This window comes from Schistocerca americana, chromosome 2 (genome assembly GCF_021461395.2).
Source record: "Schistocerca americana isolate TAMUIC-IGC-003095 chromosome 2, iqSchAmer2.1, whole genome shotgun sequence".
In the NCBI taxonomy this organism is placed as follows: Eukaryota; Metazoa; Arthropoda; class Insecta; order Orthoptera; family Acrididae; genus Schistocerca; species Schistocerca americana.
Genome location: NC_060120.1, coordinates 110,868,551 through 111,135,667, shown reverse-complemented (window position 1 = coordinate 111,135,667; position 267,117 = coordinate 110,868,551). Strand labels below are relative to the sequence as shown.

Below are 267,117 nucleotides of genomic sequence, written 5' to 3'. Positions count from 1 at the left end.
GTTAGCTAGGTTTAAGTAGTTCTAAGTTCTAGGGGACTGATGACCTTAGTAGTTAAGTCCCATAGTGCTCAGAGCCATTTTGAACCTCGGAGCTGTTAGCTACCCACTGCCAGAACCTCTCGCTGCCTTCTGCCTCCCTCTCTCTCTCTCTACTCACCTCATCTGACACTGTCCCCACCACAATAAGCCCACCTGCTGAAAAATAACAGAGGCACTGTCATATCTTCTGGTAAACCTTCCGGGATGTAAGGTCGTGGTCCATGAAACTCTTCAGCTCCTAATGTTTCGTCCAGAGCTGCGCTGGACATCTTCAGAGGGGTGTTTCTCCCCATACTATGATCAGAGGCACTGTTAACTGTACTGTGCCATCTTGCATAGTCTATTGTGTGAAATTTATTAGTTCGACTTCCAGTTGTATGTTTTAATGCTGGACCATACTTTGCTGTTAATAACAATATTATCAAACAGTAATTACACTCCAAGAAGCCACTGCAATAAGATGCAGCAAGTGCACCAGAAAAAATTAATATTTTAATAAATAATGAGCTCAAGGGCACCTGCTATACTTCACAGATTCCTGCACATAGCACAATAATTTGTAGTTTCTGATGTGGAATTAGCTGAGGATTCTTAATCTATTGTTTCTCAATATTCTTTTTGTTAGAATTGCACTTACAGAATTTGTTACAGTTATTAATACTCAATAGACCTGTCACTACACAATCAAACACACCACTGCTACATGAATGGTTTTAAATTCTCAGGAATGATGTCTACTCGACGAATGAGTAATCCAGATAAAAATCACTGTAACATCTACCAGTTATTAGTAATTCATCGAAAAATCTACAACAGTTTTTATCACTTCAAAATTCGTGTGAAAACTACTAAGATAAATCTACTTCATATCAGAGTAGCTGAATGAGTTTGGTTTACCACTTCGTAAGTTCAAAAAATGGCTCTGAGCACTATGGGACTCAACTGCTGAGGTCATTAGTCCCCTAGAACTTAGAACTAGCTAAACCTAACTAACCTAAGGACATCACAAACATCCATGCCCAAGGCAGGATTCGAACCTGCGACCGTAGCGGTCTTGCAGTTCCAGACTGCAGCGCCTTTAACCGCACGGCCACTTCGGCCGGCTGTAAGTCATTAATCTCTGTTATTAATATACAAAGAACTTGAAGTTTCTCTTCTATTTACTGTATACCTTGTTAAAACCAATGTCACCTTGTAGTAAATTTATTATTTTTCGTAATGTAATATTAAGTAGCATGAATACTTCATATAGATGCCCAGGTTCTTGGAATGAAAATTATCCCTTTGCCTTTTGTGTATTCCAGCAATGTTAATAGTGTATTTCGCTACTTCAATTTATTTATATAAACAATATCTCTGAACTCTGAGTATGTATTATAAAAAAGGAGATAATTCAATTTATTTCCTTATTCCGAATTATTAAGATATGTACATTGATATCGATAGTTTTATTTACTCCTGTGTTGTAGTTACTCGGTGGTTATTATATATCCTGAGGTGTGTAGTTGTTATTATGCACATACTGATTAAGTAATAAAACTTTGTTTCAAAAAGCTTTCACGTTTATATTAAAAATGCCCAACAAAAGGTTATGGGCCGAAGCACAGGTGTAAAAGTAAGGTTTTATAAATGTTAAAATCGAAGTCATGCTCGGAAATCCAGAGCCAGTTTGGCCTGTGCCGATCATTCATATTTTGCCGACTGGTCATTCTTGCATGCATATTGCCAATATTTTCCTTCTCACTCAATGTTAAAAATGAGTGGTACAGCCTCAACTGGACTTCTAGCACTTGAAAAGTTGATTAGGCATGTAAATTACTTGATGTGGAAATTGGCCATTATAATGGACCTTTTATGTTGGGATAAATTTATATTATTTTTTGTTAGATATTTTCGTTAAATAGCTGAATAAATTGTAATTAGGAATAATTTAATCAAGCAACATAGAAAAGATAAAGTCAAAGATATTGTCATTGGGCGGACATTTTCGTAATGTAACCTCACTGCGTTGTTCGGTTGTTAAAACAAGTAGTTTGTGTTCTGTTCTGCTGTTCGGTTGTGCGCATATCTGAAAGGAATTAATTCAGGGACTAGAATAAACTTTCACATAACAGTTACGATTCGATATTCCGACAAAGGAGTTAACGTCAGTATTAATTTGAATTGTGGGCGAGTGGATTAGTTTTGACAGATACGTGAAAACGGACGCAACGAAATTTGTTCGCAAAACATCCTTGAACGTGACTTTTTATTTAATTAACGATTGCGGGCTCATTAAAAGCTATTATCTCATGTTTAGGAACAATCCCTCTTTCCTCCTAGATAGTGATCATTCATTAACATTTACATCATAAGGAAAAGGATTATTAATAAAAGTGATGTTAAATGACAATTACGTGTTATTCCGTTAGTGTGGAACCGACGTAATATCTCTGAAATGACATTGATATATAATTTGTGTTAAATACTGAACTGAGATACGAAGTAAATTGAAATTAGTGAACATTTCATATTGAGACTATAGAAGCAGAAGCGCTTAGGGTTCTCTTCTCTAAATAGCAAAATAGGTACAAACTTTAACTCAACAGTCGGCATTATGTATTGCAAAGACATAAGCATTTCATACTTATTTTGACGACGCGCTGTTAAACAAAGGAACATTGAGTCTCTGTACGAGTAATAAAATTAAATCTAAAAACATAATTAACAACGGCGAAGTCCGTTTTAACAAACTGCATTGCATGTCGTCATCGGGCAATAACTGCTCAACCCTGGAGACTTGTGTGGCGAAATTAGAAGTCGGGCATATAGAACAAACTTAAAAATCCATTCAAGCTACAGTGGTGTCGGCACAACACGACGTGGGCAGTTATACCATGTAGGGGTATTTGGTCCATGATCAACTGTGGGATTTTATTGAAAACCCTCCTTCGGATCCGACGAAACAGGACGATTCTTGGAAGATGAGAAACAAAACAGCACATTCCCAGATTATACTTTTCGTGGACAAGATTAATTACTCCCTTATAAGGGACACAAATACGGCAGCAGAAGTATGGATGGCCTTGGAAAAAGCATTTGTAGACTTAGGACTCACACGTAGAGTGGGTTTGCTCAGATCATTAATCACAACCAAATTAGATAAATGCAAGACGGTAGATGACTGCAGCGATCGAATAATAAGGACTATGTTAAAGTTAAATGAAACGAAGTTTTTGGTGAGTGAAGAGTGGGTAAGAACTTTGCTCCTGGCTGGATTACCTGATCATTATCAGTGTGCGATCATGGCACTTGAAAACAGTGGCACACATATAATGGGAAATTCTATTAATGTGAAACTGTTGCAAGACGTCAAACCTGAAGATGCAAATGGAAATGAACAATCTGTCTATATACAAACAAGAATATTCCTTCAAAACGTATTATTAAGTGCTACAGGTGCAATAAACCGAATCATATTGCTAAATATTGTTGTAGCAAGAACGAAAAAGAAGGAAGCTCGTCAAAAAATAACCATGATGGATATGTATTTAGGAAACAGACACAACAAAAGAAAGCTTTTCTTGCTGCTGATGTTAAACAATATCACAGAAAGGATATGTGGTATTTAGATTCCTGTGCCTTGTCTCATATTACTAATAATGGAAAGAAGCTTCATAATGTCAAGCCATGTAATAGTTTAGTGACCAGCAGGAAGGGTGATAGCTTAGTAGCAGAGACTACTGGAAGTGTAGATCTGACCTGTTATACTGGCGATAAAACAAGAGACGTAGAAGCATCTGACGTCATTCATACCCCAAACTGAGCAGTAAATTTGCTCTCAGTTAATAAAATTGCAAGCAAAGTTTATGAAGTGACTTCTCTCAAAAAGATGCCTTGGAAGGGACAAATAATGAAGAATGGTAAAAACAATGAAGAAAGAATTCTCATCTCTAGTTCGTAATAATACATTTGAAGAAGTAGAGCTAGCCAGGGACATAAACTACTCAAGACTAAATAGGTATTTAAATAAAGCTGTGGACTAGTAGTACACCAGAATCATTTAAGGCACGCTTTGTGGTAAAAGGATATGCTCAAGGTCAATGTGTTGAATGTCAGGAAACCTTCTCACAAGTAGTCCAGCATGCATTCATTAGATATCTATTGTCTATGGCAGCTTGAGAGAACCTGGAGATCGACTATGTTGACATCACTAATGCTTATTTGTATGAAGACTTAAACGAAGAAATTTATGTAATTCCACCAGAAAATTTTGCAACTCCTGGAAAAGTATGTAGTCTGAAGAAAGCTGTTTATGGATTCAAATGGACTGGTAGGGACTGGGATCAAAAAGCTGATGAGGTGTTTAGAAAACTGAAACTGAATAGCTCAAACACTGATCCATGTAACTATTTTCACAGAGGCAGCACCAAACTATCATCATAGCTTTATATGTCGATGATGTGCTATTATTATCAAATGATAAAAGTGTTTTGATCAATTCAAAAGTTCTTTGAAGACATATTTTGATAAAAGACTTAGGGCAGATATGAGGCATTGAAATTGCATGGCTTTGTTATAAAGGAAAAATTGAATCTCCCAGAAATCCTAAGCAAAAACAGGTCTGGAGAAATTTGGAATGAGTGAAGCTAACAGTGTCAATACCACTTGAACTTGGTTTGGACTTTGAAGTTGTAGAATCCGCTGATATCAAGGTACCATATCAAGAAGCAATAAGATGTCTTCTATCTAGATCAAATCTCCAGACCCGATATGTGTTTCGCTGTAAATGTCCATAGCAGATACAACCATCAATTTAAAAAGATTCATTAGTTGTCAGTAAAAATATTGTTTAGATATTTGATGAGAACCATGTACTACAAGCCAGAATTCTCTAAAGATGGAAACAGAGAAATAATGACCTTCAGTGATTGGGGAAGTAAAATCAATGTCAGACACTCTGTAACTGGCTCATGTATAAAATTACAAAACCCCTTAATTTCATGGTCTACTAGAAAATAAAAAACTATTATACTTTCTCCTTGTGAAGCCGATTATATGGCTTTGGTATCAACTGTTAAAGAGTTACTGTGGTTAAGACAACTTTTTGTTTGAGGTAGATCCAAGCAGAGTCATAACCTCATTTACAGTATATTGTGGTAGTAAAGGTGCCATTCAGAGACCCAAAAATCTAGTGACAAGTTCAAGATCAAAGCATATAAAGTACCATTTTCTAAGTAGGCATGTTGAGTCAGGTGTTATTAATGTTGAACATCTGCCTTCTGAAGAAATGTTAGGCAATGCTTTCACAAAACCACTTAGCAACGCCAGACGTGAAACGTATGAAAGAAACTATGGCCTTGTGAAATAAGTGAAGGAGTGATTGTACATTTAGACTTCATACTGTGTGTCGATGCTAATTTAAGGGAACATGTTAAGATATGTAAATTGATATCGACAGTTTTTTGTTTACTCTGTCATGTTGCAATTACTTGGTGGTTATTACATGTTCTGAAGTGTGTAGTTGTTGCTATGCACATACTGATTAATTAATAAAATGTTGTTACATTAAAAATACTCAATGCGAATTATTTATTGTAGAAAATATTTTTCTGATATTTCTCAAGATGCTCTATTTACTACATGCAAGTCCGTTTTAGTCATAATTAAAGAAATCATGCAAATTTAACTGTAGGAGTCATTGTATGATGAACATACCCGAAAGATATTTCTGCAACTTTCTTATAACTTACAGACAGAAATAAAAAATTCTGACTTGGGGTTTTTGAATTCTATAAGATGTTATTTTTTGTTTGTTCTTCATATGTGCCAATTAAGTTCAGTATTTTACACCTTTTATAAAGAGTAGTGACCGAGTGCCAACAAATCAATTTAATTCCTTCTAACAGAATAGATAAAGCAACAGAAATAAAATAAAAGCTCTAAGTGTGACCACCAGTTTACACTGTTTACACTAACCTTAAGACAATAGACAAAGCTAAGGCAGCTCAACTGTTGACTAATTAACTCAAAGCGAAAAACAATCACTTGTCGCTCCATCAATCAACAAATTACAGCATAGATATATGCAGTCTCCTTATATGGTTCCAAATTTCAAGGAACTTACCACTATTCATCGCTTTCTGCACTCTTCCATCAAAAGTTTCCTGATTTACTCACTGCTAGGGACTGTTAGATCAAATATAATGACCACTTACATACCTTGAGACATCACCTCACTCGAGTAATCCCAGACAACCAACAACCATTAAATGAATAGAAAACTTGCACTCAATGTGCTTTGAGTGGCCAACTGATCCACTAGCTTTACTTTAAAGGAAACAAATCAGATCCTCTGTCCGATAAAATCCAATATCAATCAAAATTCGAGAAAGAAACGGAAATTAATGACAACCATAGGAGCTAAACTTTTTGTATTAATCTGCTAATTCGCATCAGTACCTAAAAAGATCTTTCTAGCTTTAGTATGAACTATCACACAACAACATTCCCTATTATAAATACAAGGAACCTGTTCTCTTGGAATCAGAGAAAATTTGCAATAGGCAGATTCGTGAATAGCGTGCTAACCACAGCCTTCATACATGTAGTTAAGCTTACCACTCCTGAACTTAAAGTTCTTGACCAAACTCACCTCCTCAGGATGATCTGCAGTGTGTAATGGTCAAGAAAACACTAACTATCTCTTAATGTTGATTACATCAGGAACCATACTTTTAGAGAACCTTGTGTCGATACTGCAATTTTACAATAATCACTTCATTGTATTGGACAGCTGTTGGTCAGTCTTCTAGCAGTCAGATAGCAGTGCCAGTAGATGATCTCAAGAGGCTGCAGTTGCTGTCTCACAGGCTCTCTGCTTTGGTGCGCTGGTTTTTTAGAAGCATCCATCCATGTACTGGATTTCTATGGCAGATTTTATTACAAATATATAAACAACTATCCGCATACAGTTTTGAATTAGTTTCCTTGGTGTGTCTCTTCAAGCTTTACTGGTGGATGTGTTGTAAATAGTCTTCACGGGTTTGCCGCCGGATCACATTGTGCAGATTCCCCAATATTTCCTCGAAGCAATTGCCCGAAGTCTTCAGGTGGTTCAGCCTAGTTTCCTTGGTATTTTACGATCATTTATGTAACTTTGCAAACACATAGAGGCAACAAGTAGACCAAAAAGGCGTCACACAATTTGGCGCAGTACAGGGCTGCCTCCTCGCCTTCACATATTTTCAAAGCTTTGGAGTACCTCAGATTTAATTATTTAAAGAACACTTAGTCCTCCTCAGCTTCAATTTCACCGTAAATCAAATCTTACTATTTGAATAATTAGGAATTATAGTGGACTCCGGGTGTTTACAACATCTGATTGGTTTTTAATACTTCCATAAAAAACTCTGTAGTCTGAATGTAACTTAGTGCCTCCTCCATCTCCTAAGCAGGATATTTCCATTTCCATAGTAACTACTAGCTTTGATATCCAAGATAACAAATATTCATTCCAAAAGAACTCCTACCAGTAAATATGTAATTTTATTACCAGATCTACTAAATTCAAGATGTAATCATCTTTCATGTCAGTTCTTATCCTACTCATTTTACCTGTCATGCAGTGGCCATGTTTAGCACTAAATGCTAATTCTGCACCCAGTTCATATTTATATATACTCTAAAAGTAAAACTTCATTCAGACATTCTGGACAGACAGAAATATGAAAGAAAATTTCCTGCAACTAATAACTTGACAATTCTTTAAATAAATGCAATGTCTAGCTTCGACACTTTCATAATCATGGCTAGGTCACTGTCTAATAAATGGACAATTTGTGTAGAACACAAATGCCTATACGATAAAACAAACAAAGAAATGAATATTCGACTCAAACAGTAAACAAATCAAAACTTATATACTAAATTTGTGCAAAACTTTATTCCTATGTGTCATGTGCCATCAGTAAGTACACACAGTGCTCAACGACCCACAGCTATGATTTTATCTGTTTGGTGGGCTTTTGGCCATCTTCCTTCCACTTCAGATCTGTTCTTTTAGGTCTTTTGTCCTTGTTATGGGTAAATATACCTTATCTGCCTAGACAACTAGTTATCTCCTCACTTCATACCTTTCAGACATCACATCACCTTACCAATGTTCTCGTCTTCTTTGGTAATTATTTAAATCGACTGTTTACCTTCTGGTATCCTGCTCCATTCAACCTTTCTAAAGACTGTTACGTAATATACTACGCTCTTCTTACGTGTTACCATCACAGCTTCTGTGTAACATCTTTTACTTTCTATATCATTATTAACTTCTATGAATGTTTTCTTTTCCTCATTAGTAATAAGAAATTTGTACATTGCCACAGAAGACAGCAAAGATAGGCTTTTAAAATTATCTTTGTAACAAAAGAGAAATGTCAGGAGAATATTCAATTTTTTAAACAAATTTTGTTTCAGTCCCGTTTGAGAGTACTTATATTTTAGATCTCACACAAAAAGGACGTATCATTTTCACTCGTGTATCAACAATGTATGTAGTAAACGCTGTGTGTGATAAAAAATGCAAGCCACAGTAATATTTTTATTTACTACGCCAATATTCGTTCACAGCATGATTTATGCCTGCAATCAGAAGAAGAGGCAGTAATTTCTTCTATCCTGTAAGACATCTAAAATATATATCTGCTAATCATCAAGATTCATTGGATGGACTGTACGATCAGCAACCACAGAAAATTAGAGATAAATTAATTATGTTACATAACTTAATAGTGACTTCTATTGAATGTATATATGTATAATTATGGAACAACTGACTTTTTGTTAAGCACCAAGTTTGCTGCAAAATACGGTTTGTGTGACTTCAGTATTGGTACATTGCATTTTATTTTTCCTACATTGCTAGGAAGACTGTTCATGGCACTAGATTCAGTTTCAACAAGAATCCATGCTTTAATTCCAGTACTGCAAGTAGTAATTATCTCCCATCACGTAAATTTCATGCCTATACATACTCTCTGTGTTACCTGCTGGGCTTCCTCCCAACATGGTTATTCCAAAATCGACCACAGATCTATCACAATTGGCTACCGAATTTCCTAGGCAAGTCATAGCTAAACACAAACAGACTTTTTCTAGCGAATGTTAAATGAACATATGCAAGATTTTGTCATTATTTTGTGAAAAATAAAAACTAATTTTTGTCTATTTTCTTATTGCATGAATACGAGTGGAACAAAAACCATATTATATGAAAATGAGGAGCATAACATAAAAAACGAGAAGCAGAAAATTCAAAAGAGCAATTTATACATCAATGGGAGACCTAAGTGAGCTGCTTGACTACACAAAGAAGGTAGGAAATTTGCGCAATACCTTGCATGAGTATGCTTAGTTGCGCCACTCTTATCGTATTTAGATTTCTTTCCTTTTTCCTCACCGTTTCCATAGTAGAAAATTTATTAATCGAAAGGACTTAAAAAGTATATCAAACTTTGACTCATCAGTTTGGTTCAAATTATTACGAAAATTTTTTTCGACAGGAATTTCTCGAAACGTGATTTCACAGGAAATTGCAGGTTTCAGGAGCAGGTTGACTTGCATAAAATATTTTCTACTCATTTTTATTAATTATTTGGTAACTGTTACCACGATCAAAATAGCTTACAAAAATTACCCGTCGTTGATCGTAATACAGAAGGTGCAATCGGCCAAGATGGCGATGGTTTGCATGAACAGATAAATGAAAATGAAGCGCCAGCCGCGCAGCTAGCAGAAAACCGACATAAATCAGAGTTAGGTATCACAGACGTAAGAAGTGACACCACAGATACACGGACGAACTATGACGAGACCGTATCTCCCGAAGTGATGACAACAAAGGACGGACACCGATTATCGGTAATCCCCATATTAACATGCAAAGTACAGCTGATAGCAAGGATAATAGTACCACCAATGCGCTGTTACAGCAATTACTGACAACTACGAACACGAAATTCTGCACCCAGTTACACAACAACTTAGTAACTTGAACACAAAATGCAAGGAGTTATCACAAGATTTTTCAGATTTCAAAAGAGAATAAAAACAGGTGTTGGAAAAATTCCTAAACAATGTCCTACAAAAATTAAATGACCTGACAGAAAATCCACACATAGATATATCTGAAAATTAAAAAAAAAGTAAAACATTTGAAAGAGGAGGTTATTACTGACTTTAAAGAAAATATTGATGTTTTGAACGAAAAGGTAGGTTAAATCAGTGACAATCAAGAACATGCAGAAAATGAATTAAAGAAAATCACAGACATGAATAACAGTATAAGAGCAAATCAAAACCAAATTTGTAATACTATAAAGAAGTTGACCATGACTGTCAACAACCTACACAAGGACTGTGAAGGTTTACCATTGGCTTTACCATTGGCAGTAGGGGAGCTAACATTAAGAGTAGAGCTTGGAATTAGAATCTGAATGTGCCAAAAGTGAAAGATCTCAGATAAGCAAAAATTTAGACAATATGACCAAAAGAGGAGAAGCAGGTACCTTAGATCAAAGTAGTATATTAGCACAAAAGGTAGTATAAGAAAGCAAAGTATATGTAGACGTGGCAGAAGAGGCCATGAAGGAAAGGGAAAACGAATCATCAAATGAAATAGGTCAGGTTGATAATATTCAACTACCTGTATCCAAGACAGATTTGTGTAATCGTTATCTACATCTTGTCACAAGTCCCATAGCAAGTGCAAGTGAAAATTTAAAATTAGTAATTTACCTACAGCACACACAATTGCCATACAGTACTCTGCACACTTGTAGCAACTCACAGATGTCTGATAATGCTGCATGTTTAACACACATCTTCGCTGATGAATGGCTGTTTAGACATAGGCAGTTTCCCACGTGTTCGACAGATAGAAAGCGGATGGACCCGGTAGTTTTTATCAGTGTGTTCTGCAACATACTTCTGTGACGTTCTTTTGTGGGCCACTGAAATGGCAGAATGTCGTCACAGTTAAGAGCAATTTGAATGTTGGTTCTTAGACAAGTACTGGTCAGAAGCCATTCAAGAGAGATTAAGATGTGACGTCTTTATCCCGGCTCCATTTAATAGCAAGCATGGAAGCTTGTGGGGTTATTTCGAAAAGTATTTAAATGAAACCAGATATTGGATCAATCCCATATCACAAGTGGATGTATTGAAGATATTAAAGAGCCGAATTCCGCCACACATAAGGAAAAAATTAGTAGCCACACCAGAACACGACACTGAGTGCTTTTTGTCAGTTTTGGATTCCATTGACCTGATTTATGAAGAGGCACTATGGCAACATAAAGCAGCAGATAAACAAACACCTCAACACATCTTTGGTGACCAACATGTAATTAGTAGTAATAGTAGCAATAGTAGCTTTATTCGTCCGTAGATGTCTTTTTACAAGGATATAGGACAATATAATATAATAAAAATATATATAACAATAAAAAATTAAGCGTGAGGCTTTTTATAGACATTGAATTAATGAGATTATTTTTTCACCACTTGGACAAGAACAATAAGCTGGGCTGTGTCTGTAAATGGGTAAGGAATTCTTTTATATTAGTTTCACATAAATGAAATAGTCTTTCTCTTGTGGTATATTTATGCCTACCAATTAATAATATTATGTCCGATCGCAGTATCCACCTATAAAATCTTCACTGTGTCCATGTTGCGTTAATCGGATCTTCATAAATTTTCCGAAGTACTCAGGTGGGCTTCAGTTCTTCTTATTGCTGTACTACTTGAAATAATAACTCATACAATCTTTCCGTTGATAAAAAAACACTATATTCTTCTATTCGATGCACACTGAAAATACATACTTCTCATTTATTCACATCACCCAAAATGGCGGTCTGCAACTACGCGCTAAGATAACGTGTGTCTACTCTCATTCATTAACAGGGAGCAAGTCCATACTCCTACTGAGGAACAGGAAATACATCTTACGTTTTTTGAAATGTTCAAATGTGTGTGAATTCCTAAGGTCATCATCAGTCCCTAGACTTACACACTACTTTAACTAACTTATGCTAAGAACAACACACACACCCACGCCCGAGGGAGGACTCGAACCTCTGGCGCGAGGGGCCGCGCTGTCTGTGACAGGACGCCTCAAACGACACGGCCGTTTTTTGTAACATTTTAAAATCAAAAATACATGACACTAGGCACAGACTCTATGCTGGGCTACCGCTTCACCTTTTCTCTTTGCCTTTAAAGATAACGAAAACATAAAAGCAAGAAATGCAAAAGGTTCATCATAAATGCCTCCCTACTGTATACTGTCGGAAATAAGTCTCTTTATTTGGGAAGCCAGTATACATTAGGCTTATTTACGTTAGAGCTCATAGTTTGGTCACTTGGTGCAAGTCAATGGAGTTTTAATACCCTTCGCTACTACAAGTATATCTACAAAGCTTCATTTCTTTGTCCATTACAAATTCATACACCTAAATACATTCATATATATATTTATATTACGTAATTGCATGTCCACGTTGTGCTAACGTCTCGTTTATTTCTCCTTACAATTGTTAAGTCATATGGTATGAACAGGAGAAAAATTTTACATTTGTTAAATTGTCCTTCCACCCCATTTTAAAAATTGTTTTTTGCACTTGCTTTTGGTTCATTGGCAGTTCTGAGAAGGAGCCCTTTTGCCACACACTATCTCATTGTTCGCTGCACTTATGGCCAGCAGCAGCTCATTGTTTAACACACCCATCGTATTGACGCAAGCGCCACATGGGCAGCAGCACTGCCTCTCGCATCCATCGTAATGTCGCTCCTGGCTTATGAAGTCGGTGTTGTATATGCCTTCCAGTCCAGAGAATGCATACGACGGATTCAGCTCCAACGCTCAACCCGAAGAACGCCAATACATAATCTCACACCTGGACGAGGTTTTCAGCCAGTGGAATTGTAGGTAAGGGGCGCACTGCAGGATTCAGCATTATCCTCTGTTATGCATTGTAGTTCGGCGGTCCTCACACATCACTTAGTGGTTATAAGGATTTCCTCTGATTTCGCCATCGCACATGCATCACATTCGCTGTATTCACTTTGCTGGATACTGTAGCGTTTAGTCTTATAATGGCTCAGCCACTATTTTCACTATTGTCAGGCCTTAATATTTTTGTACCACTTCACGTGCGAATGTTTAACTCGTCCATCGCTTTGCATTTCACATACATACACACATGGTTCTTCTTCAAGAATAAAATTTCACATAAAATTGACAGTAGTACATACATTTTACATAGGCATAGACATTGACAATAATAAAGTTGGCATATAAATTTACAATTCACATTCACATTTCATATATGCACTCCATTAAATGCACCATCTTACACACTAATACGTAAATCAGAAGGAATCTTTCATTTATTCTGAATATTTGGATTCTCTGTTCTTGTCTTGCAGGACCGACCTCCCGTGCATTTTTTACCTTCACAGCTACGGATAGAAAATAGTACATACATTTTTCATAGATAGACATTGACAATAATAAAGCTGACAAATAAATTTACAATGCACATCCACAATTCACATATGGCCTCCATATTAGGTACCATCTTATACACTAATAAGTAAATTAGAAGAAAGCTTTCATTTACTCTGAATATTTGGATTTTCTGTTCTTGTCTTGTAGGACCGACTTTCTGCGCATTTTTACCTTCATGACTACATATAGATAATAGTCCATACATTTTTTGTAGACACAGACATTGACAATAATATAGTTGACAATTAAAAGGACAATTCACATTCATATTTCATATATGGTTTCCATGTTAGGCACCTTCTTTACACACTAATAAGTAAATTAGAAGGAATCTTGCATTCATTCTGAACCTTTGCATTCTCTTCTCTTGTCTTACAGGACCAATCTCCTGTGTGTTTTTACCTTCACAAATACACATAGAAAATATGTTCCAGCACTACTCACTACATCGAGCGTGTTGGCGCAGTGGTTGGCACACTGGACTCGCGTTTGGAGGACGATGGTTCAATCTCGTGTCCGGTCATGCTGATTTAGGTTTTCCGTGATTTCCCTAAATCGCTTCAGGCAAATTCCAGGATGGTTCCTTTGAAAGTGCACGGCCGACTTCCTTCCTCGTTCTTCCCTAATCCGATGTGACCGATGACCTCGCTGTTTGGTCTCTTCCCCCAAACAACCCAACTACTCACTACATGGAGAATAGAGGATTTGCTAGGGTCTACTTCAGAGATCAAGCTACTGCTAGGATTGCTACTTGTAGTGCGTCGTTTGTGTGTTTATTCTATCCTTGGCATTTGATAAACTTCATACTATGTACAAATTTACAAGTGCTCGTCTGTGAGAGAGTGTGGGGAATGTTTTCTCTCTTGACAATTCTGACTTCAACACTGCTTGTTAATCGTCATACTATTGTAACTAACCTGTTATTACGGGTTATTCCTTATTATTGGGAATGGAAATACTTATTGCTTATGAAATTAACGTGAGAAGAGTAGGGTCGCCATCGACTCTAACCATACAACTAATCAAAGATTTGGTCGAGTCGGAAAATGAATTAATTTGATCACAGACCAAAAACTCACAAAAAGGCATACGTTGTGATGTCGCTCATAGGGGATACGATGTAATTAATAGTGTTCCCCGAGCACTGTTCACAACAATGAAACATTTAAAATAAAATAGCACATGCAAGAACACTGTGCAGAAGATCAGCTCCCAGCAACACACCTGAAAATAAGACTTAATCTAAAGCATTTGTTATAAAATACAAGAGGAGACTAATAACTGGACCTGTGCATAAGGAAACGCATTGGATGTGCTAACGGGAAAGCTACGAGGTGAGTGGCTTAGGTACAAAAACGTAATCTCGGAACACAAGAGAAAATTATAGATAAAATCATTTATTCCTAAGATAAGGATGTGAGGCATGTACACGATTCCTGATAACACGTGGTTTGTGGAGGCACAATTTCTAGGTATAGTGCCAAATTCCAACAATATCACATCACACAATCATGTTAACATTATCTAAAACAAACATGTGATCGGACAGTTAGTGATGCCGGTAGCCCAACAACTATAATGTTCTACCACGTGGTTGGCTCCCTATGGACGAAAGACACATAAAGCAAGGAAAATTTACGAGAAGGCAAAGCTCTAAATATTTAGAAAGATGAAAGCTTATGCAGGCACAGCTGAAGGCAAACAGACATTCACACAGAAGCGAGTGCTCACTTCTTATCGACACCTTTGTGTGGCGCTCTTCCAGCGGATCCAAGTCTGCTACAGAACTCTGCTAAAAGAAAAATCTGCCAAAGTTTTGCATTCCTTGCTGCGACAAGGCAAAGCAATCTTCCAGATTTGAAAAGTGAGACCAAAAGCTAACAGTTCTCCCCTCGCCAAGTAACAGTGCGCCATGCGGTTAGTCTAACTTACCCTTTTTCGACTGGAGCACAGCTGCGGACGCTTCCCATACTGGCGGCAGACTGCCACTCTTTTTCCTATCCAGCCTCCTCCAAGCTCCATGTGGACCGGAAAACCCAAAGATGTCATTTCCGCCACCAACCTAACGCAGGTGGATTTCTCACAAGGAGCGCAAATCTCTTTGCCTACTTGACCACTACGAAAGTTGGCTATTCTGTACAACTGCTGCTGAATCTGTATGACTATCGCAGACTTTCTGCAGCAGACTACGCCACCGTCTAGCAACGTGACACACAACGTCATTCATTCACTCACACCACTATGAGTTATGAGAAAAGATAAACAAGGAAAGAAAGAGAAATACTAGTGAAAATGGGCTACCGGACTAATGAAAGGTGGCTACAGGACCCTTTCATCACCCCAAACGTCCCGGAGAAGACTGTGCCGCGAATTTTCTCGCCATGCTAGGAGATTCGCCAACAGTCTTCGAAACAAACATATCCTAACGAGAATCAATTGCAACAGGCAAACAGCAGTACAAAAGAATTGATTAATCTCTTACATCCAAATGAGTTTTATCTGACATTAGTCAATAATTGTGACCTCATGCGGTCCGCAAGGCAAACAGAAAAAATTAAATTACGTGTGATACTGTACGCTAACATCATGTCATCTGACCTACTACGACCACAAACATGAGATATTATTTTAAAAGTGCTTTAACCAATTATCAAAAATTAACACAGAGACATAGATGAACAGGTACACGAAGTATATACATGTATAAACAAATACAATGATGCAAAATGATTACCAAGAACCAAAGGAGTGTCAGCTGGTGCAGACATATATAAAAACATCTAAGTGAAAGTGCAAAACTCAACGTGCATAACAAATACAGTGACACAAAATCATTAATGAACCCAATGGAATGACAGCTGGTAAATAACCACCTATGGAAAATAAGAAATGAGTACAACAACACATCCAGAAACCAGCTCGTTGACACACTGTCATATTTCAGTTTCATCACATGGTAGTTTCACTGGGTATTCTGTTTAGGTGCTGGGGTGGGCGTCTCTTCTAAAGGCGACTTGGAGGATAAGCTACTAGGGGACCACAACACTGAACTGGGGAGTTCGCCGCGACGTTGATTGTAATGTCCGTTGTAACAAAGTTTGTTCATCCTAGACAGCACCCCGCGACATTGCCTCATGCCCGTTTCCACCCTCTGCGTCCATACTGTGGGATGGTTCGACGTTGCAGATTTGCAGGACATCGTCGCCTGTGGATCCTGCCTCATCATCGAGAAGGCGGCTTGGCGGTCGTCGTCCGTGTGTTGCGGAGGAAAGAGTTTTACGACACACGCCCCTGTCTCCTGTCGTGTCAATGGAGAGACACGTGCTACTCTCCGTCACATCGAGGTCGATGTAAACTCATGCGGGTGTCGGGCTTGAGACCCGCTTATCACCTCTTTGCACTGTCTCAGCTGATGCGTCAGTGGTGGGACCCGTGTCCCTCCAGGCAGTGGGCTTCACCTCACCATAGCGGCCGTCTGGACTAGCGGCGCTCAGGGATCGGCGGCCTCGCCTGGTGCGCGTCATACTTTCCCTTTCGCTTGTCAGATGACTAGCGCATGGAGTGGAACGCCGGCCATCAGCTGGCGCTGCCGTGGTGACACGCCTGCGGGCCCCGGTGTGAGCCTGGCCTTGGGGGAAGACCAGCATCCCCTCCCCTCTGATGGGGAAACAGCTGTGACCGCTCGCCGCACCACTGCCTCGCCGTTGATAGCAGGATTCTGCAACGCCTGCCGGTGGACAAAGCCCTGTGCTTTCTGATGCGGAGGCTCACTAGGCGGCCTTGCACCCACTTGAGAACTGCGCTCACAGAGATCGTTACAAAATATCATGTGTACAGATTACCACAAAATCATCGGAGTTTCTTACTCCTGATCAATACATGGAATAGTGCCCAACATCAACTTGACAAAAAGGGCCTTCTTAACATTACTAATAAAAACCAATAAGGAAAATTACATAGCCAATATTCAAACAAACAAAAAATCCTTTTTATAAAATATAGTTCCAGCATTACATCTGCTGTCTATCACTTAGGATAGATCTTGTACAAGATTTGGTCAGGGTTTGGATAGGATTTGGCGCCGCTGCTAACTACAGACACAAAACTATACCTACTAACTACGCCCTCACACACAATCTATAGAGCTCGTACTAGTCACCATCACCATATAGCCCGACTACAATTCCCACATATAAACAAAATATTCCTTTCAACACCAATACCCATATTGTTGTTCATTGACTGCTGCTCCAAGGTTTGCAGCACACGTTTGCTTATCTGTGAATCATTTCCGAGACTTCTTTTCTATGGACATTGCATAATATAAGTTATGATTAATGAGACATAGAAGGTTCATTCAAGTCACACCTGGAATGGTAAATGTATCAACATCTATTCATCAGACTAATCCAAAAGATCAGTGGGCATAACAATGGAGATAAAAATCATTCTATCCTATTAGCAAACACATAAACACTTCGTCCTATAAGTACATACAAAAGACTGTCAAAAGAAATCCATTGTCCAGAGCCACGAGTACCCAACTTACTGCTGTCATAAGATACTCATAATGATTACACCATTACTCACTGCATGTTCCCAGGGGGTCCTCACCTACCGTCATGTTATTTCAGCTTGGAGGCAGTCGCATTGATTCTCTAATAAATACAAGCTGCTTGAGTTTATAGGCTGTTTCCATATACGTCTTCTGGGGTTTCACATCCTGGTGCCCTCAACCGTACCTAGTAGTATGTGGGGGAAACTTTTTCCAAATATCTCATATGATGGCAACTCTGAAAACCAAACACTATTAATCTCCCTTCATACACAAATCCTTCACCTACAAGTCACCAAGTCGCTTCATCAACATCGCAGTAAATTTGAAAAATCTCACTGAATCATGCTCACCTAAGGGGAATAAGAACACTACAACTGTAATTTATCATCAAGAATTACCTTACGACCATTGACTCGCCACGCCAACACACCCGATATCTTTTTAGTCATCAAAAAACGAAAGCCATCTTACCGTAATAGGAAATACTTCATATGAGCCTCATAATCATTCACATTCAGACGTTTTGAAGCTGCACAACTCTACTCCTTTCTGCTGAGAAGAAGAAATAACTACACACATATTGGGGGACCCTTTACAACTCATAGAAAATATACACTTTAATTTTAATCACACCAGAGTGAATCAAAACATTGGAAAATATACATTGTAATTTTACTCACGAAATAATGAATGCAAGAAAAACATATGGGCAATATGTCATTCCGACCTCCGAGGGGCAAGATTTTCTGCTTCTTATTCAATGGAAGGTTTTACGTTGGAGATGTGGTGCAGGCCCTTCGAATTTCGAGAGCGGAGTGTTTCTACTTCAAGCGCATTCGGATGTGGAATCCGCTTGATTCTGTATGGCCCGTTGAATAAGAAGAAGAACTTCTTTGACAACCCAGCCCGTTTACTAGAGAGCTTGTGCGAGCGTACAAGTACTTTCTGGTCTACGTGAAAAGTTATGTTCTGCACCTTCTTTTTGTAGGCTCTTATCCGAGCCTCGGCGGTACTCTTTATATTTTTCAGGGCAAGCTCCACAATTGCAGATCTTCGTAACCTGGGTTCTGCTGGCCAGAGAACCACCTCTTTTATTTTACTCGGAGGCTTCCTGTTTTTCAGGACCAGAATCGGTGGCAACATCGTCGAGGCATTTGGCAACTCATTTAATATGTTCTGGAAACCGGCTAGTTTCGTGTCCCACGTCCGGTGGTCACGGTGGCAGTATAACCTACACAATTTTCCGATCTCCTTCATCCACCTTTCGCAAGGATTTGCTGAAGGGCAGAAAAGGGAGACAAAGATCGGTTTCACTTGCTTTCTCCGAAGCATATGCTCCCAGTGACGTGACCTGAATTGTGACCTGTTGCCCGAAATCACACGCTTCACAGTGCCAACCTCCCGTAAGAAGTGATTTGCGAACGCGGCAGCTACTGCCTTCCCGGTGGCCCTACGCAGCGGGGTGAGGCAGACGAATTTTGACGTCAGCTCTACTGCCACAAATATGTACGCAAATCCATTCCTAGAACGCACTAGCGGACCGAATAGATCTACTGCTGCGAGATCCCTGAGTTTATTGGGAACGATCGGGTGTATTGGTGCGGCAAACGACACAGTGGGCGGCTTGGCTTGCTGACAGGGCTTGCATACCCTAATTACTTTACGTATACGCCGAAGCATATTATTAAAGTAACAGGTTTCCCGCAGCTTCTCTAAGCATTTCCTTGCATCAAAGTGACCATAGCTCAAACGCACGTACCACACGAGCTTGTTCACCAGTTCCTCCGGAATCGCTAACAGCCACCTGGAGTCATCCAGAGATCGCCTCTTAAATAGGATGCCATTCCGGATAATATAATACTGCCTGATGGCCGCGTGGGATTTATCATGCCATTTCTCTTTGATGTCACGCAAGACTTCGTCCTTGTCTTGTTCCGCCCCGATATTGCCTAGTGACATAGTGACATAATTCTCGAATGCCACATTTTGAAGGTATAACACACTGAAATTGTTTTCCTCAATAGCGTTATCCTCAGCATGGGTGAGCCCGATAGGCATCCGAGATAGAGCATCAGCAATGATGTTCTTGTGCCCCGGAATGTACTCTATCGTGAAGTGGTATTCCTGGAGGAACACCGTCCACCGTCCGAGTCTACCGTGATTGATTTTGGCGCTCATTAAGAATTATAGTGCTCGGTGGTCGCTGTACACCTTGGTCGTGCGCCCGAACAAATGGTAACGGAATTTCTTGAACGCCCAGACAATCGCCAGGGCTTCAAGCTCCGTGACAGAGTAGTTCGTTCACTCCGCGAGAGCACACGGCTGGCGAACGAGATAGTTTTCCAGGTGGACGGATCCTTTCCACCATCCGTCTGGAACAACACCGCTCCCAGTCCCGTCAGTGAACTATCTGTCATCAGGCAAAACTCCTGATTCAAATCCGGATGGGCGAGCAATGGAGCGTTAACCAATGCATTTTTTAATTCGTCAAATTCGCTCTGTGCTTGTTCGACCCACATCCAAACGGTGTTCTCACCAGTTAGTGCACATAAACGAGGGGTGGACAAAACATTGAGATTTATAAATCTCTTGTAGAAATTGCAAAGCTCCAAATAACCCCTGAGCTGACGCTTTGACGTGGGAGTCGCGCACTCCGCAATCGCTGAAATTTTTTCGGGATCCGGATGAATTCCATCCGCCGACACAATATGACCCTGAAACTTTATGCTTTCGCGCCCGAACTGGGATTTGTCCAGATTCACTGTCACCAACCGAGCGAGGTGGCGCAGTGGCTAGCACACTGGACTCGCATTCGGGAGGACGACGGTTCAATCCCGCGTCCGGCCATCCTGATTTAGGTTTTCCGTGATTTCCCTAAATCACTCCAGGCAAATGCCGGGATGGTTCCTTTGAAAGGGCACGGCCGACTTCCTTCTCCATCCTTACCTAATCCGATGAGACCGATGACCTCGCTGTTTGGTCTCTTCCCCCAAACCAACCAACCAACCACTGTCACCCCCGCTTTCTCGAATACTTCGAGCAATCGATTTAGAACCCGGTTGTGTTCCTCCCATGACTTCTCTGCAATGAGAATGTCGTCCACATACACAGTTACGCACGCTTTTAGGTCGTCAGGTAGTATGCTATTCAGGCCTCTTCTGAAGGCGGCTGAAGAAACATTCAACCCGAAAGGGAGGCGTTTAAACTGGTAGCAGCTCCCATAGCAGAGGAAGGCAGTGTATTGCCTGCAAGACGAATCGAGCATAATTTGCCAATAGCTGTTTCGGAGGTCAACGGATGACAAAACTTTCACGCCATGAAGCCTTTGCAGCAGTTCCTCCAATCCTTCTAGTCTAAATGTCTCGGACATGATGACCGTATTTATTTGCCGCGAGTCCAACACCAAACGCACGGACTTGTCCCGCTTTGGCACAACGAGTAATGGCGAGTTATATGAACTCCTAGCTCGCTCTATTATACCCTGCTCCAGCATCCTACTTATTTCGGCTTCCACACTGCTCTTGTGCACCAGTGGGATGGGGTAGGGCTTAACAAAGAAAGGAAGATGCTCGCGCACCATAAAGCGGTACAGAAATCCATCAATTGCCCGCGGTGAATCCGAAAATACTCGGGAATGGCTTCTCAGAACGTGACACAGTTCCATACGATTCGCTTCCGTGGCTCCCGCACCAGCAGTACACCTTTCCACAGTGCTCGTGAAAACATCGTTCCTACCATACTCATTAGGTTGTGAATCTACGTCACTAATCAGATTGACCAAAACCTCCTGCCCAGGTCGCGACTCAGTCCTAACGTGAAATTTCAGACAGCTCACCTCAGACTCCTTGCGCAAAACACATTCCTCGAAAATTAGACTGACAGAGTTGCTCCTGGCAACGATAGTCATAACACCGCCAGCCACGTCGATTGCGGCACGGTGGGCATTCATGAAGTCAGTCCCCAATATCATCGCCACGCTCATTAGCGGCATCACAAAAAAATTGAATTCAAACTCATGTCCTTGACAGACGAAGTTTACTCGAGTCTGAACTTTAATTTTAACACTTTTTCCATATATCGCGCCCCTGACTGTGGTTCCTCTCACCTGGAAAGTTGGCCAACTCCCCGTTTCCTCAGACTTCCGAAACGCCGCCTCACTAATCAGCGAAAAGGGGCTGCCTGTGTTGAGTACACAGCTAAGACTGACTCCCCGAATGTAAACAGACACGACTGGGTTTACCGCGGGCACACCAATACTGTGGTCCTCCCTCAACAAATCTTCCCTAATATCGTCTTCTTCTATCAAATGCACATCAATAGCACTGGTCCTCATTAAGTTGACGCCAACCGAGTCAGCTGCTAGTCATTGATCCCTTTGATTAGGGTCATGTGGCGGATTGTGACGCGGGTTTGCGGGACGAATTTCAACACCCACTGGCGGACCACCCGTACTGTTTACGGCACCCCTGTTGTTGCTTGTTCGATAATTATTCTGTGGTCGATCACGACTACAGTTCCTAGGTCCGCTATAATTGCGCCCAAATCTCTGCTCATTATCATATCTTCTAAACTCCCCGGGGTGTCTCTGATTTACTCTCGGCGAATGATGACGATTGGCATCGTTTGTTCTGCCCGCGTTCCGTGAGGAGTCGCGACGCTGCCAACGCTCGCGCGCCCTGTAACTCTCAGGCGACCCGTTACGTCTGGAGTGCCACCTGTCTCTACGGCTGCGGCTTTGCTCGTGCGGCCGCTGCTCGTAGGCGCTCTGACCATAATTCTGTGTGGTGCCATTCGCATCGCACTCAAGCTCTAAACGTAGATTGCGAAACCCCTCTACGTCATCCTTACATCGTCCTGCAAGGATAACGTGCCGCAACTGCATTGGAAACTTCCCCAGGCATATGCGGATAATTTCCGCAGGTCCATAAGGATCGTCAAGATGTTCATTCGCCTGCAGCATGTGCTCGAACATCTGCACAGGGCTGGAGAATTTTGTCCTGTTTAACTCTGGTAGCATAATGAGTCCGTGTTTTACACGACTTTGCGCTGCCACTGACCAATAGATCGACAGGAAGTGTTGCCGAAACTCCCCGACAGTGTAGCAATTGCGTGCAATTGACCTCACCCGCGCCGCTTGCTCACCTTCGAGGTAGCCGCACATATACTCTATTTTGTGCTCACTGGGCCACGTAGGAGGAAGGGAGAACTCGAATTGCTGTAACCAGGCCCGCGGGTGAATCCCCGTAGCCGAGTTACGGAAGACTTCAAACTTCCTCACCGTTAGAAAATGTTTAAAGTCAAATTCGTGAGTTTCCCTTGGCGAACGTTCCTGGGGGTATCCGCGCCGGTCCCACCTGGTACGAGATCTGTTATCGTGACGATGATCAAATTCGCCATCATTCCCGGAATCATCGTCGGAATAATGGCCCTTTCGTTCATTTCTTTCAACTTCATGGGCCGTTAACCCTTTCAGGTGAAGTTCTAAACGGGCCATGCGCTCACATAGTCCCTCGGTAACCCCTCTTTGTTATATATTTATTGCACACTGTCCGCGCGGACATTTCGTTATCGACCGTATTTCGTCCGCATCCGCTGATGACGAGGTAATCGTTTCCCTATTATTGTCAGACTTATGAGCTACTGCGTCTGAGATCCTGGATATTTCTTCTCGCATCTCTAGGTGGGCCGTGTCTTGTTGCGTTTGCATAAGCCCTTGCTCTCGCTGGAGTGCTGTTATCGCCTGGCTGAGGGTTTCTACCTGTGCGCTAAGGTGGACCGGGCACTTAGCAGCAGTGTCCTATATTTGGGACACAAGAGCCGCGAGGTCACTCTGGCATCGTTCTGCTAACGCGCGGAGATCCCTGGCGGAATTTTGTCCTACTCGGGACTCAAGAGCCGCTTGTTCACTCTGGCATTGTTCTGCTAGCATACGTGTATTCCCAGCGGACCTTTCTTCTTGCTCCATCACCTGCTTGCTAATGACTTGCTGCCCCTCTTCTAAGGCGGAGATGCATTGGTCAATGATCGCCAGTTTCTCCCCAACACCCTGTACTATTTCACTACTCAATCTTTTATTTGCTTCCTCGATATCCCTTTTATTACTGTCTAGTAATTGCCGTAGCATAGTCTGTAATGAATTTGCATCTATCGACTGACTCGAAAACACTACAGCGGGCTCAGGATGGACAACACTTGTGCTTGCGTTTTCTGCGTTTCGTTCCTGGTCGGACTCGACGTTCTGATCTCGTCCTTGTTCAGAGTTGTTGTCTGACTGGTTTTTCCGATCGCGGCTCCCTGAACAGCTACGTGTCTCCATCATAAGGATAGTTACTCCGTGCTCCAAAATGCAAGAATAGTACCAAAGTCTCCTAATGGACTCACGAGTCCCCACAAGGCACCCAAGATTTACTATATTACACCGATACACAACACAGGACAAGAATCAACCGACACAGGACAAGAATCAACCCACACTTGTAGCACAATGGAATACTAAATCACAATGTCTATACAGTAATACATAAACAAAATAAAACATGGAAGAAAATGCACACCTATATCCTAAATTCAAATAAATTTTGTGTTGCAGAAAGACAATATACCAATTAGCACATCCAACGAAAATAACTAATCCTCACTGGGCATCAGAAGATCTCTGGTTTACCGAAATCCGTGAGCATGGTAAGCCATGTGTAACTAACCTGTTACTACGGGTTATTACGTTATTATTGGGAATGTAAATACTTATTGCTTGTGAAGTTAACTTGAGAAGATTAGGGTCGCCACCGACTCTAACCGTACAACTAATCAAAGATTTGGTACAGTTGGAAAATAAATTAATTTGATCACAGACCAAAAACTCACAAAAATGCATACGCTGTGATGTCGCTCATAGGGGATACGATGTAATTAATAGTGTTCCCCGAGCACTGTTCACGACAATCAAACATTTAAAATAAAATAGCACATGCAAGAACACTGTGCAGAAGGTCAGCTCCCAGCAACACACCTGAAAATAAGACTTAATCTAAAGCATTTGTTATAAAATACAAGGGGAGACTAATCACTGGACCTGTGCATAAGGAAACGCATTGGATGTGCTAACGGGAAAGCTACGAGGTGAGTGGCTTAGGTGCAAAAACGTAATCTCGCAACACAAGAGAAAATTGTAGATAAAATCATTTATTCCTAAGATAAGGATGTGAGGCATGTACACGATTCCTGATAACACGTGGTTTGTGGAGGCACAATTTCTAGGTATAGTGCCAAATTCCAACAATATCACATCACACAATCATGTTAACATTACCTAAAACAAACATGTGATCGGACAGTTAGTGATGCCGGTAGCCCAACAACTATAATGTTCTACCACGTGGTTGGCTCCCTATGGACGAAAGACACATAAAGCAAGGAAAATTTACGAGAAGGCAAAGCTCTAAATATTTAGAAAGGTGAAAGCTTATGCAGGCACAGCTGAAGGCAGACAGACATTCATACAGAAGCGAGTGCTCACTTCTTATCGACACCTTTGTGTGGCGCTCTTCCAGCGGATCCAAGTCTGCTACAGAACTCTGTTAAAAGAAAAATGTGCCAAAGTTTTGCATTCCTTGCTGCGACAAGGCAAAGCAATCTTCCAGATTTGAAAAGCGAGACCAAAAGCTAACAGCTCTCCCCTCGCCGAGTAACAGCGCGCCACGCGGTCAGTCTAACTCACCCTTCTTCGACTGGAGCACAGCTGTGGACGCTTCCTGTACCGGCGGTAGACTGCCACCCTTTTTCCTATCCAGCCTCCTCCACGCTCCGCGTGGACCGGAAAACCCAAAGATGTCATTTCCGCCACCAACCTAACGCAGGTGGATTTCTCACAAGGAGCGCAAATCTCTTTGCCTACTTGACCACTACGAAAGTTGGCTACTCTGTATAACTGCTGCTGAATCTGTATGACTGTCACAGACTTTCTGCAGCAGACTACGCCACCGTCTAGCAACGTGACACACAACGACATTCATTCACTCACACCACTATGAGTTATGAGAAAAGATAAACAAGGAAAGAAAGAGAAATACTAGTGAAAATGGGCTACCGGACTAATGAAAGTTGGCTACAGGACCCTTTCAATATTTCACATTCATGAATACATATTCCAAGCCATATTTCTGCCTTATTGGTGCGACGACATATACATGTTTACCTTCGTAATGTGTGAACGGTAATTTTACTGTATTTTTGTCATGTGTCATTCCACTCATAATTCATTCCCACTATAGAAGAACGTGCTTATGTTAAAGTACTGTTTTCGCTTCTGCGTATGTGAAGAACTAAGTGTAGAAAATATTGTTTCACTGCATTTTGTGTTCATTCCTCATATGAAATGTATATCATATTTTCATTTATATTCACCTTGTAGTTGCTCAAGCTGTAACAGTTGGTCGCTAAGAAAATATTTTTCATACTAAGTTGTCTTACATTGTGATGTATATGTAGCAAATAACTGTATTGTGGTGTATGTTAAATGTACTGTGTACCTTTGTTACTATTGACTTCACTGTTTCTTCTTTACTCATCGCTGCTTCTTCGAGATGTTCGTTTTCATAATTACTTACCATACATGCATCATCATACTTCACTTTCCACACTCATACAACCATTCATTTAAGACTTAAAACTATATAGTCTGTTATTTCTTATGTCACCTTCGTGTCCCTTTACTAGGTACCCCTGTAATATTAATCTTCATATTCATCGCCATATACCCATATAATTATTCATTAAAAATCTTCCACATAAATCTCCATTTATACCCATGTATTACGTGTGAGGTTCTCACACTGGAATCACCGCTCTATTTATTTCTTCCCGCAAATATAAATAAACTCATATTACTCTAATACACTTTCGTTCTTTTCCTAGTTTCACTCCATGTATGATATGTCACCACAAACGTAGATTAACTAATTAATACCCCCAATTGAACCCAAAATCTTTCACACTGTCTCTATTTCCAAGTATTATCCAGCAGTGAAAATCATTTATTTCTCCATATCGCTTTTTTAAACATACAGTACTTACTTCAGTTATTTTGTTTAAGTTCAAGTTATTACAATGTGTGCTTATTGGTTAGATTTCGTATTTGCTTAGCTTATCTCCTGCATGTCGTACGATTCATGGTCACAGTTTCATTTTGCTACTTATGCTTTTCCTATAAGGTAATTAATGTAACTAATTAATAGCAACTAATATAATTGAGTTCTGTAATAGGAAATTTGAGGGTATGTATTCTCCCTGTACATCAAGCTGGTTACTTCTAATGTCGTCTGTAAAGAAGTATAGTTCTATAAGTGCACAATGGCTCCTCTCACTACATCTTGTACGATATGCTATTTTATAGTTTACGTCTCAGTCACACGCATTTTTCTGTGTGTATATTTCATTCTACCTTTCACATCATCGCTTACTCACGTGCTGTATGTAAGTCGCTTAGTTCTTAAGTTCTGTGCTAATCACTTTCTTTTAATGACTAACTGCACCAACGCCGATTAAAAAGCAAGGTAACCGAGGGTCCCATGATCACGGTTAAAACTTAATCACGATTAAATTGTCTCTGTGCTGGACCAACGTTAAGAGCCAATTACCAAAACGTGGTTAGCTAATTGGGAGTTTGACTGTGGTTGACTCTGTGTGTTACAAAGGCAAGCGCCCATATACACGCAAAGATAATGATATTCGCTGTCTGCCTGTGGCAAGGGTGTTGTAGCTGCCTTGGTCTGTGGTGCTTATGCGCGCTTTTGATATTGTTGGCATAACATGAGCATTGCTACTGCACCATGGAGCACAAGAAAGGACGCCGAATTTTTCCAAATTCGAATTATACATACTTTTGGAGTTGGTTGTCTCCAATTCAAGTATATTAGAGTGGAAAAACGGATGGTTGCACAGTTAGGGAAAAACTGGATGCATGGAAAATATAGCAACACAATTTAATTCAACTCCAAGTAAGATTAAATTTTATTTGAATCATAAATCAATAAATATCTCTTACTAGTGTAAATTAAAACAGTATTTTTCATGGTGCTTAGATTAATATTGAATAACAGTTCAGGGTACACACAACAAAAAAGATATCAGGTACTTCAAAATATACCCATTTCAGGTGTAACAAAAAGAAGGACTGAAAGACTTGAAACATGCAATGAGAATTTGATGAGGAGGTTGCAGAAGGATTTGGCTGAAGAGAAGGTTCAAGTCTATAAAACAGGAGGAGGGAAGGCAGTACCAGTACCTAAAAAGAGTTCATACAAGGCAAAAGTACCTGAAATAGTTGGCTCATCATTGAAGCCACTGGAAAATATTTTTGATTCGGATGCAAAGTACAGTGTAATAATGGATCTAAATGTAGATGTGGTTGATGATGCAGCAGTTGGCAATGCCAGCAGTACCATAAACAGTAATGGAACTGTAATTGCTGCTGAAGCTGGCGAATGCCTGATCCCAGCACAGGTTGTTATGGAGAATGTTCAACAACCCTTCTCCAAACCTTCAAGTGCAGGAACACAAGAAACATGTAATCAGAGAAGGATGCCACTGAGACTTAAACCTTCTTCCTCCTCTGCACTGGACAGTGTGATGCAGAAGAGGGTGGAAGTACTCCAGCAGCAGCTGGGAATGATGAAGAGAGAACATATGAAAGAAGTGAGAATAAAAAATCTCAAACTATTGGCACTAAAAGAAAAATTAAAATATTCGAAGCAGAAGAATTCTACCGAATGTAATGAAAATGTTAAAAAAAACATTTTGTTATTTGTGCACTATAATGATTTCAAATAAAAATAATTGCGTATTTTACATGTATAAAGTAACAGTTTACCTCAGTGAAAACGTTCATCAATTACAGTGCGACGGACTGCTCGTCCTGGTAATGTGTCATCATGATACATTTGTTGACTGGGAGGTATTGGCTCATTATCGTCGATATCGGGGCCCCTCTCGCTAAGTAATAGCCTCAGCAGCCACATAATTTCCATAGCTTCTGGTGGCTCTTCCTTGCTTGTGCTCCTTGCAGTATAATGCAAGACAGCCGTACTCACTATAATTGCCATTTCCTTTTGTGGATTACACCTCATTCCCATAGATAAAATGGGGAATCTCCTTTTCCACAAACCATATTGTCTCTCAACAGTGTTTCTTGTTGAAAAGTGAGACCTATTATGTCGGTGCTCTGCCACACTCTGTGGATTTGAAAGTGGTGTCAGTAAGTAAGACCTGCATGCGTAGTCACTATCTCCTAGTAAGTGACCGACTGGTATTTCGCCATTTTCAGACGGTGCCCTTCGAGCGCAATTACGAAATATTGTGCTATCGTGCACAGAGCCAGGCCACCGAGCCACAATGTCCCGTATTATTAAATTGTGGTCGCTGATTGTTTGACAATGAAAGGAGAAATACGATTTCCTATTGCAGAAAAGGTCTGCATTCTGTCCACCGGGTGACTGAATCCTTATGTGAGTGCAATCCATTGTACCAATGACTCCAGGAAATCCAGCCAGTGTGATGAAACCATCCATCACAGAGCGTACTTCCGCTCGAGAAGGAAACTTTATGTATCGACGAGACATTGTTGCTATGATTCCCGACACTTCACTTATAATTCTTTGTGCCATTGTAGAATGTACATTAGCACTGTCACCAATCACTCTATTATATGCTCCAGTTGTGTATGTCATCAGAAGTCTGTTCATGGGCGAGACCGGATTATTTTGGTAAGTTGGAAATTCTAACCTATCATGGATTTGATCCAATAACCACTACATTGTTTCTTTTGAAAGACGAAACCTCTCTTCAAATTTCCAGTCACCGTAATCTTCGAAAGGATTTCCCATTTCCACAAGTACACCAACACGGTTGCAACGACATATATGTTGAAGATATAGCATTTCTTCGTCTTCTGTGCCATCTAAAACCTCAAAACGCGCTGCCATGTTACGTGTTTACAATAAGTTAACCGCGATCAATTCAAGATAATCGACCCTTCGAGCTCAGTTAACTTTAATCGCGATCAAATCTCTCGATTAACTTTGATTGAGGTTGGTGCAGCCGGATATCGAGTTAATCAGGCTTAAATGCTGACTTGACCGCGCTTAACTTTTAATTGGCGTTGGTGCAGTCGGCCCTAAGTGTATATGTTGTTACTTCTCTTTCAGACTTCTCTTAATCCTGTTGTGTGTAGTCGGATAGGTATATACCTGTGTATATTCTCTTCTACTTTGAATACTTATACTTATTTCTAACTATATACATTCAATATCCTGTGTTAAGTTAAAAAATTTAGCATACTCTATGCTCCTTGCAGTTTACTTGCGTCAATGCGCTCCTTTTCTTAAAACTACATATGCTTAACCTAATGATATACTCTTAAAATTGGTGCTCTTTACAGTATAGTCTCCAGCTTGGAAGTAAATTCATTTTGTTGGTATAACTGTTTACGTCATAGTGATCAGCTGATAGGTACAACCTTTTCATACTGCTTGTTTTGTCCAGTTGGCTGCGCGCCATGGGTGCTTAAATTTTAAAATGGTTTCTGTCGCGTTGCGCAGTGTATCTTTTCGCATCTTTAAGGGGACACTGAACTCAACCTTGCTTTTTGCATATCTGACCCTACGATCAGCTGTTAGCAGCTTCGCATATAATTGTTAATGTACGCTCCGCTTTAAGCACGACTGCGCGTCTCAGTACATTTCACCGCTCAGGACTCACTTAAGCTAGAGCACTGTGAATTCCTTTCTTTTCCATCACTCTTATTTAATTTTTTTCGCCTGATGTAGTATAACTACTTCATCTAATGGTTTTCACTCGTTCAGTATTATGTATAATTAGTGTAGTTCTTGTTGTATATTCAGTGTTTCCTTAAGGAATATCACACAAGGTTTCCTTTGCTTCTATAGACATTTAAGTCTTAAGAAAGTACAATACCAAAATTACGAGGAAAATTCCTATTCAGTAGGATGCATGTTAGATAGTAGAACAGAATTGAACATTCCTCATTGGCTTAACAGGATAGTAGAAGAGGGAGAGGGTACCAGAAATATAAATATTGTATCCGCTAGCTGGAGAGGAACCGAGCGTCAGTCGGTTTATACGTCAAAGAGCGACAAACCTCCTACCTTCTCATACGCTCTATTTCTTGTCTCCTCTTTCTTTGCCCAAGGAATGCCACATGACGTTCTACAATAGGTTTCATGTGGACACATTTCCATTTTATATTCATATCCATTAATAACACTGGGCTGTTTACGAAAAATGCTAGGGTACTTAAAGAGTAATTTTGTCAGTTCACTTCGCTGTTCATTGTTAAGACAAGTGGATTTACTTATTTTACCGCCTACCGTTTGCTAATCGAGGATCTCCCCACCCGCATCATCAAGTTCCTTTTTATTTGCCATTACGATTTGAGGGTAGATAAATTTAGCATTAATATCGGGTATATGCCTAGTCTGATTTGTCATTATAGTTCTTATTAAGTCCACTGTCAGTGTGCGCTCTCCTACGTGAAACTAACATTCCCCGCCGCCGATGTCTATTTTTACCCCATGTCTTCTGAACACCTCCATACCAAGTATACAGTTCACTACACGTTTGTCTACCAACAAGAGGGTACACTGCAAAATTACAGTACTTATGCTAATGGGTATGCTGGCCTGTAATTTTATAACTTTATTTTACTTCCCATCGCCATTACGATCTTACACTTCTCTAGGGGTAGTGTGGGTACATTTACTTCCCACGCTATTCCTTTAATGAAGCTGGTTGATACCAGGCTCGTTGATGCGCCAGGATCCAAAACAACTGATAGATCTATGTTCCCCACCTTTACTTTTACTGTTGTTTGAATAATTTCCCTTATCTTGCGTGTTGTTTCTTTCTCTTCAGTAAACAAATCTTTCATTTCTGCTTCCTTATCATACCTTAAAAATAGATTCCGGATATGCCGTATGTGTAGGTTTGTTTCAGTGACTACTTCCTCTTTTCTATTTTTGTTCGTGCTAGTGTTTATGTCGCTCATATTGGTACTGTGGCACACTGACAGTTCATTACCTTCTTCCTCTAGTTATGCTCGATTTCTATTTCACAGGGGCGGTAAAGGTATAGTTTCATTTTCTACCGTCACGTCTACTATGTTTACTGTATGTTCGCGTGTTCGCCAGTTCGTGTCCCGGTTGTTTCGGTTTGACTGTACGGGCTGCCGGTTCTCTCTCAGCTCCCTGTGTTGCATATTTCGATCCTGGTAATTAGCATTTCCTTATCGCCTAGTGTCCAAGTTTTCTCTCGACTTTCTCCTGTCTCGTCCATTGCCGTACCTATGGGGCTGATATTTATTTTCGTACCTTCAGTCACACTGTGGTTGATGGGTAAACCGATTGTGCGGATTACCATTGTGACGCGGCGGTGCATAAGGATGCCATTCGTTCATATGCACCTGACCATTAGAATTTCCAATGCCATTGACGTTACCATAGTTGTTCCACTCATTTGGGTTGTGTTCATTACCGTTACGATAACTAGGCATGGCCTGCCCATCCTCATGAATTAGATCTATTGAGTCGAACACTGAAAGGAAATACCCGGGTCATATTCAGGAATGGTTACTAATTTTTCCCTAACATTTGCAGGTAACTTGTTCTGTAAGATTTTCAATACATCGACATGAGATGTCGGATTATTCCAGTAGTGGGTCTTGTTTAAATTTGTTTCAAAATAGTTGCTCCCCCCCCCCGGAATTTTGGATGGTATGAGACTGGGTTAATTACCTCTTGTCTTTATCTCTCCAGGTTAGCTGTTGACCAGTATTTATCTAAAAATGCATTCTCTAGTTGATCATATGTCTCGAAAAGTCCCGACATCCCTGTAGCCCACAAAAGGACGTCACCCTCGATGTGTCCTACCACATATTTGATTTTTGAGCTTCTGTCCAAGTCCTAGGCAGTACATTCCTAAAGGCTCATACAAACACTACAGGGTGCGTTCGCTCTGTTTCATTTGAAAATACAGCAAACTGTCGATGTTTTATTAAACTCTTGTCCATTAACAACACTGTCCAGCAGGATGGAACAGCATTTACATGTTGTGATGGCATATCTGTTTCACAAAAGTTTTGCCCGCTGCTCGCTTGGCGCGTCGGCATGCGGTCAAGCAGCGTGGGTTGAGCATTGTTGTCTGCGCCACTGATTTCTCTCATCGCCGGACGGCACTTACCGGCCCTGGCGATGATATTGTCGTACCTTGTTTGCTAACTATTTCGTCCTTTAACCTTTGTTCTACTTGACTGATGTCATGTTCTACGCGTTTTAAAATTTCTTCTTCCTTGTCCCCCATTACTTCCTTTACTGCTGTTCGCGTACGCATTTTTCTCCGAAAGTTGTGTTTTCATTTTTCCTATTGTCCTTCATTGTTTCGTAAAGTTGCACAATGTCTGACTTGATTCTTTTATGTTCTAACTTAAGTAATTCTGTCTCCACTGTGATTTTCTGGCAAGTTGTCACAGAAAGAGTGCAACTTCACTACTTCTGATTGTACATTGTCTATGTTAACTTACGTATTCTTTTGCATTACCTGTGTATTATCCTGAGTTTCTCTGATTCCAAATAGCTCCTACCCATATATGCATGTTAGTGTTTCAAATTTCTCTTCCACTAAGCCTTTTAAATTCTCACTCATATCGTGAACTGAAGTTTGTACTTGTTTTTTAATTTTCTTATCCAGTTCCGTGGAGATTTGTGAAATCTGCTGTGTGAACTTCGTATCCCAATTATTGAGTTCTGTGCGTAAATTCTGTACCTCACCTGAAATGTGTGTCATGTTCATATTTCGCTTTCCAATCTCAGGCTTTACTGCGATCATATCTGCTTCTATTGTTTCTAAACTCGACATTTTTGAATTTACAGTGTTCACATTGGTCTCTAAACTCGACGTTTTGGAATTTACTGTGTTCAAATTAGTTTCTAAATCCAACATTTTGAATTTATGTCTCTTTTCATTGCGTTCCTGCCTGTTTGTATTCTTTCTGTTGAGGCTCGAAATAAGGCATGCATATCTTCCCTGTTCACTTCTGGTCTATGCCTGTCAGCATCTGTGTCTGTACTACGCATACTACTTTCATTTAAAATATTCTCTTGCCTTGACGTGTCATTAATTTCGTCTACTGCAATCAACGTATTGCTTGTAATGAAATTTTCATATTCACAGGCATTGAATGCAACAATGGCATGTCATGTCCAGCATCCAAATAATCACCGCTTAACGGTTCCAAACCGCTCATTGTTGCATTTTGCAAATGCAAGTCTACTACATTGGCATTTTGATTTTGGAATGACATTTGCTTATTATATTGACCAACAATTATAGAAATCTATTCGCCTCTGCAGTTACCAAAATTAATAATTTCTCTATATAGATTTTACTTCCATGCTACTTCTCGCATGACAAAATGCATATACAGCTATTTGTGATTGTAATCTCAATTGTTGTTCACTCAATATACTTTTCAACTGATAAAGAAATGTCATTCTCTCTACTTAATTGCAATTGCGTTAACCTCTGAAGCTTTAGGTTCTGGATTTTATGAAACAGGTGCTTGGATTTTCTAATATGTCTACTGGGAACACAATATCTACATGCATTATGGCCAACTAGCCCCACATACCTGATTGTTGACTTGAAACTGGTAATTCCTCTATTTTGTTTTCTGTCCACTCTTGACATTGTTTTCTTCATCCTTCTAATTTATTTATTATTTCTTTTCCTTTCAGTTATTATTTTTTCCAGTATTACATCATCATCTCCATCATGTCGGTCTGCATACATGGAACATAAAGAAATTATTAACATACATGTATATCCATTGTCTTAAAAATACCAATACTCATAGTTTTGCCCACTACATGTCGTGCCTGTCCCTTGTCGCCACTTTATAATACAATAAAAAATGATATAATAATAAAAACTGAAGTGTGTGGCTTTTTAGATATATTGAATTAATGAGATTATTTTTTTTGGCACTCGGACAAGCACAATAAACTGGGCTATGCCTGTAAATGGGTAAAGAATCCCTTTATATTAATTTCACATAAATGAAATAGTTTTTCTCTTGTGGTATATTTATGCTTACCAATTAATAATATTATGTTGGATTGCCGTATCCACCTACAAAATTTTGACTGTGTCCATGTTGCATTAATCGGATCTTTGTATATTTTCCAAAGTACGTAGGTGGGCTTCAGTTCTTCTTATTACGTTACTACTTGAAATAAAAACTCATACAATCTTTCAGTTAATAAAATAATACTATATTCTTCTTTTCGGTGCACATAGAAAATACATACGCTTCACATATTCACAGTGCACAAAATGGCAGCAACTGTTCACTAGCGGAGAGCAAGTCCTTCCTCATACTGAGGGACAGGAAAAGCATCTTATGTTTTTTAATGTTTGAAGATAAAAAAAGATGGTAGGCACAACCTCTACGCTGGACAACTGCTTCACCTTTTCTCTTTGCCTTTAAAGAGAACGAAAACATAAAAGTAAGAAATGCCAAAGGTTCATCATAACATGTCAAAGTATTTACAAGTTTAGACCAACTTAAAACAAGCTAATTCATAACACATACGTTTACAGACTTCTAGTTAGAGACAATCATTAGATTTACTCCTGGTATACAATACTTTTCTTACTTATTAAATAATGTAGTGCCACACTGTTCACTCATATCTCACTATCAGTCACTGCACACACTATATACACATTGTTTCACAACACTTCACTCACTGCACACACAAACACACGCACACTGGTAATCTCTGGACTATTTTCTGTGCTGTAACCTCCCATTTGCTATTCTGAAAAACTAAGTCAGCATTCTTCTACAATGAGTGAGATATTGAGCTCAGAAACAGGAAGAGATGTTAGTATTGTGCTACACACAGCTTGAGGGTAAGTTTTTGCAGAAAAGGAAAAACGAAGGAAAAAACATAGTGTGAAGATGTTATGTGGAATGTTTTATAACCACTATTAAACTTTTTTTTACCAAACAGCTACTCTGTTTTATCTAAGTAATCCTTCAATGTATAAAACGTATTGCATACCAGATACTTTTGTAATTTCTTTAATCTCTTTCGGTAATTTATTGTAGAAAGCGCTTTTTTGACTTTTATGTTTATTTTTTCTTGGTAAATGTAAGTTGAGTCTAGCTCTTGTTCCATGGGCATGGACAGACCTGTTTGTGCAGTAATTTCCAATGTTATTTTTGATATATACAACTTACTGGTAAATGTATTCACACAGAGTAGCTAAAATCCCCAGTGTTTTGAACAGATCTTTACTATGAGCTTGACTGCTATTTTTGTTTATTATTCTTATGGCTCTTTTCTGGAGTTTGAAAATTGTGTTGATATTTTGTGCATCTCTTCCCCAAAAAAGAATGCCATAGCTAAGAATTGAGTGTACATATGAATAGTATGTAACTAAAAGACACTGCATCTTACACACTGATGATAGGATTCTAAGGGCATAACATGCTGATGACATTCTGTTTGCAAGTACGTTTGTGTGTTCACACCACTTCAACTAAGAATCAATATTCATTCCTAGAAATTTTGCATTTGTTACAGAATCTATAGAGGTGCCATCTACATTTAATTTCCCTCTTCAAACTGAAAGTCATGGCATTAGTTTTCTTTAAGTTCAATGTCACTTAATTGCTTATTAACCAATTGCAAACTTCCTTGAGAGTTTCATTTGTTTTCCCTGTAATGAGTTCACTTGTTTTCTCAGTGCCTATAATATTGCTGTCATCAGCGAAGAGAATTTTTTCAGCATGAGTAACGCTACTGGGAAAGTCATTGATGTATATCAGCAATAGTATTGGTCGTAATATAGTACCTTGCAGAACCCCTATATTAATGTATTTTGATTCTGATAAGTGTTTTACTAAATGTTTAGATCTATTTGAAGTGTGTGTTATCTCTACTCTTTGTACCATAACTGCTAGGTATGATCGAAACCAGTCATTAGCTACCCCTCTTATTCCTAATGCTTCTAATTTATTTTACAGAATCTTGTGGTCGACTGAATCAAAGGTCTTAGGAAGATCCAAAAATATGCTTCGGACACACTCATCTTTGTCAAGAGCATCAAAGTACAACTTTTGTGAATTCTACTATGGCTGACTCTATATTTTTGCCGCTTCGGAAACCAAACTGTGATTTGCTTAAAAGATTGTATTTATTCAGATAATTCATTAATCTGTCTTTCATAATTGCTTCCTATTATTTTTGAGAATGGCGAAAGCAGGGAAATGGGCCGGTAATTTGAAATGTCTTTTGCATTACCTTTCTTAAGCAAAGGTACAACTCTTGCCTGTTTTAACTGCTCTGGAAATGTCCCTGATGTGAAGGATTCATTTATTATGTTTGTCAAGGGGCCTTGTATAATCCCTATGCATTGTTTCAGTACACACATTGGTACTTCATCTAAGTCTACTGACTTTTTACTTTTAGTTTTTGAACAGTTTTATTGACTTCATTCTCCTTTTACCAGCTGTCAGTTCCCAACCATCCTCCTCCCACCTATCTCTCTTCCTTGATTCCTCCAACTGCGCTTGAAGGACACAGATTTTCCTTTCCTGTTCCCCAATCAAAATGTTCCTACTGCATATTATGCAGTTCCAGGAGAGAGCCTCTTTTGTTCTCCCAACATTCTCCCCACTGCATCCCCCTCCAGTGAAAATATTTCCTACAAGATTGCCAACAAATCCCTCTATTCACTACCCTATAACAACTCCCACGTTTCTCACTCATGGTCGTTTTCGAAAGAATAATTAAGTTTAAAGAATGTCTTAAATTTGTCAGGGACGCGCCACTGGCTGTATGTAAAAAAAAAAAAAAAACGACACAAAGGTCTTACGTGCAGTTGTTGCTGTTTTTGTTCTGATTTAGAGATACAATGACAGAAGGACGAATTAGTAATTACTTTGCTTTTAGAGAATTTACGTTATGAAGAGTGTTTGCCCAGGTTTTTAAACGTTTACAACTCGGAAAATTTAGCCCTAGATCGCCTCTATCTAACTAGTAAACAATACGAATTGTGTTAGTCAAATACGATTTAGAAACGTTTAATTACACTTTTATTGCGACAGTAGACACTGATGAAACTAGCAGCTATCTCTTTTTAAAGAATTCTACACTATCAAGAAAACTTGAATAAAATTTTTTGTGTTTGTGTCAGGAAAAATTTCGGGTTATGTCGCGATTATTGGGACTTCAGATAACACGAAGCTTTTTCAAGAACAAGCACTGCTGGGACGTTAATATTCAGTTGTGTGACAAGAGCTCACGCTACTCCAAGTATACGAAACAAAGAAAATTTAAATTTGATACCATAAGTCCTTTTGGTGGATGAAGTAAATACCTGTGATCTCACTCGGCGGCCATCTTGAATATCAGTTGCTGTTATGGAACAGGCATGGCAACCATATCCGCCACGGTACTTACAAAAGGGAATGGATATGGTAATGGAAATGGGAAAAACAAAAGAGGTTATCAGAACAACAGGGACAATTACAAGCGAACTAGGGTCTGCCAGTACAATGCTATCCATCGCCAATAAGTGGTGACAGCTAGCCGATGCAGTGGCAAGCAGTCGGCAACAATCAAATGCCGGACTATAATTTCGCAACTACCAACGAATTTGCGCGAAAATGGGTCACGCGCAGCCAATGACACAAATTGGCGTAACACAACATACACTGTACAGTTCGCTGAAATTACTTTGGTCACCGAGGACAATGCTCCTGCACTGGCGGAAAACTAACTAATGAGGAAGTACTGAATAGGATTGGGGAGAAGAGAAGTTTGTGGCACAACTTGACTAGAAGAAGGGATTGGTTGGTAGGACATGCTCTGAGGCATCAAGGGATCACCAATTTGGTATTGGAGGGCAGCGTGGAGGGTAGAAATCGTAGAAGGAAACCAAGAGATGAATACACTAAACAGATACAGAAGGATGTAGGTTGCAGTAGGTACTGGGAGATGAAGAAGCTTGCACAGGATAGAGTAGCATGGAGAGCTGCATCAAACCAGTCTCAGGAATGAAGACCACAACAACAACAACAACATGTCAATTTGTGTGTTATAAGTTGAAGTGGTAAATGTTACTTCAGTCTAAACGAACAGGTATTTTCTGTCGATTTAATTAAAACGTCAGACAAGAAGATCAAGAAGAAGGAGGAGTCTGATGAGACAGTTCAATTTTTATTTCATACTGTATTATTTGTAAACACTCACTATAATGAACACGTGCCAGAATCAGATGTAAACTATGAAATGATAGAGCAAAAGGTGAGTGAGTCCAGCGCCTTAAATGTACAGGAGCAACAGGAACTTACGGATCTGTTACTTAAGTATGCACATGTACACTCCTGGAAATGGAAAAAAGAACACATTGACACCGGTGTGTCAGACCCACCATACTTGCTCCGGACACTGCGAGAGGGCTGTACAAGCAATGATCACACGCACGGCACAGCGGACACACCAGGAACCGCGGTGTTGGCCGTCGAATGGCGCTAGCTGCGCAGCATTTGTGCGCCGCCGCCGTCAGTGCCAGCCAGTTTGCCGTGGCATACGGAGCTCCATCGCAGTCTTTAACACTGGTAGCATGCCGCGACAGCGTGGACGTGAACCGTATGTGCAGTTGACGGACTTTGAGCGAGGGCGTATAGTGGGCATGCGGGAGGCCGGGTGGACGTACCGCCGAATTGCTCAACACGTGGGGCGTGAGGTCTCCACAGTACATCGATGTTGTCGCCAGTGGTCGGCGGAAGGTGCACGTGCCCGTCGACCTGGGACCGGACCGCAGCGACGCACGGATGCACGCCAAGACCGTAGGATCCTACGCAGTGCCGTAGGGGACTGCACCGCCACTTCCCAGCAAATTAGGGACACTGTTGCTCCTGGGGTATCGGCGAGGACCATTCGCAACCGTCTCCATGAAGCTGGGCTACGGTCCCGCACACCGTTAGGCCGTCTTCCGCTCACGCCCCAACATCGTGCAGCCCGCCTCCAGTGGTGTCGCGACAGGCGTGAATGGATGGACGAATGGAGACGTGTCGTCTTCAGCGATGAGAGTCGCTTCTGCCTTGGTGCCAATGATGGTCTTATGCGTGTTTGGCGCCGTGCAGGTGAGCGCCACAATCAGGACTGCATACGACCGAGGCATGCAGGGCCAACACCCGGCATCATGGTGTGGGGAGCGATCTCCTACACTGGCCGTACACCAATGGGTGATGGTCGAGGGGACACTGAATAGTGCACGGTACATCCAAACCGTCATCGAACCCATCGTTCTACCATTCCTAGACCGGCAAGGGAACTTGCTGTTCCAACAGGACAATGCACGTCCGCATGTATCCCGTGCCACCCAACGTGCTCTAGAAGGTGTAAGTCAACTACCCTGGCCAGCAAGATCTCCGGATCTGTCCCCCATTGAGCATGTTTGGGACTGGATGAAGCGTCGTCTCACGCGGTCTGCACGTCCAGCACGAACGCTGGTCCAACTGAGGCGCCAGGTGGAAATGGCATGGCAAGCCGTTCCACAGGACTACATCCAGCATCTCTACGATCGTCTCCATGGGAGAATAGCAGCCTGCATTGCTGCGAAAGGTGGATATACACTGTACTAGTGCCGACATTGTGCATGCTCTGTTGCCTGTGTCTATGTGCCTGTAGTTCTATCAGTGTGATCATGTGATGTGTCTGACCCCAGGAATGTGTCAATAAAGTTTCCCCTTCCTGGGACAATGAATTCACGGTGTTCTTATTTCAATTTCCAGGAGTGTATTTGGAAAACAACCTGGAGTTATCAAGGATAATCAGTACAAAATGGATGTTTACACACATGAAACTTTTTGTGTATTATCATATCCCATTCCTTGGACGAAAAGAGAGACGTGCTTAGTCACATCGATGTGGAGGACTTCTGTCTGTACACAGACGCCTTCCTCACAGGGTCTGGGGGCATGCTTGTTCCAGAGGAGGGAGAAAATGACTGTACATAGTGTACATAATAGTAATTTAATTACTGTTTTTATTTTTTTGACGCAAAGAGCGGTGAATTAGAGCAGAACTCGCGGCGCACGCTGTGGTGTGCTTGCAGTTGTGAGCTACGTCAGCAGAAGACGTGAAAGCAACAACTCGCGCGGATGCGCATATAAGCACGGCCGCAGGAGGTTTAATTATTAGACAGCTAACGTGATAAACGACAGCCAGCTACCGCAATTAAACGCAACTCGCCCATACACAACATTTATAAGAATTATATACATATAGGAAGAAAGAAGGAATAACTAAACTATAACTATAAACTTAAGGTGGACTACATCTAATATGAGGAAATGTACAAGGGAGAATGAGTAATATCTACATAAAATGATAATGTTAGCCTACTATATGCAGATATGTACAGGCGTTTACAGAAAGCGAACTACAGGATGTGTAACATACATTTAAGGATATGAACGATGAAAGCAGGGTACAGAGATAAGGAGCACAGGAATCTCAAGCTTTATAGAATATTGTAAATACTTTTCATTACAGGGCAAAGGTAAGTGAAGCCTTGATGCACTGGGCAGAACAGGCGAATAAAACGGCTGCATGACTAAATCACTGGCCACTGAGCTACTACACATTTACTTTTAATTTAGTTTTAGGTTTTCTCTTTTCAGCCATCAGTACATCGACACGGCGTAATAAAAATGGTTCAATGGGCTCTGAGCACTATGGGACTTAACTTCTGTGGTCATCAGTCCCCTAGAACTTAGAACTACTTAAACCTAACTAACCTAAGGACATCACACACATCCATGCCCGAGGCAGGATTCGAACCTGCGACCGTAGCAGTTGCGCGGTTCCGGACTGAGCGCCTTAACCGCGAGACTACCGCGGCCGGCACGGCGTAATATAAGAGATGACAAGTTTCGAGAGTGGCATAGTACCATACAAGCTTAACGGGCCGCACCTGAAGCGAATGAAATTAAGTTGTAGGAAATATTATGTATATAAGTAATATGAATGAACAATTCAAAGTATACGCAGTAGCAGTCTGGTAAGTGACATTGTAATGAATGATATAGGTTTGATGCTACCGAACAAGAAAGGGGCCAACCTATACAGAGGCCGCTGCTTCGAAAACACTCAAAACCACCCATTTTTCTCTCTACAGTATGTACATATGAACAATGGGTTCAGTAAATGCTATGTGTGCTAAATAAATGCAACCCACAAGAAGATTTTTATTTATTATGCCAATATTCATTGGTTCAAATGGCTCTGAGCACTATGCGACTTAAATTCTGAGGTCATCAGTCGCCTAGAACTTAGAACTAATTAAACCTAACTAACCTAAGGACATCACACACATCCATACCCGAGGCAGGATTCGAACCTGCGACCGTAGCGGTCGCTCGGTTCCAGACTGTAGCGCCTAGAACTGCACAGCCAATATTCATTCACAAGCATGACTTATGCCTGCAATCAGAAGAAGAGGCAGTAATTTCTTCCATCCTGCAGGATTTCTAAAAATATATATCTGCGAATCATCAAGATTCAGTGGATGGACTGTATGATCAGAAAATTAGAGGTAAATTAGTGATGTCAGAGTAACTTAATAGTGGCTTCTATTAAATGTATATATGTGTAATAAACGAACAATTGACTTTTTGTTAAGCACTAAGTTTGCTGCAAATACGGTTTGTGTGACTTCAGTATTGGTACATTGCATTGTATTTTTCTTACGTTGCAAGGAAGACTATTCATGGCACCAAATTTAGTTTCAACAAGAATCCATGCTTTAATTCCTGCACTGCAAGTAGTAATTATCTCTCATCACGTAAATTTCATGCCTATTCATACTCTTTGTGTCAGCTGTTGGGCTGCCTCCCAGTGTGGTTATTCCAAAATCGACTAACAGACCTAACACACCTCTTCCTTAGATGAATTATGCTTTTTACTTTCAGATATTATGTTTAAACTTAAATCGTCTATCTCACTGTTATAGTTTAAGTTATCTACTTGTCCTTGGTTGGTATACACTGCATAAGGCACTACATGTTGTCTAATGTCTTATGTCACATTTACCTGTTTCTCTGTGTGTACCTATCTTCTTCAACAATACCACTGTGGGATGAGTTACCAACACAGTAGAATTATTATAAGGGCTAACAGATCTTTCAATAATATTCCATCTTAACATTCTATTAATTTATTTCTTTACATCACCATGGGTACTTTCAACAGAAACTCCCCATACCACCCTCGTCAGATTTAGTAGTAAGATGGCCCAGTGGATAGCAGGTCAAAAACTGAACACAAATCAAGCATGAAAACAGCAAGAAGGTGTACTGGACTGTGAAAAAAAGCATAATAAAAACAGTGAACGCTCTAAGCTTGACAAGCACAATATCGAGAGAAACCAAACAGCAGTGGCGTCTATTAAGTGGCACATTTCCCTTTTGTTCCTTCCAGTCTCATTTGTTTCTCCTGTCACAGTCACTGTTCTGTGGTTCCAACTTTGAAAAATCATTGTCATAATTGCCATTATGATTACTATCATACTTATTCTTTCCACTAGTTCTACTACTATTATTATTAGTATGATAACAACTATGAAATCTTCCATTCCTTTGATTATATTCATTTGGATTACTCTTTACATCTACCCAGTTCCATACTCTTTTTTCAGACTTCTGTTTCGATTTTTCCTAGTAATCCAGTTGGTCTAATAACGGTCATAAAGGTTGAACCTGATTCCACTCTCCAGTGACCGAATGTTCCCTTACTTTTTCAGATATCCTTGATATTAAAATTGTAAGTAGGCTGTATAGGTTTATTTATTGGCAACGCCATGTAGAGCTCTGTATGAAAATCACTGGCTGTGCTGTGTGCAGTCTGTAGCTGGTATGCTTTGTTGTTGGCTATTGTAGTGTTGGGCAGTTGGCTGTTAACAGCACGTAGCGTTGCGCAGTTGGAGGTGAGCCGCCAGCAGTGGTGGATGTGGGGAGAGAAATGGCGGAGTTTTGAGAGCGGATGATCTGGACGTGTGTCCATCAGGGACAGTAAATTTGTAAGACTGGATGCCATGAACTGCTATATATATTATGACTTTTGAACTCTATTAAGGTAAATATATTGTTTGTTCTCTATCAAAATCTTTCATTTGCTAACTATGCCAATCAGTAGTTAGCCCCTTCAGTAGTTAGAATCTTTAATTTAGCTGGCAGTAGTGGCGCTCGCTGTATTGCAGTAGTTCGAGTAATAAAGATTTTTGTTGAGGTAAGTGATTCATGAAAGGTATAGGTTATTGTTTGTCAGAGCCATTCTTTTGTAGCGATTATTTAAAGTCAGAGACGAGATATTGTGTGTCAGTTTAGTGTTGATCAGAATAGGTAAAGAGCGAAATGTCTGAGTACGTTCAGTTCTGCTCAGCTGTTTGAAAATCAAATAATGTAAGAGGTTTATCAGCACAGTAATTCATTAATTTTTCTAAGGGGACATTTCATAAAATCTCTATCAAAGGTTGTTCATTTACTGGTTCATCCAAGAAGAACATGTGATTCCAATTATACTCCACAAGACTGCGACATCCGCCCCAACCATTATCACACCACTGTGGTTCAAACGGTTCTAGCTGTAATTTATGCTATGCATTGTCCACCCAATATTTAGCTTTAAAGGCACCCATAAAACGCTCTACACTGTTGAATCGATGCAGATTAAACATAGCCACTGGGATGCATTTTCTTCTAAATGGCTTACAACAAAGCTAAAGCCTCTATGACTACGCCATGAGGAAGGCAGAGCTCCTTGAAAGAATTTTAGAAAGATCACTAAGCGTATTTAACCTCTTGGTTTGAACTTGCGAAAATGACTTCTTCCATTCTGAAGTCCTAATCTTGTTTCCCAAATCAAATCATATCAGCAGGGTGACAAAGAATGTTTCAGGACAATTTGTTAGTGCTGGTTGCCTACATTCAGGGGCAAACGTATTGTTCTCTTTTGATAGACAAGTCTTTAACCTATTGTTATGCTAAGACGATTATGATCCCCAGGGGTAATTCGTCGTTTTGATTGTCAAATCCTTAACCTATTGTTTGGTTAAGTGGTTTTCCATGTCATCCTCTACCCCTCCCACCCTCTCGGAAACACAGCAACACATAAATTAATTTATTATCTAATTAAATTCATTGAAAAAATTGGCAGGAAATAGCTCAGTTGTGCCACTTTCGGTATTCACGAGCTGCTTCAGGTTATTCGAATAGCCCTCTTCCACTCTATCAGTTTGATTGACTAATTAATTAAATTGATCAGTTGATTAACCCCTCACCCTCTGGTAAATCCCCCAACCCTCCTCTCCCACACACACCGCCTACCTGAAGATTGGTGGCTCTGTGCTGGAGAGGAAGGATCTCATGACAAGAAATCCAATTACATAGCAGAGGGTATATTATTTATTTATACAAAATTCAATTTGCAGGGGTTGGATCTCTCTTGCTCATCATTCTCTGTTGTTCGGGAATACATCGAAAAGAAGTAATTAAATCGATCGCTTTTTTTTCATCCCGATAATGCAGTGAATACCACCATGAAATAGCCATCACTCATAATGAAACTGTTAAAAATTTTTCGATCACGAAGCGAGCACCGTCCAGTGTCCAGCACCCAGTGTCAGCTCGCACAGTTGTAGGTGCAGGTCGCTCGGGGTCTCGCAAAGCGACGCATCCGTCAGCGGCCGCACCACTCGCCGGTGTCCAAAGAGTGCCCGTTCGGTTCCCCTGACTGACAGACTGGATGTTACGTTAATTGCTGAACAAATGCACCTGAGAAATTACTGTCGAAATACGTGCTCTGTCTCTCGTTCGGTAACGTCCCTCTGCCAGGCGCGCACACGCCATCAGTCATGGTTGAACCACAAACAAAGCAGCATTTACCCAGTAAAACCCTGCCAAATACCGATGCACGCAAGTTGCCTTCCTTCCAAGGTAAATGCCTGACTGTGAATCGATCCCGAAATACTGCTGAAGTTAATAAATAATTAATTTCTGGTCACAAGATCATGATCTACATCATGGTATAAGGCGGACGTGGTAGCTATCTCACACACACAAATTGATGACGTCACAAAATTAGTAGTCAAAAAAAGATCGGTGCATACAAAGAGAGAGAGAGAACTGCAGTTTGCTTTTCAGATGACATAACAACTAGCATGAGTCATTTCATTCCGCCATGGACTCTAAAGTTCCCTAGCCTTCCTGTGCACTTTTCTTGAAGTACACTTCACGAACTGCTTCAGGATATATTAAATCTGTTGCGGAGTATCACATCCTTAAGATGTCACAAATGCTCCTTCAGGAGGTCTGCCACGGAAATATTTATTAAATCATTAATATGTCATTTAAACAATTTGCTTCACATAGTTAAACTACTCGAAATAAAAACAGATCGACACTGCACAGTACTTTGCGTGCATAAACAATAGTGCTACGTTTATGACGAGACATTTCATTAAACAATCCAAACCTATTATTATTAGACTTCGCGGTTGGAACCGTTGATGTATGAAATGATAGATGTAATTTCAAATTTCGACGTGAATTTAGACCATCACAGTTATAGAATCCCTGACCATTGGCTGTTAGTTCACTATTCACCCATCCAGGAGGAGCCGTGAGCCAAATCGTACTAATCTGGTAGCTTACTCGGAATCTCTGAACTGGTGTACAAAGCCCCAGGCCAGAACAAAGGTGTCTGCTGAAGTACTGTTTCCGGCCCTCTTCGGCTTGCTTTCTGCTATGCTTTCTGCGGCTATCTCCAGATTCACGAGAATATTGGAAACGAACACATACTTCTCAGAGTAACTACAATTAAATGTTGCGATTGCTGCTGCAGTCTTATACCGATCGATGTACTGGTAATGTCTCCTCTTGATGGCTGTGGTTCTGGAACGAATCTCGATATCTATAGCGCACATAATTTTCCACGTAAAATCTTCGTCATACCCTTACGGCTATCGATGTGCTGAATCTATACCTCCCTGATGATAGAACACACAGTCATTTTCTCTGGACATGCCGGAACATAACCCACAGTAACTTTGCCTTGCAACATATACACATTTCAGACAAGCAATGCAGTTATCCTTTATATGTGTACAGTACCCGAAAGAATTATGGTATGCCCACACTCACACCATCTAGGTGTCTCGATACTCTTCAGTTCTAGCAAATTATTTGACCTTTATCAGTCAGTGCTTCCGGAAGGTGCTGCATCCTGCCAAGACTCTCAAACAAGTGTTATAAAGCATAGGCATGCAGCACTATGTGATAATGAACAACGCTCCCGCGGACAAAAGGGTTGAAAAAACATCACCGACATGGGATCATGCACTGTAATCAACATTACTGTCGATAGTGCAACAAGGAAGACCAGAGGATACCCTTAGAGGTGTCGATGAGGGGTATTCTGTGTATCCATTTTTTACGAAGGTTGGAGCTGTAATAGTGGCAACTATTTATTTACAGCTCGTACAAAATAGATACATGTTTCAAAGTTTTACTGACCTTCAAAGTAGTCACCAGCATAGTGTATAACCCGTTGCCAGCGATGTGGAAGTCGTATGATACTCTTAGCAGTGACAGTTGTATTGACAGTTCGAGCGACGCGGTCTATTGCTCAACGAATATGTAGCGGTTCTGAAGCGAATGCCGTGAAGTGTTTCCTTTAGTTTAGAAATCGAGTTGAACTTACGAGGGCTTAAGTCAGGGGGGCGCAGTAGGTGGTATAGCACTTAGCAGCCCGATCAGTCAAACAAATCAGTAACAGCCTGCACTGTACATGATTGAGCATTGTCCTGCAAAATGATGGTCAGGTCCTGCTGAAAGTGTCATCACTTCCGCCTCTAAGCTGGTCGAAGGTTGTGCTCCAAAAATGAATAGCATAGGTTTTTTGCAAATAACAATAAAGAGTTATGGTAACGAATTTTTTCGTTTATTCAGTTCACATGAATACAAGTCAGTTCTTGAGGTTACAATTCAGTTTTTGAGATTACAATATCGTTCTTGAGGTACAATTTGAATCTGCCATTCAAATGCAGAGATACTTATAACTTATGTACTACAACAGTAACATTGGTTGAGAATAATTTAATTTTTTTTAATTTCCAGTAGCGCTGGATGAGAATGTCTACAATTTTTTATAAATTTGCGCTAAAAAATAACTTGGAGATACTGTTACTAAAACTAAATTCCACAGTTCCAGTAGCATAGCTTCACAATAATTTTAATAGACTGTGCACACCTAGAATCTAATTTGATCGGCCCCAATAGCAAAGGTTTTTACAAAATATATATATATATATATATATATATGTATATGTATATATATATATATATATATATATATATATATATATATATATATATATACACTCCTGGAAATTGAAATAAGAACACCGTGAATTCATTGTCCCAGGAAGGGGAAACTTTATTGACACATTCCTGGGGTCAGATACATCACATGATCACACTGACAGAACCACAGGCACATAGACACAGGCAACAGAGCATGCACAATGTCGGCACTAGTACAGTGTATATCCACCTTTCGCAGCAATGCAGGCTGCTATTCTCCCATGGAGACGATCGTAGAGATGCTGGATGTAGTCCTGTGGAACGGCTTGCCATGCCATTTCCACCTGGCGCCTCAGCTGGACCAGCGTTCGTGCTGGACGTGCAGAACGCGTGAGACGACGCTTCATCCAGTCCCAAACATGCTCAATGGGGGACAGATCCGGAGATCTTGCTGGCCAGGGTAGTTGACTTACACCTTCTAGAGCACGTTGGGTGGCACGGGATACACGCGGACGTGCATTGTCCTGTTGGAACAGCAAGTTCCCTTGCCGGTCTAGGAATGGTAGAACGATGGGTTCGATGACGGTTTGGATGTACCGTGCACTATTCAGTGTCCCCTCGACGATCACCAGTGGTGTACGGCCAGTGTAGGAGATCGCTCCCCACACCATGATGCCGGGTGTTGGCCCTGTGTGCCTCGGTCGTATGCAGTCCTGATTGTGGCGCTCACATGCACGGCGCCAAACACGCATACGACCATCATTGGCACCAAGGCAGAAGCGACTCTCATCGCTGAAGACGACACGTCTCCATTCGTCCCTCCATTCACGCTGTCGCGACACCACTGGAGGCGGGCTGCACGATGTTGGGGCGTGAGCGGAAGATGGCCTAACGGTGTGCGGGACCGTAGCCCAGCTTCATGGAGACGGTTGCGAATGGTCCTCGCCGATACCCCAGGAGCAACAGTGTGCCTAATTTGCTGGGAAGTGGCGGTGCGGTCCCCTACGGCACTGCGTAGGATCCTACGGTCTTGGCGTGCATCCGTGCGTCGCTGCGGTCCGGTCCCAGGTCGACGGGCACGTGCACCTTCCGCCGACCACTGGCGACAACATCGATGTACTGTGGAGACCTCACGCCCCACGTGTTGAGCAATTCGGCGGTACGTCCACCCGGCCTCCCGCATGCCCACTATACGCCCTCGCTCAAAGTCCGTCAACTGCACATACGGTTCACGTCCACGCTGTCGCGGCATGCTACCAGTGTTAAAGACTGCGATGGAGCTCCGTATGCCACGGCAAACTGGCTGGCACTGACGGCGGCGGTGCACAAATGCTGCGCAGCTAGCGCCATTCGACGGCCAACACCGCGGTTCCTGGTGTGTCCGCTGTGCCGTGCGTGTGATCATTGCTTGTACAGCCCTCTCGCAGTGTCCGGAGCAAGTATGGTGGGTCTGACACACCGGTGTCAATGTATTCTGTTTTCCATTTCCAGGAGTGTATATATATATGTACACTTAAAAACTAATCTGAATTGATGCCTCGGGGAAGTGAAATACTTAAAAGACTTTTCCATTTACAAGAGGCACATTGTGCATAGATATATATTTATAGGGCACACATACATGATGTGTGAATAAATAGATATACAAATATTTTTTCTTTTATGCTTTTTTTAAATAAATATGAATATTTTTTATGCTTTTTTAACTTTTTTAAACTCTTTTCTTTCACACACATGGTTTGCATACATATAGGCCTATACTTTTTTCTTCTTCTTCCACATTTGATCTGTATGTATATATACATGTGTACATAGTACACATAAATATTTACATCACATGTGCACACACAGACAGACAGACACACACACACACACACACACACACACACACAAACAAAACTACTTACACTATGATAACAGGGTCATACTACTACTCTGCAGACTCTCCCTCTCCCTCTCTCACACACACACACACACATACACACATTCTCTCACTCTCACTCAGAGTCCCCCAAACCTTATCTCTCTATAAGCGAGTAGTGTGACTACAGGAAAGGATCAATCCTGTCATCACAAATGACCATTTTATCGTCATGAGGCGACAGGCCGCTTTCAGACAGGAGCACAGTGTACACCTTGTGTCCTCTCGATCGAATACTAGTTTGCCGTATGATATGCGGCAGCTGTGGGGCAGCACCGCGAACACCACTGTACAGGCACTGCAAATAATCTTTGATTGAGAGGGCTATCGATGCCATACGATGCACACACTTTTCATAGCACCTTCCAATGTGTCATAAACATACATTTTTGATCGCTGATCTACAAAACACACAATCAGCAATCCATTCGCCTCGTTTTTCATAAGACTGATAAGCTTCCTGTTCTGTGGCACAATTCCGTAAGGATTATCGACTGTGTACAAGGACATGTCATATTCATTACCGTGGTACCCCATTACTTCATATGGATCACTTTTCTTCAGTGCAGTAGATGAAACTATCTGTATCAATATAAAGTAATTTAGGATCTGCAAAATGAGTTTTCGCAAACTAATAATGAAAGTGGTTCATGTGGACTTTGTATAGATCTAGTACGCACATCTCCACATAAATAGGTTTCGTAAACTCTACTGCAGTCTTCCCCATCTCCACAGCATCAAAATTTCTTATTGAATATGGTGACCCACTTAAAATTTGTTCTTGCAGTGCGTTTTCTTACGCCATAAAGCCCATCCCATTCGGTTCTAATCAAAATTTCACGTCGTTTCCTCAAATTCTCCGTTGTTTTGCCAAAAATTGACTTGCTCATTAATTGGTAAAAATCTTTCTCAAAGTCACACTTTGTGGAAGCTCTCTGTCTCGTTCTCATATCAATATACTCCTTCAACCAGGGGGACTGCTTGAGGGAGATGGTTCTGGTGATTCTAACCGGATACGTCTCCAAGCTGAGATAATGCTGGAGATTACGATAATGAATAACATATCACCGCTCATTCCCCAGCGTTGTCGTCAGTTTTGAGGTGGAGCCTCCTCGCGGAACTAGTTGCTCTGGACACAGCGGCAAATCAGCATGGGCCTCAAGCAAACTAATAGGATATGTGATTTCTGCCACCACTGCATACCCTACATCAGAATCAGTTGCCAGACCCCCCCATGATCTTTCCACGTAATCCCTTGCATTCGTCTCTCGGCACCCATCGACTCTCACCAATCGCCAGTGATTGTTGCAGGGCGTGCCCGTATACGTTATTTACATCCAGGTACCTTATGTAATTCTGTCCGCCCCGATAGCTGAGTGGTCAGCGTGACGGATTGCCGTCCTACGGGCCCGGGTTCGATTCCCGGCTGGGTCGGGGATTTTCACCACTAAGGGACTGGGTGTTCTCCTGTCTTCATCATCATTTCATCCCCATCCGGCGCGCAGGTCGCCCAATGTGGCGTCGAATGCAAAAGACCTGCACTAAGGCGGCCGGACCTGCCACGTAAGGGGTCTCCCGGCCAATGACGCCAACCGCTCATTTCCATTTCCATATGTAACTCTAATCAAGAGATACGATGAACCTGTCACCTATTTGTGGTTATTTGCCTTTGGATTCCTATTGACACACTGGCAAATGCCCCCCCCCCCCCACCCTTGGATCCCTCGCTCAAAGAAAAGTAGCATGTCAGTATCAGCCAACAATACGATGCTATTTTTTTTTTTACTCATCAGTCTTCTGACTGGTTTTATGCGGCCCGCCACGAATTTATCGCCTGTGCCAACCTCTTCATCTCAGAGTAGCACTTGCAACCAACGTCCTCAATTATCTGCTGCATGTATTCAAATCTCTGTCTTCCTCTACAGTTTTTAATCTCTACAGCTCCCTCTAGTAGCATGGAAGTCAGTCCCTGATGTCCTAACAGATGTACTATCATCCCGTCCCTTCTCCTTGTCAGTGTTTTTCACATATTCCTTTCCTCTCCAATTTTGTGCAGAACCTCCTCATTCCTTCCCTTTATCGGTCCACCTAATTTTCAACATTCTTCTGTAGCATCACATCTCAAACACTTCGATTCTCTTCTGTTCCAGTTTTCCACAGTCCGTGTTTCCCTATCATACAATGCTGCGTTCAAATGTATATTCTCAGAAACTTCTTCCTCAAATTAAGGCCAATGTTTGATACAAGTAGATGTCTCTTGTCCAGGAATGCCCTTTTTGTCAGTGCTAGTCTGCTTTTGATGTCCTTCTTGCTTCATCCATCATTGGTTAATTCGCTGGCAAGGTAGCAGAATCCCTTAACTTCATCTACTTCGTGACCATCCATCCTGATGTTAAGTTTCTCGCTGTTCTCATTTCGGCTACTTCTCATTACTATCTTTCGTCTATTTACTCTGAATCCACATTCTGTACTCATTAGACTGTTCATTCCATTTCACAGATCATGTGATTCTTCTTCACTTTCACTCAAGATAGCAATGTTATCAGAGAATCGTATCATTGATATCCTTTCACCTTGAATTTTAATTCCACTCTTGAACCTTTCTTTTATTTCCGTCATTGCTTCTTCAATACATAGATTGAACAGTTGGTGTGTAAGACTACATACCTCCTGTCTTACATTATTTCTCAATCCGAGCACTTCGTTCTTGGTCGTCCACTCTTATTGTGCCCTCTTGGTTCTTTTACATATTGTATATTACCCGTCTCTCCCTATAGCGTACCCCTATTTTTCTCAAGATTACGAACATGTTGCACCATATTACATTGTTGAACACTTTTTCCAGGTCGACAAAGCGTACGAATGCGTCTTAATATTTCTTTAGCCTTGCTTTCATTATAAACTGCAACGTCAGAATTGCTTCTGTGGTGCCTTTACTTTACCTGAAGCCAAACTGATCATCATCTAACACATTCTTTATTTTTTCCATTTTTCTATATATTATTCTTGTCATCAACTTGGATGCATGAGCTGTTAGGCTGATTGTGCGATAATTCTCACTCCTGTCAGCTCTTCCAGTCTTTGGAATTGTGTGGATGATATTCTTCTGAAAGTCAGATGATATGTCGCCAAACTCATACATTCTATACAACAATGTGAATAGTCGTTTTCTTGCCACTTTCCCCAATGATTTTAGAAATTCTGATTTAATATTATCGATATCTTCTGCCTTATTAGATATTAAGTCCTCCATAGATCTCTTTAATTCTGATTCTAATACTGGATCCCCTATCTCTTCTAAATCCACTCCTGATTCTTCTTCTGTTACATCAGACACATCTTCCCCCTTGTAGCGGCCTTCAATGTACTCTTTCCACCTATCCGCTCTCTCCTCCGCATTTAATAATGGAACTCCCGTTGCACTCTTAATATTACCACCCTTGCTTCTAATTTCACTGAAGGTTGTTTTGACTTTCCTATATGCCGAGTCAGACAACGCTATCACTGAACTGTTCACAGTAACTTACTCTCTGCCCTACCTTCCTATTCATAACGAATCCTACTTCCATTACCATCATACCTTTTTCTGCTGCTGTTGATAGTATCCTATACTCATCCGACCAGGATTCCTTGTCTTCTTTCCATTTCACTTCACTGATCACTGCTATATCTAGACCGAGCCTTTGCATTACCATTTCCAGATTTTCTAGCTTCCCTACCACATTCAGGCTTATTACATCCAACATCCCGTCTCATAGAACGTTATCTGTTTGCTGATTATTCAATCTTTTTTTCATGGTCATCTCCGCATTCGCAGGCCCCTCCCAGAGATCCAAATTGGGAACCATCCTGGAATCTTTCGCCAATGGAGAGATGATCATGACACTTTGTTAATTACATACCACATGTCCTATGGATGCACGTTATGTGTCTTTAATGCAGTGGTTTTCATTGCCTTCTGCATCCTCATGCCGTTGATCATTGCCGATTCTTTCGCCTTTAGGGGCAGTTTCCCACCCCAAGGCCAAGAGAGTGCCCTGAACCTCTGCTAGCTCCTCCACTCTTTTTGAAAAGGCCGTTGTCAGAATGAGTGTGACTTGTTATGCCGCAAGTTTCCGGCCAGTGCTGATTATTAATCAAAATTTAAGCACTGGCGGGTTTCGAAGGAGGGACCGAGGACGTTCTGATTATGAATCTAAGACGCTACTTGCAGACCATGGACATTCTCCAAACGACGCTTTCATATCTTGAACAATATGTCCAAGACAACCCAAGTGCCGTGTAATAAAAGGCGGGATCCAGAGAATATGTGCATAAACCTGGAATTTCTCGAAAACGTCCGCAAGCAAGCGCACATCTGTGTCCATGTAAAGTGGTGTCTACTCTCCTAAAGTGGAGATGTTCAATCCCCGACAGACATTCATGACATTCACAGCATGCTCATACTCTGGATCCATTATGGCATCGCCTGCAACGTTGCTGGAGAATGCAGTTATGTCGAGGAGCCTGGTTCCGTTGAGTTTCGCCATACTATCCACAAACTCGTATGGGAAAACCTCCTTCCTAGCCACAAGTTGAAACTTTTCCTCGTCGGGAAATGCAGTTCGAGTGATATGCATATCCCTCCGAGGTAGAGTTTCAACGACTTTCTCGAGCGATGCCTGCATAAAACGTAGTCAATCAAGAAAGCGGGTGTAATTCTTGGCGTCATTGTTTTGGGGAATGGAATGTATTTCTCGACGTTCTCAGGTAGGACACTTATCTGTTATTTCTCTATGCCTAAATCAGCCAAGTGCTCAACTAGAAAGTCAGCATCATATCCACTTAAATTATGGATGAAAACAGGTACGTGGCTTGGTAGCTGGTACTTCAAATTGCACGTATTGCGTGCTGCGCTACGAAACTTCTCCTTAAGAGGATAGTGGTCCCTACGAGGAGTTTCCGCTTTAATGTCCACTCCAGCCCACAAATACAGTATGACAGTCAACCACGTTATTGTACAAATCTGCGTTCTCCTTCGATTTGGTCTTGGAACCTCGTCGCTGTAAACCTTATCAACCTCCCACGAAAGTTTTTCGAATTCTGTGATCAGCCAAACTGCAGGATAATTCCCGAAATAAGATTTGTAGCGGTTAAGACTCAGATCATAGGATGATACAATTTGGTACACTGCCGCAAATGGTACGTGTTTTTCTGTAAAGGTGTAATGTGAGGCTGTAGCGTCACCTTCACAGGTGGGCACAGGAGAGAGGAGGCATTCGGCGTACACTACAGACGGGCATTGCTCCTGCTGGTGAGCGTTTTGAAACTTTGTGAACCTGTTTTCATCTTGTAGGGATAAAAACATGTACCGGGTCATTGGAAGCGCAATCTACTAGATGCGCCGCCAATAACTTATCTGAGGAAAAATAATTCAGGCACTTTAAACAAATATACTTTATATGTACTAAGATGGTACCTGTTCTTTCGGACATGTCCGAAAGAACAGATACCATCGGTGACCATGCAGCTCGTTAGAATGAAATTACAATGAAATGAACACCCTTAGTTGCTTACAGGCGTTGACATACGTCAACGGGGACAGATGAAAATGTGTGTCCCGACCGGGACTCGAACCCGGAATCTTACATGGCAGACGCTCTATCTATCTAAGCCACCGAGGACACAGAGGATAGCGCGACTGCAGGGATTTTTATCTCTGGCACGCCGCCCGCGAAACCCACATTCTCAACATATTGTCCCGCACTAGATTCGCAGTAGTATAATGGGCGGGGGCACTACGAATGTAGTGCGGGACAATATGTTGAGAATGTGGGTTTCGCGGGAGGCGTGCCAGAGATAAATCCCTGCAGTCGCGCTATCCTCTGTGTCCTCGGTGGATCAGATGGATAGAGCGTCTTCCATGTAAGCAGGCGATCCTGGGTTCGAGTCCCGGTCGGGGCACACGTTTTCATCTGTCCCCGTTGACGTATGTCAACGCCTGTAAGCAGCTAAGGGTGTTCATTTCTTTGTAATTTTAAATATACTTTACATGACAATTGGTTGATAGTTGGGAGGAACGGGGTTGGGACATGTCTTTGATCCAAATATAATGATGATTATCACCTTCAGAGAAGAGTAGCTTGTTTACATGTATCTTACGCTCATTGGTAAAGTATGAGAAATGGAGGGGGCTGACGACAATATGATTGTCCTGCTCATCCGATTTACTTTTCTTCTTCAGGCCATAAACGTGAACTGATATTCCAGTATTCTGCACCTCAGATTTAGGCATATTCTGGATCTTGACACGTAACTCGATATCATCAGAGTTATAACACTTATGAATGTCAAGGTATCTACTGTACTGAGATGTGTGCTCTGGAAATACCTCGTAATTTCTCTCGCACGCCAGAATTGATCATGCAAAATCAGCCTGATCGTTTTTATTTTCGATATTAATGTATGCCCCCTTTTTAGTTGTATCCTTAGGGAGCTGATATAGCTAGACCCTCCACTGACTGTATAGATGTCCAGGTGTAGTATTCAGCTGAGTGCTTTAGCTGACCCTCTCACTTCCATATCGGAAAATGGGGCCGGTATAGCACTCACTAGGGGTAAGATAGATACTGCCTACAGCAAAATTAGAGAGACCTTTGGAGAAAAGAGAACCACTTGTACGAATATCAAGAGCTCGGATGGAAATCCAGTTCTAAGCAAAGAAGGGGAAGCAGAAAGGTGGAAGGAGTATATAGAGGGTCTATACAAGGGCGATGTCCTTGAGGACAATATTATAGAAATTGAAGAGAATGTAGATGAAGACGAAGTAGGAGATTTGATACTGCGTGAAGAATTTGACAGGGCACTGAAAGACCTAAGTCGAAACAAGGCCCGAGCAGTAGACAACATTCCATTAAAACTACTGACAGCCTTGGGAGAGCCAGTCCTGACAAAACTCTACCATCAGGAGAGCAAGATGTATGAGACGGGCGAAATACCCTCAGACTTAAAGAAGAATATAATAATCTCAATCCCAAAAAAAGCAGGTGTCGACAGATGTGAAAATTACCGAACTATCAGTTTAATAAGTCACGGCTGCAAAATACCAACACGAATTCTTTACAGATGAATGGAAAAACAGGTAGAAGGTGACCTCGGGGATGATCAGTTTGGATTCCGTAGAAATGTTGGAACACGTGAGGCAGTACTGACCCTACGACTTATCTTAGAAAATAGATTAAGGAAAGGCAAACCTATGTATCTAGCATTTGTAGACTTAGAGAAAGCTTTTGACAATGTTGACTGGAATACTCTCTTTCAAATTCTGAAGGTGGCAGGGGCAAAATAAAGGGAGCGAAAGGCTATTTACAATTTGTACAGAAACCAGATGGCAGTTATAAGAGTCGAGGGGCATGAAAGGGAAACAGTGATTGGGAAAAGAGTGAGACAGGGTTGTAGTCTGTCCCCGATGTTATTCAATCTGTATATTGAGCAAGCAGTAAAGGAAACAAAAGAAAAATTCGGAGTAGAAATTACGATCCATGGAGAAGAAGTAAAAACTTTGAGGTTCTCCGATGACATTGTAATTCTGTCAGCGACAGCAAAGGACGTGGAAGAGCAGCTGAACGGAATGGACAGGGTCTTGAAAGGAGGATATAAGATGAATGTCAATAAAAGCAAAACGAGGATAATATAATGTAGTCGAATTAAATCGGGTGATGCTGCGGGAATTAGATTAGCAAATGAGACACTTAAAGTAGCAAATGAGTTTTGCTATTTGGGGAGCAAAATAACTGATAATGGTCGAAGTAGAGAGGATATAAAATGTAGACTGGCAATGGCAAGGAAAGCGTTTCTGAAGAAGAGAAATTTGTTAACATCGAGTACAGACTTAAGTGTCAGGAAGTCGTTTCTGAAAGTATTTGTATGGAGTGTAGCCATGTATGGAAGTGAAACGTGGACAATAAATAGTTTGGACAAGAAGAGAATAGAGGCTTTCGAAATGTGGTGCTACAGAAGAATGCTGAAGATTAGATGGGTAGATCACATAACTAATGATGGAGTATTGAATAGAATTGGAGAGAAGAGGAGTATGTGGCACAACTTGACAAAAAGAAAGGACCGGTTAGTAGGACATGTTCTGAGGCATCAAGGGATCACAAATTTAGCATTGGAGGGCAGCGTGGAGGGTAAAAATCGTAGTGGGAGACCAAGAGATGAATACACTAAGCAGATTCAGAAGGATGTGGGTTGCAGTAAGTACTGGGAGATGAAGAAGCTTCCACGGGATAGGGTAGCATGGAGAGCTGCATCAAACCAGTCTCAGGACTGAAGACCACAACAACAACAACATTATCACATGCCTCCTAAAGAAAATAATTCTGTTCCATTCTCTGCCTCCTCTAATGTGTATATGCCTCAATAGCAACTCCTCTTATAACCAAATATCTAATTAGCTATTGGATGGTTCACATTGCTTTCTGCATTCATTAGATTGTAATTATCTGTACAACTTCAATGTAGGCTCATCATAACTGTATATCATATTAATTATCTTCTTCTCATTAGCTAACATTTTACTGTATGTATTTTTTCAAATGTCTGTGTGGATGTAGACCTCTGGGTTTATGTGTTAATGGATATTCTAATGAATAACAGCCAGGGTGTGGAATATTTGCAATTCGGTATGGTCCAGAGTATAAGATCTGCCATTTCCTGCTTAAATGTTTCAGTTTTGTGGGTTTAGGATGTGTTCTTAGTAAAACTAACTCATCAACTTGAAATGTTTGTGCTTTCCTGACACCTCTGTCATATTTCTGCTTTCTTTCCTTAGCTTTGTCACATAATGTTGTGTAAACTTGTCTTACCTTTTCTTCTAAACTAACAGGATTTGTTGTTGCTGTAAATTTAGGTAGAGGGTCTGTCCATTCATTTCTCTCTGTTTTATCCATAATTAATTCAGTTGGTGTGTATGCAGTAGAAATGTGAGTTAAATTGTTCACTATTTGTTCAAATGGTGCTAAGTATTCTACCCATTTTGTGTGCTTCTCTGGTGTGTGTGTTTTCATAAACTGTTAAAATTCTCGAAATGGTCTTTCTACTGGGTTTCCTGCCGCATGAAATCTTGAAATTAAAATATGTTTAACATTCTGTTCTTCAATAAAAGTCTTCCATTTTAAACTGGTAAAATATGCTGCATTATCCGTGATCATAACTTCAGGTTTTCCTATTTTTACAAAATAATCTGTTAATAGACGTCTGGTAATAGCAGTGGTAGAAACTGAACGTAAAGCATGTTGTTGTTGTAGTCTTCAGTCCTGAGGCTGGTTTGATGCAGCTCTCCATGCTGCTCTATCCTGTGCAAGCTTCTTCATCTCCCAGTACCTACTGCAACCTTCATCCTTCTGAATCTGTTTAGTGTATTCATCTCGTGGTCTCCCTCTACGATTTTTACCCTCCATGCTGCCCTCCAATACTAAATTGGTGATCCCTTGATGCCTCAGAACATGTCCTACCAACCGATCCCTTTTTCTAGTCAAGTTGTGCCACAAACTTCTCTTCTCCCCAATCCTCTGCAACACCTCCTCATTAGTTATGTGATCTACCCATCTAATCTTCAGCATTCTTCTGTAGCACCACATTTCGAAAGCTTCTATTCTCTTCTTGTCTAAACTAAGCATAAACTAAACGTAAAGCATATAATTTTAAATATTTCATGAAAACATCTAACACAGCAAGGATGTATTTCATTCCTCCACGTGCTTGTGGATAGGGTCCTGCAATGTCTAAAGAAATTAGCTGTAATGGCCTCTTAGGAATGATTGGATGCAATTCATTCATGCTTGTGCGATTAGAATATTTGGCTTTCTGACATATGATGCAATTCCTAATATTAATCAATACTCTTCGCCTTAAATTTGGAAAATTGCAATATTGTATAATCTTATCTGTACATTTGGTTACACCATAGTGTCCCCAAGTTCTGTGTGTAAATAAAATAAAATCATCAACATGAGCTTCAGGTAAGCAAACACACCAATGCTGTGATTCAGGGTTTCGCCGGTGAAATAGTACTTCTATGTGTAATGTGTAATATTTTTAAGATGTGGGTCTGTTTCTGCACATAATTTATTCTTTATCTGGATCCACCTGGGATCATTGTCCTGCAATGTGGCTAACTTCCTGCACAGGTTTTTGTAGTAAAGTGCAAATGTACCATCATAAATGAGTAAAATTTTTAAATCTGATGTTTGTTCTGTCATTCTGAAAATTCTTGTAGGCCTTGTGGCAAACGAGATAGAGCGTCGGCTATAATGTTGGATTCTCCTTTTATGTATATAATATCAAAATCAAATTCTTGTAGTGATGCACACCAGTGTGCAAGACGTGAATGTAATAACTTGGATGATAGCAGGAAAGAAGGAGCTTGATGATCAGTATCATGCTTAGTACGTTTTCCCTATAGAAAGTAGCGAAACTTGCGAAATGCCCATACTATGGCAAGTGTTTCGCGCTCGGTCACTGAATATGACTTTTCGCATTCAGTGAGCGTGCAGCTAGCAAAACTGGTAGGTTTGATGACTGTTTGTTCATTTTCCACATGAATTGGGAATAAAAATGCTCCGAGCCCATAGGAACTTGCATCTGTTACTAGGCAAAAGTCTGACGTCATGTCAGGATGATGTAACAATGGTGCATTTACTAAAGCATTCTTAATCGCTTCAAAATCTGTCTGACAGGACTCTGTCCATTTCCAAATATTATTTCTTTTGAGTAAAGATAGAAGATGTGGACTGTTAAGAAGGTGGTAGGGTACAAATTTCCTGAAGAATGAAGATAGACCAAGAAAGGCTTTGAGTTGTTTATGATTCTGTGGGGATGGAAAATTCTTAATTGCAACAATTTTTCTTGAGTCTGGATAAATGCCTTCAGTTGATATGATGTGACCAAGGAATTTGATTTCTCTCCTTCCTAATTACGTCTTTGATAAATTGATAGTGACACCTGCATCAGAAAATTTAGTGAGAAGTTGCTTCAAAAGATTAACATGTTCTTCCCAAGTAGTGGTGGCAATGACAATGTCGTCAACATAAACTGTGATTTTCGATAACAATTGTGGTCCAAGAACAGCATCTAAGGATTCAATAAATACTCCAGCACTCACTCGTAGACCAAAGGGTAGGTCACAAAATTGATAACTACGTCCCTCACATAGAAATGCAGTGTATTTACAGCTGTTTTTATGGAGGTTCACTTGCCAAAACGATGAGCGGAGGTCGATGTTGGTTAAATACTGTACATTATGAAATTTTAAAAGTTGTTCTTCCACATTTATAGGTCATGTGCTGATTGGGATTATGACTTTGTTAATTTCTCGTGTGCCCAGCACTAACCTTACACTACCATCCTCTTTATTAACTGCTAGGATCGGACTGCAATATGGTGAATGTGACCTCTCAATGACACCCCAAGCTCGCATTCTTTCAATCTCTTTCAAAACTGCGGGTTTCTTTGACCAAGGAATATTATAATATGTTCTACAGTATGTTTTGTGTGGTTTAACATCCATCTCATAAGTATAGCCTCTAATAATTCCGTGTTTCTCCACAAATACCTCAGCAAATTGCTGCAAAACTACAAGTAATTCAAGTTGTTCCTTCGTCAGATATTCAGATTCTGTGCATTTCTCATATAAATCATTAGGTTTAATTCCCTGAGATACAGCTTCATTAAAAGTTAAATCACATAAGTTTGTTGCTGGTGGATACACAAAATGTAACTGTTCAAACTTACCTTGTTTACTGTTTAAGCTTTTACCCTGTGTTAACTCTATTGTCAGTTGTTGGTTTACGGTTAAATGACATTTCCCTTTTCCTAAATCTATGATTGCATGATATTCATTCAAAAAGTCAGTTCCTAATATGCAATGCATAACTAATTTATCTACTTCCAGAAAACTGTAATTGAGTGGTATATTTGGAAATGTGAAGTTAATTAGAGCTTGAAATTTCACGTTCTTTGATTTGTTACCTGTGGCACTTATAATGTGACAATTCCGTACTGGCAATGTTTGTATGTTCATTATTTGTTTGAGTTCATTATATAAAGACATTGAAATAACACTTGCTGCTGCTCCTGTATCTAACATTACTTCCACTTCATAACTACCAATCATAACTCGTGTTATAGCTTGAATAATCTTCTTTGTTTTACTGGGGCTATTAAAATCTACATCCTGATATAATTCTTTTTCTATTTTCTTACTGTCATCATATCGGAGAAAACAAATCATCGGTTCCGTTGCGCTCTGCTCCCGATCGACCGTAACTCGAGCGGCTAGCTCGATCGTCGTTCGTTTTCCGGCAAATTCGGCTGTGCCGCGGGTTGGGTTCATTGCCCAACTCAATAATATTTACATTTCTGTCGCGTGTCACCCAAGTATCAGCTGTTTGGTTGTTGACATTACCTCGCGTCACATAGGGAGTTCCGTTAGGTAGGAGTTGAGGGCTGCTGTATTGCATGTGTCGTGGCGGTGGTCCATTGAGATTTCCCCATACATTATTTCGCCCATGACTGTAACTGGTATTGTCATTACTGTTATTCCTGCAATACATGTTTGGATGTTGTTGTATGTTGTTTCTCTGAAAATATCCTGGATGGTACCTGTTATCCTCTCTTCTTTGATCTCTATGATTTCGGCTCCTTCTTCTGTTGTTGTTATTTTGAATATAACTGTTATTGTTCTGATTGGAATTACTGTTCAGATAACCATTATAGTAATAATTACCGTTTCCTTGCCAATGCTGCGAGTTGTTTCTCCTAATATTGAATGAATTTCTCCCAGTGTAGTGCGAATTGTTTCTTTGAGTGTTTTGCTGTGGTGTCGGAGGCGGATTCCAATAGCCTCTGTCATTTCTGTTGTGCATATGCGAATTGCTTGGATGGATCGGATACAATTGATTGACATTCCTGATCTCATCTCTGTAAACAACATCTATCTCATCAACATAACTGAAAAAATTATTTATGTTGTACTCAGACACTCCTATTAATTTATCACGGTAATGAAATGGTAAGTGGCTTTTAAGTGTTCTAATTATGTCTGGTAAATCTGCTGGTTTTGTCCAATATAATGTTTTGTCTAGGTAGCGTTCAAAGTATTGACGTAAAGTCTCTTTCTTCTGGTTGTAAATTTCTGGATTGTATACTTCTCGTTTTAAACTTTGCTGTTCTGTGATCGACCAGAATTCCTCAAGAAATGCTTGTTCAAACTGTTCAAATGTTAAACATTGTCTTTTCATTGCTGCTCCTCACTTAGCTGTTCTTCCACGCAACAAATTTGTAACATATAGAATTTTATCAGCTTCTAACCAATGTCTCGGGAAAATACCGTCAAAAGAGCGGATGAAAACAATCGGATGCACTTTGTCTTTCTCATCACTTGAAAATGTCTGAAAGTATCCATGTCATACTAATGTTTCATCAGTTACTCCCGATGGTATTATGGGTCCTGCATTTTGTGTCAAACTGTGCGTAGTATATGGTGATGTCTGATAGTAATTTTGATCTTGTGGTAGCATTGAAAATGGTTCATTGGGATTTGTATCACTCATTGGTAATCCTATTTTCGGCTGTGTGCTGGGTCTAGCATTATTCGGATTCTCATTTGTGTTTTGGTTGTCTGTTATGGGTTTTGGTATCACTGACGAACTTGGTATTACATTTTCTTTAAGTTTACGTACATCTTTCTGAATATTATCTGTTTCTCCCTTTACTTGTTCCTTTGTCTTATCTAAAATGATCTGTGTCATTGTGTAAAACTTCTCATCTAAATAATCATCACATAATTTGCATTCACGTACAAGTTTCTCTGCTAGAGTTGTGTCATTCTTTAAAGATGCTATCTCTGCTCTGTCTTCAAGTTTTTCTAACTTTTCCTGTAAGAATTTCTGCCCCAGTGTTACATCATTTAATCTGTCTGAAAGGTCTGTAATCGTCAGGTCTAAGTGTTCTTGGTTTGTTTTTACGGAATCGTGTGACTGTCGTAATTCGTCAACTTGGGTACTGGTTTTCTGTTGTTCAAAAACTACTGTTAACAATTTCTCATTACATCGTCGTAAGTCAGTTTTTGTCTCGTCACTGAATTCCATAAATACCTTTTCTTGTCTAGTAACCTTGTCTGATAAGTCAGTAAATATCCTTCCAAGACTACTGGTGGTTTCTGTCAATTCGGCAATTTGTCTCGATTGTTTTTCAAAATTTTGTTTTATTTCCCGTGTCAGTTGATCGAATTTAATGTCAAATTTCCCAATGTCACGTTTTAAATTGTCGTCTAAAGCGTCAAATCTTTTGTCTAAAGTGTCAAATTTTCTGTTTTGGTCACCAAGTAACTTCAGAATCTGGTTGAGCATGTCAGAGTCCTGTGTCTTAGTTTCGTCATTTTTTCGTGTCTGATTGATGTCTGGTTCTGAAGTTGACGTTGTCAATGTCGCGTAGTACTCACTGTCCATTCGCCTGTATATCTGTTTAAATATTGGGGTTGTTGTCTTAATCGATCCGGTAAAATTATGTCTTGAACATCCTCACAATTAAGTTCAATATTCATTTGACTGTCGGACATGTTTTGCAATGTGTCACTTTCACTAAGTTCGTCTGCGGAAACAATTTCTACGCGTCTAGCGTCCATCTTGCGATTTTCGTAATTAATTGCAAATAAAATTTTCCAATTGCAAAAAAAAATTAAAATATGATATGTTGAAATCTGAAATTTCTCTTATGGAAATGGATATTTCTATATGATTTTTAATTAGAAATTGAATTATTAAACTGGTACTGAAATTTCCCTCTCACAAATAAATGACTGTGAATATGCTCTTCACTTATGGTTTGCAATAACAGTTAATTAATTTTAACTACAATTTGGAAAAATAATTTCGAAATAAATGAATCGGAATAAAGGAAGTACAGGTGGCTGCTTGAAACTGGAAAAAATGTAAATTTCTGTACTCACCAATTTTTTTTTTTTTTTTTTTTTTGTACTTCAGTCTTATGTTGCAAATGTAGAGTCGGATATACAGTTTTCAATCCAAAATTTTTCTTTTGCGTCTGTGCAAATTATTTTATGGAACATTATTCTTTTCCTTTTTAACAAATTGCTTTCCTCAGCATGAAAATGAAAAATAACACGAATTAGTGACAGGGAAACAATATTGTTGTGAATTTCATGCACGTAACATTACAATTGAAATGAATGAGACTTAGTCCAAATTCATTTTCTAATGCTATTAAGTGGTTAAAATTAGATAAAATGTCCAAAATTTATAATAAATGCACTTGTATCAAATCCAGAGACTGTAAGTCCTGTCACCAGGACGCCCATTTTAGTGTTTCCTTTCCTCGGGGTTCTGCCGTGAAAATATAAAATAGAAAATCTGATTGGGTTTTGAATTTTGATGGAATAAGTTACAGATAAGGCGGACTTCGTATTATTGATTGAGATAGGGCTGTAATTTGACCGTGCATGGCAGATCGGGTCGGCAACACTACAAAAAGCGACTGTACGGAAATAGCATCAGAAATTAGCTGAAGTTTACCTTATAACTTTCTTAGAAACGTTGTATTAATTATAATATAGTCTTCGTGGCTGTCTTCTTAATTTTCTTGTAGTATGACCTGTTTTCATTGTTCTCCGTCTGTTGAAAATTTCTTTAAGTTGTCACTGTCAGGATTAATTTATAAATTTGGCGATAACCATTTCAAATCACTATTGAAACAACTTCGTTTTGTAATATAATTTTAATTTCCACCCAAAACCATATTTAACACAGCGCCGAAAAATACACGTCTTTCGTATGAAGACAAGAGAGAGAGAGTAATCAATTAGTTGTTAAAAACAAACACCTACACAAAAGTAAAAGAAAAAAAGGTCAAAATTATTTATAAAAATCGGTCGCTGGCGCAGCGCTCTTCCGCATGCGCGATCGTAAATCATATCTTTGTATTGGCGGAGGCGCGGTAGTCAAAGTACCATTACACAGTTCTAAACTGAGTGAAGCAAATATTTTAAACGCCATATTAATAATTTAATTAATGGCTTCCGTGGCTTGTCTTCTGAAGGAGAATTTGTGACATCTTCAAGATGTGACATTCTACACCAGATTTAATAACTTCTGAACCAGTTCGTGAAGTGTACCTCAAGAAGGCAGTTAAGAGTCTATGGCGGAATGAAATATCTCATGTTAGTTGTTATGTCGTCTGCAAAGCAAACTGCAGCTCTCTCTCTTTGTAAGCAACAATCTTTTTTTAAAAGTATATGTCGAGTCAGCTGGCTACTAGTTTTGTGATATCATCAATTTGTGTGTGTGAGAAACCTACCACGTTCGCCTTATACCCCCTACATCACGATCACCTGACCGGAAATAAATTATTTGTTAACTTCTGGATCGATCCTCAGTCAGGCACAGTACAGGACACGAGAGAGAGAGAGAGAGCACGTGTTTCGACAGGAATTTCTCATGTTCTTTTGTTCAGGGATTAATGTGACATCTTGTCTGTCAGTCGGAGGTCCTGAGCGGGTACTCTCGGACACTGGCGAGTGTGGCGGCCACTGACGTCCGCGTCGTTTTGCGAGAACCCCGAGCGACCTGCACCTACAACTGTGCTAGCTGCCACTGGGTGCTGGACAGTTGACGGTGAATGATTCGTGATCGAAAAATTTTTGACAGTTTAATTATGAGTGATGGGTATTTCATGGTGGTATTCACTGCATTATCGGGATGAAAAAAGAAAACGATCGATTTAATTACTTCTTCCGATATATTTTACAAGACCTGCACCTTTCCAAACAGCAGAGAATGATAAGCAAGAGAGATCCATCGCCTGCAAGTTGATTTTTTAAAATAAATAAACAATACATCCTCTGCTATGTAATCGGACTTCCTGTGATGAGATCTTCCCTTCCAGCACAGAGCCACCAGTATCCAGGTTGGGGGTGTGGGTGGGAGGGGAGGATTGGGGGATTTACCAGAGGGCGAGAAGTTAATTAATTGATCAATTTAATTAATTAGTCAATCAAACTGATAGAGTGGAAGAGGGCTATTCGAATAACCTGAAGCAGCTCGTGAATACCGAAAGTGGCACAACTGAGCTATTTCCTGCCAATTTTTTCAATGAATTTAATTAAATAATAAATTAATTTGATATCAGAACTGTTGCTGTGTTTCCAAGAGGGTGGTAGGGGTAGAGGATGGCATGGAAAACCACTTAACCAAACAATAGGTTAAGGACTTGACAATCAAAAGGACGAATTATGCCCAGGGGATCATAATCCTCTCAGCAGAACAACAGGTTAACGACCTGTCTATCAAAAGAGAACAATAAGTTGCCCTTGAATGTAGGCAACCAGCACTAACAAATTGTTCTGAAACATTCTTTGTCCCCCTGCTGATATGATTTGATTTGGGAAATAAGTTTAGGACTTCAGAATGGAAGTAGTCATTTTCGCAAGTCCAAACAAAGAGGTTCAGTACATCTAGTGATCTTTCTAAAATTCTTTCAAGGAGCTCTGCCTTCCTCATGGCTTAGTCAGAGAGGCTTTAGCTTTATTGTAAGCCATTTAGAAGAAAATGCATCCCACTGGCTATGTTTAATCTGCATCGATTCAACACTGTAGAGCGTTTTATGGGTGCCTTTAAAGCTAAATAATGGATGGACAATGCACAGCATGAATTGCAGCTAGAACTGTTTGCGCCACAGTGGTGTAATGGTACTTGGGGCAGATATTGCAGTCTTGTGGAGTATAATTGGAATCAGATGCTTTTCTTGGATGAACCAGTAAATGAACAACCTTTGATAGAGATTTTAATATCAAAGATATCTGAAAAAGTAAGCTAACGTTCGGTCACTGGGGAGTGGAATCAGGTTCAACCTTTATGAGCGTTATTAGACCAACTGGATTACTAGGAAAAATCGAAACAGAAGTCTGAAAAAAGTGTAGTGAACTAGGTAGATGTAAAGGGTAATCCAAATGAATATAGTCAGAGGAATGGAAGATTTCGTAGTTGTTATCATAATAATAATAATAATAGAACTAGTGGAAAGAATAATTATGATAGTAATCATAATGGCAATTATGATAATGATTTTTCAAAGTTGGAACCACAGAACAGTGACTGTGATAGGAAAAATAGGTGGGACTGGAAGGAAGAAAAGGGAAATTTGCCACCTAATAGACGGCACTGCTGTTTGGTTTCTCTCGATATTGTGCTTGTCAAGCTTAGAGCGTTCACTGTTTTATTACAGGCTGGATTATCCCCTGGGGGTCCTAATCCTCTTAGCAGAACAACAAGTTAAGGACAAGTCGATCAAAAGAACAATAAGTTTGCCTCTGAATGTAAGCAACCTGCACTGACAAATTGTCCTGAAACATTCTTTGTCCCCCTACACACACCGGTTAACTTCTAACCTATGCACATTACCATCAGTGAGATGTCAGCTCACTGACTCTTGAACGTTTCTTTGTTATTACCACTACTGGATGCAATTCTAATTTCTTGACAATTAGGGGTTGAGATGGTTCTACAGGGCTGCCTCTCCTTAAATTCACATGTTGAATGAGTTATTCCCTCTGTAATAGTTACTTCTGACCAGGTGTACCTTAAAGATTTAAATTTTCCTATTATCCATGTCTGAGTCTCAAGTAATCTACTGATTTATTCAAAGTTTATAATTCTTTTCTTAACTTGCTCCATTATTTGCTTGTAACCTTCTGTCACTTGATTAGATAGCTCCTTATATGATAGTTCCATCGACTTATCATTATCCTCTTTCATCTTTTCCAGTTCTTCATATTTCCGTCATAACTGTGACACCTCATTATTTAACAATTTGTGAGTCTTACAGTATACATTCATCCATCGTTCAAAACTTTTATGCATTGCTTTCGTAGTTCTTCTCTATCTTTTTCGCATCCGCCTGCCCATGCTTAACCAAGTTTTTGTCCACACTTATCAGGTCTTGGGCCTTGTCTTTCTCTCATGTTATTAAATCTTTGGCTTCCCTCAGCTCTTGTGTTATTAAATCTTGGCTCTCTCCCACTCTCGTTTTATTAAATCTCGAGTTTCCTGCTCTTGTTTTATTAAATACTCGAAATATTCTTTTACTGGCTCATCCATATTGCAAATTCTGAAAGAATACTGTAAATCGCATAATCACTAATAATCAGTTATTTATAATATCACTTAAAAAACTTTGGCTCCAGACTAAACAGTCACTGCTTATACAGCATATCATCATAAACAGATAATACAAAAATGTATCTGATACATAAAATTGTGTATTCCGCAGCCTCCTCCAGCAGCAATGATACTGGTAAAGTGTTGTGTCAGTGCTTGAGAGGCTCCACTCATAATGATGCCTCAGCCGAAGTGTAGGCTTGGCCGAAGTTGAGGTCTCACTCACAGTGATGCCTCTGTAGTGCAATGTACTCAGCTGAGGCAGAGTTCTCGCCAGTAGTGATGCCTCGGTGTGGATGTGTGCTTGACTGTAGTTAGAATTGTAACTGTGAGAGGCACCCACATGCCTTGCTCATACTGTGGCATCAAGCAGTCAGGCCTGCAAGATGAGTGGTCTGCCAAGTGAGTGGATTCATTTTTTATTTATCAAGTAACATGAGGTCTAGTACTCACAATTAAGTTACAAATTATTCTCCTGTTCGAATATTAACCAACGGAAATGGATAACGCACATCTGACTACTAAAAATTTACACAACTCTGATTGTTCACTACACACTGGCAATACCACATTTTCGTTCTTATTCAACGACTTTGATCAACACGTGGCCATCTCACTGAATGTGAATGGCGCACACATTATAAATTCTGGTATCATGGCAACATACTATTCGAAGGAAAAGGCCACCAATCTTTTTCTTTTCACTATCTTATTTATTCTGATAAATTCTATAACCTAAACACACAAATTCTATAACCTACAACAATAACACATGAGAAATTCCTCCAGTGGGCATGGCTTTACATTGGTGATTCTCTATCTTATGGTCTCGTAATTATTTAACGCTACAGTGCACTTTCTGGATGGGATGGTGGATCTTTTGCTATACCTCACACTTCAACTCTCACACCCATCATCACGAAAATTTCCACCAGACCGAGCGGTACAAAAAGGAACATGCATAACTCACTGCCTCTGAAACTATCTTGTTACTCTCCCATGCCAACCACATATACTTAAATTTCATGAAATACATCACACTGGCAACATCCAATGCAAAGAATAGTCAAAACGTTATAATCACATCACTTTCAGCTTTCCCACTTCAATTAGTATTTTTATCCCAGTTTCACACAACACTGCCCCACTTCATAACTTTTCTTTCCTACTATGAACTCTGGAGGATATATGCACGTCTTCCTGTGTAATGCAAGCCAAGTGGCGTTGCTGGATAGACGGCTGACTCACCTTCCTTCTCTCTCAGAGTATTAGAGTTTGAATCAAGCGTCACACGTAAACATAACACGCAAAGTAATATTAAGCACACATTCAGCACACACGCGAGTCCTCAACTGATACCATGGACGAGTACTTGTCTTTATCCTTTGTCTCACACACAGATTGAGACTCACACAGTACTCACCACGTGGAAGTACTCGTCTCTAATTTCAAGTTCTGCACACGCCATTTCTTAAATATTTCCAACTTATAGTACACACGCCAGTAATTCAGCTTAACTTATGCACTCGGAAGTATTTCAGCTTATTGTTACACGTGGTTTCATTGTGACCGTTGGTCGCTTCCGAAGATTACTACGATCCCCTTAATATTATCTGCCTGACATTTAATTCTCCCCACAAAAGTTACTGAAATAGAGAAATTATTATTGCAAACTACTCTTAAGTATTCCACATGCATACCATTCTATCCACCCTTTTGTCTTTATGGAGCACACCTAAGACAGGTCTTACCAACACAAGATCCAGCGCCAGAAAGCTGAAACATGGCCATTCTTCAGGTCATCTCGCACCTCTGTTGAGGTGGGTGAAGACCATGCTACCCATTGGTCAGCCACATTTCAGGCGCTCAAAGCTCAGGTAAATTTTATCTCTTTGGTTCCACCAAAGGTGGCCAAAGGACCGTCTCAAAGATGATCATATATTGCACATTCACTATCTGTGGTTAGCAGACGACCATACATTCATTCATTTCGCAGATCTCACCAAATTGGATGTAGGGATTTATATTGTGGGAGTGCACATGTGATCAATTAAATAGATAAATTGTCATTCTTTCCTACACTGGTATCCGGCTTCGGTGTATTAAGTGAAATTGAGTTATTATTATAAAAAATATTTTGTTCTGACAAGAATAACGAAGAATGTTGTACCTATTTTCAATATCGGGCGGAACTGTACCCTTTCAACCGAATTCTGGTCTTGTCTCCAAACTCTGTCACTTGGAACAGCAAATCACCCACAGCGCCAACTCCACAATAACATACTATGGACAACACTCGAGACCATATATTAGATAACTATGCTCTTAACAAGTTTTCAGCAATCTCCCTTATATCAAAATAGACTATTAGACTGATTAATACTAATAGATTATTGCAACTAACACTCAGCTAATCCACTACTGATTCATTAGGCACGATGGTCTAATAACTGAGCACTTCCGGTTGTGAGAGTTGCCATTTAATGTATGGTGCCAACCTGCCTGTCTACGTGACGAATGATTAATCCAAGTAAAAAGCACAGTAACATCTACCAGTTATTAGTAATTCATTGAAAAACCTGCAACAGTTTTTATCACTTCAAAATTCACATAAAAACTATTAAGATGAAACTTCTTTGTTAGCCCATAGTGAGAGTAATTGAACGAGCTTGGTTTACCACTTTGAAAGTCATTAATATCTGTTGTTAATATACAAAGAACTTGAAGTTACTTTTCTATAAAGTTTATACCTTGTTAAAACCAATGTACTATTAAGTAGCTTGAATACTTCATATAAATGCTCTGCTTCTTTGAATGAAGATTATCTCTTTGTCTTTTGTGTATACCAGCGATGTTAATAGTATATTACACTACTTTAGTTTATTTATTTCAATAATATCTCTTAACTGAGTACGCATGATAAAAAAGTGAGGTAATTCAATTTATTTGCTTATTCCGAATTAATTACTGTAGAAAATAATTTTCTGATACTAGAATGAGATTTTCACTCTGCAGCGGAGTGTGCGCACACTCCGCTGCAGAGTGAAAATCTCATTCTGGAAACATCCCCCAGGCTGTGGCTAAGCCATGTCTCCGCATATCCTTTCTTTCAGGAGTGCTAGTTCTGCAAGGTTCGCAGGAGAGCTTCTGTAAAGTTTGGAAGGTAGGAGACGAGGTACTGGCAGAAGTAAAGCTGTGGGTACCGGGCGCGAGTCGTGCTTCGGTAGCTCAGTTGGTAGAGCACTTGCCCGCGAAAGGCCAAGGTCCCGAGTTCGAGTCTCGGTCGGGCACACAGTTTTAATCTGCCAGGAAGTTTCAATTTTCTGATATTCCTCAAGATGTTCGATTTCCTACATGCGAGTCTGTTAGTCATAATTAAAGAAGTCACGCAAATTTCTTTATAATGTGTCATTCCATGACTAACACACTCGAAAGATATCTCTGTAACTTTCTTAAAACTTACAGATACAAATGAGATATACTGATTTGGGGTTTCTGATTCCTATAAGATATTATTTTTTGTTTGTTCTTCATTTGCGTCAATTAAGTTCAGTATTTTACATCTTTTACAAAAGGTAGTGACCGAGTGCCAGCAAATCAATTGTTCTCTATCAGAATAGAAAGAACAAAAAAAATAAAAGCCCTAAGTGTGACCGCCACCTTGCGCTAACCTTAAGACAATTCACAAACAAAGCTAAGCCATTTCAGCCGTTGACAGATCGCGAATCCTACTAATGAACTCAAAGCGAAAAACGGTCACATGTCGCTCCAACAATCAACAAGTTATAGCATAAATATATGCAGTTTCCAAATTTCAAGGAACTTACCAAAGCTAAAGAAGATCACCGCCATACCACTATGCAACAGTTTTGCAGTCTTCCATCATAAAGTTTCCTGATTTACTGAATGCTAGGGACTGTTATACCAAATTCAATAACCACTTATATACCTTGAGATGTCACCTCGCTCGAGTAACCCCAAACCACCAACAACCATTAAATGAATAGAAAACGCGCACTCAATGTGCTTTGAGTGGGTCAAATTATCCACTAGCCTTACTTTAAAGGAAACAAATCGGATCCTCTGTCCGATCAAATCCACAATACCAATCAAAATTCCAGAAACGCAGGAAATTAATGAGAACACCAGGAGCTAAACGTTTTCTATTAATCTGCTTATTCGCATCAATGCTTAAAAGATCTTCCTAATTATACCGTCAGCTACCACGCACCAACATTCCCAATTATAAATAAAAGGAACCTGTTCTCTTGGAATCAGATAAAATTTACAATACGCAAATTCGTGCATAGCGTGCTAACCACAACCTTAATATACGTAGTTAGGCTTACCACTCCTGAACTGAAAGTTCTTGACCAAATTCATCTCTCCAGGATGATCTGCAATTTAAAACGGTCAAGAAAGAACTGACTATTTCTTAATGTTGATTACGTTAGTAACCATACTTTTAGACAAACATGTGTCGATACTGCAATTTTACAATAATCATTTCGTTGTACTGGATGGCTGTAGGTCAGTCTTGTAGCGGCCAAATCACAGAGCTAGTTGATGATTTCTGGACTCTGCAGTTACCGTCTCTCACGACCTGCTTTGCTGCGACGGTTTTTTAAAAGCAGCTATCCTCGTAGTGCATTTCTGTGACAGATTTTAGCACAAATAACTGTCCACATACAACTTCGAATTAATTTAATTAGTAATTTCCGGTTATTTACGTAACTTTGCAAACATATGGAGCCAACAAGTATGCCAAAACACATTTGAAACATTTTGAAACCAACTTTGGTATGCATTTGCTTGTGTGTGTATGTGTGTGTGTGTGTGTGTGTGTGTGTGCGTGTGTGTGTGTGTGCGTGTGTGGTGCATTTTATTTAATTACTCTAGTTCCTCAAAGCACCAGTTGCGGACCTTACGACTGCGCCCCACACTTTTCTAAGTAACACCGATCCACTGCACGACTCTTATGGTACGTTGCAGCAGCTAACCACTGCATTTAACCTCTGAATCCATCCATTCCTCCTCACACATTCCTCCCATCAGAACTTTACATTTTTCCTTCGTTTGTCCCGCGTGTGACGATAATTTACGCGCGATCAAATACTGTCACGCCAGAAAACCGCCCTATTGCTCCAAGCACAATTTCTTCCGCTCTGTTCACTTAACGAACTCGCGTTGTATTATTCAGTGTTCTTTATAACCAGCTATAGCTTTCACTCACCCATTTCCCATTTCCTATCATCACTGCTAACCATATTGACACTTGCTCCTTCTTCCTGCACCAGTGCAGAAAAGTACCCTTACCTGGCTAAAACCCAGTCGCACATCCTGTTCCTTAAATACTGTCTAAACCATGGAATCTTTGCACCAATGGCTTGATCATAAAATCCCTTTCTCTGTATCCCATCCTTCCTTTCACAACAACCTCAACCTTTCCACGTTCCACCAGTCCCAATCCCTCATGAAGCTGGTAATGCAAAAACACCTTGTAACGACAACTGTACATATAATAATTTTTTTTCTTTATGAATTTAGATAAATTAATGTAAGCAATGTTTTGAATTTTTTTTTCGGTTCGTATCGTTATGTTAAAGAGACTGTGAGCAACTTTTGAAATGAATATTATTATTTATGTTAGATTTCAAATAATGTGGTAATCAAAGGAAAGTGTATTTAATGTTAAAACTATTGTAAGATGTGAAAATTGTAATTTATACACTTGGTCCATACGTAGGTAATGCATTAGGATATGTGTAGTAGAAAACCTGTGGTGAATACCCCACCTGTAGGGGAGCGGGAAAAGGTGGAGGCAAGCGAGGCGGGAAAACGCACACTGGCGCGATTCGGCACAACGGGCTCGGTATAACAGTCGGAGGCGAGCAACAGTCGAAAGTACATGTACTGTACCGAGGAGGCTACCCAGGAAAAGTGGATTCCATTGAGCCTCGGATGAACCGATTCCGACGACTACTTGGCATGGCTATATTCTGAGGTACAAAGTTGGAAAGATAACGAGGCTAAGAAGAAGGAAAGTGCCGCTGCAGTGAGAGCCTTAGCCGTGCTTGCATGTGTGCCGTGCTTCTCGCTATCTCGCTGCCCGCCAACCGCCGCACCGACTTGCACAGGTAAACATTTATTTCATCTTTAGAAGTCTATCTGTGTGGACCAGTGTCGAAACTGTTTCTAACTGTTCAATAATAACGTGACTTTTGCCAGAATTGCTTCAGCCATGACTTATCCTGATCACTGACCTAGACAGGATCCTTACCTCGTATTGTGCAATCCGAGTATCCTGAACTGAAAGTTTAATGTTAGTGTTAATGAAAATTATCAGCAGATTAATCTATGCCATAAAGGAGTCTGAAATTCTGTGTGTTATTGCAAATGTTGGTAAAGAACAAAAGCATGACTAAATTGGAAGAGAGTTTTTTTTTAATTGAGTTAGCGATGTTATTTAATTAATTTGAGACAGAAATAATGACAGTTAAATTATTCAGAAGTAAGACAAAAGAGTAGTTATCCATAGATTGATAATTTTGAGTGTTAATTTGCCTTCAGTACTTAATAGTTTCAGTATAACGACCATCACAGTTTCAGGGCCCCCCCCTTCTCTTGTCCATTCTTTCAAACCTTGAAATGTGTTGATCAGATCTGACCTGTAAAGCTAAGTCTATATTAATCCTAAGTGTATTAGTGTTTTTCCATCCTTAATAGTGACATTGTGTGTGTACTTTCAAGATTGTCGATGCTAGGGCAATCTATGCCCGATTTCAGTCTGATCAATATACAAAATGCAGTTTGTAGTAATCATTGCTGGGTGGTGTTGTGTATTTATAGCTCATTCAAATTAGTACTAAAAGAGAAAACTTTAGTTCAGTGGATTTTTTTTTGTTCCAAACTTTGCCATATAACGCATCATTACCACGTGTTACTATGCTTGTACATGTACCCACTTGTACAAGGAAAAACTCATTCATTGCCTAAGTAGGCTGGCGACCGAATTGTTAATTATAGGTAGCATCTACTGTGTGTACTTCTTGTCGATGCGAAAGAGTAATTATACTTTACATTTGCTTGATGCATCACTGTAGTTATTGACTGAGTATAAGTCCGATTTTGCTTCTATTAGGTACACGCGGTCAACTTTTGTACTAAAATCCTTGTTTATAAGGTGAAGCCTGTGAACTTATTACAGTACAGGCTTTATAGAGCTAACGTACGTCCGAGTAGGGCGGTAGCGTTACAACCTCTCTATGCCAAAGACATACGAGAACCAGATCTATTTCATTACTGTGCAGTTCTCACAACACACACATCTCCAAAGTAGAAATCTTTGTTCTCCAACTCCTGGAGGAGCAATCCAGAAATGACCTCTACAAACTGTCCAACCTGTTGACATTCTACTCCCACACTGGGACACCACTAACCGTCAACATCCGTCCTTCTCACACTGAATCCTCTCATCAACCCCTCATAGCACCCACACTCTACCTAACCGACCTCTTCAATTTACTACATCCTCCAAGACTCCCCCTCAACACCCTACAAAATCCAGAACACAATCAAACCCAAAACACTGTTATTAACCTCTCCAAATGAAACCTCAGTCCCACAGAAGTTTCAGTCCCACCCAGAGGGCTGATCTTCAGCACTTCTCTCAAATTAAACCACGTTGGTTTCGTTAAAGACCTACTCCTTTTCTCCTGATACCTACAGTGGAAACACTTCTTTGCCACCAATCCCTGGAACCAAAGCAAACCTAACCCCAATATTAAACCTTGCCTCCCCCAATTCATGCCACCATCCAGCCATGACCCACCCTCCTCCCACCTAACCATCCCCTTATCAGCTTCCAGAAATTCTTTACCTCCAATTTGGCTTCACCATGGTCTGCAAGTCCCTTCCTAAGAACACTAACCTTGGCAAAAGAAGACAGCCATACACTATCTGAAAACAGATCCAGATCTAATCATCCTCACTGCACACACAAGTTTTGCGACGTTACCTAACCGTTTTCTGCTGAATAGTTGCTCTCTAAACAGCAGTCCACATGAGCAAACCAGTTGCGACTTTACCTGATGTTGCTCACTCTCCAGGTAATTTGGCTATGCATGGCTGTGTTTAAAAGGAATTGCTCAATGTAGTCATAGGGTCGAGCTGTGTACGTTTGCTTTCATGCCCTACAGCTAACACACTGCAAATAATAACCTGTAGCTGTGATACCACAACCAAATAGTCAATGCATTGGCTAGAATTGCGAATTAATAAAATACACAGATATACAAAATAAAAGCTAAGGAAATAATTTAATAAAATTGGTTCTATTCTAATGTCTTTAATTGATTTAGATGACACTGAATTATGTTGAATATTGTGTACTGAAGACAGTGAGGCTCAACTAAACAGAAAGTGGTCCTGTGGTAATCAAGTATAATACAAACATCAATAGAGTTACGTTGAGAGCATTACAAAATGGTACCAAAATTCCAAAACTACATAGTCATCAAAGATTCACTAAAACTAATACCATTTCCTGATCACAATACACGGATTATTCGCCAGCTCAAAATAATTTGGTGTTCAAAATGATGATTCACAAATTAAAATCATGTGATACAAAGAATAGTAATGCATACTTAGTCTATTCTCAGTTCTGTAATCCAAGGGGAAAAAGTTAATGTCGTACACTGGAGCACATTCAGACATCTCGAAAAATATAGTCCCTTCAAAAGCTAAAGTATTGCAGCAGCTGTTCGCCATCCAGAATCAGCCACCTACGCGATCGAATATCACACTTTACCCCAGGTAGGTCTGCCTTCCACCAGACCTCAACCTAAAGTGTCCAGAATGCTCCCTTGAGCACTTCACTCGGAATGTCTCAGTCTCCATTTGACTTGCATGGTGTTCCGCTACTACTTGCTTTTCTGTCGTCTGAAGGGCATCTCCACGAAAAAGACATCATTCTTAAGTTCTACAGACATTATTTGACTCAACCTGAGCACTTCCCAGACTAAACTAACATAGTGCAACAGTATTTAAACAAAAGAAATGTTATAAACATTCGGTCACACTCAGATCCTTTACAATAAATTACAAATAAACGTTTGTTCATCAATAAATGAGCCAATATTCTTGAGCAAATGTGCTCATTTTCAATGACAACAAATTTTCGTTAAATATTGTTTAAAAATTATTTGTGCCTACAAGACAGATGCATCTTTTGGCACTCCTTTTAATTGTGGCTTCAGTTAACACAATCAATTGGCCAATTCTTAAATTATCATTTTTTTGTGTTAGGAATTGTAATCAGTATTTAAATAAAGTTAGTGGAAAAAAGTAACATATTTATTACGTAAACTTATAAGTGTGACAAGATATGAGATACTCACACTGCATTCATTTGCTTTTTTTATTTTGGAGAATACGATTTTCTAACAAACATTTGCATAATAAAAAAGATATAAAAACATCATAAGTCAATAAATAAATTAGGTACAAATGAGTAGCTTTCAGGGGTGATACCTATAGGGCGATGCTGTTATGTGAGATTAGTTTTTGAAACAGCATGAAGCGTTTAAAAGAAGTTACACCAGAGGTTCATTGTGAAAACATTTAGTCAATGAGAAATATTCACTTCTGTTGTTTTTAAGCCATTGAAAATATTATTGTGTCACTGGATGTGTATATTTATTTGAATCTGCAGGTTTATTCAGATTTGCGTTAATACTTGACTGTGAAGTACTGTTGGATTACAAAGATCTGTAAGAAGACATCTTTCAGTTTTTCTGACACTCCCTCATTTCTAGAGCGTAGTCAGCCTTGTTAAGCGATTGACACGCCGTCCAAATTCCCTGTAACGTGATTTTCCCCATTTCTGGCCTAGCCTTTATACCTGCACCTGGACTTGCCAGCAATAATCGCTGCAGCTGGCAGTCTGCAGCGCTTCGGCAACCCTTGGGCTCTCTGCCAGCATTCAACTTCACAGACAAATTTACCTCACCATGCACTGATTCAGTGTGGCCAAATAACTAGCATACAGAAGTATAATGTCAGATGTCTCCACTTAATGTAGCATATTAGCTCGATAACTTGGCACATTAAGCCTGATCAAATTTTAAATACTTAACATAATAAACAAATATAATATATGTAATATTCGTTTTGCATGGCAGAAGAATAGTGTAAGTATCTTTGTAGTGGTGTAAGAAACAGCATATACCCCTTAGAACATGTCATATTATATTATAAAAATTATGGCATGTTAATTCAATGCCCAAATAAATATGAAACGTTAATTTAAAGAAACATTTCAATCAACTCGACTTGTATACGGATTTTAGCATCGTTACGCTCATTTGATGGCACTTCATCACCATGAACACAGCACGTAGTTAGTATTCTGGCGTCGAAATTTAGGTCGTTTGCAGTCCAGCTGCCTCTGCAGAAATTCATGAGCCCCTCGGCCACGTACTGCACTGAAACGTCTATTACTCCGCAACCACTGTCAATGTTGGAGGGCCATAGCTGTCGAAATACGATTGTAGTGTAGTTACCAATAATGATATGACTTTCCAATGCCCCATAGATCAGGCACTGAATGCCCTCTCTAGTGGAATCGACACATGCACAAACATTTAAAACACTCTGACCATGTTCCAACTAAAATCATTCTAGAAAAACGTACCAAAGGAACTTTCAAACGTGATTTTCTTGAATAACTCGAAAACCATGACCTCCAGGAAAAATATTCACCAGTACAAAATTTAACTAGACTCAATTTACCACAAAAATGTCATGTTCATTTTTCCTGTAGAATGAACAGTTTGCACATAGCAAGCAAGAGAATATGAATATCTTGTGCATGGTTTCTGAAGTTATTGCGAGTTGCATAAAAACCACAGGTAGAGGCAGCTGAATATCCTGTGTATATAAGACAGAACGTGTGTGTGTTTGCCTGGGATCTCCCCCAGACCCCCAATCGACTTCAATCAAATTTGACACAGAAACAGCAGGACTCACGAGTATCAGCACTGTGGAGTTTGTAACCTCCTAGCTCTAATAGGAATGGATATGGGTAAAAACTTTTTTTCAGCCCCCTGGAGTATAGGCTGCCTTGCATGACAGGTATGTTGTGTGAGAACAGTATAAGCCTGCCAAATCAACCTTATTTGCAGGGCAGCCTACATGTGAGGGGCAAGAAAGAATTTTCCAGGCCTCTGCATGTAGGCTGCCCTGTGTGACAGGCATGTCGTGTTGACTAGTATCAACCTGCTTTATTGACCTGCTTTGTGTGGCAGCCTGTACGTCAATACCAAATAAACGATTTTCAAGCTCCTGATGTGTAACCTGCCTTCCATGATAGGCATGTTGTGATAGTAGTATCAGCCTGCTTTGTCGACCTGTATTGCAGGGGGTACATGTGCCGATGAACATAGCTGGGGACAGGTCCAGATGGATAGGGGAGGGAATGAACAGAGCGAGACAGATGAGGAAATGGACAGAGAATGAGGGAAGGAGGGGGAGATACATGAGGTGGATGTAAGACATAGATTATGTGGAGTGTGATGGGCAGGTGGAAATTGAAGAGGGGAAAGGAAAGACGGAAAAAGAGAGTGGAGGAGGATATGGTCAGAGGTAGGGAGAGGAAAATATGGTGAGAGAGGGGATGGAAGAAATAGGAGAGGGGGAGTATCAGATGAAGGGAGGGAGAGAGAGTGCTGAAGAAGGTAGAGATGGTAGGATGAGGTGGACAGATAGAGGGAGGAAGAGGTGGACACAGAGAGAGGGAGAAGGAGTGTGTTCAATATATGTGCTGAATGCATATGTGAGTGAGGCCATGGAGAGAAGGCAAGTAAAATAACAACAGCATTACAGTTTCACTATATTGCTTTTAGAAGGAACTCTTAGAAAGGTGCAAATGTGTATGCAAAGTCCTGAAAAATGATATATAATACGAAACAACAGGTTCCAGAACATAAGAGCTTTATTCAGAAGATAATCATATCACAATCTTAATCATTTATTGTATATGGGCTGTTTTTGATGTTTCTTGTTCTTCATATTGTTAGGAAACTTTACATCACATGATGCAGTGATAATGTACAGCAGGCATATGAATGATGGGAGTTAATTATATCTTAGTGTGGTACAGAGTAGAGCACTAAATTGCGTGGCGAAAATACATTGGTAGCACTCTTTGCCCAGACTTACTTTGCGTGCACACGTGGAAGCACCTGCCCAGTAGTTTCCCCACTCTTATCCAAATGAAGAGTTCTGTCGGTCTCTTATTTGCAGACTAAGTTTGTTGAATACTGTTCCTGCCTCTCCTTATGCCTAACAGATGTGCATTTCATCTCAGTATTATGCGTTTGTTTAGACGTTTTTGGTGACCCATTGTCATTGCTGTACCAGGTGGGGCCATCTATTGGTCCTTTGTCTGTTTTGCTGGTATCCAGGACTTGCAATCAGCCTGTAGTCAGACTGTCATGACATTCTGTGGAATTGTCAGCCAGTTTTATTCAGTCCCTAATCATGCCTGTTTCCTGATGGGTATAGTGCCCTCCTACTCCTGGACAATTCCAAATTAAATTGGAGACAATGTTGCAGGGAAGATGGGTTAAAGACAGAGGAAGAGTACGAGATGCAAAGAGAGAAACGATCTGGAGTTTTGCTTAGGATCCTTAGCAGATAGGTTCAATAAAGGGGTAGCTCACTTCAAAATAGAGGACAGAGTGCTGCTTCGGGCATGACATGTTTGCTGGGTGTTGATCATCGAACGTGTTGATGACATCTTTCAGTCTCCAACTTAATCCTATGAATGCGAGAATACTTTGTGACTTCTGTCCACATAAGGAGAGATGGTCAAACGTAATAAAATCTTACAGAATTTGTAAAATGTTTCGGGTAAGGAACGTAGTTTTAGCACTTCCTCTCTGCTGCTGGCTATATCCCGCATTGTGAAACAGCATTCGTGTCCTGTGATGTAGGCAGTGCAATAGGGCTACGATGCGTCCACATGTATGTAGGTCTCGCAGAGTAATGGAGGGGGTTGTTTAGCAATGATACAGAAATTGGGAGTTTTGTTGCAGTGTCATTGGCTGACAGCATCACGAGGTCGACGCGATGAGATGTTTTCTTGACGTGAGAAGTCGTCGATAGCAGTGGTTCTGGGTAAAATGCGTGGAAGTTAAGGAAAGGTCTAGTAAAACTGCGAAATTGATGGAAAATACCTAAAACTGAGGAAAAAATGTGGATGAATGAGGGTAGTTACACGTTCGTTTGGGTATATGAAAATCATTCCAATCCATTCCTCTCCCTGTTGCGGTGGCTCTGAGTAACGGAAGAGCACCAAAGTTTCAAACAGCATGGCACAGGTCAGCTCTGGATTCCAACATACACACCGTACATTGAACCCTGAATCATTCCAGCGATACCCCAAGGACAAATTCCTACTATCTATTAGATCAGTGTATGATGACACTGCACTTATAGCAAAATCTGGAGACCGATACATTTATTTATGACTTCCCAAGGCCAGAATACGAACAGTCTGTTCTTAATTCTTATCGGCTGGAAGACCTATATATTAAATCATTTCGTGGAAGTGGCGAAATTGAGACATCTGATGGGAATGAGATGTCTGGACGGCTGAGGTGATGTTTTTGCAGAAGTTTGCTGGACCCTTTTAAGTTACTCATTCTACATTAAGTGTGTCAGTTCTTCCTGCTCTGGTTTACGCCGACTATTGTGCAAGAACATACGTAACATAAATAAAAGATGTTAGGGCTTTTTAATTGTAATTACGCCCTGTATTCCTCGACAAATATATGATAACGACGATACGGCGGGAGAGTTTTGCTTCTGGGAAGCTATGGTAAGTTATGCGAAAAGACACCCAGCTGGTGTGTGTGTGTGTAGAAATTGTAGTATCCTGCCCACTCGTCTAATATAGGGTGCGTAGGAAGCTGTTTTCTAGGATCGCCAGACAACAGTTCAAGCAAATCGTATTGGTGGAGTTTATTACAGCCAGTGAAGTTGACAATACTTAAGTTTGCGTAATCACAAAGATGTGTCGCAAGCAAATGGCGACATGCAAATAATCAATGTCCTTTGGTATACAATATTTGAATGCAAGCGAAACAATTCAGTTCATAAGTCACTGCTGTAGCGTTTGTATAACGGCTCGTCATCCACTGCGGCCGCGACTGGGCGACGCGGCGCTGATATTGTCTTCGTGTAGAGGCCGCTCCTGTCCTCGTGTCGTCCTAGTCAGCGTGCCATTGGCTGACGTCGTTCCGTCGACACATTCTCCCCCCACCCCCTCCCAAAAAAAACCAAAACGACGGACCGTCGTCGTGTAGGGAGCTCGACAACGGCGGGGGAGGCAGGAGGGTAGACGCTTCGCTGGACCGGACACTGTGGCTGCAGGGGATGTCGAGCCTCCAGTTGTACCCCGCCATCTGGCCTACGCTCTGGAAGAAACGTCCCCTGGAAAACGACCAGAAGAGTACGTGTCCACCTCCTGAGGTGAATATCCTGATGTAGAAGGCGTCGGCTGCTGCGGTGTCGGCAGGTCCAGCTCCATCGGCAGAATGAGAGGACGCCGAGGAGGCGAAGGCTCCGTCCCCATGGGGTCGTCCCACGGTGTCGTGCTGACACCCTCTGGAGGCTGCTGTGGCCGCGGTGTCCTCGGTATCCGTGAGTCTGTGGGAAGACACACAGAAGGATCACTCTGAGCATGACAGTGAAGTTGATTGTGTTGGCGCTGCATTCCGTCTGGACCTGCAATGAGATAAATGCAAGCGCTAAGTAGACGGATGGTCTCGTTCACCTTCTGCTGCCGCTAAAAACCCTGTAAAACACAATATCATGCGGCGCGAAGCGATGCTCGCGCACTTCCTTCAGCGCCGGATGCTGAGCAGGTGGAGTACTGTCCGATGGCGGCGGACGTGAAGCATTTCCGCCAGCGATGGTACATCTCGTGGGTGCCAACGATAGGAGGCGAGAGACAGTTGCAGTGCTTGATTCCTGGTGTGTGCTGAGCTAAGTATGGCCATCTGTTGCTTGAAGGTTGTGACTAAACGTTTCGCTTCGCCATTTAACTGTGGATGGAACAGTGCAACAGTTAGATGCTGTATGACATTGCGTTTACAGAATGTATCAAATTCATTTGACGTGAACTGAGGGCCATTGTCTGACACTGTGATTTCAGACAAGCCTTCGAGGCAAAAAATAGAGGACAGCACATGAATTGTGCAACATGACGTTGTCGAGTTCATTGGCACGGCAAGAGGAAACTTCCTATACAAGTCAACCACAATCAACCAACGAGTGTTCCAAAAAGGTCCCGCAAAGTCTATGTGCGCACGTTGCCACGGTGACTGCAACTTAGGCCAAACAGAGAATTTTTGTGGCAGAGTGGCCCGATTTTCTGCACATGCGTGACACTGTGACGTCATCAGTTCTATTTGGGTGTTCATACCTTTACAATACAGTGTCGACGTGCTAACTGTCTTGTACAAACAATCGTCCAGTGTCGTTGATGAAATAACTGCAATATTTCTTTTTTCGAAGCTTTAGGAATCAACAACACACGTGACTGTCCACTCACACCTTTCTGTATAGCATGGCTATGTCAATGTGCAAAGTATTGGCGCACTACAGAGTTCTTTATGCTGTGCAAGGAATGAGGCCAAGATGTGCGAATGTATGTTAGCAAAATGTTCAAATCTGAATCAGCTTCCATGGCCTATGCAATTTTCCTATAGTTCAGCGGAAAATATTGAAACAGTTCAGGATCTTGAGCGTCATTGTGACCACAAGGTGCAGCAGAAGAGCCAAAGTCTCTGTCAGGGCCAATAGGAAGATGTGAAAGTGCCTCCACATTACCATGTTGAGCCTTTGGACGATACACAATCTCGTACTAGTATTGGGACAACAACAAAGCCTGTATTTGCAATTTTTGGACGATCTGTACAGGAACTGGTAGTAGTAGGGCAAGGACGACAGCACCAGTGTTGCCAGATCCAAAATGGCGGCGATGACGTCATCCAAGATGGCGGCTGGTAGACTTGGCAACAGTGCATGACATCATTAAAAAGGCGGATTGTGGCGGGAAGATAGGTCAACTGGGCTACCTCCACTAACCTAATCATAGAGGGAGACCAAGAGATGAATACACTAAGCAGATTCAGAAGGATGTAGGCTGCAGTAGGTACTGGGAGATGAAGAAGCTTGCACAGGATAGAGTAGCATGGAGAGCTGCATCAAACCAGTCTCAGGACTGAAGACCACAACAACAACAACAACAACAACAACAACATTGTGTCTCCATTTTGTGAGCTTACATTTTTGCTCTAAGTCCTCTGAATTCTATAATAATCTCTCCTGACAATTCATCTTACATCAAACCCACTTTCTTTTTATTGATGCAAGGGATTTTATAAATTTTATTATCAGGGTAATTTTAACAACATCATGAATATTTATAGTGGTTACATGATCCATTAGATTGTCTTTTTAACACACAATACTTCAAATTCCATTAACATATAGTCTTAATGAAAATCTACAAAGATCGTCTTGGAAAATTTTAAACAAGTTGTTCCTACAGCTATAGGTTTATCAAAAACAATGTTACTCACTTCATTTGCAACCAAGTTTTCATGAAATACAACACTGCACTTGAAATTTGGTTTTGCAATCAGAGCAGCAGCTCCGACTCTACCTTCAGAAATCATTACTGGCCTCATACCCCTCATTTTCGCACATTTGCCACAGTTTTGCCAAATAAACTGTTATTAGTGAATTTGAAGAATTATTTTCGAAACCGTTCTTTACATTCATGTGTTTCTCCAGTATTAATGCTGGTACACATTTCTGTCCAGGGAGATTGACAGAATGATAATAGACTAAGGTTACTGTTCAGACAATGCTTTAAATTTGTATAGTGAATAACACAGCGTTTCATGTCGTACAGTATAGAATCAGCTTCTTAGGAATTCCTGGCTTGTCGATGCCAGGTAGTAGTACAATGTTTTCTAGATATAATGAGAGATCAGAGTGAAGCTCACGCAAATTTTCTGGATACTCAAGATCCATTCCGAAAATGTAACATATATCTTAGTTACCAGTACACTCATTACGTGATAACAGTCCACAGACATCTCTTCAGAATCAGATAGTAATATCTGTTGCACACTCTACGACAAAAAATAAAAAAGAAACGACGTACCATGAAGGATTATCTTGATGGGATGGAAATCGGTAGATGTGATGTTCATGCAGAGACAAGCAAATGATTAAAATTTTGGCAGAGTTGTTGGATGGCCTCCTGAGGGATATCATGACTAATCCCATGCAACTGGCGCGTTAGATTGTCGAAATTCCCAGTTGGTTGGAGGGCCCTGCCCATAATGTCCATTTTTTTTCAATTGGGGAGAGATCCGGCAACCTTGCTGGCCAAGGTAGAGATTCGCAAGCGCGAAGACATGCAATAGAAACTCTCGCTTTGTGTGGGCGAGCATTGTCTTGCTGAACAGTAAGTCCAGGATGGGTTACCATGAAGTGCAACAAAATGGGGCATAGAGCATCGTCGACATACCATTGCACTGTAAGGATGGAGCAAATGACATCCAAAGGGTTCCTGCTATGAAGACAAATGGCATCCGCGACCATCAATTCTGGTTGTTGGGGCGCAAGGTGTGCGACATTCACATTGGAATGCCCCTACTCTCATGATTCTCGAGAGCGATTCCAGACATTTCTTCGCTGGTCATCATGGCTCATTTCAAAGCGAGACTCATCACTGAAGTCAATTCTAGTCCACTCAATGAGATTCCAGGCCGAATATCCCCGACACCACTGTATACAGGCTTGTTTGGGTACAGAGATCAGTGGCAGACGGCAAGGGGCGCCTTGATCTCAGCCCCCCTTTTTGTGAGCCGCCTATTAATGATTATTGTGGCCACTGAAGCACCAGCTGCAGGTTGGGTCGATGATAATGATGAATCTTGGGCTCTGAGTGCCTCTGTGACGATTGCTCTGTCCTCACGTTCTGTCAGCTCTCTAGGTCGACCGCTACCTTCTTGACGCTGTGTTTGGCCATGGTTCACCCATTCCTGCCAACATTGCAGAATAATGGCATCGCTAGTATTCAAATATCCAGCGAATCGCCGGTTACTCAACTGCTTTCTTTGAACTCAACTAAATGTCCTCTCTTAAACATTGATATCTGTGTAGAAAGCTCACGTGCCTGTCTACAAGAGACGGTTACTGCCCAACTGAGAACTCAGAACGGAATCCGCAAAGACTTTATGCCCTGGTATCGACAAGTCCCAGTGCCAGTTGCATGGTGATATTGCACTGCAGTGTCACTCATTCATCCATCAACCGCCAGAATTTACAATTTTGCATTTTTCGTCTCGAATGAATACAAATTTGTAACTAATTTTCATAACTCCATCGTGGTGCGTCATTTTTTTCCTCTTGTTAGAGTGTGTTATGGCCATGGTGTAGAGACTGTTAACACCGAGGAGTTTAAGACTCGTTCTTAAGTTCATCGTAATCAACCATGAACCTATGGTTTTAACTGCATGTCTATATGAACAGTGAATAATACCACCTTTCATATCTACTCAGGACAGAATATGCAGGTGTTTGCAAACACATCGACCAAAAAACGAGACGTCGATTCTCAAAAGCAAGTCGAGTAATTTCCTAATGTCTTGCATACATGTAAACTCCACACTTTGCGCAGTTTTTGGTAATCTAATTCTGTGATTGTTAATTCACTGGTCAGTAATCTTTTGAATGCTTCAATAGGCAATTGATATGATACATGAGTTGTCGTGGCAGTCATTGAAACAAAAGCGTTTTTCGTCGTGGTAAGATCTCTTCATGTGATCTCAGCCACCAGCTCTCTCTCCTCCAAATGTGAAAAATTTCGTTGCTGGGCACTTGCATAAGGAGAAATTATTATCTTAATAAAATAAATCAGAGCTCATATCAAAAGATTTAAGTGTTCGTTTTTCTCAGACGCTATTCGAAAGTGGAATGGTAAAAAAAAAGCACAAAATGGATCAATGAACCCTCTGCCAGCCACTAAAGTGTGAATTGCAGAGTAGTCATGTAGATGTAGATGCAGATGTGAGAGGAAGTCGATTACTGTACAATTACGAAATTCGAGTTTCTTTATTCGCTCACTCACTTTACTACTTTCATTTTGTAAGAGTATCAGTTTATGCTCGAGTTTTGAAGCAACACATTCTTCAGTTTCTGCATCGATAGATTTTGCAGATAAATAGATTTCTGTACGTTTACGACCTTTAAAGCTGATAGATTCGTTTATTATTTGGAAAAGTAAGTGAATTGTCTTGGCTGTCTGTGGAGTGCTTTGCTTACAGTGTGTCGTAATGAGTGACTTGAAAATCTGTATACATCTGTGCGCACAGAATAATTCTCTACAGAGTTGAAGAGAAGCCTTGTGCCTTCCTAGAATAGAAGGAAATGTTTGTTCCGTAGAAATAGTGCCGCTTTCCCCCATTCCTGGCGCTGGAAAATAAACACGACTAAGAGCGGGTCACACGCTTTTTGGCGCCAGTTTGACACTACATATCGCTAGAAACAGCTCCCACAATCTGAAGGAGTGTATTCCCTTGTGTTGGTAGAAATAACTCCATATCGATGTGAACTAGTGTTAAGTCAGCGGCTTGCCGGAGTGGCCGAACGGTTCTAGGCGTTACAGTCTGGAACCGCGCGACCGCTACGGCCGCAGGTTCGAATCCTGCCTCGGGCATGGATGTGTGTGAAGTCCTTAGGTTAGTTAGGTTTAAGTAGTTCTAAGTTCAAGGGACTGATGACGTCAGCTGTTAAGTCCCATAGTGCTCAGAGCCATTGTTTTTAAGTCAACGGTTGCAAGATCTAGCCGATTGGAGATGCTGTCTGCCATATCAGTGCATCGTGTGGCATCATGTGCGTTGGAGTGAGTCCAGGTGAGGCTACCTTCAGTTGCATATCCACTAATGGTGGAAATATTGAGTCCGTGGCAGACGACCATTCTCGCTTCAGTGCTTCTCTCTCCTCAGCGTAGCTACGTACATATGGGTCTTGCCTCATGGGTGGGACCCCCCCCCCTCCCCCCCGTCCTAGTTGTTCAAGTACATGAGGAAAAACGTTCCCCATACACTTGCTCACATGCTAACCATATCAGTGCAATGGCTAGTATGCAGCATGAGACCTCCTCACATCACACACATGTACACACCGCAAAACACAGACACACACGCACACACACACACACACATACGCATACACACGCCACACACACACACAGCAGTAACACCTTAATTGTATGGAAAACTGGTGGGGGGGGGGGGGGGGGGCTCGGGTTTCTTGGACATTAAAGATGATTATAGCACAAGAGAACTTCCCATCATTTAATTTAAAACAAGTGGGTTATTTTAATTTTACCCCTGTCACAAGTCCATCATAACTGATTTTTTAATTTTCAGCTAGCACATGGGGGCTATTGGACTTTCCCTTCATTTCAAACTTCAGGCAAGTTGTTTAGTTCCACAATCTAGGAATTTTTGAATTGGCCACCATTCTAAACTTAGAACAAGTGGCCTAGTTCCGCCATCTTAAATTGTGACATCAGAGTGATTGGGGGGGCAGAGGAGGGATGGGAGGAGTATGAGAAGGTAAATCTGTCAACACTGAGTGACATCAGAGAAGAAATTAGGTTATTGCGAATTTCACGACAATGCAGACGGTCCTTGTACTCCCACTTGCACTGGAGCGTTTCATTGAGAAAGTGCGCGGCAGCTATATGGAAGTAAATAAAATAATTTCTTATACCAAAAAAGCGTTTCTCAAAGCGACACACCCTGTTTCACTCTGTAGCGAACTGCTGTCAAGCCTAAGATTGACACCTGAGCCAGTCCTAACGAGGTGGGGTACGTGTATTGAAACTGTAGTTTTTTGTAGTGAACATTTTCAAGCTGCGAAGTTTGTGGTTGATTATTTTCCGAGAGAGGCACCAAATGCTTTCGCTGAACATAACATCGAAACTGCTCTGGTGCATATCCATAGCAACTTCGACGTCCTTGACAGCAGAATTAAAGTATTAGAATGTATTGGACTACATTTGCGGAAATCATTAGAAATGATTGAGAATATGAAATGAAATCTGATTTAATATTAAAGGTGATTTTTGGTGAGAAATCCATTTTACTCGACTTAGATTACTATTTGCAATATCATCAGTTGGTGAGAAGAAGACACTCTAGTGGAAATCTCTCTAAAAATATTTCACTCCTAAAATTTGCAGCATCAACCACCTGTGCAAAATAACTGATGATGGTCGAAGTAGAGAGGATATAAAATGTAGGCTGGCAATGGCAAGGAAAGCGTTTCTGAAGAAGAGAAATTTGTTAACATCCAGTATTGATTTAAGTGTCAGGAAGTCATTTCTGAAAGTATTCGTATGGAGTGTAGCCATGTATGGAAGTGAAACATGGACGATAAATAGTTTGGACAAGAAGAGAATAGAAGCTTTCGAAATGTGGTGCTACAGAAGAATGCTGAAGATTAGATGGGTAGATCACATAACTAATGAGGAAGTATTGAATAGGATTGGGGAGAAGAGAAGTTTGTGGCACAACTTGACCAGAAGAAGGGATCGGTTGGTAGGACATGTTCTGAGGCATCAAGGGATCACCAATTTAGTATTGGAGGGCAGCGTGGAGGGTAAAAATCGTAGAGGGAGACCAAGAGATGAATACACTAAGCAGATTCAGAAGGATGTAGGTTGCAGTAGGTACTGGGAGATGAAAAAGCTTGCACAGGATAGAGTAGCATGGAGAGCTGCATCAAACCAGTCTCAGGACTGAAGACCACAACAACAACAACAACCACCTGTGACATGAAGACATCATTTTTCACCTGCAAACACATGCTTATTGATCGACATTTTATGATTACATGGAATTTGGAGAAGTTCCTGATGGTTCACTGTGCTTCAGCATGAAAAGTATGGTGGGGTATCTTGGAAATTTCAGCGAAGATGGATATTTCAGTAATTAGTTGCGACTGAAAATAATTATTACAGTAAATACTTTCTAAAACGAAAAAAATGTGAAATGTACTTTCTTGAAGCATTTTTCCGGATTCTGTTAGTTTTATGTGCACATTAGGATAATGTACACTCCCGGAAATTGAAATAAGAACACCGTGAATTCATTGTCCCAGGAAGGGGAAACTTTATTGACACATTCCTGGGGTCAGATACATCACATGATCACACTGACAGAACCACAGGCACATAGACACAGGCAACAGAGCATGCACAATGTCGGCACTAGTACAGTGTATATCCACCTTTCGCAGCAATGCAGGCTGCTATTCTCCCATGGGAGACGATCGTAGAGATGCTGGATGTAGTCCTGTGGAACGGCTTGCCATGCCATTTCCACCTGGCGCTTCAGTTGGACCAGCGTTCGTGCTGGACGTGCAGACCGCGTGAGACGACGCTTCATCCAGTCCCAAACATGCTCAATGGGGGACAGATCCGGAGATCTTGCTGGCCAGGGTAGTTGACTTACACCTTCTAGAGCACGTTGGGTGGCACGGGATACATGCGGACGTGCATTGTCCTGTTGGAACAGCAAGTTCCCTTGCCGGTCTAGGAATGGTAGAACGATGGGTTCGATGACGGTTTGGATGTACCGTGCACTACTCAGTGTCCCCTCGACGATCACCAGTGGTGTACGGCCAGTGTAGGAGATCGCTCCCCACACCATGATGCCGGGTGTTGGCCCTGTGTGCCTCGGTCGTATGCAGTCCTGATTGTGGCGCTCACCTGCACGGCGCCAAACACGCATACGACCATCATTGGCACCAAGGCAGAAGCGACTCTCATCGCTGAAGACGACACGTCTCCATTCGTCCCTCCATTCACGCCTGTCGCGACACCACTGGAGGCGGGCTGCACGATGTTGGGGCGTGAGCGGAAGACGGCCTAACGGTGTGCGGGACCGTAGCCCAGCTTCATGGAGACGGTTGCGAATGGTCCTCGCCGATACCCCAGGAGCAACAGTGTCCCTAATTTGCTGGGAAGTGGCGGTGCGGTCCCCTACGGCACTGCGTAGGATCCTACGGTCTTGGCGTGCATCCGTGCGTCGCTGCGGTCCGGTCCCAGGTCGACGGGCACGTGCACCTTCCGCCGACCACTGGCGACAACATCGATGTACTGTGGAGACCTCACGCCCCACGTGTTGAGCAATTCGGCGGTACGTCCACCCGGCCTCCCGCATGCCCACTATACGCCCTCGCTCAAAGTCCGTCAACTGCACATACGGTTCACGTCCACGCTGTCGCGGCATGCTACCAGTGTTAAAGACTGCGATGGAGCTCCGTATGCCACGGCAAACTGGCTGACACTGACGGCGGCGGTGCACAAATGCTGCGCAGCTAGCGCCATTCGACGGCCAACACCGCGGTTCCTGGTGTGTCCGCTGTGCCGTGCGTGTGATCATTGCTTGTACAGCCCTCTCGCAGTGTCTGGAGCAAGTTGGTGCGTCTGACACACCGGTGTCAATGTGTTCTTTTTTCCATTTCCAGGAGTGTAGAAAGATATGTTGTAATTTAGAAGTTAATATATAAAGTATCTTATAAATTACCTTTCGCAACATTATATACTTTCTTAGATATTTTACTCATTTTCACTACACACACACACACACACACACACATATATATATATATATATATATATATATATATATATATATATATATGTTGCGTGCTGACATTACCTAAGAGATCTAGGCTGTTGTCATCAGTATCACCCCAGCTTATTCTTTGACTGTTTTATAATACAACCCACAATTTTAAAATGTTCTTTGTAAACTGGATTATGATATCACTGAAAAGTCAGTAGTGGTATATTCATTAAAAAGCGAGTATCCGTTGTTGCAGCTTCAGTTCATTTTTGTCCTTACCTGCTTGAAGGCAACTGTTCGTCATCAGTATCGCTGGTTGGTTGATTTGTGTGTATGGGTGGAGGGGGGGGGGGACCAAATAGCGAGATCATCAGTCCCACCAGAGTAGAGAAAGACAGGATAATTAGGAACACGATGGCATTTTATTCCCCAGTTATAGTTGGAGTCGCAAACGATGGCGCTCGAGTTTAGACTTGTTCTGCCCACCTATGTCATGCATTCCCCGTCAGCCAGTGGGCATTGAGTAGTGTTCTGAGCGCTCTTCTGTTTATGTTGTAGCTAATGCTAGGATTAAATGTGATCGCAGCGAATTATTTAGGGAATTTCTGTTCCATTTGTTGCGAGTTGTCATTGCTGACAGTGGCGGTAAGTGACAAATTCTGCATAAGGAAGCAAGAGACATAATTTGCTGGATATACGATTTTTCAGGCGCAAAGCATGCGTATCTTATTACCGCAGTTGTCACTTGGAATCTGCAACAATGCAATCCCCGTCCATGACTTGACACGCTCGAATCACCATCGTTCGTTGATCGGATTGTAGTTATATCAGCAATAGAACTCTTATTCAGTTAGGCTGTGAATGCAGATTTAACTTGGTGCACATTTTTCTGTGGACGGTTATGTTATTATTTTTGTTGTCATCTTAAAAATGCCAATTAAATACATGACTGATAAGTCTTTGAAATGTCAGAACTGCACTCTTGAAGACATTCTAATTATAGTGCAACGATGCAAGAGATAAAACTTCAATCAGTTTCCACTGAATTCTGATTGCTTTCATGCAGAATAGAAACGAATAGCCCGCTGTGATTGTGAGAGGAAACAGTTGAGGCTCTAGCACAATAAACCAAAAAATATTGTGGCCAGAAAAGGCAATGGAGGTGGCAAACTGGTGGGATAACATTGATTTCATTTTGATTGTGATGCAAGTCAAAATAAGCTAACACGCCAACGAAAGTCCCTGTGTTAAATACAACGTCATAACTCCTATGATAATTATAATTCTATCTATGCATTAGCGATTTTAAAAAGTAATTACGGCACGAAAAAGTTATTCTACATTGTTCACAGCAAGCATTAATTCTACGGCCTTTTCAGTGTATATAGTTTTAGAATATTTTTCCTTTTTTCACAAATTTTGTTATTATTGTATCACCTAGGTTTTGTGTTCTGGGCCCATTTTATAGTGCAGAACTGATACTAAAGATGGCAACCAAGCAAAGGTAAACACTTCAGCTTCTTAATCTATCAGTTCTTGGCTTAATCTACAAAAGTTATCTCTGATGACATTTTCAACATGTTTACATTTTAATTCTATGACAATAATTAAATCGGCATTTACAACAACTATGGCCAACGGCCTTGCCACAGTGGTAACACCGGTTCCCATCAGATCACCGAAGTTAAGTGCTGTTGGGCTGGGCTAGCACTTGGATGGGTGACCATCTGCTCTGCTGAGTGCTGTTGCCAAGTGGAGTGCACCCAGCACTTGTGAGGCAAGCCTAGAAGCTACTTGAGTGAGAGGTAGTGGCTCCGGTCTCGGAAACTGGCATACGGCCGGGAGAGTGGCGTGCTGACCACATGCCTCTCCGTATCCGCATCCGGTGATGCCTGTGGGCTGAGGATGACATGGTAGCCGGTTGGTACTGTTGGGGCCCTCATGGCCTGTTTCAGTGGAGTTTAGGTTTTTTTACAATAACTATGAATAAATCTACATGTGAGTAAAACTTTGTGCACAGGAATGCAAATTTGTGTCATTATATATGATTATTTATGAATAAGGCACTAACGTTCTTTTCCTATCTAGAGGTTGTAATATTGCCTGAAAGGGGTGAATAATTGAACAGAGTCTGCTCAGTCATTAGTATTTGTGGGGATAGATACATCTGTTTTCTAATTTCCAGTATTTCTAATTGATGCACCATTTCTGTCTATATTTAGAACTTCTACATCTAACATATATTTGTTGTTTTTGCTTAAGTAATGTTTGGCAAAGGATGTTTTCATATACTTTGTATGTTTTTATAATATACTATATAATATATTTTATATATTTTATATCACATAAGTTCTTTAAAAATTAATAAATTATGTACATATTTATTAATATGTAAGTCAAAGTAATTTAAACATATCTGCCTCTAATCACAATTGTGTCAAAGTATTTTCAAATCTATAAAATGTCATTCGCCCAAGTACTGACTGACCTCCCAGTCTGTCCAATATAGCTGGTCCAACACTCTTGTCGATGATCTTATAAACCCCACTTTTCATGAAGGCTGTTTGTTTATCTTTTGAATTGAAGACACAATTACATAGTGTATGTGGGACACAGAAACAACTGAGAAACCCATTGCCTTTAAAATGTTGCTCATGTGATTAGAAATTATACCCATAAAATGCAAACTACACCGTTCCCTCTTTGGTCTATCTATGTTGTTCACTAGGTAGAGTAGGGATCTGACTGGCTTCTTCTGTTTTTTGTGAGAATGATGTCAATAATGTTGGATTCAAATTCATTATTTGTAGCTATTGTTTTTATCATATTAAGTTCCTTGCCATAGTCTTTTTGTACTTCTGGATAGGATAGGATTTGGTAATATCAGTTCAGAATCAAAGTATCTGTAGTGTGTGCAGCACATGACATAAAATACATAACATACATTTACTGCAGATTAATCCACAATTCCTAATCAGTATTCTTTTTATAAAATGCTTGCAGATTATTAATGTTGTACTGATTTAAGCTTTTTCATTTTTATTAAATTAATATTTTTATATCACACAAGTTCTTTAAGAAATTAGTAAATTCTGCACATATTTGTTACTATGTAAGTGAAAGTATTTTAAACATACCTGCTCTAATCACAACTATGTCAAAGTATTTTCAAATCTGTAAAACGTCATTCAGCTAGCCACTGATTCCAAAACCTTTCGTTCTTGTTTGTTGATACCACCTAGTGGCTTTATCCTCATATAGGTGCAATGTATGAGATCACATATTCGTCAGAAAGAAGCTATTTTCAAGAAACACTGTTGTACTCTAACTGTTTTTTCTTGTATGTTTGAGAACTTTACATTTGAAGGGCGGCGAGAGATGGAATGTGTTGTGGGACTTTGACACTATCAATAATGTCTCCAATATACTGATGCAAATACTCTCAAGAAAAGTACCTGAGAGTCAGAAACAGCCGATTTATCTGTGAAGTAGAAATTTCTAAAAGGTAAACTATGTGAGAAAGCTGAAGTCTATTATTTCATAGCATATAAGTCAATATCAGTGATAGAACTGATAGGCTCCTCTATATTCTTACAGTGGGTATGAAGATTTGTCCCCTTCAGGCAGAGTTAGATAATGCGATATTTACTCTACAGCAGTTGTGGGAGAAAAAGAAAAGGTATGCTGGAAAAAAGTGGTAAGCAAATGACAAACAGTATAAAATTTTGTTAGCAAACTCGAAATTCAGTTAAGCAATAGATTTTCCTTGCTATGTGAGATAGATAAGGCATAATCTCATATAGAGATAAAGAAATGCTGGATGCATCAAAACAGTGCTAAGATACGTACAGATAATTCTGATGAAAAACAGAACAGGGAGAGTTCTGCTGCTAGGTAGCAGTCATGAGAGGGGTGTAGGCCAGAAGCATCAGGAATAACTAGGTGCCAGGCTTAGCCAAGTAACAGCGAACTTAGGTCAAATGTGTAAGGATTTCAATCAAGAACATCAGATGTTGATGGTTAGGGAGGCTGCCAAAAAACGAAAAATACAGTAGCATACCTGGACAAAATTGGAGCAGCTACTGAGCACACAAAAGTGGATTTTGTAGAGGTTCTGTAGCGCCATTAGTAGCCCTGAGTAAAAATGCTGTAAAGCGAGTAAACATGGAGCTAAGGGGGCTCCTTCAGATGGGTGCAAGATCTCATTTTGGTTTTACTCCAATAGTTGCTGTAGGAAGATGGGATATACTTCACACGGCATACGCCTGAACAGGAGGTGTAAGCAAAGGTTAGCAGGGGGAGGAGGCGCCAGCACATGAAGACAGATGCCTATGGCTATTATGGTCAGGTGCAATGCTGACTTTACGTCAAATTCAGAACTGAGGCAGACAGCATTCAAGGAAATTAAATTGATAGAGACTCCCAATCCATCTTATAAGAACAGAGAAAAAGCGAAATTAACTTGCTTTGTCAGAATATTAGAGGGATAACAGAGAAACACGAAATCAGCTTGCTTTGTCAGAATATTAGAGGGTTAAAAAATAAAGTAAATGAGTGGTTAATTTGTTTGCAAAACAGCGAAATCTTAGCAGCTGGAAATAATTTTGATCTGTTTGTCTGAATGTCACATAACTACAATGTCAGAAAATCTTAAAGTATGTTGTTAAACGTTAGCTACATGTTCATGTAGACTGTATGGATTAAGAAGGATTCCTAAAAAGAGGGTACAAATAAAAAATGGAGAATTAATAAAATCTGTATAGACCAGACCAACATAGAAGCCCATGCTTGTGAGCAACTATTGCGAAATTTGATACTCATGAGTGTTACAATATAAAGGACTCCACCGTGTAAATGGTAAATTTTCACGAAAAACTTTGGTTAATTGTTGTACTCTCTGTCAAAATAAGACAGGGCTTATTAATTTCTGACGATTTCAATGTGAACTTCTTGAAGCAGTCTGTTAAGAAAAATGATGCAAGTTGCTTTTAGCCACTTCATTCAACAAGCAGAGATTAAAAAGACACATGCCTATCCAGTGGTATAAACAGATTGCTAGATCATGATGCACGATTAGACACATTATGTAACTTAACTCCATATAGAGGTTGGAAATACTCAAAGAAAACGACTGACTGATCAAATGAAAAAAACAAATCAAAAGTGACACGACAAAACGACACAGAAGATGATATCATTTCTGTTAAAGAGAATGGGAACATTATACAAGAACGTTCATGAACCGCAGACGTTTTTAATAATTGCTTTTAAAAAATAGGTGAGAAAATTGGAACAGGAACCAAAACAGGCCCCAGAAGTCATACAATGTCATTTAGTGAATTAAAAATTAATCTCACAGCCCCATCTGAAATACAGGAGATCATCATGACTCTAAACAGCAAAAGTTCATATGTGGTGGATAATAGCCCCAGACGCTAAAATATTGTGGCTATATGTACTGTTCTCAGTCACTTCCGTAATGCCTCATTAACCCAGGACTTTTTCCAGAAAGATTTACGTATGTCATTATTACGTCTCTCTAGAGAAAAGTTACTCCACAGATGTCAGTAACTAAATTTTTGAGAAGACAATGTACTCCATTGTTCTCATCCATCTGTGTAGTAGTGGGATACTTAGTCAATCACATTTTAGATTTCAAAAGGGATGTTCTACTGAGCCAGCTGTTTGTTCATTTACTGAGCACATAATAAAAGCTGTCAATGGTAAAAGATCACCATCTGGAATGTTCCTCCCTGAAACAACCCAACCCATCTGGAATGTTCTGTGACTCATCCAGCATATTCAATGGTGTCAATCACGATATCCTACTAGAGAAGTTAAGTTATTATGGAATACGTAGTTAACCAAATGCCTAATTTAGTTCTTATTTAAGAAATAGTATGTAGAAAGTTATCTTAAGCTATTTGAGTAATACAAAAAGGAAAGTCACATCATCTGCATGGAGAGAAATTACAATGGAGGTCCCACGGGGTTCGATTATTGGCCCAATATTGTTCTTGCTTTATGTTACTTATCTTCTATTTCATTTGAATCAGGAGCCAGAATTAGTAATTGTTTGTGGATGACATAGGCCCTGTTGTGAATCCTAGCAAAGAAACATCAACAGAGAAAATAGTAAATGATATATTTTTGGAAGTTAATGAATGATTTTGCACAAATGTGCTAGCTTTAAACTTGAAAACACAGATCATCCAGTTTCGTACTGTCAAAATTATCCCATCTCCTTTTCACCTAGTATATCAACAAGACATAATGAATGGGTTAGGAAACTGTAAGTTCTCTAGTGTGTGTGTTGACAAAAACTTAATACGGAAAAAACCGTGTAGTAGACCTGCAAAAACATTGGGTACTTTTGTCATAACAATAATGGCCAACTCTGGGGCTGCTGAAGTCAGTTAAGTTGGTACATGTTGCATATTTTCATTCATTTATGTCTGATGGGATGATATTTTGGGGTAACTCCTCACTTACAGAAGAAATATTGATTACACAAAAGAAGGTAATTAAAATTATGTGTGAAGTTCACACTCATACATATTGCAGGTATCTCTTTAAGCAGCTGAGATTATTTATTCTAGTCTTATGATACATTTATTCACTTATGAAATTTGTTGTCAGCAATTCATCTAAGTTTGAATTGACAGAGATGTTCACAAGCACAGCACCTGAAGGAGAAATGATCTGCATTTCCCTTTAATGAATGTAATTCTGGGACAGAATGGAGTGATATATGCAGCTATAAAATTCTTTGACGATCTCCCAATGGAAGTAAAATGTCTGACAGACAGCAGAAATGTTTTCAAATATAGATAAAGAGTTCTCTCCTTAATAACTCTTTCTATACATAGAGGAATTCTTGAGAAGAGATAATTAGTCATAAGGAAAGTGTGTAAATAGTCAGTATGTAGCCATACAAATATTATTTTATGTATTGTTTTACTTAGTTGTGTATAAGTGTTCTCTATTTTTTCTGTAGACACATTCCACATTATAGTGAACTTGATCTATGGAACGAGTACCTAACTGACTCGATCTAAACTGGGAGACATTACTTCAGAACAGGAGTAAAACTGTATAAGTGTGGTACTAATGACTTACCCCAAGCAGATAAACGATTGTTGACAGTCATGTCAGATGAGAGGAAATTTTGTTTTTTAGCGTTAGTGATCCTGTCGTCTTAATATTTCAAAAATGGTTCAAATGGCTCTGAGCACTATAGGACTTAACTTCTAAGGTCATCAGTCGCCTAGAACTTAGAACTACTTAAACCTAACTAACCTAAGGACATCACACACATCCATGCCCGAGGCAGGATACGAACCTGCGACCATAGAGGGCGCATGGTTCCAGGCTGAAGCGCCCAGAACCGCTCGGCCACACCGGCTGGCTTAATATTTCCATAAAACAATAAGCCAGTAGTGTTATGAGACTACTGAGGTGCTTACACAAAACACAAGTCATAAACGCAAAGGACAGAATAATATTTTCTGCTCTAAAAGTACTGTTGTGTACGACCATAGAAACTACCCTTGACATTAGGAAGAAAAAAATCTGATCTATTCCATCGAATTAAGTGTCTCAGGAAAAGAAGTTTTTCTTACATTATGGCTAGGCCTATTTTGTCATTCTTATTACTAAGTGAAATGATGAATTGCTTTCAAACACTGTACCAATTCTACCACAAGGATATGTAAATGTTCGACCTGGAGGTTAATTTGAGCATCTTTCAGAAAGAATAGATATGTTCCCAATTTAATTAATAAATATAATGCCATGATATTGTTGTCTTCATTATCTCAGAAAGTAATCACATGTAATTTTAAAGACAGGAAATACTTTGGACGTTTAAAGGCATGTCTACATGTATAGTAAACAATCTCAGAGGGATCAGATCGAGGCAAAATCCTCGTGGTATATTTTGTGACACATCGAAAACTTTCCATCTAGTTGACCGTGAACTTTTAATAAGGATACTTCATTACTATGGGATTAGAGGAAGAGCTCTTAGTATCTCGAAATTATACCAGCAGCACAGAAAATAGACAGTAGAAACATAATTCTAAAAAGAGATATTTATCAGAATTTCTAAAAAATAAGCCGTGGGGTACTACAGGGTACCATAGTAGGTCGCCTTTTGTTTCCGATACGCACCAATGTTGACTGGAATACTCTCTTTCAAATTATGAAGGTGGCAAGGGTAAAATACAGGGAGCGAAAGGCTATTTACCATTTGTACAGAAAGCAGATGGCAGTTATAAGAGTAGAGGGGCATGAAAGGGAAGCAGCGGTTGGGAAGGGAGTGAGACAGGGTTGTAGCTTCTCTCTGATGTTATTCAATCTGTACATTGAGCAAGCAGTAAAGGAAACAAGAGAAAAATTCGGAGTAGGAATTAAAATCCATGGAGAAGAAATTAAAACTCCGAGGTTCGCCGATGACATTGTAATTCTGTCAGAGACACCAAATGACCTGGAAGAGCAGCTGAACGGAATGGACAGTGTCTTGAAAGGAGGATATAAGATGAACATCAACAAAAGCAAAATGAGGATAATGGAATGTAGTCGAATTAAATTGGGTGAAGCTGAGGGTATTAGATTAGGGAATGAGACGCTTAAAGTAGTAAATGAGTTTTGCTATTTGGGGAGCAAAATAACTGCTGATGGTCGAAGTAGAGAGGATATAAAATGTAGACTGGCAATGGCAAGGAAGGCGTTTCTGAAGAAGAGAAATTTGTTAATATCGAGTATAGATTTAGGTGTCAGGAAGTCTTTTCTGAGTGTAGCCATGTATGGAAGTGAAACGTGGACAATAAATAGTTTAGACAAAAAGAGAATAGAAGCTTTCGAAATGTGGTGCTACAGAAGGATGCTGAAGATTAGATGGGTAGATCACAAAACTAATGAGGAGGTATTGAATAGAATTGGGGAGAAAAGAAATTTGTGGCACAACTTGACTAGAAGAAGGGATCGGTTGGTAGGACATTTTCTGAGGCCTCAAGGAATCACCAATTTAGTATTGGAGGGCAGCGTGGAGGGTAAAAGTCGTAGATGGAGACCAAGAGATGAATACACTAAACAGATTCAGAAGGATGTAGGTTGCAGTAGGTACTGGGAGATGAAGAAGCTTGCACACGATAGAGTAGCATGGAGAGCTGCATCAAACCAGTCTCTGGACTGAAGACCACAAGAACAACAACGCACCAGTCCACCAGAACATTACAACCACCTACGTAATAGCCACTATGTACACCTTTGGCACAAATAACTGCGGCAAAACTTCATTACATGGAAGCAACGAGGCCTTAGTAGGTCGCTGGAGGAATCTGGCACCGCATCTGCACACCCAAGTCACCTAATTCCCTTAAAAACTGGGGAAGAGGATATGAGCTCTGACCTGACGTTCATTCCCATCCCAGATGTGTTCGATTAGGTTCATATCTGGGGAGCTGGAGGGCCAGCATGTCAATTGGAACTCGCTACTGTGCTCCTTGAACCAACTGGCCTTGTAAAAGGAGGCATTATCTTGTTGAATAATGCCACTGCCGTCGGGAAACATGATCGTCATGAAGGGGTGTATGTGGTCTGCAACCAGTGTACGGCATTCCTTAGCCGACATGGTGCCTTTCAAAAGCTGCACTTGACCCATAGATGCCCTCGTGAATGTTCCTCAGAGGGTAATGGAGCCACTCTCAACTTTCTTCGTCTCATAGTACAGATGTCAGGAAGCTGTTGCCATGGAAGACGACGGATTCGTGCCCTCCCATCGGCGTGATGTAGAAGGTATTGGCATTCTTCAGACCATTCAATGCTCTGTCACTGCGCCAATGTCCAGTACCGATAGTCACGTGCCCATTTCATCCATAGTTATCAATGTCGTGGTATTAACGTTGGCACATGAATGGGATGTCGTCTACTGAGGCCCATTGTTGTTCGGTGTGATCAGTGCACTGTGTGTTCAGACACACTTGTACCCCACCCTGCACTAAAGTCTGATGTTAGTTCCACCAGAGAAATTTAAACAAACAAAAGAACTGTTGCTCATAGAAAGTCCTTTCTAAACAGTCAATGGATATATACTAAAAGTAAAATAAATTAGATCTGGCATTCAGTGTAGAAGAATTAACATGTGTATAGGCAGATGGGTTGTAAATCAAATGTGTTCTTATGTGTGGGTTAAAGGACCATCCACAAGCAACCATCTATCTGTGTAGATGTCTATGCAAATGTGCATGCAATAGATTGTTACAAATGTGGTGTGTTCAAATGACACAAGTTCCAGTCTACTGCTCGCTCGCCAGCTGCCTGTGTAGCAAGCGACTAAGCTCTCATAATCTCATAGAGGTGGGAAAATACGCTATTACGGCCGGCGACGCCCTTGAGTAGCACAGACTACTTGTCAGCAGGGGCTGTCAGCCAGCAGTTCCTCCTCTCCTCCCTGCTAACATCGCTCGCTTGTTACCGAGGCACGCGGAGAGATGGTCCTGTTTACTTCAAGCTGTGAGTGTTGGCGGTGTCGAAATCCCTTTGTCGTTCGTCATAGGGCAAAATTAGTGACAAGAAAATGGCTGAGGAGGAATTAAGATCCACAAAACGAAAATCAGTCGAATCCTTACGCTTCAACCCACAGTGGGAAGAAGGTTACATCTACATTTATACACTGCAAACCACCCGAGGTGCATGGTAGAGGGTATGTTTCATTTTATCAGTTATTATGGTTTCATCCTATTCCCTTCACGCATGGAGCATGGGAAGAATGATTGTTTGAATGTTTCTGCGCCTGCAGTAATTATTCTAATCTTATCTTCACGATACCCATGTGAGTGATATGTAGGGAGTCACAGCATATTCCTAGAGTAATTCTTGAAACTTTGTTAATAGTCTTTCTCAGGATAGTTCACGTCTATCTTCAAGAGTCTTCCAATTCAGTTCCTTCAGCACCTCTGTGACACTCTCCCACAGATTAAACAAACCTGTGACGACTCAAGCTGCCCTCTCTGTATATGTTCACTATCCCCCGTTAGTGCTATCTGGTGTGGATCTCACACATTTGAACAATATTCACGTGAAACTACTGATTGTTTTATCTAGTTTACTGAACATATAAACGGTGTCCCAAAATAATGTATAAACCCTTTGAAACAGAATATCTCTTTAATTAAAGGAGACAGAAACACAATTTTTATGGGTAATAATTTAGAAGGTGGTGAAAAACATAACACTGCTTTCTTTTGTTTCAGGATTGTCAGCAAACATGGCGTTATCGTTTGAAGAACGGAAATGGGTGCTAAAGTGATACTGGAAAACAGAATATGTGAGTGCGGCATGCCAACATTGGAGAGTTGAATCTCGAACACTACCATCGACAATACTGACAATTACAAAAATCAGAAATAAGTTTGAAGTCGAAGGAACGGTGCACGATATGAAGAAGGGACATAACGGACGAAAGAGAAGTTCAGCAGACACATCTATGAGGCAATGCTCTCGTGAGACTGGGATCTGTAGACAGTGTTCATAGAATTTTGCGGTCTCAGAACTTTAAGCCTCAAATTCCAAGACATCTCCATGCTCTTAACGAGGATGATCCTGATAGGCGAAGCGAGTATTATGAGTGGTTCATTAACAGGTGTGAAGAAGAGCAACGTTTCCAAGAACGAATTTTTTGGTCAGATGAAGCGACGTTTAAACTTGACGGAACAATTAACCGCCATAATTGCGCGTATTGGTCCAGGGAAAATCCATACGGAACTAATCAAACTGATGTTAATCTACCAGGAGTAACAGTCTGGTGTGGTCTGTCTTCTAGACGGCTAATGGGGCCATACTTCTTTAACAACACTGTCACGGGCGACTCATACTTGGAAATGATAACTCCTGGTCTTAGCGTTGTGTTTGGAAATGAAGATTATTACTTTTAACAGAATGGGGCGCCACCTCACTTTCCCCTCGATGTGAGGGCGTTTCTCAATCGTACATTCTCTGTCAAATGGATAGGACGAAGAGGAGCGTGGAGTACCCCACTCGATCTCCGGATTTAACTCCTCTAGACTTCTCTCTGTGGGGTCACTCAAGAACACAGTTTATGCTGCGAGACCACACGCACTGGATGATCTTAAGGAGCAAATCGAGCAAGCCTGTGAAGTTCTTCCATTGTAAACAATAAAGTTGTCATTTCGCTCAGTCGTAAGTCGTTGTCGACGGTGTATTGCGATGGACGGACACCAGTTTGAACATTTACCACATTAAGTCGAACCATGAGGCACCTAACACCACTAAAATTGTACTTCTAAACCCCTTTCATTAAAGAGATGTTCAGTTTCAAAGAGTGTATACATTGTTTTGGGACAGCATGTATCTTTTTCTGCTTGGTTTAGTTGTCATTTGTACGTTACTAATCATTGTTGCCACAACTGTGTCATGGTCACTGATACCAGTTTCGAAGTGGACATCCTCAAAGACGTCAGGTCTACTTGTTGCCATTAGATCCAATATATTTCTATAATGAGTGGTGTTCCTAACTATATGTTCTAGGTAGTTTTCAGAGAAGGCACATAGTAATATTTCACAGAGTTTCTTATCATGCCCACCACTAACAAAACAGTAATTTTCCCAATGGATTGTTGGACGATCGAAGTCTCCACTGATGATTACAGTATGATTGAGGAACTTACATACAAGTGAGCTGAGGGTTTCTCTAAAGCTTTCGGTTACATCAGGAGATGAGCTTGATGGGTGGAAGAAGGATCCAATTATCATTTTATGCCCATCACTGATACTGAGCCTTGCCCAAACAATCTCAGATGCAGCTTCAAATTTATTTACATTTTTATTGAAAGACAAACCACCTCTCAGTGACTCTTTTGTGGTTTTATTTTGAACGATGTACATTGTGCAGCGTCACTTTCAGATCATTCATGAGGAATTTGTGATCATGTTGTATACCGAGGAAACGAAAGCGAAACTTCTTCAGCTAAAACAGGAAAGAGAAAAAGAAGAAGTTCATGTAGATAAAGTATACAGGGTGTTTCACATTTCATGTTATACACTTCTAGAGATTGTAGAGGAGACTTAGAAGATTAAGCTTCATGTAGGAACCCATGTCTGGAAACGTCATCCAACGATACTACAGAGCGTCAAGACTATAGGCGTCGGCTCCTGTAAATTTATTTCAGTTCAAAAAACGTCTTGACTACTTTGAGAGGTTGTAGTACTCATCGAAACAAGAAAAATAAGTCCAATAAACATCGGTTCGGGAACGTATACTTTCAGAGATAGACACATGTTTATAGGAAGGGCGGCGAGACACTTGGTAGCAGATATTAGCCCAGTCGTTGCATTGACGCTTTGTCAAATGCGTCGGCAGGATATTATGATGTCTTACTCACACTACTCTGCCTACCATTCGGTGGTCTGCAGTCAGCTGTGTGGTTACAGTCGTATTGTAGGCTACGTTAGTATTCGTCGTGATTGTTTGCCTTATTGAACAGCACTGTCAACCCTGGGTGAGTCATGGTGTTTTAATTTCTTCCAAACGCGTATTCACTTACGTGTTTACTGTTATAATCCTGTTTGTACGTACCAATGGGGTAGTACTTTTCCTCTCTTCCTCCACTTGTTAGCAATGGAGGCCGATTACTCGACAAGTGAAATGACAGATATGATATTCTGCTCTGATTTAGCAAATGGATGTAGCCTGCGAGCCCATGTCCTCTATGCTGGAAAATATCCACAGCACAGAGTTCCCTCTGATAAGCTGTTCAGCAGCGTCTGAGGGACAGAGGTACCTTTGAACCTTAGAAGACTGACATTGGAATGCCTCGTACAGTCTGCACACTTGACATGGAAGAGTGTGTGCTACATTTGGTGAATGTAACCCCTGGGGCAAGTGTTCGACGATTAGCAACAGCAGAAACGTGATGGGAGCTACTTTATGAACAATTACTGTACCCACACCATCTACAGCGCATTCAGGAAGTAGGGCCACAGGATCATCATGATAGATGGTGGTGCTGTCAATGGCTGTTGCAAAAGTGTGCCGCAGATTCACTGTTCACATTCAAGATTTTATTTACTGATGAGGCAGGGTTCACAAAAGATGGTGTGAATTTCCATAACCAGCATGTATGGGCAGATGTAAATCCCAAAGCAGCTCAGGAAAGAGGGCATCAGCACTGATTCTCAACCAACATGTGGGTAGGAGTACTTGGAGATAGATTAATAGGGCCATATGTGCTACCACAAAGGTTAACTGTGACGCATTATCTGGACTTTCTCATTAATGTATTGTCTACCTTGCTGGAGGCTGTGCCATTGCAGCAACGAATGCAAATGTGGTTCATGCATGGTGGTGCAGCAGCACACATTCCACACAGTGTGCATGAACATCTGATGCAGACATTTCAGGACCATCCCACACCTTGGCCTGCTCATTCCCCAGACGTAATCCCCTAGACTTTTGGTTATGCAGGAACTTGAAGGAATTGGTGTAAGTCACACTAGTCAATGCTGTGCAGATACTACAGGGTCGCATGTTTAGTGCATGCCAGCAGGTACAACAACAACAACCGGGTATACTTCAAAGGGTGCATCGTTCCTTACTCCAGAAGGCAGAGAGGTACATTGCCAAGAACAGACGCCACGTTGAAAACATCCTGCCTGCATTTTTACTGCGCTTACCTCAGAATGTATGTATTTCCGGACTCATGTTTACTGGACTTATTTTTCTTGTTTTGCTGAGTATTACCACCTCTCAAAGTAATCGACACTTTTTTGAACATCCTATATACAATGTATTCTGTGGTGATGCTACAAACTTTATAGGATGATGGAGAAGGATAAATGTATCAATTTAAGGTAAAGGTTCCTCCACCAGAAACGAACGAGTCGAAAGCTATATGCGAAAACCTTTCTGATACTTCTGATGGTGGAATATCTGTGCTGGTACTGTTGTTGCTAAGACTGTAGAGTTAGCAACTTTCAGAGATAAAAATGAATAAAAAATGTGCAGTAAGCATGGGCTCTAAACTGTATACTACCACCTCTAAAAGTTGCCTACCCTACAATCTTAACAACAACAGTACCAGTACATGCATTCCGCTGTCAGAGGTATCAGAATGATTTTCCCTTGTAACTTTCGACTCGTTCGTTTCTGGGATATTTTGTTCGAAGGATCTACGATGTATTACAGTTGGAAGAGGGGCTAACTCAGGCACAGATTCGGTATAGAATATGATAGGGATTCCATCAGACCCTGGAGCTTTGTTCAACTTAAATGATTTTAGCTGTTTCTCAACACCACTGACACTAATACTTGTTTCATTCATCTTTTCACTGTGTGAGGATTAAGTAGGAGCAATTCTCTTGGGTTTTCCTTTGTAAAGGAACATTTGAAAATGGAGTTAAGCATTTCAGCTTTTTTTTTTTTTTTTTTTTTTTTTTTTTTTTTGCTACCCTCAATTTCAATTCATGTCTCATTCACTAGGACTGGACACTAACTTTGGTGCCACTAACAGCCTTCAGCCTTTACATATGACCAGAATTTCTTTCGACTTTGTGAAATGCCATTTGACAATAGCCCGCTACAGTAGTCACTGTAGGCAGCATGTATTACTTCTTCGACAGACAAACGAGTTTCATTCAGTATATTTCTAGCTCTACGCTTTGCTTTACACCTATTACACAGTAATCTCTGTTTCTTTATAAGTTTCTTTGCAGTAACTGTATACCACGGAAGTTCCCTCCCATTATGAACTATTGTATTAGGTACATATCTATACAGTGCATAGTCAACTATTCTTTTGAACCTGAGCCAGAATTTCTCTACGTTCTCTTGACCTGTGCTGATTGTTTCAAGTTCCTTCTTGAGATATGATATTACTGATTATCTAGTTTGCTGAACGTATATATCTTTCTACTTGGTTTAGTCGTTCTTTGTACTTTGCTAATCGTTTTTGCCTCAACTATGTTATGGTCACTGATACCAGTTTCAACGTGGACATCGTCAAAGATGTCAGATCTGTTTGTTGCCATTAGATCCAATATACAGTATTTCCATCGTGAATGGTATTCCTAACTATATGTTCTTGATAGTTTTCAGAGAAGGCATTTAGTAAAGTTTCACAGGATATCTTATCGTGCCCACCGCTAACAAAGCTGTAGTTTTTCCAATTAATCGTCAGACGATTAAAGTCTCCAGATGACTGGGGAACTTACAAACAAGTGAACTGAAGTTTCCTTTAAATCTCTTGGTTACACAGAAGGATCCAATTATCATTTTATGCGCATCCCTGACACTGGGTCTTGCCTAGACAATGTCGCAGGCAGTTTCAGTTTCTATCTCAATGGATTTGAGTTTCTTGTCTACTGCGACAAATACACCACCTCCATTTCCTGTTTGCCCATCCTTTCGATGTACTCTTAAATTTTCCAGAAAAATCTCACTGCTATCAATTTCAGGCTTTAACCAGCTTTCTGTACCTAGTATTATGTGAGCTTCACTGCTTTTCACGTGCGCTTCAAACTCTGCACTTCGTTGCGAATGCTTGGAAAGTTACCATAGGATTTTAATACTCTCGCCTGTGGGAGGCATTTCTTTCTGGGTTTCCTATACACACAGTCAGCTACGTGAGTAGTAGCCTCTGATGTTCAATGCACACCTGACCTATTTATGGGGACCCCACAGTTCTCAAACCTATGGCGCAAATCTAGAAAGTCGCAGCCTAGCTTGTCACAGAATCTTCGAAGTCTCTGGTTCAGTATTTCCATTCGACTCAGAATTGTTATAAATTAACTATCATTACTTTTTGGTTTGAATGAGGACGCGAACAGCACAAGGAACGTCTACAGCATCACAGTAGAGCTGAATTGGATACCCTAGCTCCTCCCCTACCCTCTGTATATCCATTACAGCTTTCTTTTTTTAAGAGTCTTATTTAGCATTTAACAGTTTCACATAATACCAGAAAATAAACTCATTTGAAAAATAATTATATGCATTATAACATTTTCATATTTCAGTCTTTTGTACGGAAACCTGCAAGATGTTGTCTACTGAATTATTTTTTAGGTGACACTTTTGTAGAATTCGTATCACTTTTCCTCCTTTTTCCTTGAAGTTTCATGTAAAATACTGTTATAAGCTTCACAATTGCATTCGAGAAATTGGTCTCAAAACCCATTTTAATCATGACGTTTTCCAGATATTTTTGACTATTCCTACCGAAAGCAATTTTAAAGTCTATTAATAAAATCACTGCTTCGTTTGACATGTGGGTTTTTGTGTACTAAGTACAATCTCTATATACTAGTAAGGCGTCATATACGTTTCTGTCTTGAACAACACACATTTGATAAGGACTGATCACTTTTTTCATGGTTTGCTTTAATCTCCCAGCAAAGCACCGAGCAATTAGCTTATGTCAATGTGGAGTAATGATATCGGATGTAGATTCTGTAAGTTTGATGTTTCTTTAGTTTTTGGTATCAATGTGATGCATCCTCTTAGAGATTCTTTCAGTATTCTGACACCATTACGGAATTCATTAGCAATATCTAGTAAAACTTCCCATTCCAGATAAAATTCAGATTTAAGTACTTCAGATAAAATTCAACAGTAACCCTATCCACTAATGGAGGTGGAGGTGAAAAACATGTAAGGCAGTCAAACCTTACTTTGATAGTCTAAAATGCGTGGTCACAGCACCAGAGAAGTCGACCAGGAGGAAGATGATGGTTTATCCTGGGTGTGTTCATAACATGGAAACTCGCAAGGGCTGCTTTATGCCGGATTTGAGGATGTAGTTGTCAAACTACATAATCGACCCAATAAGAAGAGTCCACTGCTCTTCTTCCTGACCATCAACACAGGAGAAGACATGTAACAGAAGAAAGATGTTAAGCAAGTCCTTCGAAATGAAGAGGTTCTCCCAGTGGAGTTTGACACAAAGCTGCAGTGCTGTAAGTGTCAACAAAAAGGACACGTGGCAGTGTACTGCCACAATCAGGCAACATGTGTCAAATGCACTGGCGACCACGACAGCTGCAATTGCGCAAGGAGTCGTGAAGACCAACCGACCTGTTCCCACTGTGGTAAGCCACATGTCACGAGCTAGGGCAGCTGCAAGGCCTTTGTAGACAGCGGCAACGCCGACGGAAGGACAATGCAGGAGAACAAAGCGACCGAGGCGTTCTCAGCAGGCGCTGACAATGTCAGGAAGAAACGCTGGATGAGGCGAAAGTGCGCCAAAATCGCAGTCTCCCCCCCAGAAACGACAAGAAGCGAACAGATGCTGGCCCGCCCACCAGCTATTCTGGCTGCCATCACCACCAGTGACAGTGTTGGAAGGGATCACCGACAACACGGCCCTGAGCTGAATCAAACTGCGCTGGCTCACTGTGAAGTACAAGCCACTGCAGTGACAGAAGGCAGCGCAACAACGAACAACCAAGACAGCGACCAGCGCGCCAGCATCTACAACACTGGCGTCATCCTGCAGGAAGTGGAATCCCAGTTCTGCATGGTAAATGGAAACAACCTGCCCCCTCCCGTGGGGGATCTATCATCAATGCGAGCCACATCAGGAACCATAGGTGGTTCTGACAGAGGAACACACGAGCATCTCGGCCACAATGCAGACGGAGGGCAGCGATGAACACCATCTGCACGCTCAAAACATAACCTCAAACCCTGCAGGAAGGAAGAATTGACCAGAAGAGAAATAAAAGGAAAAACTTCACTATGCCCAGACATAGTCAACCAACATGTTCAGATCAACGAAGTGGTAGTGCATGGAGGCCAATTAATTACCCCTCCAATTTGAGCACTGGAACATGAAAACAGAAGAATGATGAAAGTATGAAGAGAGCTCAAAAAACCAGGAAGATGGGAATGGGAGCGACTTGTAACACAAGACCTGCGATGGTAATACTATCAAAGGAAGCAGACACCAGCACAGCTTGAAGAGCAGGACAGTCACGACCGATCCTCAAGAAGGAAACGGCACTCTGGAGGCAATGAAGAAGAAGAACCACGGACTGTTCACAACATGCACACCGCCAAGGGCTGCTTTACGCCGGATTTGAGGATGTAGTTGTCAAACTACATAATCGAACCAATAAGAAGAGTCCACTGCTCTTCTTTCTGACCATCAACACAGGAGAAGACACATAACAGAAGAACGATGGACAGAGAAATTCCTGCTAATGAAGTAGAAATAATGTTAAATGTACTTTCTTCTCTAAAATAACTTTTTCTAAAGTAAACTATCTCATTTGTCAAATTGAAACCATTTAATTTTTGTCAAACTGAAGACATAGCTCTAAACGCAAACAATAAAGAAGAAACTAAAATACATCTTGTACCCTTCAGCTGAGAAAGAGTCAACAACAAGCTCACAACGCCTGTCCTTTCCCTTCGGGGGAGGGAATGAAAAGTGCTACAAAATAAAATAATAATAATGGAAAAAAGCAAGCGAAATAAACTGATGAAAATGCCGAGCTAAAACGACGAAACATCTTGCTGGGAAGACACGAACCACTGGCAGTACACCCAATTCTCTGAGATGACAACAAATCACTGAGAAAGGTTAAGAAATTTTAAAAATTTTACAGTTTGAAACAGAATATATTCTTAGAAATTGTATATATGGCCAATGACCTAGACTGCAATTTGTTTCTGAGTCAGGATTTTGAATTCTCCCCATGAAGTCTACTGGCAACCCATTAAAGGCTTTTATAAAACACAGTAATAGTTTATAGGGAAAACTTTATAGAAATATTGCAGTTGTGAATTCTACAGTTAACCCATAAGTCCCTCATACTTTGAACTGCATAACATATTAGGAAGTAAACCAAGTGTAACGATTTGTCCTTGAAGCCTTTGTTGCAAGATCTTCCATTATCAGCTTACACAATATTCTGACTGCACTCTTCTTTAATACAAATAACGCCTACTTTCCTTTGCAACACTGTCACATAAGATTATGGTATAGCGAAAGTACGCTAGCAGTCCTCCTGTGTCAGATCGAATAGATTTCGTTGCTTTTCTTGGCGTTTTGCGGTACGCTCTCCACAATGAACTATGAGTGAAAGTATGCTAGCAGTCTTCCTGTGTCAGATCGAATAGATTTCGTTGCTTTTCTTGGCGTTTTGCGGTAAACACTCCATAATGAAATTTTTTAATTAAAAGTTCGCTGTTTGCCATAGGGTCAACCACTCATAATTTCTATATTAAAGTATTAGAAGCAGCTACTGTATCATCTGTATTGCTGTATTCCCTTCTCTTAATTCTCCACAAACATGTATGACTCCTATACATTACGATAAATCCAGCAATGAACTCTCTATAGCATGGCGTGTATCTACATTAAAATTCGCCATGTACACATAGTTGAGAAAAAACTAGCCTGAACGAACAGCTGGCTCAGATATGTTTTGCACTCCCAACTTACTGCTATCTCCTGTCCAATTGTTCTGTGCAGATGTGATTAAACCCACAGATTGCACACATCTCATATCTGTGCAAATCTCGTGCTCAAACGCAGATGTGATGTGCGTAGTCATTTGCACAAAGAGATCATTGTGTGTGTACAGATAGATTGTGCAGTAGATGCAAAATTTGTAATTGTGTATGATGCTACTGTATTTAAAAGTGATATACCTATTTATTTGAATATTGCATGTGATTATTATTTTTTAAAGTGACAATGCAAATATTTACTTTTATATAGATCCAAAGTTGCTAAATAAATAAACAGAATCATGCTAAGACACACGTTTAGACACACTTGTCAGTCATACACAAAAGTTTCTCATTTACACAGTCGAAAAAAACTGAACACATCTTCCTTTAACAGACGAAATACAGTTATTAATTTTGAGGATTCTTATCAGATTACTGAGCCATGCGATGAAGATCGTGAAACCCATTCTCGGCAAAAAGATTCGTGAGATAGCTAAAATCACAAGGAATCAAGTAGGTTTTGTGAAAATTTGTGGCACAACTGACGTAACCCATCCTGTATGGATGCTTGTTGAAAAATACCGCGAAAAGACAAGCCACTGTACCTAGCTTTCCTACATTTCGAAAAGGCATTCAATGAGGTACCACAAGATCTAATCTGGTTTGCACTTCGAGACCATGGCATTCCAGAGAACCTTGTTAACTGGGTACAGCTTCTGTATGTACAACTGAGCTTTGCCCAAGCAACTGCAGGAGTGTCAAATGACTTTCGCATCAAGCAGGAGTCACTGCTGCTTATTCTTGTGACGGACACTGTCACATTAGATCTGCCCATGCCACTACCATGGCATGCTGATAATGTCCTGTTGGCTGCGGTGAAAAATTTTTATCTCCAACACCAGTCACAAGAATGGGACGGCCGACTTGCGTGATTTGGCCTGTGGTTCAACAAAAGATAAAATGAGTACATGAAATCAGATCTGCCAGAAATTGGGTCCATCAACATTAATGGAGAAGATCTACCAAGATTCAAAATTTAAGTATCTCAGTTCTTCAGTCTCTAACGATGGCCAACTTACAGAAGAGGTCAACGCAAGGATGCAGGCAGCTTGGATGAAGTGGCGAACTACAACAGGGGTCACCTACGATCATCGGATTAACGATCGCCTGAAATAAAAAATCTACCAGACTGTTATCTGTTCTGCTACTCTCTATGGCACCGAGAGTTGGCCAACTACAAAAGAGGCAGAACAACGACTTGGGGTCTTGGAAACTAAAATGCTTAGATGGCCAAGTGATATCACTCAACTGGATCACGTTTCGAATGATACTATCAGGAAGCGTTTCGGGATCACACCGATTCAGAGGAAAATACAAGAAAGCCGTGTCTGCTGGTTTGGATATGTGCTGCGTAGAGTGAACGATAACACTGCAGAGGCAGCATACACAGTGGAAGTCATGAGAAAGAGACCCAAGATATGACTTAGACGTCGATGGGCCGACACTCTGCACAATGATCTCAAGGCTGTAAATCTTCATCCAGACATGGCTCACGATCGAACAAAATGGGGACAACTAATCCATTGAGCGAACCCTGCGATCAGGTGGGACCAACACTAAAGAAAAAGAAGAAGAATACTGAGGACTCTTATAGTAATTTGATCTACATTTCATTTACTTTTCACGTTGTATTCTGCAGGACAATTCTGTCATATTGAAGCACAAGTAATATATTACTTTGTCAGTTATATTTGTACAGATTGTTACCACTTCATTGGTAGAGCTTTCACTACTGATTCAGAGAATCCATTCACATTGTTGTGTTAAATTCTCCGGTGAGCATTTCGTCGTATTACGTATTTCTACGGACAGTTTTGTCTGTGGCTTTACCCACAGTCTAATAAATACAGTCACGACACTCCCTGGTGCGAAAGTTGCTACTGTTTGACAGCTGGAGCGACACTAGCGTTCCAAGAGGTGAGAAAGCAGAAAGTCAAATGCATCATAAGGATAATGTTTGACTTTTAACTATTTTCTATTTAATTAAGGGAATAGTTGTTATATTTCTGCATTCCATGCGTTAGTAAGTTACCAAGAGACACAAATTATCGTAAAATATATGTAAAAACAGCTGAATCATACTGATTCAGTGACGTAAGCTACAATTCATTCATGAAAAAGTACTTTTGAATATGTCTATATTTGCAGCTTATTCCGCTGAAAGAAAGAGAATATGAACACAATTCATGCATGAGAAGCATATATTTCTATTGTTGTCTGTTGTTATCATCACAGGCAGTTTCCTTGAAACTTGAATTGCTTTTAATGTAGTACAATGATTCGTCGTTTCTTACTCTTCACTCGACTTTCTAATAAACGAATATTTTAGTAAATGTAATTACCTTTGCTTCAAAAGTGAATTAAAGATTCTTGCCGTTTGTGGCTCATATTTAACAACAATTCTGGAATTAGTTTCTCTTGCGTTGGGAAACAGTTTCATTGCTTTTGACGATGTATTACCACGTCTGTGTGGTTTTCTCTTACGCTGCAGTTCTGGTAGCTTACTTGATTCGTTAAATAACGTAGGTAATAGATTCGACATAGGTTTTCAGCGTTCCTCATTCACTGATTTGGCTGAAAGTGTAGCGAACAAAACTCCACTGCATTGGTTAGATATACGATGTCTTTCTGTAAAACGTCACCAATATTTTGTTGTTGAAGAAAAACGATATTATTTCGTAAATGATCGTATCGTTTGTTACAAGTAAACTGCCGTATAATGCATCATTTCGTATCTTCCAGTGTCCTTAGGAAACTAAATAATCACAAATATGGTGTAATTTTTTTAGTTATTATCGATGTTTATGTTGCTACATTCAGTTCATATTATAAAAACTATATTACAAATCAATATAAATATTAGTATTTGCACTCATCAGATGAAGGTTAAGATGGCGAATGTGTGGTAGTAGAAAATACTTCGTGTGTTAAAAATAGATACTTTTAGTAGTTTATTTCTTTAAATACGAACTTATCTTACTGTGTGCAAATGGATTATCACCACCTCCTATCAAAAAATGAAATTTCAATGACCAGACGAAAATTGTGGTAAATATCAAGTTCTCATGCAAGACCAGTGTACTATGGCTTCCTTCAGTACTAAAATACATGAAACGACAGAAACATCGTCGAATAAACCTTGCTACTGTAAAAAGAGGGTAGAAAAAGTAGTTTATTGTGCAAAATGCAGACCTAAATTTCATTACTCGTGTGTTAAAACAACTGCTGGAACAAAAATCTGGAAGTGTAACGAGTGCTTTCTATTAGATAGGTCTAAACCAGACTACTTCAGGAACGCTCTCTCGAAACTATGTGAGTGTAAAAAGTTAATTGAAGAACTCAGAACAACGAAAAATGAACTTAGGAACGCAAAATCATTAATAAGTGAAATGACTAACAAACTGAATAAACAGGAAGTGCTCAAACGCGATATTTTGCGTGATACAAACGATCGTAATGAGACTAGTGCTATGAAACGAAATGTTGCACACGAACTTGTCAACATGATATCCAGTGATTGTGTGCCATGTAACAGAAATCAACCATTTTCAAGCATCAGTGTCTGATATAAATATGAAATCCAAGGAAAATTGTGAAAACAAGGACTGTAAACATAAAATGCAAGTAAGTGGACACCACAGTAATAGTGATATGCACAAAAATAAAAGCAATGTCAATATATATTCCAATAATCATGGTCACGGCATTGCAGAAATATTACTTTATGACTACTGTGTGGAAGCTAATAGCTTTGTCAAACCAGGAGCCTGTATGCAACAAATTACCAAAAAGATAAAAACTGAAAAAGATTCTGTAATCGTTGCAGTAGCAAACGATGTCTTTAGAAACGAACTATCCAATGCAATGCGTAATCTTAGGACAGTAATAAACACTATTAGGGAAATAATTGTCGTTGTTGTTGGAATTCCGCATAGGCATGATCTTCCGGATTGGTTGTGTGCAAACGCAGAAATAAATGGTTCAAATGGCTCTGAGCACTATGGGACTTAACATCTATGGTCACCGGTCCCCTAGAACTTAGAACTACTTAAACCTAACTAACCTACGGACATCACACAACTCCCAGCCATCACGAGACAGAGAAAATCCCTGTCCCCGCCGAGAATCGAACCCGGGAACCCGGGCGTGGGAAGCGAGAACGCTACCGCACGACCACGAGCTGCGGGCAATGCAGAAATAAAAAGAGCCAATAGGCAATACTTGAAAATATGCAAGGCCTATCGAAATGCATATTTCTTAAGTGATAATTCCATTGAAAGAAATTGCTATACAAAGCATGGCACGCATTTTAATAAAATGGGCAAGAAGTTCCTGGGCCAAGAAATTAACTGGATGCTGGAAACAGTAAAAATACTAGAAGATATAGTTGATGTTGTTCCAGCTCCTCCACTAATGCCACCAAAATCTACAACAGCAGCAAAATCCACCACTAGTACAGTAGATCCAGTCAACAGGCAAGATTTAACAGATGTAGTTTCAGCTCCTTGATCAATGCAAATGAAGTTCACAGAAAGGGTTACCTCTCCCACACCAGCAGCAGAATCTACTACACCTGGACATAAATCATTGCATGAATATTCATCAGTAGAAATATCTGAAGGCAACATTAGACTTCGACTCACAAGAAAAATAGCTCCACCAAAACATCTCCAGAAGTTTTTATTGGCAGGCAGCATCACACAAATAGTAAGGTAATTGATGCACCAAAATCAAAAAACAAAAATAAGTAAACAGTTTTCTACCAGAATGTACAGGGTTTAGGCAACAAGCTAGGTGAAATAGAAGTCCTCCTAAGTGACAATTTAAAATAAACTGCAGTCTTGTATGTAAACGAGCATTGGCTGAAAGAGACACAGTCAGGTACTGCTGTTATTCATGAATTTGAAATGATAAGTATGTTTGTAGAGTTAATAGTAAAAGTGGTGGTACGTGTGTATATGTCAGGACAGGTCTTGGTGCGAAAGAAGTTGAATATAGTAATGTAAAATGCATAGAAAAAGACTTTGAATACTGTGTATGTGAATTAATAAAAACTGAAAATGTTTATTGTGTGCATATATAGATCACCATCAGGGAATTTTACTTCTTTTCTCCACAACCTTGAAATGCTGCTAAATCAACTCAAACAGCAATTAACAAATTCAATTATCCTTAGAGATTTTGGTGTTAATTTTAAAACGAACTGCAGTAAACAACAACAACTGACCAATCTGTTCTGATCTTATAATATGACAGCAGCATTAACAGAAGACACTAGATGTTTAAATGGGTCTGAAACAATAATTGATCAAGTATTTGTCAATAAGAATAAATGTGAGCATATCACTGAAGTAAAACAGATGGGGTTCTCAGATCATAAGGCAGGCATGTTAATATTATATGATATATCTATCATGTATCCAGTGGTATATGAAAAATACAGAGAGAAACGATTTGTAAATGAAGACAGCATAAGGGTTTTTAATAAGAAGCTTAAAAATATAACTTGGGACACGGAATCAGCCTGTGTTGTAGATAAAAAATTTGAGTCATTCCTAGCAAATTATTGGCATTGTTATGATAACGCATTTCCTATTAAACGAGTCAAAATTAAAAGCAAAACAAAGACATGGGTAACACAGGGAATAAAAAAATCTGCAGTCACTCTGTGAAAGTTAAACAAGTCTGCAAAAAGTACTGTTGCATTGAAACCATATGTGAAAATTTACAGGAAAGTATATAAAAAAGTTATAATAGTGGCTAAGAAACTAAATACTGACTCATATAACAGGAAAGGAACTAACAAAATAGAATCAACCTGGGAGGCAATAAATAGGAGCATACGTAAACAACAAAGTTAAAACAGCATTCTTGTAATTAAAAGTGAAGGGAAAACAGTTGAGGACCCACTACAGATAGCCAACATATTCAACACACATGACACAAATATCGCAACAAAACTGATACAAGGAAGATGTGATTTCAACTCCAGAGTGCAACTACCAATGAATGATAAAACCATGTTTCTATACCTTGTTACTGCACTAGAGGTACAAAATGCCTTAAATCAGTTAAAAAATAAAATGACATGTGGCTGTGATGGGATTCCAGACAAAGTAATAAAGAACAGTGCAAGATACATAGATTCCCCGATTGCTGACATGATTAACATTTCATTTAGCACAGGAGTCTTCCCAGAAAAACTAAAGAACCGATTGTCAAGCCTATTTACAAGAAGGGTGACCAGTCTGATGTTATCAATTACTGGCCTATATCATTGTAATTGAAAGGGTAATGCGTGAAAGACTGTCTCATTTTCTTAACAAAAATCTAATTCTACTTAAAGGGCAAAACGGTTTTAGGAAAAATAGGTCAACTGACACAGCAATTTATAACTTTTTAAAACTGATCATAAATTCTGTAGATAAAAATGAATTAAACTGTGGCCTGTTTTTGGACCTGTCTAAGGCTTTCGATGTCATTGACCATAATTTACTGCTCAGGAAGCTATATTGCTACGGGGTTTGTAGAGTAGCACAATTGGTTCAAATCCTATCTTTCTAATAGGTATCAGAAGGTAGAGACACAGCATGCGGGTAAAGTCTACTCATCAGCATATCAAAGAGTCAGGTATGGCATGCTGCAGGGCTCCGTACTGGGGCCATTGCTGTTCGTAATATTTGTAAATGATTTTCCAAGTCATTTATCAACAGCAGATGCAGTATTGTTTGCTGATAACACCAGTCTATTTGTCAAAGATACGAATGAAACTGACTTACTGGAGGGAGTCACAGTAGCCACAGAAGAAGCAAACATGTGGTTTACTAACAACAAATTAATTGTTAATGACAAAAAAACAGTTTGGATGAACTTCAGACATATAACAAACAAAGTAAATTCTGACCTAACTGTAAAACTTGGGCAGTGTAAGCTAGAGCAAACGACCCACACTAAATTTTTAGCATTATTGCTATATGAATATTTAACGTGGGAGAGACACACAAAAATGTTAAAAAAATTTAGTCAATATTGTTATGTTCTTAGAATACTAAAAAATTCCTGTAGTGTTGATGCAGTGTTATGTTCATACTTCACACTCATACATAGCACACTAAGAAATGGTATCATAATTTGGGGGAATACCAGTTTGGCCAAACACTCGTTTGTGCTTCAAAAGAGGGCAATAAGGATAATCAGAGGTATGACACACAAAGAATCATGTAAAAAAACTTTTAAGGAACTACAAATCATGACTCGTCTATGTATCTATATTTATGAAAGTATATCTTTTATGAAGGCACACCAGGAACATTTATTGTTAAACAGTCAAGTTCATAACTACAAAAAGAGAAATAGAGACGACTTTCATAGAGAAAGTCATACAAAAGCTATGTATCAAAAAAGTGTTCTTTATCTGCCAAAAATCTTGTTAGTGCACTACCAAAGGAAATTAAAAGTATACCAAAATTCCACATATTCAAAAAAGAACTTTAAAAAAATGTTAATTAGCAAGAGGTTTTATAGTGTCAAGGAATACTTAAATCACTAGCTTTCAATATAGAGTAGCTTATTTCCTTCATCGTAATGACCCAAATGATCATTGAAAACTAAATTGCATTCATCCATTATTCTAATTTAGCATTTTATGAATGTTGTTAGGCATAAGGTTTCATGTTATATGTAGCAATATTTTATTTATGGACATATAATTGTAAATCTTTTCATGTCCTATTTTCTATGTAAGGCAATGTATGACAAATCCTATATCATTTTTATAATGATGAGATACAAGGATGCTAAGTAAATAAATTAATATATATATCGTATACAGAAGTGTTATTATGAATGTTGTTACGATATAGTTTCATGTATGTGTAATAATATTTTATTTGTGGACACATAATTGTAAATCTTTTCATGTCCTATTTTCTGTGTAAGGCAATGTATGACAAATTATATATCATTTTTATAATGATGAGATACAAGGATGCTAAGTAAATAAACAAATAAATAAATATTGAATACAGATGTGTCCCTTGCGGGCCGCTTGGGGCGCTGCTATCGCTGATCGTAACAAAAACGAGACAGTGTCGCGACTATGACAGACTGTGGTCTAACGTTTTAACTTTGACTATCGACACTTTGAACCTATATCAATATCTTTGTTTTGGTGGTTTTCGACGTTATAACAGATAGCAGAGATGCTTGAAAAGTGAAAACTATTGTGTAGTGTGTTGTGTAAAGTGTAACAAAAATGTATTGAGCAATCGAAAAACATACGTTTGTTTGTTGTTGTGTGCAGTACAACGGTTGTGAGACGCCAACTGTGATACAGCTGTAGTATGGAGTGCGAAACTGGTAATCTATATGGAATTATATTAATACAATATGTTATATTAACTGTTGCAGACTTCTGCTTGTATGTTGCTCGGTTTTCAACAAAAAGTAGTCATGTGTCGTTATGTCGTTATTACTGTTTTTTACTGTACCAGCATCTTATGTACTCCTGTTACTGCAACTGTAAAAGTTGATTACGTGGATGAGAACCCGTATGACAGTGCCGTTTGTTATATTTTCTTTCATATGCGCGATGTATTACGTGATGTTCTTATGCCGTCGTACCATATCTTATTAACAAAGTTATATCTTTAAGGAAGTCAGCTTTTTCACGTTTTGTGAGTGCAGAAAGCAATGTAAATCACAGGATTTGTGACATATGCGGAAATGTTTTCCCATGGCAAGAATGATCATTAAAGAAGGTACTCGTGTTACATATTTAAGTTTATTATATTGACATGATATTGCAGTGTTGTCGTTGCCTATTTGTTGTATCATAGTCATTCAGCTGCCAAATTCTACGTTTGCATTTTTAGTATTTGGAAAGTCTCCGTGGTATGCGATTGAAGCGAGGATTGTTACTGGTGACTGGTTTTTCTAGAAGAATTAGTAGAATTTACAATTTTTTTATTATTGTAATGAAACATAGCAGCTTATTGATATACTTGTTTGTTTTTGTCCTGAAGTGTAAATATGTTCCTACATCTATTAAAATTTGAAAAGTTTCAGATGTTGAACTGTTGCTTTGGTGAGTAGGAGCAATGTGATTGATGGCAGTGAATATTAGTGAGAGTAATAGTTGACAGTAATTGTAGTATGAAGATGTCAAAACAGGAATTTCAATCTTTTAGAAGTAACATTTAATTATGTAAGATGTGAAAGCTTGATAGCAACAAGAGAAACTTATGCTGTAATTTTGCTGTCCATATTTTCAAGAGAGGTATTAGAAGCACGATGAATAGTGGTATCCCAGAAGTCATTACAGATGAGGTGTTACCATTTTATTAGTAACATATATTAACAAATTGGTTCAGCATTCCATCAGTCGACAGTAATAACACTATAAATGTAAATCACTGTTATTGATTGTATCATGGTATAGAGTTGCTGGTTAGGTAGTTTTGTGGATTAAGTGAAGCATTCAATACTGCTTTTTCAAGTTGCACCCTAATGGTCACCATTCAACCTAACCTAGACCGTAGGCTATGTTACAGATTGGTATATCCTAGCTAAGATTTTGGATTCACATTTGTTTATTTCACAGTCATATCCATGCAGCTACCTTTCAACGTGACCTAAAACTTGGGCTATGCTGCAAATCATTCTGTCACCATAACCCACATACAGTAGACTAATACAGTTGCAAAAGAAATATTGTCATTGTTTTGTTCTCTTTCTGTTCACACGCACATGATGTCAAGTACCACATCGTCATTACATTATGGGAAAGAGTCTATGTCAGTAGGTTCAGTTATCCCAATCATATTCTGTCACTAGAAAAGAATTTATCGACATAGTTTAATGGATGATATTTTCGGTCACTCAACATTTTTGCTTTGAACAGCTCAACTGGTAGGGGCTCAGCACTATTTGACAGTGCACTAAACGTCTGAATTGCCATTGCTGGGAAAGTACCATGTTTCAACATCTTGGCCTGTCTGGACTGTTTTTTTTTCTGTATGTTTTGATTGTGAATGTAATGTCTCTTGATGTATGTGTTATGACTTCAAGTGAATGAGGCAGTTGAATACAGATTGACTGCAAAACAACTCCTAGTTTTGCAAAAGTGTGTTTTCAGAGGTCCTTTTTTGTTCAGAATAATGATATCATTGCTTTCTTCTGTAGCAGAGCAGCACCAGCATGCTTCTGCATGCCGCGGAGTGCTCCCGTAACAACAGTCCAGCGTTATGTAGCTCTGAAATAAGCCATATTAGTGTGTTGGCAGGTGGGTCTGCTATTCTGTTATAATGATTTCAGGTTCCCTTCCCTGATCACACATGCAGGCCTACAATGTGCTTCTTCCAAATTAATTTACTGTGTCTGAAGAAACCCAGAAGTTTGACAGCTCTAGTGTTAGTAAGTGCTCCTTTGTCACTGAGCCTTAATGCCTTCATCTGTTGTTGTTGTTTCTTTTTTTTGCCATATATGCATAAACAGTCCTTGACCTCACCAGGCAGGACATCTGCTTGTTTTACTGCCTGCATATCATTCTTCCCATGTACAATTTCGTGTTTGCAAACTGCTGACTTTGTTCATTTGGGCTTATGTCATTAGCAAAAATCTCCGTCAACACAACGTCTACTACATACCCTTGTGGCACACCATATTGCAATTTCTGTTTGCAAGAAACTGCTCGGTTTACTGATAAGAATTGATGTATTTTGGCTAGATAGGATTCAAGTTTTTCTAGGCCAGCTTCCTCAGCACTGTAAGTTTTTAACTTGTTAAGTAACGCTGTATGTGGAATGCATAATAGGCCTCAGTAGCATCGCAGAGTACCAGTGCTTTAGACTCTCTTTCCTCTAAAGTTTGATTTATAAAATTATGTTTAGTGTTGCTGTTGTATTGAACTTGCTCTTCCGAAAATCACTAATTGTATTGAGAACCGTGCAGGACATGCCATAAATGTCATGGCTTCCTGGTGGTTTTTACGTTTTTACAACTTTCGCAGTGCTATTTGGATGTACCCTCATCAGATTTTGCATGCTGCACTGGTCCCAAGGTTTCTCAGAAATTGCAGTATCTATTCCTAAGAGAAGTATTTCATATACAGTACATTCTCTTTTATACATGAATTGTGATGCAACAGAAATTTGAGGGGGGGGGGAGTTCCAGAATATCTTTGGATGAATACCATTCTGTAATTTTTCTGCTTAACAAGAATGAATGCAGCAAGACACACAAACCAAGGAACTTTATAGGCCCCTAATGCAAGTTTTCACAAAAATGTATCTCCAACTGCACACATAATGCTGTGGATTTAAATTTATGACAGGAAAAAGCAGGTTTTAGTAATGAATGCAGCACAATGAATCATTTGCAAGCCATGAATGAGTGCTATGAGCTTTTGTGGAACATCGTATTGATTGAACCAGAATAAGTATACTGAAGAATATGCCATGCATGTCAATGGCACAGTTTCTTTTAAATTTCACTAAGATAATGGGAAATATATGGTTCACTTCTGTAGCTGAGTGGTCAGCTCATCTGACAACTCCCATGCAGATGACCCAGGCTCAGTTCCCTGGCACTGTCAGGGATTTTTTCCTCAGTGGAAAGACTGTAACTGGGCCTACTAATTCTTGCGATAGCAACTAAGGAGCCATTTGAATGAAAAGTAGCTGCTCTAAGGTCTTGAAAGCAGACAGAGTTACGTGCTGTCCCAGAGCCCTGCCATACTTCATCTGAGTGATGCCATGTGGGAGATGACACAGCGACCTGTTGGTATCATGTAGTGCTCTGGACCTGATTGCAGGATTTAGTTTTTTAGTGGGAAGTTCACATTTCTTTGGGTAAACAGATCTTCATCACCAACACTGTTCTCAGCATCATTAGAGGAAGATTTCAGATCCCCATACTAGCAAAATATAGGAGTATGAGTCAGTGGACCATTTCTGAACCATCTGTATTTAGCTGTTAACATTGTACAGTGAGCCTCAGTAGTATGGCCTCTCAATTGCGAGGCCCACGTCTGGTCTCTAGTCACTCGTGCACAACAATGAATTATCATGCACAACATTGTTGTTATTTAATTACACTGTTAAACAATACTATATACATCTATAATTGTGGCTTTCTTTTCAGTTCAGTATCAGGGCTTTTAAAAGGAAACACATCATGTTATGCCCTAAGCAGAAATTTGAAATTTTAGGTGACATGAACCGAGGTTCTTCACAGAAAGCTATTGCTGCTTAGTGCAGTATCGTATGAGCAGCTATTTATTATGTTAAAAAGAAAGATGTTATTCTGTTATATGCAACTGCAGTGGAGAGCAGTTTGGGAAAATGGAGGTGAAACACGAAAGTGAGAATGAAGAATTCGACATAGCTGTTCACAGACAACAGTGAAGGAATCCACAACAGTGGCCCTATAGTAAAGGAAAAAGCGGTGGTTGCATTTTACAGGCAGCTTGGCAGCAGTAGCTTGTTTTCAGTGGGGGGAGGGGGGGGGGGGCTATGAAACTGGAGGAAACCCAGACAGCTGACAGTCGCAGGGGAAAGTTGCTAAGTTAGCAAAAAAGATATAACTATAACTGCTAAGATAACTGGTCTCTGTTACAAGATGCTGCTTTAAAAATCATTAGCCACAAAGAAAGAAAAGAAAGCTCGTGGATACGAACAACTGAAACAGTGCGTAACATTTACGGCATGTTGCAATGCAAATTGGTGTCAGAAACTGCTGCTCATTGTGATTAGAAAATACCAACAACTACATTGTTCTCAACACAGTGACAGAAATACGCTATGAGTGCTATGTCGTGCTCAGAAGAAAGTGTGGATCGACAGAGAAATGTTCTCTCAGTGGTTCCTTGAAACATTTGTACCAGCTGTGAGAAAAGAGCTGAAGAAGAAAAGCTTCCGCTTAAAACTATCCTTATAATTGACTGTGTTCCCAGTCATCCTTCTGATGTGACTCTACCCGATTGGTATACAGGCACTGTTTCTTCCACCCATTGTGACAGCCCTGATTAACCCAAAGGACCATGGAATTTTGGAATCAATTAAACATCATTATCAACTTGCAATTCTTGTCACCTTGCCTTGCTGAATGCATGTGCAAGCAACTCTTAGTGAGACCATTTTGAATGTTTGAAAAGCAATGAATATATGAAAAGCAATCAACTGTTTTCCAGACAGCAGAAGCATGTGATGAAGTGGAGAATGCCACTGTAATAAAGAGCTGGAAGAAATTGTGACCATCCATTAATGCAGAGTTGGAGCCAGTACTCTGTGAGAGTGGAGAGTCAGTCAAATTGGAATCATTTTCTGATAGTTTGTACACTGGCTAACTTTCAGGGGGTGGAAAGATTGTTGAAAATGGTGTTGCTCAGTGGCGGAGGAAAGCTGTGAGATAGACCAAACTTTGAAAGATGAATAAATAATCAAAAGTGTGCAGGCAAGTAATGATAAAAGTGATGCTGTCCTGCCAGCAACTCATTAAGTTCTACATCTACATCCATACTCCGCAAGCCACCTGACAGTGTGTGGCGGAGGGTACCTTGAATACCTCTATCGGTTCTCCCTTCTATTCCAGTCTCATATTGTTCGTGGAAAGAAGGATTGTCGGTATGCCTCTATGTGGGCTCTAATCTCTCTGATTTTTATCCTCATGGTCTCTTTGCGAGATATACGTAGGAGGGAGCAATATACTGCTTGACTCCTCCGTGAAGGTATGTTCTCGAAACTTCAACAAAAGCCCGTACCAAGCTACTGAGCGTCTCTCCTGCAGAGTCTTCCACTGGAGTTTATCTATCATCTCCGTAACGCTTTCGCGAGTACTAAATGATCCTGTAACGAAGCGCGCTGCTCTCCATTGGATCTTCTCTATCTCTTCTATCAACTCTATCTGGTACGGATCCCACACTGCTGAGCAGTATTCAAGCAGTGGGCGAACAAGCGTACTGTAACCTACTTCCTTTTTTTTCGGATTGCATTTCCTTAGGATTCTTCCAATGAATCTGTCTGGCATCTGCTTTACCGATGATCAACTTTACATCATCATTCCATTTTTAATCACTCCTAATGCGTACTCCCAGATAATTTATGGAATTAACTGCTTCCAGTTGCTGACCTGCTAAATTGTAGCTAAATGATAAGGGATCTTTCTTTCTATGTATTCGCAGCACATTACACTTGTCTACATTGAGATTCAATTGCCATTCCCTGCACCATGCATCAATTCGCTGCAGATCCTCCTGCATTTCCATACAATTTTCCATTGTTACAACATCTCGATATACCACAGCATCATCCGCAAAAAGCCTCAGTGGACTTCCGATGTCATCCACAAGGTCATTTATGTATACTGTGAATAGCAACAGTCCTACGACACTCCTTTGTGGCACACCTGAAATCGCTCTTACTTCGGAAGACTTCTCTCCATTGAGAATGACAGGCTGTGTTCTGTTATCTAGGAACTCTTCAATCCAATCACACAATTGGTCTGATAGTCCATATGCTCTTACTTTGTTCATTAAATGACTGTGGGAAACTGTATCGAACGCCTTGCAGAAGTCAAGAAACACGGCGTCTACCTGGGAACCCGTGTCTATGGCCCTCTGAGTCTCGTGGACGAATTGCGCGAGTTGGATGGGATCTGTAGGGAAGGTGGAAACTTGAGATGCTGTAGCGTCAGTCCTTTGCTAACGTGCCTACATCAGGGCAACAGTCTTCGTTAAGAACACTTTGAAACTCCTTAGGAGAAGGATTAAATAAAACCTACCGTATTGTAAACTAACTTTATTACATTGGCCAAATTAATTCTATTTCAATTCTTTCCAGCCGTACTTTATTCACTTGGCTTTCACAGAGCCTAGTCCCTTAGCAATGAGTGGGGTTATGCAGTGATTAGCAAACTGCACTTGCATTTGGGAGGACTATGCTTCAGATCCCTGCCCAGCCTTCCATATTTCGGATTTCTTTGCTTTCCCTACATTGCTCCAGGAAAATGCCAGGATGGTTCCTTTGAAAAGGACACAGTTCCCAGTGAAAAGGGTACAGTCAGTTCCCTTTCATAATCCGATCTTGTGCTCTATCTCTAATGTCTGCAGTCTCAGTGGGGCATTAAAACTTGAACCTTCCTTCCTTTTTAGTATTCGGGAGGATGAGTGTTCAAACCTGCATCCGGCCATCCTGATTAAGGTTTTCCATGATTTCCCTAAATCGTTTAAGGCAAATTCCAAGATGTTACCTTTGAAAGGGCACGGCAGATTTTCTTCCCCATCCTTCCCTAATCAGGGTTTGTGCACAGTCTCTAATGACCTTGTTGTTGACAGCATGTTAAACACTAATTTCATCCTCCTCCTCCGTTTTACTTCCATTGCAAGTGTTGATCCTGTACAAGGATATCAGGAGCACATGTTCAGAGTCACTAGTATGTGGCAACTGGTTTTCATTTAAGGAAAGGACAATAGTTTGTGGAGACATCACTCTAAAAATATCAGAAAACTTTTTTATGGCTCACTCACCATTCACAGACGGCAATAACATTTGTAATGATTGCAGGTACAGAGTTCAAATAGAACTGAAACTGCCGTAGGTGCTAACATGTTGGTGAGTGCAACAGTATGGTAAGAAAAACATTTAGATGCCAGTATTCCAAACACATGGTTCATAGTCAAGGAGTCATCTGAAACCTTTTTAAACACATGGCAATTGGTGAAATTAATTTTTTGTACAATCTGAGGAATCTGTCACTGCCAAATGATGCACAATAAAGTTAATGCAAGATAATCAAAGATGCATAACTGAATTGTAGTCATGTTGTTCTGACATGTGAGTCTTGAGATTTTCTGACTAGTTTTTTCGGGGATTAGGTCCCAGGTGTCATCATATACATCATATATCTTAGCTGTAAGGCAGTGCTTAAGTTGCCTCCATTATTACCAACTGCATCCAAATGCCACACAACTCATTTGGGATAGTCATTCATATCTTCAGGTATATGAATGGGACTTAAAGTACTCCGTCAGAATGACAGTGGAGTCTAATAAGAGTAAGCTGTCTCCATGCAGTGCGTACCATTCGTTCAATGATTCTGGCTATTTCAGAAGCGTGGTTGAAGTGTAGCTCGCAGATTAGAATCCAAATATAATATAATTTGAGAAGATTGGATTGATAAATAGGACATACACAGGGTGATTATACTTTCACCACTTGAGCCAGTGTAGACGGAAAACTATTTAATGTATGGGTACCTAACTTTTTAGGAATGGTGTTCAGTCTGTGTGCTGCAGGTTTTGCGTTGTTAGTGGTGTTATTGTCATAATTTGCCAATAGGCGCCGGGATGGTACGGCGACATAGGTTTGGGACACAAACATCACTCTGCATTACTGTTGCAGTCAGTCAACATGGATGTGGGCAAGGTGGGTAGGGTTTCACTCGTAAAGCTGTTTTATCAAAAAAACTGCAATAGTGCTGCTGCTTTTCATGAGTGTTGGCACATTGAAGGAATACATAGAGGTCCTCTTTCTGCACTGGGGTTGAACACAATTTGGGCATGTAAATTAACTGGCAATTTGGAAATTGCTCCTGGGAGAGACAGACAGCCAATTGCATCACAAATTGTTGAAGTCATTGTTGCCATGGCTGAGAATGTTGGACACAATGTGCAATCTTCAAGCAGTGCATGAGCTGTGTCATGAGAGCTGTACATTTCGTGGTCTGCCATTCAAAACATTTAGTGAACAATTGTGAAATGGTGTCTCTAATGCTGTTACAGGGTGACATGATGTAGACGGTCATCACATTGAGCAACATTTGTAACCTAGAACATAAACATGGTATGCAGTTAACAAATGTTACCGTTTCATGTGGAAATTAAAATGTGTTTCTTTCAGTGGTTTATTTGTCAATGCTGTTTCACATGTTCTTACACATGTTTCCACAAAGTTTCATTGTCCTACAATCACTCATTTTTTGTGGGGGCTCTCGCAAGTAGTGAAAGTTTAATTACAGCCACACTGTATTATGTTATGTCAGCAGCTAACAGTGCTGTGCAGACTATGATCACTACACCACCAAGTGGCAGTATCTTTAAAACTACTGGGTATATTATTTACAATCATGTCACTATTGCCCCTCAAAACCAACCATATCAAATGGCACAGGGGAGGAAATCTTTTCACAGACTGAGCTACCTTACTTAATTTGTGGTGGCCATAATTCTATGAGGCTATAGGTGGGCATGGCCTACTTATTCTGTCACTAATAAGCAGAGCTAAAGCCTTATATTGATTAATGACCAGAGATCGGATCTTCATCCGAGGAGCTCTTTTATTGATATCTTCATCTTTTCTCTCTCTCTCTCTCTCTCTCTCTCTCTCTCTCTCTCTCTGTTGTGACTGGGAAGTCATGAAAGACTCCACTGGATCAGATCATTATCCGATTCTGATCACTTGGACAGCAAACTTATGTTCTCTGCCCACAAAGCTGGACTAGGCAAATTTCTCTGTGACAGAGCTTACAGGGAACTTTATTCAGCATTGGTGAAGGAGGAAATTAACAATTTCCCACCAAAGGTGAGCCTTATACCAATATGATGTACCATAAATAGATCTACTATTGGTATGGAATCATGTTACCAGTACAGACTTTTAGGCTAATACACCTTGTCAACAGTGTAAATGCACACTCAGTAGTCACATCTGTCAGGTACACCAGTCATAGCATAAATTACATAGTGATATTACTTGAAAGTTTCCTGATTAAAAAAAAAAATCTAGCAGTATTACCTTGCAAGTACTAAGTACTGATGTTTAAATGCAAATGTATGCAGCACTGTGCTCTGTGGATGAAGTCAGAGATCACATGATATCAGCAGCTGCAGCTTCACAGTTCTTGGGGCTAATCTTTGTCTTACAACTGATGTATGTCCATGTTAGTCATTTGCTTCCAAGGATAGAAGAAGTGATAAATTCACTTCCCCCCAGTCTCATGGCTTTGCTACAATGGTCTGCATGACAGTCTTTGGGGCAGTGACCACTTTCCAGAGGGGTCCCAGCCTTTGCAGCATCTTTTTTTGCCTTCCGTGTTGCGTGCCTATTCTGTTGCTATTCTTTTTCCCCTCCCTTGGGTAATGTGTGGATATTTTTGGAAATGTGTTCTGCACATTCAGTAGCCAATATCAGAACAGTCTCTCCACTGTTTTTTGTTCCCTTTTCTTTTTTCGTTCCCCTTCTCCTATCCTTCCTCCCCTTTGGTGTTTGAGGTTCCTCTTTTTCTCCTTCCTCTCCGTGCACTCCTGAAGGCCAGCCCATGCGCGATTGGGCAGTTTGTAATTCCCAGCTCTGGGTTGACAGATAGGATTCACACTTACCCCTGGTACAGGTCAGGCCCAGGGAGGGGTGATTGCCTGAGCTGCTACCTTCCCAAATTGCCAATTGGTCCCTCTGTCAGGTGTTTGGGAGTTGTGACCTGAAGTGTTAACAAACACCTAAGGCGGGTGTGCCCCCTTCTGAAGGGGTCCCCCAGTTGGAAGGAGCATGCCATTGGAGACACTGACAATCATTGGGGATTTTCTCGCAATGAGCTAGTCATCTTCACAGTCAACGGCTACGAAACCTAAATGGAACTAGGCTAATGATTCAAAGACACCCCAGCTGCACCACAGTTCCTCGCGATTTCACATACTAAAGACGGTCAGTCCTTTGCTATGGTAAACCCATTTATTATTCAGAAAGATTTTGATGCAGTTGCTGGCCTTGTGAAATCCTGCTCTTGTTTACAAAATGGCACTTTGCTTTTGGAGGCTACTTCTGATTCTCAAGCACAACAAGTGCTTGCAGCTTTGCTCCTCCACACCTATCCTGGTCATATCAAGGCCCATTGAATGCTGAATTCTTCCAGTGGTGTTATTTACACTAGGCTGCTCTATGGTCTGACCGAAGCAGAAATCCAAATGTACATTTCCGATCAGGCTGTCATTGCAGTCCATTGGGTGATGAAAAGGGTAGAGCCATCCTTGGTGTCCACATGCACTCTTTTTGATAGAGTGCTGCTTCCATCAAAAATCAAAGCAGGCTATGAAGTTATCACAGTCCGACCAAACCAGATGTGCTGCTACCAGTGTCATCGTTACAACCGCACTTGAGTGTCCTGTCGACACACAGCCAGCCAAATGTGTAACCTTTGGTAGGGATGCACACGAGGGCGATTGTTCACCTCTTCGCCCTGCTGTATCAACTGCAGTCGCGATCATGCTGCCTTCTCCTGAGATTGTATTAGGCCTATGTATCTTGATGAGCGGGCTGTCCAGGAGATCCAAGTGAAGGAAAGAGTGCTTTACCTGGTGGCTCGCAAGTTGTTGGCTAGTGGGCTATTCCATGTCATGGGGACCAGGGTTTCCCACTCAGCCATCTCCAAGTCTAATGAAATTTGGTGTGAAGGTTCTATATGGTCTCTGATGGTTATTTACCAGATTTCAGTTCAGTATCTTCAGTGGTTGAATTTTTAGAGGCTTTTAAAGAAAGGCTGCTCACTCCACATACGAAGGTGAAAATGTGCCAAGTTCACTAGGTTTTTTTAAAAGTTCTAAGAAACATTGTTCGTTTGCTGTAATATATATATACACCAAACGAAAGCGCTGGCAGCTTGATAGACACACAAACATACACACAAAATTCAAGCCTTCACAACCAACGGTTGCTTCATCAGGAAAGAGGGAAGGAGAGAGAAAGACGAAAGAATGTGGGTTTTAAGGGAGAGTGTAAGGAGTCATTCCAATCCCAGGAGCGGAAAGACTTCCCTTAGGGGGGCAAAAAAAGGACAGGTATACACGCGCGCGCGCCCGAACACACACACACACACACACACACACACACATACACATATCCATCCGCACATACACAGACACAAGCAGACATTTGTAAAGGCAAAGAGTTTGGGCAGAGATGTCAGTCCAGGCGGAAGTACAGAGGCAAAGATGTTGAAAGACAGGTGAGGTATGAGCGGCGGCAACTTGAAATTAGTGGAGGTTGAGGCCTGGTGGATAACGAGAAGAGAGGATATACTGAAGGGCAAGTTCCCATCTGTGGAGTTCTGACAGGTTGGTGTTAGTGGGAAGTATCCAGATAACCCGGACGGTGTAACACTGTGCCAAGATGTGCTGGCCATGCACCAAGGCATGTTTAGCCACAGGGTGATCGTCATTACCAACAAACACTGTCTGCCTGTGTCCATTCATGCGAATGGACAGTTTGTTGCTGGTCATTCCCACATAGAAAGCTTCACAGTGTAGGCAGGTCAGATGGTAAACCACGTGGGTGCTTTCACACGTGTCTCTGCCTTTGATCGTGTACACCTTCCGGGTTACAGGACTGGAGTAAGTGGTGGTGGGAGGGTGCATGGGACAGGTTTTACACCGGGGGCGGTTACAAGGGTAGGAGCCAGAGGGTAGGGAAGGTGGTTTGGGGATTTCATAGGGATGAACTAAGAGGTTACGAAGGTTAGGTGGACGGCGGAAAGACACTCTTGGTGGAGTGGGGAGGATTTCATGAAGGCTGGATCTCATTTCAGGGCAGGATTTGAGGAAGTCGTATCCCTGCTGGAGAGCCACATTCAGAGTCTGATCCAGTCCTGGAAAGTATCCTGTCACAAGTGGGGCACTTTTGGGGTTCTTCTGTGGGAGGTTCTGGGTTTGAGGGGATGAGGAAGTGGCTCTGGTTATTTGCTTCTGTACCAGGTCGGGAGGGTAGTTGCAGGATGCGAAAGCTGTTTTCAGGTTGTTGGTGTAATGGTTCAGGGATTCCGGACTGGAGCAGATTCGTTTGCCACGAAGACCTAGGCAGAAAGGAAGGGACCATTTGATGTGGAATGGGTGGCAGCTGTCATAATGGAGGTACTGTTGCTTGTTGGTGGGTTTGATGTGGACGGATGTGTGAAGCTGGCCATTGGACAGATGGAGGTCAACGTCAAGGAAAGTGGTATGGGATTTGGAGTAGGACCAGGTGAATCTGATGGAACCAAAGGAGTTGAGGTTGGAGAGGAAATTCTGGAGTTCTTCTTCACTGTGAGTCCAGATCATGAAGATGTCATCAATAAATCTGTACGTTCTTACATTGAGCAGCTGATCCATCACTAAAGTAATAAAAATTCTGAATGTTTTCAGTCTTTGTCTTCAAATATGCTGATAACTTCATTTTGAAGGCGTGGACAGCAGTGGTATCGTGATGGAGACAGCCACTGAGCATACAAATGCTAATACTCTGACATTCTTTGCCACCAGAATAGACAACAGGATGATGTAATGTGGCCTGACTATTCTCCCAATGAAATGCTTGCAGAGCATCTGGAACAACAAATGAATAATTCTCAGCAAACTCCATCAGTATAATTAATTCATTTTCTGCAAGATTTCTATTTGGCTGCTTAAGGTATAAACTTTGGTGTTTTGACACAAAACGGGTAATTTTCAAAATCAGTGCCTTTATGAAATTTTCAACAGTTCTCTGACATGTCTTCAGTGTGTGTGTGTGTGTGTGTGTGTGTGTGTGTGTGTGTGTTTTAGCATGGGCCTGCTGCTTGTATTCCATCGTTTCTTCTGGTTCATTGATGAATTGCACATACACATACTGATTGTGATCCAGAAGCACCAACTGTAGTGCACCATTTTGGCCTGAGCTCACAAAATTTTGAGAAGCTCGGTGGATTTCCATATGCTTACAGTAAGCAATGAACACTTTTTCAGATTGCAAAGGATCATGTGTTTCTGCTTGTGAATCTTTTTCTTTTTCTTACCACAATCCAGACCTTTTTGCCTGGGCATAAACGAGAAAACTCATCATCTTATTGTTTTACTTCATCAGTAAGCTTTTTCCCTTTTCGATTTGCAGGTGCTGCCAAAATCCCATCTTTCATGTTTGGTTCCCTAGCTGTCATCATCATCTTAGTTGAAACAGCATATTATTTTGCCGTTTTTTCAATAGTACAGCTATTTGGGGCCAGCATCAAAATTTCAACGTTGCTGCAATTGCTTGAAGTCTGAAACATAATCTTTAAGTTCTTAAATTAAGATGTCCGTATCTTCCATTTGTATTTGAGTAATATGTACTTGGCTCACACCGGCAGCTGCCTTGGGCTTTCAGAACTTTGCACTTTATGTACCCTGTTGAATCCCTTTTGATGGTCTGTTGAAGCTTTAGTGGTGAGTGCCCAATTGATGATAATGAAGTATTATCAGTACAGCAAGCAACAACAACATCCATATCTTCAGTGGACGGTGGGATAATTCTTTTGGGCCACTTCATATCTACATTCGGTATAAATTAGAAAGCCAGGTTTAAAAACTTCATTAGTCAGTAACTTCAACCTGTCAGACATTGCAATGGTTACTGCGATTAAAGCCTTCTGAGTTATCTGTTTGTCTGTACCAGATGGGTTGCAGCAAGTCTTCTGCAGGAACTGAAATTTTGTCATCAACAAGGCATCATGGTATGAACAAATTTGGGCATTGTCAGTAAAATCAAGTCCAGATCTATGTTGTAGAAGCTCCTTGTCCATTGGTGACGTTTCTGTAACTGATTGTAGTTGACTTTTTTCAGCAGTGAATCACTGCTGTGAGGATAGAGCCTTAAAAAAAACTATTGCTGCTTTATAATGTGGATGGAAACTGAGTGATAATGCATATATATATATTCTGTACTGCAAAATAATGTAAAAGCACTTCTTATTAGCATAGTTACATTCCATAAACCACAGGCAAATCATAAACTATTAAATGACACTACAATTACACTTTTCTTATTTATAACTTCAAAGTGCATTAATTTTTTGTATTTATCAATAATCCAATTTCCCTACTTCTGATAGGTATTCTTACTCATCAAAATGCAAGATAAAGAAATTAAACAATATAACTTTGAAAACTGAAGGCATCCTCTTTCCAACTATGGCAAGAAAAGGAGGACTGAATGAGACACAGTTGAGATACTGCCTCCCCCCCCCCCCTCTCTCCCTTAAAAAGGAAAGGAAAAAGAAACCCTGAAATTTGCATGTGGAAAATTTTGGCAAACTTTGGATCTGTATATCTTTTCATTCTTTTCATCGAGGCATCCAAAGTTAATTAAATGCGATCCATTTATAGACATCATAGGTAGGAACAACCCTCTGAAGTTTTGGTGTGATGGGTTTACATGAAAAGTAGCTGTGGTCTATCAAACCGTGGCACTCGGAATAGCATGATGAAACTTTAGAGGCTTGTATTTATATTTAGGTGTGGCTAAATCCTTAATTTTTGCCATGGTGTAATTCTGCATAAAAAGTTGTCTATGTATATTAAAGCAAATGATCAAGTGTTTCCTAGAACTTTTTTTAAAGCCTAACAAACTTGTCACATTTTCACCTTCATCTGTGACGTAAAGGTGAGTAACCTCTCTTTAAAAGCCCCTGAAAAGTCAACCACTGAAGATGGGTATATAATCATCAAAGATCATACAGCACCTTCACGCCAAAGTTCATTAGATTTGAAGACACTCGAATGGGAACATATTTTAATGTTGGTCCTTTTGATGTGGAATTACCCTAGTCGGAAACGCTGTGTTTTACCACCTGGCACTTACAGTACTGTTCTTGTTACGTCTCGTTCAACGAAGGATATGGCCCCGCAGACATGCGAGCTCAAATTCAGCACCACAGTTGTACAATCGCTCAGTGTCACAGCAACATCCCTGTCTCCTCCTCCAGCTGTGCAACAAGCCACCAAACTTTCACCTGATGTGGCGAAGACACCTGCTACACAACTGGCAGGCCGGAAAGGACAGAAGGAATACTCGCACACAGACTTTGTAGGTCCCTCTGGCAACAAACATCTGAGTCTTCCTCTGCCAGCCAGAAAGGTTCCAAGAAGTCAAACAAAGGCAAATGGTCTTCTCCTTTGCCAACTTGGAGATCCCCTCCGATGGTGTCGCTGCGTGATACCCCCACCCAGCCGACCTTCATGTAGTCGGTCTGGACCACCAACCAGTTTTTCTACACTGGACTCCACAGACCGACAGAAGGAGAATGCTGATGCCACTGGAGACCTCATGGAACAGTATCCTCCAGCCTCTGCGCACTGTAGCAGTGAGTCTTCGAAGGCTGGCACTCGGCAGCCGCCGATGTGAGACCCCTTCATTTTTTCCCTTCCCCCCCCCCCCCCCCTTTCTCATTATGACTCTTACCCAGTGGGACGTTTATAGTATTCAGTCCAACAAAGAGGACTTACGGCTGCTCCTAGAATCACAGTGATCACTTATTCTCTGTCTCCAGGAAACAAAATTGTGTCCTCATTACTGCTTTGGGCTCTCATATTTCTTCCCGGTCCGCTTCAACCTCCCCCCCCCCCCCCCCCCCCCTGCCGAGGACGGCATTCCCTCTCATGGAAGAGTCACACTGCTCATCCGGGGTGATGTTCTTAGTCAACCTATCTCCTTGACTACCTGCTTCAAGCTGCTGCAGTCCACATTTTTCCTCCTCACTTGACCTTTTCCATTTGTACCGTTTGCATCCCTCCATCATACATTGTCACCAGGGCAGACTTTCTCCAGTTGTGTCGTCACATTCTTTGGGATAGCAGCTGCATTTAATTTACTAGTCCTTTTAACAGTTTCACTGCCTCTTCTGTCGTGTGGGTCAACCTCCGATGGCAGTCTGGGACCAAGGCCCATTCCCCAATTTCCAGCCTGACAATAGCAGATGATGTCAGAGTGGACCCTACTGCTATTTATAACACTTTGGGCCACCATTTTGTAGAGATTTTGAGCTCCACCCACTATCACCCTGCCTTTCTCCATTGGAAGTCAGTGGAGGAGGCTCGGGCGACACCCTTCTCTTCTCAGAATCGCGAGTGCTTCAACGCCACTTTTACCATCAGGAGAGCTAGATCATGCTCTCACTTCATCTTGATCCTCAACCTCGGGGCTGGACGATGTTTACATTCAGATGTTGCAGAACCTGTTTCTTGTGGGCAAGCATTTTCTTCTTCATACATACAATCACATCTGGGCAGAGGGCACATTTCCCAGACGCTGGCGTGAAGCCACTGTCGTATTCATACCTAAGGACAAACACCTTCCTTCTAGTTATTGCCTCATTTCTCTCACCAGCTGTGTTTGCAAGGTGATGGAATGTATGATTCGTGCCGGGCTGGTGGATTTTGAGCGTGCCGTTTTGCCGCTGACCATCTCGTCATTCGTCAACCCATAACATGAATGGTTTTCTGCGGAAATACCAGACTATGGTCATGTTTTTCAATTTGGAGAAAGACTATGACACCTGCTGGAGGACTGGTATCCTCCATTCTCTCTGTATGTAAGGCTTCTGTGGCAGCATGCCACGTTTCTTTCAGGAATTTTTAAAAGACCGAGTTTTAAAGGTACTGTGGGTTCTGCCTTATCGGACACCTTTATCCAGGGAAACGGTGTGGCTTAGGGTTCATCCTGAGCGTCGTCACCTTTGCTATCGCCGTTAAATCTATCATGCTGTGTCTCCTGCCAGGCATCTGCGGCTTCCATTTCATTGACGATTTTGAGATCTATTGCAGTTTTCCATGGACTTGTCTCCTTGAGCGGCATCTTACGCAATGTCTTGATCGTCTTTACTTGTGGAGCGTCGACAATGGCTTTTGCTTTTCCATTGACAAAACCATTTGTATGAATTTCTGACGGCATAATTGGTTTCTTCCACAGTCTTTACATCTTGGGCCTGTAGCTCTTCCGTTTGTTGAAAGTACAAACTTCCTTGGGCTCATGCTAGATAGGAAACTTTTTTGGTCCTCCCATATGTTTTACCTGCCCCCCCCCCCCCCCCCCCCCCTCACCCCCCAGGTGGTTCCGCATGGGCCAAAACTGCACGCAGCTTCTGCAGCTATCTGTAATGGATTGGGCTTGCTGATCTGAAGCCATTTGGTTCCCACTAATGTGGAGGCCCTGCCCGTTGGATCTGGTCTCACTGATCTGCCTGCTGGCTGGATCAGTTTGTGTGTGGCATAATACAGCAGATTTTCATGGTTTATTCATGGACACTACTGCGGTGCTCCTCAGCATGCAAGAGGCCATGGGCGATCAATTTCAGGAACGGCGACTGTTTCGCCTCAAGTATGCTGTACAGTGTGGCGTGTTATAGACATTTTATTTGTTCTAGTACATTTCGGCACTTCAAAAGTAGTTTGTGCACTATTTACTTGAATATTTCTGGAAAGAAAAATCACACAACACCTGCCAAATAATTGGTATAACACAGTGGGTAATAACGGACAATAATGACCATAGTAGAATGAACATTTTGCTGGCTATAGTGTTTTGCACAATTCTTCCCTGCCTTACACACTTCTTTCAAGAGGCTGACTTTTTTCTGAGGTTATATCTGAAGTCAATGAAGGTATTTTAAATTGGTCTTGTGACTCCAAGGAAATGCGTATTTTTGTCACCAGATATGTTTCGTTTTATTGAAATAAAATAACATTAATGACCTTAATGAAACACACATGCCATTTGGCTTGCTTTCTCCATCTAAAAACAGTTCATTACAAAAGATGTTGATATTAGTACTTAAGACATTTGCTCACATCAGGAAATGCCATTTGCTTGCAAGTTTTTAAAGATATTATCTTGTTTCCACAGTTGTTTCTTGTACTGTAGCTACAAAGACATTATCAACTTACATCTTCACTTAGCCTTGAGATCTCAAAATTTGTAAGGGAAAAACTCTAAAACTTGTATGGAAATCAGGGAAATACCCGGGAATTTCACTTGGAGAAACTCGTGGCAACCCTGAAAATCTTCTTTTATAGCATTTGTAGAGATATCTATAGTTTTTGACGATGTTAACTGAAATACACTGTCTTCAATTCTGAAGGTAACAGGAATAAAAGAGAGTGAAAGGTTATATACAACTTGTAAGGACACCATACTACAGTTACAAGAGTTGAAAGACATACGCAAGCAGTAACTGAGAACAGAATGAGACCTGGTGGTAGCTGATTCCTGATGTTTGTACACTAAGCAAGCAGTAAAGGATAATAGGCAGAAAACTGGGTATAGTTAATTCAAGCCCAGGGAGAAGTAATAAACTGCTGAGGTTTGCTTATGGTGTAATACTGTCAGATAGCAGATAGCCTGTTAACCAGGAACAGAATGGATATTGTCATTTGGAAAGAGAGAGAGAGAGAGAGAGAGAGAGAGAGAGAGAGAGAGAGAGAGAGAGAGAGTTACAAGATGAACATCACAAAAGGAAAATGGGAATAATGGAATGTAGTCAAATTAAATCTTGCGATGCTGGATAGAATTCAGTTACAAAATGAGGGGTTGAAAGTAGTAGATGAGTTTTATTATTTAGGCATTAAAATAAGTCATAATGGTCACATAGAGGGGTAATAAAATGAAGCTGCCAATAGCAAGAAATACGTTTCTTAAAAAGAGAAATTTGTTAACATAGAATGTAAATTTGATTGTTTGGGAGTGTTTTCCAAAGCTATTTGTCTAGAATGTAACCTTGTACAGAAATATAACATGATTGATAAAAAGTGCTGTCAAGAAGAGAATAGCAGCATTTGCAATGTGGTGCAGCTGAAGAATCCTAACTAGAGGACCGCACGTACACATGATCACAGACTTCATCCAAATTGGTGGTGTTTGCAGCTCTTACCTAGAAATGAAAGTGGCAGAAGTGGGAGCTCCATTGGCCAAGTATTCAGCAAAAATGGCATGTTTTGCATGGGTCGGGTGAGGCATGAACCATTAATATTAGCGTTGTTTCTGGGCAGCAGTTGACACAGTGGAAAGAGTTGTTGTTGTTGTTGTCTTCAGTCCAGAGACTGGTTTGATGCAGCTCTCCATGCTACTCTACCCTGTGCAAGCCTCTTCATTTCCAAATAACTACTGCAACCTACATCCTTCCAAACCTGCTTAGCTTATTCATCTCCTGGTCTCCCTCTACAATTTTTTCCCTCCACACTTCTCTCCAATACTAAATTGGTAATCCCTTGATGCTTCAGAACATGTCCCACCAACTGATCCCTTCTTCTAGCAAGTTGTGCCACAAATTCCTCTTCTCCCCAATTTTATTCAGTACCTCCTCATTAGTTATGTGACCTACGCACCTAACCTTCAGCATTTTTCTGTTGCACCAAATTTCGAAAGCTTCTATTCTCTTCTTGTCTAAACTGTTTATCATCCATATTTCACTTCCGTCCATGGATACACTCCATACAAATACTTTTAGGAAAGACTTCCTGACACTTAATTTTATACTCAATGTTAGCAAATTTGTCTTCTTCAGAAACACTTTCCTTGCCATTGCCAGTCTACATTTTATATCCTCTCTACTTCGAACATCCCCACCCCCCCATCCACTACTGCCTTCACTGTTTCATCTCTCTTCTGCTGTATTTCTTTCCCCTCTTGTCAATCTTTACCTAATGCTCTCTCTGAAACTCTCTACAGCCTCCGGTTCTTTCAGTTTATCCAAGTCCCATCTCCTTAAATTCCTACATTTTTGCAGTTTCTTCAGTTGTACAGTTGTAATACACAGTTCATAACCAAAAAATTGTCAGAATCCACAACTGCTCCTGGAAATGTTTTACAATTTTTAAATCTGGTTCTTAAATCTGTCTTACCATTATATAATCTATTTGAGACCTTCCAGGCCTCTTCCATGTATATAACCTTCTTTCATGATTCTTAAACCAAGTGGTAGACTCTATGATAAAGTCATGCTCTGTGAAAAATTTTACCAGGTGGCTTCCCCTTGCATTCCTAATCCCCAGTCCATATTCACCTACCACCTTCCCGTTTCTTCCTTTTCCTACAGTCGAATTCCAGTCCCCCATGACTATTACATTTTTGTCTCCCTTCACTGCCTGAATAATTTCTTTTATCGCATCATACATTTATTTTATCTCTTCATCATCTGCAGAGCTAGTTGGCATATAAACTTGTACTACTGTGGTAGGTGTACACTTCAGGTCTATCTTGGCCACAATAATGCGTTCACTATGCTGTTCATAGTAGCTTACCCGCGCTCCTATTTTTTTATTCATTATTAAACCTACTCCAGATTACCCCTTTTTATTTTGTATTTATAACCCTGTATTCACCTGACCAGAAGTCTTGTTCCTCCTGTCAACAAACTTCACTAAATCCCATTATACCTAATTTTAACCTATGCATTTACCTTTTTAAATTTTCTAACCTACCTGCCCGATTAAGGGATCTGACATTCTACACTCCGATCCATAGAACGCCAGTTTTGTTTCTCCTGATAATGACAGCCTCCTGAGTAGTCTCTGCCCGGAGATCCGAATAGGGGACTATTTTAACTCCAGAATATTTTACCCAAGAGGACGCCATCATCATTTAACCATACAGTAAAGCTGCATGCCCTCGGGGAAAAATTACAGCTGTAGCTTTCCCTTGATTTCAGCCGTTCGCAGTACCAGCACGGAAAGGCCGTTTTGGTTAATGTTACAAGTTCAGATCAGTCAATCATCCAGACTGTTGCCCCTGCAACTACTGAAAAGGCCGCTGCTTCTCTTCAGGAACCACACATTTTCTGCCCTCTATCAGCAATAGTATCTAAAATGACTTTTTCCTCCCCCCCCATGAAAAATGGTCCTTGCCGTTGGTGGGGAGGCTTGCATGCCTCAACGATACAGATAGCCATACTGTAGGTGCAACCACAACGGAGGGGTATCTGTTGAGAGGCCAGACAAACGTGTGGTTCCTGAAGAGGGGCAGCAGCCTTTTCAGTAGTTGAAGGGGCAACAGTCTGGATGATTGACTGATCTGGCCTTGTAACACTAACCAAAATGGCCTTGCTGTTCTGGTACTGCAAACGGCTGAAAGCAAGGGGAAACTACAGCCGTAATTTTTCCCGAGGGCATGCAGCTTTACTGTATGATTAAATGATGATGGCATCCTCTTGGGTAAAATATTCCGGAGGTAAAATAGTCCCCCATTCGGATCTCCGGGCGGGGACTACTGGAGGACATCGATATCAGGAGAAAGAAAACTGGCGTTCTACGGATTGGAGCATGGAATGTCAGATCCCTTAATTGGGTAGGTAGGTTAGAAAATTTAAAAAGGGAAATTGATAGTTTAAAGTTATATATAGTGGGAATTAGTGAAGTTCGGTGGCAGGAGGAACAAGACTTTTGGTCAGGTGAATACAGGGTTATAAATACAAAATAAAATAGGGGTAATGCAGGAGTAGGTTTAATAATGAATAAAAAAATAGGAGTGCGGGTAAGCTACTACAAACAGCAAAGTGAATGCATTATTGTGGCCAAGATAGACACGAAGCCCATGCCTACTACAGTAGTACAAGTTTATATGCCAACTAGCTCTGCAGATGACGAAGACATTGATGAAATGTATGATGGAGATAAAAGAAATTATTCAGGTAGTGAAGGGAGACGAAAATTTAATAGTGATGGGTGGCTGGAATTCGAGAGTAGGAAAAGGGAGAGAAAGAAACATAGTAGGTGAATATGGATTGGGGCTAAGAAATGAAAGGGGAAGCCGCCTGGTAGAATTTTGTGCAGACCATAACTTAATCATAGCTAACACTTGGTTCAAGAATCATGAAAGAAGGTTGTATACATGGAAGAATCCTGGAGATACTAAAAGGCATCAGATAGATTCTACAATGGTGAAACAGAGATTTTGGAACCAGGTTTTAAATTGTAAGACATTTCCAGGTGCAGATGTGGGCTCTGACCACAATCTATAAGTTATGAACTGTAGATTAAAACTGAAGAAACTGCAAAAAGGTGGGAATTTAAGGAGATGGGACCTGGATAAACTGAAAGAACCTGAGGTTGCACAGAGTTTCAGGGAGACCATAAGGGAACAATTGACAAGAATGGGTGAAAGAATTACAGTAGAAGAAGAATGGGTGGCTTTGAGGGATGAAATAGTGAAGGCAGCAGAGGATCAAATAGGTAAAAAGACGAGGGCTAGTAGAAACCCTTGGGTAACAGAAGAAATATTGAATTTAATTGATGAAGGAGAAAATATAAAAATGCAGTAAATGAAGCAGGCAAAAAGGAATACAAACATCTCAAAAGTGATATCGACAGGAAGTGCAAAATGGCTAAGCAGGGATGGCTAGAGGACAAATGTAAGGATACAGAGGCTTATCTCACAAGGGGTAAGATAGATACTGCCTACAGGAAAATTAAAGAGACCTTTGGAGAAAAGAGAACCACTTGTATGAATATCAAGAGCTCAGATGGAAACCCAGTCCTAAGCAAAGAAGGGAAAGCAGAAAGGTGGAAGGAGTATTAAAGGGTCTATACAAGGGCGATGTGCTTGAGGACAATATTATGGAAATGGAAGAGGATGTAGATGAAGATGAAATGGGAGATATGATACTGCGTGAAGAGTTTGACAGAGCACGGAAAGACCTGTGTCGAAACAAGGCCCCCCGGAGTAGGCAACATTCCAATCGAACTACTGACAGCCTTGGGAGAGCCAGTTCTGACAAAACTCTACCGTCTGGTGAGCAAGATGTATGAGACAGGCGAAATACCCTGAGACTTAAAGAAGAATATAATAATTCCAATCCCAGAGAAAGCAGGTGTTGACAGATGTGAAAATTACCAAACTAGCAGTTTAATAAGTCACAGCTGCAAAATACTAACGCGAATTCTTTATAGACGAATGGAAAAACTGGTAGAAGCCGACCTCGGGGAAGATCAGTTTGGATTCCGTAGACATGATGGAACACGTGAGGCAGTACTGACCTTACGACTTATCTTAGAAAAAAGATTAAGGAAAGGCAAACCTACGTTTCTAGCATTTGTAGACTTAGAGAAAGCTTTTGACAATGTTGACTGGTATACTCTCTTTCAATTTCTGAAAGTGGCAGGGGTAAAATACAGGGAGCGAAAGGCAATTTACAATTTGCACAGAAAACAGATGGCAGTTATAAGAGTCGAGGGACATGAAAGGGAAGCAGTGGTTGGGAAGGGAATGAGAAAGGGTTGTAGCCTATCCCCGATGTTATTCAATCTGTATATTGAGCAAGCAATAAAGGAAACAAAAAAAAAGTTCGGAGTAGGTATTAAAATCCATGGAGAAGAAATAAAAACTTTTGAGGTTCGCTGATGACATTGTAATTCTGTCAGAGACAGCAAAGGATGTGGAAGAGCAGTTGAATGGAATGGACAGTGTGTTGAAAGGAGGATATAAGATGAACATCAACAAAAGCAAGCTGAGGGTAATGGAATGTAGTTGAATTAAGTCAGGTGATGCTGAGGGAATTAGATTAGGAAATAAGACACTTAAAGTAGTAAAGGAATTTTGCTGTTTGGGGAGCAAAATAACTGATGATGGTCGAAGTAGAGAGGATATAAAATGTACACTGGCAATTGCAAAGAAAGTGTTTCTGAAGAAGAAACATTTGTTAACATCGAGTATAGATTTAAATGTCAGGAAGTTGTTTATTAAAGTATTTGTATGGAGTGTAGCCATGTATGGAAGTGAAACGTGGACAATAAATAGTTTAGACAAGAATAGAATAGAAGCTTTCGAAATGTGGTGCTACAGAAGAATGCTGAAGGTTAGATGGGTATATCACATAACTAATGAGGAGGTATTGAATAGAATTGGGGAGAAGAGGAGCTTGTGGCACAACTTGACTAGAAGAAGGGATCGGTTGGTAGGACATGTTCTGAGACATCGAGGGATCACCAATTTAGTATTGGAAGGCAGCGTGGAGGGTAAAAATCGTAGAGGGAGACCAGGAGGTGAATACACTAAGCAGATTCGGAAGTACAGGGTTATTACAAATGATTGAAGTGATTTCACAGCTCTACAATAACTTTATTATTTGAGATATTTTCACAATGCTTTACACACACATACAAAAACTCAAAAAGTTTTTTTAGGCATTCAAAATGTTCGATATGTGCCCCTTTAGTGATTCGGCAGACATCGAGCCGATAATCAAGTTTCTCCCACACTCGGCGCAGCATGTCCCCATCAATGAGTTCGAAAGCATCATTGATGCGAGCTCGCAGTTCTGGCACGTTTCTTAGTAGAGGAGGTTTAAACACTGAGTCTTTCACATAACCCCACAGAAAGAAATTGCATGGGGTTAAGTCGGGAGAGCGTGGAGGCCATGACATGAATTGCTGATCATGATCTCCACCACGACCGATCCATCGGTTTTCCAATCTCCTGTTTAAGAAATGCCGAACATTATGATGGAAGTGCAGTGGAGCACCATCCTGTTGAAAGATGAAGTCGGCGCTGTCGGTCTCCAGTTGTGGCATGAGCCAATTTTCCAGCATGTCCAGATACATGTGGCCTGTAACGTTCTTTTTGCAGAAGAAAAAGGGGCCGTAAACTTTAATCCGTGAGATTGCACAAAACACGTAAACTTTTGGTGAATTGCGAATTTGCTGCACGAATGCGTGAGGATTCTCTACCACCCAGATTTGCACATTGTGTCTGTTCACTTCACCATTAAGAAAAAATGTTGCTTCATCACTGAAAACAAGTTTCGCACTGAACGTATCCTCTTCCATGAGCTGTTGCAACCGCGCCGAAAATTCAAAGCGTTTGACTTTGTCATCGGGTGTCAGGGCTTGTAGCAATTGTAAACGGTAAGGCTTCTGCTTTAGCCTTTTCCGTAAGATTTTCCAAACCGTCAGCTGTGGTACGTTTAGCTCCCTGCTGGCTTTATTCGTCGACTTCCGCGGGCTACGCGTGAAACTTGCCCGCACGCGTTCAACCGTTTCTTCGCTCATTGCAGGCCGACCCGTTGATTTCCCCTTACAGAGGCATCCAGAAGCTTTAAACTGCGCATACCATCGTCGAATGAAGTTAGCAGTTGGTGGATCTTTGTTGAACTTCGTCTTGAAGTGTCGTTGCACTGTTATGACTGACTGATGCGAGTGCATTTCAAGCACGACATACGCTTTCTCGGCTCCTGTCGCCATTTTGTCTCACTGCGCTCTGGCGGCAGAAACCTGAAGTGCGGCTTCAGCTGAACAAAACTTTATGAGTTTTTCTACGTATCTGTAGTGTGTCGTGACTATATGTCAATGAATGGAGCTACAGTGAATTTATGAAATCGCTTCAATCATTTGTAATAGCCCTGTATGTAGGCTGCAGTAGGTACTGGGAGATGAAGAAGCTTGCACAGGATAGAGTAGCATGCAGAGCTGCATCAAACCAGTCTCAGGACTGAAGACCACAACAACAACAACAACAACAACGACTGTTTTAGCATCTAACTACAACAGTCATTATAGACACTATTGCTTATACTAATGCTGTATGTAATTCTTTTACTTGTTTCTCTTTTGCGTTACATCACGTATTAAAGTTGAGTATTCATCTGGAAGTAAAATCTTACACATTTTCAGATTTTAAAAGGGCAATTAAAATTTGCCAAAACTAATCGTCGATGTACAAACCATTTCAATATTGGCAAATACTTCAATATTTATAATAATCATTTACTGTGTTAGTATAATATAATCGTATAGATAAATAAAAATCTATTCACCAAGTGGCGGCAGGGGAACACACACAAAAGGGTTGAACCCATACAAGCCTTCAGAGCCAGTGACACTCTTTCTTGTGGCAGAAGAGTAGAAAGGGGAGAAAGAGCGGTGAAGTAAAAGGACTGGAGAGGTTTAGGGAAAGGGGTACAGTTTGGAAAAGTCACCCAGTACCTTGGGTTAGGGGAGACTTGCCAGATGGGATGAGAAGGAAAGACATTGTTGGAGACTGCCAACTGTTTAAGCAAGTGTTCAGTGTCACGTTTTACATATGCAAGGTTCTGGAGTCAGTGGCTCCTTCTTCCAGAAGAAGGGTTGAAGGAAAAGGAAGAGAGGTGATGGAAAAGGACTGGAGAGGTTTATGAAAAGAGGTACAGCTGGAAGAAGTCACCTAGAACCGCAGGTCAGGGGAGACTTGCCAGACGGAATGAGAAGGAAAGACTGACTGTTGGGAACTGTGACATCTGTTGCAGTCCCGAACATTCAGACTTTCCTCCTCATCCCATCCAGCAAGTCTTACAAATTTATTTGCAATCCTAAATTTTCTTTTCTCTCTCCTTTCATGAAAAATTTATAAATGCAATATACTGAGCATTAGTTTGGTTCACTTGCAAAGTAACTTAAAAATTGAAAATAAAAACAGCTTCCGCTTGGGTATCCAGCCCACAACCCTTGGATTACCATTCTGTACTTCCCTTCCCCCCCCTCCCCCAGCCCCACCCCCCACCCCTCCATGAACCGTGGACCTTGCCACTGATGGGCAAGGCCCATAAACTGTAAACATTGTATAGTAATAATCCGAGATTATGATATTGTTTGTGAGGTGTATTTAGAAATCGTTGTATAATCTTGTAGACAGTACGAGTAGGAGTAAGTGTACAACAATATTTGACATCATGTCAGACATGTATGTTAATAATGTTCATTTATTCCAGTTTTCAATAAAATATATGCTGAAAACCTGTGAACATTAAGAATTGCTTTCATGATATAAGGCATTAAGAATTAATTTCATAACATATCCATTATGTAGAATATGTGCAGTAGTGTTTAGGACTGTTCACAAAGGCTGTCAGTACAACCTATCCCAGGAATATATTCCAATATACACTCAAGTTAAAATAAGCGTTGTAAGTGTTTAAAGTTCTGACCATAGCATAATGGTGAGATATGAAGACATATTTGTTAATTACTGATAATAGCCCATATCTGGGCTTAATTCTCTGAAGCTCAGAATGTTATGATCCATGAGGAAGCCACATGTGTAAACAATTTCAAGATGTTAAAATGGCTAGATGTATTTGGGACATGGCACCTAGCCTTATAATCACAGTACACGCTGAGTAACAAAAGTCATATTATAGCGATACACACATATACAGGTAATAGTAGTATCACATACATAAGGTATAAATGGACAGTGCATTTGCAGAGCTGTCATTTGTACTCAGGTGGTACATGTGAGAAGTTTTCTAGCACGATTATGGCTGCATAATGAGAATTAGCAGACCTCGAATTCAGACACATGGGACATTCCACTTCAAAAATCATGATGGAATTCAATATTCTAAGATCCACAGTGTCAAGAATGTGCTGAGCATACCAAATTTCAGGCATTACCCCCACCACAGACAGCACAGTGGCCGGCGGCCTTAACTTAACGACCGAGAGGAGCAGTGTTTGCATGGAGTTGTCAGTGCTGACAGACAAGCAACGCTGCATGAAATAATTGCAGAAATAAATGTCGGACGTTTGGCGAATGTAGACATTAGGTCAGTGATGCAACATTTAGTGTCAGTGGGCTATGGCAGCAGACTATTGATGCCAGTGCCTTTGCTAACAGCATGACATTGCCTACAGTGCCTCTCGTGGGTTCTTGACCATATCAATTGGACACTAGGTGACTGGAAAAACGTGGCCTGGTCACACGATCCCAATTTCAGTTGGATCTGATAGTAGGGTTCAAGTGTGGTCCAGACTCAACAAAGCCATGAACACAAGGTACTATGCAAGCTGGTGGTGGCTCCATAAAGATGTGGGCTGTGTTGACATGGAATGAATTGTGCCCTCTGGTCCAACTGAACTGATCATTGACTGACTGGAAATGGTTGTTAGGTACTAGGAAACATTCGCAGCCATTCATGCAGAAATTTGGCTACACATATCCCCGGATATGAATCACATCAAACATTTGTGGGACATAATCGAGATCTGTTCGTGCACAAAATCCTACATTTTCGCAATTATGGATGGCTGTAGAGGCAGCATGGTTTAATATTTCTGCAGGGGACACGTAATGACTTGTTGAGTCCATGGTATGTCAAGTTGCTGCACTAAACCTGGCAAAAGGAGGTCTAACATGATGTTAGGAGGTATCCCATGACTTTTTGTCACCTCACTGTATGTACAAGTTACTGGTACAAAGAATAAGCTTCTGAAATGTGTAGGTTGAAATATATAAATGTAGCCTAAGAGAAACATAAAACTTTATACCAGTATTTCAAATTACTCTTCAGTACGTAGTCAATATTTAAAACAACATGAAAAGTGCATAGCTACCTTGAGATGTAGGTTATAATTAGAAGATATAGAGGGTGGGGCAAGTAAAAGTGGCCCAGAGAACAGAGCTCCAGAGACAGTACAAAGAAACACAGCAAAGGAAAGAAAATACAGTTTTAACCTAACTATAGCAGATGTTGAAAGTTACCACCATTCATCTGTTGGCCCTGGTCAACAAGTTGCTGAAGGCGAATTGAAGCTGGACACCTGGAATTGTTGCAGTTTCATCCAAATTGTTCTACTGCAGTTCTTGAAGACTATGTGAAAATTGTGTAAATGTGCTCCCAGATTCAGCTGACTGTATGGGCAGTTGCTCCATAATGTTGTAAGTAACTTTAGGTCTTTTCCACCTGCATTAATGCATCCACAAACGGTATCCAATAGTCCGGGCCACTTTCTTTGCCCCACCCTGTAGAAACAATTGATACATCACTCAAGTTGTGGGTGTAAGGTGTAACATGAAATGTATAATACCTAGCTCAAATACTTGATGGTGATTATTATTAGAACATATTGTGGAGTATCTGGTATACGGCTCAAAGTCTAAGTTAAAATAACATGAGAAGTAGCTGATAAATTCTCTAGGTCTAGGTTACAGTTAGAATGTATGAAGAGAATATTACTAATTCCATCAGATTTAGATGACACTGACTTTGTAGCAGTTTGTAAAAACTGCTGTAAAAGTTACTTTGACTGAATTGTATTTGGTCAGTTAATACCATATTCGGATACCTTTTACTGCTGCTGTAAATCTCTCTCTTCTAATAAGTCAATTTTTTTCCTTTCAGGGCATTATGGAAGACTTTAATGTTGTGTTGGACATTCATGATACTATGTTTTCTAGTTTTCAAGTGTAGCCCAGATACAGTTTTATTTTCAGTGCTCGTATGTTATGAATGTAATTCTTAATACCTTATGTTAGGTAAGCAATTCTTAATGTTCACAGGTTTTCATCACATATTTTATTGTAAACTATAATACATTAACATCAATAACGTATGTGTCTGACATGATATCAAATATTCTTGTATACTTTTTGATATGTTCTTCCTATAATCTACCAGATTATACAGTGATGTCTAAATACTCCTTACGAACAGTATTGTAATCTCACATTATTATTATATAGCATTTATGGTTTACCAAAACATCATCTACCAGAATTTACAATTATGCTACCTAGTGCTCTGAATGTGCAGTTCTCTTACATAATGACATAAACATTTTATAATTTGTGTAGAAATATTTTAATTTTGTGAAATATATATATATATATATATATCATACAGCAGATTTTTATGGTATTTGCACACCTATGCGTGTTACTTTCTATAAGAAAAATTAGTAGTGTAAATTTGTTTTCCACCTAGTGGCAGACTCAGGCACATTGTGAATTGTGATGTATTCGTCTCATTACATAAAGATGCTAATAATTTGTTTAGAGTACAGGAGACATGTCAAAATATGGTTAATACAGCTTTACTGAATAAAAATACAGTTGATGCTCAAGCCGGTAAACAATTTGACTATCACTTTGATTTACATTTGACATTTGGCATAAACTGTCAAATAACTGGAACTGGTTGGCACTGTAGATAACTTGTAGGCAACTGTGGAACTGAAGATCTGGGAAAAGGTGACAAGTAATAGGCAAAAGGTTAAAACTTCAGAAATCACATTCCAAATTCCAGTTAGCAATCAATTTGATTTGTTACCTGAAATAAGAGTAAAGCCTCAACCAGTTTTTGAGCAAAGTAAAGTGCAGACTCATGGAAGCAACTTTAAGGCTAGATTGGTAGATAAGTCGGGTAGAAAGAATAAAGGGTCCTGCTGCTCTGTAGCAGTCCCAGGAGGAGTGTAGACCAAAACCCAAAGAAATAGCTAGGTGTAGAATAGCTTTGTGAAACTTAGTGCCAAGCTTAACCACGTGACAGACAACATAGGACCTTGTGCAGGGATTTTGATGGAAAGGATCAGGTCTTACAGTAGGAGGAGCAGGAAACAGCCTGACTAGCATGTTAGGGTATAATGTTAAAAGTGACCTTGAGGAAATAGTAGAAGCAACAGCACACACTCATGTTGGGTTTGTGGAGGTTTTTCAGTACCATGACCAGTTCTGGATTAAAGTGGCTGTTATCCATCCATACAAAGAGCTGAGGGGATTGCTTTTGACTTAGTCTCATATACGTTCCATATCTGTTACTGCAATTAGGTGATGGTGATACACAAATTATGGCCTATACCTGCATAGTAGGAGGAGGGAAAGATAGCTTAGGAACTTAGACTTTCTGCAGCATGGTTCAGAAATGCATAATACAAAATCCCTGTTATTACTGGAGTGAAAAGGGCACATTTTTTAGATTAGTACTCAGGTTACAGACAGTACTGAAAGAAATTAGAGCAAAAGAGGTCCACAATATATGTAATAGTTCCCAGAAAAATAAAATTGTTTCATCAGAACTTTAGGAAATTGAAAAATAAGATAGACGGCTTCTTGTATGCGTAGAAGATGTGGAAGATTCTGGAGTGGTAGATGTTCTGTGCCTGTCGGAAACACATGTAACCACAGAGTATAGAGAAGTTAAATATAAGAAGTTACAGGCTTGCATCATTTTCATATAGAGCTAACTTGAAAAAATGGAGGAGTTGCAAGACATGCTCAAGTTGGACACAAACTCAGAAATATTGAAATAAACATGGCCATGAAGTTTTTCATGATGGATTCCTTGCATAAAAAGTTTCTCATTTCATTTGCTGCATCAAACTTCATGAGGTTCAAAGTGGTCTGACACCACATCTGAACTACTGCAACGAGTAGAATTTTACGCAAGGCAAGTCATGCTATCGCCAAGGAGAGGATACTTTGTATGAGGTATGAACTTGATGCCAACACTCGCTCCTCTAAAAGCTGCCATCTATTTCTGTCTGCAGTTCACTCACCATAGGACTGACAGTTGGTAGACATAACTTTGGCTGCGCATTGAGCTAATTGGAACAAGGCAACTGCAAAATGGACAGATAAATTTGGGCGCCTTAACCATGAACGAGGAACTGCTGGACCCAGAGGCATTCACTGCGCTGTCATCAACTTTTCCAACAAGGAACTTGACAAAGCCACCCTCTCAGTTCTTGGTAAAGGGCTGAACTTTGCTCCAACTCCACAAAAGTCATCAGTGGCTGAGATTATCAGTGGAGTAAAACAATCAGTTTGGCATCTTCCTAAGGAAGTGGCAGATGAGGTGAGGCTTGCTACCATCTGGATTTTAGCAACAGCCAAGCCCTCTAAGCCCATTTTTAAGCAGAGCAGAAAAACAAAGACTGAAATCGTTTGAGAAGAAAGGCAAGGGGAAGCTACAGTTATCCTCAATGCTATGGATTATCATAAGAAAATGGGTTTATTACTGGAAGATAGTGCATACCAAATTCTCAGGCGGGTTTCCATATTGGCACTTTGCAAGAAGACAGGGAGCTGCTTAAGAATTCTGGCTTCTCTGATGAATTTGTGAAGATTTAAGACCAAGAGCACTGAGACCACCCAGGCTTTATGGTTTGCTTAAAATACCCAAAGACAGTGTCCCATTAAGGCCAATTATTAAGTGCTATTGGATCTCCTACATACAAGCTGGCAAAGTATCTGACTAAACTATTTACACCTAGAGTCGGTCGCTGTAGACATCATACTAAAAACTGACAAATGTTTGTTGACATCACAAAGCAGATGAGGATAGGCCCGAAGGAAGTCACTGTTAGCCTCGATATGGTGTCCCTGTTTTCAAAGGTACCAGTGGAAGACACATTAAAACTGTTGGCCATTCATTTTTCCCAGAAAATTTTAAAATTATTTCGGTACACTTTGACAGCCACATACTGCTTGTACGTTGGAAATTATTATGAAATGACTGATGAAACAGCCATGGGTTTGTAACTGTCACCAGCCGTAGCTAACTTTTTTGTGGAAGATTTTGAAGAATGAGCATTGAATAGTGCTCTGTTCTGGCCATCTTGCTTTTTCAGATATGTTGATGATACATTTTTAATCTGACTGCATGGCAGTGAAGTGTTGCAACAGTTCGTTGATCATTTGAATGGTATACATCCTAAATGAGGTGTACAATATAGGTGTAGAAATACAGGAAGTTACCATTCTTAGATGTGTTGGTCAAATGGAAATCAGTTGGAAATCATGCGGCTCAGAAGAGAGTTATGCTGAACATTTAGTACACAAAGCCAGAGCTGTTTTGGATATGCACCATCTTGGTTCTGAGATTAAACATCTGAAGACGGCGTTTGAAAGGGTAGTTATTCCGTCCATAACATTAGATCAATGCTGTTGAGCAAACCAAGATGCGACACCATTGCAAACAAGCCAAGGAGACCAACACATAACGTGGCTTCCATTCTGCGGTGCAACAACTGGCAAGATAGGTAGAGTCTAAAAAGGCAAGGAAACAGACCAGTCTTCAGGCCACCCAGAAAAATTAAAGAAATCTTGTAACCTGTTAAAGATAATCTTGGCCTAAGAGTGCCAGGAATTTATAACATTCCTTGCGAATGTGGCAAGAGTTATGTGGGGCAGTCCATATGGACGCTTGCCAGTTGTTGCATCGAAAATCATCGTCTGACAGGCATTTGGATAAATTAGTGGTGGCAGAGCACAGCCTGTTAAATGAGCACAAGATTTTGTTTGAACAAACGAGAATAGTTGCTTACGCTTTGAGCTATTGGTACTCTATGATCAGCGAATCTGTTGAAATTGGACTTTGTGAAAGCATCTTCAATAGAGAACTGGCTATGCATTTAGCAATGCATGGAAGTATTCACTTATCAAGGGAAAGACACAGAAGGATACTTCTCACAGTTCACTGCTTGATGTGATGGATGCAACGCAACGCTAGATGGAGAGCGCAAGCAAAACTGATGGATATAGAGGGCGCCATCTTTGTAAGTGCCATCATGACACAATGCCGTCATTCAGATGCTATTCTGTGGGTATTAAAGAGGAAACTATTGAGTCTTCTACCATAGGAATCAAGGAAGAGGATGATGTTTGGTGGCCGGTATCCTCATTCTACAACACAATTGCACACATGTATTAACAGGGTGCTTTATTTACATAAACAGGAAGCTACTTATCTTTAAGGGAATCCATGTGTTGTGGTACAAGCTCTTGTGTAATAGTCTTCTTTAGCCTCATTCCTGGTGAAGTAAAAGTCCCGCAATGTACACTAATCTGGTTGCAATGTACTGACAGACGCCAACTTGGAGTGCGACTTAGTGCACCCGTGACTGAGCTAGTTACTGAGAGACTGAGACTCTCTGGCCAGTGGCAGCAATGTAAATACTTGCAGAGAGGACGACAGTGGTGTGTTGCTTGCAAGACTGTCTTTGGCCTCTCTCCTGAGGGTGCCCTTGATCCAGCCCTACTATCGATCTTCTTGCTACATCTTTGCCGACCAGTGTGCTGGTGACAGCTTATGTCGGCACATTCCTCTCCGCCAAAATGCTGCCCCGTTGTCACGTAGGGAGGATGTGAACGACAAGATTGATTGGTTGGTTTGGGGAAGGAGACCAGACAGCGAGGTCATCGGTCTCATCGGATTAGGGAAGGACGGGGAAGGAAGTCGGCCGTGCCCTTTCAAAGGAACCATCCTGGCATTTGCCTGGAGCGATATAGGGAAATCACGGAAAACCTAAATCGGGATGGCCGGACACGGGATTGAACTGTCGTCCTCCTGAATGCGAGTCCAGTGTCTAACCACTGCGCCACGCCGCTCGGTGAACGACAAGAGGGAGTGAGTCCAGACTCTGGGTGTAGAGATGAGCTGGGAGCTGTGGCTATGGAGGACGGCGTACACCTGAGGAACCGTGCCAGTTCATGACTGTCAGTTTTAGTCCCTGAAGAAGATGATGGTGGATATCATCAAAAGCTCAGAATTTTATCCGAATTTCACGCGACAAGTGAACTGAATAATTTTCATGATTGGAATAGTTTTTCTGTGGATTGTGAGTTGTTACTGCATAATACTTCTCTGGTAATTGTAACAGTCTATAAATCCCCTCTAGGAAACATTCAAGTGTTTATAAGAAATCGACGGGGACTGTTAGAAAAGTATCCAACTTTTAGTCTTGGGGGGGGGGGGGGGGGGGTCACTCTTAGGTGAAGCATTGGATACCTAATCATCCTCAGAGTGGTTCCCTGGGATGCCACACACTTCCCCAAGTGTTGCCGCCATTTTGGAAGCATGCTGAAAAAGATTCTTTTGGAATGGAGCTTAGCTGGGCTGTTGTTACTGCCATAATGTCCTCTCTTGTCTCAAATCACGCTGCTTTCAATGGCGTCTTGAGTTTGGGGAACAGCCAGAAGTCGCAGGGGACCATATTAGGAGAGCAAGGAGCCTGTTGAAGCACAGTCAAAAAGTCTAAATGAGGTGCAAAGAGTGCCCTGGAGCATTGTTGTCGTGGAGGCATCAATCTCCTGTTGGCCGCCATTCTGGTCTCTTGTGCTGCACAGCATCTCATAGGCGATGGACAACATCCCTGTTAGTACTCTTTGGTGATTGTTGGCCCTGTGGTGCATGCTTATGGTGTACCACACTAGGGGAGTCAGAGAAAGCAGTCAGCATCACTTTGATGATGGTGTGCACTTTGCTTGCCTTCCTTGGTCTTGGTGATGAGGAATGTTTCCACCGTGGCAACTGGGATTCGGTTTCCGTGTCGTACCTGTACATGCAGGATTGTTCACAGTGATTATGGTGTTCACAAAGTCGGGGCCACTGTTTGTCCTCTGAGACTTCAACAGGAAGTTGCTTTTGTTCTGCTGTCAGCATTTTTGGCATGAACTTCACCGACACACTCCTCATGGCCAAATCTTCACTCACAATGGAATGTGCCAAAAAAGTGCTGATGCCCACCTCTTCTGCAATTTCTCTGATAGTCGTATGCAGTCTTGCATCACCATAGCTTTCACATTGACAATGAATGACCTTGTCATTTTGGTATATTGATGACTGACCAGAGCATGGCTTGTTCTCATCCGATATGCGGCCATCTTTAAATGGGTTGTACCACTCCTTAATCTGTCTGATGCCCATAGCGTCTTCAGTGAAAGCCATCTGAATCTTTCGATTGGTTTCCACTTGGTAGTTTCTGGTAAAATTTGATGCACTAGTACTGCAGTGAAAAACCGGACACGAGCACTACACACTACTTCACTCAACTGCTGCTTGCCAGCAACTGACTCTATCAATAGACAGGAAGGCTCAAGGTCAGCTCATGCAAGTGTGCAAAGATTGGATACTTTCCTAACAGACCTCATACGTGCATTATTAAGTTACCTGTTAGGCAAGAAGAAACAGTTAGTAATTTGTGGAGATTCCACTGTATTTAGTAAAAAATATGTAGAGGATAAGTGAACGGGAATTATTATTTGTATGTTTCAGTCTGATTTCGGTAGTCATTCTGGCTGTGGATAAGTAAGGGAACTAAAATCTCATGCAAGAGGAAGAGGGAAATTTTATGTAAAGGCAGAATAAGACAATATCAGTTATTATTTGCATACTGCAGAAATTACTGTAATATGTTAGGGATAGTTATTGGAATGTCAAGAAGCTGTCAGGAAGCATGCAGGTTCTGACAGAAATTAATAATGCAGATAATCAGATTAAAACTATATGGAATATTGTCTAATGGAAGCTAAGACAACCAGTCAGTATAAAGGATACCATAACAATAAAACTAAATGACAATGTTGTGGCTGTTTATTCACAAGTTGTGAGTACTTTTAACAGTCATATACTAAATGTAGCAGCAAAAATGGTGTAAAATGGTTCAGTTGAAGAAGCAAGAGAATATATTAAAACTGTCTAACCACAAAATATTATGCTACTAGAAGCAGCACCAATATCCTTCATTGAAATTAGCAGAATTATAGAAACTCTAAAAAACAGAAGTTCATGTAGTGTTGATGGAATTTCAAACAGAACTTTGAAAAGTTATTTTAACTTAACCTGAAACAAGCAATGTCCTTAGTGATGTACGTAATGCATCACTGGCATAGGCAATTTTTCCAAACAGATTAAAATATGCAATTGTTATTCCTCTTAGGAAGAAAGCTGACAAGAAAGAGTTAAATAATTGTTGTCCAATTTTGAAAAGGATAGATGGCCACTCACGATATAGTGGAAATGTTGAGTCACAGGCAGACACAACACAAAGACTGCTAAACAAGTAAGCTTTCGGCCAGAAGGCCTTCTTCTGAAGTAGACAATACACGTCCACATTCACGCAAACACAACTCGCACACACCAGACTCAGTCTGGCCTTGGCAACCAGAGACAGTGGCCATATGTGTGTGAGTTGTGTTTGCCTGAGTGTGGGTGTGTGTTGGCTACTTCAGAAGAAGGCTTTTTTGCCGAAAGCTTAGTTGTTTAGCAGCCATTTTATTGCGTCTGTCTGCGACTCAACGTTTTCACTATGCGGTGAGTAACAATCTATCCTTTTCATAATATTGTCATTGTTCCATCATAGATTTTTCCATTGTTTAATTTCCTTTGAGACAACTTTTTCCAAAATATTCAAAAAAATTTGCTTCGAAAGTAGTCTCATATTTATGTAGAAACAATTTACATAGTATATAACAGTTAGGTTTCTAGAAGGGTTACTCTACTGAGGCTGCTATTTATATATTCACTCAACAAATATTACTAGCCTTAAATAATGAAATGTTTCCAGCTAATATTTTCTGTGATCTTTCTAAGGTGTTTGTGTAGATCATGTGACAGTCGTCAAAAACTCATGTCTCAAGAAATTAATGGCTTTACACTCAACAGGTTAGAACCATAGTTAACAAAAAGAATGGAAAAAGTTGTGTTGAATAATTCAAGCAATGTTGGGAGGATGGAAAATTTAAGTGATGACTGGAAAGAGATCGCTAAGGGAGCTCCACAGGGTTCAAAATTGGGTCCACTCCTATTCCTTTTATATACGAATGACCTTCCACTGAACATTCAACAAGCGGAATTGGTATGTTTTGTGGGCAATAGTAATAATCCCATTCGAGAGAGAGCCACAGAAGAGATTGTTAATGATGATTTTCAATAATTATGATAAAGATAAATAAGTGGTAGTCTGTAAATGGTCTCACTCTTCATTTTAGAAAAAAAAAGCATACCATATTCAGTTCTGCATAACAAATAGTCATTCCGACAATTGATGTATCACATGAGCTGGAATCAGTAGATAAGATAGAAGGCTCCAAATTTTTAGATGTATGTATTGATGTAAACTTGAACTGAAAGAGGAATGTTACTCAGCTTCTCAATCAGGAAATTTCAGCTACTTTTGCTCTTTGTATAATTGTTATGCTTGGAAATAGATGAAGTAACCTCCTGACATATTTTGCATGCTTCCACTCAAGAATGTCTTATGGAAAAATTTTCTGAGTAACTCACCTGTTAAATAGGATGTACTGATGGTACAAAAGTGAGCAGTAAGAATAGGATGTGATGTTTACCCACAGTTGTCATGTCGTAAAGGGTTTAGGCATTCTAACTGCACTATCGCAATATGTATATTTGCTAAGGCAATTTTCCATAAATTACCCATCACAAATCGAGAACAGTGATGTCCATACCCACAAAAATAGAGGAAAAAATTAACTTATTACAGCTGTCAGTGGTGCAGAAAGAAACAAAAATTCTTTATAATGCATTCAGTAACATAAAATATATGACAGGAAGCAAAGCAAATTGTAAACCTAACTTAAAACAGGTTTGTTGGCTTAGGCACAGCCTGGGGAATGTTTCCAGAATGAAATTTTCACTCTGCAGCAGTGTGTGCGATGATATGAAACTTCCTGGCAGATTAAAACTGTGTGCCAGATCAAGACTCAAACTTGGCACACAGTTTTAATCTGCCAGGACGTTTCATATCAGGGCACACTCCACAGCAGAGTGAAAATTTCATTCTGTGTTCATTAATGTTGACGCTAATCATGTATAGGCTACATACCTAATGAACTTTCTCATTCCACATCATTTTGATAAAAGAATCATTCAGATGTTCTATAGGACATGTAACTAATGAATTAATGAGAACTGGGCTAGCATCAGTGTTCAGTCACTTTAATGGTTCACATGGCACATGAATGTCATCCTGAGAAATGTGTGATGGATGCATGAAGTAGTTCCAGATTTCAGCACTCTCTGTGGTAGACTTACCTTTTGGCAGACGAATGGCCTATTTGAATATCTTGTGCGCGGGCCCGAAGTAGTTTCTGATATGAGTGCCATCTAGGAGGCGACTGATTGTACTATGTGTGAGGATTCCACACTGTTACCGCCTGTTCTAAGATGCCCTCTGAAAATAGTGCTGTGTACCATTGCTGGTGGAGACACAGCAGATATAATGAAGCACATCTTGGTTGTATGCATTCTGAGCACGACAGGAATGTTAATTGTTTTGTCTTCACTTCTTCATTGCTGGCAAGTGGTGTCACATGATTCAGGCAAATGGGTTCAGTTCACAGCAACTCAGGAAATAAATATAGGTTCTGTCTGTAACTCAGCACTTCAAGTGTGTGGTGTTTACAACTTCGATCAGGTAGTCTGTGATGTATCATCATTTCATCACTATAATTACCTCTGTGTTAGCATATTAGAATAACACTAATCAGCAAACCAAATTGACTGAAGTATCCATAGATTTCATGGCTAATTTAACTCGCTGTTGCTGCCATATGTCGAATGCGCAATTTAAGTGACTACATGCTGACACTTGACCACTTCTCACCAGTTCCGCAGTTCTTCAGTTTTACAGTTGCCTATAAGTTACCTACAGTGCTGACCAGTTCCAGTTGTCAGGCAGTTTATGCTGAGTGTTGAACAGAAGTCAAAGTGATAGTCAAATTGTTTACCTATTTAAAGATTGGACTTATTCTTATTACAACATGTTAATATTTTAGATTTTGGTAACAAGAAATTTGATCTGTAGGGTAAGACTGTCACAGACTGAATTGGTTTTTATGATTATTCCTGAACTTTCCCCCCATCTTTTGATGATGATGGTGATGGTGGTGGTGGTGATGATGATGATGATGATGATTGTGATTGTGTGAAAGTCATCCAATTGGACGTCACTTTGACAATTTGCGCATCCTTAACGTACCCCACTTTCACAGCAGCGGTAAAGGGGACCCACAGTTTAAAGTGGAATGAGAGCCAAGTGTCATTGGCAATTCCTGACATTGTTGAGAGATGAAGACAGGCTAGTTAAAAAAGACAATCTTGTGATTATCGGTGCTCCAGTGAACGAGCCAAAGTGCACTTCAATGTGCCATCTCCAGTATCTGGTGCACAGTATCGTAGCATAGAGAAATTTGGAAAAAAGTCCCTACTGATAGGACTGATGGTATTCATGAAAACACCTTTGAAATTGTAAGAGTTGTACAAAGGAATATGCATAATGTACAAATGTGTAAGTGGAATAACCCAGATTGTTTCTGTACACTGGGCACAACTACTTCGCATGTCTGCAATGTGATTTTGTAAATGTCTCTATGGCAATGTGTCTTCTTAGCTCTGTAGACAGCTTTTGTTTTTGCCTACATCTGTTTGCACACCACAGTTGAAAGTTGTTTAAAGTGCTGCCAGGTTTCAGAGATTTCTTTAAGTTGACTCGACTGCAGAAGTGTCTTAGTAGTAAATAATAAATGTATTAAAACTTGATGCATGATGTGGCCCTTTCGCACACATCTCAATGTACGACACCATATCTCTTGAAGTCTGGTAGGTCTGCCTGACAGTAAGGGATATGTGTACAGTGTTTGGTTGAAATTAGTCCAGTGATTTAGGAGATATGGAACACACACATATAAATACATCCATTTTTATAATACGTATGGATCGATAGATGCAGGATATACAGGGAGAAACTGGAACTCTTGGCACAGGAAAGACAATTCATTACTCACTTGTCTTCAAGAGACTTATTTCAAAACTACTAATGCTCTAGGAGACTGTCTTTCTCATAGAACAGACCACATTAATGGTAGCAGAGCTGAAGAGTGGCAATGTGTATCATGAAAATACATCACTTACCTCCTTAACAGCTGTTTGCTGGTGTTAACAGCTGTCATCCAAATAGTGTTGAAAATTAGCAAGGTATTTCATTCACATGCTGTATAAATACAACTACCTGTGTCATACAACAGGACATTGTTTGAGCTGATGATTTATTTGTTCTGTGCTGATTGTGCCCTGTGTTTTTGTATGAATTTGGCACACACTTCGCGAGCAAATCGTGTGTTGTTGGTTTCATTGAATTTTTCCTAGTATTTGAGCTATTTACTAGGTGCTTGGTCACTCTTATATCACAAATGCCATCTTTCCCTGTCATCTCACGAACTGTGCTGCAATCAAATTAAATAGTAATGCAGTTTTATGAAAAGATAGTTAATATGTCAGTACTATCTTTTTTACAGGTGATGATGGAAACAATCAAATGGATGTGGATGGAGAACCAACAGCTTGTGTTGACAGTGATGACAGCAGTGATTCTCAGCAAATGGCTATTGATGAAAGAGAACAGAGTGATAAAATGTCTGTTGCATCTGCTGGAAGCAACCGGTCTAGGAAATCTACCCGATCTGTAAGATCACCGGGGTCATCTCCTTCTGGTTCACGTTCACCATCGGAAGCAGACTCGAGATCTCCATCAGGATCAAGACATAGTTCACCATCAAGGAAATCTAGGTCTAGGTCAAATTCAGAACATGCTTCGGAACGTGCATCGAGGTCTAGATCCAGATCCCAGTCTGCTTCAGGAGATTCCAGATCAGGTTCTGTGAATAGTGTACATGTTCATTCGCCATCAAGATCAAAATCTAGGTCAGTGTCTCCTGCGCCTGCAGCAGATGAGCCTGCTAGAAGGGGATCAAGATCAAAATCTAGATCTGTATCCCCTGTGCAGGATGAAGAGGAAACTAGAAGATCACGTTCAAAGTCTGTATCAAGATCAAGATCTGTGTCAAGATCAAATTCAGGATCAAGGTCTGGCTCTAGATCGCGATCCCATTCTAGATCACACTCAGGATCAAGATCACGATCAGCCTCTCCAGAGCAAAAACAAGGTACTGAAAACATTGACCCTGAGCATTCAGTAACAGAAGCAAAATCAAGATCACCATCTGGTTCTCGGGCTTCAGGCTCAAGAGCTGGCTCCAGATCACCATCTAGATCTAAATCCAGATCTAGATCTAGGTCAGGCTCTACAGCCTCAGTTCAAAAGGCTAAGCCACAGTCAAGAAGCAGATCAAGATCCCGATCTGGGTCACCAGCAGATGCAAAACGTGCAGAATCGAGATCAGTATCCAGATCTAAATCCAGATCAGTGTCACCAGCAGCTTCCCAGGCCAGTTCCAGATCACATTCAAAGTCAAGGTCGAGGTCTAGATCTGCATCTAAATCCAGATCTCGGTCCAGGTCCCATTCAAAGTCACGTTCTCCTTCAAAATCAAGATCCAGATCTAGATCAGCATCTAAAGGAAGGTCTGTTTCGAGAACATCTTCAAAATCTAGATCAAGGTCAAGGTCAAAATCCAAGTCGGTGTCTCGGTCAGGATCAAAAGCTAGGTCTAAATCCAGATCTCGGTCCAAATCCAAGTCAAAATCGAGATCTAGATCTAGGTCCAAGTCAAAATCCAGCTCAGGATCGAGGTCAAAATCCAGATCCATATCAAGGTCAAAATCTAGATCCCCATCAAGATCTAAATCCAGATCCAGGTCCAAATCAAGATCCAAATCCGGATCTAGATCAAGATCAGTATCAAGATCAAAATCTAGATCAGCCTCAAGATCTAAATCCAAATCAAGATCGAGATCAAGATCGGGATCTGAAGGAAGAAGTCCAGGTCCTAGTCAGAGAAATTCAGTGCCAAGGTCAGCATCTAGTTCACCGAGTGTTGCCACTGGTAGCAAGAAAGGTATGTAGTATGGATTTATTTTTTGTTTCCTAACTTTCTATTCATATCTCTCTCTCTCTCTCTCTCTCTCTCTCTCTCTCTCTCTCTCTCTCTCACACACACACACACACACACACACACACACACACACACTTACACTGAAGATGAAAATTAAAGCACTTTAAAATCACCGTATATTCCTTTCTCCATGGAAAGAAATGGGAAGATGAAGATATGATTAAACTACAAAAAATTTGATTACTGGGTGAATTCTTTGACAGTTGTATTCACACTGTAATTACTCATTAACAGTTAATCAGTCATAGCTTGTAGTTTCCATAATTCTAAGCATTGGGGGCAAATCCAGTATGTTGTCCTCAGCGAGAGTGTTCACCAGGAGTGCTCCAGGGAAGTGTGATAAAACCACTGTTGTTCTTTATGTATATAAATGGTTGAGTAGACATGGTGGGCAGCAATCAGCAGTTGCTTGCTGATGATACTGTGTTGTATGGTAATGTGTTGAAGTTGAGTGATTGTAGGAAGATACAAGAAGACTTAGACAAAATTTCCAGTCAGTGTGATGAATGGCAGCTAGCCATAACTGTGGAAAAATGTAAGTTAATGCAGATGAATAGGAAGAGCAAACCTATAATGTTCACTTACAGTATTGCTTGTGTCCTGCTTGACACATTCAAGTCTTTAAATGTCTGGGCATTAAGTTGCAAAGCAATATGAAATGGAAGGAGCATGTGAGAACTGTGGTAGGAAAGGCAAATGGTCAACTTCGGTTTAGTGAGAGAATTTTAGGAAAGAGTGGTTACCTGTAAAGGAAACCGCATATAGGCCATTGTTGCAACCTATTCTGGAGTACTGCTTCAGTGTTCGGGACTGTACCAGGTTGGATTTAAGGAAGACATCAAAGCAATTCATAGATGGGCTGCTAAATTTGTTACCAGTGGTTTAGAACAATGCATAAGTGTTACGGAGATGCTTCGGGAACTCAATTGGGAATCTCTGGATGGAAGGCGATGTTCTTTTCACAGAATACTATTGAGAACATTTAGAGAACCGGCTTTTGAAGTTGACTGCCGAACGAATGTACTACTGCCAACATACATTGCGCGTAAGGACCACGAAGATAAGATAAAGAAATTAAGGCTCGTACGGAGCTTTATAGAAAGTCATTTTTCCCATGCCCTGTTTGCGAGTGGAATAGGAAAGGAAATGCTCATATTGGTACAGGGTACCCTCCGCCATCCACCGCACAGTGGCTTGCAGTGTATTTATGTAGGTATATATGAAGGAACTGTAAATAATCAGTTTTGATTTATTCTTCTACAGAATACATTTCCAACTCATTGTTCAAGTAACATTGTGTGATGGGGGATGTATTCAGTAAGTCTCTTGGATTGTCACCTACTGCTGAATCTTGGAATAAGACATTATATTTATTTAGTGGCATCATTGTCATTATTTGCGACAACTGTGTAGAAATTGGGTATTCATTAATTTGTATTTTGTCGGTTCATTCATGTATCCTATATCACAGACCAAAGAGATTCCAAGGAAACTGAATGACTGAAAATATGTAATTGTACTGAGGAACTACTATTGTAAAGGGATGATGCTTGCAAATAAGGGAGCAACTGCAGGAAAAATTATATTGCCCCTTTGAGCAGGAGGCAGTTAATAATGGATGTTTATTTTACACTAATATTACATAAAAACTTCAAATGGGCATAAGTGTATGGAAATAGTACTGGTATGAAAAAATCAATACTACCAAGAATTTGTCATAAGGGTCTTCAATATTAGATTTTGTGCACTCAGTGTTTGTTCATTAAAGCAGGATTTCCTGTGATTGTTGCATATGAGAGAGTTGCTTTTACTGTTATTTTTAGCATTAGATTTTATAAAATATATTGCAGCCCAAAGTTATTACAGAACTCATACATGCTGATCTTTTGTATAGACAGTGACGGGTAAATTTAAGGTGTTTAAGAAACTTCATTTTTTTATTACGCAGCTGTACTTATTCTCTATTTTAATAATAGGTTTTTGTCAGTTTTAACACCATCATCAGGTCATCTGTATCCAAAGGAAATGTCATGTTACAAAAAGTGCATACAAATGTATTGTTATACAGACCTAGTGTAAGTCAAAAGCTATAATTCCGTAAGTAATGAGCTCTGTTTCATGCACGCAAAATTTCTTTTACAGAATATGAACCATTGCTTGGGGAAAAATTGTAGAAAATCGTGTAAGGCAAGTGAAACGTAAATTTAGTTATTGCACAGCAAATTAGAAGTTGTTTTCAGAATGTTACATAAACCATTATGCGTATGTTGTATTAACTGCCAATATATAATTATAGTCTTTATTATTCTGCACCCAACTGTGGTAAACGGTGACCTGCCTGCTGATAAGTACTGCTCATAGAACATCTGTCACACTACAAATATTGCATATGCCTTCCAGGTTGATAAAGTGCACAAATTTTTATCTTACACTTTGTAGGAATTATGGTTAATTAAAAATAAATTCTTTAGTTTGTGTGTGATATGCAAGTTTTCATTACACAATTCGTAAAGATGAATGTACGAATTATGCTGATACGTACTTCACTTAAATATACATAATGTTCCCTTATTTGTGGCATCTGTTAACCCATAAGCCAGTAATCTGAATGGAGAAGATAGTATTGGGCTGACCATAGCTCTATAGTTCAATGCAGAATTAAGGCTTTCATGACCTATACAGGGTGCATCAAGTCAAGACTTACAATAAGTAAATATTTGACAATGTTAAACAGATGTTTTGTAACTGTTTTGTAGTCAGACTATCTTTTCATTTTGGGAAATAATGGCGTACCTAAAGTCCGGGAACACTTTCAATTATTTATTGCACAAGAACCAAACATTGTACAAATATCATACATATGTCGTTTTGAATATGTCGTTTTGAAGAGAAACACTGAAAGGTTCCCCCTGCCCCCCTCTCCCCCATGTATACCACCACAGCGTAGTTTAGTAATTTGCCAATTGTCAGCACTAGTTGCAAACATGGCGAGTCCAGGTGCGGAGCAAGCTTTCTGTGTGTTGGAGTTCAACAAAAACAAGTGTGCTACAGGTGTTCAATGGATGTGTGACATTTTTCTGTGGGGACACATTCTACCACGAGATGTAGCAGAGCTCAGGGACATAATACGGGAAGAGACTGCCACAGTCAACAATGCCATGCTGGGACATGTATGGCAAGAATTCGATTACCATATTGACGTCTCCGGCGTCACTCATTGTTCGCGTATCGAATGTTGGGCTTAAAAAATAAATAAATAAATAAATAAATAAAAACTTTTGTGCATTGATCGTGACCGGTCCAAATATCTCACGAAATAAGCATGAAACGAAAAAACTACAAAGAACGAAACTTGTCTAGCTTGAAGGGGGAAACCAGATGGTGCTATGGTTGGCCCGCTAGATGGCGCTACCATAGGTCAAACAGATATCAACTGTGTTTTTTAAAATAAGAACCCCCATTTTTTATTACATATTCATGTAGTATGTAAAGAAATATGAATGTTTTAGGTGGACCACTTTTTTCGCTTTGTGATAGATGGTGCTGTAATAGTCACAAACATATGGCTCACAGTTTTAGACGAACAGTTGGTAACAGGTAGGCTTTTTAAATTAAAATACAGAATGTAGGTACGTTTGAACATTTTATTTCGGTTGTTCCAGTGTGATACATGTACCTTTGTGAACTTATCATTTCTGAGAACGCATGCTGTTACTGCATGAGTACCTGTAAATATCACATTAATGCGATAAATGATGTCCGTCAACCTCAATGCATTTGGCAATTCGTGCAATGACATTCCTCTCAACATCGAGTAGTTCGCCTTCCGTAATGTTCGCACATGCATTGACAATGTGCTGACACATGTTGTCAGGCAGTCAGGCATTGTCGGTGGTTCACGGTAGCAAATATCCTTCAACTTTCCCCACAGAAAGAAATTTGGAGACGTCAGATCCTGTGAACGTGCGGGCTATGGTATGGTGCTTCGATGACCAATCCACCTGTCATGAAATATGCTATTCAACCGCACGCGAGCTATGTGCCGGACATCCATCATGTTGGAAGTACCTCGCCATTCTGTCATGCAGTGAAACATCTTGTAGTAACATTGGTAGAACATTACGTAGGAAATCAGCATACATTGCACCATGTAGATTGCCATCGATAAAATGGGGGCCAATTATCCTTCCTCCCATAATGCCGCACCATACATTAACCCGCCAAGGTCGCTGATGTTCCACTTGTCGCAGCCATCGTGGATTTTCCCTTGCCCAATAGTGCATATTGTGCCAGTTTACGTTACAGCTGTTAGTGAATGACGCTTTGTCGCTAAATAGAACGCATGAAAAAAATCTGTCACCGTCCCGCAATTTCTCTTGTGCTCAGTGGCAGAACTGTACACAACATTCAAAGTCGTTGCCGTGCAATTCTTGGCGCACAGAAATATGGTACGGGTGCAATCGATGTTGATCTAGCATTCTCAACACCGATGTTTTTCAGATTCCTGATTCTCACGCAATTTGTCCGCTACTGATGTGCGGATTAGCCACGACAGCAGCTAAAACACCTACTTGGGCACCATCATTTGTTGCAGGTTGTGGTTGACATTTCACATGTGGTTGAACACTTCCTGTTTTCTTAAATAACGTAACTATCCGGCAAACAGTCTGGCCACTTGGATGACGTCGTCCAGGATACCGAGCAGCATACATAGCACACGTCCGTTGGGCATTTTGATCACAATAGCCATACGTCAACACGATATCGACATTTTCCGCAGTTGGTAAACAGTCCATTTTAACACAGGTAATGTATCATGAAGCAAATACCGTCCGCACTGGCGGAATGTTACATGATACCACGTACTTATACGTTTGTGACTGTTGCAGCGCCATCTATCACAAAGCGATAAAAGTGGTCCAACTACAACATTCATATTTCTTTACGTACTACACCAATATGTAATAAAAAAATGGGGGTTCCTATTTAAAAAAACACAGTTGATATCCGTTTGACCTATGGCAGCGCCATCTAGCGAGCCAACCATAGAGCCATCTGGTTTCCCCCTTCAAGCTAGACGAGTTTTGTTCTTTGTAGTTCTTTCCTTTGATGCTTATTTCGTGAGATATTTGGCCCGGTCACTATCAGTGGATCACCCTGTATACACCCTGTATGTAAAAGTGCTTGTGTATGTATCATTGTCACCACCTGATCTGTTAAATTATGAAATGTAACTAAATGACAAAGTAATTGGTTGTCAGATTAGACTATAGGATACATTGTTAATTAAGTGTAACTCCTGCAGACATTCAGTATTACAAAAGTGGAGGTCAACTGTGGGCTAAAAGTTTGTGCAACATATCGACATAGAAGGTGTATACGGTAAGCTGTGACTGACTGGTGGTTTTTGAGAAGTATTGTATTAGGCCAGCAGGCAGATGTAGGCATGTGTAGATTCTTTCATGATTATTTGCAGAATATGAGAGACTATAATAGTAGATCCATAGGTCATACAGCAAATGTGTAGTTCTACTAGGTCGGATAAGGTAATATTTCGAAAATTATTCAATTTTATTTTCCTTTTCATACTTAATTTTGTATGTGTAATGGTTCACACTCTGCAAGAGAATTTTATATGTATAACATACAGCTAAGAACTCCTTATACAAGTGTAAAGACAAGCTTGTTTCAGCACGTTTGTGTACATGTGTTGACATTTTCCTGTGACACAAATAATCTGAAGATTGTCTTAAAGCTAGTGAAACCATTTGTTAACAAGTATGGCTGTGCCATCATCATTGAAGTTTTTTTAATGTTCTGTGGTATACTTTGTAATGAGAGCTTTTACAAGAAATGTGAGTTGAATCTTTTGACTTAGACAGCAGCAAATGTGTTCAGTTGTCACGCTTTGATTTTAATTTTAAACCCACATAGTGAGTTTCTTCTGGAGCTCTACATAATGGTTGAAAGTATTACAGCTGAGGGTAAATGCTTGCTGAAAGAAAAGAATTTGTTGCAGGAAACATTGAACACAAGTTGAATTGAAGGAAGATGCAGTTTTAAAACCCTGGTCATTATTATGGTTGGTGCAGGGTTGATGTGTGTTGTCTTTTAAGGAAATGTCTGTTTTGTCTTATTCTTTTATAGCTACCACATGTGCTTTCCATTATCGACATGGCTGAGAAAGTTATTAGATTTTTATTAAGTGAGAGTGCTCACTAAAACAAACACACAAAAATAGGGTATAGTTTTGTTAAATATGTAAGTAGACTAAGAAGGTTCTTAATTTTTATTACTAATTTCTTGCCTTCAGGTAAATGGGATTAATCGGCCACTTAGAGATCAAGTGACCTGTGTCATATTGCAGCTGAGTTGGTACATTATGTATTACTTGGTGTGTAAATGTCAATCAGTCATAAAAGGAAAATTATAGTAATTTGAACCCTCTTTTGTTTTAAGGAGTAACAAATATTTATTGTAAGGCATATTCTCATATATAATACTACATAAACAGGAACATTTCAAATAAAAGATAAACAGATGTAAACTCACAAATGTAACACTGGCATTAAACTATATATTAATATCTAATTTTACAATCCATTCTGTCACAGCTGGGGATAATTTGAGGAGGTTCACTAAGTCATCTTGATTGACCCATTTTTGGCAATCCTGAGCAAAATGGAAGATTGTCTAGTGCTCCACTCCAGTCACTTTGGGATGTAGTCAGTGTATCCCATTTAAACAGTAAATCTGCACTTCTGTCAAAACCTGTACATATTCTTTTGGCAGTTTTCAAGACTTCACACATCAAGGCAATGCCATTAGATTTATTAGCCTTGTTAATATGATTACGAATAGTTGTGGGACTGCGTTGCTCCGAACATTTGTCCACTCAGGGTCTCCAGGTTGTTATATGCATATGGTAATACAAGTACGTTCCCTATCCACGGTGGGATTCAATTATTTCCCTCCTTTTCATATAGTCATGTTCTGCAGCTTATTTCATTCATTGCATTTGGCTACAAGTCTGGCTGCAGCAGTGGTCATGTTTGTGAGTTGTGGTTGTGTGAATGTGTGTGTGCTTTCTACTTCAGGAGCAGGCTGAAAGCTAAAATGTATAACTGTCTTTTTGTTGTGCCTCTCTGAGACTAAGCGTCTCCTCCATATGGTGAGTAGCAATCTGTCTTTTTCTAATATTATTGTTATTTCACCCTGCGCTCCCCATTGTTTGAATTTGCATTTGCTATTAGTTTTTTTTTTAAACTGATCTCTAACATTTCTGAACTTAACATGCGGATTGTCCAAGAACAAATCTGCTAACCATCTGTGTCTTTGAAACTTCCTGGCAGGTTAAAACTGTGTGCCAGACCGAGACTTGAACTCGGGACCATCGTCTTTCATGGGCAAGTGCTCTATCATCTAAACTTCCCAGGCACGACTTACGCCCCATCCTCACAGCCCTACTTCTGCCAGTACCTCATCTCGTACCTTCCAAGCTTCACAGAAGCTCTCCTGTCAACCTCGCAGAACTAGCACTCCTGGAAGAAAGGATAGTGCGGAGACATGGCTTAGCCACAGCCTGGGGGATGTTTCTGGAAAGAGATTTTCAGTTTGCTGCTGAGTGTGCGCTGATATGAAACTTCCTGGCAGATTAAAACTGTACAGGACCAAGACTCGAAATTGGGACCTTTGCCTTTCACGGGCAAGTGCTCTACCATCTGAGCTTCCCATGCACGACTCACACCCCGTCCTCACAGCCCTACTTCTGCCAGTACGTCACCTCCTACGTTCCAATCCTCACAGAAGCTCTTCTGCGAACCTTGCAGAACTAGCACTCCTGGAAGAAAGGATATTGCGGAGACATGGCTTAGCCACAGCCTGGGGGATGTTTTCAGGAAAGGATGGGGTTCGAGTTGTGCTTGGGAAGCTCATATGGTAGAGCACTTGCCCGCGAAAGGTAAAGGTCCTGAGTTGGAGTCTCGGTCCAGCACACTCCTCTGCCGAGTGAAAATCTCATTCTGGATCTGTGTCTTTAATAGATTCCCTGTTGTATTTGGCTTTACTATAAATTTTTATTGCACACAAATTCATACTGCACTGTCATTTTTGTAGTATTGTAAGATAAGTCAAGTTGGGTGTTGTGTGTGCATTCCTTATCTTTAGACCGAGCGAGGTGGCGCAGTGGTTAGCACACTGGACTCGCATTCGGGAGGACGACGGTTCAATCCCGTCTCCGGCCATCCTGATTTAGGTTTTCCGTGATTTCCCTAAATCGCTTCAGGCAAATGCCGGGATGGTTCCTTTGAAAGGGCTTGGCCGATTTCCTTCCCCATCCTTCCCTCACCCGAGCTTGCGCTCCGTCTCTAATGACCTCGTTGTCGACGGGACGTTAAACACTAATCTCCTCCTCCTCCTTATCTTTACTGCTATGTGTATTATATTCACATTTGCTGTAAAATTTGTTCCTTGTGCAGTCTCATTGATCTTTTCTTTCTGTAGTTCCCAAGAAATAAAATCTGGAATCATACAATGCTAATGATAATTTTTGACATGTGTAAGACTTCATGTCATGTTTAGAACCCTAGAAGTGCAGTGGTTTTTACTTTATTGCTGATTGTATTCCACTTAGAGGCCTTTCAGTGTTTTGGGACAAGAAGGCACATTTTTTTCTGTGGAGGAACTGTTGCTGAGTGATGTATCTACTCTTGTAATTGAAACTTTATGACATTCTGATTTTTTGACTTACTGCTTTCTTGGTGTAACAGTCAATCAGCTGGAAGACTTACTGAAGGTGTAACCAATGCCCATGGTTTTACGGTGTAACCGATGCCCATGGAGAAGGAAACTCTGGGAACCAGAACAATTAGCATATACAGCTAGAGAATATCTTCTGCTTTAAACAGTAACAAAATCTTGATTTACTGAACTTATGAATCTGAAACGGTGACAATGAGTAATGTTTGGGCCAAGTAATTTAAAATTATTAGAATGTTACAATGCAAATGAATTATTGGTAAAATGTAAAAAAGAAACAATTGGTTCCAAAGTGATATGGAGCAGAAGTTAGATGACAGTACAGTACACCACACGAATTTTGTCACTGGTGCAATTCAGAGAGAGGTGGTAGTAAAAGATGTTATTTGACTTTTCCGAGATTTTCTTTATGCATGCCAGGTCCACATAAATTGTTAAACAACAAGTAAAACAGACCCTAGGACACACTACAATCTAGTTACCTTTCGAAGGAAATATTGTTCTTCCTTCATGAAATTTTTTTTGCCTCCAAAGACACATATTAAATATTTCATAACATTTTTCAGATCTAAATATTGATGTAATATATAACGTCCTTCATTTTTTTATCTAAATTGTGAAATATTGATACAATGTTGACCTTGTGTTGACAGTTTTAATTATTTTGTTTTTGGGTGTTTTGGTTATGCTAACTGTGCACAACTTGTACACAGGGGAGAGCTAATAATATTGGTTCCACATAGTTTTATATCAGTTATACTTGTTTTACATGTTGGTGGTCATTTTCAAAATTATAGTCTGATTATGTAATTTCCTTTGCAGATCTAATTGAAATGCTGCAAAACAACAATACAAAATTAACAGAAAAGAATGTTTTAAAGCTGGTGATATTTCGTCCTGAAAAAGGGAATTTGGTCAAATGAATCTAATGTGCTAGATCTGTGCAACTGAGGGTAGGTGCTCCTGTTGCTTCATAGAAAAGAAATGGGTCATTAGTTTTTGTTTAGAGCAGGATAATTTTAGTACCAAAGGAAAGCAATTTTATGGGGAAACAGTGGCGTTGGAGTAAGGTTGTTTATCGTTACATAGCCTTGCACAGTTGAGGAGTATATTGTATATTTGCAGAGGAATGTACTTCATAAAATCTAGTAATTTAATGATACTTTTATTACAACGATTGTACAGATGTGAAACTTTAGTGGAAAGCCAAATGTGTACCCACCCTGACAAAAAAGAAGTCTCTCTCAAAATATACTGCCATTTTTTCTTCAGGTGATTTTATGTTTGTTAGAGTTGGTCATGTTATTTTGTTGATGAGAGTATTGACATTTATTTAGTTTTATTCTCAATTTTGACCTTAGAAGAAGGAAACCAGAGAGCTTTTCATCTACAGGAAATTACTTCTCTCTCGGTAATGCTTGTAAGCTTCTGACAGGGAGAAAAAAGTGTAACACAATATTATCCTATAGTTATCAAAGCTGAAATTGTAAACAGATGAAATCAAAGTTCTCACCACATGAAATTGTTGTTCTTGCCACATGTTCATCTGACAGTGTGAGCAAAACAAGAAAAATATGACAGAATATTACATTTTCTTATTTAATAGTTTTTAGAAGACATAGAGTGAGAAGGTCAAGGTAAATTTGCAAAGTTGATTTAGGAAATGATACTTTTGACTCAGTGTTGGTCCATACATCAAACACTAATTATGTTATGAAATATAATAAAGAAAACTGATTACCACTGACAAGGAGACCACCCTGCAGTCAGATTTTTGTAATTTTTTGTGTTTATGGTACATGAATTCAGAACTCAAATATCAATATTCCAAATCAGTTTGATGCAACTCTAAAAAATTTTTGAAAAAAATCAACTTTGAAGTTTTCTGAGGAACAGTACTTCGCTAAAATGAAAGCAATTTCCACAACGGGCAGCGTAGATCACTTGGTAGCGTTGAAGAGTGGTAACCAGGTAATCAGTGAGATGCTGGTTTGAATCTTGCTATGGTTCCCCCTGTCCCCCTTCACATACAGAATATGTGCATAATTTAATATAAAATTCATCAGATTTATGCTAATTAGCACATACCTAACAATTATTTATATGAAAAATGTACGTCATCTTGTTTCTAATTACATATTGCACACAGAATTCCAGTTTTCATTGCAAATATAAACTCTTATTAGTATGATGTAAAAACAGTGTTTAAAAAAGTTGTGAATTTGTTGATAATCATATTAAAATCATTGATAATTAAGAAGTTGTATTTGCAGTTAACTTTGGAATTTTGCAAGTGATATGTAATTAGAAACAAGAAGGCATGCGTATTTCATTAAAATAATGGTTAGATCTGTTTTAATTAGCACATATTTCCTGTATTTAGATTTAAATGATCTAGGTATTCAAACTGAATGGCGAAAATAAAATGGTATAAGAATGACAAAAGAGAGATTCAAACCAGTGATCCACTGATTATGTGATTTTCATTGTCCATTGTTACCAAGTGAGCCATATTGTTTGTCATGAAAATCGCTTTCTTTTAGTCGATTTGCTCGAGAATTTTTTGGAGTTTCATCAATGCTTTGTGATACTGATATTTGCATACTATAAATATAAAAATTGCAAAAGTTTAATTGCCTCTTTGTAAGCATTTGAAGAGTTTGGGGGGGGGGGGGGGGGGGGGGGGCAGACAAATAATTTTGACTGTCGTACTGACCAAACCATTTTTAGTCTTTGCCACAATCTCAAGGAAGTTGATTTCATTCAAGGCTCCGTTCAGTTTTCATGGTGTAAAATGTCCTTACAAGGAATGTAAAAATGATTTACAAATGTGTGCTACTTGAATAATTAAAGGTACGTTTTAGATAGGTGTGTGCACACAACAATGCAGTTAGATTAACAAATTCTTTAGTGAATTATCAGGTTACTGTGCAGCTTCCAGCTGATTATTGCAGTCTTAACACTTCCCTTGATAACCTGCTATCGATATTCTGTAATAGTAACACTTCAGTTGTCATATTTTTTTTGCTCTAAATAACTGAATTTGCAAGATGGAAGTTAGTAGAGAAATTACGAATTCACAAATGCCGCCCCATTTGTTATGAAGTTGTTCAGTGCTGTCACACATTGCTATAGTCTGCTTGTTCTTACATTCTTCCCTCACATTTCCATATCTCTCAGACATTTAGCCGCATCTCCTTTCTCCTTCTCCAACCACTTAGGATTCTAGTACCATCTCTTCTGTTCCCTCATATTTCTCTTGTTGTCTTTGACTTCTCCTCCTCATTTTCTTAGCATCTCTTCTCACCTTTTCTGTTCACTTTCTCTTCTTTCACAACCTCCTTACCCCTCTGCCACTCTTCTGTTTTTTTGCTTATTTTCTGCTTCTCCTTTTTGTTCCCTGTTGCCCACTCACTGAATCTGTATCCCATTGTCATAGTTTTGGAATGTTAAAATATCGTTTATTACTTCATAACTTGCAATAGGAATTAAGAAGCGACGGAGAAAACGCGGCAGTAAGGCCAGTGATGGAAGTGAAAGTGATGAAAATGAAGGAATGAGTAGTGGCAGTGAACGTGAAAGGAACGTGAAAAAAAAGAAAAAATCTGCTGTGCTTTCGGATTCAGATGATGATGGTGGTGATACAAAGAAAGTTACAAAGGCATCAAAGGCTGGCTTATCTGAATCAGAAGATGAAGCTGTGAGCAAAAAGGACAAGAAGGGAGAAGATATCTCTGATTCTGAGGACGACTCAAAGAAGGTGAGTGTAACTTCTCATTTGCATTATCACATTAATATTCATGCTGTTCCTTTTTTTGGTTTCATTTTGTAACCTGTTTTGATTTGTAGAAGGACTGTCACATTAATTTCATTCACACTTACGTGGACTTCGGAAATTTGCTGTTCATGTGTCCTTTCTTGGACATGGTGTTAAATTTTTTACATTTGTTACATTTTGTTATATTCAAGCTTCAGATGCCTATGGATTCTGTTAGATTCTGCTAGAGTCAAGTAATTTCAACAAACTTCTACCTTTAAAATGAATACACACTTCCTCAGAAGTAAGCGAAAGACAGTCTTGTCTCTTGAAAACTGATGCAGGGAGAGAGCTAAATTTTGCCCTGTCATAGTAGGTTGCTGGAGCATAACTTAACAGAATTCCAGTACTAAATTTTCAGTGATTAATGTAACTTCTAAAACACTCCCAATTTTAAGGGGCTATTGTGCAATTCATAATTTCCTCCTCTTGCCGCATGTGTATATTTTACAGTTTAGGGAAATATTTTGTATAAATGCGCATTCTTCCTTGTCCAAAGCAGTAGAGGTAAATATTAGATATTTTTGTTTTGGTGACTTTGCATGCATCTTTCACTGCCTTCAAAAATTTTTGCTCTAAATGACGTGCATTACACACAGAAATCTCTAATTGAAATACAAGTGGGATAAATATTTTAGATATCTGTATACAGTATGCTGCACATGTAGTGAAATCAGAATTTTACTGTCTTATTAAGTACAAACATAAATAACTGATTTAATGTTTGGGAGATTGGTCAATATAAGTAATATAATTGACATACATTCAGTACACTGGAAAATCTAGAATTATCTTAATGTAAGCCATCAGTCCAAGTTTGTTACACTTCTCTACAAAAAATAGATTTATCATAATTTAAACATTCTGAAGCTCTCTACTTGCAGCAAATACATTTTCAAGCATAGAATTGCCAGTTATTTAAAAAGTCGTGTTTGACACTTCGTTTAGAACTGCATGCACTATTTTTGTACTTTTTGGTGTTCTGTTTGTATTTGACGTATGGTTGTGCACAGTGTTTATTAATTGCAGTTTTGTCAGACACGCCAGATTCTATCGTCAGACACGCCAGATTCTATCGTATTACTGAAGTCCATTATATTACTTACACACCCTTTCTTGTGGTTATGTTTTGTCAGTATATATGTTTGTTCAGAAATGTGGAAGTTTTTCCACTTCTGATTCTCACATCATCATCATTGTCTTTCAAGGAACTTATTTGGTCTTCAAAAAGTTTGATGTCTCTGTTCAGCAGCTTGACAATTCAGTTTTTAGAGTTCACTATGTTTATCATGCATCAGGGCTATTTCATGCCAGGTGGTTCAATTTCAGAAATAGTTCCTGCATGGCTATCGTGAATTTTGATGAACTTTTGTGTGAACATTTGCGCAAGTTCCCAAAGAATGTTGTTAAAATTTAACTATCGCCAATTTAATACTTGCAGAAATATGGTCATTTGTTTGACCCCATAGTGCAGCTATCAACTGTGTACCCGTGAGTTTTCGACAACTTTGAGACATAATATCTCAATAATATTTTCTTGAAATAAATAAAACTACATTATCTTGCACAACAAGCAAAATCGGCTGAAAAAATGTGAAGTTTAGTTTTTTATATCTCCAGAAGTAGTTGCAGGATACACCTGAAACTTTGCATGTAATAACTTACCAGTTAAAGGTCCTAGAATATGAAATTTCATCCTCCTACTGCTTTCCAGTGGTGTACAAATTGGAGGGAAAAAATAACAATTTTTCTAAAAATGCCAAAAATGGCTGTTTTTACCCGGTTTTACAAAAAATAGTCTTCTGCAAACTCCTTTAAACCACTTTCGTTAGAAAGACCATGTTCTAAAACTCCTAAAAAATTATATTTGGTTATGCAGCTCAACTAAATTGTTTTCGTAAAAAAGTGAAATGGAATATGGAGTCCAAAAAAAAAAGAATAAATTTCTCTTTTTTGTGGTTCTAATAACTTGAGGTAATCACATTTTAAAAAGTGTAATTTTTTGGGTTCTGTTTTATCAGAATTTTTTCCCAAACGATCCCATCATTGACATCATCTGGCCAGCCGTATACATTTCCTGCTGACATTTTACAGCAAGTTAATGAAACAAGTGAAAATTTCAGGTAGCTTGAAGTAAACATAAGCTTAGGATCACTAAAGAGACCCCATCTAGCTTTAGCATCTAACACATATCATAAATCTTGGGATCCTGTGTAAAGAAACACCTTACCAGGGTTGGGGATGTATGGTAAAGAAATTCACCCATGGCTGCTGTTGCACAGCTATTGGTCGTGGCCTCTATGGCGATGGAGATGCTGGTTTTCTCACTTTAAAGGGAACCAGCAGTGGTTCAGTAACCATGCACCATACCAACACATTTATACAACTTTTCATTTGTACACCAATGTTCCTCATTAACCACAAACTATGCTGGCACAGAGTGATTAGCACACTGGGCTCGCATTCGGCAGGATGAAGGTTCAACCTACGCCCAGCCATCCTTATTTAGGTTTTCCTTGAGGTCCCTAAATCGCTTCAGGCAAATGCTGGGATGGTTTCTTTGAAAGGCACAAGCAATTTCGTTCCCCGTCCTTCCCTAATCTGATGGACCAATGACCTTGCTGTTTGGCTCTCTCACCCCAAACCAACCATACGACCAACCAATCTATTCCAAAAAATGCCAAGAAGATTGCTATGAACTTCATCAAAATTAATACAGTGTGACAATGATGCAATCCTGCGTTGTTTATACGGTGAGTGCTCCAGATGTTATGCAACAGATTTGCTACCATGATCCCCACCACCTCTGTAATGCACAGTAAAATTATGAAGTGTACAAACAGTTTGATTCTGTAGTTAGAGCAGAGTAACAGACTGAAATAAGTCGCAAAGAGTTGTGATGAAGGACACCCGCTTTTTGAAGTTTTTCGAGGTATTCAGTCTTTATCTCACTTCCTAGTCATAAAGACATTTTATTGACTTCCCTAGAAAGTACTGAACAATTGCAGAATGTAATAAAAGATGCCAGATTTGAGTTCCTGTGGAATGTGGGTCTATTTTCAGTGCACTTTCACCTTCTTGTCATTTTTTGGGGCCTTATATGGTCCCATTACTAAAACAAATATAGTTTTTAGGTGGTTTAGAACACAGTCATTCAAATGAAAATGGTTTAAAAGAGTTTGCTGAAGACGTGGACCAAAAATTACCATTTATGAAAAATCATTGACTTTGCCTTCAATTTGTAAATTGTTGGAAAGAGCAGGAGAAGGAAATTTTATGTTGTAAGATCTCGTATTGGTACGTTGTTATGTGCAAAGTTTCAGGTTTATCCTGCAATTATGTCTGGCGATAAAAAAAGCTAAATTTCACATTTTTTCAAGCATATCTCTCTCTTCTTTTTTTTTTTCGTTCCCTCCCCCCCCCCCCCCCCCCCCCCACTTAGTTTCAAGTTTTCTTTGCTTTTTTTAATGCCTTGTATACTCTCTTTGCAAAACCAGATATAGGTTTGTAGGTGGTTTAGAACATGGTCTTTCTAACAAAAATAGTTCAAAAGAGTTTGTAGACGATTCTTTTTGTAAAAGTGGACAATAATAGCCATTTTTAGTGAAAATCATCAACTTTGATCTCAATTTGTAAACCATTGGAAAGCAGCAGGAGAATCAAATTTTGTATTCTGAGGCATTGTTATTGGTCTAAGGCATTGTATTGGTAAGTTACTGTGTGCAAAGCTTCAGGTGTACAACTCATAGAATGTTTCAGATTCTTCTGAACTATGTTACAAGCTTTTGGGCTTATGACACACAAATATTTTTATTTATTAAAGACCAAGAAAAAGAAAATTACATCAGATTCAGAAGATGATGAAGACAGGGAAGAAAAGGAAGACAAAACAAAAGAAAGTGGTGACGAGAATGAAGATGCAGAAAATGCTAAACCAGAGGAGAACCCAGTTGTGCCAGATGTTTCTGACAGTGACTCTGATCAGGGAGTTAACAAGGATGATGGAGACCCTGAGTAAGTATAATATGGTTGCAGAGTCTTACTAATTAAATCACAAGAACTGGGAGCGTATTACATCTTCCTTTGTTGTTATAAGAAGAGCTCATTAAAATATGTCAAAAAAAACTTTTATGTTTTAAGAAATTATATATGATTGTGTTACAGTTGATCACATGGGCTCAGATTGTGGAATGGGGCAGTACCCCTAGCATAATGTGTCTTAATTAAAATGCCGTTAGCAGACCCACAGGCTGTAGTTAGGTTCATAGGACTGTGACCTCATACCATGTTATCTCCACGTCATCACCATGTACAACATGCTGTTGCCCTGCCCACACCAAAGCAAGCTTTTATCTGATACAATGTTCCTATACTCCACTTTTCCTCCCATTCCTATCTTCTAATCCTTCCTTTCACTCTTCCTTCCTCCTCACTTGTTCTATACTTTGATGAAAATAACTTTGTGATTAACTTTTCAATGAGCAGACTGTTAGGAGCCAGCTGCTTGACAATATTTTTTTTTGAATTGGATCCGTAGACCAAGCATTTAACAAATTATGACTTTTTCTAAAGTAGCATTCTTGGTCTATCTTACAGTAAATTACAATTGGTGTTTACACCATTTATGCTATTTGTATTTGTTCATGTAATATTTCTTTTTTGTACAGTAAATACATTACTATTTGTCTTACACTTTAATTGTGTTGCAGACACAGTCATTAATACTATGGTAACAGTTTTCTAACAAACAAGTGTTGACAGTGACAGGTTATTTGAAAATATTTTATTGTTTATCTCTCGAAGGTAGTTTTTCTAGAATTTTTGGCTCTGCATGTGATGGCATTTTGTATTTAATGGATGTATGGGCTCATGAAAGGGGTCCCCTTTCCTTGTGTCATGGTTGTGTTGTCTCTTGTTATCTTGAGTATCGGGAGCATGTTTGAATTTTCTTCAACACAAGACTTACAGATTATGTGTGAGGTTCGTAAGGGCTTCAAATGCCGGTCTACATGAATCTCTCCATGTAAGTTTTAATGTCATCCGTATTAAAGTTTGAATATTCTGTTAATGTTTGTTTTGGAGGTTCCTTCCCATAAAACTATGCCATAACTTAGTGGTGAATGGATTAGTGTGTAGTGTATCATTTTCATAATATTTGTGCCTTTATAGGTAGCTGGGTTCGTACAGTACATATAGGTTGCAACTGATCCGATATGTTCAGCCCACATCACATTCTCATGGATTATTATTCCAAGGAATTTAGGGTATTTGGAGTTTTCTGCTATGCTTTTATCTATGCAAATATTGCTGCCCTCACTGTGAAGTTGTTTAGTTTGAAATGTAGGCATTCTGTTTTTGTAATGTTATGCAAATTTGGTTCATTAGATCTCTCAGCGTTATTTACTTCTAAGTTTTGTGTCATATGTATGACTAACTATTTTGCCTTAATTAGTGATATTTGGGATGTGATTTATGAGTAAAATGAAAAGCAGTGGCCCAAGAATTGATCTGTGTGTTGCAGAGAAGCGCAGAGTTATCACTTCAGATCTTATTTTCTCTTATATTGTTTCTGTGATTTATGTATTTTGTCTTCCGTTTGTCAGGTATGACAGGATCCACACTCCTGCATTCCTTCTTAAACTATATATGCCTAACATTTCTGTTAAAATTTTGTGGTCTTTTGGTTATTTTTTGAGCACCTGCAGTGTTGCACATTCTGTAGGTTCATGCAGAGCCCTGTCGCGCCTAGCTGGCTGCACGCGAGCAGCACTGCCACCTCACCATTGTAATCTGACAATCACAAAATTATTTTAATCGAAAGTACAGTGCAACCACAACAGTTCTCTACCCCTTTTGGTCTGCAGCTATGAGACAGTAGTTTTGTGTTCATGTATATGTGTTTGTGTACATTGAAAAAGAATGCCAGTTCATAAGCTGACCTACCATGCCCAGACTGTTGTTTATGTGCCTATCTGCTGCTCATTGACTCTGCCACAGGAAAAAACTTGTCTTCTGATTCTGTTGCTTGTATTCTATTCAGTCTTTTGAATATTGTGTGCTATTTTGTTTCCAGGAAGAGTGGTTTTACACATTACATTATATTCAATTATGACTGTTAAAAAATTTCTCAGATATTCATAATTCTTGTTTGTGTCTGAGGGGTCATTTCAATGGGTAACTAAATGGGTGACAGCATAAGATCAAAAATGATTAAAATCAGTTTTCGGATAATTTAAATTCTCATACCTTTTGCAATGTAGACTCACAGAGACACTAATTAATCTTTAATGATTTGACATATTAAATGTGCCATGTACTGTGAGAAATTCAACGCGATATTGCTCCATGTTGTTGTGACACCAGTAATTGGCTCTGCATTACATTTAACACCAAACTCAGTACATATATTTCCATCCTCTGAAACAGTCTGCAACTGACATATGTGCTCTGTTGCAGGATATTTAACCTAGTACTCACCAATTGCATCCAAAACATTACTATATCTAAAAAAGCAACCAAATATGTCCTTACAAACATTTTTCTTGCCTTGTGACATACTAGTAGAGTATATCCATAGAACACAAGACATAATGAAGTTTGGTCATAAGTCTGAATCTCTCTCTGTTTTCAGTGGCTTCAATGCATTGTCGGATTTTGACCTAATGCTTGCACGCAAAAAAGAAATGAGCAAAAGACGGAAGAGAAAAGATATTGACTTGATAAATGACAATGATGAATACATTGCCCAACTTATATCTGATATGAGATACGCCGCTGAGGTAAAATATTTGTCATGAGCATTTGATCTTAAGCATGCATGTTTATTAGAAAATGTTTTTATCCATTGTTTATTATGCTGCATTAGTTAAGTCATGATTACAACGTTGAATTCCATAATTAGAAAAAAGACTATTTTGCTTGTTTTTGCTGTAAATACACTGAGACTCTATATAAATAAATTCAAACTGATAATTTATTGATAATGGTTAGTGAAGGTGGGAAGGCAGATCCAAAGTTTAAAGGGACCTGTCAGCCAGAATTGGTGCTATTTCGTGGCCTGTTAAAGATGATCTGGGACTAAGGAAGCCAGATGTTTATAAGATTGCGTTCCACTGTGGTAAAACATATATCGGTCAAAGTATTTCTGCTTTTGAGGACACGGACACCACGCATGGTTACTGCACGAAAAATTCATGCTAGCGGAACATGTCTTATTCAAGGGATACACTTTGAAATAGGATGAGAGACAGGTAGTTGCTACCACTTCCTGTTACTGGGATTGTGTTCTGGAAGAAACTATTTAAATTTGGTTGATTGATAATCTTCAGTGGGAACAAGGGCTATCCTTAAAACACGTTGTGGAACCCTATGCTCACCTGCTTTAAAATACTACATTCTTTGATTCAGTTGGCAGAAGATTTAGATGACAAGTTACAGCAGCGATACTCTAGCTTTGTTTGCCTCACTGTTGGCAGCAGTGCTCATATCCTTTGCAATGAGGACGGCACTCGTGGCACTTGGGACATGTACCAGGTACTGTCGGGTGGTCTTTAAAGAGGCACTGGCTCCGGCATGGCCTCAGTTCAGAGAGACTCAGCAGCAGCAGTGTGTCACATGAAGATGAAGGCCAGTTGGAATGTAAAATATTGTCTCAGCTTGACAAAGATCCATTTACAAGCCCAAAAATAATATGTTAAGGTTTGCTGATCTGCTGTAATTCTGTCAAAGATAATAAACAACGTGGAAGATGAGATGAATTTAAAAGATTGTGTCTTGAAAAATAGGTTATAAGACGAATATCAACAGAAGTAAGACCAAACTAATGGAATGTAGTTGAATTAAATGAGATGCTATTGCTTAGGAACTAAGACACTACAAGTAGGTAGATGATGTGTACCATTTGAGCAGCAAAATAACCTGACCATGACAGAAGTAGAGTGAGTATACTCTTAAGAAGTCATTGCTGAAGTTATTTGTCTGGAGTTTAGCCTTGTGTGGAAGGAAACATGGATGGTGAACATTTCGATCAAGAAGAGAATAAAAGCATTTGAAATATACTACAGAATAATGGGTCAGAAATTTAAGTCTTTTGTTTTGCACTGCAGTAAAGTGTAGGAGAATTACTTTACTACAAATGATGTATTTTATTTAACAAACACACATTTTAATCTTCTTTAAAGTAATTTTGTATTATATATATCCGTACAGTTTTGTGAATCCTTACATTTAGAGACCAAATTACTCATTCTATGCAGTACTAACAGTATTTGTAGTTCATTCGTGCACATTTTTGTTAGCTTTTCATATTTTTATGCCATTATTGTAAACATCTTTTCTACATTATTTTCATGAGTGATGTGCACTTTGAATTAACCCCCCCCCCCCCTCTCTCTCTCTCTCGTTTTCTCTTTCTTTCTGATTTCATGGTGTCACTGTATTCAACCAGGACTCTCCCACCTGCATTTCAACAGCTCTTATCATTTCCACACTCATACAGCCTGGTCACCATTGGACAGTGTATCTGTAGTGATGAGAACTCCCTTGCCCAGTACGCTGTAGGTCTCTACCAGGGCCTTTATGGACAGACGCTACCCTCCAACCTAGTCTACAAACAGATTTCCACTGCCATATTCTCGCGTACCCCTAATCCTCCCATCACCCCCGAGTATCAGCCACAAAGGAGTGCCCTCTCATCACTCATTATCACCATGGACTGCAACAACTGAACCATATCCTTCGCCAGGGCTTTGATTTGGAGTCACCATCCATGGAACTGAGAAAAGTCTTACCCAAGATCCTTCCCACCCTTCCTAAAGTGGTGTTTGGTCACCCACCCAACCTACACATCATACTAGTCCATCTCTGTTACACTCCCTTTCTGTGGGGATTATATCCCAGCAGAAGACCCAGGTGCAAGACCTGCCCTTTCCACCCACCCAGCACTTCCTACTTAAGTCCTCTCATAGTCTTATTCTGCCCCGTCAGAGGCAGGGCAACCTGTGAAGCAGCCATGTCATATACCAACTCTGCTGCAGTCACTGCACAGCTTTTCACATGAGTATGATAACCAATCAGCTGTCTTATCAGAATGAATGGCCACCACCAAACTGTGGCCAAGAAGAAAATTGACCAACCGGTGGCCCAGCATGCAGCTGAGCACAACATGCTCGATTTCAGACTGGTCTATTTATATCCTTCCCTCAGCTTTTCTGAACTACACAGATGGGAGTTACCCTTGTAACACATTCTTCACTCCTGTAACTCTTCTGGCCTCAGTCTACATCAACCCACTGTCACCACGCCCTCCCCCCAACAGTTTCCACTTCCTTTGTCCTATCCCCCACTGCCAGTGTGTGTCTCCACGTCACCTTCATCATGTGCCGCTCCCCACCAGCTCCAGCACACATGCATCACATGCCTAGACTGTGCATGTCACCCCTCTCTGCTGCATTCCTAGCCAGCAAACCAGCTGCCTCCCCCCAGGGGGTCCACAACTCTTTTGTGGATACGTGCGTAGCGAGCACGGGACCCCAAGCTAATGTGGCCCTCCTTCCTTTCCGGGCTGCATACCCTCCCTTTCCGCATCCTTCCCTCTCCCCCATCTTCGCCCCCCCCCCCCCCCCCTCACCCCTGGCTCTTTCCTTCACTTTCTCCCCCTCTGGGAGTATGGTTTGTGCCTACTTCCGGAGACGGACGCTCGAAACTGTTACAAATTCCTTGCTTTCTACACTTACAAGTCTTTGTCCTTCCTCTGTCCTTCTCTTTTCCTTCCCTCTTCTCTTTGCCCTTTTCTCCGCTGCGGCGTTTGAGACCCCTCTTCTTTCCTTTCCCTTTCTCTTTTTTCCTCCCTGTGCGTGTCTGAAGGCCGACCCACACACTTCCATGCGTAGCCGGTGACTGGGTAATGCGTAATTCCCCGCCCCGGGTAGACAGGTAGGGCACGTACGTACTCCCTGGTAACGGCCAGGCCCAGGGAGGGGTGATTACCCGAGCTGATACTTTCCGAAAGTGCCGATTGGTCCCTCCGTCCGTTTGTCAGGAGGTGTGACCTGAGGTGTGAACAACCACCTAAGGCGGGAGTGCCCACAGAGAGGGCCCCCACAAGGGAGGAGCACGCCATTGGAGACGCCGGTAATCATGGGGGATTCTTCCGCAATGGTTTCCTCACCTTCCACTATGTCTGCTCACAAGCATAAGTTCACTGAGTCTCAGCCACAGACAGTTCTTCCATCGTTGCCACAGTTCCTTGTTGTTTCTCGGTCTGACGAAGGTCACGACTTCTCCACGGTCAACCCTTTCATTATTCAGAAAGGTGTCGACGCAATTGCAGGTCCTGTAAAGTCTTGTTCCAGATTACGGAATGGCACCCTGTTGTTAGAAACAGTCAGTGCCCTCCAGGCACAAAAATTGCTGCGTACCTCACTACTACACACCTTCCCTGTCCGGGTGGAACCACACCGTACTTCAAATTCCTCGCGTGGAGTCGTTTATACACGCTCCCTCGATGGATTGTATGACGAAGAAATTCAGCACTACCTGTCTGACCAGGGCATAACGGCTGTTCATAGGGTTATGAAAAGGGTTGACACGAACATCATTCCAACCCGCCCTGTCTTCTTGACATTTGACAAAGTTCAACTCCCATCGAAAATCCAAGCAGGCTGTGAGATAATTTCCGTTTACCCTTATGTCCCAAACCCTACGCGTTGCTATCGGTGTCAGCGGTTCAATCACACCAGCCAGTCCTGTTTCAATCCGGCCAAATGTGTTACGTGTGGCAAGGATGCCCATGAGGGTGCTTGTCCACCTCCATCCCCTCGCTGCATCAACTGTATGGGTGACCACGCTGCTTCCTCTCGAGATTGCCCCGTTTTTAAGGACGAAAAGCTCATCCAGGAAATTAGAGTAAAGGAAAAGGTGTCGACCTTTGCTGCTCGAAAATTATTCGCCAGTCGACAGCCCACTGTGCCTCAGACAGGAAAATACAGCACTGTCCTTGCTTCTCCTCGGCCAACAAAGGAGGCGGCCACGCAGACTTGCGACCTCACCTTTAGTGCCACGGTCGTCAGATCGGCCAGCGCAAATATCGCCCGTTCAACCTCACCACTTTCGCCTGCCCACTCTCTGGCTCACCCTTCGTCGAGTTCTGCTAAATCTCGAGCCCAAAAGTCAGACACCAAGACTTCGAAAAAAGAGCATACTCGTGAAGAGTTTTTACGTACCGCAACTTCCCAACCATCGGTTCCTCCTTCATCTAAAAATCATACTTCCAAGAAGGCTACAAAGAAACCCAGTTCCTCTCCTTCTCCGCCAAGGCGTGTCTCATCTACAGCACCACCTGGCGGAAATCGCCCTCAGCCATCTTCTGTGTCGCCGAGGCGCACTGCTGGCGGCCGATCAACCGGCCAATCGCTGGTGGCAGGAGCTGCTCTTGACCAACCTATGGATCAGGATCTTCTGCCTTCGGCTGAATGCCATTCCATGCTGTCAGTCGCAAGCTCTGAGCAGTCGTTGAGTTGACAGCGACCTTGGTCACATTCCTCCATTTTCTGTTCACCCTATGTCCATTATCCACTGGAATATCCGCGGTATTCGAGCCAATCGGGATGAATTGTCGATCCTCTTACGATCCTACTCGCCGGTCATCTTCTGTCTTCAGGAAACAAAGCTGTGACCCCATGACCGCTTTGTTCTCCCTCATTTTCAGTCTGTCCGATATGACCTCCCCTCTGTTGAAGGCACTCCAGCACATGGAGGACTCATGATTCTTCTCCATGAAACTCTCCATTATCACCCAATCCATTTAAACACTTCCTTCCAAGCTGTCGCCGTCCGTCTTTCCCTTTCCGGATACACGTTCTCTCTTTGTACTGTATACATTCCATCGTCCACACCAATGGCACGAGCTGATCTCTTTCATCTTCTTGGTTAGCTTCCACCCCCCTATTTGCTGGTTGGGGACTTTAATGCCCACCACCCGCTTTGGGGATCTCCACATCCTTGTCCACGTGGCTCACTATTGCTAGACATCTTCCACCAAGCGGATCTAGTTTGCCTCAACACTGGGGTCCCTATATTTTTGTCTGCCTCCACGACAAATTTATCTCATTTGGACCTTGCAGTCGGTACTGTTCCGCTAGCTCGGCGCTTCGAATGGTTCGCCCTTGATGATACACACTCGAGTGACCACTTTCCATTTGTCCTTAGACTGCAGCCTCAACTGCCATACATGCGCCCGCGACGCTGGAAGTTTGCCCAAGCCGATTGGACACTTTTTTCGTCTCTAGCGACATTCGATGACCGTCGCTTTCCCAGCGTCGACGATGAGGTCACACATATTACTGACGTTATTCTTACAGCTGCGGAACATTCAATACCACGCACCTCCGAATTGCCCCGGCGCCCCCCAGTTCCTTGGTGGAACGAGGCATGCCGTGATGCAATACGTGAGCGGCGACATGCTCTCCGCGTTTTCCGCCACCATCCTACTTTGGCCAACTGTATCCGCTATAAGCAGTTCCGAGCGCAATGCCGTCGTGTCATCCGCGATAGCAAGAAGGCAAGCTGGAAATTCTTTATTAGCTCATTTAACACCTTCACTCCCTCCTCGGAAGTTTGGAGTCGGCTTCGACGTTTATCAGGTGCGCCTAGTTTCTCCCCGGTCTCTGGGCTCACTGTCGCGCATGACACATTAGTGGACCCCGTCGCAATTTCTAACTCGTTGGGTCAGCACTTTGCTGAGATTTCGAGCTCTTCAAATTACCCGCTGCGCCAGCGTTTCTCCCGAAGAAACGTGCAGCGGAAGTGCGAACTCTTGCTTTTTCCTCTCAAAATCGCGAAAGCTACAATACTGTTTTCTCCATGCGGGAACTCCAACTTGCACTCTCTTCTTCTCGCTCTTCCGCCCCAGGACCGGATAGTATCCACGTCCAAATGTTGCTGCATTTATCAACCCATAGTCTGCATTACCTCCTTCGCCTTTATAATCGAATTTGGACCGACAGTACTTTTCCCAGACGATGGCGGGAAGCTATCGTCGTTCCTGTTCCGAAACCTGGAAAGGACAAACATCTCCCCTCTAGCTATCGCCCCATTTCTCTCACGAGTAGTGTCTGTAAGGTTTTGGAGCGTATGGTGGATTACCGTTTTGCGTGGTGGCTGGAATCCCGCAGTCTTTTAACACCTGCCCAATGCGGATTCCGAAAGCATCGTTCGGCAGTTGACCATCTTGTAGCTCTCTCCACTTATATCATGAACAATTTTCTCCGGAAACGCAAAACAGTAGCAATATTTTTTGATCTGGAGAGAGCATACGATACCTGTTGGAGGACAGGCATCCTCTGCACACTGTTCTCTTGGGGCTTTCGAGGTCGGCTGCCCCTTTTTCTTCGCGAATTTATGGCATAGCGCACATTTAGGGTGCGGGTGAACACTACTTTCTCCCGTGAAAACGGGGTACCCCAGGGCTCCGTGCTGAGTGTTGTACTGTTTGCCATTGCCATCAATCCAATTATGGATTGTCCCCTTCCTGATGTCTCGGGCTCCCTCTTTGTGGACGATTTTGCGATCTACTACAGCTCTCAACGGACCAGCCTTCTTGAACGACGTCTTCAAGGATGTCTCGATCGCCTCCACTCTTGGAGCATCGAAACCGGCTTCCGTTTTTCTCCCAGTAAGACCGTTTGTGTTAATTTTTGGCGACGTACGGAGTTCCTTCCACCCTCCTTACATCTAGGTCCTGTCAACCTTCCATTTTCAAACGTCGCTAAATTCTTGGGTCTTATGTTTGACAGAAAACTGTGCTGGTCCTCCCACGTTTCCTATCTTTCGGCTCGCTGTCTGCGATCCCTTAACACCCTCCGTGTCCTGAATGGTACCTCCTGGGGAGCGGACCGAGTGGTCCTTCTCCACCTCTATCGCGCCTTAGTGCGCTCGAAATTGGACTATGGAAGCATAGTCCACTCCTCTGCTCGGCCGTCTATTCTTCGGCGTCTCGACTCTATCCACCACCGTGGATTACGTTTAGTGTCTGGAGCTTTTTACACCAGCCCTGTGGAAAGCCTTTATGCTGAGACTGCTGAACCTCCGCTGTCCAATCGGCGAGCAGTCCTTCTGAGTCGTTGTGCTAGCCATCTGTCTTCCATGCCTGATAATCCAGCCCATGATCTTTTTTTCGACGCCTCCTTTGATGTAGGGTATGCAGGCCGCCCCTCCTCCCTACTACCACCGGGAGTCCGCTTCCGTCAACTGCTCCATTCTCCTTCCTTCCGCTTTCCTAAAACCTTCTTGACAACTTTGGGTACAGCACCGCCTTGGCTCCGTCCCCGGATCTGCCTGCTCCGTGACCTTTGTCGATTTCCCAAGGATGGTACCCCTTCACTTGTTTATCGTCGGGCATTTGCTGCTCTATGTGCACAAATGACGGACGCCACATTTATTTACACCGACGGCTCGAAAACATCGTTAGGTGTAGGGAGTGCCTATATTGTTGGCGACACCCCAAATCACTTTCGGCTTCCCGACCAGTGTTCGGTTTATACTGCGGAGCTTTACGCTGTTCTCCAGGCTGTCCACTACATCCGCCGCCATCAGCGGATACAATACGTTATCTGCTCAGATTCTCTCAGCTCTCTCCTCAGTCTCCCAAGCTCTTTATCCTGTGCACCCTCTGGTCCACCGGATTCAGGACTGTCTGCGCTTGCTCCACCTGGGGGGCGTCTCGGTGGCGTTCCTCTGGCTCCCGGGACACGTTGGTATCTGTGGAAATGAGGCGGCCGATATTGCAGCCAAGGCTGCAGTCTCTCTTCTTCGGCCAGCTATTCAATCAATTCCCTTTGCTGATCTACAGAGCGTTTTATGTCGTCGTGTTGTTCATTTATGGCATGCGCATTGGTCGACACTTCCCCATAATAAATTGCGGGACGTGAAAGCTCTTCCTTGTGCTTGGACCTCTTCCTCCCGAACGCATCGTCGGGAGGAGGTAATTTTAACTAGACTCCGGATAGGGCACTGTCTTTTTAGCCATCGACATCTTTTAAGCGGCGATCCTCCCCCACTCTGTCCGCACTGCTCTCAGCTGTGGACGGTAAGACACCTTTTAATTGAGTGCCCCTATTTTAATCCGTTACGCTCCCGTCTACAGCTATCGCCTGATATATCATCGATTTTAGCAGATGACATGTGCTCAGCCGACCGCGTTCTCAAGTTTATTAGTGCCAGTGAAATGACGTCAGTCATTTGAAGCTTTTTTTGGGGACAACCAACCCCTTTCTGTAGTGGATTTTTAAGCCTTCCTTCTGCTTTTAGTTTCTCCAATTTTATGACTTTCGTTCCCATTGCTGCTGGTTTTCAATTTCGGTTTTTTACTGTTTCCTATGTCACGGACCGGGCGCTAATGACCATAGCAGTTTTGCGCCCTAACACACACACACACACACACACACACACACACACACAAAAACCAGCTGCCTGCCTCCAAGGCGCTAGCTACCCAGCCCCAACCCCTCTTCGTGCCTCCCATCTCTCTATCCCACCACCCTCCCCATACAATAACCACCCCAGTCCACATGCAATCCATGTTTGTGGGCGCACGCACAAGATGACGACTCAGTGCTTCTGCTTTTCGGTGAATGGTCTCTTTTACTTCTAAAATATTTGCATTCTGCCAGAACTTTCCTACTGTAATTAACTCAGTGAAAAGTTGTCTTCATGTATCCAAGAACCTGTATTTAAAATCAGTACTCATATTTTATGGGTTTGGGTATATCTGTGATGAAAGAATTGTTGTGCCTGATGCTAGCCACAGAGAGAACGATCTTAGTGTTTTGAAACTGTAAGGAGTGATCAATAAGTTTCTATTCAAGGGCAGGACAGTCCAGAATCAGTATCTCAATGGCAGGAAAAAGGCTGTGAGCATTGAAACAGTCATCACCGATGTAGCAAGTTGAAGGTACCCATTTAGTAAAATACCGCGTCCTGCTGCGGGAAGTAGTCCATAACTATCTGCCGCATATCCCCATCCGACAGGAATCGTTGATCCATCAAGGCCTATTTAAGGGATGGAATTTGTGATAGATAATCTCTTGGGGAGAGATCAGGACTATAGCGTGGGTGCTTGAGTGTCTCCCACTTGAGTTGGCGTAATTTCTATATTACGACATTTGCAATATGGGGATGTGTGTTATCGTGAAGTAGCAGTGCCCTTTGTTGCAATTTTCGTGGACTTTTTACTTTGATTGCATGCTTTAATTTCTCCTGCATTGTGCAGTGCCATTCCCCAGTCATGGAGACACCAGGTACTTTGAAATAAATAAGCAATGGACCCCAGTAATCAAAGAACAAGATGAGCATCATGTTTCAGCAGATGGCATGAAACTTGACACACTGTTCCACAAAGGTGGTTTTCAACAGACGTGTTGACCCTATAAATGTTCTCCATTCACCAATGGATGTCCACTGGTGTCTGTCCTTTGGCAGCTGGAAAAGAATAACAGCATGTTCGTCTTGTTGGGATGCATATGGTAATAATATCACCATAGCTCACATTTTTGCATTTACTACACTCGTGTCTGAAAGACACCAATGCCCTATTAACCCATGGTAATATGTTGGTGCTTATGTACCCACATCAAAGTCATTCTACATTGTATATAAACTGCAGCAACATCCTCAAATGGAAACTTTTGATCACCCCTTATAAAAATAAATAACATAACATTCCAGTTACCAAAACTTCTCTTTTACGATTGTTTAAAGATAAGGAATGTGGACATTATATGAGAATGATAATGTTTAAAACTGAAAAATAAATAAATATAAAAACTTCAAAATACAAGCAGTTCTTTAAAAATACCAAGTATTTCTGTTGGGCTTATATGCTGAATTGTCATTTGTTGTGTAATTGTTACATCCCACATCAGATTATCCAGTTGTCATAAAACTTAATGAGAAATAAAAAAAAAATGAATCACAGCTGTAGTCTTTCCCTCCAGTTATTGCTTTACATCAGTGTCAGTTTATTGTATCAAGAGTCAGTGGAAGAACACAAGATTGCATCACTGTCATGACATAACAGTGTTGAGTTGAGTTCGTACCTGTTCTGGGGTGCCATGAGTGACCTCACTTGAACTGTTCTGTCAGTAGATGGAGTTAGAATGGCTGCGTCTGCTTCTGTTGGGTGCAGGGTCACATACTATATTGGTGTACTTCCTATTGATTCTGTTAGTAGATGGTTTTTTATAGGCATGGGCTCCACCCCAACGGGAAGGGGCAGGGTAAACTGGTTGGGCTACAAGCAGGAAACCTAAGGGAGAGAGGTACTGTCAGGAGTGGTAATATGTATATGGCTCTTACTGCGCAAATTGAAGTAATGTCCATCGTAAAAACTTCAACATCAAAAAATTTTAGTCCTGGTGGTCTTATCTTTATGGGAAGGTCTAGTGAACAGAATTATATTCAAAACCAATAGTCAGTGGCATCTCCTTTATGTTATGTTAGACGGGAAGCCACAAATTGATTATTTTGGGAAACTGTTCCAAGACATGAACTGGAGTGATGTATACATTGCTCAGTGCATGAATGAAAAATGCAACACATTATTATTTTATCAAGTCCTTACTGTATTTGTAAAAGTTTCTCCCAAAACAAACCCAAATTAGGCCAGAATCTACAAACAAGCCCTAGATTATTCAAGGAAAGACAAAAGAAAATTCTATCTGTCAGTCGGAAACATCTTTGATGTTGATTCTATAACTCATTACAAGACATACTGCAAAATACTGAAACAAGAGAAAGATAGTTGTGTCAGATAACAAAATACAGTATACGATTAGTGGAGGAGGATACTGGTAGAACCATAGATGAAGAGGAGCAGACAGCATTAAGAGGAAATGATACAATGATAACAGATATAGTCTTGCAAAACTTATTAACAAGCATTTCATAACTCGTAATGAAAAGATGGGGTTGTTGCTTCAGTAGATGCCGCCGTGAAATATGTGACCAGAAATTACAAATAACTTCAGTAACATGAATATGGCTCTCACTGCAGCAATTGATGTAATGTCCATCATAAAAATTGTAACATCAAAAAATTCTAGTGGTTATGATAAAATATAAACAAAGTTACTTAAACATTGTATTTATTATTTCACTAACATTATAAGTTATTTGTGTAAGCAGTCACTTACCAGTGGAACATTTCTTGGATGGTTGAAGTATACTGAAATTAAGCCTCTGTTTAAGAAAGGAGGTAACATAAATACCTGTCAGATTTACATTCAGTTTCACTTATGCCAGCTGTTGGAAATTTTTTTAGAAAAGGTGATGTACAATCAGTTGCTTAAACATCTGACAATATGTTATTTATTGTTGAAGTCACATACTGGATTTCTAAAGGGTTCTGACATTGAGAGGGCCAAGTGAAGATGCACTTAATTCATTAGACACTAAGTTGAAGGCTACAGGTATATTTTGTGATCTGTCAAATACATTTGATTGTGTGAATCACAATATCCTTTTAGTGAATTAGAATATTACAGCTTAACTGTAAGTGCTGCAAAATGGTTCAAATCGTATAACTCTTGACAGGAAGAAATGGGTCTCCAGGAGAAAAAAGTGTGTCTTAAGCAGTTATGCATCATCCAACAAGGAACTAATTACATGTGGTGTTGCACAAGGTTCCATCTTAGAACCTTTACATTCATATATGATACGAACATAGTGGTAAATGGTAAATCAAGTATAGTCTTAGAAAATTGGGTAGTGACATTTTCATGGACATTAATAAATGTTTCCCAACCAATTCTTGTCACAAAATCTTGAAAAAAGCAGTCTTGCGATTTAGAACTTGTAAGATGCTTCCTCTCAATTACATGCCTAAAATATGATGCTGAGCAGGTGGAAGAACTGTACAGTGTTAAATTCTTGGTATTACAGCCTGATAATATATTCAGTTGTGAGGGGCATACCTCAGAACTGCTGAAGCACCAGAACAAATCTGTTTTCAATTCGGATGTTGTGGAACACAGGTGATATAAAAATAAAAAATCAAACATACTTCAATTACTTTATTTCCATGATGTCATATGGGATATGGCTACGAAGTCTTTCGCGACGTATTTCCTGAGTAAAAATTTCTCGGTGTACATGCCGCGTCAAATCAGAATAAATCTCCGAGCTTTCGACCACTACCTCCATGGTCGTCGTCAGGGCTAAAACTGACTGTCGTGAACTAGCGAGGTTCCCACTTTTATATGTAAAGGACGGCTTCTTATTGGCTGGAATACGTCAGCGATATGGCGCGTAGCGAAGTGGTGCCCTCTACTTCCATAGATGTACGAGTAGTTGCTATCCCACGTTGCTTGCAGCGCCATCCCTTAAATCAGGAGGTAAAGTGCGAGAAGTTTTTCTCTGCGATTTTTCTTTATCCAGTGCGCTCTTCCAAGTGTTGCTAAGTGCATAGCCGTTGTCTCTATTAAAGTTATTATCGCTAAGTCTAATTTCGACTGCTTCCCGGATCACAGAGTCCCAGTAATTCGATGTGTGGGCTATTACTCTGGTTTCTTCAAATAAAATCTTATGCTTGTTAAGCAGGCTATGTTCAGCCACCGCTGATTTTTCCAAATATCTGTATTTCAGGTGGCGTTGGTGCTCGATGCAGCGGTCTGCAACGGTTCTTACAGACTGGCCCACGTAATTCTTGCCGCATTCGCAAGGAATAGTATAAATTCCCGGCACTCTTAAGCCGAGACTATCTTTAACTGGTCTCAACATTTCCTTAATTTTCCTAGGTGGTCGGAAAACTGGTTTTATTCCTTGCCTCTTCAGGACTCTGGCTATCTTGCTCGTTGTAGCACCGCAAAAAGGAAGCCGCGCTATGTGTTGGTCCTCTTCTTGTATGTGGCCGGCATCGTGTCTTACTTTCTTGGACAATACTGATTTAATTTCACCGGCAGAATAACCATTCCTCTTGAAAACAGTCGTCAAATGGTTGATCTCGGGACCGAGGTGGTCCTTGTCGGAAATAGTCCTGGCTCTGTGTACTAAAGTATTCAGCATAGCTCTCTTCTGAGACGGATGATGGAAGCTATGGCTATGCAGATATAAGTCTGTATGGGTTGGCTTCCTGTACACAGAATGGCCCAGTCGTCCATCCGGCTTTCGCTCTACCAACACATCTAAAAAAGGTAACTTCCCTTCCTTCTCGACCTCCAATGTAAATTTTATGTTTGGATGTACACCATTCAGATGTTCGACGAACTGCTGCAGCGTGTCGCTGCCGTGTGGCCAGATTAAAAAAGTATCGTCGACGTATCTGTAGAAACATGATGGGCGGAGGTGAGCACTGCTCAGGGCTCGTTCTTCAAAGTCCTCCATGAAAAAATTCGCTATTGCTGGTGACAATGGCGAACCCATGGCTGTTCCATCCGTCATTTCATAATAATTTCCACTGTATAAAAAATAAGTGGTCGTCAAGGTATGCCGGAACAACTTCAAAATTTCTGAGGAGAAATGAGCAGACAACAATTGTAATGTGTCATCCACAGGTACTTTGGTGAACAGAGAGACCACGTCGAGGCTGACCATGATATCACTTGGGCCTATCTTCATCTGTTTTATGATATCAACAAACATTTTTGAATTTTTAATATGATGTGGGCAGTGACCAACTATAGGCGCCAACAATTTAGTTAAGTGCTTTGCAAGCTTGTACGTAGGAGAGCCAATAGCGCTAACAATCGGTCTCAACGGGACGTTCTCCTTATGAACCTTTGGCAAACCGTACAGTCTTGGTGGCCTAGGTGCTCTCGGCCGTAAGTTCTTCACCAGTTCGTCGGAGAGGCCAGAGTTTTTTAGTAGCTCCCTTGTCTTCCTGCTGAGCGCCGATGTGGGATCCCGTCTGAGAACCCGGTATGTGCTGTCCTCCAGTAATAATCCAACTTTCTTATGGTAATCTGTAGCATTGAGGATTACCGTGGCGTTCCCCTTGTCAGCAGGTAAAACAACTAGATCTTCATCCTTCTGCAACAATTTCAGTCCTTGTCTCTCCTCTCTGCTGATGTTTGACTTAGGCGGCTTGGATGTCGCTAAAATCCGGCTAGTAGCAAGCCTTACGTCATCCGCTGCTTCTTGAGGAAGATGACGAACTGCTTGTTCCACTCCACTAATGATCTCAACCACCGGTAACTTACGTGGAGCTGGGGCAAAGTTCAATCCTTTACTGAGAGCCGAGATGGTAGCTTCATCAAGTTCCTTGTCAGAGAAGTTGATAACAGTGCGGTGAATGCCGTTGGACCCAGTAGTTCCTTGATCACGGTTAAGCCGCTCAAATTTATCGGCCTGTTTCGCCGTAGTCCTGCTTAAATTGGCTCGTTGGTGTGCCGCCAAAGTCATATCCACCCATTCCCAGTCCAATGGTGAGAAATAAATGGCAACTAAATAACAGGCGAGCGTTCATGTCTAGTTCATACCTGGTACGACGTATCCTCTCCTTCACAATAGCATGGCTGGTCTTTCGTAATATTCTGTTTACTGCAGCGCTTCTGATGTGGTGTTTGACGACTGCAAACTTCGGTACTACCTCCTTGTCACGACAGCGTTGACAAGGAGGTAGTACCGAAGTTTGCAGTCGTCAAACACCACATCAGAAGCGCTGCAGTAAACAGAATATTACGAAAGACCAGCCATGCTATTGTGAAGGAGAGGATACGTCGTACCAGGTATGAACTAGACATGAACGCTCGCCTGTTATTTAGTTGCCATTTATTTCTGGCCGAAGTCCTCTCACCATTGGACTGGGAATGGGTGGATATGACTTTGGCGGCACACCAACGAGCCAATTTAAGCAGGACTACGGCGAAACAGGCCGATAAATTTGAGCGGCTTAACCGTGATCAAGGAACTACTGGGTCCAACGGCATTCACCGCACTGTTATCAACTTCTCTGACAAGGAACTTGATGAAGCTACCATCTCGGCTCTCAGTAAAGGATTGAACTTTGCCCCAGCTCCACGTAAGTTACCGGTGGTTGAGATCATTAGTGGAGTGGAACAAGCAGTTCGTCATCTTCCTCAAGAAGCAGCGGATGACGTAAGGCTTGCTACTAGCCGGATTTTAGCGACATCCAAGCCGCCTAAGTCAAACATCAGCAGAGAGGAGAGACAAGGACTGAAATTGTTGCAGAAGGATGAAGATCTAGTTGTTTTACCTGCTGACAAGGGGAACGCCACGGTAATCCTCAATGCTACAGATTACCATAAGAAAGTTGGATTATTACTGGAGGACAGCACATACCGGGTTCTCAGACGGGATCCCACATCGGCGCTCAGCAGGAAGACAAGGGAGCTACTAAAAAACTCTGGCCTCTCCGACGAACTGGTGAAGAACTTACGGCCGAGAGCACCTAGGCCACCAAGACTGTACGGTTTGCCAAAGGTTCATAAGGAGAACGTCCCGTTGAGACCGATTGTTAGCGCTATTGGCTCTCCTACGTACAAGCTTGCAAAGCACTTAACTAAATTGTTGGCGCCTATAGTTGGTCACTGCCCACATCATATTAAAAATTCAAAAATGTTTGTTGATATCATAAAACAGATGAAGATAGGCCCAAGTGATATCATGGTCAGCCTCGACGTGGTCTCTCTGTTCACCAAAGTACCTGTGGATGACACATTACAATTGTTGTCTGCTCATTTCTCCTCAGAAATTTTGAAGTTGTTCCGGCATACCTTGACGACCACTTATTTTTTATACAGTGGAAATTATTATGAAATGACGGATGGAACAGCCATGGGTTCGCCATTGTCACCAGCAATAGCGAATTTTTTCATGGAGGACTTTGAAGAACGAGCCCTGAGCAGTGCTCACCTCCGCCCATCATGTTTCTACAGATACGTCGACGATACTTTTTTAATCTGGCCACACGGCAGCGACACGCTGCAGCAGTTCGTCGAACATCTGAATGGTGTACATCCAAACATAAAATTTACATTGGAGGTCGAGAAGGAAGGGAAGTTACCTTTTTTAGATGTGTTGGTAGAGCGAAAGCCGGATGGACGACTGGGCCATTCTGTGTACAGGAAGCCAACCCATACAGACTTATATCTGCATAGCCATAGCTTCCATCATCCGTCTCAGAAGAGAGCTATGCTGAATACTTTAGTACACAGAGCCAGGACTATTTCCGACAAGGACCACCTCGGTCCCGAGATCAACCATTTGACGACTGTTTTCAAGAGGAATGGTTATTCTGCCGGTGAAATTAAATCAGTATTGTCCAAGAAAGTAAGACACGATGCCGGCCACATACAAGAAGAGGACCAACACATAGCGCGGCTTCCTTTTTGCGGTGCTACAACGAGCAAGATAGCCAGAGTCCTGAAGAGGCAAGGAATAAAACCAGTTTTCCGACCACCTAGGAAAATTAAGGAAATGTTGAGACCAGTTAAAGATAGTCTCGGCTTAAGAGTGCCGGGAATTTATACTATTCCTTGCGAATGCGGCAAGAATTACGTGGGCCAGTCTGTAAGAACCGTTGCAGACCGCTGCATCGAGCACCAACGCCACCTGAAATACAGATATTTGGAAAAATCAGCGGTGGCTGAACATAGCCTGCTTAACAAGCATAAGATTTTATTTGAAGAAACCAGAGTAATAGCCCACACATCGAATTACTGGGACTCTGTGATCCGGGAAGCAGTCGAAATTAGACTTAGCGATAATAACTTTAATAGAGACAACGGCTATGCACTTAGCAACACTTGGAAGAGCGCACTGGATAAAGAAAAATCGCAGAGAAAAACTTCTCGCACTTTACCTCCTGATTTAAGGGATGGCGCTGCAAGCAACGTGGGATAGCAACTACTCGTACATCTATGGAAGTAGAGGGCACCACTTCGCTACGCGCCATATCGCTGACGTATTCCAGCCAATAAGAAGCCGTCCTTTACATATAAAAGTGGGAACCTCGCTAGTTCACGACAGTCAGTTTTAGCCCTGACGACGACCATGGAGGTAGTGGTCGAAAGCTCGGAGATTTATTCTGATTTGACGCGGCATGTACACCGAGAAATTTTTACTCATATGGGATAATTTTTTGGGACAACTGATTGAGTTAAGCTAAAGTTTTCATAGTCCAAAAACGTTTATTACGAAATATTTGTGGTGTGAACTCAAGGAGGTATTGCAGAGGCGTGTTTTAAGGGGCTCGGGATACTAACTACTGCTTCCCAATATATTTATTTCTTAATGTAATTTGCATTATAAATATATCTCTTTTTTTTTTTTTTTTTTTTTTTTTTTTTTTTTTTTTTTTTTTTCAAGCCATCAACTCAGTTTGTGGAATCAGTACTAGAAAGAAGACTGATCTCAAAGATTCGAAGTCACTTACTTTGGTCTAGAAAGATTTTCATTATACAGGAACACACTTTTTCAATAACTTGCCAGCAGGCATGAAAAGTTTAGCTACTGATAAAGTTCAGTTTCAGAGACCTTAACAGATTTATTCCCCCCACGAACCATGGACCTTGCCATTGGTGGGGAGGATTGCGTGCCTCAGCGATACAGATGGCCGTACCGTAGGTGCAACCACAACGGAGGGGTATCTGTTGAGAGACCAGACAAACATGTTGTTCCTGAAGAGGGGCAGCAGCGTTTTCAGTAGTTGCAGGGGCAACAGTCTGGATGACTGACTGATCTGGCCTTGTAACATTAACCAAAACGGCCTTGCTGTGCTGGCACTGCGAACGGCTGAAAGCAAGGGGAAACTACAGCCGTAATTTTTCCCGAGGACATGCAGCTTTACTGTATGATTAAATGATGATGGCGTCCTCTTGGGTAAAATATTCCGGAGGTAAAATAGTCCCCCATTCGGATCTCCGGGCGGGGACTACTCAAGAGGACGTCGTTATCAGGAGAAAGAAAACTGGCGTTCTACGGATCGGAGCGTGGAATGTCAGATCCCTTAATCGGGCAGGTAGGTTAGAAAATTTAAAAAGGGAAATGGATAGGTTAAAGTTAGATATAGTGGGAATTAGTGAAGTTCGGTGGCAGGAGGAACAAGACTTTTGGTCAGGTGATAACAGTGTTATAAATACAAAATCAAATAGAGGTAATGCAGGAGTAGGTTTAATAATGAATAAAAAAATAGGAGTGCGGGTTAGCTACTACAAACAGCATAGTGAACGCATTATTGTGGCCAAGATAGACACAAAGCCCATGCCTACTACAGTAGTACAAGTTTATATGCCAACTAGCTCTGCAGATGATGAAGAAATTGATGAAATGTATGACGAGATAAAAGAAATTATTCAGGTAGTGAAGGGAGACGAAAATTTAATAGTGATGGGTGACTGGAATCCATCAGTAGGAAAAGGGAGAGAAGGAAACATAGTAGGTGAATATGGATTGGGGGGGAAGAAATGAAAGAGGAAGCCGCCTTGTAGAATTTTGCACAGAGCATAACTTAATCATAGCTAACACTTGGTTCAAGAATCATAAAAGAAGGTTGTATACCTGGAAGAATCCTGGAGATACTAAAAGGTATCAGATAGATTATATAATGGTAAGACAGAGCTTTAGGAACCAGGTTTTAAATTGTAAGACATTTCCAGGGGCAAATATGGATTCTGACCACAATCTCTTGGTTATGAACTGCAGATTGAAACTGAAGAAACTGCAAAAAGGTGAGAATTTAAGGATATGGGACCTGGATAAACTGAAAGAACGAGAGGTTGTAGAGAGTTTCAGGGAGAGCATAAGGGAACAATTGACAGGAATGGGGGAAAGAAATACAGTAGAAGAAAAATGGGTAGCTCTGAGGGATGAAGTAGTGAAAGCAGCAGAGGATCCAGTAGGTAAAAAGACGAGGGCTAATAGAAATCCTTGGGAATAGAAGAAATATTGAATTTAATTGATGAAAGGAGAAAATATAAAAATGCAGTAAATGAAGCAGGCAAAAAGGAATACAAACGTCTCAAAAATGAGATCGACAGGAAGTGCAAAATGGCTAAGCAGGGATGGCTAGAGGGCAAATGTAAGGATGTAGAGGCTTGTCTCACTAGGGGTAAGATAGATACTGCCTACAGGAAAATTAAAGAGACCTTTGGAGAGAAGAGAACCACTTGTACGAATATCAAGAGCTCAGATGGCAACCCAGTTCTAAGCAAAGAAGGGAAGGCAGAAAGGTGGAAGGAGTATATAGAGGGTTTATACAAGGGCGATGTACTTGAGGACAATATTATGGAAATGGAAGATGATGTAGATGGAGATGAAATGGGAGATACGATACTGCATCAAGAGTTTGACAGAGCACTGAAAGACCTCTAAGTCGAAACAAGGCCCCGGGAGTAGACAACATTCTATTAGAACTACTGACGGCCTTGGGAGAGCCAGTCCTGACAAAACTCTACCATCTGCTGAGCAAGATGTATGAGACAGGTGAAATACCCTCAGACTTCAAGAAGAATATAATAATTCCAATCCCAAAGAAAGCAGGTGTTGACAGATGTGAAAATTACCGAACTATCAGTTTAATAAGTCACAGCTGCAAAATACTAACGCGAATTCTTTACAGATGAATGGAAAAACTGGTAGAAGCCGACCTTGGGGAAGATCGGTTTGGATTCCGCAGAAATGTTGGAACACGTGAGGCAATACTGACCCTACGACTTATCTTAGAAAATAGATTAAGGAAAGGCAAACCTACATTTCTAGCATTAAACTTAGAGAAAGCTTTCGACAATGTTGAGTGGAATACTCTGTTTCAAATTCTAAATATGGCAGGGGTAAAATACAGGGAGCGAAAGGCTATTTACAATTTGTACAGAAACCAGATTGCAGTTATAAGAGTCGAGGGGCATGAAATGGAAGCAGCGGTTGGGAAGGGAGTGAGGCAGGGTTGTAGCCTATCCCCGATGTTATTCAATCTGTATATTGAGCAAGCAGTAAAGGAAACAAAAGAAAAATTCAGAGTAGGTATTAAAATCCATGGAGAAGAACAAAAACGTTGAGGGTCACCAATGACATTGTAATTCTGTCCGAGACAGCAAAGGACTTGGAAGAGCAGTTGAACAGAATGGACAGTGCCTTGAAAGGAGGATATAAGATAGAACATCAACAAAAGCAAAACGAGGGTAATGGAATGTAGTCGAATTAAGCTGGGTGATGCTGAGGGAATTATTTAGGAAATGAGACACTTAAAGTGGTGAAGGAGTTTTGCTATTTGGGGAGGAAAATAACTGATGATGGTCGAAGTAGAGAGGATATAAAATGTATTCTGGCAATGGCAAGGGAAACGTCTCTGAAGAAGAGAAATTTGTTAACATCGAGTATAGATTTAAGTGTCAGGAAGTCGTTTCTGAAAGTATTTGTATGGAGTGTAGCCATGTATGGAAGTGAAACATGGACGATAACTAGTATGGACAAGAAGAGAATAGAAGCTTTTGAAATGTGGTGCTACAGAAGAATGCTGAAGATAAGGTGGGTAGATCACGTAACTAATGAGGAGGTATTGAATAGGATTGGGGAGAAGAGAAGTTTGTGGCACAACTTGACTAGAAGAAGGGATCGGTTGGTAGGACATGTTTTGAGGCATCAAGGGATCACAAATTTAGCATTGGAGGGCAGCGTGGAGGGTAAAAATCGTAGAGGGAGACCAAGAGATGAATACACTAAGCAGATTCAGAAGGATGTAGGTTGCAGTAGGTACTGGGAGATGAAGAAGCTTGCACAGGATAGAGTAGCATGGAGAGCTGCATCAAACCAGTCTCGGGACTGAAGACCACAACAACAACAACAACAAACAGCTTTATTAGTGGCTAACTTTTGTAGCTGTCAGTATGGGCATTAAATGTCTCATAAAATTACAAAACCCCATTTTTAATATGTTTAATGTGTTTCTCTATCTTTGAATAAGTTTCCCTTGTTGCAGTTCAATATGACATGGATTCTAAAAGTTTTTAGACACTCGTCAGCCATTACTGCAGTTCCAATTGTCTTTGTATACCCATGTTTCTAATTATCCATTGTTTGATGTAATCTCACACAATCTCTACAGGTTTTTAGTCACAGCGTAATAGAGGAAGGTGTAAGCATCCTACTTGTTCTTGGACCACTCAAAATTACTATAATTTTTCCCCCCTGTATTTAATCCTGTTTTGTGGGTAGCACATATATGACAGTTACACTAAATAGCTACTTTCATATTCAAGCAGGAATTAAAAATTTTATTAATCACAGAGTAATTTCCTGGGTAGTGATGACAATAATACTGTTGGTTTAACTGAAAATAATTTTCATAAAGAAATATTCATAATTTAAAAATCATCAAGAACACATGGAAAAGAAATATGCAGTGACCTAATGGGAGTTTCAAACAGATTTATTATCTGTCTTGTTTGCATTAATCTTTTAAATGACTGGTTTTGCTTCAACATGAACCATCCTTAACTATGTCAACAACTGTAAAATAACTAATTAGCAAATACTCGGCGAAATACAAAATGTTACCATACCGTTTCAAAATTAAATGCACCAGAACGTACCTGCATGTATTGGTTACAAAAGTAACTAGCCCAACTATCAGCAAATTTACATGCTATGTCACATAATAAAATCGTGATTTGGTAGAATGCACATTATTAACATAGCCCATAATGCTACTGCTGACAGGTGGTGTCTGGTAAATTTGTCACCTTTGAATAAAAGATATACATCCTTACTGAATTAACAATAATTTTTAAAGACTTTATAAAAACTTCATAAAGTGCTCACACTTTAAAAGAGGATGTGGCATTGCTGTAGGCCTGTCTACAACGGGACTTGCTTACTCATGTAGTCACTATTTTGGCATTGTGTGGCGAGCTGACTAGTTGCTTGCTGACTGCTGCTATGGGCAGAGGGCATTGCAAGAACATTCTTTGCTGATGTCAGGGGCAGCACATACACAGAATAACGGGAATGTTTAAAATGAGTAGGGGCAGCCATGGGCAGGTGGTAGCACTGCGGGTTTGTGATAGTTAGCGAGTAAACAGTCCACCATTTCAGTAATCAAGGGTCAGTGGAACAGACAACAGCATGCATTATCCATAAAAATGTTTTATAAAAACAGTGGTAGTTTTGTAGCAGCGCAGAGGGCGTTTCTATGTTTTTATAATTTACGTCGTCATGATGCCGTTCCGTTGGAACGCGCGATAAAATGTTGGATTACTAACTTTGAAGAGACTGGACCCACCCACAAGAAGAAACCAACAGGACGACCAAGAAGTGCACGTTCTCTAGTGGACATTGATGTTTTACGCGAGTCTGTCTTATGGATACCACGGTGTTCAATTTGTAAGCAAGCAGCAGTGGTTGGAATGTCCAGGGAGAGTGTTCACAGAATTTTTCATCTTGATTTAAAATTTCATCCATACACACTACAAATGGTGCAACAATCGAAGGACAACGATTACCGTTTACGACTAGGATTCTGTCAACAAATGATGACAAAAATAAACACTGTTGATGAATTTCCACAACTTGTATAAGTTGTGGATGTCAGATAAGGCACATTTTCATTTAACAGGTTATGTGAATAAACAGAACTACTGTTACTGGGCAAACACAAATTCTAATGACGTTCATGAGTGCCCTTTACACACTAGTTAGTAAAGTGACAGTATGGTGTGGTGTTTCATCACATGGGATTATTGGACCGTATTTTTTGGACAGGGAAGCAAAATAACTGTCAACCTCCAATTGTTATATGGAGATGTTACAAACTTTCGTTACACCTGTATTGAACAACTTTCCAAGCATTCAGAAATCCTGGTTTCAGTAGGGCGGAGCGACATTACACACTGCACGGCAATCAATGACATATTTGCGAGAATTGTTTGGCAACCACGTTATCTCATGATTTGGTAACATTCCCTGGTCCCCTAGATCGCCAGATTTATCCGTTTGTGATTTTTTTCTTGTGGGGCTACCTCAAAGCAAAGTCAAAGAACCCTGGTTGAGTCAAAACGGAGAATTCGGGATGCAATTAGCAGTATCGCAGCAGAGATGTTGCAGCGGTCAATGAGGAATCTCAACAGCAGATTTCACAGATGTATTTGCACAGGACGACGCCATCTAAAGGACATAATTTCTAAAAAATGATAAATGCCATCAGTGTTTCATAAATGGCAAAGTTGTAAGGTTTTAATTACTGTGAATGCAATTTCATTCCTTCATCACGTCTAGTTTTACTGGACTGTTTCCGTCTTTCTGTGTCACCCTGTACATTCCAGCTATCCCACCGCACCACTTTCTCTCAGTTGTTGCCTTGGACATCCATATGCAACAATCATCACATTAGAGAACTCGTCATATATGTTAAAATGGGCATTATGTTTGAATTTGCTCTGCTAATTCAGGACTCATTTCGGATCTCACTTTTTATGGTTGTAAATTTCAAGTTCTTCCAAGATGTTAAGGATTCACAACGTTTAAACCGTCTAAATTTATCTCAGTGTATCATGATTGAGTGCTTTAAGATTGACATGTGACGGGTAGACTGTCCTCGTGCTCTCACAGGCAACCTTCATCAGGGAAAGCCATCAGGCGGTGACGCTACCAGACCCTTACTTGTTGCATCAATGACTAGATGGCATTCTGTTCAGTGAAACTTGGAGCAACGTTGCCAGAGCACAAGCAACCCCAATTCGCTTGTCACTGTCTGGCATCTGTGAAGGACAGGTGTTTCTTACCAGGGTGTATATGCCCTTGGACAACCGGGAAATCCAAGAAAAACTCAGGAATTTTTTCATCCAGGAGAAAACCGGAAAAAAGCTGGGAATTTTTCAGTGTTTAGTTTTCAGTTAACTTTTTGTAATTTTGGCTGGTAAGAACGGATACTCTTAACATCTGTAAACATCAAAATGTGTCAAAGGCTTTCGGGCGAAGACTGTGCAATACTTCATAACAACAAACTGCTTACGATGAGCATGACGTCACAAATGTTTGCATTAGGTTCATTTGAGCACTTTCCAGTGGGCTCAATCGCATGCATCGTTGGGTTGTGCATGAGCAGTACCTTCTCCAGCTTCTGGCTACTTCAAATGTGGTTGTTACGTGATTTTGCTGTTTCCTCTTTGTTTCAAGCTCTCACATCAAATTAAAACAATGTGGCTGGGAGCTATCAAGTGAATTAAAATACATTTACATAATTACAGAAGGCTAAAATTGTTATTATTTGTTTTCTGATTTTATTTTATTTCCACGTTTTTTGCTGTTGAGCATTAAGTGCCTTGCAGAACAATGAAGTTATTTTTGTCAGTTTGCTAAAGAAATTTGGCTTTTTTTAATCTTTTCCGCAGAGGGTGTCAATTTATTTGTAACAAAGTGTTTCAGTTCAAACTGTTAGCTAGTTTCAACTGTTCACTGAATTTCAACTGCACTTTTTCATCTTCTGGCTCGTATGGCATTAAGCCATAATAAAGAACCTAACATGAGATAATACAATAGTGGTCCTCCAAGAAAATTCAAGTCCCGAAGACCACACAGAAAACCTTAATACCAGGTTGGGGTCTACTTCAATGTGTATCTGGACATACAAATGTGCACTTTAAGCCGACTTATGCATTTTAGTATGGTTTACCAAATTCCGATGCTCTTGGAGTAGCCTCTGAAGTCTTCTTTCTTTTATGACATAATGTAAGTTCGTACGAACATACAGGCTTCCTATATCATCGTAGCTGTGCACGTGCAGTAACGCCTGCTTTCTGACGCTCTCTGGCAGTTCCTGAAACGAACCTGTTTCTAACAGGTTGCGCGAAAATAAAGTTTCAAAATAAATTTCCTTTTATGCAAGATGAATGATGTTACGTATGAGATGTTGGATGAATTTCTTAAGTCTCAGAGCGTTCGACTCTCATTTAGAACTTAACACTTTGAGGACCAGGCACTCAGAAGAATTTCGAGCCCAGGAGACCAGTCATTTATTCTTTTTTAATATAATCCATTATGGAGTCGAGGTAGCAGTTGTCGTTATACTGGTTATCACTGTTGGCATTCAACCGCGATTCCTATACACATATTTTAACAACGCGTTTCAAGAGACAATGCTCCCACATCAGGTTGTAAAATCTATGTCATGAAATTAAACGGACTAAAAAGACAAAATACCGTCACAAATAGTTGGGAAGTCCATAGAGTAAAACAGAATTAAAAGTATAATGGACTGTGGGTCCTCGTCTTACATCGAAGTTGTTGACACAAGTCGATGGCCGTCCCATAGCTACCAAATATGCTGTCGCACTGTGCTGGCTCGGGAGCTGTTGTGGACTAGTTGTTGACGCACTGTTAAAATATGTGTATAAGAATCGCAGTTGAATGCTAACAGTGATAACCAGACATTTATTCATTATTTAAATTTTTATTGGCACATTTGTGTTGTGTATCTTAAAGTGTAACACAAAAAAAGACCAATATTATATGTATACTATATGTACACTATGTATATTAATTCAAACCATAAACGTTTCCAATTTGTGTTCGCGCTACTTAATAGTTATGTTGACTAAATCACGTGCCTAAGTTCTGAATATCTGCTGTCATTGCTATGAGCTATGATTACCACTGTAGGCACATCACAATCTCGATTTCAATGCTACGGAAACAAATGTGCTGTGTTTGGTGGAATTCGAATTTATACTTTCGTAATACAAAAATATGAGGAAAATATGCAGTGGTTCTCTCTCTCTCTCTCTCTCTCTCTCTCTAAAGTGCTGGAAGGTTCTACACCGGTGTATAAAACTTTAACCATTCATAGGATTTATAAGTTTTACAGTCCAGAGGGAAAGTATACTATCCCTTGACACAGACGAAGTGTGTTTTCACTGGGGAAAAAAGTGTATTTTTAACCAGGAAATCCATGAAAAATCCGGGATTTCTTTTTCTTGTCCACGTATACACCCTGCGTACAAAGCGTCGTCAGTGGATGGAGTCATCAGGTTAAGTGCCAGCGAGTACATTAACTGTGGAAGGAGCAGATGAACAAGTTGTGAACTAAAAATGTTCAGATTTCCTCTCAAAGATGAAGAAAGGTTAAGGAAGCTGATTTTGAATTCTAATGATTGAAAATAGTCGTGATACATAAGAACTAATGAAGAGCCCTAATAACTAGATTCCGTCTAAATATTGTTGCTCTTAGGTGTTCATATCATGTGGCAGCCACACTTCCGTATGATATCATCTTTAAAGAAAAACATTACCACCAATTGTTTTTTTAATTATTCATTTATTTCACTATCGCAGTTTCAGCTGTAGAACCATTTTCCAAGTGCAGGGTGAAATCTGAAACCAATAAAACATATGGATAGTGAAGTGTGAGGCATAATTTAGTAACATTTGATAAAGACAATTTAAGGAGCATTACTTCAGTTTTCACAGTGCATTTGAAAATGGCTCTACAGCCGAACATTGAAATAAGTGTATGATAAAAAGTTACAGTCAAGTGGTGGCAATGACTTCATTTAAAAAGTATGTTATGACTGAGATTCCCAACAAAGGAAAAATCATCATATGATACCATTTCCTAGTTCTAAAGCCTGCTGTATTCGGGAGAAAATGGAAGCGAATGTGTGTGAACAAGTGTAAACCTTGGTTTACATAGCAGTGAATGGAAGTGTACAAGTGAATGGGCATTCATAGACTATTTGCTGGTGTTGACTACCATTTGTTTATACCTGTGAACAAGCGTTTACACCAAAGGGAAGGGAGGAGAAACAAGAGAATGAGCATAATGTGCCAACTCTACTAACACTGTGTATTTTTATTTCCTTCTTCCGTAATACTCCTCACACAGCTTTCACACAATAATGTCTCTAGTTATAACTACAATTTAAATCTTTAATAGTGAGTTAGGATTATTTTTCCCGCTGCTTTTGACAAAGCAAGCAAAAAATGGAGTAGGAAAATACGTATGTTGGGGTCTGAATTTGTATGTAATCATGGAACGAGTGGAGGTAATGCAGTTAAAATTGAATTGCGGCTCCAGCCTTCTTTAATATTATTCCAAAACATTCAGACACATCAGTTGATGCATTTCACAGGCTTCCCATTACACTTAAAGGGGAAATTTAAAAGCAGAGCATTAATATCTGACAACAAACAGATTCAGATTCTTTAATGCCATTGACCACATACAGTAGAACCGGCTTTTCCAGTGATAGCAAGTGACAGTTGCAATCCAAGTACTAAAATTAATATTCATATTACATGGACAAATCGAGTATCTTGTGTACAGCTATAATCTTAAATATTAATATCATCAGCTCATACACACAAGCACGAGTTCTCTCTGCGATCCTAGTGCCGAAGCGGAGAAGATATGAGTTCCTTTGATTCTTTGCTGAAAGACCAACAACCATCTGAACATGAGCAAACTCCAGCTAATGTGTACCAAACATGATCAAATGTTTTCTTGCACTCACCCACTACCTACACCAGCAAGTATTCTCGTTCACTCTGGTAGAAACCAGGCATGAGTGAGCAACTCATCAGCGCTCTCTGCCATTCTCTCCTATTAAAAGACGTATATGCCCCAGAAAAAAAACCAGGAATTTTTTCGTGTGGTCAGATCTTGGTAATTTTTTAGAATTCCAGGAATTTTTCATTAATTGAGTTCTCAGATAAATTTTTGTAGTTTCGACTGGTAAGAACTGATACTCTTAACTAAGAATTTTACTTCAGCCCACTACTCCTGAATAATACTACGGCAACAAAACTTAAACAAGAGAACACCACCAAAATAAAACTTTAGTTGCAAAGAAAATGTGCCATTTACAACAACACACAAGCATTTGCCGACAGCAAAATGGGTCGACCGCTTCAGGATGAAGACTATACAATACATTGTAACAACAAAGTACTTTGAGTGAGCATGTTGTTACATTTCTAACAGGTCGCAGGAAAATATTACGAATGCTGATTTGAGAAGTGTTATTTTCAAAGTAAATTTCCTTTTAACAAAGATGAATTTTGTTACTTTTGAGAATGTATGATGAATTTCTTAAATCCTGGAGCACTTGAATCTCATTCTAAGCTTACCATTTGGAGGACCAACCGCTTAGAAAAATTTCAGGCCTAGAAGACCAGCTATTTATGCCATTATTTAAAAGCATTAGCTGATATCAACAAAAAATCTGTAAAACATATACATTATAAACAGTGCCTGAAAGAAATAGGTGTTGATTTTTACATAATATGGAGCTGGAAAAGTGGGTCAATTTGCTGCTATTTCCTCTCTTGTTTCGTTGGTTGATTTGCATCTGATATTTGTGTGTTTGCACTACTTGACAATGATGTTGCTATTGGCTGACTTCATCACATCTTATGCCCTAAATATTTGCTGTCATTGGCTGATGAGATCACCTGACATGAGCTACGAGTGGCTAACAAGAGCACATCACACTCTAGAGTCCAATGCTTCAGAAGCTACCATGCTATAGTTGATAGAATTTGTATTTATACTTCTATAATATGTATCTATCCAGCATACATGTTGCTACACATCAAAGATCTTTCCAAAATGTGTTGTTTTTATTGGGTTTCATTCCATAAAATGCTGAGAAGTTCTATCCAACGTCTAAAATCTTTTGACATTCAAAGTCTTGACAAGTTTTACAGCTCTGAGGGGAAGTATGTTGTCACTTAACATGGAAAAAAATGTACTTTCACCCGGGGAAAATTATATTTTCGCCCAGGAGAAGAAAGTATTTTTAATTGCGAAATCTGGGGAAAATGCCAGAAATCTTTTCTTGTCTGCATGTATATTCTGTGTTACTTGGTGTCTGTTCCACAAGCATTCAGTCAGAAGTGGACAAAAGGGAACATGACAGAACAAGAATTGTTTCACACTTCGAATGTGCACTGAATTATGTAAAGATATGGAAATCAAAATATTTAAGGTCTGCACAAAATTTGAAAATTAAGAGCTGTTATAGCAAATACCAGAGAATGAATATGAAAGTGGCAGCCAGAACAGCTGCCAGAACTTCTACAGCAATGAAAGAATTACGAAGTGATACAGCAAGAACACTGCTTGTTTTATAGAATTTGTGAAAAAATTGTTTGGTGTTTTGAACTGTACAGCATTTTCCTCTGGTACATATAGATATGCAGTGTCTAGAACAATACCCAGTAATAATGGAAACAACAGAAAAGGCAAAAGAAGTTTCAAGTACTGTAAATAAAATTGACAAACAGACAGATAGAATCACACCACCATCATGCTTTATTGGATAGAGACTGGTAATGCTATTGCTCAGGTTGTATTTTTTCCCTCATAAAGAAGAGCTAACAGTTATCATTAAGTTTACTTTCTAGCAGTCGAAACCAAGATGCTGTAGAGAATTTAATTTCAGTGTGCTGTCAGAAAAGAAGTTACAACTGGAACCCAGCAGCAAGAACACTGAAATTCTTGTTCCTGACGAGCATTATTAACTCACTTATAAAACTTTCCGTCACTTCAAACTTTGAGGATGACATTAATCAAGTACTGTTATTGAACAGTTGTGAATTGGAAAAGGAAGATGGTGAACCTCATCTGTTGGAGAGCTCTGGAAACATGGAAATCCTGCCTCTCTGGGTGGAGGAGGAAGTACCATCAAGGCTGAAGAGTATCTTTCTTCCGCTCAGAAAGACATTTCTTCTAAACAGTGTCAGTTGCATATTTTGGTGGCTACTTAGCATATAAATGCATCTTGAACTTCAGTGTTTGAGGTGCAAGGAGACACTTGCATGTACCAATGAACTTTAATGGAAGAGAGAATTATTTATTCTCCATTAAAGTTACGTAACTGGCAGTTTGTGTGATCCTGCAATTGGGCTCTCAGAGCCTTTAGAGGCATATGAGTCCTGTTTTGTTCAGTTTATTTAAGAGGAGTATAAATTTTATGATCTTCAACTACATGAAATGTGCACTTGAAAAATTTTACTGGCTGGAGGACGATGAATTTGGAGAACATGGACTTTCTATCTCTCAAAAGTTAAAATTAAAAAATATTTTGGTGATTTATATCATGTTGAATTGTGAAATAAAAAATCATACAAGGGAAGATCATGATATGTTGTCACACAAATTATGTTCATACATACCATAAAAATTGTAGCTACGATGGACTGGAGATATCAGTCATCAAAATTACATTGAGAATACTGTAAGTGTGAATGATTTAATACCCAAATCGGTTATTAGTGACAAATAGTCAATAATATGACAAGAAACACTCTATGACAGAGTTTACTTACTTAACTACACTTTCGGGGGCAAAAAATATGCAAGTCAGTAATAACAGCAAACATAGACAGTTATCACATTGTGCACAATTGATGAAAACAGGATGGTCACAGTTCTGACGGAAACATTCTTTTGTTAGATGTTCTTTGAAGAAGTACTCAAAGAGTGTTTGAAATAAACCAGGAAAGTTATTGGTGTAGCCACATTGAAATAATGCAAATTTGATTAAGTTGGAGAATCATGCTGCTGAGAACTAAATGATCGAAGATGTGAGAAGTGGTCTCTATGCCATATGTTAATGTCATTGACAGACGCTACCATAATTGACCCTGTGATAAAAAATTCACAAAATTTTTGTATGGATGGAAGAAAAATATCTCGGTAACTTGAAAACAGCAACCATGTGGGGAAGGAAGCCACAATGAAGACAGACCTACAGCAACACCATAGATATGGATGCTCTCCATTTTTCAAATTACAAATTGTTATAACATCTTTTAACCTTGACTGATCACATACTTTAATTTTCATTAATTACCTGCAAGAACAGTATTCTCACCAACCAAACAAAAATTATTGTTTAATCAGTATGGGTGAATACATTTTATTCAAGTGTGACAAATGTACCAAGTGCCACCAGTTGGCAGTTGCCTTACAGGCTATATAATAACATGGTTTTTATCAAACCACTATCTTATTATGTGACATAGCCCATAAATTTGCCGATTAATGGGACAGGTTACTCTTGTAACTGATGCATTCAAATATGTTCTGGTGCATGTGATTTTGATGTTGGGATGGTATGACAATATTTTGTATTTCTTAGAATATTTGCTAATTAATTTTACTGTTACCTACAGATTTGATGATGCTTCATGTTGAACTGAAACTAGTCATCTAAGAAATTAATGCAATCAAGATATATAATAATACTATGGTGTTGCAGTGCGTGCATGTCCATAGGACCAAGCACTGCAGTGACTACAGCTGTCGTGAAATACACGAAACATATTCACAGTTGTGAATATGGACAATCTTCAGCTGTATAATGGAACGACGACATTGAAAATGTTGGAGTCCTGGTCCAGAACTAATTTTCGATGTCATTTTGTATTATAAAGCTGAAATTTCAGAAATTGTTTTTGATAAGGTTTCTCATGTTCCAGATTTTTCAAATCTAAACTTGTGATTATTTCCAAAATTCAGCCCCATAGTTTTGTAGGTCTGGTTTTGCTGATTCCGAAAATGCCATCTTCTACTAAAAGAACTGGGTGGAGCCTACATGATCAGGGGGAGACGGCGGTCTTAATGTGGTTTATTGAATAAATTAAGAAAATTATAAGTAAAAACTTTTAATGCCTAGATCACAATTTTCCTATCACAATTAAAGTTCGATAACTAGTTTCACTTCCTATCTGCAACCATCTTCAGATCTGTAACACATGTAGGAAGCATAACCTAAGAAAATTATGTACAATCTATTAGAATACAAAAACAATACAACACCTTAGCACAAATAATTGGGTGCCAGTTCTGGAAGTAAAAGTAGACATTTGACAAAGCCATTTAACAGTGTAGTATAAACTATGTTAATGCTTATCAGGTAACATACCATTATACAATTACTATGAACTGTATGGCTTGTAAGTTTACAGCTACAGAACAGCTGAAAGATTTTGGAACTGTTGCATATACTGTTATACTATTGTAAGTAATGAGCTTTTGGTCCAACTTCTACTCATTCAACTAGACAATTTCCTATATGGCCTTCAACCTGCAAAATTATTTTATGTTGTTCATATTTTAGTGCTATGCTGTACTTCGATGTTTTTATCGTTTGACTCTCAAATATGATCTTTCTTTCATTCTGTTATTTACATTTGTTAGTGCTGCTATGTACTTCGATGTTTTTATTAATTGATTCTCACATATGATGCATCTTTTACATATGGCATGTTGCCAGTTAGCTATAGAACACAGTTTCGCTGTCTTGTAGTTCATTCCCCTGTAATTTTATGATTTTAAAATTAGTTGGACTTGAGCACAAGCTTCTTGACTTAATGCTAATTACGTTGGATCTGCTTCCAACAAATGGCATGCTGCCATTTTAGGATGTAGTACAGACCTTTGCCTTGTAATTTTAACTTTATGCCATTATTATTTTATATTTTAAAATCCGTTTGAATGTAGAATAAGCTTTCTGAGATTTCTAGTCTATAATTCTTTTGACAGGTCTACAACCTGGCTTGCTCGCGGTGACATTTTCAACATGTACTGTTATTATTTTGGCACTATTTTGAATGGTATGTTATCTGATAAGTATTAATATTGTTTATACTACACTATTACATGGCTTTATCAAGTGTTCACTTTACTTCTAGAATTGGTTCCCCATCATTTGTGTTAAGGTGTTGTACAGTGTTTTTGTATTATACTTTATTGTACATAATTTTCGTAGGCTATGCTTCCTATATGTGTCTACTGCACTGTGAAATAGCTTGGTCAAATGTTCACTTTGTTTCTACAATTGGCTCCCCATTATTTGTGTTCAAGTGTTCTAACACTTTGGATAACTTAAAGTGGTGAAGTATGTGTGTAAACTCCCACTTCTTTAATGATACAACTTACTTGAGATTGTCAGCGGACTTTCCTTGCTGGTTAGCTTGCTTCTGAAACCTCCTTTTATCTTCTTCTCCGAAGTATATTTGCTAGGAACAGGAATTTCTCAAGACTCTTTCTGCTTATAAAAAAATAAGCAGATGTACACAGTTTCTTTTGCTTTACTTTACGATGTATATTCAAACATCAAAACTTTTAAAAATCTCATTCTCCACATAAACAAACCCTGTCAAGTAAATTTCCTCGCATATCTAAAGGTTAGGAACAAAGTTCATTTACACATAAGAGAAAGTTGGCTTAAAAACCAAGTCCATTTTCATCGTGAATCTGAATACATGTCTTATCCTCTCCATGTCCAAAACGAGCATCGATTTAACAATATGTCGACTGTTCTTCCTTTTCTTACTACAATAATCAAAGTTATAAAACAGTATTGAATAACACAGAAGTTCCTTGAGTCTGCTGTGTTCTTTCATTTAACTTCCATGGCGCAACTGGCAAACACTTGTCGGTGCCGTTCGACCACCGTGTCTGCTGTCTTCTTAGTACACACTTTACCTGCACATACAGCCAGGTGACGTGCAGTACATAGGCTCTCTCACACTTATATATAAAATATTGTGTATTCGAGACGGTCGAAGGCCAAGTGGTTCTAGAATTTATGCGGAAATTCTCAAAACACTACTGTGTTGTACAGTATTTTTGTATTATCCTTTATTGTACATAATTTTCTTAGGCTATGCTTCCTATAGTGTTACAGATCTGAAGGTGGTTGCAGATAGCAATGGTATCAAACTTTAATTGTGACAGGAAAATTGCAGGCACCCAACTGTAATTGTATAATGTCATTGGTATGTCTAAACTGTGAGCATTATTAACAATGTAGCAAAGACAGATCACTACTTACCATAAAGGAGACATGTTAAGTTTCAGACAGGCACGATTAAAAGACACATACATAAAGCTTTCAGCCACAGCAACACACACACACACACACACACACACACACACACACACTACACACGATTCGTACACACAAGCAACCGCACTTCACCCACAGGTGAATCTCGGGCACAGATGCAACTATCATGTGGAATTCAGGCAGCAATCTGGACGGGAAGGGGAACGGATAGCAGTGTACAGGTGGGGAGAGAGATAAACGCTGTCTGGTGGAGTGTGCAGGGACTAGAATGCCAGCAGGCGCAGTGTCAGGAAGTTGTGCGGCAGGGAGGTGGGGAAAGAAAAGGAGAGTAGTGGGGAAAGATGGGTGGATGTGTTGGCAAAGGGCCACAAATAAACAGGATGGGAGACGAGAATGGGGAGGAGATGATAGGACAGAGGGGGTAGAAACTGTTGAGTGGAGTTTCTGGGGACAGTATGTTACCATAGATTGAGGCCGGGGTAATTATGGGAGTGGAGAATGTGTTGCAAGGGTAACTCCCATATGTGCACTGGTATATTCCAGGGGACCCTAATCCAGATACTTATAGAATGGAGTTCTCTTTATTTTTACATCTAAAATCACTGATTGCAGTCCTTTGTTGAAAATGTGTAGTAATTCTTGTTTGATGACAAAAGAAGACATTGGTCATTGGCTGTGACGTACCTCAGTGATCCTTCATACAGTTTCATTGCTGATGTGCTGTTGAATTTCTCCATTTCTGATAAAGACATGATTGATAGTAATGCTTGTCACACTAGGAAATTCAACAAACTTTGTATGCTGTTTTCTATTGATTGCTCAAATATGATAATGCTATTTTGCCAATTAATGCCTCTCTTTTGACCCATATAGTGGAGACAAAACTTGCAAGACTTCGTTAATATGCTTTCTACAATTACCATATTCTGTTTGTTTGCTGCCACAACAGAGAGAATTTTGTAATGACCACAGTGATGATAGTGTACAGTTGCCTCTTTGAAACCTGTGGCACATAAAGGAGGATCCACATAGATGATTCAGTATAGTAACTGTTGTGCACTGAGCAGTGTTATAGGTGGTGTGGGACTTGATGATCCCTCAATTCAGATTCAAAAGCAAGTCCATAAGATAAGGGTCCGCTGAAGACGTGTCCTAACCATCCTCTCAATAAATAAATAAAGAGGGGAAAATAAACACCATGACATGGATTTACAAAACCTCTGTGAGAAATATCAATATTATGTCTAAGAGGCTTACAGAGATTAGCAGCCAATAAGATCCAAGACCCATGGAGTAAACTCAGCAGTTAAGAGTCCTCACAACGATATTTGTCAGACATGGGCCATTGGTGAATTCCTCAGCAAACACACAGAAGACACTGATACTGAAGTTTGCTCTGTTGAATTAAATAATACCTTATCTCTCCATTGAAAGATCTACCTGGTACACGTGTTGTCTTCAAAAACCAGAACACCCACCTTGTTTCTGGAGACTTAAATAGCCATAGTAGCATCTAGGTACATGTAGATCATAATGAAAATTGCATAGCAGTGGTAATCTCGTTTGATTACTCACAACAGCCTGAAAACCTGATAAATCCCATCTCACAATTCAGTTTGTTAATATCATTGAAATAGACACATACTGTTTCTAATGTTCTAATAAACCACAAGCTTCTGTCTTGGACTGGAAATACAACAAATTTTATCATATCATTGTCATTATTTACTGACAAGATACTGAATGATAAGCACAGCGAGGTATTTGCAAATACTAAAATAAGTAACTTCTTTTTGTTTTCTATTCACAGGAAGACAGGAGATTGAATCAGTTGAACAAACCAGCTACCAATAAAGTTGCTATGTTACCGAAAGTGCTTTCACAGTTGAAGAAACATGATCTCCAACTGGCCTTTATTGAGTCAAACGTTCTTCATGTGCTGACAGATTGGCTAGCACCTATGCCTGATCGCAGCATGCCATCACTAAAAATCAGAGATAGCATTTTGAAGCTACTTTGGGATGTAAGTATGGATTTAATAATGTGTTCTCATAATTATCAACATTCTGACTTAAACTGAGATGCCTTTAGTACTTCTTATTGCTTCCTTAGAGTCCTCGTAATAGTTCTCTCCTTATGCTCATTCCTGAAATCCCATTGCTTGTTAACAGACAGTTATCTTCTCAGTCTTGGAAAGGTACAGAATTAATATTTGACTGTTTTATGAAACTGATTGATTGAATCTTTCTATAAATTATTTCACAAACTCACACAGTAACAAAAGGAAACACGCACTGACAATTTAACATTCATGTTTCAACTTATTTCAAGAAATAACTTGCTTATATATTCAAATATCATGACTGTTTTAATGTAACCTGTTTATCAGCACCTTGTCATTAAAATCTTTCTGGATGTACGGTTGAGCCATCAAATAAAATACTTAAACATAAACATCACTCACGGAGTAGGTCTTAAGCCTGTCCGACTGATGAAGCTGCCTACAAGGCAGTACGAGTGATCCAAGATCGTGGAATATGATCAGCGTGTTGCTAATCTCTCGGCCATTATTACCAGGAGGTGAAAACTGATGATGTCCTTACTTCTTTACCTGAGCAGCTCCTCATTTGCCAGCCTCACGATGCTGAGTAGACCTCTTTCCAGACCTCTCTACCTTAGAAAAAATCTGAAGAAGCACCAAGAATTGAACCTGGGTCCTTCTGTACAGAAGGCAGTACTGCTAACCATTCGGCTAAGGGACGAACTTTCAAATATACTAAAATAAACACAGTTTTTGCCAAAGTTGCAGCAGCATTCCTCACAGAAAAGTCTAATTAGCTGGAGAGTGCTTCAGTATCAGTAAAACCTTGGTTATTCAAGGCTATAGGGACCAAGTAAAGCTCGAATTTGAGAAACAGAAATTACATGAAGAGAAACAATTTTAGAGACCTTTTATTTATAAATAGATTCAGAACCCGATGTTCACTGTATTACTACAGTAAACAGTAACAGAAATATTAATAATAATAATAAATACATAACAAGAGCCAATAACCAATACACACTGCACTGAACCTGAGCAGACACTGAATGAATGACTGGTAGTGGGTGAAACAGCAACAGCGGCTATAGTGAGCACAATTGTAAACAGTGCATGCATATGCATCTCGGCTGCTGATCACACCTGTTCCCAGGGAACTTTCGATTTTATCCGTGATATTCTTTTAATTTTTTTTTTTAACTTAATAGTCATCCGTTGTCCACCTTAAATGGAGACTCGGTCGGACTGCCGGGTTCTCAAATTACCGAAATTTTACTTTATTGCATTTCTGACAGTGTTGCTAGACCACTGACGTCACATTTATTATGTTTTGTTGGTCCTGAAATAACATTAATGAGAACTAGGACAGAGGAAGGAGATGTGTGGCAGACTATTCTTGAGCTGCACAGCTTGCTGACAATTGATAGCCTGATACAAATAAGTAATGAGCTTCTGCGGCTGTGATTTCGTGCTGTTAATAGAAGAGAAATGACACCAGTTGTGCATGGACACAGCAGTGTCTGGTGAAGCTGTTACACTGCAGTTGCACGCAGCCTGTCATACTTGAACTGCTGGCAGCCAGCATGCTGGGAGCTTGTAGTCACCTTCCCTGTTGATGTTGTGTCGATTGCCTCTCTTATTTTGCATGTATGTGTCCATGGTTGTCTAGTGAAACTTTGAGGGCAACCTACAATCGTGATGGTGCCGTGCTAGTAATGCGAATCTGTTGCGCTGTCCCGGTTGAACATAGCACTCGTGCTCTTTTATTTGGTTGCTAACAGGCCTTCTGCTGTCCCCAATGTACGCAGCACCACACTCATAGTTTTGTGTACACCTGCAGCATTGAGGGCTTTTACCCGTGTCCTAAGTGGACCCTACCAAATCCTGGATCCTGTGATCATTCTGGTAAACTGTTTTGATGCTTCCCTGGTGAAGCATTTTGGCTGCTCACTAAGGTAAACACACCATTGTAAACTGTTCTTTCATTTAACTTTCTGTATCTGGCTTCCTACTGAACTTGCTATTGTCTTATTGTTGTATCTGTTCACTCGGGTGGTGTTATGCGGCTCTTTCGATTTGTGTTTGATATTGTTTTTATCATAGATGTGATGGGCTTGAGTGATCAGCAAGTGTAGGATGGAACACTACTGTGGCATAGGATGGAGCACAATTGAGTAAAAGGATGGAAGGCGGTTGAGCCAGATGGTCGTGGCTTCAGCAGGTTTCCAGTAGCATAGGTTTCTGGTGGACTTTTTGTTTGGCAGTTTGCCATTGTAAGTTTCTAACGTTTTTGACAGCAAGAATGTGTAAAGTTGGATTACAAACTTCCCACTTCTCTTACACGACTCGACTTACTTGGTGTACACAGCTGATCTTCTTCTCTGGATAGCCAGCTTCTGGAATCTCTATAACCTTCTTCTACGAAGAATGATGCTAGTTATAGGAACCTTAAAGACTCTCTCTCTCTCTACTTGCGAAATCATTAGGTCCTCGAAGAATACTTTCCAACAACTATCGGTATATTTGAGCTTCATAAGTCACTTGTATTGTCTCACATTAGAAACAGATTTATGTACATTTTAGAAAAGAGTTGGCTTAACAACCATAACTCTTTTACAAACAAATCGAGAAATATGTGTTACCTCCAGCAATTCCAAGATAAGAGTTTTTTCATAATTCAGAATCTCAAATGTTCATGTTATTTATAACAAAGGTCTCCATTACGATTAACACAGAATAACCCAGAAGTTCCGTAGTTCTTCCTTGCTCTTTCACTACGACTTCCATGTATCGACCGACAAGTACCTGTCGGTGCCGTTCGACTGCCATGTGTACAGTCTTCTCACGATAAACTTTGGACCTGCACATACAGACAGGTGACGCATAGTAGATAGGGTTCCTTTCTCCCACTCACATCTAAAATATTGTGTGTTTGAGACGGTGGAAGTCCGAGTGATTTCTAGAATTTGTGCGGAAATTCTCAAAACACTACAAATTGTGTAGACCTTCACATCGAGGAATGGAGTCACACCTTTACTTTCTTATTTTAGTAGGAAGTGCATGTTCTTATGCAGGCTGTTAATATGCTGGTGAAATTGTGCAGCTCTGCTTCTCCATGCGACCAAATGATGAGTGTTTCATCTACATATCACAACTGATGGCATGGACAGAAATGTACAGAGATTAAGGCAGTTTGCTCAGATGTTTCCGTCAAGACGTTTGCTACTGTCAGAAGAAGGAAATGACATCGCCACTCCATTTGTTTGTTCATAATATTTACCTTACCAAGTATAAGTTGACAGTAAACATAACTGCACGAGGTTACAGGTGGTATTCGTTCCTGAATGATACTGATAGTCGTCTGTTGGTTCATTGGTGAAGAGAGACGGTTTGCTGAAGCTGATTAATATATCAGTTTGCTATGTGTGCTGCCCATGTATAATTTGAATAAAGTGATTTTTAATTTTCACATACAGTTGCCACAAGGGGCCGTAGTCTACTGGCCAGATGCTTTGCCAGATTTTACAGTGTTTAATGGTAAATTGGCCGATCAGCTCCCAAGTCCCAAATTGGTAGAAGTCAAAGAGCTTTAGCTGGTAGTCATTTGTTTTTGACTGCTGCTGGCATTACCTATGTGACAGTATTGTGCGAGGTAGCCATTGTTATCTACTATGTTGTAATTCACTCTATTTCTTACTGTTTCCTTTCCTTGTGATAAGTGTACATAATTGTTCCAGGACATTTATTAAACATTCAATACATAAGATAATTTTGGTTTTGAGTACTAACTACACTTAAGCAGTTTTTACCTCCGTGAGTGACTTTTGCTTTATTGGAAGCGTGATAAGGTGCCTGCACTGTGGGAGGCAGGCAGGGCTTGTTCACCCTGCACAGTTCCTTGCCCTGTGGCGATTTACGAAGGGGCCAGGCTTGCTTCCACTGCTCACCACAGCCTCCTCTGGCAGTTGGACAACTTACAGTTAACACACTGTGAGTAGGTGATTGCCTCACATTAATAGCTTCCTTTTACAGCTGTTAGATACTCGATAAGTTCTTGGTGTTTCTGAGAAATCAGTGATGAGTTCTTTGACTGTGTCATGATCAGTTCTAGATTTTTGGATTAAGACTCACATCCTTAATCATTTTCAGCATCAGATCACTCATAAGTTCATTGTAAATAGGATCACTCGAAAGATCAGTCACTTTTTATCCTTATCGTATAGTATCCATTACAGCAGTGGCATTCCCTTCAACTACTAGGGAACCATAGTGACTTTACTCCTTCTAAGGACTTCTATGGCAGCTCTGTCTTCTTGATAGATATTATGTCTAGGAGGTTTTGCTTGTTGGATTCTGTTTTTATCTTTCCTTTTAAGCTTCATTTTGTGTGACCAGTTGGGGCATCACTTCAGCAGTTCAAATAATTTCTTCTATGGAGAGCCTTGTAGGTGCTACTATCAAGTTTAACATCTGTAACAGCACTGACAGTGCTGCCTTGCTGATGGTCTCTGATGGCAGATTTTTAACAGCCTAAGATGCACCCAATCTTGTCCATGTAGCATGTCTCTTCCTTGTTAGTTCCTTGAATTTTTTCCTCTGGTGGTTGCAGAGCAATCATTTTTCTGTGCAGGCTTGCCTGTATGTTATTTTGTTGACCTTGTTTCAATCACCAATAGTATCAACAATAGCCAGAGATGCTTCTGGAGCAGCACTCCATCGCTACAGAGTTGTTGGATTCTTACTCTCAACAAAGCATGACCAGCTCATTTGCAGATGGTTCTCACTTTCCTGATGTCAATCTGAGGCCAAATCATGAGGAGTTCAGGATGACAGGGATGTACTGCCCATAGGGGTCATTGTCAGCAGTTCTGTGATTTTTCTGTGTTGCTTATACTTGAACTAAAATTTTCTCTTTTTGATTTAATCTTACATTCTGGTTTGTGCATTGGATTATTTCTGTTCATATGAGTTCTTGGAGCCACCCTATACTGCTGGAGAATGAAAAATAGAGATTTATCAGCAGTAAACTCTTAATATACTAACCTCATTACTTCACTGTTGCATTGTTCCACCTCCTATATTGCTACTAACCCTGTGTTTCTTGTAATTGAGATCTAAACCCCTGTTGTTCCAATCATAAAGTATTCATCTCCTAATCCAACTTCGTGTCTTATAGCTTCTACTTAAATCAAAAGTGCCCCTTATACCACCGTGTATATTTGCTACAGACTACTAGCACTGCATCAAATCTACTACTTTGTCTTACCTGTAATCCCCCACCCAATTTACTTCACTGCAATGCATATATTTCAACCAAACACAACACATTGCATGACACTATCAGGGGAAATTAGCAGTTGGTGTCAAATTGTTCAAACAGTCAGACACAGTCCATCTTTATGACTCCAGACTGCCAGTTGATGTTCCTGCCATTTATACCCTCCGCTGATTTATTGTGTGACAGGCATCCATTATATAAGCCCCCTGTTTATATCTTTAGTTGTACTTAATCTCCAAGAAAAGTCATTTTAAGCTTTCACTGATATTGATGCTCCTAGGCAGTATCGCATTCGGGAGGATGACGGTTCAATCCCGTCTCCAGCCATCCTGATTTAGGTTTTCCGTGATTTCCCTAAATTGTTTCAGGCAAATGCCGGGATGGTTCCTTTGAAAAGGCACGGCCGATTTCCTTCCCAGTCCTTCCCTAACCCGAGCTTGCGCTCCGTCTCTAACGACCTCGTTCTTGACGGGACGTTAAAACTAACCACCACTACCTAGGCAGTACTGATGCCAACATTCATAGCCCTGCGTAAACATATTCTTTATCATAGAGAAATATGTTGAGTAAGGGCCATGGACCTGTAAGTGCATTCTCCTGTGTGTTGACTGCATCCTCCCGTGTGTTGTTGATAAAATAATCACAATCTCTTCAGCATACTAGAAAAATTTTCAAAAGTGCTATGACCTGTTGCAAGTTTCCTAGTGTCTGTCATATGTTTAATGTGGTATTCTTAAGTTTCTGTGTAGAAAATGCTGTTTGACTAATTATGTCTAATTTTGCTGATTTTCAACAATATTATGAAAAGGAAAGTTGCTGCTCACCATTCAGCGGGGATGCTGAGTCACAGACAGCCAACATTATGCCTATCTGCGGCTCAGCATCTCCGCTACATGGTGAGCAGCAACATTCCTTTTTATAATACAGGGTGATTCAAAAAGAATACCACAACTTTAAAAATGTGTATTTAATGAAAGAAACATAATATAACCTTCTGTTATACATCATTACAAAGAGTATTTAAAAAGTTTTTTTTTTTTTTTTTTTTTTTTTTTTTTTTTTTTTTTTTTTTTTTTTTTTTTTTTCCCCCACTCAAAAACAAGTTCAGAGATGTTTAATATGGCCCCCTCCAGACACACGAGCAATATCAACCCGATACTCCAACTCGTTCCACACTCTCTGTAGCATATCAGGCGTAACAGTTTGGATAGCTGCTGTTATTTCTCGTTTCAAATCATCAATGGTGGCTGGGAGAGGTGGCCGAAACACCATATCCTTAACATACCCCCATAAAAAAAAAATTGCAGGGGGTAAGATCAGGGCTTCTTGGAGGCCAGTGATGAAGTGCTCTGTCACGGGCTGCCTCGGGTAGTTTGGTTTTTAGCCTAGTCAACAGCGCCTCAAGCGAACAAATGTACAACTAAATGAAACTTTATAGCTCCCTTAATTCGCTGACAGATAGTGCTTAGCTCTGCCTTTTGTCGTTGCAGAGTTTTAAATTCCTAAAGTTGTGGTATTCTTTTTGAATCACCCTGTATTGTTACATTCCACCCTGGATTTTACGTTGCTTGATTTTTGCTGATTTTCCTTTTCCTTAATCAATAACATGCAGTTTGTTATTGAAATGCTAAGTCCAATGGACATAACCCCAGTATTACTAGCTGCTGACAAGATGCTGACATCATACAGCCCTGTTAATCAAGTGTGACATATAGTCGACTCTAACGTTGGTGACATGTAAACCCACACTAATATATTTGTGTCTTCACTGTACCACACACAACTGTTGCAAATTACATTGTTCCTCATAGAATAGAAAAATACAAACATCACAAAGAGTTTCCCAAAGGCACTGTATATTACAGAATTGGATTTTGTCTTGGAACTGACATTCTGCTAGCATTGACAAAGTGGCTTTCTTTTCCTCAGCCATTGTAACTTGTGTATAGCCCATGATAAGAGCAGATGTCACATATTCAAGCCATTGAACAGGCGTATAAGTATTGTCCAATCAACAATTGAAAACTTGCAGTTTGGAAAATTGTTGAAACCATAAGTATGTAAAAATGGAATTAAACATCATCTTATGCCCAGATTTGGAGTACTGTTGTGCAATATTGTGTCAGATTGTTACTATAACTATTTATAGTTCATATTAGCTTGAAAAACATACAAATACTCCTACATTCCTGTCTTAATCTGACTTTCTTTTTTTTTTTTTTTGATAAAAATACTCAATGCTTTTGAATTTTTGATTTAGGAAGGGCACTGTATTAATATTTAAAAAACTTCTGTCACCATTTTGTGCGTGTTTTTTTTTTTTTTTTTTTTTTTTTTTTTTTTTTTTTTTTTTTTTTTTTTTAAAAAAATTAAGATATTGGTGGCTTTGTTATGGCATATATCCAGACAATGCAATAAGCCAAAATATATTGATTCTTTGGGCTGTAATTTTCATTTTTTGTTTATGGAATGACAAATGGCTTTTTTGGTTTATTTAATGTATGAGTCGGTGACTTTTACACTGACACAGATGATGTGTAGAAATGTTCTCATAGTTTTCTGCTCGTAAAGACGTTGGTGTAGCTATTACTTTCACAGTATTCTATAGCTAAAGTTTCTTATAATGAACATGTGCAAACTTCTTCAATTTCTTTCATTACAGTTCCCACAGATCAGCCAAGACATGCTCAAACAGTCTGGAATTGGGAAGGCAGTTATGTATTTGTATAAGCACCCAAAAGAAACAAAGGAGAACAAAGAACGAGCAGGAAAGTTGATCAATGAATGGGCACGTCCCATTTTCAACGTGTCAACAGATTTCAGAGGTAACAATTGCATACTGTAAACCAGTATCATAGATAAACTTTTTGTGTGTGAATTCTACTGTACTTTAAATTGACTTTGCTGTCACATTACAAACTACACAGATGGTACAGTAAAACGATCGACTTTGTGCACAAGAGTTGGATATGTGCTGTTGTATATAGCCTCTTCTCCCTTCTTTATCACGTTAAGATGTTTTGTATAATAAAGTTTCTGTGTTTGTAATAACAGATTAAATTGTCCATTAGTCCACAAAATAAAGCAATAATAGTTCCTGATTGAAATTATTAAGTCCAACCATGACTACTTCATTGGAACCCATATTGCAATTATAATATCAAGCACAGTTCCAAATGAATCTTATTTAGGTAAACACCACAAACTCATCCAATAGAAGCACTGTGTGGAAATTTTATATCCACTTGTCCATTTGCATGTACTGTGTATGTAATAAGAAATATTAAAATGTTTCATGAGGATTATGGGCAGTACTGTGTTAGTGACTGTATAAATAACAATATAGCTGATACGCTGAAATTTATTGAAAAGGAAGCAGTTTTAGAGAAACAAGAGTTCCGGGTAGAAGGGGAGGCAGGGATTTATTATTACCAAATTTTACTTGAATTGGTAAGATAGTGGGTGGCACCTGATATTAGCTAGGTGATAGTGAAGTAGGAGAAGAAAGCTGGTTAGGTTTTATAAACTCAGATTTTCTCCTGTAAGGGAGCTGCCGATGGACATGGTTACTTTAAATGAATACAGGAGGGCCATGCAGACTTTTAGTTTGCTTAAGAGATAATTTACACAATTAAAATTAAAGGAAGTACTAAGATCTGTTGGATTTTGTAGACAGAAGATAGCTTGTGAAAAACAGCCAAAAATGTGAAAAAGAAATGCCAACAATTAATTGTAAATGCTGTTCTGCCAGTGATTTTATGTCTCATTATATGTGTAGTTGTATGCAAGAAGTTTGCTTGATCAGTTACACTGCAAGTATAAAATCTAAACTTCAGTTATAATGCAGTCATTTGTAGTTGGTAGTGTGTTAAAGGCATAAATTGTCACTTGTATTTTGAATACAGTTCCTCCTAATAAGTATTTCTCTTGACAAATGTACTTTAATTTTAAATCAGTCGTTCAATTAAATTGTCTTCACAGCTATGTCAAAGGAAGAACGGATGCAGAGAGACAGTGAACAACAACCCAAGAGACAGCGTATTTCAGTTGAAGAAGAACATTCAAGAAAACAGGACATTACCAAAGCATTGGCAGTTGGAGAAACTGAAGAAAAGTATGTTATGTAATTGTGTAGGATTTGTCACATTTGATTCATTTCATAAAATATAAACTGTGTAAGAATGTAGGATCGTATTTGTCTCGTGCTGATATTAGATTGTCCACATGCCATTTTGCTCTGTGTATTATTCTGTAATTTTCATATTCTTAAAGTGTATTAACGAATGAAATTCCAAAAATACTTACGTTAACCCCTTTGACTGCTACAGACATTCTCTCTGCATTCTGTACTGTTGCTGTACTGCTTGCATAATGCTGCTACCATGCTAAGAGACAGCGTTCTGGCCACTATGAATGCTTTCAGCTGATTTTAAGAAAACTACTTGGTGAAAAAACTTCACATTTGCACATCTTACAGTCTGATATCTTCACATAATAAAGAATTGAATTATTTTTCATTATTCATCGTAGTTACTGTGCTGCATCAAATTAAGTAAAGCATTGCACAGAATTTTAAAATGTTTGCAGAGGTAAAAACATGTTGCGTAAACTTTAAGCGGTGGTGGTGGTGCTTAGTGTTTAACGTCCCGTCGTCAATGAGGTCATTAGAGACGGAGCGCAAGCTCGGGTTAGGGAAGGATTGGGAAGGAAATCGGCCGTGCCCTTTCAAAGGAACCATCCCGGCATTTGCCCGAAACGATTTAGGGAAATCACGGAAAACCTAAATCAGGATGGCCGGAGATGGGATTGAACCGTCGTCCTCCCGAATGCGAGTCCAGTGTGCTAACCACTGCGCCACCTCGCTCCGTAAACTTTAAGTACTGTTGATTTTAGCTTGTATGTACTATGTATGAAATGTAGATAAGATATTGAAATTTTACTAGAATATCATCTCATTTCATTCTGAAGTTATTGGTTTTTATATGCAGCATGTGATTGTGTGTGCAGCATGCCCAATTTTGTTCCTGCACATTGGGAATTGTCGTATTTCATAAATAGTTCAAGAGTGAGGTTTTTTTGCAAATGATTTCATGTGAAGAGGCACATCTGTCTTGTGAGAAACACTCTTAACTTTTTTATTAATCGAGATATGGAAGTAACTTGTCTGCAGCAGTGAGAGGCTGGCAGGATGGGACTTGAGAAAAAAACAGAGGCCATTTTTAAACATGTCACCAGTGCTTGGGAAGCAGCAGAGCAAGATGAGTTAACTCATCTGCCTCCAATGTGGCTGTAAGCTTTTGTCAAAAACTGTATTGCTACATTATGCTGTAGAGGCTATTTTCAAGTGACGCCAAGAATTTGCCAAGTATATTAGTTGCCATAATCTTAAAGAACAGGACACATCAAATGACTCAACTTGTATCACTGCAAGTTTCAGATGTGCCATGTGCTGTTTCCAGAGATTATGACAGCTGATGTATTTGGCATTTTCGTGGTATCTATTGGAAATCATTGCTACAGACAAAACTGGGCAGTCCTGATTTATCAGCAAATGTTAAATTTTTACAGAAGGTTACAGCTCTAAGGAAAGTGCAGTTGCAGCCTTTAAAAAAGCCATAGCATCTGTGTAACATAATGTTAAAGAAGTTCATTAACTTTCATTATAAATATTGTAGCTTAGAAGTGGTTATATGATAAAATATTTGTAATGACTATCTTAATAACAGCTACCTCTAGTCCTTAAGAAAGGACAATGTTAACTTGTTTTTCATGTTCACCTGAATGCTGTATAAACAAGGACTATATGTGTCAAGATTGCTTTGTTGTATTATCATTTTTAAGTCACTTTACTTTTGCATATATTCCGTCAAAACATTATTAAAAATTGAAATGAAAAGCTATGCATGGACCTACCATGAAATGCCATTACTTAGCAAATGTTAATAGAAATGTGATAGAATATGCAGGTTAAGTAAATAAATTCAGTTATTTTTTTAGAGGTGATGTGAGAAATTGCAATGGAAATTAGATACAATGAGACAAAACAGGAACTTGTTTAGGGTAGATAGACACCACATTTCAAGAGTGAAGATGGCCGGTGTCATAATAGATAACAAACTAGCCTTTATGGATTAAGAAATGTTTCTGCAGTATGAGATGTAAATTGCAAACACAGATAGTTGATAATGACATTCCTGAAATAACATCAGATGAAGTATATAAAAGCATTTGAGGTATGTAGAAATTAAAGCCACATGGAAATATGCTGAAGCACCAAAGAAACTAGTATAGGCATGCATATTCAAATACAGAGATACGTAAACAAGCAGTGTAGAGCACTGCAGTCAGCAACACCTGGGTAGGACAAGTGTCTGTCACAGTTGTTAGATCGGTTATTGCTGCTACAGTGGCAGGTTATCAATATTCAAGTGAGTTTGAATGTGCTGTTATAGTCTGCACACAAGACATGGGACACAGCATCTCCGAGGTAGTGATGAAGTGGAGATTTTCCCATATGGCCATTTCACGAGTGTACTGTGAATATTAGGAATCTGGTAAAACAGCAAATCATTGCTACATGGTCAAGAAGGTCAAAATCGGCAAATTTGATGAGATGTGCAGACTTGTATCCAATAATAATAGACAAATAAATGGAAAATAAGCTCGGTGATTTTATATGGGCTGTGGATCCCAATTTGAGAAATTTGGAGGTTTCAGAATGTGTACTTCCTTCTCCAGTAAGGAAAGAGGGATTGGCTGGGCAAGTTGGTAATGGGGTTGGGGGTGGGGGCAGGTCTCACAGACATTACGTGAAGAGGACTCACCTGTTCACCTGCTGTGAGAAGGAAGGAAGCCAGAGGTAAAGAAAATGCATCGAAGGAAGTAGGAGGTCAGAGACAAAACATGGTTAAACATTGAACTGGCTTAAGTCCAGAGATCATAGAAGGAATGAGAGGAAAAGAAACATACTTGTGAATGATTTATACAATCAAGAATAGGGAGGGGAGAGGAGAGGGAGGGAGGGAGAGGGGATGAGGAATGGAGGAATAATTGAAAGAGGGATGCGATGAAATTCTCCCATTGGGAAACAGATTGTTAATGGTAGTGTGGAGGGAATTTTGGGATGGGAACAGGAGAGGTGAGGCCAGATGGGGAGGTGGGCAGAGACTGGTGTAAATTGAGACCGGGGGGATTATGGAAATAAAATATATTATAAGTATGCTTATCATTTGTTAAATTCAGAAGAAGAGGTAATGTTGGTAGGGAGGATCCAAATTACAGAAGTTTTGAAGTAATGATATGATGATGATTAGCTTGCTCTGCTGTTAGTTGGTCTACTTGACCTTCAGCCATAGTTTGGCAGTCTCCATTCATTCATTCATTCATACACACACATGGCTGATTATGGGCAATGAAGACCATGCACCAACCTTAATGTGTTCCTACAGGGATGGCTATCTTGTGCACTTTGGATCCAGTTCTAATGGGCACCAGCTGCTGTAGGTCCTTCAGCAGTTCATCCTCCCATTTCTTCCTTGGTCTTACAGCTGGATGGATACCATCCAGTTTTCCCATTTGTTCCTGGCCATATCCATGTTAAATGCTGTGCAGGATTTGCAGTGTAGTTGACAGATAAAATGGATGTCTTTGCAGATGGCTCTGCCTTTAAGGAATAATTAATGCCTGTGACAGGACTAGAACAGAAGGTGGTGAACAGAAGTATGGGACAGGGCTTGCACCTGTGTCTTCCACAGGGATATGACTCATGGGGCAGAGTGCTGGAAGAAGTAGTAGTAGTAGTATGGAGGTGGACAAAGATAATGCATAGGTTGGGTGGGCCTGATCGCAGAACACTTGTGTTTTTGTCCAATGTACATGCTATTAGAAAGTTGAGCAATTTTTCACCTTTCTTATTTACCTGTCTCCTGTTACTCAATCTCTCTCTTATTTTGTGAGTGGCTATTTGTCCTCTTATACACACTTAATTTCATCCTGTATTTTCCATAATTGTGTGTATGAAAGAAAATAATCTGTTACCTTAGTCTAGCAATGAAAATGTTACCTAAGATATAGGCCGTGCTAGTTTGCAAAAAAGACAATTAAAAGCAATTTTGAAATAGGTAACAACAGCCATATATTGAACCTTTAGGTGACAGCTTTGAGTGTTCATAGGAAAAACCAAGGAAAAGAAGAAACATTCTAAAACAGATTTAAGAGTAATGTAGGTGAATTGTGCATCACTGTAACATTATCATTGGCTATCTTTTTAAGTTTCCTTTATGAACTGTCTTGTATGATCAGAAGTTTGACCGAGCGAGGTGGCGCAGTGGTAAGACACTGGACTCGCATTCAGGCGGACGGCGGTTTAATCCCGCGACCGGCCATCCTGATTTAGGTTTTCCGTGATTTCCCTAAATCGCTCCAGGCAAATGTCGGGATGGTTCCTTTCAAGGGGCACGGCCGACTTCCTTCCCCGTCCTTCCCTAATTCGAATAGACCGATGACCTCGCTGTCTGGTCTCCTTCCCCAACCAACCAACCATCAGAAGTTTGTTTTTCAGCAAATGGATCTGAAAACTCACAAGTGTTTTTGATAATGTTTTCCCATTTGTCAGTTGCCGGTAGCGTTTCAAAATATCTTTAGATAATGTAATTTTTCTGATTTGGAGTGATAGCACTAAACAGATTGTGACCACAGGTGATATGGCACTGTCCGAAACACACTTGACTCATATCGGGGAAGGGCAGGGCTCAAATCCTAATCTGGCCATCCTGATTTAATTTTCCTGCAATTTCTCAAAATCACATCAAATGACCAGATAGTTTTGTATGGCATATTGATTATCCCATCCTTATCCAATCAAAGCTAATACTTCATTTCAAACCTTAATTTGTCTTGTCAGGCATCATCAGAAAGTATAATTTAGTGGTGTCTCTTTATATGTGACAGCACCTGTTGCTACAGACATACTCTTTGCATTCTGCACTGAGTGCAGCTTTGTTGTCCTCTCCTGCTAACCAGTTTCCGATACTAGTGTGCTGAGGAATGGCATTTGGCTGCTATAAAGTACTTATCATCCAATTTTAAGACAACTATTCACCAAAACAAACTGATTTTTACACATCTTATACTGTTATATCTTCACTTGATAAAGGATTGAATTTCTTTTTGTTATATGTCATAGTTACTGCACTGCATCAAGTAACGATAAACATTGCCCTACATTTTAAAGAGTTTGCAGAGGTAAAAATGCATTGCGTAAAATTTGTGTGTGGTTGATTTTTAGTTCATACTTTGTAGTGTATGAAATGTAGATACAATATCGGAGTTTTGTTTAAAATTGAGAGGAGAACAATACCTCATTTCACTCTCAGGTTATTAATTTTTACATCTGACAGACAGTTGCATGTGACATGCCCATTACTGCCCCTACGAATCAGATATTACGTCATCATAACAATTGTCATATTTCATAAACTATTCAAGAAATCAAAATAAGATTTTTTGCAAATGATAGCATGCAAATAGGCTCATATGCTGTGTGATAAATATTTTTTTTTTTTTTAACTGATATACGGAAGTAACTTGCCCGCAACAGTGCGAGATCGTTGGCTCAAGACATATACAGGCGTCAATAGCATTGTAGGAAAACCCAAGTGGTACGGTTATACATGTCAACAACTCCTGGGGAACAGCTGAGCAGGATGTGTATCTTCCCCAGACCGTTGTAGGCAAATAAAGAACTGAATTCTGATCTAAAAGATGGAGGATTATTTTGTGTGTATTGATATGTTTAGCCTTATGTTATAGAGAACATCGTAAAGAATGGTGCTGAACTTGTTTACCAGTGTTCACAACTGGGCACTTTGACCCTTCACAGAAATAAATGTGTTATATCTGCTTCCTGTCCAAGCTGTCATTACATTGAACTCTACCAGTAAAATAAAAATAAATAAAATGTATTTGTTTTCAGGCCTTTGCGACCTGGTGATAAAGGATGGGTAGCAAGAGCCCGTGTCCCTATTCCTTCCAACAAAGACTATGTTAACCGACCCAAGTGGCAGAATGAGACTGACATAAGCAGGGTAAGATGTATTTTTTAATTTTAAAGTAATTGTGAACTTCTTGTTACATTATCAGCAAAAGTTACATTAACAGTGACTTGACACTGAAAAACTTTATATAGTTTAAGCAAACAGTATCACGTAAACACTAAAAAACTGAGTGTGTTTTTACTGTTTACATACATATATCTCTGAAAGAACAGACAGCTGTTGACAATCCACAGCTGTACAAAATATTTTAAAATTAATTAGGTGACTGCGAATTCCTTGACATCAGCTGTATTAGGTATACCGTATTTACTCGAATCTAAGCCACTCTTTTTTTCCGGTTTTTGTAATCCAAAAAACCGCCTGCGGCTTAGAATCGAGTGCAAAGTAAGCGGAAGTTCCGAAAAATTTTGGTAGGTGCCGCCGCCACAACTAACTTCTGCTGTGGAATATATGTAGCGCTACACAGGCATGCTTTGCAGGCACGAAGACAAATACTGGCGCCAAAATAAACTAAAAAAAAAAAAAGAAGTGGAAGACGAGCTTTTTTCTCCGCCCCGAGTTTCGACCACTGCATTTTCATTCATTATCCAACGAAGTAAATACAAATTCCATATTGTTCATTTTCGAATGTAGCAGCATTTCAATGTACTATGAAAATCCGACTGGCAAGACTGTTTGGGATGTGTGTCAATATGGCCAACTCTACGTTCTGAATTTTTTCCTACCTGTGAGAAGACATGGTTGCTAAAAGAAACTTTTGTGGATTGTGAATCACATGTAGTATTCTCTTCACCATAAGAATAATACGAATATAAACATTTTGCCATGTATTCTTTCGTGTTTGCTGGTATCTCATTTAAATCCTGTCTGCCTAATAAACTACGAAACTTGAGTGAGACTACAGCAAACGCGGAAGAATATACATATCATGTCATGTTTATATTCATATTATTCTTATGCCTAATTGTGATACAGTCAGAAATGAAGCACGGCAATTGACTAGATTTTTAAATCTAAGATGACTCTAATTTCTGTGCAGAATGTAATGTACTAAAGAGGCGCCTGCAAAGATTTTCAACCGGAGAAAAATTTTCGCTAAACTCTCGTTCAGAACGTCTTCTATCATACGTAGTCTATTATTTGCTTCTTGCTGATCACTATCAAAGAAAGCAGCAGTGTAAGTAACAACAAATAGCAGTCTCTTGCCATTGTTTCGCTTATGAGTCAATTCCTCTCTCTTTTTTTATTGTAAGCCGCGGTAGCGCGCACAAAAGCTAGTCTTGCCGCGAGCGGCGACAGATCGTCAAACTCATTATCAGGATGTGACAAACAATGCATGACACAGTACAATAATGCATTTTCAGCTTAGAGTGACTTAAACACCTATAACAAAGAGAACGGCACATATCAGATCAAAGAAAAATAAGCATTAAATTCAAACCAGACACAGCAGGGGAAAAAGGAAGGGTACCCATGTAAATACGGGCGGAGCGCTTGACGCATAGCAATGGCTAACTGGTGAAGCTTAACTGCTAAGCTTACGACTCGAACCAAACTATCGTCATTCATTCGACCTAAATTGTGTCTCGTATTACAATGGACCAACTTTGTTTCGATTTGGAGGTGTGGCCTAAAACTTTTCTCTCCCCTAGAATTTCGAGTCTCAGATCTCAGGTGCGGCTTAGATACGAATATTTTTTTCCCTTGATTTCGAGTCTCATTTTTCTGGTGCGGCTTAGATTCGAGTAAATACAGTAGATCTACTACCCAAGAGCGACATGTGAAAATTTCTGCTGGACTGGGACTTTGATCTCGATTCTTTCGTTGTCTCATTCTCCTTGGTACAGGAATCCCAGTAATGTTGTGAGCTTTAGGTGACGATTTTAGTGGTCTATGATACTAGGGTTGGAACTTTTAATAGTGGCAACTATTTATTTACAGCTCGTACAAAATAGATACATGTTTAAAAGTTTTACTGACCTTCAAAGTAGACACCAGCATTGTGTATAAACCGTTGTCAGCGATGTGGAAGTCGTAGCATACTCTTAGCAGTGCCAGTTCTGTTGACAGTTCGAGCGGTGCGGTCTATTGCCCGACGAATTTATAGCAGTTCTGAAGCAAATGCCGTGAATTGTTTCCTTCAATTTAGAAATCGAGTTGAACTTACGAGGGCTTAAGTCGGGGGAGTGCAGTAGGTGGTATAGCCCTTAGCAGCCCCATCAGTCAAACAAATCAGTAACAGCTGCACTGTACGTGCTTGAGGATTGTCCTGCAAAATGATGGTCACGTCCTGCAGAAAGTGTCATCACTTTTGTCAGTATGCTGTTCATTTTTGGACCACAACCTATGACCAGCTTAGAGACAGAAGTGATACCACTTTCTGCAGGACCTGACCATCATTTTACAGGGCAATGCTCAAGCACGTACAGTGCAAGCTGATACTGATTTGTTTGACCGATGGGCTGCTAAGTGCTATACCACCTACTGCACTACCTTGATTTAAGCCCTTGTGAGTACAACTCAGTTTCTTAACTGAAGGGAACGGTTCACGGCATTCGCTTCAGAACTTTTACAAATTCGTCGGGCAATAGACCACACCACTCGAACTGTCAACACAACTGGCACTGCTAAGAGTATCCTACGACTTTCACATCGCTGACAACAGGTTATTCACAATGCTGGTGACTACTTTGAAGGTCAGTAAAACTTTGAAACACACATTAATTTTGTACGAGCTGTAAATAAATAGTTGCCACTATTAAAGTTCCAACCCTCCTATAATGATGTAAGGGACTACGATATAATGATGTAAGCATTGTAACATAGGGAAGTTTGGGTTATTCTGGGGAACGTGCACAGATACCCGAAATGATTAAGGAGACCACTTACGATAAGTGGGAAATCTGGGTTCAAGTCCTGGTCCGGCACAAATTTGCATATTTTGTTATTAGATAGAATATCTATACCTAATACAGCTGATGTCAAGGAATTTACAGTCAGTGAATTAATTTTGAAAAACGTTTTTATTGTATTTGACCAGTATTATTTCTGTGTGAAAGGACAGACTAAAATGTTGTGTAGTTAGTAATTATAAGTCTAACTTATATGGTAGGCTGCAGTGGAATTACTTCTACTGCAGGTATATGGGTGAGTTAAGAAAGAAATGAACTATTATTAGTGGTTGGAGTTAGAAAAGGCTCATCTCTCGTGTCATATATAAAAAGTCTATTAAGAGTTCGATGTAGAAAAGGGTTATCTTCCATGGTGTATGCAAAAAAGTGAAAATGTGTCTGCACTAAGGGAAGGTGAAGAACATGCTCATAAGAGGCACTGAGAAATGAGACTGTTTCGTGTTACTGATCCTGTTTAATCTGTACAAAGAATCTTCGACAAAAGAAAGCAGAGAAAAAGTGGAATAGTTTGCAGTTGAATGCAAGATCTTCAACTACTGATGTTGGAATAAATTTGTGTACCCTGGTAATTATTATCTGCTCAAAATTACTTTAGGATTGACAGTTCAGGAGGAGCACGTAGAGGTGTGTAGCAGAGGTGCTGTCCCACACGGAACATCGCATAACCTTAACATTTTGTTTGACTCGCTCAGTTTCATAAACTACTCACTTTATAAATATGGAACTTGCATCAATCTGTTCCGCAAGTCTCCACTATGTTTTAATTTTAGTTTTATTTGAGGCAACAAATTATTAAGATGATATACCAGGGTTTCTACAGGTCATGAAAGTCATGAAAAAGTAATGGAAATAAACAGGTAGTCATGAAAAGCTAATGAAATTGAATAGGTGGTCATAGCGTTAGTTCCCCAAAATGTTGCCCCCAGTAGTCCATATATAGAAAGAGTCACCAGAAGTTTTAAAAATCTTTGTTATCTGTGGTGGACTTGTGCGTCCGTCTGTGCAGGCCATATTAGCAAAAACCCTGCTACTGTCATTTGCCACCTTTAGAGCTATATGTGGTTACTTTCAGAAACGCACAGTTGTTTTGCAAAGTCTGTATCAAAAAATTGCTGAGAACAGTCCTTTGAAATTAAATATAGGCAAAGGAGGCTCATGTATATCACCCAAAGTTATGCAGAGCTCAATTTTAAGTGACAATCACATTTGAAGAACTTATGTCAAAAAAACATGTGACTCCATCAACAGCCGATGTAGAATGCTGTAAATTTTGTTAATATTTTGAGAAACAACTGAAACAGTTGAATCCTAAGAAAATAGAACTTGAACAGTTTCTGATGAATTTACTGCAGACTTGAACCATGACTTCATCTAGTTCATTTTAAAGCTGTTATGCATGTTTCATGGAAATGCTGCAGTTGAAAGAGGCTTTTCTGTTAACAAGAAAGTTTTAGTTGAAAAGTTAAAAGGTACAGTTGTTGCAGAAATAAGTGTTTTTTGTTAATGTTACAAAATTAGTGATACTAGCTGTGTAGAATGCTTCATCACTAAGAATAGAAGCCTTCAAAAAGAAGAAATCTGATGAAAATAAAGTGGGTAATCTTAAAAGAAAAACAGTTCAATAAACAAAAGAGCTCAAAGAATGGTTATAGAAAAGGCAAAAGAAGAACTTGAAATTTCAAGTTTAGCTAAGAAATATAAACACCAAATCTTTTACTGTGAAGCTTAACATTTGACATAAATTTTGTGCCTTCAAAAATGTTGTAGTGCCTTAAAGAAAATTGTAAGTTTTCACTACATCACTATGCTAATATATTTGAAAATAGTCATACCACATCCTGTGTGAGAGTTTCATGTTTTTGTAGCATTTGATGAATGGTATTCTACAAGTCATACCTAGTTACATTATTTGTGCTGACATACAGTTTGTAAGTTGTTATTACATTCAGCTTTTATTTCAAGCAGCTTTTGGGTTCATAAAAAAAATTGATTTTGTCATTGTACCTCAATACCTTCAAGAGTTCATAAATATAACTAAAGAAGTGATATAAAAACTAGTGAATTTGGTCCTCTGAAAATCTGTAGACACCCTTATACAGTTTACGAAAATGCATTTTCTGATGACGTTACTGAATTTTTGATATGTGGGGAAACATTTTGGTTGTTGAAGTTATGTAAACACTTTAAGCAAATGAAATCTTAAAAATACATCAGATTTTCATCTACTCCAAACTGGAACTCAGAACATGAGATGAACTTGATGCACAATGTCCTCCACATGTATCAAGTATGAAGTGGACTCGCACATCGAGTACTGAGTGGTCACTGTTATAGTTTCATTGCAAGGAATGGCTCAATTTGTTTGTAATTTTTCTGATTCATCTACTTATTTCTAACTTTACAGAATGTGGGATTTATGTTTGTTTGTAGCAGTTTAAAAACATATCATATATAACCCAACCATTTTCAAAAAAAGGACAAAAGCAATACAAAAGTATTGAATGTGGCAGTTATTGTTAATGGTAATATTTTTTATGTGATATAAATTGAATTCTCAAGAAGAATTTCATATGGAATTAGTTGCTGATAAGGCCGCCTTATTAAAATGTCAAAACATACGAAAATATAATTTTGTTATGTTGCCATTACAAATTGTGCACTTCAGACATGCAGCTGAACCTACCTATACTTAATATCACTGTAACTGGCACTGCTGTTATTTAATGAAATAATTGTCTCCTCCACGGAATTTTCAAAACTGCTTCATTCTGTCTTGTTCTCTCCATGATGCTTTACATATGTTTGTCTCTGCCTTCTTCCAGTCTTCAGAGATGATGTTCCTAACAGCTTCTTTTGTGAGTGCTTAGGCTGTAGAAAGGGTAAATTGATTATCATTCCTGCCAACATAATCTGTAATTGGGGCCTACGTTAATTCTGTTGTGTGGAAATGGCAGTGGTAAGATTGTTAGCCAATACGTTTTTGTAAGCATATAGATTTCATATATGGGGGCCTGTGTGTTGTGGAGAGGTAGTAGTTCCATAAGCTCCAACTTTCTAAGGTCATCACTTACATAGACTTACTGACACTGAAGCCAGTCAGTTATTTCCTCCTCTCACTTTGCCATGGCAGGTGTTTTGTCAACAGTAACTGAATGGTAAGGAGCATTATCTAGAAAAAAGACAGTTTCCCCAGATTTTGAATTATTGAGTGTACAAACCACTTTTTAAATGTAACATGGTTCATTTCTTTGTAATAACCTTCCATTCCTGTTGATTACAAAGCACGAGACCATTCGAGAGAGAACCTTGTTAGTTGCCTACATGACAAGGAATAAGTCAGCCCCCATTGCCATTGTTCCTTTAGTTGTGTCACCTGTCCAGCCCTGCTTGATAACATCAGAATTAACCCAGTTTCATCAAGCCACAACACTTCATCGATATTCGTGCCATATATATCTTCCTTAAAAACTGGCATTGCCATGCAGCTTCATACTCCCTCACCATCAACAGTTTGTGGCTGGATCATGTGTCATGCAAAACTGTGCGCAACTGCCTTGAAAAAGACCTAATTCCATACAGGTGACTATAACTTGCTGACTTTCGGGTTTTCCTTTCTGCAATATTAACCATAAACATGGTGACGAATTGCATACTCAGCAGATGAATGTACTTTAGCAAACCGCTTATCCATATAATGTTTTTTCCTCAAGAGTTTCAAGCCTAGATACTTTTCCAGCTTCCTTTTATTTCTTGAGCATTTCTTTGCCAATCTTCATAGTAATGTTTTTGTTCACATTCAGAACTGCAGCCATTCTAACAGTTATATTGTTAACGGAGAACAGCAGGTCCCCATAGAATTTTTCAGTCTCACAGTAGGCCAGTAACATGCAAACTGTTTCTGTTGACTGATCTTGTGCATCACTCCCCAGGCCAAGAGAATGACACAGAATTTTTCTGCTCGTAACTTTCTGCGGACTTCTTTCTGACATCATTTGGTAGCACACAACAAATGACGGTAACAAATACACTCCTGGAAATGGAAAAAAGAACACATTGACACCGGTGTGTCAGACCCACCATACTTGCTCCGGACACTGCGAGAGGGCTGTACAAGCAATGATCACACGCACGGCACAGCGGACACACCAGGAACCGCGGTGTTGGCCGTCGAATGGCGCTAGCTGCGCAGCATTTGTGCACCGCCGCCGTCAGTGTCAGCCAGTTTGCCGTGGCATACGGAGCTCCATCGCAGTCTTTAACACTGGTAGCATGCCGCGACAGCGTGGACGTGAACCGTATGTGCAGTTGACGGACTTTGAGCGAGGGCGTATAGTGGGCATGCGGGAGGCCGGGTGGACGTACCGCCGAATTGCTCAACACGTGGGGCGTGAGGTCTCCACAGTACATCGATGTTGTCGCCAGTGGTCGGCGGAAGGTGCACGTGCCCGTCGACCTGGGACCGGACCGCAGCGACGCACGGATGCACGCCAAGACCGTAGGATCCTACGCAGTGCCGTAGGGGACCGCACCGCCACTTCCCAGCAAATTAGGGACACTGTTGCTCCTGAGGTATCGGCGAGGACCATTCGCAACCGTCTCCATGAAGCTGGGCTACGGTCCCGCACACCGTTAGGCCGTCTTCCGCTCACGCCCCAACATCGTGCAGCCCGCCTCCAGTGGTGTCGCGACAGGCGTGAATGGAGGGACGAATGGAGACGTGTCGTCTTCAGCGATGAGAGTCGCTTCTGCCTTGGTGCCAATGATGGTCGTATGCGTGTTTGGCGCCGTGCAGGTGAGCGCCACAATCAGGACTGCATACGACCGAGGCACACAGGGCCAACACCCGGCATCATGGTGTGGGGAGCGATCTCCTACACTGGCCGTACACCACTGGTGATCGTCGAGGGGACATTGAATAGTGTACGGTACATCCAAACCGACATCGAACCCATCGTTCTACCATTCCTAGACCGGCAAGGGAACTTGCTGTTCCAACAGGACAATGCACGTCCGCATGTATCCCGTGCCACCCAACGTGCTCTAGAAGGTGTAAGTCAACTACCCTGGCCAGCAAGATCTCCGGATCTGTCCCCCATTGAGTATGTTTGGGACTGGATGAAGCGTCGTCTCACGCGGTCTGCACGTCCAGCACGAACGCTGGTCCAACTGAGGCGCCAGGTGGAAATGGCATGGCAAGCCGTTCCACAGGACTACATCCAGCATCTCTACGATCGTCTCCATGGGAGAATAGCAGCCTGCATTGCTGCGAAAGGTGGATATACACTGTACTAGTGCCGACATTGTGCATGCTCTGTTGCCTGTGTCTATGTGCCTGTGGTTCTGTCAGTGTGATCATGTGATGTATCTGACCCCAGGAATGTGTCAATAAAGTTTCCCCTTCCTGGGACAATGAATTCACGGTGTTCTTATTTCAATTTCCAGGAGTGTAAAATAATAACTGCTGCATCCATAAAAAATGGAAACAAACCAAATCATGAGATACAACAATTACACGGGACATTAAACTGTCTGAAACTCAAGCACTGTGTAGGTGAGAAGGGTTGTGGTGCCAGAGTGAAGGTTTGGAAATTTCGGCTCATTGCTGCGGCTGCAGATCTCATGGGTGGCAGAATGTGGTTCGTACCTCCACAATGGGCTCCTCCCTACTTCTTCTGTTGTAACTGTCAATACTAAATTAATGTTGAGCAGGCTTTAGGTATCTGATTTCTGTGTGAAGGATGTTAACTTGGTTGGTTGACATCAGAAAGTTAACTCTTAACTTTTTATCTCATATTTAAAACGTACGGTTTGTACAATCATCATCCATCTGCAAATGAAGGTTTGTAAGGAACGCATTGCGTTAGGTACCGGAGTATTTAGTTTGAATAGTTTCACATAGGTAATTCTGACATTTTTTTGTCCTGAGTGCTTAGTATCATCATCATTCATTATTGTAGTTAAAATGAATGGAGTGGCCATTGCATGTCAGTTGAGATGAGCTTCATTGTTTAAAAACTTGAGCTGGAAGTATTTTATGCAGTAGAATGATGGGATGTTCACTGTGCTAAATATTTGTAACTAGTTAAGTCTTTAGTGGACTGCGAAATGCACGCAGATACCATCCATTCTCAAGCAGTACTCTTCCACTTGCAGATTGTAAGAGAGGGAGAGTGTCGTTACTAGATTAGAGACTCAGATAATTGGTGAACTGTGGTCACATGGATTGACTCGAGGAACAAAGTACAAGGTTGGAGACTGGGCTTAACACATAGTTACAAATTGACAAATGTTTATGAACTCTTTGATACAGCTTTGACTGTTGATGATTGTTTCTATTAACGCAGAATTACTATTCTTGATCAGCCTTCTATATAGTGTTTCAGTCATTCCATGAGTAGAAACTGTGAGAATAAGTAGTAAGATCAGTGTGTGTAAATCCATACATGGAACATATGTACACAGTGAGAGAGGCAGAAAATAGGAAAGAATGTACACTTGTATTGTAAATTCCTACACGCTGGATCTCTCTCTCTCTCTCTCTCTCTCTCTCTCTCTCTCTCTCTGTGTGTGTGTGTGTGTGTGTGTGTGTGTGTGTGTGTGTGTGTGAGAGAGAGAGAGAGAGAGAGAGAGAGAGAGAGAGAGAGAGAGAGGGAGGGAGGGAGTGCTCAACTGCATGGTCATCAGCACCCGTACAAAGTCCCAATTGTTTCACAGTCCAATGTAGCCAGTGTCACGGATGATGATGATGATGATGATGAAGAAGAAATGATGAGGACAACACAAACACCCAGTCCCCGTGCAGAGAAAATCCCCAACCTGCCCAGAGAGAGAGAGAGAGAGAGACTTTCAAATTTGTGTGTGTTAATGTTACATTGTAATGATGAGTAGAATAGCAAGTTTGTACAGTGAAACAGAAGACTGTAGGTTCTTTGCTTGCTCTGTACATTGCTTCCTTTGGGCTACACTCAAAACACACGCTATCTGTAATGACCTCATTTTCAACAGAATGTTAAATCCTAATCTTCCTTCTTCAAAGCACTCTTAAATTGAAACTGTGTGCCAGGCCGAGACTCGAACTCGGGACCTTTGCCTTTCGCGGGCAAGTGCTCTACCAACTGAGCTACCCAAGCACGACTCACGCCCCGTCCTCACAGCCTTACTTCTGCCAGTACCTCGTCTCCTACCTTCCAAATTTTACAGAAGCTCTCCTGCGAAACTTGCAGAACTAGCACTCCTGAAAGAAAGGATATTGCGAAGACATGGCTTAGCCATATCAGCGCACACTCCGCTGCAGAGTGAAAATCTCATTCCACTCTTAAATTTGTATAACAATCTTTTCTAATACACATTGATTTTTACTGAATTCACAAAAAAGACAAATTCATGAGCATTGTGAGTCACTTGAAGGTACTGGGGACTGAGCGGAAGGGGTTAGAGGCTCATTTTTTTAAAGATCATGTTATGCTTGCCCTGTGTATGTGCAGTGAGAGTTACTTTCTTTTGTGTAATATTCTCATACAATAATGTCAAAAACTAGACAAGCAGCATTCTATACATCATTGTGATCTGTTTCAGACGACAAAGAAGTCACTTAACAGATTCGAGAAACATATGAAGAACTACCTTGATAACAAACGCTTGAAGAAAGCTCGCCGGGCTGTTGAAATATCTATTGAAGGACGGAAAATGGCACTATGAAGAACTGTTAAAGACTCAATGCCACTTTGGGCAGTATGTGTTCCTTGTACTTGCATACATAGTGTTCAGTATTCATACTCTTGTTGCATGTGGAAATGCAGTGTGTACTGTAATGTAAATAAAATCAGCTATATTTATGAAATATATGTGTGTGCTTGTAAGTGGAATTTATTACAGTTTATTGTAAAGACAGATAACTGAGTGGAGTGTCTCTGTGCTTCAAGTCTCAGTTCAGTATTTTCCTAATTGGTAAATGAGTGCTGGTCTTTATGCCGTCTCTGTAACAGAAGGGTAATACAAAATTAACGGAGTATTTTCTGTCTTCATGAAGCATTGAATTGCAGGTGTTGCATTTTCAGCTAGTCAGGAAAACCTAATTTTAAATATATTAAACACACACACACACACACACACAGGATATATTCTGGGTATCTTGTTGTACCTGACTCGCACTGTTTTGTGATTCACCAATATAAAAACATTGTAAGTGTCAGAAGAAATTATATTGTCTAAAAGTACTTAACCTTAGGTTTTCCTAGTGTTCTTGTGGTGGATTGCACCATCTGCCATTTCATACTTCACAAAGATAGGAGATTCTTAAACAATTATGTCTTAGCTTTCTGGAAATTCAAATGAAGTACAGTGAAATCCAAGACAGTGTAGATCAGGCATGTTGAAATGTTGAAGTTTGTGAATATTATAATCATATCATTATTAATTTGTAAATGTTTTTTGTGTCTAGAATGATTTGTTATTCTTTGGTCAGAAGGGTGTAATTATAGTTTCCACAATTTTACAGGAGAGCAAAAACAAAGTTGAAATGACACCTGATTAAATTTCAGTGGCAGAGTTTTTAGTTCTGTTGTGTATTTTTATTAATCCCCTTTGCATTGCTTACCATACCATATGCCTACTTGAAAGTATAACAACAGAAACTTGTTAAATAATGTGGTTGAGTTCCTTCAGTTGGACTTCCTTTGTCTATGATCAGACAGGTGTAATATTTTACAGTTTAGGAAGCTTTGTGGGAAGGAATGGACAATTTTTGCAGTGCTGCTAGTCTTTCAGAATGACAACATGTAGCAACTTAAATTTTATTGTAGTACAAGGAAGAAAGACTTTTTACATTGGTTTTGTGGTACTTTGTTCTGAGAAGACTGGTAACATTATTAACAGCAATTCAAAAACCACAAATTAAAGATGCTTTAAAATCAACTGATACGCAAATTTTCACACTGATAAATTTCATAACAGCATTATCAAGAGATTATTCAAACTTTCATTCTGGAACATACTTGCCCTGATGATCATCTTCAGAGTCGTCTGATGGGTAGTCTAGGAGAGCATTCCTGACACTATCTGTTGATATCAAATTATGGTAATATGAGTGGAAAACATCAGGAGTCAGAGGTAGCAAATTGATGACTCAATAAGGGTTTCATTCCTGCATGACCATATCCTCCTCTTAACATGCTCTTCTTTTTTAAAGTCCGCTGCCACTTCCAATGTTTCTTTGTAGAGAAGATACCCCATATTTTCTTTTGTGACTCTTATGCATTTCACATTTTTCCAGAAAAACCTTTCACCTTGGTCATTATATTTACTGATTTGCAGTAGATGCTTGACAAGTCTTGAGGGGGGGGAGAACTTTCCTTTTCTTTTCAAGGCCTTCGAAAGCCTTCTTTTGCCCTGTTTGCCTTACCAGTTGAACCCCATCATGTGGGTTGGGAAATGGGGACTTCTGGCCTTCTCTCCGAGTTTTCAATTAGTGAGTGATCTATGTTGCATTCCGTGTGCATGTGATCTGCCACTAAAAATTTGTGGTCAATAATTTAAAATGACGGGTGATCTTTAATAATGGATAGTAGCATAGTGACTGCGCAAGTTTTTGTTCTGACTGCTACTAGTGTCAGAATGCATTGTGCACTGCTTGGTATTTGAAGGCAAACCATTGAGGTATTTCACCAAACACAGTGCTGCCTGATCAGTACTCGGCTGGCCCTGTCTTCACCCCACATGTAACAGTACATTTGTCCTTCCTTGAGATCATGGACAGTCAGATTTAAAGTCCAAAGGAAGCATTTGTAGAAGGCCACAGAACTTTCAAGCTGAGGGGTGCTGCATGTCAAAAGTGATAACTACTGTACTGTTATCATGTAAAGCACTTTCCTTGTCTTTGTCTGCCAGTTCTTGGTGAACGATGTGTTTAGTCTGAAGCTCCAACTTTAGTTGTTCTGCAACATGAGAAATTGTCATATGAAGCTTTCACATGTGTGACAGGTATCCTATTTTGATTTCTTGATATAAATGTTTAACTGATAAAAAATCTTCTGGTAGATTGTTAAACTTACAGCCTGCTGACTCGCCACACATAGAAATATATTCTTCGTACATTTGTGAAAATGTGTAATGAAAAGGACTGTACCTGTACGTTGAAAGTTTTTCTTGTGTAGTGGCATTCTATGACACTATTGAGAGTACATACTGCGTGGCTCTGTCAATTTTTGAATCGGCATGTTAGTTTTTAGGTGGATGTTTTCCTGTGTTATTCCTATCAATAATCTGGTGCTTGAAACTCATTTTTTGAAACAGTAGCTATAAACTTGCTACTGATGTCAGAGAGTCCTCGTGAAACATGCTTTTCAGGTAGGGAGCGTTTGTCCATTGACCTGCAAGTGATACTTGTTTATGAATCTCATTTTCTGCTTGTTAATGTCCTCAACTCTTCTTCTTTTGGTCTGCTTTTCTGAAGTCTTAATGAGGTTAGCAACATAAAAAGCATGTCTAGAGTAAACACTGATATTCTAAAATTATCAAAAAAAATTTTCTCTTTCATTGTACACAAAATGCTCTGTACACTTGTATCTACATTCACTCTGTTCTTTGCTTTGCGTGGTTTGCACTTGTTTTCTACTGACTGTAGTGTATGCCTTCTCTTAATTTCTATTGAGTTTTCTGTGAATTTTTATCTCGTGCATTTTCCCCCTTTCCCTTTTCTGTCTTTGTATCACTACTATAGTTACTTCTTCATTTCCTAATGCAGATGTAAATGTTCCCTGAGCGTCAGCTCTGTGGTTTCTGTGCTTCCTCCTCCTTGGAGTTTGTGTGACAGTATCGCTATCTCTTGAACTATCAGTATTGCACTTGCATCAGTCATCAGAATTGAACGAAATATTCAAGATATCATCAAGCAGTTATGGAGCTGGGCTTGAATCTAATAAAGAAAACAAAGTATGTCTAAGCGCAAAGACTGTCAAAATTTATGTGGAGTTGTTTCAGAATACTGTTTGAGGGGGTAACCTACGACATACTGTTCCCCCTGTGGATAACAAAAAGAGTTCACATTAATCCTTACGTCTGGAGTTGAATTTGCTTGTTTCTGCTTCTTCCAAGTTGTCATCATCCTTTCTGCAAAAGGAAACCATTGTGCGAGCCCTTTTGCTAATCATAATCACTCTTTATATGCTTATGATACTGAAGAAGAAGCTACTGTGTTTACTCTAGTAAAACCATTATGAAGAACACATTCATGATGAATTCACTAAAAGCAGTTCTTGATTTCCTCAGAACACTTCCTTCACCAAATAATAATGCAGTGTCAACAATACCAGACAGCACTATCGTCCATTGATTGTCATGTCTAACAAATACAACAATGAAGCCAACAGTGACACCAAGAAACCGTGAAACACTGAATGTCCCTTGTAGCAACAATAACAAGTGCTGTGAAACATTGTTACATCGTGCAAAATGTTGTATGAAGACATATATCCTTCTGCTTGAAGGTTATTTACATCTGTGCAGTATAACCCCAAATGCAAATAAGCCTCCTGGCTACAGTATTTGAAATAGCGTTGTACCCTTTCTCTCAAATAAAATTGTAACTATCTCCCTTATGGGAGTGTTATTTCCAAAGAAGAAAGAATTTTTGTTGATGAACAACTAAGCCACATACATACTGCCTCTGGAAACACGGTTGTGTGCAGACACGTCCCGTACAGTGTTTTGCAACGTTTCCAAAGTCGTTTTTTGTCTCTGTCTCTGCTCACACTTGTGGCAAACATTTCTCTTAGTGTGTTCACGTCATCTGCAAGCCCATTTATTGTATAGTTACTATACTGTCAGCTGCATTATAACTCTAATGAAATGTGGTGCTACACTACTAATACTCAAAGGTTCATGCAAACAGAAAGGAAGGCATCGGTGTTGTTGGATAAAAACATACTATTGAAGAACTGGCAAGAACAACTGCTATGGGAGCTGAATGTGGAAGACTGTAACTTCTCTCAGATGTCATGTACCAATTTTGAATTTCTTCCAAATATGGCAGCACCATGTGTTTCAGGAAAAAAAAAAAATAATCAGGCAACAAAACTGTGTTGCGGCTATTCATTTTTTTGGCAGCAGAAGATCCATTTTGAAGGAAGCTATATCTTAAATAGTACCTGAAGTTTTTTGGTCACTAATGAATGTTCTGAAGGATTATGTGCAGGTAAATAAATCAAAAACATTGTTAAATATGTGTATTATTGATTCTTTATTAATTTAGTGTAAATCATCAATCGTAGCAAACATGCCACATACTGGATGTAAGTGCTGCATTTGCCCATATCCTTTTCATCTCGTCTTTTCAATGCTCTTGTTGGCAATTCTGAAGCTATGCTATAGGCACTGTTATCTTGTTTCCCACCCTGTTACCTTCTTCAGTGGAGGAAACAACATAGAAAGGCTAGTTGCTTCCTCTTTTGTCATCATTTCATTCCACTGGCAAATCATCCAGAACCTGGAATCAAATTTCTTTCTTTCAGATGCCGGCAGCTGAAAATGACTGGTGTGAAACAGCATGTGTGTTCTCACAGATACTTCTTCTCATTGTGTGAGAGCATTTAGTGGGAAGCATATAGTCCTTATGTCTGTGTTTTTAAACCTCTTGCTGAGCAGCCTTAACTGCCTACCATAAAAAACTTATTCTAAGAGATATTGGACCTTTTCTTTGACATCCAGTGGAGGGGGGGGGGGGGGGGGGGGGGGCAACAAGATGCTAGTGAACGTTTGACAACATGCATTACTGAAAAATCAGTTTTCACATTGGCTGTGTGGATATGAACATTATAATACAGGAAATGTCACCCAGTATGCTGCTGTACAGATTTCTTTTTATTATTATTTTACACACACACACACACACACACACACACACACACTACTGTATGGTGCCCTGCTTTCATTGATTTCTGACTTCCATATTGTGTGCCCATTTTAAACTGAGTATAAATTCTAAAAGTTTACGACAGTTGAAATACTGCGATGTTGTTTTGTTGATTACCTGTTGAGTATTGCTTGTTGGTTTTCCTACTGTTGTTATCAAACACAAAGAAGATTCACAATAAATGAGGAAATACTGAGGATGCACAAAATAACATTGGTTGCAAAATCTTGGGAGAAAATATTAGCACTTAACTGCTTTGTTTCTGTGGGGAATCCTGTGGTTGATAAGGGTAGGTTCACCTATCACTTGATCTTAAATTACGTAGCTGCAATACTACAGTTTTCGTCTCTAGAAAACAGTTGTGTCAATATCAAAATTTTTGTTTCCAAAATTAATCATTTTCTAACTGTGGTGGTGCTTTTTTTTTTTCCCCTCAAACTTTTTGACAGATTAAAACTATTGAATCAGAAACCAGACTTGGAATGACTGATTATAGTGTGTTTGGTAAGAGCATTGTCAGCAAAATGTAAGGATCTGGTTTTTGCAAAGAAACAAAATATGATGCCATTATTTTAATACAGCTCATCATTATTATGATTTAGAAGTGAATTAAGGGCTAAACAGAAGCAATTAAATTGAGATGATACTTTTTCTGTTATTTACATTTTGTATTTGAATGACCAAATTGTTCATCACGGGAATAATGTGCTCCTCTGGGTTTTCTTAGAAGTGTAAAAATGTTCCATACGAAAAATACAAATAGTTAATCTCATAATGTTTGGAAGATGGAGGAATGTTTGTGTTCATTAAAGCATTATAAAGTGTATGCCTTTTTGTAAAAATAAAAGAATTGCATGTTAAATAATCATACGATTACTTGTTCAGTATTTATTTATTGTATTGGGAAAATGCATGACTGTGACTCCAAACAAATTGCCTTTCACACGAGCCAAAATTGTATCACGTTCATTGAAGGCTACTTTAGCCTTTATTCCTGTGTTTTATGCTTGTGTACTTATTATAATTAAAACAAAAAATCATGATCTGTTTCTGACTGACCGTTTCCTCTTGGTCGACAGTAACTCTATGTAGGTTATACTGCTCAGAGTGGTACTACGTTATCTACCTAAAAGTAACATTGCAGGAGATTTACGTAAAATAATGTATTACCAGTTTTGCATGCAGCAGAACAAGTTTCTTTCTACAAATGTTCCATGCAGCTATCTCTTTCACGTGGCTGATATCCCACCTGTACAAAATTTCTTCCCAGATGTGCGAGGAGCCTGCTACCCGTGGACGACCTTGATCTTTTTCTCGATGTACTACACAGCCTATTTCCACAAACCGATCATAACATGCTTTATAGTCTTTGCCTGAGAGGGAACTTTGTGATACTTCATTCTGAAGTATCTTCGTACAACAGGTGACTGCATTCATGGTTCTACAAGCAACACTTAGCACATTCTGCACTGCTATATGTCTCCATTTTTACTGTGGTCACACTGTTTTTCCACAAAATGAGCAAATGGAGTGACGTCTGGTGGCATAGGATTGAAACTTGAGAACACGGCTCAGTGTGTGAAGAGCTCCTGGCGAATGATCAGTTGGTGATTTTGAAATTACTTAACTTTTACTTTTAGATAACTAATTTAGAATAACCATATACTGTGTGGAACAGGATTAGTGTGGAGCAACAGTTGTCTGTTACTTAAATGCATAAAGTCGAGCCAGCATTATCACAAGGATAGAAAGATTTTGCTGAACTCAGCTTGCAGGGGGCAGTTGTGAACGTTATGACATCTTGAGTAACATGCTGTATGAAGGTGGCAGGTGGATGACTTTCACACAAGCGCACAACTTGACTTGAGAGCCACTAGTGTCATATTTGTTTTGGAATATGCGTAAAGCATTTAGTGGTAACTTTTGTTTTTGTATTGTGACTATAGTGAGCATTATGGGTGACAGAAAAGAAGCCCAATTACCTGTTAGTGATATGCACAGAAAACCATCACTCTTGTTTATACGTGTAACATATTTGAACAAGCTATCAAGTTCCCACTTGCTACAACAGGGCACCTGCAGTAAGTGATTAGGATTGAGAGAGGCAGAGAACAAACTGGTGATGTTGTAATGTACACACAGTGTTTGTGGGTGAAGAAGGCATTTCCCAGCTGCATTCTTAAGTGCACATTGCTCAAGTACATCTGCAAATTTTTCTCAAAGTTTTCGGGCATGTAACACATTTGTAAAGTTTGGTTAATTCTGTACAACATTCATTATGTCAAATGAAATTTCAAATTCTCTGCTAAATTCCAAAAATATTTTCTTATGAAGGAACAAATATTGAGGAAGAATTAGCCATGCAACACTGTGGCCAAAATAAAGTGTCTCAAAAAACATTTTTGATGTTTCATATGTTAAAAATCTGTTTAATCCATACGTTGACCAACTGACTGAAGACTGATAACTGTTTGGATATTTTTAGCAAGATGGAGTTCATGACATGTTATAAGACAACAGGACAGTTAGCAAAGGCGGTAAAATCTGATGGCCTCCAACATTGCATAATCTCTCTTCTGTGGAGCAAGTTAAAAGGCCAGCTGACTTTAGGTAATCCCCCACATAGTGGAAGAGGCACATCTTAATAGTGAAAAATGGCTACATCAGATGTGTGTAGCTTACAGCCTGACAAAATGCATTCAGTACTTGATTGCTGTCAGTGTCGGTTATTTCCAGCTTCTTATCTAAGGAAACTGAATTCTTGTCGGATTTATAAAAACTTTGTGGACAAGTTTCATTTTGGTCACCCTGACTAACATTTCCACAGTAACAAACTTGAAAATTAGTAACGAAAAACTTTGAGCACTTTCCTTATATTTCAGTGACCTAAGATATGGTAATATTGGCACAAAACAAAGCATTTATCAAAATTTCGCTGTCTCGTACTACTTTCCTCAGTTTACTGTGTCGGTACTTCTGGATTGTGATTGAAACTGATGTTTAATTAAAAAGAAAGCACCCTTGTTGTTATTGGCTAGAGACTTCTATCTCTCCTCCCCCCCCCCCCCCCCCCCCCCAATGTTATATTATTCATTCTGAAGAAAGATTATCATTTAGTGCCTCATTGATATCATGACTGTTAGAGCTAGAGGACCAGCTAATTTGGGAGGGGAGAATTTGCCATTGATCTATTGGAAGATCTCAGGTGTCAGCATTTGGCTGAACTAATTTGATGAGCATACTAAACCATAATTAGGATGCCTGACTGAAGCTTCTACCTTGTTCATTCCATTTAAGAATCCAGTGACTTAAATCATGCACCACAAGTTTTTGTTGCCAAAGGATACTGAAACTGATAGTAGGCATGCTGCAATTCTTGTCTCTCTTATGAAGAAATCTTCTGCTACTTATGAAGAAATTGTTGTTTTAGATACAGCTATTGGCAGTATTGACTGGAAATCACTCTGGAATTCTGAAGGTAGCAGGGATACAACACAGGAAGCAAAAGGGCGTAAAACTTGTAAAAATACGAAATTACAGTTATGAGAATAAGAGAACTTGAAGGGGAGGCTGTAGCTGAGAAGATAATGAGATAGCATTGTAGCCTGTCTCCCCATGTTATTTGACCTGTACATTGTGCAAGTGATGAAGGAATTCAAAAGGAAATTTGGAAAATAAAGTTCAAGGTAAAGATATAAAAACTTAGCAGTTTGCAGACAACATTGCAGTTCTGTTCCATACAGTAAAGAACTTGGAAGATCAGCTGACGGCATAGTGACTTGAAAAGAGATTGATTACAAGATGAATATCAGCAAAAGTAAAACAGGGGTAACTGAATGTGGTTGAATTAAATCAGGCCAAGTTGAGGAAGTTAGATAGGAAATGAGACACTGAAAGTAGTGGACCAATTTTTCTGTTTGGGGAACAAAATAGAGTCAGATGTCAGAAATAAAGAGGATATAAAAAGCTTCTATGAAACAATGAAATATTTTAACATCTAATATAAATTTAATTGTTAGGAAGTCTTTTCTGTAAGATTTTTTTCTATTACTCAACAAGGCGAAGTGGATACCTGGCCATCACTATAGTTGACTTGGTCACCCGGTTAGGTACAGTTACATTCCATTTGAAAGTAATGCGTGTCTGTATGAGTGAATGAGAAAGATGTGATAACATCAGCAGAAAGTGCAAGCAAATGTTGACAAACAAAAAGTTAGGAAGTTAATGGTGTGCAAATTACAGAAGGGGGTAGACAGTGCCATGTGGAGTAGAATTCAAATATTGGATCAGAGCAGAATAGGTAACAGCACACAATAAATCTTCAATGTTTACTTCGGAATAGAGGGACAAAGCTTAAAAGTTTTTTTCAAAAGTCAATAAACAGAAAGATGAATGTTAAAATTTTTGTTAACATAAAAATTCAAATTGATTTTTACACCTCTTTTTTAATCTTTGACATTAATTAAAAAGAAAGCACCCTTGTTGTTATTTTGGATACATATATGTACTACAATAACACTTTAATATCACTCTTTTCCATAAATACTTGATAAGCAAAAGTGCAAAACAGCAACAAATGCTATTAAAATACTACACAAAATACTGACAACAAAAATACTGGATATCTATTCATCACTTTCAACATTTGGCTTTATAAAACTCTTCTGGTACATTAAAATGTCTCATAAGTTTCTTAGATTTTTTTTTTCTTTTCCTTGCTGACCAGGTTTTTGTCTTTTCCAAAGTGGTAGCTTTTCTCACTTACTGGCTGCAGTTTCTGGATTTTCATACCTCAACCTCTACAGGACTCCCATTGCAAGTGTCCAATACTGACAATACCTTCTTCTTAGACTTTTCACAAGCCATGACTTGCTGAGTAGTTATTTTGAAAGGCATTTTAGATCATAGGGCTTTTAGTGCACTGGACTGGAGATGCTTTGCTTCTCAATCTTCATTTAGTATCTTAATGGTACAATGTTGTTCCAGCACTTCATAGTATTCAGTCAGTGGGAAAATATCTTCCTTTTTCCAGTAGTCTGTATCCACCCTATCAAACACTGTCAATATTATAGCTATGACCACAAATATGAAAATAGTGGACTGCTTATTAAATTTTTTGTTTTCTCCCTTGAAGGCCATTAGTGTGTATGTCATTATGTATTTTTATTTTGAATGATACAGGAGTCGGCAAAAAATTAATTTCATTTGGACCATTTTGTGACTGGAACACCTCAAGGTTCCTGAAAAACTCAATATAACAGCAGGTACCTGGTTCCATCCTTTTGGTCCTTCTGTTTGAAACCAAGCACAGAAAGCAGTCGTTTCCTTTGTCTGTGCTTTGGAATGAATCATAATTTACAAATTGTACAGCCATCCTATCTTGAATAGAACACTTCTCTTTTGGAGAGCTTTGGTATTGGCTGATTCTGTTGTACACCAGAACATACTTTAATTACATTTGGATTTTCTTGTTCCTTTTGAGAGTCTATCTTTGGACATCCCTGATAGTGCTTGGAATGTTGCATATACAGGTACTGTATGACCGTCAGTTTTCCTTATGCTGTTCATCAAAATAGTAATCTCCTTTTTTTGCTTTGTTCTTGATGTTCCTTCCTCATGACAGGCTGGTGTGAACTGAGCAATAATGGGGAGTTAATGTTGTTGTGTAAACCATTAATTTATTTCTGTTGTTGATTCTGGCGGCAAGTGCTTGTCTACCGTTTTTATGCTATTTTTATTTTTAGCAGAAAATTATCTCAGCTTATAATTGACGATGATGTCCAGCATTGTTATTTTCCTTTCAGGTAACTCGGAAGCAAAGCACAGTTTGAATTTATTAACTTTTGATTTAACTGTCAATGTGTTGTTGTGGTCTACAGTCCTGAGACTGGTCTCCCTCTACGCTTTTTACCCTCCATGCTGCCCTCCAATCCTAAATTGGTGATCCCTTCATGCCTCAGAATGTGTCCTACCAACTGATCCCTTCTTCTAGTCAAGTTGTGCCACAAACTCCTCTTCTCCCCAATTCTGTTAATACCTCCTCATTAGTTATGTGATCTACCCATCTAACCTTCAGCATTCTTCTGTAGCACCACATTTCGAAAGCTTCTATTCTCTTCTTGTATAAATTATTTATCGTCCATGTTTCACTTCCATACATGGCTACACTCCATACAAATACTTTCAGAAATGACTTCCTGACATTTAAATCTATACTCGATGTTAACAAATTTCTCTTCTTCAGAAATGCTTTCATTGCCATTGCCAGTCTACATTTTATATCCTCTCTACTTTGACCATCATCAGTTATTTTGCTCCCCAAATAGCAAAACTCCTTTTTTACTTTAAGTGTCTCATTCCCTAATCTAATTCCCTCAGCATCACCCGACTTAATTCGACTACATTTCATTACCCTCGTTATGCATTTGTTGAATGTTCATCTTATATCCTCCTTTCAAGACACTGTCCATTCCGTTCAACTCCTCTTCCAAGTCCATTGCTGTCGCTGACAGAATTACAATGTCATCGGCGAACCTCAAAGTTTTTATTTCTTCTCCATGGATTTTAATTCCAACTCCGAATTTTTCTTTTGTTTCCTTTACTGCTTGCTTAATATACAGATTGAATAACATCGGGGAAAGGCTACAACCCTGTCTCACTCCCTTCCCAACCACTGCTTCCGTTTCATGCCCCTCGACTCTTATTACTGCCGTCTGGTTTCTGTACAAATTGTAAATAGCCTTTCGCTCCCTGTATTTTACCCCTGCCACCTTTAGAATTTGAAAGAGAGTATTCCAGCCAACATTGTCAAAAGCTTTCTCTAAGTCTACAAATGCTAGAAACGTTGGTTTGCCTTTCCTTAATCTTTCTTCTACGATAAGTTGTAAGGTCAGTATTGCCTCACGTGTTCCAATATTTCTACGGAATCCAAACTGATCTTCCCCAAGGTCGGCTTCTACCAGTTTTTCCATTCGTCTGTAAAGAATTCGTGTTAGTATTTTGCAGCTTGACTTATTAAACTGATAGTTCGGTAATTTTCACATCTGTCAACACCTGCTTTCTTTGGGATTGGAATTATTATATTCTTCTTGAAGTCAGCGTATTTCGCCTGTCTCATACACCTTGCTCACCAGGTGGTAGAGTTTTGTCAGGACTGACTCTCCCAAGGCTGTTAGAAGTTCTATTGGAATGTTGTCTACTCCCGGGGCCTTGTTTCGACTTTCCATCTGAGCTCTTGATATTCATACAAGTGGTTCTCTTTTCTCCAAAGGTCTCTTTAATTTTCCTGTAGGCAGTATCTATCTTACCCCTAGTGAGATAAGCCTCTACATCCTTACACTTGTCCTCTAGCCATCCCTGGTTAGCCATTTTGCACTTCCTGTCGATCTCATTTTTGAGACGTTTGTATTCCTTTTTGCCTGCTTCATTTACTGCATTTTTATATTTTCTCCTTTCATCAATGAAATTCAATATTCTTCTGTTACCCAAGGATTTCTTTTACCTCCTTGATCCTCTGCTGACTTCAATACTTCATCCTTCAAAGCTACCCATTCTTCTTCTACTGTATTTCTTTTCCCCATTTTTGTCAATCATTCCCTAATGCTCTCCTTGAAACTCTCTACAAGCTCTGGTTCTTTTATTTATCCAGGTTGCATCTCTTTAAATTCCCACCTTTTTTCAGTTTCTTCAGTTTTAATCTACAGTTCATAACCAATAGATTCTGGTCAGAGTCCACATCTGCCCCGGAAATGTCTTACAATTTAAAACCTGGTCCCTGAATCTCTGTCTTACCATTATATAATCTATCTGATACCTTCTAGTATCTCCAGGCTTCTTCCATGTATAAAACCTTCTTTCATGATTCTTGAACCAAGTGTTAGCGATGATTAAGTTATGCTCTGTGCAAAGTTCTACCACCACGTGGCTTCCTCTTTCATTTCTTACCCCCAATCCATATTCACCTACTATGTTTCCTTCTCTCCCTTTTCCTATTCTCGAGTTCCAGTCACTAATGACTATTGAATTTTTGTCTCCCTTACTACCTGAATAATTTCTTTTGTCTCATCATACATTTCATCAGTTTCTTCGTCATCTGCAGAGCTAGTTGGCATATAAACTTGTACTACTGTAGTAGGCGTGGGCTTCGTGTCTATTTTGACCACAATAATGTGTTCACTATGCTGTTTGTAGTAGCTTACCTGCACTCCTATAGTTTTACTCATTTACCAGATATAGACTGGGACACTCAGATGTTTAGGACGGGTGGTAGGGACAGAGCATCGAGTGACATTATACTGAGTGCACTATCCGAAAATTACCTCGAGCAATTAAACAGGGAACCAACTCGTGGAGATAACATCTTGGACCTACTGATAACAAACAGACCCGAACTTTTCGACTCTGTATGTACAGAACAGGGAATCAGTGATCATAAGGCCGTTGCAGCATCCCTGAATATGGAAGTTAATAGGAATATAAAAAAAGGGAGGAAGGTTTATCTGTTTAGCAAGAGTAATAGAAGGCAGATTTCAGACTACCTAACAGATCAAAACGAAAATTTCTGATCCGACACTGACAATGTTGAGTGTTTATGGAAAAAGTTCAAGGCAATCGTAAAATGCGTTTTAGACAGGTACATGCCGAGTAAAACTGTGAGGGACGGGAAAAACCCACCGTGGTACAACAACAAAGTTAGGAAACTACTGCGAAAGCAAAGAGAGCTCCTCTCCAAGTTTAAACGCAGCCAAAACCTCTCAGACAAACAGAAGCTAAACGATGTCAAAGTTAGCGTAAGGAGGGCTATGCGTGAAGCGTTCATTGAATTCGAAAGTAAAATTCTATGTACCGACTTGACAGAAAATCCTAGGAAGTTCTGGTCTTACGTTAAATCAGTAAGTGGCTCGAAACAGCATATCCAGACACTACGGGATGATGATGGCATTGAAACAGAGGATGTTTCGCGTAAAGCTGAAATACTAAACACCTTTTTCCAAAGCTGTTTCACAGAGGAAGACCGCACTGCAGTTCCTTCTCTAAATCCTCGCACAAACGAAAAAATGGCTGACATCGAAATAAGTGTCCAAGGAATAGAAAAGCAACTGGAATCACTCAATAGAGGAAAGTCCACTGGACCTGATGGGATACCAATTCGATTCTACACAGAGTACGCGAAAGAACTTGCCCCCCTTCTAACAGCCGTGTACCGCAAGTCTCTAGAGGAACGGAGGGTTCCAAATGATTGGAAAAGAGCACAGGTAGTCCCAGTCTTCAAGAAGGGTCGTCGAGCAGATGCGCAAAACTATAGACCTATATCTCTGACGTCGATCTCTTGTAGAATTTTAGAACATGTTTTTTGCTTGCGTATCATGTCATTTCTGGAAACCCAGAATCTACTATGTCGGAATCAACATGGATTCCGGAAACAGCGATCGTGTGAGACCCAACTCGCTTTATTTGTTCCTGAGACCCAGAAAATATTAGATACAGGCTCCCAGGTAGATGCTATTTTTCTTGACTTCCGGAAGGCGTTCGATACAGTTCCGCACTGTCGCCTGATAAACAAAGTAAGAGCCTACGGAATATCAGACCAGCTGTGTGGCTGGATTGAAGAGTTTTTAGCAAACAGAACACAGCATGTTGTTATCAATGGAGAGACGTCTACAGACGTTAAAGTAACCTCTGGCGTGCCACAGGGGAGTGTTATGGGACCATTGCTTTTCACAATATATATAAATGACCTAGTAGATAGTGTCAGAAGTTCCATGCGGCTTTTCACGGATGATGCTGTAGTATACGGAGAAGTTGCAGCATTAGAAAATTGTAGCGAAATGCAGGAAGATCTGCAGCGGATAGGCACTTGGTGCAGGGAGTGGCAACTGACCCTTAACATAGACAAATGTAATGTATTGCGAATACATAGAAAGAAGGATCCTTTATTGTATGATTATATGATAGCGGAACAAACACTGGTAGCAGTTACTTCTGTAAAATATCTGGGAGTACGCGTGCGTAACGATTTGAAGTGGAATGATCATATAAAATTAATTGTTGGTAAGGCGGGTACCAGGTTGAGATTCATTGGGAGAGTGCTTAGAAAATGTAGTCCATCAACAAAGGAGGTGGCTTACAAAACACTCGTTCGACCTATACTTGAGTATTGCTCATCAGTGTGGGATCCATACCAGATCGGTCTGACGGAGGAGATAGAGAAGATCCAAAGAAGAGCGGCGCGTTTCGTCACAGGGTTATTTGGTAACTGTGATAGCGTTACGGAGATGTTTAATAAACTCAAGTGGCAGACTCTGCAAGAGAGGCGCTCTGCATCGCGGTGTAGCTTGCTCGCCAGGTTTCAAGAGGGTGCATTTCTGGATGAGGTATCGAATATATTGCTTCCCCCTACTTATACCTCCCGAGGAGATCACGAATGTAAAATTAGAGAGATTAGAGCGCGCACGGAGGCTTTCAGACAGTCGTTCTTCCCGCGAACCATACGCGACTGGAACAGGAAAGGGAGGTAATGACAGTGGCACGTAAAGTGCCCTCCACCACACACCGTTGGGTGGCTTGCGGAGTATCAATGTAGATGTAGATTAAACCTACTCCTGCATTACCCCTATTTGATTTTGTATTTATAACCCTGTATTCACCTGACCAAAAGTCTTGTTCCTCCTGCCACTGAACTTCACTAATTCCCACTATATCTAGCTCCAACCTATCCATTTCCCTTTTTAAATTTTCTAACCTACCTGCCCGATTAAGGGATTTGACATTCCATGCTCCGATTCGTAGAACGACAGTTTTATTTCTCCTGATAACGACATCCTCTTGAGTTGTCCCTGCATGGACATCTGAATGGGGGACTATTTTACCTCCGGAATATTTTACCCAAGAGGACGCCATCATCATTTAATCATACAGTAAAGCTGCATGCCCTCGGGAAAAATTATGGCTGTAGTTTCCCCTTGCTTTCAGCCGTTCGCAGTACCAGCACAGCAAGGCCGTTTTGGTTAGTGTTACATGGCCAGATCAGTCAATCATACAGACTGTTGCTCCTGCAACTACTGAAAAGGCTGCTGCCCCTCTTCAGGAACCACACGTTTGTCTGGCCTCTCAACAGATACCCCTCCGTTGTGGTTGCACCTACGGTACGGCTATCCGTATCGCTGAGGCACGCAAGCCTCCCCACCAAAGGCAAGTCCAATGAATCATGTTAACTGTCAATAACAGCAGCAAATATTGGATTTTGACCAGACTGTTTCAATAGGTCGTGCATGGCATTAACCTTCATTTGTAACTACAAAAATCCGAATTTTTAACAACTGAGCAATTATTGACTTCTGTAAAAACATATCTCAATAAAGCAGCCAGTAGTTTATTTGGACAAACTGTAGATTCAGACACACTGAATAAATGTTTCTAAGTGATGATATGTGAAGAGTATTCTTAAACGTCGTTTCACTGTAGTGAATGTTGATTCTCGTTCACTTCTCCTCACTAACTATAAGGGGAAAACATCGGACTATCAAGCAGAAATGGAGAGAGAAAAAATTAAAAATATTGAGAAGAGAAGAAAAGCTGACTTTTTGAACTTTTGTCATTAATTATGAGCATTAACCTCCTTCTGTTTATTCCATAGTCAAAATTTTGCAAGAAAATGGTTCCCGGCTTACTACTTAAACTATAAAAAACTTCTATCCAAAAAGTTCTTGGACTGATTTTATTCCTGGTGTACAGCCAATGTCAGTGCAGTAACTATGCAAGGGCTTACTAAACACGTTAACTATGTTTCAGGAGTACTGAGAAAACTGAATTTTTAGTTTCTTTTTTAACTCACAAATAATTGTGGCATCACAGGGATTGTTCCTCTACAGTAATTAACTAATGATGTTTTGTAGAAAAGCTTAATGCATAAATGGCTAGTTAATGGATTTTTGTAATAGTAAACAGAAAATACAAATATTGCTGTACTTATATGGTTTTGGCACACAACATTCAAATTATTTATCAACGTGGAGCAAAGTTATATTAAAAACAAGTCACTAGATAATTGGAATCAGTATAACCAGTCATTGTATTAGATCATAAAACACTAAACAAGTTATTTTTCCTGCACTTTGTACATCTGTGTCTCTACTGTAATGTCTTCTATAGCAGGTGACTGCAGTTGAAGTACGAAGGGACTTAAACCAAGTGTGAAATTTCTCAGGTATGACTCCCTTTTTGCGTAACTGTATCAGTCAATTCTTTTTCTGTGCATTTATTGCCAGAATCTTAAGATGAAGGTCTTGTAAGTCAATATTTTCATAGTTAAAGGATGTCCTTTACCAAATGTGTGTATTTCCTTATAACTGATGAGTGACTGTATCTGTATTCTGTCACTCCTGGCTTGCATTTTTGGTTATCTTTAGCCAGTTAATTTTATTTTCCAGACTGTCAGTACTTCTGTTTTTTATGACAGATGCAGAAAGTTTAGATAAATCCTCGAATTTTGTGTGTTTCAATTCATGTATTGCATAACGTTAACCTTTGTTGTTTCAAACCATTTTTGATCTTGCTAGTCTGAATATATTTAGCCAATCCTGGAGGGTATAAACAGGTACGTTTCTTCCCTCATTTAGCTGCACTATACGTGCTGTTGACTTCTAAGAATATGTGACCAGATTCAAGAAACATGTGTTCAATAATTTCTAAATTTATTGCCTGAACCAATTGTAGGAACAAGACAGCTAGGTTTTGATTCCTGTTCTGACCTCCACCTGTTCTGATCCCCACATCTGTCAGAGAAGAATGAAATGTATTTTATATCTGGTCGAAGCTGTTTAATGCAGGTACTGATTTCTGAGCTACCTATCTTTTCAATTAGCTCAGTCAAAGTATAGCATAATGCATCATTTGGCTCAGAAAATTCACAGATAGTGAAATTGTATGCACATATTTTCAGACTGTAGTACATTTGACTGACTTCACTTGAAGGAATTTGCAAGACAGATTGTAAACCAAATGTGGAACACATAAATGTCTTGTTTGCTCTACATTTTTTCTTTTATCAGCGGCTTTCGCTTGATTGCATTCATTTTTCCTTGCAATATGCTCATGCTTTCTTTTCTTCATAACTCTTTGCTTCCTAATAACCCACACATTTTTTACATTGATCCTTTCTAGGTTTGTAGAAGGCGAGATTGTAGTTCTGAAAAAAAATTGTTCTGCGAGTTATTTCAGTGACTGGCTTGAAATCCTTACATTCTTCCTTGCACAGGCTGTGCATTTTAGATGTACTTAGTTTGGGGTTAAGTACAGGAATTTCTGGATTTCCTTGAGTAATGACACATCATTGTAGCAAACTTTTCTGTGTGTTCTTCAACTCTCTGCATATCATCTGGTTTAGTTTTATTGTATGGAATTCTTTTGCCTCCCTTATCACTTTCTATGAAAAGTCCACTTTCACCTTTCCCTTTATATGCATCAGCCAAAATACATAAAGTTTTAATAAAGAAGTTCTTAGAGACTCTGACTTCTTTATAGTCTTTATTTAAATAGTAAAGCTTAGAATCTTTATGTTCTTTAGTGGTTGATCAGTATTTTGTCTTCATGTTGGAGATAGGCTCACTGTGCTACCAAGAATAAAATCTTTCTGCCTTGTGTAATCGCAGTCCCAGAAGTTTCTACAAAAGGAGTGCCTCATTTCATCTGAAAATTTTTTGTTTCAGTTGTATCTACAACTTTCACAACTAAGTTGCTTTGATTTTGTTGATTCAGTTTTATATTTTTTAATTCCATCTTTTGGGATCATTATTAATCCATCTTGATCATTTACCACTGTTATTCTCTTTTGCAGCATAGATTTCTTTAATCATGATATCTGTATTGTCTGTAACACTGGAACCTGGTTCGTAGTCAGGATCCCGGGGTCAAAAATCACTCTCTTCTGCACTATGCTTGACCATTTCACTAAAAGCACTTCCCTGTGGGCACGTCTAATACAGTTCCTACTTTGGCTTATCTTTAGCCGTTGTCTGTGTGAGGCCTTCATCACATACTCTGCTTACATCATCTTCTCTGCTTCCACTTGATGCACTTGGAGATTCAAGTTCATTTCCTTAAAATAAAAATATGAAATAAAATTATTTCACACATTTTAAAAGTCAGTGTATTGTAAGAATGAAATTCACATTTAGAGTGTCATTTTATTGCTTACTTCCACTTTCATCTTCTGTGGGTACCATTTCCTTGGCCAATGGCAACAAGCAGGGTGCTTCTTGAAAACATATTTTAGAATTAAACTCACAGTAGGCAACTGACAAAATGCTACTGCACTCACTGAACTCACAGCAGCTTCAGCTGCAATGGGCGTTTAGTTATTCATGCAAGTCAGTTACAATAATCAACAATAATACTGATGTCACATTGTTGACATAATGTAATATTATAAGAGGCCAACAATGAATCACCAGCATTGTTACTGGCTGCTGAGAATAACACTAAACACACATTTACAACAGTCTGCTAACAAAATTTATCTTCAATATCTTTCAAATTATGAACAATACTATTTATGTCACATGGTTTATGTAATGTAATATTATGTACACCAACTTTAGATCACTTTTCTGGTAGCTGAATCTAAGAAACATAAGCATACCACAATCTACTTATAAAATTTGTCTCCATTACATCACATACATTTTTCAGCTGAAATACATTACGTGCCCTTGATGGATTGTTGTTGTTTAAATAATTTCAACAACTTATGCACAAAGTACAGGAAAAATCATTTAAGTGCACTTAAATAATTTTTGCTGCATAGAATATTCATCTATGAACTTAACATATTTCTGCATCTGTTTAACTTCTTAGAGGGAGAACTGCACTTAACTAGTTTCTCCAGACAAAAGATATTCATTTTCTGATAAAAAATTCATACATAACCCAAAAATGACAAAATCTGCACTTAATGGGTTTTTGCAGTAAGCCCATGTATGTTGGTAGTTTGAACTAACAACAGATGTGCATTCAACCAATTAGTTGTGAGCAGGCAGTGTTAAGTAGTGGGGATGCAGCTGTAGTGTGTCAGTGTCAACGTTGTCACAATCCATAATGGAGCAACATCTCTAAATCAAGTGTTCAAGAGATTCCTCAGAATGTTTTGAAAAAGAGGAAAATTTGTGCATAGTTTATCCCACAGACCTTGACTTCTGAACAAAAATGGCGATGTCTGGTCACCCGCCATGACTTGATTAAAATGCAGAATGTGGCAATTCTTTCCTGGAAAAATTATCACAGTTGACAAGAATTAGTGTTATCAATGTGAACCTACCACAAAACAGAAATTCACATGAAGAGTTAATGCTTTGTCGACATAACCAGAATTCGAGCCAATGCGATGCACGAGTTGAAAAGCATCCCAAAGAAGGACGGACT

General features: G+C 40.0%; 1 protein-coding gene, 1 non-coding gene and 1 pseudogene across 2 annotated transcripts; 2 read left to right on the top strand and 1 right to left on the bottom strand.

The window, feature by feature from the left end:
- Positions 1-95,091: 95,091 nt before the first annotated feature.
- On the top strand, positions 95,092-95,209 carry LOC124597589 (annotated as a pseudogene).
- Positions 95,210-122,169: 26,960 nt separating this feature from the next.
- On the top strand, positions 122,170-246,652 carry LOC124596635 (protein IWS1 homolog). Its single transcript, XM_047135863.1, has 10 exons — positions 122,170-122,352; positions 163,575-165,074; positions 177,374-177,648; positions 181,529-181,719; positions 184,337-184,484; positions 220,318-220,530; positions 228,489-228,651; positions 229,808-229,940; positions 235,800-235,911; positions 246,369-246,652. Exons 1-10 carry the CDS (start codon positions 122,337-122,339, stop codon positions 246,489-246,491), a joined length of 2,874 nt encoding a protein of 957 aa, XP_046991819.1. The 5' UTR covers positions 122,170-122,336; the 3' UTR covers positions 246,492-246,652.
- Trnas-cga lies at positions 245,850-245,924 on the bottom strand. Its single transcript has one exon. It is a non-coding gene; the product is annotated as a tRNA-Ser (tRNA).
- Positions 246,653-267,117: the final 20,465 nt, after the last annotated feature.

Excerpts from the sequence above, each read along its gene's own strand:
- LOC124596635 (XM_047135863.1), top strand. Across the intron at positions 165,075-177,373 it reads TGCCACTGGTAGCAAGAAAG|GAATTAAGAAGCGACGGAGA; the intron begins GTATGTAGTATG and ends AACTTGCAATAG. Across the intron at positions 220,531-228,488 it reads TTTTGAAGCTACTTTGGGAT|TTCCCACAGATCAGCCAAGA; the intron begins GTAAGTATGGAT and ends CTTTCATTACAG.